Source organism: Odocoileus virginianus, chromosome 6, assembly GCF_023699985.2.
Source record: "Odocoileus virginianus isolate 20LAN1187 ecotype Illinois chromosome 6, Ovbor_1.2, whole genome shotgun sequence".
Classification (NCBI taxonomy): Eukaryota; Metazoa; Chordata; class Mammalia; order Artiodactyla; family Cervidae; genus Odocoileus; species Odocoileus virginianus.
In genome coordinates, this window is record NC_069679.1 from 56,346,883 (window position 1) to 56,635,240 (window position 288,358).

At 40.7% G+C, this 288,358-nt stretch overlaps 2 protein-coding genes across 2 annotated transcripts; both read left to right on the forward strand.

Annotated features, from left to right (window-relative positions):
- Positions 1–33,777: 33,777 nt before the first annotated feature.
- PELI2 (pellino E3 ubiquitin protein ligase family member 2) lies at positions 33,778–220,024 on the forward strand. The gene is made up of 6 exons (XM_020899630.2): positions 33,778–34,355; positions 84,492–84,621; positions 193,560–193,661; positions 200,464–200,661; positions 202,165–202,353; positions 215,319–220,024. Exons 1-6 carry the CDS (start codon positions 34,279–34,281, stop codon positions 215,883–215,885), a joined length of 1,263 nt encoding a protein of 420 aa, XP_020755289.1. The 5' UTR covers positions 33,778–34,278; the 3' UTR covers positions 215,886–220,024.
- On the forward strand, positions 210,289–215,308 carry LOC139035460 (ribosomal biogenesis factor-like). The gene is made up of 2 exons (XM_070468484.1): positions 210,289–210,292; positions 213,003–215,308. The coding sequence occupies exons 1-2, from the start codon at positions 210,289–210,291 to the stop codon at positions 213,206–213,208; spliced, it is 210 nt and encodes a 69-aa protein (XP_070324585.1). The 3' UTR covers positions 213,209–215,308.
- Positions 220,025–288,358: the final 68,334 nt, after the last annotated feature.

Here is a 288,358-nt window from a genome sequence, read left to right on the forward strand (position 1 = left end):
ACAGGTTTTCACAAGAGATTCCACTCTCCTATGAATATGAATTTCCCTCTGTGACATATGAGAACAGAATCTTATAATGGAAGCTCAGCTACAAGGAGATTTGGTTAAGCTGTCAGATGGTTAAATAAATGGTCTCTTACAATTTGTTTATACCTTTACCGAGTGCATTTCAATAAAGAAGGAAAATTTTAACTGCCTGAAGGGAGATAGGAAAGAGATTTCTGAGTCTGTGTTGGTGGCCGACCTTTATCTCATTTCAGGAACTTAATTTTTTGGGACATTGAGGAGAAAACAGTAGCGTAGTTGTTTTAAACATTCAGGAGGGGGGAACCCACACATCTGCTAAAATAGTTAAGTGAGCTCTTGTTAGCCAAATCAGAATCTTTCCCCCGATAATTTGTATTGGAAATAGAAATCAAAGTCTGTACTGTCAAAAAAAGTCTTTTGTTTTTTTCCTGCCTTCATTGTGATTCTTCTGGATTTAAAATGACACAAAACCATACCTCGTGTGGAGATTAAAGAACAGAAAAGAATGAAAAATCCTAAGGTTAGAAGTTCACATTATTATCCTTGCAAACTGTTTGCCTGCTTTAAAATTTTGCCATTTTTGGTTTGTGAGATTGCTAAGTTTTATCCCAGGATATTTACCACCAGAACCACCATAGGAAAGTTAGACTAACAATGAATTCTCAAAAGCAACTGCTTCCGTTAATTCCAAAGTTTTCAACAACCAGAACCAGTTGCTTTCCAAAAGAGACTCCTCTCTGGCCATGTCTCTGTTCCTTTATACAGAACTCGTGGAAAGAGGTTGGCTGAAGCATGCCAGTGTAGCTCTTTATTTACTCACAATGGGACTAGAAAACACATCCAAAACAAGCTTTTCCTGAAGAGTTCCAGGGAACAATTATTTGCATTTGTCAAAGACAGGCAGGTGAGTGCTATGGTTAAGTGTTCAGATGCCAGGATCGGATCTACCTAAGCTATGTGACTTTAAGCAGGTTACTAAATCTCTCTGATCTCCAGTTTTATCATCTCTAACATGATGATAATATTAATCTCTAACACAGCATTGTATTGAGAATTAAATAAGGTACTGGGCATAAAGACTTTAGCTAGCTTCAGACTCAAGTGCTCAGTAAATGTTAACTATTATTACTCAATTTATCTTAAATATTTACTTTTGCTCTTATGAGTTGAAAACTATAAAGACAGAAAGAAACTATAATAACGCTGGAAGATGCTTATCTCCATGCTTTCAGAGCTGGAGATAACCAATCTTATCTTTAAAATATCACATATTAGAAATCTAAGATTTTAATCCCAGAGGCTAGTTAGATGTAGTATGGGATTTTTAATTTAAGAGATAACAATATAGGAGATAGCATAAGGCTTATTCTAGGATTACCCTAACGGAACACAACAGGTATTCACTTTTACTTTGAATATACTGTTGCAGGAAAAACTTTTAAATATTGGATACTGCTGTGAAGGTAAAGTATAAGTGTAAAGTTTTCCTGATCATCACACACACATGCACATACAATCTGAAGGAGTATTGGATTTTCAATTGGATGACCAGAACAGTTACCCCTTTGTGGTACTTTTGGATCTGCTGAAATGTTTTTCTTGATGGTCGTACATCTGAAAAAGAGATTTTAAAAACATAGTTTTGTCTTCATGGACTTAACAGAGCCAGTAATATCTTGGGGTCACAGGGAAGGGCCGAGGGCCTCTGTGGTTGAGATGAGCCTTGAAGGACCCAGTTCCCAAGGATCCATCAGCCAGGACCTGCAGCTGAGAAAAAAGGAATGTCAGGCAGCTGCTGCCAGCCATGCAAGTCCATTTTGCCCACCTAAAGAATTGACCAGATATCCTCTCCCCAAATAACCTAAAAGAATTACAAATATATACATGCACTTTGAAACTTATCATGTGGACACAGGAAAAAAAAAAGTTTTCCCTTTTCCTTATTTTAAGAGAAAAATATCCTTCCCATTTCTTTTTTGTGAAACAGATGCATCAGTAAACTCTAAGGAGAGAAAATAGGTGGTGAGACAAAACATACTTTTATTTCCTTGGCCAACGAGCTTTGAGAAATTGGAATTTGGGGGGGAAATGTTAAAATGGAAAATAAGTAAAAGGTAGAGCCTCCTCTGGTTTCCTTTGTTACACTGCACATTCTCAGCCATTGACAGGGTGATCCAGGCAGGACGATTGATGGGCGGAGATGGGGGAGTCCTGGTCTCAGGTGGTGCATTGCGGGTCACCAAGTCTGTGGCCTGCAAATGGAAGGCGCAGACCATTTACCAGTGTGGGGCATTGCTAATTAGTGGCAAATTTGGCTGGTGTCTGTTGTGAGAAGCTTGAGCTGATTCTGGCCCCATCTGCTCTGAAAATAATGATAGACAAATTTTACGCAAAGGCTATTCTTTCACAGGGAACTCCTATTTGGTCTTTCATAGGAAAATGAACTACACAAATTTTTATTCTCATCGTTGCAATTATTTTGTTGTTGTTTTAATGTACAGAGGATGTTCCTCCATGATGTTTTTGTCTTGAGGCTGGTATTAAAAGCCCGCCAGTTTGAGGTGATTCTCCATTTCTTCTGTTAAGCTGATTCTCCCTCAAACCCTGAATTTGTGGAAAATACTTTAGAAAAGGAGATTTAAACTTAGCTCTGCAGGGTCAAGTAGTTTCCCTATATTCCATCTGCCTCTGTTCCTCTTTTACAGCTATACAGAAGCCATGCCTCCAAAAGCTGATTTATTGGGGACTGACTTTTCTTGGAGAAAATGCCAGGAGACTCTCCCTGTTCTTATAGCGGTTTCTGACCTGGGAAACTCATTTCCTCTTGTTTCTATGTGTGTGTATTTACTTTTTTTAGTCAGGCAGCAGTTGCTCACGTTTTCCTGTCTAATCACAGTTACCTGGGATTAAAAACCAGAAAAAAGTAAGCAAACAGAAAAACAAACACACTAAGAACAATAGCATGCAAGTTTTCTCAGATCCTATATATAGATTCCAAAAAATAAGTGAGTAAGCAAGGTAACAGATATTTTTCATTAAAAAAAAAATATTTTCTTGAAGTATATATAGTTGATTGACAATGTTTTGGTAATTTCTAGCGTACAGCATGATCTTTTTAATTTTTCCTCCCTTTACATAAAGGACAGAGCAGAGAAGTATCCGATCCCTTTATGTATGTGTGTATCCATGTATGTATGCCTTTGTGTACTTATGTGTTTATTTTTTATTATTCTGTGCCACCTAATCACTTTCTGGCTTTTCTTGGAGACTTCATGCATAACCCTCTTTAGCTGGAAGCTCCTAATAATGCCCAGCAACTCATTTCCAGCAACATTAAAAAAAAACAAAATCCAGTAAGAATACAAGAGGTCTGATGCTACTTGCAGCAAGTAACTATTTCTCTGTTAATTATGTTGTTCTAATCTTATTGCTATAAGAAGGATTTTGCTTGCATATCCATTCACTCTGCAGCCCAGCATAATGAAAATTCTGCAAGAACCTTTGCTGATAGGTGTACATTTGAGTTTACAAAGATTAATGATTTAAAAATTGACTCTACAGACCACTAGTAATGAAATTGACCATATCCAATTTTGAAAGCCCTAAGACCTGAAAGAAACCGCAGATTAACAGTGAAATGGTAGCATGTTCCCGGAGATGTGAAGCCCAAGCTGATATTGCTCCAGTGAAGTGTTGCAGAATGCTGCAGGTTAGGTTAATATTGTCACACTAGGCCAGAGACCAACCCAAGAATGAAATGTATGGGCAGGCTTAGGAGACATTTGCAATGAAGAACTTGAAATAGGGACAAGACAGTGGCTGTATGATTAGACTAGTTACAATGATTAGTTATTATATCCTACTGGCATGGGATATGAATGAAAAGAAGGACGTAGTTGAGGTTATTATTTTGCTTCTATTGAAGTAATAATAATGGTGGCCACAATACTAGCTAATATTTATTGAGTGTTTACTATGTTCCAGGCATTTAATATTTGTTATTTTATTTAGTTCTCACCAAAACCCTGGGTAGCACATATTGTTATTATTCTTCATATTTTACAGCAGAAGAAACTAAAACTTAGGAAGGTTAAATAACTTGCTGGGCTTAACCAGTTGTCAAGCAGCAGATAAGAATTGAACCTCCATCTTCTTGATTACAAAGTAAAAGTACTTAGCCTCTATCTTTTGATGCCTCTTGATAGAATACTGCTGCTCTATTTTGTAAGAATAAAATTGACAGGAAGGGGTAGCCAAGATGGCAGCTATGGGCAGAGCTTTAGTCTTTTAAATAACATCTGCAGCTTGCTGTGAGAAATTTTCTTTGTTTAACAACCAACTTAAATTCCTTATGCTGTCCTCTCAAACTCTTAGCTGTCATTTCCTTCCCCTGTGCAATTAGAAGCTCAAACAATGGGATCCTCTTCCTTCTTCATAGAAAATAGATCTAAAGATAAGTTGTATGGCCTCTCTATTTCCTTAGTTAGCATCCCCAAGCTCCCAGCCAACTCTCAATGAAACCCTTCCTGTTGTAACATTTGGGCATCTTCCTGTTTGAGGTATGTAACCTGGGCACTCAAAATGCCTGGCCCCTCAACCAAGTGACTGTAAATGCTAAGGTGCAAATCCCTGCCAAGTGATAAAATGCAAATCACTTACTATTCTAATGTAACTCAATTTCCCCTTCAAATATTACAACACAGGATTTGTAATTCAACTTGTAACTCAAGTGTTTTCTCAAGTACAGATTCCCCTAGTCAGTAGTTAAAGGGAAAAATGCTATTTTGAAGACTTCTGTGAGATCTAAAAGTTTTTATGCTCTCATTTCTCTTCTCTCTCTATTACCCATCCCATTTAGCATTTCTCAATGGCTCTGTTCTTAGCAATACCACATGCAAGTTGAATACGTGCTTTACAGTAACAAAAGCTAGAGTGGTGGCTGTACTGGATTGATTTTCAATTTCTTTTCAAGAAAAACTAAGAAAGCTTGGCTCAAAATAAGGGCAATCAGAATACAGCATTTTGCCTATTTCTCTCTCAACACTCAGCAGTTGGTTTGGGTGCTTTATTTTATCCCTCTGTGAATCTTAAGACTTATTTTAGATGCTAGTCTCAACTGTACTACCTTTTGGACTGAACAGTCTCAGTTGTGACCAGTCTCCAGGTGAATTCTATTTATGTGAAATAAGATTAGAAAAAGAAAAATTGTATGTCATTTCAAGCACTGGAAAAGTATGCCGTGTCACACGAGTGTAACCCTCTCTTTTCTATACTTCTCCCCAAGTCCATCAAGTTTCAGGATAGTTAGAATACCCAGGACTAAGTGTTCACTATAAATGAAGCTCTATCAAGTCCAGAGAAAATAAAATGGAACACGGACAGATGAGTTCTTCCGTCTTTACTTGACAGCTCTATCAGTTACAAGAGCCAAATGAAACTGCAGGTTTGCATTTCCATCACATGGAAGATAGCATAATTTTTTTTGCAGCCACGTCACAGTTCATCTAAATTTGAATATGTGAGACATAAGACTCTCAAGTTAGATTTTCTGGCCTATTTCTATAGCAACTGGAGTATAGTGCTATATACAGAGGAGCAACTCTTTAAATATGTGCCAATTTCAGCACCTCTCAGCATTACAAGATGCTGCAACGTTTAAGAAGCTCCAGAGAGAGGTAGATGAGAATGATGAGCATGAGAAGGTAAAAGTGATGGGTTGTTGCTGATATCTTGGCTGCCTGGAGTCTCTATAAATTATTAGAGTGTGAGCTGATCCCAGCTACTGATTGCTATGGAAAATTTAAGGGGGATTCCAGTGAATCCAACAGAACAAGAACATTTCAGGGACATATTGAAGTATGCAGCTGGAAGTATAATTGCTATTGAAAATTAGGGAATGAGGAGCTGTGACCAAAATTTGATAATATCATTTAATATAAAAATATGATTAAGCACAGATGACAATGATGGAAATAATAGCACTTTTACAGTGAGGAAAGACTAGAGATCTCTTCAAGAAAATTGGAGGTACCAAGAGAAAATTTTGTACAAAGATGGGCACAATAAAGGACAGAAACTGTGTGGACCCAACAGAAGAAGAAGAAATTAAAAAGAGGTGGTAAGAATACACAGAAGAACTATACAAAAAAGATCTTCGTGACCTGGATAACCACGATGGTGCGACAACTCACCTAGAGACAGACATCCTGGAGTGTAAAGTCAAGTGGGCCTTAGGAAGCATCACTATGAACAAAGCTAGTGGAGGTGATGGAATTCCAGCTAAGCTATTTCAAATCCTAAAAGATGATGTTGTGAAAGTGCCGCACTCAATATACCAGTAAATATGGAAAACTCAGCAGTGGCCACAGGACTGGAAAAGGTCAGTTTTCATTCCAATCTCAAAGAAGGTCAATGCCAAAGAATGTTGAAACCACCGCAACATGGCACTCATCTCACACGCTAACAAGGTAGTGCTCAAATTTCTTCAAGCTAGGCTTCAGCAGTTTGTGAACTGAGAACTTTCAGATGTTCCAGCTGGTTTTAGAAAAGGCAGAGGAACCAGAGATCAAATTGCCAATATGCACTGGATCATAGAAAAAGCAAGAGAATTCCAGAAAAACATCTACTTCTGCTTCATTGTGTGGATCACAACAAACTGTGGAAAATTCTTAAGGAGATGGGAATACCAGATCACCTTACCCACCTCCTGCAAAACATACATGCAGGTTAAGAACAAACAGTTAGAACTGGACATGGAACCACAGGCTGGTTCCAAATTGGGAAAGGAGTATGTATATTGTCACCCTGCTTATTTAACTTATATGTAAAGTACGTCATGAGAAATGCCGAGCTGAAGGAACACAAACTGGAATCAAGTTTGCTTGGAGAAATATCAACAACCTCAGATATGCAGATGACACCACTGTAAAGGCAGAAAGTGAAGAGGAACTAAAAAGAGCCTCTGGATGAAGATGAAAGAGGAGAGTGAAAAAGCTGGCTTTAAACTCAACATGCAAAAAACTAAGATAGTGGCATCTGGTTCCATCACTTCATGGCAGATTAATGGGGAAACGATGGAAACAGTGGCAGACTTTGCTTTCTTGGGCTCCAAAATCACTGTGGATGGTGACTGCAGCCATGAAATTGAAAGCCGCTTGCTCCTTGGAAGAAAAGCTATGACAAAAGCCTAGATAGCATGTTAAAAAGCAGAGACATTACTTTGCCAACAAAGGTCCATATAGTCAAAGCTATGATTTTTTCCAGTAGTCATGTATGGATGTGAGAGTTGGACGATAAAAAAGACTGTGCTGAAGAATTGATGCTTTTGACTGTGGTGTTGGCGAAGACTCTTGAAAGTCCCTTGGACTGCAAGGAGATCAAACCAGTCCAACCCAAAGGAAATCAGTCCTGAATATTCATTGGAAGGACTGGTGCTGAAGGTCAAGCTCTAATACTTTGGCCATCTGATGCAAAGTACCTGCTCATTAGAAAAGACCCTGGTGCTGGGAAAGATGGAAGGCAGGAGGAGAAGGGGACGACAGAGGATGAGATGGTTGGATGGCATCACCGACTCAGTGGACATGAGTTTGAGCAAGCTCTGGGAGATGGTGAAGGACAGGGAAGCATAGCATGCTGCAGTCCAAGGAGTCACAAAGAGTTGGACACGACTGAGCGACTGAACAATAACACAAGTGTTTGCTTACAAATTAAGGAAGTGCTGATATTGGGTATCAGGTGATCCTGGACAAAGGAACATGGAAAGAGAAGTAGCAAAACCACAAAAAAATATGGCTGAGTAGAAAGGCACAGAAGTAACTGTTTTATTTTCAGCTTTGTGACCAGGGCAAGAAACTTAACCTTTCTGACCTGCAGGCTCTTCATCAGTCAAGGCGAGATCAGGCCTCTACTGTGACCTCCTTGGGAAGATTCACTGAAATGAGGGATAGGAAAGTACTTCATGCTCAGCAGGCTCCTGGGCTTGTGGTAGTAGGGGTTACTGAGTGGTCTTATTTCCTGGGTCTGCTGTAGAACTAGTCACAAACTGGGTGGCCTCAAGTGACAGAAATTTATTTTCTCTCAGTTCTGGAGGCCAGAAACCCAAAACTGAGATGTCAGTAGGCTGTGTTCCCTCTGAAGTCACTGGGGGAGAATCTTCCCTTGCTTCTCCCAGCTTCCAACAGCTCTAGCCATGAGGCTTGGCTGTGTTGATCCAAACTCTGTCTTCACATGTCACACTCTTTTGTGTTTCTGACTTCTCCTTCTGTCCTTCTGTCTTCTTATCAGGACACCATTGGATTCAGGGCTCGGTTAATCCAGGGTGATTTCATCTCAAGATCCCTCACTTAATTACATCTACAAAGACCCTTTTTCGAAAGAAGGTCACACGCACACGTCCTGGGGTTTAGGAGTTGGACAAATCTTTTGCTGTTGTACAGTCGCTCAGTCATGTCCAACTCTTTGCGACCCCACAGACTGCAGTATGCCAGGCTTTTCTGTCCTTCACCATCTCCTTCACCATCTCCCAGAGCTTGCTGAAACTCATGTCCACTGAGTTGGTGATGCCATCCAACCATCTCATCCTCTGTCGTCCCCTTCTCTTCCTGCCTTCCATCTTTCCCAGCATCAGGGTCTTTTCCAATGAGTCAGCTCTTTGCATCAGATGTCCAAAGTATTGGAGCTTTGGCTTCAGCATCAGTCCTTCCAATGAATATTCAGGACTGATTTCCTTTAGAATTGACTGGTCTCATCTCTTTGCAGTCTAAGGTTCTCAAACACCACAGATTGAAGGCATCACTTCTTCTGCACTCAGCCTTCTTTATGGTCCAGCCCTCAGCCTTCTTTATGGTCCAGCCCTCATATTCCTACCTGACTACTGGAAAAATCATAGCTTTGATTATATGGACCTTTGTTGGCAAAGTAATGTCTCTGCTTTTTAACATGCTATCTAGGCTTTTGTCATAGCTTTTCTTCCAAGGAGCAAGCGGCTTTCAATTTCATGGCTGCAGTCACCATCCACAGTGATTTTGGAGCCCAAGAAAGCAAAGTCTGCCACTGTTTCCATCGTTTCCCCATTAATCTGCCATGAAGTGATGGAACCAGATGCCACTATCTTAGTTTTTTGCATGTTGAGTTTAAAGCCAGCTTTTTCACTCTCCTCTTTCATCTTCATCCAGAGGCTCTTTTTAGTTCCTCTTCACTTTCTGCCTTTACAGTGGTGTCATCTGCATATCTGAGGTTGTTGATATTTCTCCAAGCAAACTTGATTCCAGTTTGTGTTCCTTCAGCTCGGCATTTCTCATGACGTACTTTACATATAAGTTAAATAAGCAGGGTGACAATATACATACTCCTTTCCCAATTTGGAACCAGCCTGTGGTTCCATGTCCAGTTCTAACTGTTTGTTCTTAACCTGCATGTATGTTTTGCAGGAGGTGGGTAAGGTGATCTGGTATTCCCATCTCCTTAAGAATTTTCCACAGTTTGTTGTGATCCACACAATGAAGCAGAAGTAGATGTTTTTCTGGAATTCTCTTGCTTTTTCTATGATCCAGTGCATATTGGCAATTTGATCTCTGGTTCCTCTGCCTTTTCTAAAACCAGCTGGAACATCTGAAAGTTCTCAGTTCACAAACTGCTGAAGCCTAGCTTGAAGAAATTTGAGCACTACCTTGTTAGCGTGTGAGATGAGTGCCATGTTGCGGTGGTTTCAACATTCTTTGGCATTGACCTTCTTTGAGATTGGAATGAAAACTGACCTTTTCCAGTCCTGTGGCCACTGCTGAGTTTTCCATATTTACTGGCATATTGAGTGCAGCACTTTCACAACATCATCTTTTAGGATTTGAAATAGCTCAGCTGGAATTCCATCACCTCCACTAGCTTTGTTCATAGTGATGCTTCCTAAGGCCCACTTGACTTTACACTCCAGGATGTCTGTCTCTAGGTGAGTGGTCGCACCATCGTGGTTATCCAGGTCACGAAGATCTTTTATGTATAGTTCTTCTGTGTATTCTTACCACCTCTTTTTAATTTCTTCTTCTTCTGTTGGGTCCATACTGCTTCTGTTCTTTATTGTGCCCATCTTTGCATGAAATGGCATCCCTTTGCATGAAATGGCATCCCTTTTGGGGTATGAAAAGGCATACCTTTTGGGGAAACAAAGTTCAGCCCACTGCATTGGATGTCTAAGTCTGAATATGTGTTGACTATTCATAGCTCACTGAGAATTAGATAAATCAAATAACAACTGTATGTAAAGAGTGATGAGAGTGTTGCTCTATTGAAAACTAAAGCAGAGCCGTCTTGGCACTGGGGACATTTTGGTGAAGAGAAGATGAAAGCAGACTCCCACTCGTGGTACTGGTGGTAGGAGCGGAGATAGCCTCTCCTGGCTTTGAGGGAGAGAGCTCAGTGGGAGCAAAGGGGATGGGACTTAAAGACAAATGTCACCCTCCTTATGTTCTTTTCCAGGGCCCTGGTGGTTGCTTCTGTGCTGCATTGAGACAGCTGCATACTTGAGTCTTAGGTCTGGCCTGTTACATAAACGTGAAGTGAGCTACACTGGTCTCCCTAAAGGACAAGTGTGCCTTTGAATCAGGTAGCCAACCCCTATGGCAACTGGAATGATTGTGCACATACGTTATTAAATTCTCAGGGGAGTTCCTCATTGTGGTGAACAGAAAGCAAGGGCAGATATGGATTCTCCAGGCTGTGGGTAGATGCTGTCTATTAGCCCCTCTCACCACCTAATCCTGCTGGAAGCTTCAGCGAACATATAGCATCTCTTAAACCTGTAGTTTCTTTTTTAAAAAAGTTATTGAAGTATAGTTGATTTACTGCTGCTGCTAAGTCACTTCAGACATGTCCGATTCTGTGCGACCCCATAGACGGCAGCCCACTAGGCTCCGCCATCCCTGGGATTCTCCAGGCAAGAACACTGGAGTGGGTTGCCATTTCCTTCTCCAATGCATGAAAGTGAAAAGTGAAAGTGAAGTCGCTCAGTTGTGGCCGACTCTTTGTGACCCCATGGACTGCAGCCTACCAGGTTCCTCCATCCATGGGATTTTCCAGGCTAGAGTACTGGAGTGGGGTGCCATTGCCTTCTCCAATAGTTGATTTACAGTGGTGTGTTAATTTCTGCTGTAAAGCAGAGCGACTCAGTCATACCTACGTGTACACTCTTTTTCATATTCTGTTCCATTATGCTTTATCACAGGATAACCTGTGCTATCAGTAGAACCTTATTTTTCATCCATCCTGTATATAAGTTTGTATCTGCTAATGCCCAATGCCCAATCCTTCCCTCCCTCCACTTCCCCTCTCCCTTGACAACTGCAAGTCTGTTCTCTATGTCTGTGAGTCTGTTTCTGCTTCACAGATATATTCCCTTGTGCCATACTTTATATTCCACATATAAGTGATATCATATGGTATTTGTCTTTGTCTGACTTCACTTAGTATGATAATCTCTAGGCCCATCCATGGTGCTGCAAATGACATTATTTCATTCCTTTTTTTATCACTGAGGAGAATCCTCTTTGTCCATTTTTCTGTTGATTGACATTTAGGTTGTTTTGATGCCCTGGCTATTATAAACAATGCCTCTATGAGCATAGAGGTACATGTATCTTTTTAATTTTAGTTTTGTCTTAAACCAGTAATTCTTGACCCCATTAGGGACGTTACCTTGGCAAAGTCTGCCAGGAGAGCCTTAAGTGATCTCTGAGGGTATTTTTATTGACTTCAAAAATCTGCCTCTTCCTAGCACTCCTGGAATAACTGAATTCCAGAGGGCAGCTTAGGAAGAGCGATCTGGATTGTTTAGCTCTTCCTTGTTCTAATACTTGTGATATATACTCATTTATTCTAAATCACAGCTAAGACGCAGTGAACATTCAGTTCCATCATAAGCACTCTTTCACATGCTTATGTTGCATTATTTTTCTTAAGTTCTTACAAGAATCTTGCAAGGTGGGTATATCATTGTCTCCAACTTTCAAGGTTAAGAAACTGATAACTGGAGAATTTCATTAACTTGCCCAAAGTCATATAGGTGGTAAGTGGAAGCTCCAGAGATCAAACCCAGATGCCTCTAACAGCAAACTGTAACCCACAGCTCTGGGGGGTTACTTGGGCAGCAGTTGTAATAGTAGAAGGAATCAGGGAGGCATCCAGACAAAAAGAAGTTTCTCACAAGGAAGAAGGGCTCAAAGACCTAAGAAGTGAAGCCGAATTTTCAGACAATGTGGCAGGTTCAGTTCCATCATGGCTCAGCACCCTGGCCTCGTGTGTCCCCCACTGTCAGCATACGGCCTCCCACAAACAGCGACGAGATGGAGCTGCCTGCAAGAAGGTGCTGCAAGCTGACAGTATGCAAATATTTCAGGTCAGCTCTTACTAGAATTTCTGCTTTGAAATCAGGATAGCCTGCAAAAAAAAAAAAAAAAAAAAAAAGCAGGACAGAGGACAGATGGTTGTTCTCAGGAAAGCTTCCTTTAAGAAATGGGATTCCATGTCCTTATTTAACACAGAGCATACCCTGTCTTGGGGTGTCTTGGGTCTCTCCCTGGCCACAAGTATTACAACTTTGGAATTGTAAGGCTGGAATCTTCATAGTCATGCTGGGAAGGGAGCAGCACAGCTGGCTAAGAGGAATTCAAATACATGATAAATGTGAGCTGATCGAGACCCTTCTACCACTTTCACAAGTTACTGTGAATAATTCTGAATCTGAGACTGCTTGCTATTTAAAATGCGCAGTGATAATTGAATACAGCTGCTTGAACATTTCTAAATGATTTTTATTTCAAAGTTAGGAAACACCAGAGAGACTTTTGCTGCTCCAATTACCAAAAAAAAAAAAAAAAGAATTTCTTCTTGGAAACTCCAGTTCTAGAAAAATAATTGTATATGTATTGAGGAGGAAAACCATGTGAACTTTTTTGACATGTGATACATAAAAATGAGTCCCATGGCCTGCCCATCAACTCATAAAAGAAAAATATAATTTTAAACATCTACATTCTGGGTTACTCCCATGGCTTATTATAAAGAGGGCCATATTTTCTGTTGGGAGAAGGCAATAGCACCCCACTCCAGTACCCTTGTCTGGAAAATCCCATGGACAGAGGAGCCTGGTAGGCTGCAGTCCATGGGGTCGTTGAGGGTCGGACACGACTGAGCGACTTCACTTTCACTTTTCACTTTCATGCATTGGAGAAGGAAATGGCAACCCACTCCAGTGTTCTTGCCTGGAGAATCCCAGGGACGGGGGAGCCTGGTGGGCTGCCGTCTATGGGGTCGCACAGAGTCGGACACGACTGAGGCGACTTAGCAGCAGCAGCAGCAGCAGCATATTTTCTGTTAACCAAAGAATTTTTTTCACATGTTAACTCCAGAAAAGTTTAAAATAATGGAAATTTCTCCTTGAAAGAAAGTGTTCCAGTAACTACTGCTGCATAATAAATTGCATCAAAATATAGCAGCTTAAAATAACAGCCATTTTTAATATGCTTAGGGGTTTTGTTGGTCAGGAGTTTGTATAGGGCACAAAAGGAATGTGTTGATTCTGGTCTACAATGTCAGAGGTCTCAGCTAGGAAGGCTTAAAAGTTGGGGATGGTTGAGAATTCTGGAGGCTGCTTCACTCCCATATCTGGCATCTGGGCTAAGATGCCTTGAAGGGCAGGACTGCCGACCAGAGCACCTACCTGTGCTTGGCTCCCTCACAGTCCACGTGGTGTGGCTTCCTCACAGCTTGGCGACTCCGGGGCTCTATATGCAAGCATTCCACTAGGCAAAGCAGACACTAAATCACTTGTTCTAACCCATAGCATCACTCCCACCATACTCCACTGGCTAAAGCAATCCAAAGCCCACCCAGATTCAAAGGGCAGTGGACACCACCTGCTGATGGAGAAGGACGGGTCACTTTGTACAGGAGCATGTGAGTTGGCAGCTATTGTTGTAGTTGTCTTTGGAAAAATAGAATCTTCCACAAGAAGAAAAAAATGTCAAAGTGATTCAAAATGTGCATTATTCAAAACATGAGTTGACAACTGGCAGGAAAAACTTAGTTGAAATAAGCTCCTGGAAGGGGTAAATATTTTACTCAGGTTACAGATAACAACAGTAGTGATAATGATAGTAATTAAATCTTATAGTGTTCACTATGTGCCAGACACTGTTCCAAGTGTCTGTATTCATTCAGTTCATCCTCTGTGGAAACTGGGTTACAAAGAGGTTAAGTAATGAGCCCAAAGTTATAGAGCTAGCAATCAATAAAACCAGGCTTTGAGCCCTGGCAATTTAGCTGCACTTGCTGTGTGCTTTAACCACTACTCTGGATTGCCTGTCCATTCCAATGGGAAAAATAGGTAAAGTACAATGAAAAGCAAACTGCAAATGGACATTCATTTCTAGACTGTACTAGAGAATAGGGACTGATCTTTATTGATTACCCACTACATGCTAGCTATAATGCTCTGCATGTTACCTCTCTTAATTCTTACAATGACCCTATGAGGTAAGTGTTATTACTGCCATCTCTCAAAAGAGAGAACTGAGGTTCAGAGGTGTTCAGTAACTTTCCCAGAGTTATAGAGCTGCCAAATAGTGGCCCTGGGATTCAAAACCAGATTAATCAATTTATTTGTTCAACTTGAGCTGGTCTTTTCATTTTTACATAACTACAGTCTACCTACTCTTAGGGTTTTTGTGTAAGGACCCATTCAAAATAATTCACTATGGAGTCTTTTGCTTCTCAGTAGCATGGCATTTGGGGAACATAATTGAGTGATGCAGAACAGCTAAAATGCTTTGGTTTGACTAAGGTGCTTTGAAGACTAATATTGCAACATTTGAGTTTCACTTTGCAAATTCCTTCTGGACATGACCCATGACTTTTATCTGGGTAATAAACCTGAATTCTAGAAGGACTTTCCTCTCTCTCTAAGAAAATGACTTATTGAATACCTGACATTCTCAAGAATTTATCCTTTATCCCATCAGACCATTAAGTGAGCAGTGACTGCTCTGAAAAGGTCTGGGCTTCCCTTGGTCCTCGGCTATAATTTGATAGGCACTCACCTGTAACGTTATGATTATGAAGCTCTAAGGGATGATGCTATCTGTGAGATGCTTTCTAAATATTTTCTCATCTTGTGCTTCTCCCTTTTAGTCTCTAATTCCAACTCTGCTCAAGCCCTCAGTTGATTCTAAGTGAGTTTCATGAACTGTCATGGGAGAAAGGGGTAATTTGATTTTAGGATCCAGAGATATTTATACACCCCTCTTTATTCCATTAACGTGACCGACGGCTTCAGCCCTTGTGCCAGATTGCTCTTTTGACTTGTTTCCTGTGCCGACAACTGGTGTTTTAGCTCACTTGTGATGTGTGGATTCGGAGGGTTATGTTATCAGCCTTTTCCTTCAACAGCAAAAATGGCCCCAAATATATCATTGCTTAAAGACTGACACCATGCTTAGTGGACTTTGCTAGACTTAATTCACAAGGTGAGTTGAGGGTTTTCAGCTATTAATGCTCTTATCAAGTTGTAATGACATTATTTGGAATCATATCTATTCTTAACGGGATAGAATTTAAACTAATGATAGGAGAAGAAGGAGAAGTCACAGAGGTCTTAGACAGTTACACAACTCACCAACACGACATCCAGGCATCAGTACAAAGAGGAATCCAGTGTATGGATGACATTTCTTATCAGGATATAAAAGCCATTTGGATGTGTTTAGCTTAGATCACTTTCTAGTACAAGGAGCTAAGCTCTTTTCCTCTTAGTGTATTTTAGTGCCCAGCACATAGTACATTTTAAATAGAGGTCTATTGACTTGTTCAGGATTATCTCAGAAACTTGCTCACAGGACTTTGTTTAAATTTGTAATCCTTTGTCAAAAATACTCAAGCAAGAAAGGGCTGAATTTTTTTTTTTTTTATGTGCAGTTCAAACCCCTCAAGTCTCCAGGCCAGTGCTGTCCGTTCGAAATCATCCTCAGCTTTCAGGGGACTAAGGTATATTATATAATAACTGTGACTTACTCATGGTCCCACTGGAAACTTTATTTATAGCTCACCTAATCTCCTTGAGGGCTCCAGGACTGTTCACAGTACTCAGCAGATAGAGTGGACACTGAATACAATATGTTGAATGATTGCCATGCCTGAATCATCAGCTTTATTAGGAAAACCTTTTCTATTAAGCTCCATTTCGATCATAGAAGTTACTCGTCAAGGTCCATCCTGGATGAAACAGCTGGTCTTTGCAAATACTTAAGATAAGCACACTTTGGTGTTTGCCTTCCACTTTCTTTAAGGAGCACCAGTAGTGGAGACCATCCTTCTGTCCCTTCTGTCGTTCAAGGCATGCTAAATGCAGTTCTTTCAGATTTAAAATATGCACACAAGAAACAGAATTATCTTAATCTCATCACAAAGAAAAGAAATACCCAAGCTAGTTGAAATAAAGAGGAATTTATTGTAAGAGTCTGAAGAAATCCTATGAATCTATTGATATAACTGGTGACTTATGAGAACTCTAATACCTTTAGGCAGATCATTTCTCTTGTTTTTCTCAGAACATTGTCTTCTCTTCTCCTTGCATGTCAACTTCCTCTTTCCTGTGGAAACCAACTTCTATAGACATCTTAGGGTCCACTTCCCCATAACTTTACCTGTATCTAACTTTGCATTTAGCTATGTTTTAATTTTGGCCATAAAGTCAATTCTATTACTAGTTCTGTATGACCTTATTGCTCTGGGGGACTTCCCTGGTGGTTCAGCAGTCAAGAATCCACCTGCTGATGCAAGAGACTCGGGTTTGATCCCTGGGTCAGGAGGATCTCCTAGAGAAGGAAATGGTAATCTGCTCCAGTATTCTTGCCTGGAAAATCCCATGGCTAGAAGAGCCTGGCAGGCTACAGTGTGTGGGGTCACAGAGTCAGACCGACTGAGCTACTATAAAAGATGGCTCTGGAGCCTAAAGTGTCATTTAATTTAGTCCCTATCTTTCAATTTCCAAAGTTCCTAGAAGAATTTGAGTGGCCTTGCCTGAGTCAATTGCCCACTCTTGGTTTAGTTACCAAGAGGATAGATCATATGCTTTTAGGGCTGCTTAGCAAATATGTTCTCCAAAAATGTGGTGTGGGCAAGAGGGAATGATGGATATATCGAGAATGTGAAGTTTCTAAAAATCTGATTTTGCAAGGAGAGACTTCTGTTTCAATTAACTGTCATGGGAACATATAAAATAAAAATGATAAAAATTCATTCTCATCCTTTGTACCTAATACTACTTCATTTTTTTTAATAGCTAAAATATATCTTTATCTCTGAATGTGCTATTTCTCCACCACAAATTATCTTTAAAGGATAATTTTGTGAACCCTGACCTTGTAGGTCCTAAGTTGGAAGCCAAATAACAAAGATAAATTCTTCAAACATTTCTCGTTGCTTCTGGCAGTTTCATTTGTAATGATCATTTGGCCTAAATTAAAGTGAAGTTGAAGATAGTGGAAATCAAACTCCAGGGAAAAGATTGGAAAAGCTAAGGATACTTTTTGAAGCTTAAGAAGATGAAAGAGATTGTAAGCAGTCTTGAACCTTTCTTTGATAACTTACTCATTTAAAAATCTGCTTTTTTCAAAAATAACACATTTGAAGAATTAACTTTGGAAGTTGTGGATAATCTTACATCTTAAAGATTAAAATAAAGACTGTCTAAAAATGACTGTAAATTTGAACAATAAAAAAAATCTTTAAAAGGTGTTACTTTAATTTAATTGTATAAAATGTATAATGTTAACAGCCTCTTACCAAGAGCTTGCTTCACTTCAGCCCCAGATGGCCCATCTATGGCTTCCCTGGTAGCTCAGCTGGTAAAGAATCTACCTGCAATGCAGGAGACTTGGGTTTGATCCCTGGGATGAGAAGATCCCCTGGAGGAGGGCATGGCAACCCAGTCCAGTATTCTTGCCTAGAGAATCCCCATGGACAGAGGAGCGTGGTGAACTACAGTCCATGGGGTCACAAAGTATGACCCCATGCAACTGAGCGACTCAGCACACAGTACGGCACATCTACACTAGACATATTTACAGTGGTTGCCAGCCCACAATAGCTTCTGGTGAAGCAACATCTACTTGAAGGAGAGGAAGAAAGAGCCGTTGGCTCTCTTTCCTGCCATGTGATTCGTCCTCATCATCACAACTGACTGGACCAGGGGAAAAGACCCAGCCTGAAACTGATCTGTGACTGAAGAGCCAATATTCAAAACACGTGTTGAGCTAATTGTATTCCTTCTCTTAGGAATGTGGGCTAAAAGACGCCAAGTGAAGGAATTCAGGAAGTATTAGGAGCAGAGGTTGAATCATTACAACAGAGAGAGACTTCATTTCCAATGTGCTTTGCAAAAGTCAGAGGGTAGAAAATATGACTCAGCAGAGAAAAACCACCTAGAGACAGAGAAAGAGGAAAACAGCAACACATCAGGCATCTTCTGGGGACGGACAGCCCCTGGCCCCGAGACCTGCCCTACTGCCATTTAAAAAAGACAAAAGACTTTTAATTTTGTACTGGGGTATGGTCAGTTAACAGTGTTGTAATAGTTTCAGGTGAACAGTGAAGGGACTCAGCCATACATATACATGTATCCATTCTCCCCCAAACTCCCCTCCCACCCAGGCTGCCACATAACATTGAACAGAGTTCCCTGTGCTATACAGTAGGTCCTTTGTGGTTATTAATTTTAAATACAGCAGTGTGTACATTCCCACTGCCATTTTTAATCCATGTAGAGACTTGCAGAAAAACCTCCCTTTCCTAAAGTATCATGAGTGGCTTTCTGTTTCTTGTAACTCAAAAGATCTCACATCAACACTATCTTATCCTGGATTCATATAAAATGGCCAAGGACTGCCAACTTCCCTTAGACAATGAAACTTGATAATGATGTTCATGATACTGACCTCGATGCTTTTAATAATGAAATTTGAGAAAATTGGGGGTTGGCAGCAAAGGACTTGCAGGTTGGCCGGCTTTTCCAGAGCAGCGAGTTTGGACCTCCCCCTCCCCATCACGGGTTGACGTAGGCAAGCTCAGCAGCTGGCTTAGGACTTAGGGACAGGGACACATCCACAACAGAGAGATGACAGACTTGCATCGCTCAGACTTGTCTGGGCCCTTCCGGTCCTTGAACAAGCAGGGTGGTTCCTTGGCAAAGCCATGAACACCTGTCCTCGGTGTGGGGAGCCAGAAGGCACGGAAGTTGAAGCAAGCCGTACTGTACTCTGTCACCTCGTGGGTAGTAGTCTGTCAGGTTGCTTGAGCAGACGTGATCAAGTAAAGGTAAATGTACCAGTCCCTCTTTGAAAACGAGGAGACCCCGAGAGACGTGTGTGTCTGTGTACGGCCCGAGGCAGAAGAGCTGTAAGGAAGAATGAGGTTTTAATCACTGGCATCCCCTAGGAGGGAAATGACTCAGGGAGCATTCCAGGTGCCTCAGATGGTCTCAAGACCCTCAGCCAGGACAGGTGATGGTTCCTCCACACAGTATATTGTGAGTAGGCATCTCTGGCCCTGTGCTTTTAGTCGCTGTGGGACAAGGAAGTACAGCTGGTTAGTTAAATGGTCTCACGTGCTGGATATGTATATACGACAAAAACTGCTATTGTGAAGAGATGTGTTAAAGGACATTCAGCCAAAACTACCAATAGGTATAAATTAAAATTGTTTAATTTAAAAATGTAAAAGATTAAGAGACACTATAGCATGTGTATGGACTCTGGACCCAGATATTTTGGATCTAAAGTCTGGTTCCACTACTTTTTTTTTTTTTAAGAAGTCGCTCAGTCGTGTCCTACTCTTTGCGACCCCATGGACTATACAGTCCATGGAATTCTCCAGGCCAGAATACTGGAGTGGGTACCTTTCCTTTCTCCAGGGGATCTTCCCAACCCAGGGATTGAACCCAGGTCTCCCGCATTGCAGGCTTACTACCTGTTTAACCTTGGTCAAAGGACTTAAATTCTCTATGTGTCAATTTCTTCATCTATGTAGTGGGGATAATCACTGTATGTATCTCATTTGGTTATCATGAAGATTAAATGCTTACTTGTGGAAAGCCTATACAACAGTGCCTGGCACATAGTAATCATTCAGTCAAGGTTATTAAGCCATAGCGAGAGACTTACTGAAAGCCATAATGATCAAAACAAAGTTCCTGTTTGACACTTGTTCTTCAACACTAACATAAAACCAAACTTTGCATTTCTCATGCCTCTGAAAAGGAGATATAGTGGTATCCATACTTTAACCTCAACTATAGATGAAGAAAACGAAATAGTTTTAAAAGATGAAAAGTGAAATTTTATTGTAAAGGTGATCCCCTCTCTAATTTGCTTTTTTAAAAAATTGTTTTGTGACTGAGCAGTTCTGACTTCGCTGTCAGCCTCTCTGTAATAACACACAGGAGTAGCTCCACAAGCAGCCCTCCAGCAGCGTGTACACTTCAGATGCTCTAGAACCACATCATTAAAACAATCCCAGGGCTCAGCGCAGAGGCTGGCACATAGCAGACGTTCACTTTCTATTCACTTTCTTTGCATGATTGAATGTTAGTTTCCCTCCTGACATTTCTGACCTCATCACCCGCTGTCTCAAAATCTTCAGTAGGACTTCTCTTCAGGTTTAAATTATGCATCCTATATTTCAAATCTTTCAGGGATCTCACCTCTTCTTTATCTCCTTTTATTTATTTACTGTTCCCTGCTTGCTTCAGTTAATGTATCTTCTTTGGCTCTGCTCTACTTATTCATTCTTATCCCACACATAGTCTTAAATATAACTCCTTCTACACTCTAACATTTTGTTTACACTCAAAGTTTGCTGCTTTGTGGCCACCAGAATTATGGTTGTAGACAATTTAGAGGTGTTTTCCTAGCCCACCTGCTGTCTTCTCTGAAATTTGCTCCTATGTTTAAACTTCATGACCCTAACCTTTAACTGCCCAAGAGTGTTGTTTGTTTGTTTGTTTTAAGCCACTAAATTTTGGGGTATTTTGTTTTGCAGTAAAAGATAGCCAATGCATCATTTTTCTCAAAAGTTGCTTCATAAAATCTCTAATTGTGAGTTAAAAAAATATGCTTTAGGGCCATAGTCCTTTGAACTTAATAGTCATATGATTTTATTATAAAAAGATTATAGAGTGTAAGAAACTTCTCTGTTGAATATGATGTATCATATAAAACATATGGTAAGTCTGTGATAAATGCCAGCAAGATTATGATTTTTAAAATGCCTAGAGGAGGAGGGAGGTAGCAAGGGATTTGATTTTTTAAGAATTTTCTTTTCTTGCTTTCAGCATCTGTTGTCCTGGTCATAGAAGAGTTTATAGATAACAAAACACCTGACATTTAAGTAAATGTTTATAATTTCATAGAAGAAATTAATTTGACTTGTTCGGTTAAGATTCTTTACATTCCTTGTGTTTGGTCAACTGCTCATCTTTCTGTCATATTGACTTTAGCCAATCATGACACAGGGACTGAGCTAAAGAGGGGAAAGATCCCTCATATAATTGACCAGTGAACGAGCAAAGAGAAAGGTTAACAGGAACTTAAATTGACCAGGTCAATCTTTAATTGGCCAAACTTAAATTTGAATGTTTTACAAATTAACAGTCTTTATTTTTATGTATCTTAAAGTGTTTAATTCCCCCATTACTCTGATTAAGTTGCCGCCATGTTTTAAAGTCTTTCAAATGGAATGGAAAATGCTTTGCCTTATTATTTAGCTTAGGGGAGCAAGATAACTTCTATTTGTTATCAGGTGTCCATTCCCACTTCAGCGGTTGATTGTGGAAGTCAGTTCCATCTGTGCTGAGCTTGTGTATCAGCATGCCCTTGGAGTTTTTTGTGTGAACTGGCACGTGGTGATGGAGACTACGTCACTCTGCTTCATGTGTTGATTTTGCTGCTAAACACACCCAATCACTGCACATGTGTGATTGTAATGACTGAAATTAAAAGATTTTGAAAAGGTAAGGAGAAGACAAATGCATTCAGAATAACTTAAGTTCAAATGGACATTCATAAGCAAGTTGGAGATGGATGAAACATCAGTTCAAAATGTTAGATTAAACTTCCTGATATCAGCTAATCTTTTAGCACCTCCTCATAATCATGCTGTTATATAGCACCTTACAGTTTGGAAAGCATTCTCATTTCGGTTCATTTCTTTATGTATTCCAATTTTCTAGCTGCTGCAACTGGAAAATTTCACAACCAGCAGGAAAGCTACAGATTGTGGAGACTCTGCCAACTGGAGTCCCACATGCTCCCTCACTGTCCCTCATCTGAGATAAGGATTTTACCTCCTAAGTATACTCCTAGCTATATCTATCACAGTGCCTTAACATAACAGATCCTAAGTAAATATTTATCAAATTAACTTACTTAACAGATCTGCACAAAGCCAGTGCAGGAAGCTTTCAACACATATTTATTGATTCATTGTTATTTAATATTTCCATACCCCTATCCCACAATATTCTTCTTGCAGTTTTATTTAAAAATGACAATGCTAAATGTGTTCTCATACTTGGCAGTACATTAGTTACTGTCATCTACATTACCTCATTGGATTTTCTCAAAAACCTTATGAGCTATATAGGCAGGAAATTATTTTTCCTAGTTCACAGATGGGCTAACTAGAGAGTGAAAGTGTTGGTTGCTCATTGTGTCTGAATCTTTGCTACCCCATGCACTGTAGCCTGCCAGGCTCCTCTGTCCATGGGATTCTCCAGGGACGAATACTGGAGTGGGTTGTCATTCTCTTCTCCAAGGGATCTTCCCAACCCAGGGATTAAACCCAGGTCTTCGATGTTGCAGGTGGACTTTTTTTTTTTTTTTTGCCATATGAGCCACTAGGAAGCCTGAACTGAAGACATTAAGTAATGTAGAACTGAGGTCCCTGTCTTGTAAACTAGCCTGTTTTCTACTCTTTGAGGATGCCTTTCTCCTGCCTCAGTTCAACCTGTTTCCTGGAGTCCCTATCTCAGTGGCGAATGAGGGTAGGGAGACCTTTTTCCAGCACAATCTCATTGTTACAAGTGCCTTTCATTGTTTGCAATAACTCTGGTCCTGGGCTAAGAACATAAAAATGAATTCTTTATTCCAAAGTCATTTATCTGTATCTTCCAAAATGTGTATCTTGATTTTGCATTTTATGGTCTCGTGACGTCTATGTAGACAAAATTGTTACAAGATTTTATTATTTGTTGTTTCAACAATCCTGCTCAACTCTCCAGTGATTTCCAGTGTCAAAGGGAAGCAGTCATTACCCCGATGCCCTGTATGATCTGGCTCCTACCTACCTCTCCAGCTTTATCTTTTCTTTTCTTTAGCTATCTATTTGTTTATTTTTGGCTGCACTGGATCTTTGTTACTGTGTGCAGGCTTTCTCTAGTTGCAGAGAGTAGGGGATATTCTCTAGTTGTGGTGTGTGGACTTCTCATTGTGGTGTCTTCTCTTGTGGCACACAGGTTCTAGATGCAAGGGCTCAGTAGGTGCAGTTCATGAGTTTAGTTGTCCCACGGCAGGTGGAATCCTCCAGAACCAGAGATTGAACCCATGTCCCCTGCCTTGGCAGGTGGATTCTTATCCACTGTACCTCCATGGAAATCCCCAGCTTTATCTGACACCCGTCTCCAGCTCACACAGTAAGCTCTGGCAACATGAAATTCTTTCTCTTCCTAATATATGCCAAGCACAGTCCTACCTTAGGGCATTTGCACTCACTATAGTTTGTGAATGGACTATTGTTTCCTCAAATCTTTCACAGGTGACTCTGTTCTACCATTCAGTCAATTGCTCAAAGCTTGTTAAGTGAAAAAAGCTAGGTATATAATAGTACACATAGTGTGCTGCCTCTTCTGTGTGTTTTTAAAAGATTGTACAAACATACACAGAGAATAGTGCTGGGAAGATACACGCACAAAAATGATAACTGGTTTCCACTAGGGAGGAGAACCACTGGATAAGATTAAAACATTTTTTACTCTTTTCTATATTTGAATTATTTACTATCTGTATCTGTTACTTTTTGAAATAATTAAAGCCTCTTTAAAAGAGTGATAAAAAAAGCCCAGTCAATTGTCTAAACCTAACGAATTGGAAATAAAACAGGAATAAATATTTAATATTTTACTTAATAATTCAAGTGTACAGGTCCTGGTGAGATGGATTCTGCTTAAAAGCAGTTTATCTGACAAAGCCCTAAGGTTTTATTGATCACAAGCTCAACAGGACCCAACCACATGGCTGTTAAAGGACTGAATGCCACCACCCAACAGCGGCAGAAAACAGATTCTTCTCAAGAGCACATGGAACATTCTCCAGTATAGGTTACATATTAGAGAACCAAACAAGTCTTAACAAATTAAAGGTGATTGAATTTATACCTAGTATCTTTTCTGACCACAGTGGACTAAAACTAGAAATCAATAGCAAAGAAAGTTGGAAAGTTCACAAATATTTGGAAATTAAACAACACACTCTTGAACATCAAAGGATCAAAGAAGAAATCAAAAAGGAAATTAGAAAATATCTTGAGACAAATGAAAACAAAAATACAAATACTGGGACCTCCCTGGTGGCCCAGTGGTTAAGAATCTACCTGCCATTGAAACATGTATATTACCATATGTGAAACAGATCACCAGTCCAGGTTCGAAGCGTGAGACATGGCGCTCAGGGCTGGTGCACTGGGACGACCCTGAGGGATGGGATGAGGAGGGAGGTAGGAGAGGGTTCAGGATGGGGGACACATGTACACCCATGGCTGATTCATGTCAGTGTATGGCAAAAACCACTACAATATTGCAAAGTAATTAGCCTCCAATTAAAATACATAAATCAATTAAAAAATAAATTAATTGGGGAAAATTGACATCTTTATGATACTCAATGTTCTAATCCAGGTTTGTCATCTATTTCTTCCTTGATTTGCATTTTAACATTTTTCTCAGTTTTGTTTTACAATTTGCAGTGAAGCAATCTTCAAACATTTTCTCAAACACATTTCTTAATAAAGTTTTTAAAGTATTTATATATAAAAAAAGAATCTACCAGCCAATGTAGGGGACACAGGTTCAATTTCCGGTGTGTGCCACAATTACTGAGCACACATGCCTAGAGCTCATGCTCTGCAATGAGAGAAGCCACTGCAATAAGAAGCCTGTGTATCACAATGAAGAATAGCCCCTGCTCGCCACAACTAGAGAAAGCCTGTGTGCAGCAACAAAGACCCAGGGTAGCCAAAAGTAAATAAACAAATTTATTTTTAAAAATACAAATACCAAAACTTATGAGATGCAGCAAAAGCAATTCTAAGAGGCAACTTTATAATGATAAATGCCTACATTAAAAATGAAGTAGGACCTCAAATATGAAACCTATTGCTATATATCAAGGAATTAGATAAAGAAGACCATAAGCCTGAAATTAGCAGAGGGCAAGCAATAAACATTAGAAAAGAAGCAAAATAGAAAATAGAAAAACGGTAGGAAAAAATAATCAATGAAACTAAGAGTTGGCTCTTTGAAAAGATTGGCAAAATCAACAAGTCTTTAACAAGACTAAGAAAAAAGAGAAAGACTCAAATAAAAAAATCAGAAATGAAAGGGGACCTTATTACCACTTCCATAGAAATAAAAAGAGTACCAGAGTACTGTGAATACTTGTACACCAACAAATTGGATAACCTAAAGGAAATGGATAAATCCCTAGAAACATATAACATACCAAGATTGAATCATGGGAAAATAGAAAATCTGAAAAGGCCAATTACTTAGTAAGGAGATTGAATCAGTAATTAACCTCCCAACTAAGAAAATTCCAGGATCAGATGTCTTCACTGGTGGATTCTACTCAACATTTAAAAAAGAATTAATACCAATCCTTTTCAAACTCTTCCACAGAATTGAAGAAGATGAGATCAGTATCACCCTGATTTCACAGTCAGAAGATGTTGCAAGAAAAGAAAAGAAGATTACAAGTCATTGTTACTGATGAATATGGGTGAAAAAATCCTCAACAAAATACTAGAAAACTGAATCCAGCAGCACATAAAACGTCTCATATCCCATGAACAAGTGGAATTTATCCCTGTGATGCAAGGATGGTTCAACATATGAAAATCAACCAATGCAAGATAGCATATTAACAGAACAAAGGATAAAAATATCATGATGATCTCAACAGATGCAGAAGAAGCAATAGATAAAACCCAATACCCTTTCTTGACAAAAAAAAAAAAAAAAGAAGACTTAGCAAACTAGGAATAAAAGGAAATTGTCTCAAAATAATAAAGGCCATATATAAAAATCCCAAAGCTAACATCATACTCAATGAAAAACTGAAACATTTCTAAGAAGACACAATGGGAAAGGAGGGCTTCTTCAGTAAATGGTGTGGGGAAAATTGGATAGCCACATGCAAAAGAATGAAATTGGACCCTAATCTTACACCAAACACAAACATCAACTCACAATAGATTAAAGACTTAAGCAGAAAACGTGAAACTATAAAGTCTTAGAAGAAAGCTAAGGGGGAAATCTTTGTGATATCAATTTTGGCAATGATTTCTTGAATTTGATACCAAAAAGCATCAGCAACAAAACCAAAAGTAGACAAGTGGAACTATGTTAAGTAAAAAGATTCTGCACAGCAAAGGAGACAGGCAGGCTACAGAAAAGGAGAAAATATTTGCACACCATATATCTGATAAAGGGTTAATATCCAAAACATATAGAAGACTCATATAACTCAATAGCAAAAACACTAAATAACCCAATTTCAAAATGGGCAGAGGTAATGAGCAGACAGTGCAAATGTCCTCCTTGGTCTTGCAGATGTCCTCCCAGCGCAGGGAGCTCACCTGTCTCCTTGCTTCCAAAGAAGATAAGCAAATACAACAGATATCTGAAAAGATATTGAACATCATTTTCACTGAAAGTGAAGTTGCTCAGTCATGTCCAACTCTTGTGACCCCATGGACTGCAGCCTCCCAGGCTCCTCCGTCCATGGGATTTTCCAGGCAAGAGTACTGGAGTGGGTTGCCATTGCCTTCTCCAGGGGAATCTTCCCAACTCAGGGATTGAACCCGGGTCTCCTGCATTGCAGGCGGACGCTTTACCCTCTAAGCCACCAGGGAAGCCCCTTTTCATTGGGGAAATGTAAATCAAAATCACAATGTGATACCACTTCACACTTGTTAAGATGTTCATTATCAAAAAACCAGAAAATCGCAAATGTTGACAAGGATGTAGAGACACTGGAACCCTTGTGTCCTACTGATGTGAAATGATGTTGGTGAAGTAGAATGGCATGTCCTCAAAAAATTAAAAATAAACTACCATACAGTCCAGCAATCCTACTTCTGGATATTTATTCAAATAGTTATCAGAATCTCAAAAGACAGCTGCATTCTCATGTTCATTGCAGCTCTATTCACAATAGCCAAGAGGTTAAAGAACCTAAATATCCACTAATGAATGACTTGATTAAAAAAAAAAGTTATATATACACACAATGGAATATTATTCAGCCATAAAAAAGGAATACTGTCATATGTCATGTATGAAACCTGAGAACAATTTGCTAAAAAATAAACCAGTCACTTTGCTAAAAAATAAACCAGTCACAGAAGGATAAATACTGAATGATTAAACTTATATATCTAAAGTTGTTAAAGTTATGCAAGTAAAAAGTGCAATTTCTAGGAGACGCAGGGAGGGAAAAATGGGAGTTGCTGTTCAATGGGTATGACGTTTCAGTCAGGCCAGGTGAAGAAGCTCTAGATATCTGTTGTACAGTGTTGTGCTTATAGTTAACAGTAATATCAGTTCAGTTCAGTTTAGTCCCTCAGTCGTGTCTGACTCTTGGTGACCCCACGGACTGCAGCACGCAAGGCTTCCCTATCCATCACCAACTCTCGGAGCCTACTCAAACTCATGTCTATTGAGTCAGTGATGCCATCCAATCATCTCATCCTCTGCTGTCCTCTTCTCCTCCAACCTTCAATCTTTCCCAGCATCAGGGTCTTTTCCAATGAGTCAGTTCTTCGCATCAGGTGGCCAAATATTGGAGTTTCAGCTTCAGCATCAGTCCTTCCAATGAATATTCAGGACTGATTTCCTTTAGGAGTGACTGGTTGGATTTCCTTGCAGTCCAAGAGACTCTCAAGAGTCTTCTCCAACACCACAGTTCCAAAGTATCAATTCTTCAGTGCTCAGCTTTCTTTATAGTCCAACTCTCAACATCCATACATGACTACTGGAAAAACCATAGCTTTGACTAGATGGACCTTTGTTGGTAAAGTTATGTCTCTGCTTTTTAATATGCTGTCTAGGTTGGTCATAACTTTTTTTCCAAGGAGCAAATGTCTTTTAATTTCATGGCTGCAATCACCATCTGCAGTGATTTTGGAGCCCCCCAAAATAAAGTCTGTCACTGTTTCCATTGTTTCCCCATCTATTTGCCATGAAGTGATGGGACCAGATGCCATGATCTTAGTTTTCTGAATGTTGAGTTTTAAGCCAACTTTTTCACTCTCCTCTTTCACTTTCATCAAGAGGCTCTTTAGTTCTTCTTCACCTTCTACCCTAAGTGTGGTGTCATCTGCATATCTGAGCTTATTGATATTTCTCGCAGCAATTTTGATTCCAGCTTATGCTTTATCCAGTCCAGAATTTCTCATGATGTATTCTGCATGTAAGTTAAAAAAGCAGGGTGAAAATATACAGCCTTGACATACTCCTTTCCCAATTTGGAACCAGTCTGTGGTTCCATTTCCAGTTCTAACTGTTGCTTCTTGACCTGCATACAGATTTCTCAGGAGACAGGTCACGTGGTCTGATTCCCATCTCTTTAAGAATTTTCCAGAGTTTGTGGTGATCCACATAGTCAAAGGCTTTGGCATAGTCAATAAAGCAGAAGTAGATGTTTTTCTGGAACTTTTGTGCTTTTTTGATGATCCAATGGATGTTGGCAATTTGATCTCTGGTTCCTCTGCCTTTTCTAAATCCAGCTTGAACATCTGGAAGTTCACAGTTCACATACTGTTGAAGCCTGACTTGGAGAATTTTTAGCATTACTTTGCTAGTGTGTGAAATGAGTGCAATTGTGCAGTAGTTTGAGTATTCTTTGGCATTGCCTTTCTTTGGGATTGGAATGAAAACAGACCTTTCCCAGTCCTGTGGCCACTGCTGAGTCTTCCAAATATGCTGGCAATATTGAGTGCAACACTTTCACAGCATCATCTTTTAGGATTTGAAATAACTCAACTGGCATTCCATCACCTCCACTAGCTTTGTTCTTAGTGATGCTTCCTGAGGCCCACTTGACTTCGCATTCCAGGATGTCTGGCTCTAGGTGAGTGATCACACCATCGTGATTATCTGGACTGTGAAGATCTTTTTAATATAGTTCTCCTATGTATTCTTGCCACCTCTTTTTAATAACTTCTGCTTCTGTTAGGTCCACACCATTTCTGTCCTTTATTTTATCCATCTTTGCACAAAAATTTCCCTCGGTACCTCTCATTTTCTTGAAGAGATCTCTATAGTCTTTCCCATTCTATTGTTTTCCTCTATTTCTTTGCATTCATCACTGAGGAAGGCTTTCTTATCACTCTTGCTATTCTTTGGAACTTTGCACTCAAATGGGTATATCTTTCCTTTTCTCCTTTGCCTTTCGATTCTCTTCTTTTCATAGCTATTTGTAAGGCCTCCTCAGACAACCATTTTTTGCCTGTTTCTATTTCTTTTTCTTGGGAATGGTCTTGATCACTGCCTCCTGTGGATTCTAAAAGTTTCGTTGAGTGTAGATCTCATGTTGTGTATTGCCTATCCCAATTTTTTTAAAAAAGTGAGTGTACCTCACGCTAGCAATCAAAGAAATGCAAATAAAAATTATCACCTGTCATATTAGTGAGGGTTTAAAAATGCTAGTGAGTTCCCTGAGGCAGGCTTTCTCATTTACTGCTGGCTGCAGTATAACTTGGCAGGCATAATCATTTTGAAAAACGGTTTGGAAATATGCATCAAAGGGTCTTAAAAATGTTCATGCCCTTTGATGTAATAATTTTACTTGTAGGAAACTGTTCTCTTGCAGTAATAACTAATATAAACATGTTTATTATTTAGAAGACCAAAAGTTAGAAATCTTCCCAATGTTTTGTAAGAGGGGGGAAGGTTAATAGATGTTGATACACATGACAAAACAACAAAAATGAAGTTTTAGTTGACAAGAAAGAAACTGCTCACAATGTAATAATAAGTGAAAACAAGGGGTTAAACTGTGTGAGAGGTGACTACACACGGTATTATCACACTACATAAAAACTTCAAAAAGGTGAAGGAAATGCATAAAAATGTTACCCAGTGTTGTTTCTGGGTAATTAGACTAAGGATAGTTTAAATAAAATAAGATACAAAAAAGTCCCCTTTTTAATGCTTTCCAAACTTCTGACAAGGAACTCAAGTTAACTTTCCCAATCCGGAAAAATATATATATATGTATATATAAAATTTAAAAACAAAAATGTGATCTAAGTTTTCATGAAAAAATGATGTTTACCATAAGATATATTTTTGAATGTATCTTCTTACTCTTTAGTCTTTGCAAACATAAACATCTAAGGTAGAATGGAGAGTGACTAAAAATTAGAGTATTCTAGAAATACTGGGAGTCATTGGATTGATTTTATTTAAGGTATGGTTAAGGCAAACATAAACTTCTTCAGTAAACCTTTCATTCTAACTTAAAAGAGATAGGTATAACTGGGGCGGGGGACGTGTAAGAGGAAGCTTAACATTTTTTATTTTGAGGTTAACATATGGCCTTAGGTAGCCCAAGCAGCAGAATCAGTTCCCTGTGGGACACTGTGGGTGGGTCATTCTCTTCAGGAGAGTGGTTTAGGAGAGATACAAATGGAATGGCAAGCAGGGAGGGAAGGGGTGGGGGTCTGCCCTGGCAGCCAGGTCAGGCAAGCCCACCCTGGCTTTCAGTGGGTTGGCAGATGGCACAGCCAGATTGTCCCACCAGCCTAGAGCTACTAACTAAAACAATTACATTCAAGAAGAGATAAATTCATGCTACAATCAGATTCCTAATGTTAGCAGGGAATGGTGAGGGTAATGCTCTAATTGGTTTAAGTTGTGAACAGAAAACTCTAATCAGGAATAGAGAAAGGTGCAAACTGGCTTTTATAGGGACATAAGCCACAGACACTGAAAAAATAAACTTTATGCCCCACCACTCTGTTCCCCTCGCAGCCTTGCCATTTGATTCCACTTGAGAAGTGTTTTTTTTTTTCCTGTTTTTTTGTTTTGTTTTTTTAAACTTTTATGTATATATTTTCTTTAAACCAGACAAAAGCAAATTTGGGGAACTTGGGCCCAATCTAGAAAACAGACATGGTTTTGGTGGGTCTATGCTGTATTTAAAACCTAACAACAATATCGCTTCTCGGCCTTTTGGCTAAGATCAAGTGTAAAACCTAACAACAGAACTTATATGAGTTGCCTACAGTTAAAAGTTAGGAGATTTGGCATAAAACACAGGATTTGCACTTTTAAAAGAAAGTCAAATTTAGCAACTTTAACAAGTAAGCTGTTATTGTCACATGGCAACAAGTAACTGGAGAAGAGTGACCGATACCCCTCATGGCATTAATTTGCCACAGTCCTCACTCGGCCCTTTCGCTTATTTGGATTTCCATCCCTGGTCCCAGCATGCATTCCTGAGGTCTTCCGGTGTATGATTCCCCAAACTGGTTTGCCAGCCCCGAGTTGCCTAGAATAAAAAGCCTGTACTGCTACAAAAACTAGATCCAAAGCAACATTTCCTGTAAGTAACTCTGATAAAGATAGACCTGATGAAGAACTTTAAACAAGCTCAAAGAAATGCAGGGAGAGAAAAAAGAGGGAGATGGCCTTTTGGAAGTCAGATGCTCTATGGGAAACTCGATTCTCGCAGACAGCAAGAATGGAGGTCCTGCAAAGACTGGCACCCTATGGCAAACTCTCAGCCTAGTGTTTGAAGCTTAGTAGGAGGTTAATAAATGTTTGTTTCCATCTTCCTAAGAGCAGATGCAGAGCACAGCAAGGAGGAAATGGAGCCAGAACAGTGTAATGCAATGCACAAAAGCACAGCATGCCAAGAGAGAAGAGAGGGGGTAATTCTAGCCTAGAGAGCAGTAGCAGCAACAGAACAAGCCTGGAGAAGTTAGAGTGACAAAGTCAGGTACTGTAATAACCAGGAACTTCATACCCGCAGCATGATTCTGATAGTTCTTTGCTAGTCACACACCTATATGGTAAGTAGGAGCATAGAGTAGATAGATGACTACATTAATTAGGCAGAGAAATTCAGACAGAAATTCATACCAAGACACTAGTGATGAGAAAGCATTCAACCCTTTAGTGAAGGATTGTTGGTTAAAACTCATAATAATACACACACATGTAACACATGTGTTACAGAGGATATGTAAAATATGCAGGATAGCTGTGTGCAGTTGAAGTAAAGAATTTTTATACTTAGGTGAAGTTAAGTTGTCTAAATTTTTTTCTGTGTTTTATTTACCAATGGTGTGGCTTTAGTTACTTTGAAACAATTTAATTCTAAAGCCCCAATTAAAAAAAAAATAGTTACTAACTGAAGTAAAATTTCCTGCAGATCATGTCACTGTAGCAATAACCTATCAGAGAATGTTAGACAACGGGTACTGAACAGCGCAATGGAAGGTTATCTCAACTGTGATGAAATTTTTTTTCCCTAGTCCTTTACTTAGGGTCATAGCCAACCAGTCAGTGTTTATACATAGGGTTTGCAGTGTGTATTTAAATATTTAATAATCTTGAGAGGCAGTGACTGACAATAATATGCAGCGTCCAATATGAGTGCTTAATAAATGGTAAAACAAAATACTGCATGATGAGAAACAGAAGTCAGGAAATCTATTATACTCTATTTCAAAGCCTAGTAACTAGAAACGCAGAAAAAACCAAACATAATGTGTTGGCTAAATTATGATAATACAGGAACCTTTATATTCACTAAAAAGTTTACTGAAATAATTTTCTTTTAAATTGCTTAGGGGATTGAGACAAGGTATGGGAAAGGGGAGAGAGTATGGGTTAAAACACACACACATAACTTTTTTTTTTGAACCACGTGGAAGTCTGCTGACGACAGACCGGGCTGCTACATCCTGCACAATGGAGGGGTGCTCCAAGTGCCTTCAAAACTCCCTCTAATCCAGTGCCAATTGGCAAAGGCCTCCAAATTTCTAGACTTCTTCAAGCTTTAAAGGACTGGGGTTTGGAAAAGGAGGCACCAGGTGCGCGTGTGGAACACCTCCGAATGTTTGCCGCGACACGGTGACACCGGGAAAGCAAATGCTCCCATATCCGGAGAGCAGGTTCTTTATTTACAGCTAGCTAACAGAGGAAACTAAGTTAGGCTTGGGGACCTAAACCGCCGTGCTTCCGGGGATCTCGCGCAGCCTTTGGCCGCGGGACAACTCGGCGACCAGGGCTGAGGTGCCCGCGCTGTTAAGTTTGGGGAAGGAAGCGAGAGGAAAAAAAAAAAAAATAGAGCTGCTCCTTTAAGAACTTCCTTTCCCTTTTACTCTATGTTTACATAACACGGGGGCGATCCGCGGCTGGGCCCGAGCGGGGCGGGGAGCGGACCTGGGCAGCCCCCGCGCCGGGGGAGGGGGCGCCGGGTGGGCGGGGGCTCCGGGCGGCTCGCGGAGGGCGGGGCGGCTCCCACCTGCCCGCGCGCGGGCGGGGCGGCCCTGCGGTCCGGCCCCCGCCCCTCCCCCGCCCGTTGCCCCCGCCCCTCCCCGGCTCGCTCCCTCCTCTCCTCCCTCCCGCGGGGCTTCGGCGGCGGCTGCGGCGGCGCTTGGCGCGGTGGGTCTCCCTGCTGCCCGGTCCCATTTGTTGCCGAGTCCAGCTCGGGGCAGCCGCGGCGCGCGGAGCTCCAGAGAGCCCGGCAGGGCAGCCACGCAGCCACGACGGAGCAGCCGCGGGACTGGCCGCCTCGCGCCCCCTTCGCCGCCGTGCCCTTCCCCGGCGCGCTCACTCCCTTCTCGGGATGGGATTGTAGCGGCGGCGCGGACTCGGCGGGGATCGCGGCGGAGGCGGCGGCGGCGGCGGCCGAGCAGGGCTCCATGTTTTCCCCCGGCCAGGAGGAGCACTGCGCCCCCAATAAGGAGCCCGTGAAATACGGGGAGCTGGTGGTACTGGGGTGAGTCCGGGGATCCCCGACCAGGGGAGCTTGGGGGCGGGCAGCACGCGCTCCGGGCTGGGTGGCCGCCGTGCACCCACATCCCGGAGCAGGGCCATCGGGGTGGTTTGGGGGTTCTCTGACCATCGGTAGGGCGCTTGGGCCGGTAGGAGCGTCTCGGAGGGCTGGGACGGCGGGAGTGGGGGTGGGATGCCCCCATCCGCGCGCGCGGGGCTGCGGCGGGCACAGGGATGCGCTCTCCGCGCCGAGGACGGTGGCGAGGGAAGTGGCAGAGCGCGGTCAGCCCGGGGCGAAGGCAGCGGCGGGGACTGGGGCGACCTCGGAGCCCCGCGGGGCGTAGCGTTCGGGGACCAAGTCCTCGGCAGTACCGCGGGGGCAGAGGCTCGACTTCCCCGCTTGCCCCGGGCTGGGTATCGGGGATAGGGACCAGGGTTGATGCACAGCCGTCGTGGGCACCTCTCGGTGACCGAGGACCACCCCGCCACCGTGGCGAAAGTGAGAGGCCCCCAGGGTCCCTCTGCTCCCGCTTACTGTGAGCCCCGGGCCCGGAACTCCAGGCGCGGCACCGGCGGTTCGGCGCTGCGGGCTGTGGGATCCGCGCGAGGGGCGTCCGCGGGCAGCGCCTTGCATATTGTTATGGTGACCGCCGCGGCAGCCGCAGCCCGAGGGCAGTGAACTGTCTGCGACCCGGGCGGCTGGGCCGGCCCTCGGCTCTCTCCGCCCGGAGTGTCGTGGAGCGGGCAGGAAAGCCGCTGCGCCCGCCGGGGCTCCGGGGCGCGCGGGGCTGCATCCTCTCTGGCCCTCGGTCCTGGGATTCGGCCTCGCAGATGTCCTCCCAACGGCGGGGAGCTCGCCAGCCTCTGCTCCCTCTCGGCTTGTGAAAACCACATTCTGAAGATAGTAATTATCTACAATCTTTAAACGGCAGCAATTAGAGACTTCATCTACTTCCTGAGTTTCCTTATGACATTTCTATTGTTTACCCTTAATAAGCTAGAGAGAGGCTTCGCCGGGATTAAAGCAGGATAAAGTGGGCAGTGAAAGGGGAGCGGATTGGGGTGGGGAAAGTGCGGTAAATTCGGGAGAAGGAGCAATTTGGGTTTAGCCTTGGAAAAGAAAAGAGAAAGGATTATTTTTTCCTTTGGATCTGTCACTCTCGGAAACCCGCGCTTTTGTCCTCTCTTGAAAGACTTGTGTTCTGAACATTACGGGTGCTGAAAGGTAGGCTTAGCACACATGTGAAGAGTCATGGGTATGGAAAAACTCAGGGCACTCTGAAAAATGTGTTTTGATAACTGAATACCTTGAAGTAAGTGCCGACTTGAAGATAATTTTAAAGCGACGAATTTTTAAGAGAAGCTTCCAGACACAGTCCAGCTCAAAGTTGTCCACTTTGGCGTACTTTGTAGCTACAGTGTTGGGTGATTGGAAAGCTCATTTACCTATTTGGAAGCTGTCTGCAGATAAGCATTTTTCTCACCTGCATCTAATTGCACTTAAAAGCCAAACATCAAGATTCAGTGAAAGGAGAGAGGACTGGCAGGCAAAAAGCTAGAGTTTAGCTTGTCTTATGTAACCTCAGCCCAGCCTAATTTTGTGCAGTTTGGTTTTGTTTGTGTGGCTGGCTTCAAAGTATGTTTAACATTGTGAACCTGACACGAAAGATTAACTTAGGCCAGGACTTTATTTCATTATTTCCTTTTGAGGAAATAGTCGTTGAGATGTTTCATGAAAGCAGGGTGTGAGTGGGTCTGGAGAGGGTTTGTGTTCATAGCTGGAGGTGCAGGACATTCCAAAACCCCGAAAAGGATTTTTCCCCTGAATTGTCCTCCGATCAGGCTTCTACTAAAGCAGACTATGTAAATACTTTGCCGGCTGCATGTAGTCTGTTATTTACAAAGGTTTTTCCAGGAGACACTTAGTAGGATGGAATTAAGTGTTAGTTGCTCAGTCGTGCGGGACTCTTTGCAACCCCATGGACTGCAGCCCACCAGGCTCCTGTGTCCATGAGATTTTCCAGGCAAGGATACTGGAGTGGGTTGCCATTTCCTTCTCCAGGGGATCTTCCCACCCCAGGGATCAAACCTGGGTCTCCTGCACTGCAGGCAGATTCTTTACAGACTGAGCTACAAGGGAAGTCCATGACGGAGTTAGCACTGATATTAATATTTTAGGCCACTCAGCAGTTTGTGTGCACCTACTATGTGTCAGCACTGTTTAGGCGTGGAGGATCCAGAAGTGCACAGGGGGCTATATCACTGTAGTGTGGAGTGGCAGATATAAACAGAAGGAAACATGTAAACAAATGAATAATAAATGGCAGTTTCGGGCGCTGCCAAGTTCTCAACAGAAATGGGTTAGCTTAGGAGATGCCTGCAATAGGCAGGTCTTGCCTTCTTTAGCTGGGAATGCAGGGAAGGTTTCTCTGAGGAGGTGAAAGGTGAGTTGAGACCAGGATCTAAGAAGATGCTAAGTTTGGTTTTTCAATACTTGAGATCTCAATTGGGGCCATTTTCTATTTTTGAGAGTAGTTCTCTGACTCTGACAATATTGAACACACTGAAGAATGTGGGGAAATAGTGAAAAGGTAGGTAGACTCTAAGGCAACCCTTATTAATCATTATCCTACCCTTAGGACTTGAGGTAGCGCCCTCCGTCTTAAATCACCAGTGATGACCAAATAAAAATTATTATCAATGTTGCATGTCTGATCATCTATAACATAATGTCAGAGTTTCTAGTAGATTTTTTTATTGATGAAATTAATCTTGAAATCTAAAAATGCCCCATATTAGTATTCATAAAAAACTTTTTGCTTATACAGTGGATTTTTCATTTAAAAAAAATTGTTGTGTGATTGCCCTTTTTTTTCTTTTCTAAATTCTGTAGTAAAATGTTGCCAGGAAATCCTGGAGTGCAGATTGAGGAGCTATATACGTATATGTCTATATTCATACACAGATACTTCTGTGTCTTCATGCATTACACAATGTTAAGAGAATCCCAGTTAGGATTTTAGTAGGGTCATCATTTTTGTAGCAGCTTGGTAGAATTTAATTTTTTCATGATTCTAGCCAGTGAATGCATCAGAGCCACAGCTTTTTGCTGTGTCCATTACATAATGAAAAGAGAAATGACTATCTACCTGTCAGGTCTTTTTTGCTGTTCATTTTAAACCTGGCTAAAATGTTAAACTTGGGGAAGTGTGTGAGAATTTGAGAGGTAGTTCGATGTAGTTTGTTGGTAAGAGTATGAACCAGCATTCAGGAGACCTGGACTGAATTTCTCCTTTCTTGCCCACTGGCTGTGTGGTAGTGGCTTAGTCCTTCACTCTCTGGCTTCCCAGTTGGCCCAGTGGTAAAGAATCTGCCTGCCAATGCAGGAGATGCTGCGGAGGCTGTTTCGGTCAGGAAGGTCCCCTGGAGTAGGAAACCCGCTCCAGTACTCTTGCCTGGAAAGTTACATGGTAGAGGAGCCTGGTGGGCTACAGTCCATGGGGTCACAAAGAATCGGACATGACTGAGTACATGCACCCAACCCTCACTTTCTTCCTGTTTCTTTAGCAATAATGAAATAAGATTGAATTGGGTAGTTGTCAAGAACCTTTCTGGTTTATATCCTGTAATGTTGGTCAGTGGCTCAAATGTGGAAAACATAGTTGACGTAATCTCAGTAGTTTAGCTTGCGTTGATTTTGTGTACTCCTAAGGTGGTGGTGCTAGAATTTGAATGGGAACCGTGGTTTAATAGTGGAAAAGATCGATTCTGTGATTACTTTTTCGGAAGCTGGTATGTGCAAAATAGGCACTTTTAAAAGTTGTAATGGTATACATATATCTGACACATTGGTGTTAGATTGTGCAAGAGGGTGTTCAGAATTTGATAAAACTTTCTGTTCCAGGTTTTAGGAGGGCAGTGATGTTTCAAAATTAAGCTCAGTAGGCTAAAATAACCAGCACAAGGAAGAGATAATCTGATGATGAAATTTTAGAACTGAAAGGGCCCTAAGAGGCCATGGTCCATACTTCACTCTTTAATTTTACTGATGAGGAAAGTGAGACTCCCAGAAGGAAGGAGGTTTGTTCAAGTTCGTAGTTGAGCTGGATCACTGCACTGCTGGGTCACAGGTCCCCACTTCAGGGCAGATTCCAGCAGTGCTATCAGTTCCCCAAAGCTTCAGCTTTTGTGTAACTTGCATGAGGGAAGCGGAATCTCTTTCTGGATTCAATTTGAAGCATGCAGCTCTCTTGCTGACTAATGGCCCATCATGATTTTTGGAAACATGTTGCTTTACTCTTAGTTCCCCTCACCTCCCTGCTGAATGGGTAATGCCTTTTGCAAACCTTTCTTTTTCATTTGTGCTTCACAAAATGCATTTTTATTGGATCTCTCAACCAAAGGTTTTTAACCTAGAGTTCACAGATGGAATCCAGGGAGCCCTTAAACTGGGATGGCGGGAAAATATATCTTTCCTTTTACTGGATTCAAACTGAGATTTAATATTTTACTCCATTATGTGTATAGGCAACAAATAGACCTGCTGCTGGATTTGCTATTTAATGCATTAGTCCAGAAATACATACATTATTGTATCACAACTTATCTTTGATAACCAAGTATGATTGACTTCATTTTTAAGCCTTTTGTATTGTATTTTATACATGTAAAATTATTTTCCTGCAAAGAGCTCAGTATACTTTAAAGACTGCCAGAAGGATCCTTTGCACAAAAAACGATTAAGAATTTCTGCAGATTTGACTCAAAAATAACATGTTGTAGTTGAAACTGCTCAAGATCTACCAAAGGCTAAAGATCAGGGGGTACGTGTGGTTTTCCCTTTGGATTGTGCAGCATTTTATCAGGTAAGACAAAGAGGGCTGTTGCTGGGAGAATTTATGGTCTTTATTTTTTGAAACAAGCAGCTCCAATTTCTAGATGCCAGTTTTGTCTTAACCTTGGCACTGTGCCTTGGCCCCTCCCCTTCGTAGTAATAAGAAACCTTAAAATACATCCTAACACTTTTCCTTTTCTTGTCCTCCTCTCTAATTTGGGCCTAAACATCAAACGCCAGTATCCTTTATAGACTGAAAGGTCTTTGAACTTCAAAACAAAGCAAAACAAAAGAAAATCTTTGCTATCTCTCAGCGTTTGGGGTGATCTGAAGAGCACATATCTGTTTGTGTGGATGGAGTGTCTACTTCTGTAGGCTATAAAGGGTTGTAATGTGACTGGCTTTGAGTTGCTATATTTTCCTTTACTAACTTTAGCCTTGTTTGGAGTATGTGGCTGTCTGTGTGGTTTCTTGTCTGGGTCTCTCAGATTTGTTTGTTTCTCTCTTTAACATGACCAAGCCTGAAACCTTCATTGGGACTTTTCCTTTTCAGTTGTATTTCATCAGGTGATCCATATTTGGGGATGCTTTAGGTAAACAAAAGCAAAACCAGCTTGCTTCAGGTTTTAGTAACTTTGCATGTGTGCATGCTAAGTCGCTTCAGTCTTGTCTGACTCTGTGAGACCCTATGGACTGTAGCCCGCCAGCCTCCTCTGTCCATGAGATTCTCCAGGCAAGAATACTGAAGTGGGTTGCCATGGCCTTTTCCAGGGAATCTTCCCGACCCAGGGATCGAACCCACGTCTCTTAAGTCTCCTGCACTGGCAGTTGGGTTCTTTACCACTAACATCACCTGGGAAGCCCTCCAGCAGCTTTACCAACACATATTGGTAAAATTGGCAAAAGGATGAAACATGTATACAGAAAAGACCAAAAAACCGAAAACATGTCAGTTGTATTTGAAGGAGACCAGCCTTGTCATGTTGAGGTAGAGGTTTTGTGTCTGCTACACAGGAATCAGCAACATGGAGACATGGATTGACTTTGGAACGGAGACAGTGGCCCTTGATGGAGCTCATTGGTGTGGGAGTAAAATAACTGAACAGGAATTTCCAGCAACACCTGATTTAACTAAGGGTTTCTCCTAGGGTGAGCAGAATCTATTTTATAAGAAGAAAATGGAAGGTAAGAATGATTCTGTTAACAGTTCTTATTGAGCTTACTATTACCTTCATCTTCTGGAGAATAAAAATAAGGAGAGCAAAAAGTGCTTCATAGTTCTTAGCTTTGTCTAAATCAGCTGTTCTCAACCACTGTCTCAGACACCTTCCATGTGATGATCAGTTTTGAGGTATGTGGCCAGTAATTTATGACACATAATAAAGTGTGGATCTTTCAGATGATTCCAAGATGTCTCGGTAATAATGTGACTTTATCCACTTGCATTCTGCTGTGTTCCCCCAAGTGGGAGAGAAAGGGGTGGAGTTACATCAGGCAAGCCAGGAATTTATTCATTCAACAAATATTTAATGGGATTGTATGCTTCCAGGCACGGAGTATATAGCTAGGCAAGGCGGACATGTGAATTACTGTCTTATTCTTGTCACAACCCTTTAGGGAACAGCTATTACAAATATACAGTTCATTTATTTATTCCACCAATATTTGAGCATCTGCTACATGTCAGATGCTGTCTTTGGCACTAAGGGATGCAGTGAACAAGACAGGTATCATCTCTGCTGCTGTAGAGCCTCCACAGAGAGCGGTTTAGAGCATAGGCTGTGATGGGGGAGCACAATGGATCACCTAACCCTGTGCCAGGACAAGAAGAGGATAGCCAGGTGGAGGTTAGAGGGGACAATTGCTCTAGGAGGACGGGCCACAGTATTCTAAGATCCAGAGATGAGCACACATGCTCCTTTGAGGAATGGAGAAAAGTCCCAAATGGCTGGAAGAGAGTGGTTGAAATGAATCATGTGGGCCAGGAGGGTGGGAGGACAAGCCCGGCAGAGTTTGGGACTTTATCCTATGGGACTGGGATTCAGTAGCTGGACTGTCAGCTTGGAAACTGGGAGCAGAGAAAGCACTTCTGCAGAACGGGCTGCAGCAGCGAGGGGGTGGAAGGAGAAGCTCAGGCCGAGAGGCACCAGGGCGTGTGGGAGCCAGGATCTCATTCCTGTCCCTCAAGACGTCCAGTCACACCACTGTCCCGGGTTGTGAGTGGGCTGCCACTCATTCACTGACTCAGGAATACTGACCGAGGAGCCGCTCTGCCCTGGGCACTGGGCTGCCCTGCAGGGAGCTCACCTTTCAGTGCAAGAGGTGGGCGGTGCAGACGAGCCAGCACCTTGGGAGATACAGCTTTAATTCAGAGAGGGCCCCCGGGAAATCTGACGCAGGACACGGGGCAAGAGAGTGCTTGGGTGGCAGGGCGGTGGGTGCTAGTTGGGTCAAGTGCAAGGGATAAGGTAGTGGAGCCCTAGAAGATACACAAATCAGGGGAAACATTTCTCAGAAAGTAATTCTGTATCCTGAGAGCTCCCACCTTTCCCAGTTTTTTCTTTACTTTCAGTCCTGTCTAAGCCACGCCGGATGGGTTCCACTCTTATGGGCCAAAGGATTCCGAGTGGTCTTATCAGTGTCGCATGCTCAGGGTGGTGATTGCATTCTCGGGCTCCTTGAGACGATTCGCTCTTCCCTCCTAGAGGACAGCGTTCCCCCCCTTAGGGTATGAGGTGCACCTTTTCAGGTGCACGGGAGGTGGCATTTTTCCGGCACACTGCAGCGCCCTGCTCAACTTAGCCTCATCTCTGGGGCTCAGGGACCATTTCCTCGCTTGGGAAGGAATGCAGATTCCCAAACACAGCTGTAGTTTTGTAAACAGCCCTCCCCACCTGAAGGGCCCAAGTTAAAGGCTCCCTGCGATACTAAACGTGTACTTTATTGACATCAGATACTCATGTTTCAACTTTTTCTTTTTGTCAGTCACCTAGCAGTCATTTTGTCACCTGCAGAATGTTCTGCCTGGAAGGGAAGCAGGCCATCTGGTCCACCAGCTGCTGGAGCTGCGCTGTGGTGCAGGGGGTGGGGCTGAAAGGCCGCGGTCATTACTGCGGGCTAACGATGGCTGGGGTGCACACCTCCTCCTGGATGACAGACCTAATAAGTATGCATTGAGGGCATTTTCAGCAGTAGATTTAAGACTGCTGCAAGTCATTCTTGATTGAGGTTTTATGTCCAGCCTGCATAATGCTTCTCACTTGGAAACGCTTAACTCCATTCATACCCTGCCTTTTTCCTCTGTGTTTAGGATAAGAGTCTCTAGCCTTGTGCTCCCATTCTAATTAGTACTGGTTTAGCAGAATCCAACCCAAGCAGGCAGTTGTGTGTTTGCCTTCCAGGCTGTTGGTATGGAATGGCTGTTTACTAGTACCAAGCACCTTCTAGGCGCCTTCAAAGCCCGCCTGCCCCCCCGCCCCCTTCAGTCTGTACCTGGCCGCCTTGTGCCTCCTGCTGCAGGGTTGTGGGGCCTCTATCTATCTTCAGAACTTGTGATGGGTGTGCAAGGAGGGGTTTCTGGAGCGCTTGATTGATGAACTGATTACCTTGAAATCCGGCCCTTTTTGCGCAAGGTCCGCAAACACAAAGAAGTGTGCTTCTTGCCAGATCCCCAGAAGCTTACAGACTGGGTCCTTGCTGTTTTTCGTGAGACTGCATTAGAGTTTGGGTGCTTTTATTGTAACATGCTCTTGGATAGAACGCAGAATGGAATCTGTTGTTTTGCTCCATAGCTGTTTGTCTAAGGTATGCAGGAGAGCTACTGGAGAGAACAGAGGACTGTACTGTGTGTCAGCAATGTATGCTTCTCAACAGGGTTTTGGCATTCTTGAACTATTTCCACATAATAAGCATTCAGTTGTTTGACTCTGTAAACCATTCAGTGAAAGAACTGTATCTAAAGGCCGTGTGTTGAGGTAGACATTACCCGACTTTCCCAGTAGGACTTGCAACCAGTTGGAGATCAGCTAAGAGAACTTGGGGTTTTAACTTAGACCCATGTTTTTCACCAAGCATCTTCAAATCAGGCCTGCATGCTGGACCTCTCTGAGGTGGTGACTCCCCTCCCCCTGCATCTGGGCTGGTTTTGTGATTTGCTCTGAACTGTCTTTGTGACGGAGGTCTGTGACTTTTGGATGCTGCCTTAAGGGGTGTTCTAGCTTCCGATTTTGTTCTCTATACTAATCTGCCAGGCTGCTATATAACAAAACACCATAGGCTGGGTGGCTTAAACAGCAGAAACTTACTTGCTCATAGTTCTGCAAGCTGGAAGTCCAAGATAAGGTGTCAGCAGGCTGGATTTCTCCCGAGGCCTCCCTCCGTGGCTTGCAGATCACTGCCTCTTGCTGTGTCCTCATGTGGCTTTTTCTTGTGTGGATTCCTTGGTGGCCTGCCCCTCGTATAAGGACACCGGTCATGTTGGATTAGGGCCCACTTATGTGACCTAACTTAACCTTGATTTTAATCTCTTTAAAGGGGCTTCCCTAGTGCCTCAGTGGTAAAAAAATCTGCCTGCAGTGCAGGAGACGTGGGTTCGATCCTTGGGTTGGGAGGATCCCCTGGAGAAGGGCATGGCAACCCATTCCAGTGTTCTTGCCCAGAGAATCCCACGGACAGTCCGGGGTCACAAAAAGTTGGACATGACTGAAGCAACTTAGCACGCATGCACACACCTCTTTAAGACCTTGTCTCCTAGTACACTCACATTCTGAAATGTACTGAGGCTGAGGACTTCAACATATAAATTCAGTCTGCAGCACCTTCTTAGAAGGCAGCTGCCATGTAAAGAAGTCTTGACTGCCCTGCTGGAGAGGATGGCCCTGGCAGGACTACAAAAGGAGAGAGGCCTGGCCAGCCCCCAGCCACTCCAACCACTCTGCTGAGGCAGCTGACCTTGAGTAAAGCCATCGTGGCTCCTTGGGCCCATCAAGCTGCCCAGGCCACACCACATGGAGCAAAGATGAGCAATTTCCTTCTCATTCTGCCAAATGAATGAGTTCCAAGTGCTGGTTGTCCTTAGAAGCCGTTGTGTTTGGGGGTGGTTTGTTACACAGCAGTAGACAACTGAAACACCACAGCATTACACTGGCATGTAGTTCAGCTGTCACATCTGACAGACTAATGGGAATTAATTCACTGAGTTTTTGTTCCCTTCAGGTTATTGATTATTTTAATAAGCACAATTTCAGCCTCTTAGATGAGTTATTCCAAACATTAAGTACTGTATGGCTTAGCTAACAAAAGCATTTGTGGAATAAGTTTATTATGTGTAAGTCATCTGTGAGTCTCTCTGCGTTCATTAATCTCCGTAATCAATAGTATCTCCTGAAATTCTTTGAGAGCAGGCAGTTGAAGAATGACCCAGCAGAGCTGAAAACCATGCTTCTGGAAGATTGGAGCGTAAGTAGCTTTAACCCCAGGACAGCTCGTGGATGATAGACTTTCAGGCTTTTAAAGGCCACCCAAATGAAATAACAGAACTAACAGATTTGAGGAGGTGGGGAGGTCATCTATACTAACATCCTACAGGTGCAGGGCAATGAAGAGTTCATTTGTATGAGTTGAACCTGTGACTGTCAGTGGTACGAAGGAAGTATAGCTCCTGGGTCTCATTTTCCCCACGGGTTGTGTGCTGGCTAGGGGGCAAGTGACGTCAGAAGGTGGCCTGGCATGGTGCGGTGTGGGCTGGGTTAGTGTTCTCCCTTCAGAAGCAGACAGTGTGACTACCGAGCTGCCAGCCATGAACAGGGTCCTCGGGATGGAGAGAAAGAACTACAGGCACAGACTCTGCAAGTGACTGCCTTCCAAGTGAGCAAGCAGCTTGACATAAAAAGAGGAAAAAGGATTCCTGTAGTAGCTGAAATGAATGGAATATCTTAAAATCCCCCCAAATTCTGTTTAAAAAGTTTCATTTGTCATCTGTAATCAGAAGTACTGATAACATAAAATGAAAAGTTTTGCATTTAAAATTTATCAACTAAGTGTAAAAGAAATTTAAATAAATGCCCAAATGGTGTATTTTTTAGCTTTTATAATTTGGTAGACTGTAAAGCTTAAAACTACACTAAAGGGACTTCCCTGATGGTCCATTGGTTCAGGATCTGCCCCATGTAGGGGACATGGGTACAATCCCTGGTAGGGGAACGAAGATCCCACATACGGCCGAGCAACTAAGCCCAAGTGCCACAACTAGAGAATCTGTGGACTGCAACGAAAGAGTCCGCATGAAGCAAGGAAGACCCCTAATGCCACAGCTCAGACCTGACGTGGCCAAATAAATAAATACTAAAAAAAAAAGAAAAAAAAACTATACTAAAACTACACTAAAACCTGTACAAATGTATAGGTAGGTATATTTTATTGCACATGTATGGATATATTGAATTAAATGTGGGATTCACTATACATACTATAAACTGGGCAGTATCTAAGCATATGCAGTAAACATTACTCACTCAGTTTGTGTGAGGTGATGCTGTTATGGTTGCTGTTTTGGCGATGCTGATGATCTAACGTTTAGGAACCCACATAAGGAAATGCCCTCCAGGGGCTTGCAATCTAAGGGCAAGACAAATAACTAAGCAGCAAACTATACATGGTGCTGAGGAGAGATGGATGGAAGGAGCCGTTATTTTGGGTGTGCTGCGTGCCTGATTCTTTTGTGTTTTTCTTAATCAGTCTCAGGAGTTAGATTGCATTATTTGGAAAGTGAGGCTTCTGTTCAGGTAACTCACCTTATCAGTGGCAGGGCACGATTGGAAGGTAGGTTTGTATTACTGTGAAGCCTGATTCTTTCCAGAGGGTGAAGGTCAAATTGAATTGCTGGGAAACTGGGAAAAAAAAATCCTGGAAAAGGCAGCCTTTGAGCAGAGTTTTGAAAGTTGGCCTGAATTTTTATAAAGCAGTAATAGTAACGGTGTGGGGTTTAGGAACCTCGAATGATTTGGCTGGAGATTGAAGTCCTTGGGGAAGGAGATAGAGTTGGAGGATCATCAGTTGGCTGGCATCCTCTCACGCTGGGGATACAGGGGGTGATAACAGCGGTCCCTGCCTTCTTGGAGCTTAGCGTCCATCAGGAAAAAGGAACTTGAAGCAGATTAAGCCTGGGCAGGCGAAATCTTTCTTCTTTTGCCATTGTCTGTGATGACTTAGGCTCACATTTGTATTTGTTTACAGCTTGGAAAGGGGGCTTCAAGCCCTTCTCCTCTCTGCATTTGCCTGGATTCTCATGTCCCTGTGCACTGATTTTTTTCCCTTTCTGTCTCTTGGTCTTCCTGTTAGTACTGATTAAGGGGAAGACCCTCCACATTCCCTCCATTGCCTCCCTGATGGTCCTCAGTCCAGCTTGTTACAGCAGCAGCACTGGCTTAGCTAATCTGAAAAGCAAAGGGTCAACAGCAGGCCAGGAAAGGTGTGGTGCCTTTTAACTGCTTATTCTAAGTGTGTTAACTTAAACCAGATGCCAATTAAAACTTTGATGAAACTGTTGACTTACACCCTTCTGGAAGCTGGTGTGGCTTTATGCTGTTCAGTTTCAACCTTCCTGTGAGGGCAGTTAAGCCTTTTCCATAATAGATGTGAGGTGCACATGACCCAGGATTTCTCAAAAAAATATCCTTAACAAATAGACATCCTAAGATATCAGATGGTAAAACACTGAAGGACAAATATAGCCTCTTGATGAGCAGTGTTAGATGTTGTATGGGTGAAAAGCAGAGACTTGGACGCTCTGCAGGGAAGTAATTAAATCAGGAGGTTCTGATAATGTAATAAACTACACAAGGGCGAAACTTGAGTGGTTTACACACTAGAATGCCCTTCGATTGAATTATTGTCTTATAACAGTTGTCTGCCCATGTACTAGTGTTTTAAATATTAAACAATAGCACAACTCATGTTTTCCCCAGAGGGGAGAGAATAGACACAAATCTTCATCACCTTAATAATTTGTGTGTCCTCCTTCTACCCACCACCTTCACCTCCCATGGCCGTCAAAGCTCCTGTTTTGGGTTTACTAGTTGAGAAATCCTGTCCCTGATGATTAAGCATACAGCCTCCATGTTGGATAAGAAATAGCACTGCTCCTCTGAGTATGCTGGGAAAGCTCAGACAGGGTGGTGAGCCTGCTGGCTTCTCTAGCTCCGAGGGGACCCTCTGGAGGAGGAGAAGTTCTCCCCTTCCCCCCATCTTCAGGGGCGGCTTGGTGGAGTGGCTTTTCTTTCTATAGGGAGTATGGGGGTCCCAGCAGGGCTTTCCCTTTCCTGCCATCTCTCAGCTGCTGTACCATCTACTGACTGCAGGAGGCAGCACCCCAGGTCCCCTGCACAGTGTGAGATGCCTGTTAGGGAGCCCCGGTCCCTGCCGCCAGCCAGGTGCTGAGCCCTCAGGGGAGGTGATGTCACCACCCTTGGAGAAATGGGGAAGCAGAGATGCCTGGAGATTGAGCTTCACCTAGGATCCTGCACAGTTATTAACAGTAAAGGATTGGAAGCTCAGGAATTTGAATCCGGGTCTCAGATTCTAAGGCTTGCCCATATTGGACTTCTCAAAGCCTGTACATCTTATGTCATTATTGGTAATACCTTTTGTTTACGATCTGAAGGGTGGCATGCTTCACGTTTGGCATTAGATTCTGAAGTTGTGGTTATGACAGTAGAAAGGCAGGCGATTCCCCTCTGGACCAGCCAGGCTGGGGTACACATTGGTATGGGCGACAGCTCCGTGGGGAGCCGGCCCCTCCTCACAGTGAGCTTGTCCTCTCACACTTGCCTTTGTGTTCCTCTCCTTCAGGGCCATGAAAGGGTCAGAGGATGCCTGCCCCTGTTTTTCCTGTTGCCTCCATTCAGATTAGATTCAGACAATAGAGCTTGCATCCCTCAGGAGAAAGGCTCTCCTGTGGCCCTTTACTCAGCTGAAATGCATCTTTCTCTGATCTAATTGGGTTTTTAAAAAATTCACTTGACTACTCACCATGTTAGTTACCATAAATCACGTACTCTTCAATTTCGCTTGTGTACTTATTTCACCCCAATTTCTCCCAGGGTTAAACCAGTTTTAAGTTTGTGTCCAATTCCTGTAACTTTTAGAGGTTAACACTAATCATTAATACTAATCATTTAGCTTTTCTCCACTGATGAATTTGTAAATGGATTTTTTTTTGAGGCAGACCATTTATATTCAGGTAATATGGAATTAATTTTAAAAAGCTGTATGTTGAAAAGATGTATAAAGAATATTAATGACAATTTTGGAAGAAGGAAGACAAATCATCCATGATGCTAATGTTATTTTCACTTTTTGCACATTCACTTGTAATAATGTCCCTGCACAAGAATATTTTATGTACTTCATATTATACATGGTTTATGGGCTGTTTTTTGAAGTGTTAACTGACTCTGATTTTAAGAGAATTTTATTAATGTTAGACATTTAAAGTAAGCCAAATGTATATATTTTTTAAAAGAGTACATATTGATTAACAGATTATTTAACACAAATTCTGCTTTTTTTTTTTTTTTTTTGAGGTGGGTTTGCAGAATCAGAATTGCCATGTGATTTCTAAGGTCTCTGTTCTAACTGGATATGTGGGACTAGGAGAATTACTCAGGGTTATTGTAGCCACTGTTTGAAGGCTTTAAAAGATCTCTGAAAGGTTAATGTGTATGCTAAAGGCATGATTTCTGAAAATATGCTTTTTAGGTACTTAAAGAAAAGGACCCTTTGAAGAATACTGAATTCTACACAAGAAACATCCAGTCAAGCCCAAGATAACATACTTCCTTGCCCTTGGGGCCTACTTTCTGAGCCCCATTTTGCCTCCCTGCCCCCAATATTATGTGTTCATGGAGAAGGAAATGGCAATCCACTCCGGTATTCTTGCCTGGAGAATTTCATGGACAGAGGAGCCTGGTGAGCTACAGTCCATCGGATTGCAAAGTCAGACATGATTGAGTGACTAACACTAACTTCTAACTATGTGTTCATAGAACTTTCTTTCTCCTCTTTTCTCAATTGCTTTCACATACATGGTTCTCTCTGCTTGCTGCATCCTGCTCACCTGCTAAGATTGAGCTCAGCTGTTATCTCCAGCAAGATGCCCTTCCTGACTCCTCCTCCCTTTTCCTCCAGGCTAGAGCAGTTATTTCTCACAAACATCCTTCCTTATGGATCCTGGGCAGGGCAGGGCTGGGGTCTCCCTCTTCTGCACCCCGCGTTCTGCTACAGCCTGGTACATGGTGGACAGTCAAGAATATGGATGAGAAAGTGTGGCTCTGGAAATGTGAGCTTTTAATGTGGATGGTCTCTTCCCCCATTTCTTCGCTCCCTGATCCGGCTTTTAAGAACGATTATTTACTTTTCAGTAGGTATTTCATGCATTTGTGTTTAATTAGCTTCCTAAAAGTATTCTCCTGTTTGCATCTTCCAAGGTTATTGAAGAGTTCTTCAGTACATGAACAGGGTGAATACTCATTAGCAATTGCTTAGCCCTGAAATGATGGTGGATTTAAGATTTTCCTTTTACACTTAAAGGGTTAAAGTGACTGCGTACAGAGATGTGGTCTGAAGCTGACAGGAATTTCAGCTTTAAATGTAGTATTAAAAATCTCCTGAGAAAAGTCAGTAGATCCAAACACATTTCGATGGTGATAAACCTTTTTTTTTTTTTAACTTAAAATTAGTTGCTCTGGTTTCTTATCTTTCCACTCTGAAGTCACAGATAAATATTCTTTCCATTATTTCTTCACTGATATTTATCACAGCTGGTTTTTGTGTTTGCATGCTGGTTGGGTTTGTGTATTTTCTCACTCTATATCTCCTCCTTTCCAACTCTTTTCTTTTGATTTTTAGAGAGCTTCGTGCTTAGATGTATGTGTTTGCTGTTCGGCCAGTTTCCTAATGTGTTCTTTCTTCATCTCCCTACAAACATCCTTGCTGTTTGTTGACTTTTCCTCCATTCTGCCACGTTGAGTTCAGCTCCTTATATATTTGAAGCAAGACAGCTGGGGTGCTCTGGAAATCAACTTGATTTTATTTTTTCATTCCTTTGTTTGTTTTTAAAAAAAAATCATTATCACGAGGAACCAGCAATCTTGTCATTAAATTCTGTTTCTTTTGCTGGAGAGAGTTGTGTATAGCAGGGGGTACAAGCCATCTTTCTTCCCTGGTTTTCTTTTATTCTGCTCCCATCCCACTCCAGTTTCCCACCCTGCCTGCTGTTTGGAAGTTAGAATTCTCCAATGAATATTTGTCTCCTTTCTCCATTCCAACTCCAGTTCTTAGCAGGACCATAATAGATAATGAAATGTCTAAAATTCAGGTTATTCATGAGATTTATAACAAATAAAGAGGGAAATGCAGTGATATTTTTTAAAAATTACCTACCCGTTGGAGAGCAGCTTGGCGGTATACATTATTATTATCTGTATTACGAACATTCTTTGTGGTACCTCTGCAACCCCTAAGCTATATTCCGAGTATCAAACGTACACAAGCCTGGCTCTATGAGCAGTGTGCTGACTCATGACTTACCAGCAAGGAGAAAGGAAATGGTCTGCTTCTCAGCGTGTGCACAGATCTTTGGCAGTAAGCTGCAGTCCGTATGATTTGTGAATTGTGGTTCTATAAAGAGGCTTAATGAATTTGTTCATTTAGTTTTGATTGGGTTAGAACAAGAGACTGTATTATGGTATTTGGCTGATTATTTTTGCCTTGTTGATTTTCTTTCTGGTGTATTATTTGGCACCTGCTGTCAATAAAACTATGATCTAGAAATTGCACGTGTTCCTCAGAATGAGAAATGATGTTTAGGGACAGTAGCTCAGTGGTTTTTGGTGAAATGCTGGTGGATGAGTCATTTTATTACTGAAGATCTGTCTCAAGTGCAGTTTCTCTAAGAGCTGACATTTTGGCTTTATGTTATAAATATATTAGCTATACATGGTGACTATTATTAAGTTGAAAACAGCCTTTATTTTTCTGATAGGATATATTTCAAAAGCTGGAACTCTTGTCACTTCTGTACCAGAAGTAATTGGGTTAAAAAATGACTAACAATATGCTGCATTTTCTGCTTATTAAGTAACTTTAACCATGTAACCTCAGTCTTATACAATACAGAGCTCAGTGAAATAGAATGCTTCAGGAGTGGCACACATAAGGACCATTGAAGTTTTACATTAACTGATGATTAAGCAGAAGTCCCTGTAGAGGAAATTTTTAAAAAGTGATATCTAACTGACATGTATAACATAGTTGTGTCCGTTGTACAACAGGATGATTTGATATTTGTATATATTGTGAAATGATCACTGTGGTAAATCTAGTTCACGTTCATTACTATACATACATTTTTTTTCTTGTGATGAGGACATTTAAGATTTGTAGAAGATAAAAAAATAAAACACTCCAGTTCATGATGATGCTATTCCAAATCCAGCATGAGTCTGCTTGAGTCTGTCTTTGATGAGTTAGGCTTGCCTTGTTGATCCTTCTTAACATTAGCAATCATTGAATACACTATAAATTTAAAAGGCAGAAAACTGGAACTCAAGGGAATCCTCTGCAGTGCTTCTCAAACATTTTGTAAGTTAGATTTTTAAAATAAAAATAATGTTAAAGGTAACTGAACTCTCTATAAGTCCCGACTGTAGGGATGGCATTTCTGTTGGCCAAGGGCTTCATTTGGTGCCCTTACATTCTGCATATTTGGGTTTTCCAGCGTCTCCCAGGAGGTGGGGTGGAGTGTTGAGGTCCTCAGCTTCTTTGATCAGAACCCTCAGGTTCTGGATTTAGATCGTGTGGCAACAAAATAAACACGTTTGCTTCTGTAGAGCGTATAATTTAGAAGCATCACTGCTAACTGCCCGATTATACTTTTAACCTTTTAAACTAAACTGGTGGTTCACTTAATCTGTTGGGTTGTTGAAGATGAGATTAAATCTGGGTTTCAACTGAGGAGGACTGGGACCAGAAAGGAAAGCTCGAGATGTCATATGTGATAGGTCATTCTCCAGGGCTGTTCAGTTAGAGCGATGCCTTTTGTTTAAACAAGAATAAAAATAATAATTGAGTACTCTAGCTCACTGACCTTGGTGATTGTGACATCCTCTGATGTAATTATTGAGTGCCAAGTGTTTTTAATTGATGGATAAAGCACGGAATTTGTATGGGATGCCTGCCAGTGGTCTCACGCTGCAGGTGAGAAGGTATGCTAAAGGTACTCTTTCTTTTTCTCTTCCCTTTCCTCCCCTCCTCCCCCTCTTTTCATAGGTGTGCACTCTGAGATCATTCCTTTCCAGGGAGACCTTGGCAGTTTGCCTTTGGCAGCTTCCTCTAGGAGTCTCCAGTGAAGAGCCCGCCAGTGTAGTTAGTCTGTGTTCCAGCTCCCCCTTGAAAAGCCGTTTTGCATTTCCCTACCCTGTGGGTGGAGGTGATGATGGTTTTGTGGGGCTGGTCCTACATCTGCTGGGAAGGTTTGGTTGGGTGATAACAAAGTGAATTTCCCCCACCCAGTGAAAACTGATTTTCATCTACTACTTACTGCAGGGGAGATGCGGGCATCAAGTTTACAGCCAGGAGCCTAAGATGGGGTCTGTAACCTTTTCTGGAAGGTGATTTATGGCTTTCATTAGCCTAAGAATCCCACCATAACTTTTCTTTCCTTGGGAGAGGCTGTTGACTGTGCATAATAAGACGGTTTTCTCAGGTGAAATTTGAGAAATTTCTTTTCAGTCATTGGACTGAGTAATAAAGAGAAAAAAAGAGCAGTTTGAGCTGTGTAACAAGTAATTGCTTTGTATCTGGATTAGCGTGGAGAAAAAGAATGAAAATCTAAGCTGCCTGAAGCTTAGGGAACCATTGGATCCTGTTCTGTGGCCAAGATAGCACCCTTCTCCCCAGGCCCGCTGTCTCCTTGTCACCTCCAGAATATTGTGATCTGAGTTTGTTAGGGTTGATTCTTCCGCTGAAGATGATGTACACGTGTAGAAAAGAAGGTTTTGTGCTGTTTTCCTTCCCGGCGTATTTAGCAGGATTGTTTGTGTGTGAAAAACCGCTACTCACCTTCCTGTGTGATCTTTAACTTTACCATCGGTTGTTTAAAAGTCACAGTTGTCCATGTGATCAGATTTGAGACTGGTGGTTTGGATTTAAGATCTTAAACTGTTCCGAGTTTAAGTTGCCAAGATGCTTTATTTAGGGAAGTAAACACAGATTCATCTTTGCAGAAGAGTTCAGAAACCTGTAAGAGGGATGATTGGATCATTCTCATAGCAATGTTACTCGATTGCAGACATTTCAATTTGAAGCTGATCTGCTCTGGGCTGCAGTTCCTCTCCGACGTCACTTCCTTACCTCTCTGGATTCTGGGGGGCCCCAGGATGTCTGCGTCCCTCCGGCAGTATCTACTGGAGGAGCATGCTCCTTGAGCCCTGCTCTCTGCTCTCAAGGCTTCCAATGGATGTGGCCTGCCCCCCTCCCCCAGCAGCCTGTGTCTGTTCTGTGCTCATCAGAGCATCACAATGCTCAGAAAATTGCTTTCTCCATGAACTGGCTGTTTTTGTTTACAGTAGTCATTTTTCATGAGTAGGTAAAAGTAAGTTCAGGAGCATTCTTTGAAAATGGTACATGTAGTTAGCAGAAAGTGCTGAAACCCCAAACAAACTGTATTTTACACAAAGCATCTTCTGTTCAGAGTTTTAGTTCTACCGTGGAATTAGCAAAGCATCTTTCAGAATTTGAACTTATCTTCTCTTTGGAATTCCCTATAACTTTTCAATCAAATCAAAGTATAGGTGGTTCTGAGGTTTTTTGTTTTTTGTTTTTGTCTTTCAAAGACTGAAAAATATTCACAAATTATTATTTGTCTACAGTAAAAGATGGAAATGGCAACTATTTTACAGAAATATTGTGTAATAGCATATTTACAAATTTCCAAAGTCAGAGCTTTGCAAATTCAAACTTCGTAAAATGATCTATTTGGCACATTTAAGAAAAAGTGGAGTCTTACTGTCAGAGATGTGTGAACAATGACGAAGTATTGAAGTTGTAAAGATTTGATCCATCAAGTTAAAACAGTATTCATTTTATTCCCAACTCTACTTGACTTGTGGCATAATGAAAAGATGCAGTGAGTGAATTGTTTTCAATATCTTGTCAATCTAGTAATGTCTATTGTTCATGCACACAACTTGTTTGAAGTCTCAATAGCATGATTATGGAAATACTCAGTTCATGTTGAAACAATTATTTCTCCTGTGTTATTGGTGTGTTTGTTTTCTCAGGTGCCTTTTCCCAGCCGGGCTTTCTCTTCTTTCCTGCTGACAAAATTGATAAACATGTAGGGAGGCTGTGGGAGAGAATGGGAGTTCAAGGGGTTTCAAGCTGGTCTGGTCGACAGGAGCTGGAGGGATTTTCAGGATGTAGGCAACACAGTTGCAGGGACAGCTGGGTGGAGGTGGACTCACTGGATAAGCCACAGAATCCCTAGTTACCTAAGTGTAGGCCTGGCTTCTGATACCCTGCATCATAGGGCATAACCTACCCAGTCCTTGGCCTTGCTGTGGTGCTGGCCGGGGGAGGGGCAGAGAGCAAGGCAGGGCTTGTGAGGTTGAACAGGGTGGGATTGAAAAAGACTGGGGTTTCTCTGCATTTGGCGGTTTCAAGATTTAATTGTCTTAGACTGGTTATGAATCAGTAATGTTTTGTGTATGCAGTTGCTTATTTACTAAGCAGAGTTTAAGCAGAGTAAACTGTCGTTTTTGGTTTATCGCTATATTATCGTTTCTTGAACCAATTCTTTTTCCTGCTCTGTTCCTCCTCTTCCGATTGTTTACTTTCCTGCTTTCCTTTCCTTTGGGTTCCTTTGTATTTTGGTCTGTGTTTTACATCTTAGATTGACTTTTGAGTCAAGTGCCCAAGGGCCTTTTTCACTTATGCCCGTTTTTGGGTTTCTGCTTGCCTTGTTGTGGTTCTTCCATGTTGCAAGGTTTTTTTTTTTTTTTTAAGTTAAGTTTCTAAAAATATAATTCTGGTAACCAGGGAGATTCCCCTAGCACAGATGAAAAACAGAAAAGCTGGGGCCAGGAGAAGCCCTGACAATAATCACATTGCACACTCCTCCCATTTGATTAGCCAGCTTTCTAGTTGGTAAATCAAGCTCCTGTCTTTAGAGAGGGTAGTGCCCACCAACTTCCCTATTAAAAAGGAGAGGTGGGATTTTAGTATTTGAAGCTTGTTATTGGTGAGGCATGTCACTGCTGCTTAAATTTGCTTTCATCAGAAATGAGTAATTGAAAAAGAATCTTTTTTCCTCCCCCCTTCTCTCATTTCTTCCTTGTTGACATCTTAATGCGCGTCTGTGAAACAAAGATGCAGCCCTGTTGGTTATGACTGAGTCGTGCGTCAAACGTGTTGTTCAGAGCAGGTGTCTCTTCCACCTACAGATCTAAGTTGATTGTACTTATATCTGAAAACTTTGTAATTTTACAGAACTGATGCAGTTTTCCCATTAATATCTTTAGGGTTTGTAAAGATAGGTAATAACACCCTCTTCCTCCCAAGTACAAACAAACAAACTCTTTCCAATCCTGGGTACCTATTTTAAGTGATTTAAAATGATACTAGTGGTTGCTTAAAATGAATCAGTTGAATATATTCTTGTTAGGTGCAAATTAATCAACTTTTTTAAAGTAGCAAAAGCAGGAGTCAATATAACAGTAATGGATCCCTAATTTGTATTTTACTTTTATGGTGAAGGCTTAAAAAAAAAGGACATTAATTTTAAGCGAGTTTTTAAAAATGACTCCTTCTTTGGGAAGAAGTTACTTCTGAAAGTTTCTGGGTAAAGGCTGCTACTTTAAAGGGTTATGTGCAGAGGCCACACAGCCCTCAGCAAGATCCCAACCTTCTTTGTTGTTGTTCAGTTGCCAAGTTGTGTCTGACTCGTTGTGACCCCATGAACTGCAGGACCCCAGGCTTCCCTCTCCTTCACCATCTCCCGGACATGAGTTTGAGCAGACTCATCAATCTTTCCCAGCATCAGGGTCTTCTCCAGTGAGTCTGATCTTTGCATCAGGTGGCCAAAGTATTGGAGCTTCAGCATCAGTCCTTCCAATGAATAATCAGGGTTGATTTCCTTAAGGATTGACTGGTTTGATCTCCTTGCGGTCCAAGGGACTCTCAAGCATCTTCTCCAGCACAGCAGTTCAAAAGCATCAATTCTTTGGTGCTCAGCCTTCATAATCCAACTCTCACATCTGTACATGACTACTGGAAAAACCAGTATAGCTTTGGCTATACGGACCTTTATCAGCAAAGTGATGTCTCTGCTTTTTAATATGCTGTCTAGGTTGGTCATAACTTACGTCATAAGACATAAAAGCAAACGTCTTTTAATTTCATGGCTGCAGTCACTGTCTGCAGTGATTTTGGGTTCTAAGAAAATAAAGTCTGTCATTGTTTTCATTTTTTTCCCCATCTATTTGCCTTGAAGTGATGGGACTGGATGCCATGATCTTAGTTTTTTAAATGTTGAGTTTTAAGCCAGCTTTTTCACTCTCCTCTTTCACTTTCATCAACAGGCTCTTTAGTTCCTCTTTGCTTTCTGCCATAAGGGTGGTATCATCTGCATATCTGAGATTGTTGATATTTCTCCCGGCAGTCTTGATTCCAGCTTGGAATTCATCCAGCCCAGCATTTCTCATGATGTACTCTGCATATAACTTAAATAAGTAGGGTGAAAATATACGGCCTTGACGTACTCCTTTCCCATTTGGAACCAGTCTGCTATTCCATGACCAGTTCTAACTGTAGCATCTTGACCTGCATACAGATTTCTCAGGAGGCAGGCCAGGTGATCTGGTATTTCCCTCTCTAAGAATTTTCCAGTTTGTTGTGATCCATACAGTAAAAGACTTTTAGCGTAGTCAGTGAAGCAGAAGTAGATGTTTTTTTCCTGGAACTCTCTTTTGCTTTTTCTATGTTCCAAAGAATGTTGGGAATTTGATCTTCTGGTTCCTCTGCCTTTTCTAAATCTAGCTTGTACAGCTGGAAGTTCTTGGTTCACGTACTTCAAAAAGCCTAGCTTGAAGGATTTTGAGCATTACCTTGCTAGCATGTGAAATGAGCACACAATTGTGTGGTAGTTGGAACATTATTTGGCTTTCCCCTTCTTTGATATTGAAATGAAAACTGACCTTTTCCAATCCTATGGCCACTGCTGAGTTTTCCATATTTACTGGCATATTGAGTTTAGCACTTTAACAGCATCATCTTTTAGGATTTGAAATAGCTCATCTGGAATTCTGTCACCTCCACTAGCTTTGTTCATAGTGATGCTTCCTAAGGCCCACTTCACACTCCCGGATGCCAAAGACAAAGGAGAAGCCAACCCTCTTTAGGAGGGTCTTTGTCAAGCCCTCCCCATGGAATGAGCAGGAAAAGAGGGTGTTGAAGGCTTAAAATTATTTTTCATTTTTAACTCTATGCCGAGGACTCAGTGTTTTCAGTTTGAAATTTTGGTTCCACCATAAGACAGGGAAAAATTGATGATATGCACGCACTAGAGCCGATAGGGTCTGTGGGCGAGTTAGGAGCTGACTTTTCAGGAGATGCTGGTTTTTCCGTGGGCAAGGGAGCAAGGCCAGCAGAATGTGCAGATGCAGGGAGCTTGGAGGATTGCTGGCCAGAGCTTGTGGGAGTTGACACAGCAGCTGAGTGTTTATTTCTATCCTCATTACTCTTGTAGTTTGTCTAGTTGTCCTGTCACCCAAAGAGAGTGTTCATTCAGTAATAAAAGAACAGTAGTCTTGTCTGGTTGGTTGGAACCCAAGAGGCTGGCGGCAAAGCTTGGACCGTCAGGCTGTGATGGCTGGTGCCCAGTTCTGAATTGTTTCTTTGTAAACCTGGAGTTCCCATGGATGAGATAAAAGTATAATTTGTTTTTGTTTATTTTGTTTTCTTTTAGTTTTGAGATAGAGTTGACGTACAGCACTGTGTATGCTTAAGGTGTATAGCATAGTCCTTTGAGTTATATTTCTTGCAAAATGATTGCTACAGTGAGTTTAGTTACCATCCATGTTTGTATGAAAGTGTAACTTGTTTTAGTCAATTTAAGACAAAGTGATGTGATTCAAAAACTAAAATGTTTAACACTCTTCAGGTGTTACTGTGTCTCCTGTGTGTCTAGGTCTGGAAAATTAAATGCAGCATAAATGTTGTCAGACCAGAATCTCTCATGAACCTTCAGGACGCTTGCCTCGGGAGCTTCTGTGGAGGATGGGCTGGCAAATACACACCTACTCCTCTTTTGTCTGCTAAGATTTTTCTGGTGGAATTTGTTTCCCAGCTCTTAGGAGGTAATCTGTTTCATGGGCCATATTCATGGATTTGAGGCATTTGATTACAAGGAAAGTGCCTGTAGCATTGTACAAAGGCTCGGGCTTAAACAAATGAGCAGTGTATTGTTTGCAGCCATACAGTGCAGTATCAGCGTATTCGGATCCTTTCCAGTTCTGGAGAGTTCTTTCATGAACAGTGATCTCTAATTTACTGCGACTTGAACCCGCCCATCCCTCTTTAGTGACCTTTGAAATAAAACGTAGCTGTGAGCCCATGAGCAGAATTTCACATACTGACAGTGGTCTCTCTTCAGCCTTTTACATTTTTGCTCATCCTCTTAAACTCAGGTTTTCTTGAAGTAAATAAACAATAGATGTATTATCCATTTAAAAATCTGTGGTATAAAATTGGGACATGCCACATCTTGAATGTGGTAACCTCTGATGGGTCTTTGTGTCCCCACTGAGCTGAGACCCTGTGGGGCTCACACTGGGAATCTGCTCTGCTGACCAGTGACTGTCCTCCGGTGCTCACAGCCGAGTGTCAGAATTAGGGACTTTGTGCTTAGAAGTGAGAGCTTTTCCGCCAACTCTTGGAGGCTGTTTCATTTAGAGACATTTCTTCCCAAATGCAAAAAGGAAATCATTTCCTGTCCTGTCATTTCCCTGAACGCTATTCTTGGAAGAAGGGGTTACTAGAGGAAATCTCAAGGTTACTAGAAATCTGCAGTCCCAGCAGTGACAAATTGACATAGCTTCTCATTTCTTTTTAACAAATAATTGCCTTTTCTTAAGGAAGCTGTCACGTGTTTGTCATTGAAGATGTGGAAAACACAGAAACGTATGAAGGGGCACATCAAATGCTCACAGGTCCCAGCACGTGGAGGGGACAGCTGCTGCCGTGTTCCCTGGCCATCCCCAGGTCCCACCTGCTCCCCTGCACTGCGGCACACTCCCTCAGCACATGCAGAACCAACTAGAATCAGATCCTGTCCTGGGTCTGCCTGTACTTCTCAGTGGCTCCCAAGGCCCTGGCGGTCTGGCTCATGCTTCTGTGTTCTCCTTTCCTCCCCCCTCAGTCTCTATCACAGCATTTGTGTCCTTTATAGACCATCTTTATGGACCACTTCCTACTTTGTATTTTATATTGTTTATTTGGGTTTGGTCTGTCTCTCACAGTGGAATGTGAGCTCTGTGAAGCATGAGGGTCATGTCACCGAAGTATCCCTAGGGCTGGCAAGTGCCTGGAATATTGTTGGGGCTTAGAAATTTATGATGCAATGAGTGAATGAATGAATATACACAATGATATATACACTTTTGTCCTTTACAAAATTCTGTTTGTTTCTCCCCCCCCCATATTAGTAGTCTTTTCATTTTAAGTGAAGAACATGAGATTACAATGGCATACTTTTTTTTAAAGGCACTAAAGATTAGTATTTTTAGTAAAAAATAGGAGTATATAGTCTTTCTATTTTAAATTAAAAAGATCCAGACTACTGCACTATATTTAAAACTTAAAAAAAATTTAGGCTGGATTTAGATCTCTTTTTTTAACCTTTACTTTTTTTTCTTTTTCTTTTGAATAATTTTAATCTTACATGAAAATCACAAAAACAGCACAGAGTTCACGAATACTCTTTGCCCCACTTCCTCTACTGTTTATAAACTTTTATAACCATGCAGCAATAATTAAGATCAGGAAATTAACACTGGTACAGTACTCGAACCTAAACTACCAGCGTTACGGATGTGCATTTCACTGGATGGTCCCCTGCTGCCTGTTTTCCGTTCTGGGACCCAGTCCAGGATCTCACACTGCATTCGCTGTCCTGTCTCCCTGGTCTCCTCCAATCTGTGACAGTTAGTCAGTGTTTCGTGACCATGACTCTTCTGATGAGTACTGGTCAGCTGTTCGTAGATTGTCTCTCAGTGTGGGTTGGTCTGATGTGTTCTCATGAGTAGATGGAGGCTAAGCAGTTATGTCAAGAGGTCACATGCTCTACTCAGGATAGGCTGTCAGGGGTGTGTGAAGCTGAAATGTCTTACCTCGAGCATTTGGCTAAGGTGATAGCTATGTAATTTTTCCTCTGTACTGACACTGTTTTTCCTTTGGGTCAGTATCTTGCGGGGGAGACACTTTGAAACTAATTTTCATGTTATCTATAAACATCCTGCATCCTTCTTGCCTGTAGCAATTGGCACTGTGATGTCTGCCTGGTGGTGATTTTGTGTTTTCTTCATTCTGCTTATTTATTAATTGGAATTCTTTTGTGAAGAAGAGTTGTCCCTTCTTCTTTTATGTATTTATTACTCATATCAAGATGAAGTTATGGATCTTGTATTTTATGGATTATCTCTCAAAGTATTACTGTTCATTTTATTGCTCCAGTTGCTCCATCTCCACTGGCAGCCCTTGGGGGTGTCTTCCTTGTCCTTTTGTCATATACCCCAACCTTTGTCAAATGCCTCTTTGTTTTCTGGCACCACAAGATGTTTCAGGCTTATCTTCTATTTTGCTTGCCACAGCCCTGGAATCAGCCATTTTTCCAAGGAGCATTGGTTCCTTTAATTGGAGAATGTCGAAACCAAGGTCTTAGTGTTAAGTGAGCTCATTGCTACTGGGGTATTATTGGTTCTTTGCTCTCTCAGTGGACAGTTAGGAAAACACACACACACACACACACACATACACACATTTATGTAAATGCTTCATCACATGTCTGACTCCTTGCGACCCTATGGACTGTAGCCCACCAGGCTCCTCTGTCCATGGGATTCTCCAGGCAAGAATACTGGAGTGGGTTGCCATGCCCCCCTCCAGGGGATCTTCCTGACCTAGGGATCGAACTTGTGTCTACTGCATCGGTAGGCAGTTTCTTTACCAATAGCGCTACGTGGGAAGCCTGTGTGTGTGTGTGTGTGTGTGTGTGTGTGTGTGTGGATACACACTAACCTGTGCTTCCATGTACATTTATATTTTTTCTGTATCTTTGTATCTGTAAAAATATATTTATTAAGAGCCATTGGTCTATACTGATCCCTCTCATTCCAGTCCAACATCACACATTTCATTCTAGCCTTCTTTCTTATTTCTAACTTATTTCTTAGGCAAGGAGAAACCTGATTCTCATGATCGATGTAGTGTATTTAGTTTTTAGTTCAATCCTATTGTATCATTGAGGTTTCAGCTAGAGAAACAGAACTATTAGAAGATATATTAAAAGATTTATTGCAAGAAATTGTCTTACGTGATTGTGTGGGCTGGTTCGGCAAGGCTGAAATCATAGAGCAGGCCATCAGAAAGTGCAGAATGGGACTCTTGGGTGTGAGCTGAAGCTGCATCCACAGGCGGGATTTTTTAAAATTAATTAATTTTAATTGGAGGGTAATTACTTTACAATATTGTGATGGTTTTTGCCGTACATCATTATGAATCAGCCATAGGTTTACATGTGTCCCTCCCATCCTGAACGCTGATCCCAACTCCCTCCCCACCCTATCCCTCTGTGTTGTCACAGAGTACCAGCTTGCATGCCCTGCCTCATGTATTGAACTTGCACTGGTCATCTATTTTACATATGATAATGTATATGTTTCAATGCTATTTCTTGAAATCATCCCACCCTCTCCTCCCACTGAGTCCAAAAGTCTGTTTTTTATGTCACAAGCAGGATTTCTAAGGAAGCCTTAGCTTTGCTGTTACAGCCTTTCAACTCATTGAATCAGTTCCATGCAGATTATCTAGGATAACCATAATCACCTCGTTATGGCCTTTAATCACATTTACAAGACACCTTCACAGCAACCCCCTAGGTTAGTGTTTTATTGACTAGGTGAAAACTGTAGTCTAGCCACATTGGCTTATGATACTGACCATCACACCTTGCATGTGAATGAAATGGTGACAGAATTGCTAACCCATAAGTCTATGAGAAGCAGATATAGTAGTGTAACTTGGTTTTTAAGCACTCTGTTTTCTGTGTAAAATTTATAGACACAATGGTGAATATAGAATGACATTTGTCATAATCTCCAATTACCCCTGCTGTTTGTAATCTTATTTATTGTTTGTCTTCTTCACTGAACCCTTGTTAATTTTTGCCCTGTATCCCCAAGACTGGGTCTGGTGCCCTGCACAGTGACTGAGTGTTGAATGAGCAAAATGAGTAAGAACACCCATATCCTAGTATTTCTTTTCTGCCAACTTTCTCCTTTCCCAGTGTTCACGAGAGAATAGTGAAATAGAGGATGCAGTTTGGAAGGGGATTAAAAAGAGACTAAAAGATGGGTGTTAGGTTAATAAATCCTGGTTTCTGGGGAAATGTTTTAGAGGTGTTCTCTACATTGGGTTAATAGTGGAATAGTTTGATAAAAGGCAGAAGTCCATCCTGTCCCTCCCTTCTCTTCCCACTCCTACCCCCGCTCCGACAACTGCTCAGTTTTCTGTCTTTGAGAAAAGAATAACTTCCATGGTTTAGAGCTTCAGCATACATTAGTTGAGGGCATTACCAGACAGTAGCAATTCGCATTTTTGCTGTTTAGGAGTAGTAGCATAATGTAGACTGTCATTTATTGAACCATATTTTATGAATATTTCTCCTATGCTGTGCATTTGGGCTACAGAGAGGAAAAGATGTGGACTCTGCTATTAACGTATGTATATTTTAGTGCACTGTTTCTAACTTCAGTAATACATAGTTCTGTTTCAAAGGGGAAAACATATCTTGCATTCTCAGTGTTGACTTACATTACTTTTGTAATGATGTTTCTTAGGTATGTACAACCACGTTACTAGGAATGAACACATTATGCTTATATCTCTTTTACCACTAGAAACCAAAGCCAATTTGCAAGTCATGTAAATCCAAATTAACTGAAATTAATGTGACAGATGATGTTGTTTTGCTAAATCAAAAGCAAAAATGTTTAAACATTTTTGATACAAAATTTTGCATTGCCTCATAAGGGTAAAATTTTAATGCTTCTATTTCTCACCATCACTTCCCTTTGGGGACTGAAGTCTTTATTCTTGTTTAGTGCAGTGTAATTTCACTGGGCCTTCTCTTGACCCAGATGCTTCATCTGCATAGTAGGTCTGCCTCCATTTGGTTTCTTGTTAGAGATAGATGATGAAAATGGGAATAGTTTGCATCATCTCGATTCTAAATGCAGAACAAACTGGGCCGCTGGAAAAGAAGACAGAAAATGTGCTTCTTGATATTTTATGGAGCACCCAAAAGTACGTCCATGAATCCCTCCTGGAGAAACATTTGTTCAGGATAGAGAGAGATATGCAAACATAGTTCCCACATGAACCCAGTGCTGTGCTGGAGTTATATGTAAGGTGCTTTGGGATGGTAGGCAAAAATGTTAGTGTTTGCAGGGGAAGCTTGAAGGATGAGAAGGAGGAGTTGGAGAACGAACAGCATGTAGAAGGTTGCCGGGCCTTGTAACACGGGGAGTTCAGTAGTGTTGCTGGAGTATACATACTACAAAGGAGAACTTTTGAAGTTGCTGGTAACATTCTGACAGAGTCTCATTGTGAAATTCTGGTGTTTACATGCTGGCAGATAAATTTTGCCTGTGTTGTAACATTCATCTTAGAGTCTTCATATTTTTTTTTTTCCTGTTGACGAGCAGTCTGTTTTTCTTTTTTACAGCTTTATTGATATATACTTTATATATATGTATATACACACACCATATACTTTATATATACCATTCCATTTACCTGTTTCAGCATGTATTTCCATGGTTCAGTAATTTATATATTCATTTATGCATTCATCACCCCAGGGCAGTTTTAGAACACTTTCATTAGCCTGCAGTGTTCCCTCATGCCAATCTAGTGAATTCTTGTTCTCACCCTTAGCTCTAAACAACCACTGATCTGCTTTCTGTCCCTATAATTTTGCCTTTTCTAGTGATTTCATTGGATCATGCCGTATGTAGTCTTTTGTGTCTGGGTTACTTCATTCAGCATAATATTTTTGATGTTCATCCATGTTGTATCATGTATCAGTACATCATTCCTTTTGGTGACCACATGATATCCCATCATGTGGATGTACCACATCACGTTTGCTCATTCACTAGTTGATGGACAGACCCCGTGGACCGTTTCCAGTTCTTGGCCATTGTGAACAATGCTGTTGTAGTCATTTGCTGCTGGCAAGTCTTTGTATGGACATATGTTTTAGTTTTTTGGGGGGTTGTCGAATTACTGGGTCTCATGATAAGTGTCTGTTTAACTTCTTAAGAAACTGCCAAACTTTTCTGAAGACAGCGTACCATCTCACTGAGTGCATAGTCTTGTCGGCAACACGTCATTTTGTACCTGGGGCAGAGGGAAGAAGAGATCACAACAGTCACTGTCTTGCACTGGGTTACTTCAGTGACTCCCACTTGATGTGCTGGATTCCTCCACCAGCATCAGATTGCCCAGGATGGCATGCTGGTGGTGTTGCTTTCTTTTTTTCTTTTATTGGAGTACAGTTGCTTTGCAGTGTTGTATTAGCTTCTGCTCTACAACAAAGTGGATCAGCTGTGTGTGTGCATATATCGTCTCCCTCTCCCAGCCCACCCTCCTAGGTCATCATAGAGCCCGAGCCGAGCTCCGCGTGCTGCGCGCCAGCCTCCCCACTAGTGTCTCTTTTACACATGGTGTTGTATATATGTCCGTGCTACTCTCCCAGTTCATCCCTCCCACTCCTGCCCTGCCGTGTCCACTTTCTGTTTGATGTTAATTACTTTTTCTCTTTATGAACCCTGGCTTTATGTGAACTATTTGTCAGACACTGGAATCCGCAAAAATACCCCAATAGTAATTTCCAGCTGGATTAAAACAGTACCCTCATAGCTGTCTTATCCTTTAATAAACTACTCTGGCCCAGCTTTTAGGAAGTAAGGGAAAAGCCAGGAATGCTGTAGGAGGATGAGCAAGTATTTTTAAGTGTGTGGTTTGGGTGTGTGTTGAGAAGGAACGCTGGAGTATCCTTAATGTCATTACCCATGTGGTATGTTGACCACAGCGTCATTACTCTGGCATTGTCTCTGAATCAGATTTGGTACACGACTGAATTTTCTGTTTGTAACTAGCCCAGGGACAGACTGGTTGAGGTTTAAAGTGTTAAGAGCATCAGGTGGGAAGTACAGATGATGTCATACCTTTTGGTCATGATGTGAAGCCCAGCATCCAGATCACTGTCTCTTCAATCTGCCTCCTTTCCTGACGTCCCTGTGTAATTGGCACTGCGAGCTATGCAGACCTTACCTGGAAATCAGCCTAGATCCTTCTTTCGCGTCTCACATCACGGTGTTTTAAAACATTTTCTTCCTTACATCCCACCTGCCTCCTCTTTCCTGTCCCCACCATGTCTGTTGCCTCCTGATTCTTTTTCATCTTCTCCCCCATTGCAGTTCACCCTTCACTGATCTACTGGAGAGGTCTGTTACCAATGGAAAGCAATTTGTGTGACCCTGTTAGGATTTGTGTAAAAATGTGTGTGCACGTGTGTGATTGACTACAGGATAAAGTGTAAACTCTGCGTGGGGTAGAGACCTTGACACGGGCAGCCTGCCCTCCTAGGCTGCCTCTAGTCCGAGTGCACCGCCTGCAGCCTCTTACCCCTCTCCTGGGGCTTCCAACCTCTGCAAGTCCTGCTCTGGTGTCTGGGAGACCCTGTCCTTCCCCACCCGTGTCCATTCTTAACACATAACTTCAGCCTTCTGCGAGTTAGCATAGGTGCCCAGGCTGCCTGAAACCTTCCCAGGTGCCGTTCCCTACTCTGCCCTCTGGTTCTCTTGCCTTGCAGGGCTTTTCGCAGACCTCTCTGTTTGATCTTGTCCCAGAGGCCTATCACCCGTGCTGCTCTGTCCCTCTCTGGGCTGTAGATCCCCTGGTGGGAATGCTGTTCTTACACGTGTGTGACCTTGGTGTCTAGTGCAATGCGTGTTACCAAGTGTGCACTCAGGAAGGATTTGCAGGTGAGAGAGCCGAGGGGTCTGGGCTAAAGGTGGTGGGAGCATCAACTGCTTGGACACTGCATCTTCACGCAGCTTTAGATCCAAACCCACCCGCTGTTGAAAGGACTTCATGAGAAGTGCCTCCTCTTTATACTGTTTCAGTAATGAACACCCTCCTGCTCAGAAACTTGTCTTTTACCCAGATCCTTTATACTAGGGCTTAAGGCTTCTTTCCTAGCCTTAGTATATCCGGATCCTTCTGTGAAAGTAAGCAAAACATATAAGCCAGAATTGTAATAATTCATAGCAATGAAACAAGAGTTGGGAAGTTAGATGCCAAGATGTGTGAACTTATTAGATAGGCTTTAAATCATATATATCCCCGAGTATTGAAAAGTGAGGGCTTTGTATACAATGCACTTTTTCCTGTTTAACTTTCTCTTTATGCACAGTTCTGCTTTATTTTGGTTATATATTCTGGATGCAGCAGTTCATTCTTTATCCCTTTTTATTTCTACAACTTGCCCAGTATAATGCCACATGGAATTATGCTTTATAAGATAGCGCCTGCCTGCAGGAGCATGAGCGTCTATGAGGACAGTGCTGTGAGAAAGGAAATGGAAAGAGAATCTGTCCCATCACCAAGTATTTGGTTTCAATGGTTCCAGTTGCCTTGGAGGTGGGAGCCCACCTTTTTACATTTTTAAAAAACTCTATCACAGTTGTGAAGGCTCTTTTTAAGTCATTCTACTAAATTAATTTTTTACCTGATCTTAAGGAGTTGTATTCTTAGTTCATTTCCAGATTTTATCACTTCTCATACCTTTGCAGCATGTGTGGGTAAGGTGTTCAGATCTCTATTTAAGATATTGGATGCTTTATTATTTTTGTTCTTGGTTTAAGACTAGGTATCTTTTGGTGGGGGGGGGGGGGGGTAGGCATTGCTTCCCAAGTGGCACCAGTGGTAAAGAATCTGCCTGCCAGTGCAGGAGGTGCAAGAGACACGGATTCAATCCTTGGGTTGGGAAGATCCCCGGAAGGAGGGAATGGCAACCCACTCCAGTATTCTTGCCTGGAGAATCTCATGGACAGAGGAACCTGGTAGACTACAGTCCATGGGGTTGCAAAGAGTTGGACGCAACTGAACACACACACACACACACACACACACACCTTTCAGAGGATAATGGAGATATTTTGTGTTCTACGTTTATTATTTTTAAGGGAGATTTAATGTCCTTTATGTTCAGAGCATACATTTTTTTCCTGCCTTCTTCCTTTTTTGGTGATGGATTGGGGAGAGACTTAACAGCTCCTGCTTTCCTGTAACTTTCTGTGCTGGCCCCAGTGACATTGTGGACAAGATTGATGGCTTTTCTAGAAATCATGGCATAGACATTACCAATATTGTTGAGAAGAAATTTTAATAACTTAGACCTCTGTAGTTATGCTTGTTACTTTACTTCTCAAGGCAGGTGTAAGAATAAATAAGGTAAAATGCTTTGATCTCCTCAAAAGCAAAACAGTTTGAGAAGGAATTATAATGGGGATTATGTCCCTGGCAAAAAAAGCACTGTGTAACTGTCAAGTGTATATGGTGGTTAACATTAAGATTCAGTGTTGACTGCCAAAATGCCAACTTGAGGGAAACCATTTCTCCACAGGTAGCCAAAGTAAAGAAACTCATTTGAACAAAGTTTAAGAACCAAGATGTATTTTAATAAATGCTGTGCCTGTTGATTGATCCAATATAACCTTGTCATTGATTCCATTATCTATTTTTCTTATGTTTAGTTTTTTTTTTTCTTTTACCATTTTGGTAAACACTTTGAGTAGTCACAAAATAATTTTTTCAGGTTAGCCTGTAGATCTGACATAGTACTTAGTGGCACAATATTTATTTATTAATGAATTTTGGGAGTAGATACTTTACATAAATAAGTGTTTAAATATGTTTACCTGTGTTGTGAACTGTTTATAATACTTGGAAAATACCTTAGAATCTTTTTATTTCTACAATTATAAATATTTGAAAGCCTAGCTGGTTTAAAAGGGACAGGTTTAGTTGTGTTGCTTAAGAAGACCTGACATGGAGAACTCGATAAAGAAACCAAATGTAGTATAATGTAGAAAAGACCTGTATGGCCCCAGCACAAGCTGGCTGCCCCATGGCTGTGTCCCAGTAGTGGACGGCTGGGTGGCAGTCTGTCTTAGACACAGAAGAGTTGGCTGTTGGAGGTAGTGGGAAGGCTAGACCAAGGATTCTTCAACCCTCATTTCAGTTCAGTCACTCAGTTGTATCTGACTCTTTGTGACCCCATGGACTGCAGCATGCCAGGCTTCCCTGTCCATCACCAACTCCTGAACTTACTCAAACTCATCTTCTGTCACCCCCTTCTCCTCCCACCTTCAATCTTTCCCAGCATCAGGGTCTTTTCCAATGAATCAGTTCTTCACATCAGGTGGCCAGTGTATTGGAGTTTCAGCTTCAGCATCACTCCTTCTAATGAATATTCACGACTGATTTCCTTTAGGATGGACTGGTTTGATCTCCTTGCAGTCCAAGGGACTCTCAAAAGAGTCTTCTCCAACACCACAGTTCAAAAACATCAATTCTTCAACCCTAGATCCTGAGAAATCGGATAGAACTTTACAGATAAGACTGAAGTCTTAGGGAGATTAAATGATTTTGCCTTTTGGATGTTAAGAACTTAACAAGACCTTCAAGCACCTGGTCATGTTTACAGCCAGAGTTTAGGGGGAAAAAGGTGAAAATGAGATTGAGAATAAATTGAGTGTGTGTTGCTGACCAGTGTCTGGCAGTGATATCTGCCCGCATCCACCCATGGTACCCTGTGTTACTCTGAAGCATTGATTGTTGTTCACTCTAGGAGCAATTTTAGGGGTTTAATGTCACATAGCTGTTGCATATAGAGTCCCTTCTGCTTTTCCCTACCCTCTGCCCCCTTTTCCCATCCACCTGGTGAATTTTTTTAATCATTCTTCTTGTTTTTACTTATTTTTCTGAGTTAAATTTTTTAAAATTAATTTTTATTGGAGTTTAGTTGCTTTACAATGTTGTGTTAGAGAAGAGAGCTGTGGATTGATGCACGAATGGGAAGTAAAAATTCATCCGATTAATCGGCTGTAAGTATGCATAGTATGTATAATATTACAGCATATTATGTTTCTCCCCGTGACCTCTCTCTCGACCCCTGTGTCTCTTTAGCCCATACTTGATTGACCCAGGCTTCCCTGGTAGCTCAGCTGGTAAAGAATCCACCTGCAATGCAGGAGACTGTGGTTCAATTCCTGGATCAGAAAGGCTACCCATTCCAGTATTCTTGGACATTCCTGACGGCTCAGATTGTAAAGCATCCACTCGCAGTGCGGGAGACGTGGGTTCAATCCCTGGATTGGGAAAATCCCCTGGAGAAGGGAACGGCTACCCACTGCCCTAACCCTAACTCCTAACCCTGCGGTGTTTCGGTCTGGAGAATTCCATGGACAGAGGGCCTGGCAGGCTCCAGTCCATGTGGTTGAAAAGAGTCAAACGACTAAGTGACTTTCACTCACTTCACTGACTGGCCCGGGTGCTGCATTCCTGGTGGTCCCTTTGGACTTTAACCAGATCCACTTTAGAACAACTGTGTTTAGTGGTGTATGTTTCTCAGGGGACTGAACTTGCTAACCATGAACTTGATAATGCCTCAATCATTGGAACATACCTGTTCTGCTGGGACTTAATCAGAGTGTTTGGGCTTTCACTCCAGCTCTTTCAGTTGTCAACTGGTTGCTTCATGGTGCCTCAATTATCATCTATTGGGTGAGGATATTAATAGCACCCCCCTCCACCCACTGCCATATAGGTTTGTTAAAAAAATAAAGGAGTTAATATATGTGTTTAGAATAGTGTCAAGTAAGCATTTAATAAGTTGTAGTTGTTATCTGGACCAAAACTGAGAACCAGGTTATTAAGAAATGCATTACTAAGTTTTTTTTTTTTAAGAAAACAAAGCATGTTCTGAGCTAAAGCAAAAATGAGGTTAAGTTTCTTTTAATAAAGATACTACCCAATACACCTAAATAATAGAGCCGAATTGTAGTAGACGTTCCCACTCTCATGAAAAAGCCCAGCACGGAGCAGTCCATTGTTGCTACAGTCCACAGGGTCCTTCGAAAACCCATCTCCATTCATGTTATTACTCTCAGGGAGCTGGTCCTGTCTCCCATTTGTATTCCAGACCTCAGGGAAGAGGAAAGTCAGGAAAAGTGCTCTTAGCCTTAATGAGAGGAGCCAGAAGTTGCCTGTATCATTTATGGTCCTATTCTTGTGTCCCAGTCAGTCACATGACCACACTTACCTACAGGGGAAACTGAGGTTTCCCTCAGAGGGACTGGTTAGAGTCCCAGCTCTGCCACTGAATGGCTGTGAGACTTTGGGGAAGATGCTTCACCTCTCTGTGCCTATTTTTTTCTTTTAAAAAAAATGGAGGTAAGTGAAGCACCTGAGAAGTGAAATTTAGCCATTCAGTCATGCCGACTCTTTGCGACCCCATGGACTGTAGCCTGCCAGGCTCCTCTGTTCCCGGAATTCATCAGGCAAGAATACTGGAGTGGATTGCCATTTCCTTCTACAAAGTGAAGCACCATCCGTGCTTCAATTAACTCAAAGCATGGAGTTACCGTGAGGATTCCATCAAGTTAATTAATACGTAGGAATCATTCAGGGCAGTGCCTGGCACAAAGGAAGCATTATATATGTGTCAGTGACTATGATAATTTTACCAAAAGATAAAAGGAATATGATTATTGGGGAACAGTGAACAGTCTCTTCCATGAGAGGACAACCAGAGACTGGGCTCCCAGCCTGCCTCATTAGCTGAGGTTTCTGGGTGGCTGCAACTTTGTTATAATCACTGCGGGTCCGAGGAACTTTTACACTCCTATCTTGCGCAGGTCTTCTTTAGGCCTCCCTTGGGTCAGAACGAGAAAGGTTTATGAGCTGTGTTTACGGCTTTGACCTCTTAGTTTCTCATTTCTAGCTCTTCCTTCACTGTGGCTTGTCATTAATATAACAAAGATGCAAATTAAAGGAAACATTCTATTTACAACTATATTAGTTTATAACATTCATTCTTCATTATAGTAGTTACAGTAGTAAAAAGATGACTGTAAAGTGAAGTTCATTTCCAGTTAGTGTTAATCAGAAAATGTGTATAAACGGGAAATGGAATTGCAATATGCAATCCAGTTATTTGTGACTTCTGCTTTTTTCCCCAAAACATTATCCCCTGTGTTTGTGGTAACAATGGGCTGCATGGTGTAAGTGCATACTTCCCTTCGCAGTTCCCAAACTTGACTGCTTGGTCCAGGAAGTGGTTGGCTCTGCATGTGCCATGAGAGTGGGATGTTAGACCAAGGCAGTGGGAAATAGTGTCTGCCATGTCTTCCACTTGGCAATTCATGGGGCATATTAGCATATTATGGATGTGAGCAGATAAACCTGCTTAATTTTCTTTAATTTGCTTGACAGACTTCAAAATGAATTTTTTGGTTTATCGACTTGAGTAGTGATGCTGTAACTATTTCTGGTGAACAGGAGTCTATATGTACTGGCTTGGACAGTATGAAAAATCCCAGTCTGCCTCCAAGTTTAATGCAGATCAGGCTGCTAATTGTATGAGTTGCCTGCAGTTCCTGATCTTAACTGCATTCGAGTCAAGGTGTGAACATAAGACCTAATATCTTATTCATCTGGAGGGAAACCACCAGAAAGACATGGAAGTTTGACATCGCCTGATTAGTGGTGCTGAGAATTCTCTTCTTTTAGGAATTGATCTCTTCTTTTAGGTAACAGGAGTTCCAGACCTAAAAATTTCAGAAGTCTCTGTCTTTAGACTCTAGAAACCATTTTCCTACTCTAATGATAAATTATAGGGGTTAGAAGTTTGACTAGGATTGTACATAAAATAAATAAGTATATCTGTGTCAAGAATGTCTATAGTAGAAATGGAAAACTTGCGAAGCGTTACATGTTCTAAAAGTTCAAGAATGATAGGTGTGATAGAGGTTTTTGTAGAGTAACAGCTTTCACAGCTGTGAAAAACCAAGTTCTCCTTGTGTACCTGAGAAAATCTGCATGAATGGTCTTTTCAATGTGGCCATTTAACAATTTAGATACATTGTGGCCTTCTTTTGAGTATACATTTAAATCTTCTGGTCCTCAGGGTTGATTTTATTTCTAGGTCTTGTTTCAGATCTAAATTGATTAATATTGTTCTCTTAGAAGTCCATTTTTATTTAATGAAATGAAATATATACTTTTTAAAACATTTAATTCATTTGAAAAATACACTCAACATAGATTTTTTAAAAAGATACTGAAAATATAAGAACTAAATCATATGATAGTTTCTAACAATAATCACAATATTTTAGTGTGTTTACTTCAGTCTTCCCTATTAAGTATTTTGAACATGTTAGAGATGATACCATATGCACATATTATATTCTCTGGTTTTTAAAATCCTTTTTCATTGCTATTAAGAATTTGCAGTAAATATAATTTCATCATATAGAATTGTAATTATCAACCTAATCCATTATTATTGAACGTTTAGGTAATTTACAGTCTTTTGCCATTATAAATAATGACATAGTTAACATTTTTGTGCATAAAACTCTACTTGTATTTCAAAACTATGTTGTGAGGATAGATTTTTTCAAATTAGAATTACTAGGTCAAAGAATATAAGTATATTTATTAAGGCTGTTGATACATGTTACTAATTATTTTACAGTGAGACTGTGCCAGTTCAGAGTCTTACCAGTGATATACTTGGGTTCTGTGCCATTTCAATAGTTTGATAATTTTATTGGCAAATAATGATCTTGCTTTAATTTCATTTTCTGATTACTGATGAGATTGAACATTAAAAAGAAATGTCTATTACCATTGTTTCTTCTATGTGAATTTTCTATTCATGTTCTTCACTTATTTTTCTATAGTATATCTGTGAGGATATCTGTTTTTCCTTTTACTTGTAGCAGGATTTACCTATTCATGTTATTAAGCTTTTTCATATTATTACCAGTGGTTTTTCTAGTTTTGTTGGACATATAATTTTAGAGTTCTGATATGCAGAAGTTTCACATTTTTACATATTTAAATGTATCAATGTTTATATTTGTAGGTTTTTTTTAACTGCATTTATGTTTAGAACATTATTATTGACTCAAGGGTATGCTAAGTAGGGCTTTTGAGTTGCCGCTAGTGGTAAAGAATCCACCTACCAGTGCAGAAGACACAAGAGATGCCAGTTTGATCCCTGGGTCAGGAAGATCCCCTGGAGTAGGAAATGGCGCCCCTCTCCAGTATTCTTGCCTGGAGAATTCCATGGGCAGAGGAGCCTGTGGGCTACAGTCCATGGGGCCCCTAAGAGTTGGGCATGACAGAGCACTTATACGATAAATAGTCAACTTTGGAATTTTTGTGTAGAATGTAACATGCAGCTCTAAGAAATTTTTTCTTTCAAAGTAGATGGTTGGTTTCTGTACACGACTGAATAATCCAATTTCTTTTGCGTTGGCTAGTGGCCCTTACATCATCTTAACATGAAATTTATATAGCCAAGGTGTTTCTTCTCCATTGGTGTGTGGTTTTTGTTCTTAAGTAATATATTGTTTTAATTCTTACAGCAGTAATACTAGTTTTATATCTTCTTTTCCTTCAGTTAATACCCCTTATTTCTAATTCAGTGCTTTTGGTTAGACTAGGATTTATTTTAGAATAGTGTTTAATAAAAATGGTAATGGTAAGCATCCTTGTTTTGTTCCTGATTTTTAATATAAATGCTTTTTATTTTACTCTTTTACCTTTAAATAATGAGAAGAAAATATTGTTTTATTCTCAGCTCTTAAAGACATTAATCTGAAACAGATGAACTTCTATCAAATGCATTTTCAGTGTCTGTATGAAGTATGCATTTTTTAAAAATCCCATTTAATATAATCAGTCTTAGAAAATTACACATTTGGAATTATTTCTAATTATCTCTAATTTTAGACTTTTTCCTTCATAGTGAAAAAGAATTCTTTATGTAAAACTTTCATTTGGTATACAGTTTATATTTTTGCTTTTCCCAAAGTTTTTAGATACTGAAGAAACTATTAATTGCTTTTGCAATTCATTTACTTTTTGCTGTATAATGCTGTGTAACAAATCATACCCAAAGTCAGTGACTTGAAAAAACACTCATTCGTCCTCATGAGTGTGGGTTGGTTGAGATGGCTCTGCTCCAAGGTGTAATGGAGTGGCTCTGCTTATGCTATGTTTATGTGGTTTGGATCTCCTCCAAATGTCACTTGTCCTCCTTGCCAGGCTGGCTGGGACATACTCCTCCTATGGCCATGACAGAGGTGACAGAGAATAATCCTAACTGCCAAGCACAACTCAGACCCCTTCTTGCATCATACGTTAACATCCCATTGGCTAAAGCAACTCACTTGGTCCAACCCAAAATCCAGGGCAAGGAGGCTAACTGGAAGTATAAAGTCATGTCAAAAGGCATGTTTCCAGGGAGGAGTGAAGAACTGGGACCAGTATTTCAGTCTACCACATACAGTTTATGCATCTGTCTTAGTTGAGGTGATTAGATTAAAATAAATATTGGCAGTGATAAAAAATGAATGTGTGGGATTTAATTTGGTTTTCAAGATTATTAATTGGTGACCTGTGTGAAATGTAAGCTGGTAATAATTCTAGAGATTTCCATATTAAATGAAGTAAATCAGACAGATAAGTATCATATGATATCACTTAAAAGAATATCTGTATGTATATTTATATGTACAACTGAATCACTTTGCTGTACACTTCAAACTAACATAATATTATAAATCAACTATACTTCAAGTTTTAAAAATGGTTAAAAAGAACACATGATTACTAATGGCAGAGCTGTGACTCAGACTGCCCTCTCTCCTAAAAAAGATGGTGCTAATTCAAGAATAAGATAAAGTGGTAAGTCTTTACCTGGTCTTGAATTGTACAAATATTTTACTATATTAAATTCATTTCTTGTTATACTTTAGTTTTTTCCCTTTGTGTGATATTTTCTCTTTTTGTTGTTGCTTTAGTCACTAAATTGTGTCCGACTCTGGCAACCCCATGTCCTGTGTAGCCCAGTAGGTTCCTCTGTCCATGGGATTTCCCAGGACATACTGAAGTGGGTTGCCATTTCGTTCTCCAGGGGATCATCCCAGCCCAGGGATCAAACCTCTGCATCGCCTGCATTGCAGGCGGGTTCTTTACCACTGAGCCACGTGGCTCATTTTCTCTTCTAGGGATCAAAAATTACTGCAGGGTAATATTTTAACAATAATTTTCACCCCTAGGGTAAAAAAAAAAAAAAATAGGTTCTTTGATATAAAGCACTAATATTAATGTCTTTAATCAGAGCTATTTTGGACCGTTAAAGCCAATGGCAGAAAAAGATGTCATCATCAGTGTTTTAAAAATAATATAAATAGCCTTCTCTATGCCTCATGCTTTGTGTGTACCTTCCGATATTCAGTGAAAAAAAAAACTATTTTGTTGGCTCTCCAGTGATGCTCAAAAATCAAAGATTCAGTGCAGTAAAAAAACAAAAACAAAACCTTTATCTGGTGTTTTTTTAGTGGCAGTACCAGTTTAAAGTGAAAAAGGGAGGAGAAAGACTTCAGATAATATGCACATGGCTAAGTATTAGATAACAAATATTTTTCTTTTTGCGAATAGTTCTGTGGACTGGATTTGCTTTGCATGCTCTTTTCTTTCCTGTGACCTGGTTGAGAGAAGAAGCAGGTGGGGGCGTGCAACCTTCTTTAGTCGCAGGAGTTGAATGAGTGTGGACAGAACAGAGAGAACAGGGGTCAGTGGAGGGTGTGGTGCTGATGAGGCTGGAGTTAGGGCCTCTCTGGACAGCTTTACCCTCATCTCCCACCCCTAAAGGGCTCCCGAATACAAGCTGTAGGATGTTAGGCCTTCTTCCTACTTTATGGGGGAGGGAAAGTGAGGTTCTGAGATGTTCAGGGACTTGTGTGAAGGTGGGACTCCTTGCAGGGCCAGAGTGGGGCCTCCGTCTTGCCTTCCTGCTATACCTTCTGCTGCAGAGAGGCTGAGTGAGGGTGTGTGGGTGTATACATCCCGGAAGAAGGGCTGAAAATCTACTGTGTGTGGGAGCAGTTCTGTGTTCCCGATAACACAATGTTTTAATGTTTCGCCTTGGGGGATACTGTGGTACGGGGAAGCTGGAAAACCTCAAGATAAAAAGCAACATGCAAGTGTGTGAACGGCTACACCTCAACTGCCATAGACTTGAGGGGTCTTTGGCTAGCCACAGCCTCACCCTTCTGAGACAGGATCCTGGTATTTGAGCTGGAGGAAATGCCTTCTCCATATTGAATGGAAATGTTTGAGAGAGGTTTGGGAATCTCTTTTTAATATTGAAATTGTAACTCTGTGCTGCTATCTTTGTAGCTGAGAAAACAGTTTCATCTTAGGTAAGTTCACAGCATGAGCTCAGAAAAGAATTGGAGCTAGAAATCGTCTCTTGATCCCTTAAACAACTATCATTATTTCCATACCAGCATGGTGACTGTTTCATTGAGACTTTCCTTAGTTTTAAAGTACCATGTAGAGGTGAAGGTGGGGTACAGAAAGACACAGGAACTCCTCAAAGAGCATCCAATCCAAACATGTGCGTGCGTAGTCTCTTTAGTCATGTCTGACTCTTTGTGACCCCGTGGACTGTAGCCCACCAGGCTCCTCTGTCCATGGGATTCTCCAGGCAAGAATACTGGAGTGGGTTGCCATGCCCTCCTCCAGGGGATCTTCCCAACCCAGGGATCGAACCTGGGTCTCTTATGTCTCCCACATTGGCAGCAGATTCCTTACCACTAGTGCCACCTGGTAAGCCAACAGATACATATGATAGCTCAAATAATGATGCTGTAATGATGCTTTATTGACTATGCCAAAGCCTTTGACTATGTGGATCACAATAAACTGTGGAAAATTCTGAAAGAGATGGGAATACCAGGCCACCTGACCTGCTTCTTAAGAAATATGTATGCAGGTCAGGAAGCAACAGTTAGAACTGCACATGGAACAACAGACTGGTTTCAAATCAGGAAAGGAGTACATCAAGGCTGTATATTGTCACCCTGCTTATTTAACTAATATGCAGATCACATCATAAGAAACGCTGGGCTGGATGAAGCACAGTCTGGAATCAGGATTGCCGGGAGAAATATCAATAACCTCAGATATGCAGATGACACCACCCTTATGGCAGAAGTGAAGAAGAACTAAAGAGCCTCTTGATGAAAGTGAAACAGTGAAAAAGTTGGCTTAAAGCTCAACATTCAGAAAACTAATATGGCATCTGGTCCCATCACTTCATGGGAAATAGATGGGGAAACAGTGGAAAAAGTGGCTGACTTTTATTTTTTCTGGGCTCCAAAATCACTGCAGATGGTGACTGCAGCCATGAAATTAAAAGACACTTACTCCTTGGAAGGAAAGTTATGACCAACCTAGACAGCATATAAAAAAGCAGAGACATTACTTTGCCAAGAAAGATCTGTCTAGGCAAGACTGTGGTTTTTCCAGTAGTCAAATATGGCTGTGAGAGTTGGACTATAAAGAAAGCTGAGCACCAAAGAATTGATGCTTTTGAACTGTGGTGCTGGAGGAGACTTTTGAGAGTCCCTTGATCTGCAAGGAGATCCAACCAGTCCATCCTAAAGGAGATCAGTCCTGGGTGTTCATTGGAAGGACTGATGTTGAAGCTGAAACTCCAATACTTTGGCCATACTCCAATACTCCAATACTTTGATGTTGGGAAAGATTGAAGGCAGGAGGAGAAGGGGATGACAGAAGATGAGATGTTTGGATGGTATCACCGACTCAGTGGACATGAGTTTGGGTATGCCCTGGGAGTTGGTGATGGACAGGGACGCCTGGTGTGTTGCGGTCCATGGGGTCGCAGAGTTGGACACAACTGAGCGACTGGACTGAACTGAACTGAATGATGTAAAGCCAGTGTCACTTACTGGTTTACATGCACTTTCTTATGCACAGTTGCAGCAGTGTGTTAGTGTACTCACTATTGTGGTGAATTGACATGCACCCCTGGAGACAGAGATCAAGGTATGGGGTTTATCAGACTCCACGCTCTGTCTTCACATCTGTTGTCTCTGGTGTCTCCGGCCTGTTCATCCGCAGCGTCTCAGTTGCAGTAGTTGCTTGTGGTTTGTCTGTGCTGGTGAAAGCAATGTTGCTTTCGAGGGAGGGCAGAACCTTCAATCTGTAACAGGAAGCAAGGCTGCCTCTGGCACATGGCCATTTGGTGCTAACGGTGCCTCCTCTCCTGTAGCCCACGTTCTCATTCCCGTCCACACAGGTGGTGCTCTGTGAGTTCAGGCTGGTTAAGATCAAATGTGATGCCTTTGCAGTGTTCTGGAAGCCCTTGGCGTGCCATCTCTTGCTGTTATTTCCTATAGAGAAGTCTTTTTGACAAATGCATTTTTTAGGTGGCAGATATCTTCTCAAGAATGTATCTTTGTGTTATTTGTCAGGAGATGCCTTGAATTTAAAAGTTGTCAGTATTGGCTACTGGAAATAGTGCACAGTTTGGAGTCAGACAAAACTGGGTATAGATTTGCGTGTTGTCTGCTGCTTCTCAGCTCCTCAGGTGACACAGTGGTAAAGAAGCTGCCTGCCAATGCAGGAGACTCAGGAGATACGGATTTGATTCCTGGGTCAGAAAGATCCCCTGGTGTAGAAAATGGCAACCCATTCCAGTATTCTTACCTGGAAAAATCCCATGGACAGAGGAGCTTGGCCGGCTACAGTCCATAGGGTCACGAAGAGTCAGACATGACTGAGCACATATACATGTACTGCCCGTTTCCAGCCATGTGATTTATGTGTGTTCCAGTCATTCGAGCCTCTTCTCTGCCCTCTAGGAACGTCCCTCACAAGGTTTCTTGGCACATAGTAAGTGCACACCAAGTGCCATTAAAAAGAATTAATGTGTGAACTCTGGATTTTAGACCAAAAGAAACCATATATTACTTTGCGAGGTTTCTTACAAGTGTTTTTCATTGACCTCTGCAGTTTCTAAATACCTTTACCAGTTATTTGCCCTGCACATATGATGAGCTACATTTTCATGGCATGTTTATTCAATAAGTGGAATTTTTTTTAAGTCTCCAGATTTTTTTTCTTTTTTTTTTAATGTGAAGCTTGAAAGGCAACTTGTGGCTTTGAATAAGAATAGCCCTGTTTAGCAGCCGAAACAGATGTGCCCGCAGCGCCTGGAAATCTTGTGTTTACAAAGTCGCTGGCTGAAAACCTTGCCAGGCCAGAGAGCATTCTAACTTTCTTTCATAGAACAGTAACTTTTGGCCTTTATGAGCAGGGTCTCATCTGTCTCTCTGGGTTCTACTCTCCTGTACAAAAGACCGTCTGTCGTGTAGTTGGCTGGGCAGGCGTCGGTGCCTGCTGCGTGCCCAGGCCCTACGGCAGGTGCTGGAGATGGACTCACATTCCGGGGGTCCGGGGGGTGGGCGGGAAGGGACCAGGCAGGGAGGTGAGAAGGGCATGGGGAAGATGTGGTGACAGTGCTGGCCTTGTATTAGATCAGAGGTCAAACGGGAGGCTGTGAAACCAGGAGAGGGAGACCATGCTGAAGGGTGGAGCTTGTCCCAGGCGTCTGTTACACGTCGTCATCTATGCCAGACCCAGGGGATGAACACATCCACCATCGTACCTACCACATGATTCTCTTAGGCGAAGCACGCTGACTGAAACCACACACCCTGGCCAGGCACCATAGTAACCATTTGCGTGAGTTGTTTTATGACAAGAGGTCCTGGTAAGGAACACAGAACTAATAAGCTACCGCCAACCAGAAGAATTCGGGAAAGGTCAAAAGGAGACGTCATGTGTCCGACCGCCTCCCAGAATCCTTCTCGCTAGCATCCGTCTTGGCTAAGCAATGCATGCACCACCAGGAAGGACTCTGAGTCAGAATGAATGGTCAGAGACAACTGGGAAACTACTCCCATCACCATAAAACCCGAGACTGCAAGCCATGTGGCGGAGCAGTTCTCCTGTTCTGGAGAGGGAAGCTTCCCTTACCCTGCGGTCCTCCTCCTGGGTGCCCCTTCCCCGTAAAAATTTCTTACTTTGTTAGCATATGTGTCTCCTCGGACAATTCATTTCCGAGTGTTAGACAAGAGTCCACTCCCGGACCCTGGAAGGGGTCCCCCTTCCTGCAACATTTCTGTGAACCAGGCATCTGGGCAGTGCTCAACCAGGCAATTCTTCTGTCCCGTGTGGGATCAACCTAGGTCACCTGGTGTAGTCAGCTGATGGATGGGCTGGTCTGGTCTGGAAGGTCTTGGCAGCTTCAGTCACACGTGTGGTAACCTAGCAGATGGTTGAAAGCCTGGGCTCAGCTGGGACTGCTGACTGGAGCCACCTCCATGTAGCCTCCTTGGTATGGGGGGGGGGGGTCCCTAGCTTCTTTACAAGGCAGCTCTGAGCTCCCAAGAGACAGAAGTTCTAAGGCTTTTATAAGACTTGGCTTTGCAAGTCTCACCATGTCACTTCCTTCCCATCCTTTTGGCAAATAAGCCATTAAGGCCAGCCCAGGTGTGGGGAGATGGAGTTAGACTCATGCTCCCTGGGAGAAGTAATGGGAACTTGTGGCTGTTTTTAATTGACCATGTTGTGTACCTTGATAGGAGAGTCATTGAGAGACGTAAGGCGGGAGGTTGGATGATGGGTAGATGACATCATCAACTGTACTTTTAGATTTGGAGGTAGATGATGTGTGCTCAAGGTTGGAATTGGGGTGGTGCAGGTGGAGTCCTGTTTCAAAGTTCTTAGCTGTGAGGAGAAGATTGGAAAGGAGAGGAGGTGTTGAGTGAGGCTCAGTGTTGGAGAGGCTTGCTTATTTTTACTTGGCTGGTTTGCTCTGAAGATGGGTGAGGTCATCAAAGACCCATTCTTTTCCAAATCACACTGGCCTCTTAACTGATAACACGCCTTTGAAAGTCTCTCTTCTCCTATCTTTGGCGATACAACTTTCTCCTGGTCCTGGTTCTTTGGCCTGTGACTAAGAAGGGTTTACTAATTTATTTGAAGATATAAAAGGTATTTCTTGCAGTATCTGTGCATCTCTGCTCCGCCGATTGAAATTAAAATGTTTCTGTATATGTTAAGTTGACATTCCTGGTTTTTGTGTTTTCATCTCTATATTAGACATGGCTTTGGGGCTGCAAGTAGAAGAAACCAATCTGAGTTAGCTAAAACCAGAAAGGATTTCATGAACAGGGGTCAGAGTACATCTGGGCCAAGAGATGCCCTGAAGGATCCTCTTTCCATCTCTTTTCATTGCTGTCCCTGTTCGTCTGCTTTGCTCCTCACTTCTCTGCTGCTTCATCACAGAACAGACTCTGACATCCCCACAGCTCCCATGCCTGCAGCCTGAAGCTCTGGCCATCCACACAGGCTGGTGGGTTGTCTCTGGGTCCCAGGTGTGTATTTTCTGAGATGAGACTGTCATTGGCCAATTTGGACCAAATGTCTGCCACCCACTCAGTGGGGAGGGTGCTGGCCTGGCCATTTCATTCCAATGTAGTGCTGGGCTTACCTTAGGGTGTTCAGGGCTGGACTCACTAGAAGGGATGTCATGAACAGATCTCTTAAAAAGCATCTGCCACATTCTTTGACTAGTGTCATTGAGTAGCAGTGTGTAGTTGAGAGAAAGGTGCAGCGGAGAGCTGGGCAAATGTGAGGGGCACAGGACACCTTGCCAGATCTCGTACCAATCGTTCTAGGCCACAGTGATGAAAATGTCCCTTTAAATGGTTTAGGCCCTGCCTTTAATTCACATATGTTTCTCTTAATACAGGGCGCTCATCCTGGTGTAAGTGATGTGCAGATATATTAAGACACAGTTGATTTATAATGGTTGTTTAATCAGGGGTATGTTCTTTAGAGTGGTGATCACAGGTACATTTAAGAAAATCATGTCCATTATTCTGATCTTAGCTCCAAAAAAGGAGAGGAGGAGTAAGACTTGAAACAAATGATTTCTGTACTCTGGAGACATTTTCTGTAGCTGACGTACCTTTATGATGGAGATGGAAACAGATTAGAAACACAGCAGGAATAACTTCTGGCAATTTAAATCCATTATCATGCTGCAGCTACAGAATAGTAAAACACCACCACAAGCCCTTGTTCCGACTTGTGCTGTTCCCCTTGGGCTTGTGTCCCCTTTGCCAAACTGCCCACCCTGCTCTCTGGGTGAGATGGGCCAGTGGCAACGCAGGACTTCCAGGAGAGGGTGGAGCCGCCACCCAAGTTGCCCCTGACTTTGGTGCTTGGAGGGAGCCTCAGAGTTGTCATGTTTATCCACACAAATTTGAAACAATTCCTCTTTTGGTTCTCTTCAAAAGAACTTCTGCCAAGAGGGAGCTGGAGAATAAACATGGCATGAGACAGAAGTCAGAATGTACACGGACCTGTTATCTAGATTAGAAAATACAGGTGAAAATGGAAACACTCTTGCAAGCCTGCATTCTTTTTAAACACTGGTATTGGCTTTAAGGCAGGGGTCCCCACCCACCCCCCCCCCCCCCAAGAAAAAACCAAGGGACTGCACAGCAGGAGTTGAGCAGGAGAAGCTTCAAATGTATTTACAGCTGCTCCCCATTGCTCACATTACAGCCTGAGCTCCACCTCCTGTCAGATTTGAGATGGCATTAGATTCTTCCTTGGTGGCTCAGACGGTAAAGCGTCTGCCTACAATGTGGGAGACCCGGGTTCAATCCCTGCGTCAGGAAGATCTCGTGGAGAGGGAAATGGCAACCCACTCCAGTATTCTTGCCTGGAAAATCCCATGGATGGAGGAACCTGGTAGGTTACAGTCCGTGGGGTCCCGAAGAGTTGGACACGACTGAGCAACTTCACTTTCTTTCTTATATTCTCTTAAGAGAGTGAACCCTACTCTGAGCTGCTCATGCCAGGGATCTAGGTGGTATGCTCCTTATGACAATCATCCCCAAACCATCCCCCCAACCTACCCCCGTGTCTGTGGAGAAATTGTTTTCTACAAAATCTATCCCTGGTGCCAAAAAGGTTGGGACCACTGGCTTAAGGTATTAATTTAGGGAAATCTGCTTAAGGACAAGTAATATTTCCCAGGTGACTTTTTAAGATATTTGATAGTTTGTGGACTAAAACTCCTCTTTTATACGTTTGGGCTTTTTAATGGGCAACCTTATAGAGGCATACTTTGTTTAATATTTGAAGGCTAGCTTTCACTAACCTGACAGTATAGGGTTCAAATAGCAATTGGAATGGAGGTAGAGAATTCAGAACTTTTAAGAATGCAAGGAACTAAATTTGATCTTCTTACAAATAAAGATCCTACAGACATTAAGATGATTTGAGAGTGAGAGATGAGGTTTAATTAGTATGCTCTTTTCTAACCAATTCATTTAAAAATATTTCTCAAGTGTTTCTCCAGGGTCCATTAGGATGACGTTTGCTGAATTGAGCCGGTGCTAATACAGCCTCTGCAGAATTCTCATTTGCTTACTTATACTTGGTCTCTTCTGAAAAGATTTGAAGAGTCTGACTTTATAGAATAAGGAACCTATAATTACTTTGTATATCACTCTTAAATTAAGTTTCTGGAAGTGATTTGAATTTCATTACAGCCGAAGTCTCTAAGTCTGTTTTGTATCCCTTTTGTGGGGTGGTTACTGGACAAGTCTTTATGAGGATTCCTGTCTTTTCCCTTAATTCCATTGGACTTTTATTCTGAATGCCTTTAAAAATCTACAAATAAATGAACTCTTTCATCTCTGTTTATAGGTACAATGGTGCTTTACCTAATGGAGACAGAGGCCGGAGGAAAAGCAGATTTGCTCTCTACAAGCGGCCAAAGGCTAACGGAGTCAAACCCAGCACAGTCCATGTGATATCCACTCCACAGGCGTCCAAGGTAGGGGACTCCTTGGAATGGGGAGGGCCAACAGTGCATCATGGGTGTCCTTGTCAGATGCTCTTTCCTTTCAGCCTCATGTCTCTGTGGGACAGTGTCCCAGCCATTTGAGCTGGATAATCTTGGTTGTGAAAGGCTGTTGTGTACATAGCCCATTGTGTGTTTCACAGCATCCCTGACCTCTACCCACTAGAGGCCAATAGCACATCGACCCCCATGCCCCCAGCCACTTTGGGACAACCAAGACTGTCTCCCAAACTTGCCACGTGTCCTCTGGGGGCCAGGAGGGTGGGCACACCCTCCCCTCTGTCCCCTACCCCCGCCCCATAATGAACCACTGCTTTAGGATGTAGTGCTGTCAGCGTAGATCAATTGAGGATAGTTGTGGTTGAGAGAGAAACGATGTTCTCTTTCCTGAAGAGTGTTCTGTATTAAATTTGGTATAAACCTCATTAAGATTTGCTGTTTTCCTCTGTTACTTGAGTAGTGGGTATTTTCACACAATTTGCATGTACATGGAATTGAATTTGTGTATTATTAGAAAGATTGGAAGTAAACAGAGCTAAGTGCAATAAGAAGTCTATGATGCATACTTCTTGTAAGTGTGAAGTATATAAAATGTTCATTTTTTAATTAATATTTCGCTTGTTTTCTGACCCGTAAGTGTAGAGGAAACCTGAATTTCCATTCTGGTTTATATAGTCTACCTATTAGATTTTATGACAGTTTTTCTTTTAATTAAACATGTTACTTAATGTGTATAGTTTGCTTTTTACAAAATAATTATATCTACATGAAGTTATTTCATATGGGGCACTGGCTGTATATATTTATCATAATGGGTTTGAACCATCTGGAATAAATAAGAGACTTTCTTTCAATTTCTTTTTTTTTTTTGCTGAAAACCAGCAGTTCAAAGAGAAATGAACAGCTTCATGGAAGCATCTGTGGTGTTTATACTCAGAAACAGGTCACCTCTGTTAACTTTTTTATTTAAAAATTCTTGTTGTTTCTGAAGCAGTACTGTGGAAGAAGTTTGCAAGATTGTGCCAATTAAGAATCTCTTGTATTAGGGAGGGAATGGTTAGATCGTAATATATCAAATACCAAGGAAACAGGAAAGAATAATACATAGTGGCCATATTGTTGGCTAAAGAAAGGGAAGTAAGGTGCAAGTTTTAGGGAGGGGCGGACACTCGCTAGGGTAAACAGAGGAAATCAGCCTTACTGATTCTGAGAAAAGGAGGAAGTGAAATGGCAACAGAATCTTGGAAGGTCAAAGAATTATGAGAAATATTTTATAGTCCAAAAATATTTGGAGGGGAAGAATACCAAGACAAATGTTTTTAAGCATGTGATGAGTGCCAAAAATACTCTGTTATTATAGATATGGTCTTTATAATTTTGTCTATGTGTCGATATTTATTTTTTCTTCTTTTGGTTCTGTACCTTTTTATGTCTCCTTTTTTTGATCTTAGATTTTATATTGATACGATGGCTTCAGATATTTAAAAAGATTATAGAAATCTGGTTACTTAGGTGTCATGTTACGGTAGGATATGAAATATACCTTCCAATAGCTACTCTTAGAATATCATGGGTCTTCCTTACTCATTACCCACCTCCATCTGCTCCAGTTTTAGCTTTTTCTATTTTACCTTTGTATGTAGATTTTATCTGATGATATTTAGACTATAAGCTTTTGGAAATTGTCTAAATCTGTTTAAACGCATCATTGAGAGTACTGATAGTAGGAGAAGTTATGTTTTGGTGTTACAACCTGGAAAAAAATGCATTCTCAGGGCCTCAGTTTCTCATTTATAAAGTGAGTTCATGATGGTCAAGAACCATGTGGATTCAGGGAAGGTACTTTGGTTACAAGCAACAGAAATGATTCTGGCTATATCACACCAAAAAAAAAGCAAATGTGGAGACATTATTAAAGGTTAGGCTACAGATAGCTCTCTGAATTGGGGGAAATTTTGAGTAACCACGTTTTGTGAGAGAAGTGAACCAGAGTGTCCAAAGGAGTTAACATAGATATTCTTTCCAGGGTGTTATAAAGTGGCTCCACTTTTTTAATTTTCAGGAAAGAGAATCCAGTAGGTGTGCACAGGGTCAGTCAAGGATGACCAGGGGAGATGAGTGGACCCGACATATTTATCGTGAACTGATCACCTGCCTGTACTGCCTTTCCCTTATTCATCTTGGGACCTGTATGTCCAGGGCCTCATGCATAGTACTTCATCCTACCTGAACTGGTACCTTAGCCACAAGTCCCTCTGTTTTTCTGTTCCCTTTTGAACTCCCACCCCGAGTCAGCATTGCCCGGCTGCTCTGTTGGCCCTAGACAAAGTCTCTTGTGTGTTAAACCTTTTCCTCAAATGCTGCTCCTCTACCTTACCTTAACTGAGTCCTGGTTTTTCCCCAGAGTGCTCTTTTTCCATCTCTTTTAGTTCATGACACTAGAAATGATTTCTTTTTGTTCCCATTTCAGTCTCTTCTTTCGTAACCCTACATTTTTCATCTAAGTTCCCTCTTCCCCTCCTCCTTTGGACCTCACTGACCTATATATAGCCTACTCTTCCGCATGTTTCCATGACCCAGGCCCAAGCTCAGTCTCCCTGACTCTCCAGGCCCCATTCAGCCATACAGGAGCATCCATGGTGTAACCTTTTTTTTTTTTTTTTTTTAAACACATCCATGGTATAAATGGAAAAACTGTAACTTTTCAGTTTCAGAAACTGTCACTTCTGTTCTGCTTTCCCTACTAATATGATGGACTTGACGGCCCGCCGTCATTTAACCTCTACTGTTAGCATAACCTTGAGTTCATTCTACTTGTGTATGCATATACTTGGCTTATCTGATTTCATCAGGGCTTACAGTCCTTTAGCCTGTCCTTACTTGCCATGATTGTTAGTGTGTTTCTAGTCTTCCTTCCCACTCACCCTGTTTTCCGTCAGAAGGCCTGGGTATGTGGTGGTCTTGGTAAAAGCTGTTTGACCTGAACCAACACGCTTTGCTGTGAAATTTCTGATGCTGCATTGTTGGTAACGAAGGGGTCATCTTTGAGTGGAATTGTACAAGTGAGGTCTGTTAGGGTGGGGGTGGCTACTGTTGTTAGAACGTGAGGGCTTGGACTCTGACCATGTTGTTTCTTCCCTCTGCCACCATCATTCCTTCTGCTGAACAGTCTGGGGAGAGGCCAGGGAGACCCCTTTGCTGATGGTGGTGGCAGCTGGAAAATGGGCCCTCTTAGTCCTCTGTGCCTCCCAGTATCCAAGCTAAGTCAGCTGAGCTTGGCAAGTGTGTGCCACTGTTGTGTAGTTGCTATTTGTGTAATCACTACTTGCATAATCTTCATTCGTGTACATATTTGCTCATTACTTTGTCAGCAAAGGTCTGTCTAGTCAAGGCTATGGTTTTTCCAGTGGTCATGTATGGATGTGAGAGTTGAACTATAAAGAAAGCTGAGCACTGAAGGGTTGATGCTTTTGAACTGTGGTGTTGGAGAAGACTCTTGAGAGTCCCTTGGACTGCAAGGAGATCCAACCAGCCCATCTTAAAGGATATCAGTCCTGGGTGTTTATTGGGAAGACTGATGTTGAAGCTGAAACTCCATTACTTTGGCCACCTCATGCGAAGAGCTGACTCATTGGAAAAGCCCCTGATGCTGGGAATGATTGAGGGCAGGAGGAGAAGGGGACGACAGAGGATGAGATGGTTGGATGGCATCACCGACTCAATGGACATGGGTTTGGGTGGACTCCGGTAGTTGGTGATGGACAGGGAGGCCCAGTGTGCTGCGGTTCATGGGGTCGCAAAGAGTCGGACACGACTGAGTGACTGAACTGAACTTGCTCTTGAAATAGTAATACTCAAAGATATTTCTCCTGTTATGTAATGTGTTTTAAAAAGACAAAACAAAACCTGAAGCCCTGTTTTACTTTTAGCAGGTCTATTACATAGATATAGGGCACTTAGCAATTTATTTCTGTTTGTATTCAATGGATATTTATCTAGCCCTTTTCTGTAGCCAGGCATTATGCTAGGTATTGGATGTACTATAGGGACCAAAACAGGTCTGGGTGGGGCTATTTGTCTTGTGAGTAGGCAAACAATAAGTAATCATGTGGATACATATTTAACTGCACATTTTGAAGAGCATGGTGCAGAAAAAGAAAAGGGGGCTGTGATAAGAGGAGGCACAGAGTTTAGTCTGGGTGGATGGGGAAGGATCTCTGAGAAAGTGTCCTGTGAGCTTCGAGCTGAAGATTAAAGAGGAGTTAGTCAGGTGAGCAGGGAGGTCTGGAGCACTTAGGATCCTGGTTGGAAAATTTGTTTTGTTTTTTTTCCAAGGAGAAACACTGAAGGGTGTTCAGCAAAGAGCGTGGCATTATATGACTGAGAATTTAGGTCGATATATGCTTGTTTATTTACTTTTCAGTGATGGGGGTGGGCAATGATTTTACTTATTTAACTTGTAAATGGTAGATGGTTGTGGTGAGGTTGGTGATGATGCCTGATGGGTAAATATTTTGCTGGCAACATGGTTTAAATTTAGCAGCATTACTGTGGAAAACTCTTCATCATGGTTTCCCCTTCTTAGATTGTGTTTTATTGAAATCTCCTTTTTTGGAGATTTTTACTTTTAAAGAGAAATTGAATAGCACTGTGTTCCAGTTGGCATTATTTCAGAATGGAAAATATCAGTGGTCCTAAGAATGACAGTTTAGAGAAAAATTAGGGCTATTTAGTGTGACTGTCACAACCGGAATTGCTTTTAAGCTATTTACATTGGGATGGCTCTACTGATTGGTAAGATATTTAAACTCCTCCTAATCGGTCAGTGAATGATGTAAATGTGAGAAGTGGTAAAAGATAATGATACACATTTCAGTGTGAACTCATTAGTTCAGCTAATTTCCTGGGCTTTAGTGGGGTCTGGTTTTGCAGCACTCACTCTGTCCAGCCTGGGTCTAAGTGGCAGTAGTGGCGTGTCTCCACTGCACATTCCTTGTGAAGCTGGAGCCTTCTGTGCTTTCAAGGAATCATCTGTTTATCATTATCCTCAGATTTTTTAAATTGCTACAGCTTTTTAAATAGTTGAGTTTTAAATAGTTTTTATTTTGGTTCCTTTAATTGTTACTGCACTGTAATTCTTGAGTTAGTAGTGTCTGTTGTTTTGATATTTATAAGTACAAGAACTAATTTTATTATATTATTATAAATGAAGAGGCAGCAAAATTTTATTGTCTTAGACAACGTAAACATGAATATTCTGAATCTGTCAGAGGCAATAAAAAAGAAATATTAGTAGTAAGCTGAAATCCAGAATATCTCTTGATACACCACAGGAATACAAACCTAAAACAAATAATTTGTATGTCTAGGATGAAACACAGTTTGATTATTTTAACAAAAAACACAAACATGAACAGCCTATCTTTTTTAAAATTTATTTTTTATTGAAGTATAGTTGAATTACAGTGTTGTGTTAATCACTACTGTACAACAAATGAACAGCCTATCTTTATACCTCAAGGGACTAGCAAAAGAACAAACTTAAGCCCAAAATTAGTAGAAGGAAGGAAATAATAAAGGTAAGAGCAGAAATAAATGAATGAGCCCAAGGAGATTATAGAAAAGATTAGTGAAACTAAGAGCTGGGTTGTTTTTTTTTTAATATAAACAAAAGAGACAAATCTTTAGCTGGATTCAGCAAGAATAAAAGAGGACTCGAAATTTGAAATGAAAAAGATGTTACAACTATACTGTAGAAGTCAAAAGATGACAGGAGACTGATATGAACAACTATATACCAACAAATTGGTTAACATAGAAGAAATAAATTCCTAAAAACATAAACTCTACCAAGACTGAATCATGGAGAAATAGAAAATCTGAACAGATCGATTACTAGTAAGGAGATTGGATCAATAATCAGAAACCTCCCTACAGACAAAAGTCCAGGCCCATACTTTGGTGAATTCTACCAAATGTTTAATGAAGAATTAATACCAATACTACTCCTTTTCAAAATCTTTCAAAAAGCTGAATATGAGGGAACACTTTTAAACTAAGTAAGGCCAGCATTACCCTAATACCAAAACCAGACAAGGACACTACCAAAAAAAAAAAAAATATGCCAGTATTCCTGATGAACATAGAGGCAAAAATCCTCAAAATAAAATTTTAACAAACCAAATTTAATGGTACATTAAAAGTGTACATCATACACTTTGATCAAGAGGGATTTATTCCAGGGAAGCAAGAGTGATTCAACAACTGCAGATCAATCAGTGTGATATGCACATAAACAATATGAAGGATAAAAACCATATGTTCATCTCACTAAGTGCAAAAAAGCATTTTACAAAAAATCCAACGTCCATTTATGATTAAAAAAAGACCTCAGCACACTGAGCACAGAGGGAATGTACCTCAGCATAATGAAGACCGTATAATGATAGCCCACAGTTAACATCATAACCAACTGTGAAAAACCACAAGTTTTTTCTTTAAAATCAGGAATAAGACAAGGATACCCATTATGACCACTTGTATTCAACATAGTACTGAAGCCCTAGCTAAAGCAATTAGGCAAGGAAAGAGTGAAAAAGTATCCAAATTATAAAAGAAGAAGTAAGATTGTCTCTGTTTGCTGATTACTTAAAATTGCATATTGAAGACCCTAGAGATTCCACCAAAAAACTTTTAAAACTAATAAATTCATTAATGCTTCAGAAATGAATTATAAGAGTAATGAAGAAAATAATCCCACTTAGAGTTGTATCAAAAAGAATAAAATCACTCAGAATAAATTTAATCAAGGAGGTGAAAGATCTGTACACTAAAAACAAAAGTCATTGATGAAAGAAATTGAAAAAGACACAAATAAATGGAAGGATGTCCTGTGTTCCTGGATTGGAAGAATTAATACTGTTAAAATGTCCATACTACCCAAAGCAATCTACAGATTCAGTGTAATCTCTATCAAAATTCCGGTAGCATTTTTCACAGAAATAGAACAGATCAACCTGAAATTCTCATGGAGCCACATAAGACTCTAAATAGCCAAAGCAACCATAAGGAAGAACTGCAAAGCTGGAGATATACTCCTGCCTTCATTCTATATTTCAAAGTAATTGCATCATAATCAGAGAGCAATATGATATTGGTACAAAAACAGATATATAGATCAGTGTAACAGAATAGAGAACCCAGACATAAACACACACATATATGGTCAATTTATGATGGAGCCAAGAATACTCAATGGGGAAGAGATAAATGCTGTTGGGAAAATCGGACATCCACATTCCTAAAGAATGAAATTGGACCACTTACACAAAAATCACCTCAAAATGGATTAAAGATTTGAATGTAAGGCTTGAAACCATACAATTCCTAGAAGAAAACATAGCTTTTTGATATTGTTCTTGGTGATGATTTCTTCCATTTGGCACCAAAAGTAAAGGCAACAAAAGCAAAAATAAACAAGTGTGTCTATAATAAACTAAAAGACTTTTGCACAGTAAAGGAAACTATCCACAAAATGAAGAGGCAACCTACTGAATGGGAGAAAGCATTTGTAAATCATGTGTCTGATAGGGGTTAATATCTAAAATATATAAATAACTCATATAACTCAATAGCAAAGCAAAGAAACCCTAACAGTATGATTTAAAAATGGGCAAAAGATCTTAAAAGACATTTTTACAAAGAAGGCATCCAGATGACCAAAAAATACATGAAAAAGTGCTCAACGTTACTAATCATCAGTGAAATGCAAATTAAAACCAGAGTGATATTGCCTCATGCCTATTAGAATGGGTGTAATCATAAGGACAAGAAATAACAAATGTTGGAGGGAACCCTTGTATACTGTTGGTGGAGCTGCAAGTTGGTGTAGCCACTGTGAAAAACAGTTTGGAGATTTTTTCAGATAACTAAAATGACAATGACCATGTTATCCAGCAATGTAACTCCTACATGTGGAAAGGAAATGAAAAAGAAAATCTTGAAGAAGTATCTGTTTGAATGAATATCCCATGTTCATTGCTTCATTATTTATATTAGCCAAGAAATGGGAACAACCTGTGTTCATCAACAGTTGAAGGCATAAAGGTGTGACATATATGTATATACAATGGGATATCATTTAGCCATGAGAAAGAAGGACATCTTACCATTTGCAACAGCATGGATGGACCTTAGAGGCATTGTGCTAAGTGAATTAAGTCAGGGAAAGACAGATTCTGTATATCACATATACCTGGAATCTAAAGAGCTGAACTTACTAGAAACAGACTAGGATGATGGTTATCAAGGGGTTGGGGAAATGTGGAGATGTTAGTCAGCGTATAAACCCTCAGTTAGAATTTGAATAAGTTCTGGGGATCTAATGTACAGCATGCTGGTTATAGTTAATTATACTGTTTTATATACTTGAGAATTGCTAAGAGTTAATCTCGAATGTTCTCACTTTATGAAAGAGTAATTTTGTGACATGATGGAAGTGTCATGAAATATTTCATGAAAATATCGAATTAATCTTGACAGTGTATCTGACAGCATACCTTGACAACAAGGTATATGTTGTGTACTTTGACAGCATACCTCATTATAACTGGAAAAAATAAACAGAAGTCAGTTTTCAAAAAAATGAGAAAATAACTTCCCAAAATATTTTATCAAAGGGTATTGCTAGAGCAAAGGAAAAAGTATTTATGAAATACTGACACAATATACTATATAAAGTAACTTTCTGACCTGAAGTATTTATTAATACTTCAAAAAATAGTTCTTATATCATGGCAGAGTTATAGTCCTGATTGTTGTAAAACACATCTACTGAGATAAGAGAACAACTTTTTGGAAAACTTAGGAATTAGGCAGTAAAATTTTAGTTAAAGACAAAACTCCCGCCATTTCACATAGAAGTGGTTTAATAATTTACTTAAAATGCAGTATTCAGGATTTTGAAGATAGGTGATGATTTTTGTTGATCTCACGGAGCCAAAAGGAACAACATCTAAAATATATTAAACATTGTTGTCATATTCAAGAAAAATAGTCTTAATGAGAAATATTTATATGAAAATTTTATGAATTTTGTTCAGGTGGTACAAGTATAGTGCTAGAGAGAAAAAAGTCTGAAATTATTGAAAGATTTCTGGATATTTTTATTTGATGTTTACTTATTTCTGGATCATGGCATAAAAAGATAGAAGTCAAATAAACTTATGATTTATTTGATCTTATGGTATTTAACTCTCTGGTATTTGGTATACCTAAGAACTTGGGATTGAAATAATGAAATATACAGTTGACCTTTGAACAACACAGGCTTGAACTGTATGGGTTCACTTATACATGGATTTTGTTTTTGCAATAGTAAATACTGCAGTACTGCATGAGCTGCAGTTGATTGAATCCCTGGATGCAGAGGAACCATGTATATGGAGGGCTGACTCTAAGTTATACTAAGATTTTTGACTGCGTGGAGGGTGTTTGCCCAAAGCCCCCATGATATGAAGTTCAAGGGTCAGTTGTATTTACCTTTAGACGAACTCTGTTTGAAATCATATAAAGACTTGACTGCTTACTTTAGTAGACAGCTTTTGAATAATTAGTTTTATTTTTAAAAAAGATTTAGCTTTATTACATGCAATTCTAACCATTCTTATTTCTTAATTTTAGAAGAAAGAAAATTTCTAACTATTAAAATGGATAGATTTCTTTGACAAGTAATAGGTAATGGAACATATAAAACAAAATACAGGAAACTGATAGAGAAGCAGAGAATATTAGAGAAACATTTCAAATGAAGTATTTCAAGAGAAAAATTATTAAATTATCCAACAAGTTACATGAAAATACACTTATTTGATGACAAATCTGAGGAATGTAGTTAACTTGGAATAACTTCTTTTTAATATATTGGTTCTTAGAATTTAGCTAGTTGATTGTTACCAAAGCACCATAGATTGAAGGTAAACAATATTTTGTAAAAATAAGCTAGATAATTGAATATGACAGTTCAGTAAGTGATTTTCATAATGGTGATAGAAATAGTGAATAATATTAAGGTTAAAAAAAAATTGAATTTAATTGACATTAGTTCACCATAAGATAATATAGTATTTACCAAGAACAGTACTATGTTAATGGAGAAAACCTGTATTATCAAGACTCAGTTCACCTGTTGTCTTTCAGTAACTGGGAGGTGTTACTGGAGGAGCTTAGTTTGTTGTATTGAATCATGTCTCAGACATTGCTTACCTGTGACAGATGCACATCAAAAAAAGGATCACACCAGTATTTTTAACAATTAACAGGTGACTTGGAAATTATTAACATGATTTGATGAATGTTTGGTGTTATAACTTGCAGTTTTAAACTGTGTGTAGTTCATACTTAGAGAATAAATGGAAGGCTAAAGTTTTTTTGATTTATATGCTTTTTCATCTTCATTATAATTCTGATTATTAAATATTGTCACTCCTGACATGAATAATTTTAATATATCTGAGATTAGGTGATTATCTCATTGTTTGTTTTATGTAGCATTAGTTTTAACATCAATAATTGGTTGTTATTAAGGAGAAGGCAGTGGCACCCCACTCCAGTACTCTTGCCTGGAAAATCCCATGGATGGAGGAGCCTGGTAGGCTGCAGGCCATGGGGTCACTAAGAGTCGGACACGACTGAGCGACTTCACTTTCACTTTTCACTTTCATGCATTGGAGAAGGAAATGGCAACCCACTCCAGTGTTCTTGCCTGGAGAATCCCAGGGATGGGGGAGCCTGGTGGGGTCGCACAGAATCTGACATGACTGAAGTGACTTAGCAGCAGCAGTACATTTCTGTAAATTTTAACTCAGTAGATTTATTGATGTTTTCCTGAAGTTTTTGATAGTTACTACAAATAGTGTTACATGTAGCAATTTGCAAGTTCTCTTCCCTTCTTACTGTTTGTGGTTTAGCTTTGACTTCTGTTGTTCACAAAGTAAGCAACAGTAGGCTTTCTTGTTTAAGTACATTGTCTTTCAAATCACCTAAGTAAAGTGTTGCAAATTTTTACTGCTGTGTTTAAGTGAGGCAGCTTGACTTGTACTGGTACTTGTATTTGATTTGTACTGGGACAGCATAATGAGCACTATGTCCCCATTCAGATTTGTGTGAGCCTTTATGGTAGATTTTAAGATGTTGTATAGTACTTTTGAAGTTAAAGTTTGAAATGTGACTCACTGCTTACTGAGAATAATTCCACGAAGTTGAGGACTATTCCATTTTTCTTAGTCTCTGCAATTAATACAGTTTGGCACTAACATTTCTGTTTCCTCTAACCCTTCTAGCATACATAGTTTCATCGTTTCAAGCACTAACGTCTCATTGTGAGGGTTTTTTTGGTGTGTGTGTTTGTAGAATAATTGCTGACTTCCTTTCTGTTCACTGATATTTAAACTTATGCTTTGCTGTGTGGTGTGGGCAAAATTATTCATTGGTTCCTAGCAAAAGAGACATTTTTGTCTTTTGTGTTTACCATGTGGTTGGCAGACTAGTGCCCCGCTGCCCGCCCACCCCCAATCAAGATGGTCATGCCTGGTCCGTGGAACCTTGTATCGTGCATGGCAGAGGGGACTTGGCTAATGAAGGTCATGGAACTTAGCACAGGGATTTTACCTTGGATCACTGGGGTGGCCCAATGTAATTGCAGAGGTCCTTACAAGTGGAAGAGGGATGTGGAAGACTCAGATGTGAGGGAAGGAGCAGCAGGAGGGTTTGAAGCATGAGCAGGACGCAACTTGCTGTTCCTGGATCTGAAGATGGAAGAAGGGGGCTGTAGGCCGCCTCTGGGAGCTGAGAACAACTGTGGCAGACAGCAGCAAGGAAACAGGGACCTCAGCCCTGCCGTCACAGGGAACTCCGTTCTGCCAACAACCTCAGTGTCCCTGAAAACAGATTCCTCCTAGAGCCTCATAAAGGCTCACAGCCCTCCTGACCCCTGGACTTCTGCCATGTGAGACTTGAACAGAGAAACCAGTCAAGGCTACCAACACCAGACCTATGCGATAATAGATGTGTGGTGTTTGTAGCTGCTAATAAGCTTGATGGTAATTTTTTACAGCAGCAAGAGAAAACTTACATATACTATTTCATGGGACACGAAGTACAAAGTACCTTGAATTCTGAGCAGTTCTTAAGTTTGTGTTGTGGGAAACAAAAGGATAGGGAAGCCATCAAAGAATTGGTAGGCAGGGAAGGTGGTTTTTGGTTCTTTTCTCTCGGATCCAGAGTATTGGAGCCAGAGAGCTTGACTCTAGCACATAGTAAATCATCAGTGTAATTATCTGCATTACTGATATATAATAATTATATGATTGACTTGATTCATGTATTAGTTGGAAAAATCATATTTAATTTGTGTTGTCCTGAAAGCACCATTTTATCAAAGAGTTGCTCTTAACATGTCAGTGTGGGTTAATATTTGTATTTATATTTATAATTAAGCCTTTACCCAAACCTATTTGAATTATGACTGAGGAAGAGAATCTATTGCTATAACTTTCTTTAATAAAAACATGGAACATGAAAGTTGGAAGGAACTGTATTCAGATTGACTTTTCATTTTACACATGAGGGACCTTAAGTTCAAAGAAGCTCAGTAATTAGTCTCAGGTCACTGGGCCAAGTGTGTTTGTTGCCCAGGACCTAGGAGTATCAGTCTTTAGGTGTAAGTAGCAGGTGGAAAGTGCTGTGAAGGACAGGAACCAAGCTGGATTCTGCTTTTAGATTCTTACCTCCCAGGAGTGTGACTTGGAAAATCCATTTGTTTCCAAACTGGGACTCCTGTGATGATGAAAGAGGTGAATGTGGTATTTGTTAGTAGAAATGGAAGTTACTTTGTGAACTTAAGGATCATTAGCATTGTTAGCATAAGTTGTCCAGTTGGAAATCAGGTGCTTTGCAGAGAGAGCCTTTGCTACAAAAGGAACAATGATGGAGACTTGGATTGAAGCAGCTGGGTTGTTTATGGTGGTAGTTAAAGCAACAAGTGGTAACAAGTACAGTTCAGTTCAGTTCAGTTGCTCAGCATGTCCAACTCTTTGTGACCCCATGGACTGCAGCACGTCAGGCTTCCCTGTTCTTCACTACCTCCCGGAGCTTGCTCAGACTCATGTCCGATGAGTCGGGGATGCCATCCAACCATCTAGTCCTCTGTCATCCCCTTCTCCTGCCTTCAATCTTTCCCAGCATCAGGGTCTTTTCTAATGAGTCAGTTCTTCGCATCAGATGACCAAAGTACTGGAACTTCAGCATCAGTCGTTCCAATGAATATTCAGGACTGATTTCCTTTAGAAGTGACTGGTTTGATCCCCTTGCAGTCCAAGGGACTCTCAAAGAGTCTTCTCCAACACCACAGTCCAAATGCATCAATTCTTCAGTGTTCTGCTTTCTTTATGGTCCAACTCTCACATCCATACATGACTACTGGAAAAACCATAGCTTTGACTATACAGACCTTTATCAGTAAAGTGATGTCTCTGCTTCTTAACATGCTGTCTAGGTTGGTCATAGCTTTTCTTCCAAGGAGCAAGCATCTTTTAATTTCATGGCTGCAGTCACCATCTGCAGTGATACTGGAACTTAAGAAAATGAAGTCTATCACTGTTTCCATTGTTTCCTCATCTGTATGCCGTGAAGTGATGGGACCGGATGCCATGATCGTTTTTTGAATGTTGAGTTTTAAGCCAGCTTTTTCACTCTTCTCTTTCACTTTCATCAAGAGGCTCTTCAGTTCCTCTTTGCTTTCTGCCATAAGGGTGGTGTCATCTGCATATCTGAGGTTACTGATATTTCTCCCGGCAATGTTGATTCCAGCTTGTGCTTCATCCAGCCTGACATTTCTCATGATGTACTCTGCATATAAGTTAAATAAGCAGGGTGACCATATACAGCCCTGACGTGCTCCTTTCCCAGTTTTGAACCAGTCCATTGTTCCATGTCTGGTCCAGGGTACGTCAAAGTGAATTTTGTGCGGCTGAGCAGAAGTCATAGCCTCTGAGGGAACATTCATTGACTGACTTGAACTTGCTGTGGCCTTTTTTGTTGCACCTCCTCCTTTTCTCATTGTAGTGCTTGGTTGACCTTATCTTTTGAGAGAAAGTGCTTCAGCCCCTTTGAAGTCCTGTGCTGCTGACGGTTTCACAGGGATACCTGCTTACAAGCTCTTTATTGATCACACTCTTGTCATGGCTGAGTGTGAAAGAGTGGCTTCGGTAACTTCTGGCTTTGTGCTACCAGATTAGAGTTATCGGGAGCTTGGCAGACCCTGGGCACAGCAGCTCTCCGGGGCTTGATAGCTCCTGCTCATCCCTTATCCTGCGGCCAGGTGAGCCCTGCAGGATCAGCCCTCTCACCTTTGTGTTTCAGCCTGAGGTTCGAGTTAAATTCCCCAGGTGGCCATGTTTTCCCTCCCCTCCACACCTTGCACCTTCTCATTTTTTAGGATATCTTCCAGCGCTGTGCACTAGCCTGCGCTCCCCCATCCTTTAAACCCAGCCTGGATGTCATACCCCACACACCCCCCCCCACCCCCGGAGCTCTGACAGTCCCCACTCCCTGCCTTAGAGAGTCCTTCTGTGGCCTGAAGTTCAGACACGTGTAAGTCTCCCTCAGTGCCCTGACGCTGTGTGAGAGTTCTTGGTTTGCTGTCTCGTCATGTGGGGCAGCAAGCTCCTTGAGGGCAGGGGCAGTCTTTGTGTCTGTGTTCCCACTGCCCAGCACAGTGTGCGGGGTTAGGAACCAGATGGCATGACCTGCCTCGGCCATGTGCTGGGACAGCTGGTTGTTCTCAGGGGTCAGTGACTGATGCCTTGGGATCCTGCACACGCATAGGCACATGCACAGGCCAGTTGATATTTCAGGCATATTTGGTAAATTAAAATAATCCTTTCCTATTGTTTCCCAGTTTTCTTTCTTTTTTTTTTTAAATAGTGGCTGCGCTGGGTCTTGGTTCCTGCTCAGGCTTTTCTGTAGTTGCAGTGAGCAGGGACTTGTCTCTAGGTTGCGGTACATGGGCTTCTCATTGCGGTGACTTCCTTTGTTGCGGAGCACAGGCTCTGAGACCCTCAGGCTTCAGCAGTTGTAGCGCATAGTCTTACTAGTAGCAGGTCCTGGGCTCCGGAGCACAGGCTGCAGTTGTGGTTCCTGGGTTTAGTTGCTTCGTGACATGTGGAATCTTCCTGGAGCAGGGTTCAAACCCATGTCTCCTGCACTAGCAGGCGGATTCTGTACCACTGAGCCACCAGGAAAGCCCGTTTTCTTTATTATTTACTTACAATAATAAAAAATAGCTAATAATGGTTTATAATAAAGATAAAGCAGCTTTGTACGAAATCTTGTGTCCATCTCTCATCTTTTTTCCTTTTGATCTCAGGAATCACATATTTGTTATTGAGAGTTTTAAGAAGTTACATTTGTTTTGTATAATATGAAGATGAAAGTTGAATGATGAGTGTGGGTGTTGGAGTTTTGACTTCCTGAATTCTTAGTTTCCTCTGTTTACTTGCTGTAGACTCTTGGGCAGAATACTTTTCAGTGGCTCACATTCCACTTGCATACAACGGAGATTTGTCTCAGGCAGTACAGGCCTGTTTAACCTGAAGTAATAAGCAGCTCCCAAATCTCAGGGGGTTTATAGCAACACAGCATGTTGATTACTCACACTTTGTCATGGCTTAGCATGGAGACTGTATTCATCACAAACATTCAGGAACCCAATTGGAAGGTGCACCTTGACTTAGCAAATTTAAAGATCATGGAGGGAGGTAAGAGAGAGATAACACAGCTCTTAGAGGTTCTGCCTGGAAGTGACATACTTGAATTTCACTGGCTAAAGCAAACATCCTGGCTAACTGAGTTCAAAAGTTAGGGATGCTACGAAAGGATTTTGTGGGAAGACATCAGATGTTTGCAAATATTAGTGCAGTCTGCCTGCAGGTAGTGACTTGTGAAGGAAAACACTTGGAACATATCATGTGCCTAGTACATGATAGTGATTGATTAATGGAAACTAATATTATTAGTGATTGGTTTCTCTGCAAAGTATTATATGTTATAAGAAGTTATAAATGCACTCAGGATACAAAGAAACCTAGCATCCATACTGAATTATTGGCAGTTTGGTTATATTGGGTTAAAAAGTTGTATTTAAAATACACTGATTTAAAATTAAAACTGCAGCCTCATGGTTTGAAGATAGGTTTCCTTTATAGACATTAGAATGTAAATTTATCATTTTCTTTAGATCATAGCAATTAAGGTTTGATAATGAATAGTTTCTGAATTATTGAACCCACTAACTTAGAAAATCAGAGTATTGCCTCTTTGGAAAACGTGCTTACCAATTATAATATTTTAGAAAGGTATTCTTAGGTGAAAATGCTTCTGGCCTAAGTCATTTGGTTCTTCATGTATTCCATAGACTGCTAACATTAGCTTCATTCCTTGCCTTTTGAACAAAGAAGTAGTCCTGTATTTTTTCAGTGTAGAATTAAACCTTTGTTTCACATGAATAGTTAAGTCATAACAGTTTGTCTTTCCATAGTGCCTAGTTGAAATAAGCATGAATATCAGTGATTTCCACCACCTCCAACCCACATTTTAGGAAGTCATGTTTATTATTTTATTCTGCAACTTAGTATCACAGATCCAAGAATATAATTTTTTAAACTTCTAAATCCCATTGTTAGACATTTTATGAGCTAGATAGAATGTTAAGAAATTTAGTTTCTTTTTATATGGCTGTGCCCCTTTGCTGGCCACCTCAAACTATCACAACATTGTCAATCAGCTATAGTCCAGTACAATATGAAAAGTTAAAAATAAATTAGGGTCCAAACATGGTTTAAAAAAATGCATAAAAATGGGAAATTGGGTCAAGAGAGCTCACCTAGCATTTCAAAAATTTTAAGATATTCTTTAAAGTATACACATCATGGATGTAGAGTTTAGTGGATTTCCATAAGGTGAACACACCATTTAAGAAGTATCCAGGTCAGGAAACCACACTGCCAGTGCCCTTGAAGACTTCCGGGCTCTTCCTCCCATTCATTGCCCCCTAACCCTAAGAAGGAACCAGGTAACCATTGTCGTGACCTAACGCCATAGACTGGTTGACCTGTTTTTGTACTTTATATACATTGGGTCTAGTAAGCACATTTTTAGGGCCTCCCTGGGGGCTTTGGCATCAGACAGTAGAGGATCTGCCTGCAGTGCAGGAGACCTGGGTTTAATCCCTGGGTCAGGAAGATCCCTTGGAGAAGGGAATGGCTACCCATTACAGTATTCTTGCCTGAAAAATCCCATGGACAGAGGAGCCTGGTGGGCTACAATCCATGGGGTCGCGAAGAGTCGGACACAATTGAGAGGCTAACAGTTTCACTTCATTTTTCAAGCACATTTAAAAAAAAATTTATTGGAGGTTAGTTGCTTTACAGTATCGTACTGGTTTCTACCATACATCAACATGAATCAGCTACAAGTGTGCATATGTCCCCTCCCTCTTAAACCTGCCTCCCATCTCCCACCCCACCCCACCCCTCTAGGTTGTCACAAAGCACTAGGTTGAGCTCCCTATGTCACACAGCAAATTCCCGCTGGCTATCTAGTTTACACATGGCAATTTATGTTTTCATGCTACTACTCTCTCTATTTGTCCCAACCTCTCCTTCCCCCACTTTGTCTACAAGTCTGTTCTCTGTGAACAAGTACATTTTTATTTCTGATCAAAATAAACAGAAGTCAGTCATAGCCAGCAGCATTCACATGTATAGCCTGCAGCAGTTTAAAACCTTGCTGCTTGTTTCACAAGTGGAAATGTTTCCTCGCTTAGAAAACTGGTGATTTTGCTAAAATAGCTATGATTTTACAGAATTGAATATCTGGGGGAAGAACTCTAAGTTTATACAGAACCTTGAGTTTTGTGGTGTCTTGTTTTCCTCTCCTGGTAGCTCAGGGCCTGCATACCAAGTTTTTCTCACTTTTCCCATTTGTGAAATAGGGATCCAGCCTGACGTAGGAGGCAGAAAGAACACAGACTTCGAAGAAAATGAACCCAACTGAGTCTTGGCTCTTCTCTTTGCAAGCCATGCAGCCAGGGAAAGCCACAGAGCTCCTCCGGGTGTAATAGCTGCTTTTAAAGCTGCTATTAAGTTTTGTAAAATATGAAGAAGAGCCTTGAATGACAAGTGTAAGCTTTAGAGTTTTGACTTCCTGAATTCTTAGTTTTCTCCGCTTACAGAATGGCAGTGCACACACCTACTGGCTAGGGTAGGCTCTTGGGAATTAGTAGCCGTTCTTTTAGTAACCTAGCATGGAAGTAGTAAACACATGATGGAATCATATGGTCCTTTAAACGCCCCTCTGTATGCCTCCAATATAGGGCTTCCCAGGTGGCTCAGTGATGAAGAATCTGCCTGCCAATGCAGGAGATGCAGGTTCAGTCCCTGGGGCAGGAAGATCCCCTGCAGAAGGAAATGACTACTTACTCCAGTATTCTTGTCTGGGAAATCCCATGGACAGAGGAGCCTAGTGGGCTATAGTCCATGGCGTCATGAAAGAGTCAGACATGACACGACTTATCAGCTAAACAACAGCAACGCAACAACCCCTCCAGTGTGGTGGTTTTTGTTCAGCTTGAGCTGAGTCAATTTGCTGAACATAATCAGTGACTTGAAAAGTTAGTGTGACTCCCTCCTCAAATGCCATAGCCGCTTGTTCTCAATGTGTAGTTTGAGTTTATGAATGTAAACACATCCTTCAAACGTAATTATTCACTTGACACCAAAAATAGCATCTTTAAAACTTTATTTTTTTATTAATTACTTTTTAATTGAAGGATAATTGCTTTATAGAATTTTGTTGTTTTCTGTCAAACTGCAACATGAATCAGCCATAGGTATACATATATCCTCTCCCCTTTGAACCTCCCTCCCATCTCCCTCCCCATCCCATCCCCTAGGTTGATACAGAGTCCCTGTTTGAGTTTCCTGAGCCATAGAGCGAATTCCCATTGGCTATCTATTTTACATATGGTAATGTAAGATAAAACTTTATGTTAAAGAAAGTTGAAAGTTTGAGCATCCCCATGCTCCCTCCCGCTGAAACCTTCTTGACAATGCAAGCCCCGCCTTGCATTAGACTTGCCCCAGCAAGTCTCTGCTGCCCTAAGACTGTAAGCTCCAGGGATCAGGCCCTACCTTTACAGACAGGGCCCCCCGAGGAGAATGTGCAGTTGCTGATGCAATGCACAGGAGGCATCCATGATTTTTAGAATTCGTTGCTTCTCACTTAATGTATGTGGTTTCATGAAAGTGCCAAGAAGTTTGGTAACTTTTGCCCGGAGACAGGAAAGCTTTTTTCAGACAATACATGTTTTTAGCATTAGAGATAGTTGAACTGGTTGAAGCGTTTTCTTATTGGTGAGAATTAATCTTTACCTGACACCTAAATGGAATCCTCAAGGGGGGAAATGAAGTATGGCTGATTGGTAGTGATGAGTCATGTGGGGGGAATCTTCCAGCAACAAAGGCCAAACTCCAGTAGAAGTGTTGACTGGGGTGGGCATACAGTGACGAAAGCAGCAGGAATTCTAAAATGCTACCGTCCAGATAGGTGGATGCAGTCCCTGGGACCCAGGAGGAGCCCCATCTGCTTTGTCCCACTTCTGGACCTGAGAGACAACATGAGTTTCTCTAGTGGAGTCACTGCTCCACTATAAGCTTTAAAATTTGGCGACTGAAACTGTAATTTTGAGAACTTTTTTTTCACTTGATCTGTGATACAGAATCAGTTTGTCCAAGAAGTTTGGACTCTGATTGCTACCTTTGTTTTGTTCTTCAGAATAGAACACTTCCAGTTTTTTTAATAGGAAGCTTTTTTAGGCGTTTTGTTTTTTAACTGAATAAAGCTTTTAGCACCAATTTACTAACTTTTCTTCCACTTAGTGTTTTAAATCCCTAATGTGTTTCTAGTGTTGTGTGTTTCTTGTTCCTCTTATTCCCTGCACTGAGTCATGTTGAACATGGTAGAAGAGGGAAGGATGATTAAGAAGTTTAGGAGTGCTTGGAGCAGAGTTTCTGAGCCTTGGCACTGTTGACAGTTTGTCTGGATCAGTGTGAGGCGGTGCTGTACCTTGTTGGATGTTTAGAAGCATCCCTGGCCTCTAGCTACTCATTGCCAGTAGTTGTCCCCAATTGTGACAACTCATCCTTCTCCAGACATCGCTGGATGTCGCCTCTGGGGGCAGAATGGCCCTAGTTGAGGACCACTGACTAGACTCTGGTCAGTATGGAATGTGATTCAAAGTGTACACTTTGGAGTCACATTCCCCACATTTAAGCCCCAAATGTTCTTTGGCCAAGTGATAACCATGCTGAACCTCAGTTTACTCACCTCTCAAGTGACAGAAAATACTAACACTTCTCAGCCCCTCGGTTGAAATACGTGAGTCAATACATGTAAAGTTAACTTTTAGAGTGGCATCTGGGACATTATAAATGCTTGATAAATGTTAACCATGATTATTGTTTCTGCTTATAAGAATATTGGGTATCATAGTACTTCTTTCCTTCCTTCCATTGCTGCTTATTTTTGCACCATGTCACAGAATGGAGACCTAAAGGGAAAGCATAACTGAGAAAGTTTTTCTGCACATTAATCTTCATTTTTATTTTATTTATTTATTTTTTTAATCTTCATTTTTAAAAGCTGCATCACCTAGTGTTTTGGCAGGCAGTGTGGCAAAGTGAAGTGATATCAGACTCTTCTTTAGCGATTTGTGGGCTGCGTAGCAGAAACCATTGCAGAAATCAGGCTTTGTGGAGATACAGAGGGGATGTTTTACAAATTGACTTTGCCTCTGGGGTTAGTCTGGCTTTGGCCTGGATTGAGAAGGGATTCTGAATGGGAGTATGGGCTGGAAGGAACACTATTTCCTCTATTACCCCGGTCAGTCGAAGCTCCCTCTTTCTTAAATTTCATCCATTATCTAATCTGACAAACACAAATACATTTTGCCAGAGCTTTGATTGTGACTGTGGTTGCTAATTTCATAGAATAAAACAAGCAGTATTGGGGAAGGGGTGGGGTGGATTAGCAGCTTGAATGGGGGACATCGAGAAGGGGCAGCAGAAATTTTTGTGAAGGGGAAAAAGTTCTCTAAAATCTGAGAATGGAAAAGGAACAGGAAGAGTTAAGACAAGTGTGTAGTCATACATATGAAAAGAGCCTTGAAATCATTTGTCAGAACAGTGTCTCCTCTGATGATTCATGTAATTGAATTGCACTTTTATTTATAGGTTAAAAAAATCCATATGAGTTAACCCCAAATATGTTCATGACAAATATGTTTAACATTTTTGGGCGTTTCTGACTCTTCAAACATACTTTTGATAAAGAATAGAAATTTTCAGTTTGGAAAAATATTTAAGTAAACATGAGATTTTAAAAGGTAAGTCAGCTTCCTTTTTTGATAAAGGACTATATAATTAGTCCCTGGTTATGATACCATTTTTCTGTAGTATTGCCCTGGGAAGATTCTGGTTCCTTCTGGTCACTTTTCCCAGGATGAAACCTGAAAACAGGACCTTTCTGGGATTGCTTCATGAGTTGAACTAAAGGCTTTAAATTCGATTAGGTGTTTTGTTGTTAGATTCAGTTTTTGAGAAGTGATAAAAGTCCTTTTACCACTTTGTTCTTTTTTATTAAAGTTGTCATTGTTGCTGAACTCTATAGACTCTTATGTAGTAAAAAGCCCTTCGGAAAGCACAGCTGAGTGTAAGACATCTCTTACTGCAGGATGTGGAGCACAGACCATGAGCTCCCAGCATCTCTTCCCACAGTTCTACAAGCAGTACCTCTGTTTCTGTGCTGGCATCTGCTCCTAAACCCACTTCTCTCCTTCTGACTCATCTGAGCATCCTGGTTTTGGTTCTAGTCCCATCACCACCTTCTGCATAGTTTAAGTGTTAACATGGTCTCATGCTTAACCTTTCCTTTCCCTTAATAACCCGAGTACCACCCCCTCCCAGTGAGCCTCCAGATCCTGAAGAACTGATGTCTACACTGACCCTGAGCTCCACTCTCCCCGTCTTCATTGGCTTCCCCGGCTTTGCCATTTGCAGTGTTTCTTGAATGGAAAGATGCCTGAAGTCCTGATAGTTTTCCTTCCTCCCTAGGCTGTAGTCACTTCAGCATGTTAGGTGCCACTGAGGTGCTAAAATGCTTTTAAGGTCATGTGAAGCTCTTCCCCCACTTCATACCTCTCGGTCTGCTGAGCGACATCACTTCACCCTGTTGAAACATTGAATCCTTCTCGGTCACACACAAGGTAAGTTCCCCCATCCACAGAATGGCACTGGACGTCTTTCAGAGAATGGCTCCCACACCTTTCTCATCTCCTTGACTCTCTTCCGTAATTCAGTTAGAGATCGTAAGGGGTTAGTACTTTTTAGGATCTTGTTCTTTTATGTGAAAATAAGAACTGAGTGTGGTCCTGTTTGTTAGAGTTCAAGGGCCAGCCATGTATAACTCAGGTGTTCCTGTGCACCCCGTGTATGGTGATGGCTTTAATGAACCCTGGAGCGTTCAAGTCCCACTGATGAGAATTAAATATAAAGCTCTAAACTGGGTGCTGATTAATTTAATGTTTTTTCTTGACACACGTTTCTACAGCTTTCCATAAAAGCATTGTCAGGCTTTTATGCACATGGATGAATACATACAAGTTAGAGGTAAATAATCTAGAAATGAATGTAATTCCTGTTTGGCATTCCTTATAATCAGCCCTGTAAAAACCACCCTCCCCCCCATAAAAAAGCGCTCTATTTCTAAATATCTCTTGTGGCTCAGCATTCACACTGTTTACTTATAATATTGTGTCTTTATGTGTGCTTCTTACCATTTCACCATTGCCTGGTTTTCTTAGTAGGGTGCGGAGAGACAGACCCTGCCCATCCCAGGACAACAGAGCTGGGCTACACCCTCCCACACAGACCCACTCTTGAGATGTCCTTGCTCTTTTTTTTAGACGGTGCTCCAGTGGCATCATCCATTCTCACCTCACAGCTGGTTTGAGGCTGAAGCCATTTTCAGCAGCATCTGTTCACTAAGGCACTTCTGAAGCTAGTTGGGCATTTTAATGGCCATAAAACAGAATTACTGTGTGAGAGACCTTTCAGCAATTTAGCTAAAGGCTTTAGAGGCAGTAGAGATATTTTCACTTATGAAAATTGGCACTAATGAAACATTCCTCTAAATGCCACCACGTTCTGTGTGAAAATCATGCAGACCACCTATCAGAAGCAACTTCCCCGCCTTTGCTGTTTTAGATTTTATTATTAAACAATTTCTTAGATTTTGGAGTGGTGCCATGGAGGTCTTTTGGTTATTTAAATGTTTGTTTATTTTTTTTTGGTCGCACAGCATATGGGATCTTAGTTCCTTGATCAGGGGTCAGACCCATGTGGAAACAATGGAAGTGTTTGTCACTGGATGAGTCAGCAAAGAGGGGTGGTGATGGTGGTGGTGGTGTGTGTGTGAATATTATTCAGCCAGAAGGAAGAAGGATATCCTGCCATTTGCAACAACACGGATGGACCTCGAAAGCATTATTCTGATTGAAATAAATCAGATACAGAAAGACAAATACTAAGCATATCACTTAAATGTGGAATCTAAAAAAGCTGAACTCACAGAAAAGAATATAGGCATGTCTTGTTTTATTGCACCTTGCTTTATTGTGCTTTGCAAATACTGTGCTTTGTTAACGAATTGAAGGTTTACGGCGACGCAGCAGCCAGAAGTTGTGTTGGTGTCATTTTCCCAATAGCACCTGCTTGCCTCATGTCTCTGTCACACTTTTATCATTCTTGCAACAGTTAAAAAATGTTCATTCTTACATTTGTATGGTGATCTATAATCAATGGTCTTTGATGTTACTACTGTGACTCCCTGAAGGCTCAGATAGTGGTTAGCATTTTTTTTAGCAATAAAGTATTTTTTAACTAAGGTATGTATGAAAGTGAAAGCCGCTCAGTTGTATCCGACTCTTTGTGACCCCATGGGCTATACAGTCCTTGGAATTCTCCAGGCCAGAATACCGGAGTGGGTAGCCTTTCCCTTCTCCAGGGGATCTTCCCAACCCAGGTCTTCCTCATTGCATGTGAATTCTTTACTAGCTGAACCATAAGGGAAGCCCAAGGTATGTATATTGTTTATTTAATATATTGCACTATTACACTTGATAGACTATAGTATATGCACTAGGAAACCAAAAAAGTTGTGTGACTTACTCTGTTGTGATACTCTCTTTATTGTGGAGGTCTGGAATGAACCTGTAGTACTTCACAGGTATGTCTGTGCTAGAATGGTAGTCAGCAAGGGCTGGAGGGTGGAGGAAATAGGGAGAAATTGGTCAGAGATACAGATTTTCAGTTATAAGTTCTGGGGATCCAGTGTGATTATAGGAAATAATATTGTATTATACACTTGAAAGTTGCTAAGAGAGTAAATCTTAAATATTCCCACTACACACAAAAAAAATAACAATGATTTGAACATGATGGAGGAGCTAGTGAAAGCTGTGGTAATAAGCATTTTATAATATATGTGTGTCAAATCAACAGGCTGCACACCTTTAACTTACACAATGTCAGTCATTTCTCAGTAAAGCTGGGAAAAATGTGGATTGGTTGTCAAAAAGCTTAATGTGTTCAGCTGGCAGTTTTGGACACCATTCCTAGAGGCTGAGGGCTGTTACAAGCTGCTGTTTGCACGTCTAGTTGTCAGGCAGAATGTGAATGGTGCTCCGAGAGCAGAGCGCCGTTTCTAAGAGTGTATTCCCAGTTGGCAGGTTGTATTTTTCATTCAGTTACAAGATGTTAATTTAGGAATACCACGGTAGGGATACGGAGAGATTCTGATAGAATTAGGCATTTACTCATCTTAAGAGATGAGTAAAATAGAGTACAGAAATGCTTAAAATAGTAGCTGTAATTTTTAAATGCAATTTCCCAGATTGTGGGAGTTGTATTATATGAACAGAACTGATACCAAGTGAATCTGAAAGCTAGAGAGACGCAAGAGATTCCTGAGGAGTAATTTCCCTCCTTAAAATAACTGTATCTGTTTCATTCTAAAACTTTTTTTTTTTTTGGTGAGGGGATGCATGTTGTGAATTCTGAAACTAATGTGTTTGGCATTCATTTTTGAAGAAGGTACTTCTGAGTCTGTGTTTACTGAGGAATTCAAGCCACAGAAAAAAATTTAGTCCTTGATATTTTGCTATCTGGTGAGGAGACTGTAATTATGCCCCTGTCTCATGGTTGGTGATCTTTGTTTTGCAAAATGTGAAATCCTCTACTTCAAACAAAGTCTGTGTGGATTCATCGCAGATGTAGCTGTAAGGAAGAAACCTCCAGCCCCTCCTTTCCCACATTCCTTTCTTTCTCTGAAGCTCTCTGGCTCATTGCACTGAGATTGTACACAGCTGCCCACTTGAAAAGTGACCAAGAGAACCATTTTTTAAATCGTTATCTTCCATCTTTAACAAATATTTTGTATTTTTCATTTTTAAATGTCAGTTAATTTTTGCCAATCTGATGGGCTGTGACTGGAATTTCTGCTAAATTCCTGGCATTTATTACATATTTAATGTTCAAATTCCTTCCTTGTTTTTGAATTGTATTGTTTGACTTTTTTAAATGTGTAAGACCTGTTTGTTACATATATATACATATTGCATATACTTTAGTTGTCTTTTAACTTTGTTCACGGCATCTAATCACATATTTGAGATTTTTAGACTTGGTGTAATCATATGTGAATTTTTTTTTTTCCTGTTACGATTTGTAAGTTTCTTGTTTTGCTTAAGAAATAATCTGTCTCAAAGCTTACATATCTTTTTTTCCAAATGCTGTTTTAATTTTGTTTTTTATATTTTAGGTTTTTCTTGTTTGAAATTTTTACTATTTTTAAATTAATTCTTGATATTAATGTTAATATCATTAATTTAATTGATTATTGCCAATTAATTATTGATTGAGCATCTCTTCTGTGCCAGGCCCTGGGCTCTGCAGTGATGAGTTAAACAAACATGGTCCCTATACTAGTGGAGGCTGAAGTGGCAGAGACAGGCAGTAAACCTAAGTAATCAACAAATATGCAATTTTCATCCTGCTTGGTGCCATCAAGGAAACAGTGATAGAGAATACTGTGTGGTTCACAGGCATGACCTAAGTGATGCTGAGGAATACACCATGTCTATGGAGGAATACATAGACATCAGCTTTGCAAAGAGAGAGGGAGGTGGACTATAACCAGCAGCAGATTCCAAGGCCTTAAAGCAGATGTGAGGGTTGGTTAGTGGGGAGTTGAAGCTGGGGATGAGATGAAGGTGCAGAGGTGATGGATCCTTCAGGTCTTGGTAAGGGACCTTAGTTTTAATTTAAGTGTAGTAGGAAGCTCTTGGTGGGTTTAAAGAGAGATCTGTGAAGGAAGAGAGGTTTTTGGCTTTAATATGGAGGGTGAAGATGGAAGCAAAGAGATAACTTATGAGGCTACTATAATAGGTTAGACCAGAGATGCAGTGGCTTAGTAATGGTTAATTTTACATGTTAACTTGACTGAGCTACTGGGCCTAGATATGTGGTCAGACATTAGTCTTGATATTTATTTGAGGGTGTTTTTGGATGAGATTAAAATCTGATCAGTGGAGTGTGAAGAACAGATGATCCTTCATAATGCTAGTGGACCTCATCTAAATAGATTGAAAGCCTTAACAGAGCAAAGACTGACCTCCCCAAGCAAGAAGGAATTCTTCAGCAGCCTTCAGACTTGAACGGTAGCATCAGCTCACCTTGCAGACTTTGGACTTGGCAGCCTCTATAATCACATGAGTCAATTCTTTCAAATAAACAAACAGAAACACTCTGTACACACACAGATACACACACACACACACACACACACACACAGAGGTTCTGTTTTTCTGGACAGTTCTAACTAATACAACAGAGATAGTCACAGTGAAACTACAGAGAAGTGAACATACTTTGGAGGAAGAAAACAGCAGGACTCACCTAAAAGAATAAATTGTAATTGAACAGATGGTGATGCCAGTCATTGAAGTGAAGGCAGTAGAGAGAAGCCAGTGTAGGGAAAAATTTAAGAGTTTTGTTTGGGGCCTCCTTAGTTTGAGGTGCCAGTGAGGTGTGAGTGGAAGGGTTGAGGGTGCGAGTTGGTGATGTGATGCTGAAAGTCCGCAGTGTAGAGAGGGCGGAAGATTTAGGACTGAGCGCTGGAGAACCCAGCCCTTAGGAAAAGACGAGGAGGAGAAACCAAGAGGGCTTGATGTGCTGGAAGATGACAGCAGAGTGTCTCTCGAGCTGAAGGGAGCCTCTGACGACATCTGATGTTGCTGAGTGGTGTAGAAAATGAAGACCAAAGGAAAACAACGGTTAGATTTGACCGCTTGCAGATTGGTGGTTACACTGGCTAAAACACAGTTGATGGAGCAGTGGGAGCAAAGTGGAGGATGGAGTGGTCTGTGGAGTGAACAGGAGATGAGGAGTGATGAGCACAACTGTGGCAGCTCTTTGGAGAAGTGTGGTGACTGGGAAACAGCAAACCCAAGGACCAGTAATTGAGGGTCTGGAAGGGTCAAGAAAGGTACCTCTTTTTTACTTTTTATTGATGGGTGATTGGAGAGCATGTTCATTTGCTGATGAAGATGATTCAGTAAAGTGGAAGTTTGCTGAGGAGGAGAGAAGAGGTTGTGTAACTGAGGAACAATTCTTGGGTAAAGGAGAGAGTCTCAGAGCACATGTAACTAACTGCCTGCGAACAGGAGTCGGGACCGAAGGGGAGGGAAGAGCCCGGCTGCAGGCAGATGTGCAAGTGGAGGGTGGGGATGAGGGACTCCCACGGGTTTTCAAAGGGAATGGGATGGTGGGAAGGAAGTTTGCAGAAATAGATCAAGAGGTAGATTGGAGAAGAAAGTTAATTCAAGAAATAGAATTGCTGGGGAGTGTTGAGAGCCTGCTTGAGGGATTGAGACTGATTTAAAATGACACTAATCTATCTGTGTTTTTCCAGTGTAAATATTTTGCTGCTTGGCTGTGGCTATGGAAAAAGAAGAAAATTGGGTTAGAGTCTGACAGGCAGGACAGAGAGAAAAGTTCTTACAGAAGAGATTAAAGTGATTCTCTGTGATGAAAAGACTACTCATGGGTAATTAGAAACATCTAGCAACTGTGGTGAAGGGATTTGATGAGAGGTTTTATGTATATGGTGTGAGGTAAGAGGTCCAATTGTGTTATTTTCAGGAGAAGCAGTTGTGTCCCACTCCTTTGTTGAACAGTCCGTCCTTTCTTCACTGACTTTACTTGCCACTGTTGCCATATGTTAACTTTCCATATAATGCATGGAGCCCTCTTGGCCTCTCCCCATTCTGCTCCTGGATCTCTCTGCCTCTTGCTCTGTGGGCACACACTCTTTTACTCTGGGGCAGAGTGGTTTCCTTCAGTCACATGTGAAATAGTTTTCCAGACCTCCCACCTGGAATGGAGTAGCTTGGTAAGAGGTAAGTTCATCTTTTGCCATTGTGTGTTCAGTTGCTCAATGGTGTCTGACTCTTTGCCACCCCATGGACTATAGCATGCCAAGCTTCTCTGTCCATGGGGTTCCCCAGGCAAGAACACTGGAGTGGGTTGCCATTCTCTTCTCCGTGAGGTTGTCCCAACCCAGGGATCAAACCTGAGCCTCCTGCATTGCAGGCAAATTCTTTACCACTGAGCTATGGCTAATTTGTCTAGATGTTTGTAGCATTTTGCACTCCTACCAGCAATATGCAAGTTTCTGTTTCTCCATATTTCTACAAATATGTGATATTATCAGACTTGCATTTTGAGGAGTGGATTTTGCTGACCATCTTGCTCCATCATGTTGGAAGTCAGAAGGTTTTATATTTTAATGTAGTCAGATGAGTATGTTTCTCCTCCTCCACTTTTTGTGGCTTTTGCTTTTGTGTCTTATTTAAGTACTCTTTCCCAGTGCTGATGCCATAGGCATTGTTTCTGATACTGTCTTTTAATATATTTTAAGGTTTTGCTTTCCATAGTTAGGACTTTAAGCCATCTGGAATTTATTTTGTGTAAGTTGTGAGCTAAGTAAAGATTGAATTTTGTTCTTCCATGTTGACAACTAGTTTTCTCTGCACTTTCCCCCATTAACTTTCTCAGTGATTTACTAAATTCCTACATAAACATGTGTACCCACGTATATAGCTGTCTATTCTCTTCCGTTGGTCTGTTTATCCCTGTTCAAGCATACCTCAGAGATATTGTGGATTTGGTTCCAAACCACCAAAGTAAAGCAAGTATTGAAATAAAGCAAGCCATACACATTTATTGGTTTCCTAGTGCATGTAAAAGTTATACTTATATTATACTGTAGTCTGTTAAGTCTGAAGTAGCATTATGTCTAAAAATAAAAAAAAAAGAACAACCCAATACTTTTAAAATATACTTCATTGCCAGAAAAGAAATGCTTGTCATCATCTAAGCCTTCAGGGAATTGTAATCTTTGCAGTAGTAACATCAAAGATCATTCATCACAGATCGCCGTAACAGATACAATAATTTGAAAAAGTTTGAAATATTGCAGGAGTTACCAAAATGTAACACAGAGACATGAAGTGAGCAAATGTTGTTGAAAAAATGGCACCAATTGACTTGTTTAATGCAAGGCTACCGCAAACTTTCAATTTGTAAAAAACGAACCAAAAAATGCAGTTATCTGCAAAGCGAAGTACAACCAACATGTTGTATGTACCAACATCATATTATTTTAATTACTGGGCCTTTATGATAAATCCAAATGTTGATAAGTCCCATCCACCTTGTTCTTTAGGGGAGTGTCTTGACTATTCTTGGCTTTTTTGTCTTCCAAATGAGTTCTAGGATCAAATTGCCAGGTCCTACCAAAAGGAATTTTGTTAGAATTTTGATGGGGTGTGGGTGTAATTTATGGGCTTCCCTGGTAGCTCAGCTGGTAAAGAATCGCCTGCAATGCAGGAGACCCCAGTTCGATTCCTGAGTCAGAAAGATTCCCTGGAGAAGGCATAGGCTACCCATTCCAGCATTCAGGGGCTTCCCTGGTGGCTCAGATGGTAAAGAATCTGCCTGCAATGTGGGAGACCTGGGTTCGATCCCTGGGTTGGGAAGATCCACTGGTGAAGGGCATGGCAACCCACTCCAATATTCTTGCCTGGAGAATCTCCTTGGACAGAGGAGCCTGGTGAGCTACAGTCCACGGGGCTGCAAAGAGTCAGGCATGATCTGCTAAGCACAGCACACAGCATTAATTTACAGATCAATTTGGGGTAAAAACTTTACAGTATTGAACATTCCTATCCATTAATATGATTTCTCTTTATTTAGGTTACTTTTTTATGACTTTTAATGAAGTTCATTTCCACAGGGATTTTTTTCTTTTTAAAAATTTGATCCTATATAACTTTTAGTTATAATTGCTATCATAAATAAATCTATTTTAAAAATTATGTTCATTTGTAAAATGAAGTGCTATTGATTTTTTATATATCCATGCATATAGGTTTTTGGGTCCTGTTTTCTGCCTACTTTTTGATCAATTTTAGCAATTTTATATTTTCTTTAAATACTACTCCTTTGCTCTGGATTTACTGACAAATGTACACTTTGTATTTCTTTTAATCATTCACATCCGTAATAATATCCTTTTCTCTTGCTAATGTTATAGATTTTTGTTTCTTTTTTCCTTTTGTTTTTTTGCTGAAGTATTTTTTACTTACATTTTTCAAAGAGCCATGTTTTTACTTCACTTATTTTTCTGTTGCTTTTTTCTTAAATTTCATTAGTTTTAGCTCATATCTTTCCCTTCTTACAGTGTAATTCTGTAAACAAAAACACTTTCATTACTGTCATGTATGAGCCAGAAGTTTCTTTCTTACTGCTCAAGGCCTGTCTCACGAGAATGATCACATGACATTTCTGAATCATCTTTAGTGACTGTTCTGAATGTCCCCGCATAGCCATGTTTGGAAACTGAATGTCTTATTTCTGTGTGGGCTCAGAAGCCATTTACTTCTGTTCCTTTTGCATGTTTATACTGTGTTTAGTCTGGGTCATTTCTTCTCATATGTTGCTGCTGAGAATCTAGTTAAAGAAATAAGAACTTTGAGAATGACAGGTCCAGCTAATTATTTAAGATGGCAGATTCCCAAATTTAACTTAAAACCATTTTTTTATTATCAAGAATTAATATTCTTGATAAAAGAATGGAAAATTCTGTTTTAAATAATACTCTAATTAATCTACCCACTGCTTCATGGTTCTATTGATTTCTCAGAGTGTGGTTAGCAATGACCTTAGGTTTATAACTGGCAGGTATGAGTGAAAAAACCCTGTTATAACCAATTAGGCTTAATAGTTTATAACATTTTCATTGTATTTGTTCTGATTAACCCCAAACCCTACTAATTACATAGAAAAAGTTATTTTGATAAAATATGTGAATATACATGATAAACTAATCTCTCAGCTGTTTGTCCAAACTATATTTATGTATAATTTGCACTCAGTTTCCTGGGACCCAGGATTGCATTCTGCTCCACTGCAGGTCTTGTATATGGTCATGCCATGTATACAGGTGGTGCTCCATAAAGGTTATGTTGATGGATTGTACCTGCAGTTTACCTTCCCTATAGAATCCACCTTACAGGTATAGCAACAGCCAGTGTATTCACCTGGTAGATAGTTGGTCTGTATCAAGTCGGGATGTCTTAGCAAGTCAGCAGTTTTAAGTGTTTAATGAAGAATTTATATAAAACAGGGAGCAATGATTTAAAGCCAGAATTCAAGGCCTTAAAATAAATGTTTATACTCTTTGCAGTCTAGTTTATAATTCATTTTTCAAATATTTGTTTTTATATTTGTTACTGGAGGAAAACAGAATGTACTCCTAGCTACTTTGCTTCACTTCACACAGCACCATAATCACAAGTGAGAACTCAAGACTGCTTGCTGTATGCCAGATACTGTGCTGAGAACTTTTCATATATTTCCTTTTTTCCCCTCTCATCAGTCTTATGAGGTCAGACTTTATCATCTCCATTTTTAGGATGAGGAATCTGAGGCACTGAGTAACTCAGCAACCTCCCCACTACAGCTTACTGGTCTGCTGGTGCCCAAGCCTGCTTTCATCAATGACCACACTATGTTTCCTTACCGTTTAGGGTACAATCCGGAACTTGAAGTAATGCCTAAGAAGGAAAGAAATCTTATTACAAGATGGCAAAAGAACCAATATAACTACCTTTCAACCAAAAATACAATCCTGTGTGTTGAAATCTTGTTTATTAGGTTTTTGGAATGTTATGTAAGCAAGCACCTCAGTCCTGTTAGACTAGTTTTGCATATTGAAGCAGGCTTCGGCAGAAGAACTATTGGCATTTTTACTGTCTTACATTTACATTTCAAACATTCTGATCGTTTGACTCACAGATGTTGCCCTATCTAGAGGCCACTGTGTGGCTCAGTTGCCCAACTGCGTCCAGCTCTTCGCGACACCGTGGGCTGTAGCCTACCAGGCTCCTCTGTCTGTGGTATTCCCAGGCAGGAACACTGGAGCGGGTTGCCATGTCCTACTCCAGGGGACCGTCCCAACCCAGGGATCAAACTCCCGTCTCTTGTGTCTCCTGCATTGGCAGGCAGAATCCTTATCACTGAGCCACCTGAGAAGCCCATAGAGGCCATTAGTGATCGTTATTAAAGGAAACTGTCGAAGGATCTCACAAGTATGTTTGGATTTCACAGGCCGCCGTTTTTACATCAGAAAGGCACACAGAGTCATCTTTAATGTTAAAATACATGTGATCTGGACATAAAACACCACATAAAAGAGTATCAAGCTTTGGTCTTTAAATGTATACCCAAGGCAGAGCACCAGCCTGTGGATTTGGAGCTCAGGAACTTTCTCTCTGCTTGGAACTCCAAAGAAATGATTTACTCTCTGAGCCTCAGTGAGGAAGCTGTAAAGTGACACTGTAAATAAGTCCTGTTTCCTGCAGTTCCTCATGATTCATTATTCCATCAAAGTATGATTCTGCATTGGCTGGCTGTTTTTTCATAAGGATGCTTCTTAGGAGAAAAATGTAGAAAATAGAAAGATAAGCTGGAACCTACAACAGATATTTCTCATTTTTCTTTAAGTAGGCTTGCAAGGTGCCTTCTGCTTAGTGTAAGATAGCCTTTCACCCTGGGGTTTTAGACAATAATGTATCCAGTGGTGACAGTTATCCAGGAATGGTTTAAGGATTTTAAAAAGTGTAATGGGGCACTCTACTGCTAAGTTCATGTTCCTGTGTACAGTGAATTTTATATGTATTCAGTCGGCATTTACTAAGGGCCTACCATATAGATGTTATTTTTCAAGAACACTGTATTTCTCCCTGTATACTTTAGTTGAATTGTATTGTCAGACTCCCCCTGAAACCATTCTGTTCTCATAGGCTCTCATCCGTGTAAACTGCAGAGTAACATGAAGTGAAGTGATGCTTTTGAGCTGCTGAACGTCTTTCTTGCTGTTTTTAGTGGGTGGTGCAGTTGCGCTGTGGTTTACCAAGATGCAGTTAGGAATGTTTACCAAGAATTTGACTAGCTAATTACTGGACAATAATCTCATGAACCCACGGTCAGTCAGTGCATATTCTTTTTCTGTAAAAGCTGAATTCTTATTGCTGAGTCATTTATAAAGTTAAAACAGGCTTCTTGACGTTACAATATAATGTTCACTATGATTGCAAAAGTGTGTTGAACATTCATTATGTACCAAGTTATTCTGTGCACTTGAGGCATGAACTCCTCTTACTTTCACAACCTAGTGAAGCAAGTTCTATTACCTCATTTCATAGATGAGGGAAGTGAAGCCTGGAGACAGACACACGTGGGGTGTCTTGCCAGTGCCACACGGCTGGTAGGTGGCAGTGCCAGGTCGCCAAAGCCCACACTCTTAACCATCTGAGCATTGCCCGACTGCAACCGTGTAAGGTGTTTTTATAAAGAAATGCTCTCTTGTTGTCATCAAATAACAAGGAAGATGACTGTAAAAATAGAAGTGTGTGTGTGTGTGTGTGTGTGTGTGCGCGCGCACGCGCGCTCAATCTCTCAGTCATATCCAACTCATTGCGATCCCATAGACTGTAGCCCACCAGGCTCCTCTGTAAAGTAGACAGAAGATCATCCTTTTAGCAAAAGAATTATTTTAAGAAAGTTTGCCTGAAATGTAAAAATAATCCTGCAGTTAGGAATTGCTTTTTGTCATTTGTTGCTTTAGTTTTTGGTTTTTCTATAATAGCTTCCTACAGCCTCTCTCCCCTAGAAGTGTCAGTTTCCCCTTAGAGCATCTGACTCATCTGTTACCTGTCAGCTGTCTTTTTAGTGGAGACGGTCCTCCCGGACCCTCCGCTCATGGACTTCACTCAGAACTTGTTGCTCTCCAGGCCTGCCCACTCCTTGCCAGCAGCAGGCTGCCTGCTGTCTCTGAAGGTTTCCCTAAAACCTCATGGTACCCAGTTGTCTGTTCTCACGTGAGGCTGGGGTCTGAGTGTGGGAGTGGGCTGCACGCAGAAGATGGAGTTGGGCAGGGCCATAGCTTCTAGGGGCTGCGTCTCCAGATGGGATACAGCAAGGAGAACGCGGGGACCTGGGACATACTCCTGACATCTTTGACCTGCATCTGATCCTTGAGAAACAGCCAGACAAATCCAGATCAGGGGGCATTTTACAAGATACCTGAACTCTTCAAAAACATCTGTTGTGGAAGAACAAGACCTTTTTAAAAATAGACGGCGGAGCTGTTCCTTACTGGAAGAGATTCCATAGGCAGGAAGCCACACACAGTGTGTGATCATTCTTCTGATCTTGGACTGCTAAAAAATGCTATTAAAGTGCAATTTTTAACTACTTGGGGGACTTTGAATATGAGACAAAATAGATAATCATTGTATGAAGGTTAATTGCTTGGGTGTGGTAATGGTGTGATGAATATGTAGGAAATTGCTGACATACCTAGGAGTGAGGTATGTCTGCAACTTACTCTGAAGTAGTTCAGCCACCAAAAAAAAAAAAGTTTATTTGTGCATACATGCCTCTTTTTCTCGCCACACAAAACATATACACTGTATCTATCGCTCACTTTCTCTATAAATATAGATACCACACCACCTACCTACCTACCTATTGGTCGAGAGAATGGGTGCACATGACCAAATGTGGCAAAAATGTTAACAATTTTGAATCCAGATGAAGAATATCTAAAGTTTTCTGTAGATTAGGGTATGTCAGAATGAAGTTGGGGTGGAGACTTGACCTAGCATTTTTGTTATGGTGAGTCATATGCTTCTTCCCCTCAAGATCAATTTTGAGATTAAAACTGTTTCTAACTTGTGGTAAAACACATTTATGAAGGAAATCAAAACACAAGTTGCTCTTTAAAGTGTACAAGAGTTACGTTAGTGCTCGCTTTGGCAACAAATACACTAAAATGTAGAAGAGTTAAAAGATTAAAAGATGAGATACTGATTCTAAGAAATATATTTTCACATTTTAATAACTGAAATCAGAACATGATTTTACAAAATTTCACACCTTAGTACTGTGTTGTAGTTTAATTAACATTTCTTTTTTACTTGTGTTTTAGTGGCACATTGAATTGTGATGTGTCTTATAATCAACAGTGTTCTTGGAATATAATATTTACCAGAAGACCTGATATCTGGACATAACAGAACTTAAAGATGGGAACATTGTATGTTTGGCTCTTCCTTTAATGGTGAATCCTGATAGCAGAGGCTGGTACCCAAAAGATGCTTGTGTGTGAAAGTGTTAGTCACTCAGTCATGTCCAACTCTTTTGCGAGCCCTCCAGGCTCCTCTGTGGAGTTTTCCAGGCATGAATACTGGAGTGGGTTGCCATTCTCTTTGCCAGGGATTGAACCTAGATCTCCTGCATTGCAGGCAGATTATTTACCATCTGAGCCAAAAATAAGTGAATGGGGTGTGTTGATTTCAAATGTGCTATTTGATTTTTGCAACTTTTTATCATAAAATAATGAGTGACATTGTTGATTAATGATGATTTCATGAGTATTGGACTTAGTCCAAATTTGTTGTGAAACTTATCATTAAGCTAAAATTGTTGGTTAAACTTCATTTTTTACATCCATTTGTAACTGATGGAGTCTTGTTGTTCAATTGAAACCTCTGGTATCAGTTTTTGATGTACATTTCAGTAGTTCTGGCTTTCCTGAGTTTTGGGTCATTCCAGTGAATAAATAATCTGATTTTTAAATAATGAAATGGGTACTAAAGGGAGTTCTGACATCAAACTGAAGATCAAGGAAAAGATGAATGCATTTTTTTTCCTAATTGAGAGAAAACGGGCATGCTGAGAGGGTGTCAGATTGCTGATCATTAACACTTTGATATGTATGTGTATAAATACCTATCTGTATATGTATTTGTTTGTATAGTGTGCTTGTGAGATGTATATATGTTGACATCCTTTATATCTGTAAACTTCTGGGGATTATTTTATTTACTCTAAAACATTAGTGTTTACTTGTCAGAGTTGGACAATGAAGGACAAAAAATGATTCAGAATTCAGTGAATCAGTTGAAACATGATGGTTATAGGGTCACTTTCTTTATAACCCCTATCTCATATATATACAACAGGAACTCCCACCTACCCTGAAGGGTAAAAAGAGTCAGCTTCTACAGAAGGCAACTTTTCTGCTGAGTTTTCTGAAGAAAGATGAAGAGTTAACTATGGTAAATGGGGAACTGGATAGAAGGATGGAGAGAAAGTATAGGATGAGGGAAAAGCCAGAACAAAGGCCTTGTGTCTGGAAAAGATGATGAAGCTTCCTGCTTTTGCTTGGGGGGTTGGGGGTGGGGGGGGGGTGGGTGCAGAGACCCAAGCTGTAAACAGGGCCCAGCTCCCCAAAGGCTTGTCAGCCCCAATATCAGGCAGGCATGAAGGCTTTCAGCAGGGAACCAAGGCATGAAAGTCCCATTCTAGAACAGCCACAGTGGTGATCTCCTTAGCATTGTAGACACAGGCAGGGATTTCAGAGGTTGGTGAATACCTGGAGGTCAGTTAGGAGCTGTTGCAGCTGCCCAGGTAGGAGGTTGTGATGTCGTAGACTGAGTCGGTGGCAATGGGAATAGAGAGAAGTAGGCACATTAGAGTGATGCGCAGAGTAGATGAACTGGATGCTTGAATCCGTCCTTAGATTCGTTGGATGTGGCAGGTGAAGACAGAGCAAGAAGACTAGAATGACATCTGAGCTTCTGGCCTGAGGACATGGAGGGATGGTGTGAATCCTGGAGAAGGGCTGAGCAGGTAGGAAGAGATGATTTCTGTTTTGGATGTGCTGAATTTGAGAAGTTTGTGAGACTTACAAGTGCTTACAGGTTTTCTAAAGGCTCTAAGAGGAATGGGTCGGGGGCTCAGAAGTGAGATTGGGATATGGTGAGGGAGTTAGAAAGATGGCTTTAGAGAGAACATGTGCCCCTGCAGGGAGCTGGAGGAAGAAGGAAAGCTTGGGAGCATAGATAAAGATAATGACTCAATGAACGATTAAAATGAATATTTTAAAAGTAAAGCCATTCATTGGTTTGGAAAGTAAACACAGTTTTGTTCCTTCAAATAGTATTCCTGTGGGGCCAAAGATACAGCAGATGCCCCTGTCGAGTATAGCAAGGACCCCTGATGGCTGTTGGGGGACATGTGCCCTGGGACACCCCCCACCGACCCGGGCTGGGTCCTGGATCTTGGGGTAAGGAAGGAGCTGGGGAAGGAAAGGGAGTGGTTAATTAAATGCAGTTGAAATAAAAGGCTATTCCAGGCTGCTACCATATCCTGGGTATTGTAAACAGTGCTGCGATGGACAGTGGGGTGCATATGTCTCCTCAAATTATAGTTTTCTCCGGTTATATGGGATTGCTGGATCACGTGGTAGTTCTATTTTCGGCTTTTCAAGGAATCTCCATACTGTTTGCCGTTGTTTGTGGTTGGCCAATTTACATTTCCACCAATAGTGTAGGAGGGTTCCTTTTTCTCCACATCCTCTCCAGCGTTTATTATTTGTAGACTTTGATGATGGCCATTTTGACCAGAGTGAAGTAATACCTCACTGGTTTTTATTTGCATTTCTCTCATAGTTGGCAATGTTGAACATTAGGAAGCAGCTTAAATGTCCGTTGACAGAGGAGTGGATAAAGAAAATGTGAGATAAGATACGTAATGGAACATTACTCAACCATAAAAAGGGATGAAATAATGCTGTTTGCAGCAACATGGATGGACCTAGAGATTATTAAGTGAAGTCAGACAGAGAAAGACAAATACCATATGATATTGCTTATATGTGGAATTTAAAAAATAGATACATATGAACTTTTTTATGAAACAGAAATAGACCCACAGACATAACAAAATAATTGTTACCAAAGGGGAAAGGGAGGGGAGAGGGATAACTTAGGAGATCCAGATTAATATATACACACTACTTCGTATAAAATTGGTAAACAACAAGGGCCTACTGTACAGCACAGGGAACTCTACTTAATATCTTGTAATAACTTATAAGGGAGAGAATCTGAAAAAGAATATATATATATATATGTATACACACACATGCACACATACGTATGTAGGTATAACTGAGTCACTGTGCTGTATATCTGAAACTAACATGACATTGTAAATCAACTATGCTTCAATTTTTTTCTTTTAAAAGCTTTTCTAAGTATCACAGGTGTTTAAGGAGGTAATTAGAGAATCAGACTTTTTTTTCTTGTGAAGTAGTCAGTGACCATTATTTTGATGCAAGAGAAGACCACAGATAACTCAGCAACACACAGTTAGCAGAGTTCCCCAGCAGGAAGCTTGACAGGCATTCAGAGGGCTTAGCTGAGGACTGATGTGGCGCACCTCATTTACCAGGGTGTTTGCGCTAGGAAGGTGACCTAATTAGAACAAATGGAAATGTCAGGAGCTTTCTAGTCTTCTGGTTATAGGGTCAATGCCTCAAATTACTTCCCTTTAGTTGATTTGAAAGGGATTCATTGTGACTTGTGACTAGAGTTAATCAGGGGAAAAAAAATGTTTATATTAAATGTGAGTTTGCATATCACCCTTCTATTTCCTTTCCAAGGAAAAAATTGTTTTAAGTTATTCTTGGTTGATGAAAAAAAGTCTCTTCTGCTTCGTCCTCATCTTACAGCAGTCTCCTTCACGAAGTGGATTATACTTGGTAAACCTTTTAAGAGCTTCCTTCCAGCTGACGTCACTGTTCTGCTTGCAGCAGGTCCGCCAGTAAGTTGTCATCTCAGAGTTCAGTAAATGCCTCTCTTCATGTGCAAGCCTGGCCGTGATATTTCTATTTCCAGAATTCCATTAAAGGCCACTTGTTTTTCTGACGGCTCTACATTCCTAGAATACACAGAGTGGTTTCCCTTCAGATGTTTTAAAATAACGTAACAATCATGGAACTTACCAGCAGCCCACGTCAGATTCTGTGACTTTTCCGATTCCTCCTCGGGCGTTTTCTTTGTTTCCTGCTGTTCCGTGTTTTATCAGTCTAATAGCGAGTTCCCTCTCGGTGGATGGCTCTCAGACACTGGCTGTTAACCTTTGATGTGCAACTCTGTCAAGTGTTTTCTGAATTCCAAGATCACGGCTGCTCCTTTTATTGAAGTTGTCGGCGCTATCCTCAGCGGGGTTCACCGCGTGCTCTGTGGGCTGCCTGTGTCAAATCAAGATGCATTCGACCAGTTATCAAATAAGGGCCCTTGGTTTTCAGTGACTGCATGACTATTGGATTGTGAGTCTGCAGTGAAATCCTGGGAAGGCAGCGGAAATTAATAACGGGAATTACCACCCAGGAGCAGAGTGAACATGGGGTTTTAAGATTCCAGAAGTGCTTCGTTTCTCATGGCACTTAGACACATGCTAAGATGATGAGATCCTAATAAATAATATTCTTTGCACATTGCCAGCGAGGCCAATAGAGCAAAAAATTACTGAATGGTATGTTTACACCCTGATGTTGTTGTTACTGTCAACATACCACAGTCAGAACAGCTTTGCCCTGTTGGCTTCTGACTGTGTCCTGTCCCTGAGTTAAGAACTTGTCACACGTTATCTCATGTCATTGCCTCAGCAGATACATTTTGAGCATCTGCTATATTCCAGGTACTGTGGTGAGTCCTGGGGGTATTATAGGGCTTCCCTGGTAGCTCAGATGGTAATGAATCTGCCTGGGGATATTATGCTCCATGACCTCTAGGAATTTATAGTTTAGTTAGGAGGTCTGTGCAAGAAAATTAGAAGACCCACGAGCAGGATAGGGCTGAGTTGCATGAGGCACAAGGACTGATTTCTCTAGCAGGTTCATTTTCCTCCACCAGACTGTATTTCCGGAAACAGTATCACACAGTGTGGATAAAGCACAATGAGGCTTTCTTGTCACTGTGACTCAATGGGAGGAAAGGGATGGGGGACCGGTAGCCAAAGACGGCTGACAAGGGCGCGCATGGCATCGCTTCCATGGGCTTTCACACCAGCTGATGGCTGAGAGGGGCACAGCTGGCAGGCCAGTTGAGGCCTGGCCTACCTGGTCAGAGGTTGGAGGGCACCTGCTTTGGCAGAGTCCGCTGGCACAGAGCAGTGTCGTGGCCCCTGTTGCCTCTGCTTTCCTGGGGAGATGGCCATCGTGCTTGTTCTCTGGAAGGAGCCTGGACCCTTACCTGGATGACAGACACATTGGATCTTCAGGAATTCAGGACTGGGGCTAACCGGGCAGACTGAAACTCTCATCTTTTTCAGACTTGGAGGTGGTAGAAACCAGACACCTCTTGCGTGTCAGGCCTGGCCTTGGTGCCTACATTTAAAGTGCTGTCTGTGTTACCAGGTTGCGTCAGCCAGCTTTATAGAGAGAGCTTTAATTTAAGTGTAAGAGTCAGCCTGATGAGCAAAGAAAAAATCACTCTTGAGTGCCTGCCAGGATGGAGGAGGGCGCCAGTGGGGAGGGGGTTCTCAGGAGCACCTTCCCGAACTCCCTGACCATAGCAGACAGGCATCATGGGAGTGCCAGGCAGGGTAACCTGACCTGTTCTCAGCGACATGGCTCCAGACCTGAAAAAGAAACCAGGGCAGAGACGGGGACATGACAGTTGAGGTAGGCACAGCACAACCTGCTCCAAGAATCAGAAGTATTTCCATTTGCCTAGAAGGAGTGGAGAGAGAGGAGACTGTTAGAAACTGTTGTATGTGTCTTTGTCTCTATGTTGACATGTGCACTTCTGGACAGAAGCAATGGTGGGTTGGGACTTCCCTGCTGGTCCAGTGGTTAAGACCTCACCCTCCAATGCAGAGAAGGTGGGAACCATCCCTGGTCTGAGAGCTAAGATCCCGCATGCCTCTTGGCCAAAAAACCAAAACATAAAACAGAGTCAATATTGTAACAAACTCAATAAAAGGCTTTAAAAATAGTCCCCCCCAAAAAAGCAGTGATGGGTAAAACTACTGGCACCTTAGCCTGAATCAACGGACTGGCTCCAAAATAGTCATTTTATTCACAGCCATTAACAGCACCTGCAGTTCTGTTTTTTGTTTGTTTGTTTTGTTTTGTTTTGTTTTTAAAAATGCACTTTCACTAGTTGAAACAGTGAACATGATTTTAATTAAATCCTGACCCTTCAGTATCGACTTTGTCTTATGTGTGAAGAAATGGGAAGTGCAGATGAAGAACTTGCTTCACCGACTGCAGGATGAAAGTCATCTTGAGAAAAAGCACTGGTGCAGTGTGGGTTTGCATGCTGGCCTCGCCACTCTAAGGGAACAGCATTTGCACTTAATAAAATAACATATACACATGGTTACTCAGATTTGAGTATTTGCCACCTATATCCTAAACGAAAGCCATAGAGAGCTTTTGTTGCCTATGTTAAAATTCAAGCTTTCAAGTAAAAATTAGGATTCAAGAAAACTTGTATCTGCTATCAAGTCTTGATAGTTCCTAATACTTAAGGCTTTTCTGATGCTTAGGGGTGATATTAATAAATACAAATTTTGATACATACAGTGAGATGTGGAAGAACACATTTGGAAGAGCTACATAACTCAGTCTTCTCAGGTGGTACTAGTGATAAAGAACCCACCTGCCAATGTAGGAGACATAAGAGATGTAGGTTCAATCCCTGGATTAGGAAGAACCCCTGGAGGAGGGCATAGCAACCCACTCCAGTGTTCTTGCCTAGAGAGTTCCATGGACAGAGGAGCCTGGTGGGCTACAGTCCATAGGGTTCCAAAGAATTGGACACAACTGAAGCAACTTAGCATGCATGCATATGTATGTACATAGTTAAAAGATTCATTCAAAGGGTAAGTTAAATCAATGGATTTTTATATGATAGTTCTATTTTTAATTTTTTGAGGAATCAATACATATACATACACAGTGCCAACCATGGCGGTTGTACCATTTTACATTCCCACCTAGAATGCACAGATGTTCCCATTTCTTTACATCCTTGACAAAATATATTTTCTTTTTTTTGATAATAAACATCCTACTGGTTGTAAGGTAGTATCTCACTGTCATTTCGGTTTGCATTTCTTTAATGATTTATGATGTTGAGCATCTTTTCATGTGCTTTTTGGTCATTTGTATGTCTCCCTTGAAGAAATGTCTATTCAAGTCTTTTGCTCACTTTTCTTCACCAGGTTATCTGATTTTTGTTGTTGCATAATAGGAATTTTTAATTTTTCTAGATTTTAACCCCTTATCAGATAGATGATATGCTAGTATTTTCTCCCATTACATAGGCTGCCTTTTCACTCTGTTGATTGTGTACTTTGATGCACAGAAGTTTTCAATTTTGATGTGATCCAATTTATCTGGTTTTTTCTTTTGTTTACTGTGTTTTTGGTGTCATGTCCAAAAAAGTATTGCCAAATCCAGTGTCATGAAACTTCTTCCCTATGTTTTCTTCTAAGAATTTTGTAGTCTTTACTCTTACATTTAGGTCTTTAACCTGTTTTGACTGGTTTTTGTGTGTGGTGTAACGTAAGGGTTCCGCTGCACTCTTGGCATATAGGTAGCCAGTTCTTTCAACACCATTGGTTGAAAAGACTGTTTTTTCCCCCTTACATAGCCCAAAAGATTTTAATGTGCCACAGTAAGAAAGGCTCAATGATGTGACTTCAGATTGCTCATTGCAACAAATCTTTAAGAAATGATGAGTTGTCCAGTTTTGGTATTGTATCACAGGAGTGTAATAATAGTATTGCAGTAACATAGAGCAGATGCTCCTCTTCATAAAAGGATTCTAAAGTAGATATAGGTGAAATGTCACATTTCAGATGGTTTAGCAGAAGAAAAATATGTATATGTAAAATGAGAGGGCACATATGATGTATTGTTAATCATTAGTAAATTTAGGTAAAGGGTGTACATATAGAGATATTCACTGTACTTTTTTTTAAAACCTTGTTTTAAGCATTTACTTTTTTAAAAAAGAAACTTTGTATGTAGTTTGAAGTTTTTGCAAAATAAAATGTTGATGAAAAATATAACAACCAGGATAAAAATAAATCTATCAGAGGCTTGGGAAATAAAAATATCTCCTACAAGGTAAAACAGAAAGATAAAAGTGATGGAAACTAAAAATAAAGTGAGGGAGGAAAAAAAGGTTCAGTCTAGGAAATCTAACATTGACTAATTGTAGATCTTAGAAAGCAAACTGGAAGGAAAAGAGATATCAGAGGAATAATGGAATAAAATGGGATAAAGGAACCCAGAACTAACGAATCTCCAGACTGAAAATGCATGCTAAATGCACAACACGGTGCTGGAAGGAGAAAGCCACATCAGGCACAGCATTGGGAAACCCACACGAGTTGACTGGTTTTCTCCAGGATGGAAAGTCAGAATCGAAGGAACGAGAGGGCTGAGGCTTCTGTTTCATTTTAAACCTTGCAGAAGGACTTGAGGGTTATTTTTTGTTTATTTGTTTTTAGACTCTGTATACATGTGTTTCTTAAACAAAATCAGGAGTTTGTAATAAAATTAGTTCAGATTTAGTATTTCCAGGCATAAAGAAATGACACGACCCAGAGAATGGCCTTGGGAGTGGTGGAGTGAAATCTTCACAATTAATGAGGTCAGAGATTGAAAGACTAAGGTTCCATCTGACCCCCAGGTGTGTTCAGATTGCCCACAATAATGACAGGATTTGGGGTGCCAGACAAATAGTAGCTGGGGTCACAGTCTTCAGTCTGGAGCTTCATGATCAGTAAGTAGAGGTACCGAGACTCAGCTATTTCTGTCTGACCTGCAGCTGGATGTCTTCAGAGTTTTCCTTCACGTAAATTAAAAATGAGTGTTTCTTTCTGCATAATTAAAAATAATTTGAATAGACTGTTGTTACTTTTGGTGGTACCTGTTGCTCATTTCCTTGGTCTTAAATAACCCCTAATTGTGTTTGGTGCTGCTCATACAATCTGAGCGTTATCGTGTGTGCAAGACTTCTAAGCTGCTAGAAAAGTGCTACGTAAGCCTGTCTGTGGTTCTTTATCCTGCAGCACAACTGAGAAGCCATCGTAAGGGAAGGTTATAGTCTCAGGTCTTTGGGCATTTGCTCCTTCGCTACTGCCAAGTTCTCTTCTCCTTCCTGGCGATGCTGGAGGTGGCTTCCAGCCCTGAAGGGAGATCCTGTTAGTCACTGTGAGTGCTGCCGATTCCACAGTTGCTGGCTGACTCACTCTGGCCACCAGAAAGGTCAATCACAGAGTCATAAAGCGATTTTTTTTTTTTTTTTTGGTTGGTAGGTGGGCTTCTGAGTTGACATGTCACAGTTTTGTTGTGGTCACCTCCTGTGAAGTCTGTCCTCCAGTTGCAACCCCTCCTCCCCTGAAATCCACAGGGCTAAATGCTCCAGTAGTACATGTGCATTTGTTGTTGTTTGGTCGCTCAGTCTCGTCCGACTCCTTGCAACCCCATGGACTACAGCACACCAGGCTTCCCTGTCCTTCACTGTCTCTTGGAATTTGCTCAAACTCATGTCTGTTGTGTCAATGGTGCCATCCAACCATCTCATCCTCTGTTGGCCCCTTCTGCTTCTGCCCTCAATCTTTCCCAGCATTGGGGTCAGAAGAGCCAACTCATTGGAAAAGACTCTGAAGCTGTGTATTCATGTGCACGTCTTATAGAGCAGCTCTGTGTTTGTATTGTTTTTCAGCCTTGTTAGGGTAGAGAACACATTTTATTGATATCTATACCATCTGATCTCATTAGAGTACTCAGCATCTAGTGAAAAATGCACATTTTTGGTTAGATGGATGGGTGACTATAAATAAGACAGGCATTTAACTTATCAGTGTTTTAGAGAAATCTTCCTATAGACGTATTAAATATTATATTTGTTATTTCCAGCTGGTAAGTTTTCCAGATAGTTGAATTCCAAGTCAGAGGTGGTGTGGGGATACTAGTTAAAGACTCTAGGTTTATTTTTTTCTTTTTTCGTACATATAGCTAAGTCACTTCTTTTCCTTTTTTTTAAGAGGGAAAAAAGATCCCTGGTTTCAAAACTCAAAATCCATATGAATACATCCTTGGTGGCACAAGGATAGTTCTGCGGAACACTGAAATCAAAAACCCAAAGTCAAATAGCTGTCTAGAACTTTCATTTAGTCAGGGAGCAGTGTATTCAGAAGAACCTGTTATGCTCAGAATAGCTCTGGTGGTCATTGTTTGAGGCAAAAAAAAAAAAGAAAAGCAAAAACTAACACTCAGAGAACTAGTTGTAGATGTCACCAAAAAAGAGCAAGGCACTGAAATCAGCTGGAGGATGGAGACAGTTTTCTTGGACATTAAGTATGTGTGCAGAAGCAACTAGGGGCCCTTATCTGAAGTCCCCGAAACAGTCCATTCTTTCACTTTGTCAGGGCCTGGGCAGAACTGCTTTTTTCAAATCCTGCATAGCTCTGCCTTTCAGAGGTATTACTGTGCTGTATTTTATTTTTTCACTGAAAAACTTTCATTCTTTCCCCCGAACTCCTGCCAGGACTGATTTTCCATAGGTCACAGACGCAGAATCCCTGCTCTGAATGACTGCTTGTCCCTGGCAGACTGGTTCTGAGACCCTGACCCCCACGGGTTAGCTGAGCTCCTGCCAGGGAATTGGAAGACATGATATATGGGGTGAGGAAGGAAGGGGTGCAGGGCTGGACTTCCTGAGGACATCTGAAGTTCCTCTCTGCTGCCTTACAGGTGCTTTTGGAGGAAGAAGGTTGTTTCTTGGGGTTCTGTCACAGTCATGCAGGTGGGAGCCCCAAGGCCAGGCTCGTGTGGTCAGTGTCTGAGGCGGTCAGGGGGAGCAGTACGTCTCACCGTCACTCTGTCTTTCCTCAGCACCTCCTGTCTTGCAAGTGTCCTGGAGACCAGATCAAGACAGGGACACACACGTCCCGGGGGTCAGCCTGGGCATGCACCCTCCAGGAGAAGGGGAGGCGTAAGCCATGGCTAAGAAATCAGACTGAGGCCACCGGTCAGAGGCACGAGAGGTGCTGGGTGTGAAAGACAGGGGTCAGGAGGAGGGGCTTGGCTGCGCAGACCACATGAGCCCCTTTGGGAGCCCTGGCTCTGAAGGGAGTGGCCAGGGCCTCTTTCTAGACCTGCAGCCTGCCAGTCATTGCTCTTCACAAATTTTATGGCCTCTAAAATTACCAAGTGACTGCACAGGCAGACTGCCTAGCCTCTCAGATGAGAAAGAACACAAACTCTGGCCTTGGGAGACATCATTATCGCTTCCTCAGGAATTAGAGACACTGCCTGGATAATGTTATCTATTCTCCTCCAACATGTGGGGATGAAGTTACAGTTTGTATCATTATGAGTTTGCTTTTTATCTACTTTGCATCCTGCCTTGTGGGCTCAAGCAAAAGTGTTGTACTGCAGGGGCCGAAGGAGATCCAGAAAAGAATTAACCCTTTAGAAGTCCAGGGAGCAGCATACGTCAAGGGCATAGAAGGCGGGGCAGACCCACCATGCAGCTGAGTGCAGTTTCCAAAGCGCGAGAGGCATCGTGGAAGAAGATCTGGGATCGAAGCCATGGGTGGACTCTTGTTCTTGAGAGTTTGGTGGTTTGATGATGAAGGAAAGACTGGTGGTAGCATGGGTGGTGGTTTTCAGACAGAGGGGGCAAAAAATGAGTTTGTTGGTGAGGTTAATAAGCCAGTTGTTGGGGGGTATCAAAGTAGCATGAATGAGGCTCAGGGTGAATATTATTGATAATGGGTAGGAAGATGCCAGCCAAAAGCTTAGCTTTATTTATTTTGGTGATTTTCTCCTGAGGGATATATCAATCTTCTGAACAACAAATAGAGGCCTCATGCAGTGGTAGATTTTTAAGGACTCATTTATAAGGCTTGTTCTAATGTCATTATGATTAAAACTCATAGATTCCAAACTGAGATCCACAGGGATGTCTATAGTTTTAAATTCATTGGGATGCAGAACCAGAAAATCTCTCTTGTACTCTCATCCAGGCTCCGGGACCAGGGAACCAGGGAAGCCAGCAGAACTGGGAGTCTGCTGCTGTGAGGCTTGGAACTTGGTGGTGGGGACGGGGGGTGGGAGGAGAGTGGCTAAGGGCTGTGAGCCCTGTGCTGTGACTTTGCCAGGTGCCAGGTGACTTTGGGTTAGAAAATGATGCTAGTTTTTCCCTGAATTCATTTTTGAATGTTGATGACACTCACTACTTGGACTGGTTGGGCTTGGTAGAAGTATTTAGAACATCCATAGATGATAACATGCCCATGGTCATTGCTGTTGTAGAATACCCTCATTCATAGTCTTTCTTCCTCTTCCCAGCCTTCCTCCTGACTGTGTCCAGTGAGGTGAATTTTGTCAAACAGTTGCTTCTTGGTTTGTTCTCTTGGCAGGTAGAGGATTCAGACCCCTGTGTCCCAGAGGGAACTGAACTCAGAGTCCAGCTGCATCAGGGGCAGCCTTGGAGGGGGCCACCTCTGGATTTTGGAGGATGGATATTCACCTTTTTAAAAAAATGGAACATTTAATATATATTTTGCGTCTGTAAGATATTTAGATATTGAAGGACCCCAAAACAGCATTTTGAGGTTCTATGCTTGATCAGCAGGAGAGAAGGTTATTTGGAAGGGAAGACTTTGAAAGGAGACCTTGAGAATGTGTTGAATGTCACACAGAGGGTGTCCTTTGAGACATTGGCTCCCACCTGTGGAGTACCAGGGAGCTCTGCACGATGCTAGGGACGGATGGGCCAAGACAGGTCTTACCCTCAAGGATTTCCCAGCCTGGGGAGAAATGGCCAAGGAGATAAACAGTGCAGCTCTGAGTTTATCTCCTCACTTTGATAGGGGAGCTCATGGATGGAGTTGACTGCATGGGGTTAGTAGTCTACCTAATTTTTTTCTTTTAACTTAGAGATGCTGGAGGTTTTACTAACTTCTTTCACTTGAAGTCGTACTTTGAAAATTTTGAAGTAATGGTCACACACACAGTTGATCAGTAACCTGAGAAAAGGAGCTATCAGTAATTAATATCTGCCTTTTGCTTAACTTTAAGATGCTGACACATCTCGTTCATGAATCTCACGCTTGTGACCATCTATGGAACAGTCTCACGTGGTATTATATGTGATGTCAAGACAGCACTGTATCAGTTTGATTTATGAAAACTCAACGGTTGAAATTGTTCTCTTTCTCATCCTTAGAAGTTGCTGAATAGGAAATAATTCTTCAGACTATTAATAATGTGTCTTGCTGGCTAAAGCTTTTTCGTGGAGCACCGAGGGCTTCGTGAGAGGGCATTCGGGGATATACTCCCACACCGATGCTAAAGCAATGCAGCATACAGAATAGCCAACTAAAGGGAAATGTTGCTGATTGGCGTGTGAATGAATTTACTTTGGTGCTCTTTTCACACAATTTTGGATTCAAATAGCTGGGAAGAAGGAAACAATACTTGTTTTCTAGATTTAAGACTTATTTAGAGCATTTAAAGCTTTTTAAAAGCATCATTAGTGGGCTTCCCTGATGGTACAGTGGTTAACAATCCACCTGCCAATACAAGGGGCACAGGTTTAATCCTTGATCTGAGAAGATCCCACCTCCTGCAGAGCAGATGCTGCTGCTGCTAAGTCACTTCAGTCGTGTCCGACTCTGTGAGACCCCATAGACGGCAGCCCACCAGGCTCCCCCGTCCCTGGGATTCTCCAGGCAAGAACACTGGAGTGGGTTGCCATTTCCTTCTCCAATGCATGAAAGTGAAAAGTGAAAGTGAAGTCGCTCAGTCGTGTCTGACTCTTAGCCACCCCATGGACTGCAGCCTACCAGGCTCCTCTGTCCATGGAATTCTCCAGGCAAGAGGACTGGAGTGGGGAGCCGTGGCCTTCTCCAGCAGAGCAGCTAAGCCCATGCAATGCAACTGCTGAAGCCTGCGTGCCCAGAGCCCCTGCTCCACAAAAGGAGAGGCCCAGGCACCACAAGAAGAGTAGCCCCTGCTCCCCAAAACCAGAGAAAGCCTGTGTGCAGCAGTGAAGACCCAGTGTAGCCAAAGATGGATGATGGATGGATGGATGGATAGATAATTTTTTTTAAAAAAAAGCATTGTTAGTTCATGACTCAAGACTGAAGGATTTGATCAGAAAGAAAATAGATCAGTTATTGAAAGTTCACATTAGGTGTTAAACTATACTATTATTTGAAATGAAGTCTACATTTTGGAGGTAGAACACAAGAATTAAGGAGCACTTTATTTTCAAAATTGACTGGATCTTCAAGAATCAGTCTGGAAATGTAGCCCAGTTTTACAAATACAATTTGTAATTGAACCCATGGCTCTTTAATTATACCTGTCAGGTCTGGTCACTGTCACTCATGGTGTGGAATTTAGGTACCCAATGTTACTGAGCTTCAGTAAGTACCTTAAGGCCTGCATAGTGTGACTGCAAAGTAATAGCACTGCAGTGGCGTATAGAAATCATGCAGTTTTATTTTGTAATCACATTTCACATTGTTATGATGCGGTGGAATACATGTCACATTTGTCCTAATGTTATAATTTTATTTTTTAATTTATTAATTGAAGGACAGTTGCTTTACAATATTGTGTTGGTTTCTGATAATTTTATTTTTACATGGGAAATACATGTCAACACTACTCAGGAGCTTGCTTCATCTAGCTTATGTTTTGCAGAGATGTCACCTCTCAACTTCCAAAGTAGCACTGAATTTTACACTTCCTGCTCAACAGCATTATAGAAAAATTAAAACCAAACAAACAGAAGCCTTGTGTACGGTGGCTAGTGCATTTGTGTTTTGTGTAGCCATGAGATATTCATCTTTTATTTGGTTCAGACTGTGTGTGTGGGTGTTGAGGGGCCGGTTCTTGACTGTTGGTGGAGTGCTGTGTGCTGTGCTGAGTCTCTCAGCCATGTTTGAGTCTTTGTGACCCCATGGACTGTAGCCCGCCAGGCTCCTCTGTACATGGAGGTTTCTCAAGCCAAGAACACTGGAGTGGGTTGCCATGCCCTCCTCCAGGGCATCTTCCTAACCCAGGAATCTAACCAGGGTCTCCTGCATTGCTGGTGGATTCTTACCAGCTGAGCTACCAGGGAAGCCCCTGAATACTGGAATGGGTAGCCTATCCCTTCTCCAGGGAATCTTCCTGATCCAGGAATTGAACCGGGGTCTCCTGCATTGCCGGCGGATTCTTACCAGCTGAGCTACCAGGGAAGCCCTGGTGGTATGGTGGGGGCTGTTCAAAGTCTTGAAGTCACACTGGATTGCTTTTGTTTGGTTGTGGTGTTATTTGTTAAGGTTCTTTTCTGTTTTGTTTCTGGCTTTATAAGGCAGTTACGGAGTTACCCGGTGCTCAATCTTCTTCTCTCGATTCATTACCAGGTTTATTATAACAGTATATTAAACTACTTGTTCAGCAGAGGATGAACTCGCATAGTTGAATATTCAGGCAGGACTCTTATTTGTAAAATACACATAATCATACCCAACAAGGCATAGGCTGTTTCATGCCGCAAAGCATAATATCTCCTAAATGCGGATATTTCATGTAATTTGTAAAATTTTTGTCAAATGTTTAATTCTCTGTCTTAGCTGCAGTGCCTGAGTCTGCATACATTTGATGATAGTTTTTCAATGAATACTGTTAGGCAGTTATAAACCAATTGTAAATTGCATTCATTTTCATCTAATTCAGAGGGAAGAAAGGAACAAAGCTCTGCAGGGAGGGGCCATTTTCAGACTCCACTGCTATCAGAATTCATGACATCGGGGCTCAGTGTTGTGGCTCCTCTGAAAAGCTAATTCAGTTTCTTTTGGCATCGACTTACCCAGCAGACAGTTGGCTCTCTGCCATGAGCTGTTGACAGTTATTGCTTCTCCTGAGGCTGATTAGCATGCAGTGTTACAATGTCCCAAAGAATCATTTTGCTTACCTATATAATAATTTAAGAGTTTAATCATTTCCAAACATGTCCTAAGTTATTCCGTCCTTTGTCAGCCTCTCATTTCAGCTCTAGAAGTTTTCTTTTTTTTCAGCATCAGCTGTAGGTGTAATAGCGTGTTAATACATTAAGAAAAGTGTTCCAAATAGGTGGTTATTTCTAGTAATAGAATTCTTTCCATTCTTTTGCTGCTTTATAGTTTCGCATACACCTCACTTGATGGCAATAACAAAATATAAGCAGTGTATCTCTTGCCTTTTCACAGATGAGGCAGATGAGGCCTGGAGAGGGTAATGGGTTTGACCAGATCCCCAGAGCATGTACGTGCTGTAGGTCAGCCTGCAACCCAGCAAGTCCTTCTATGCCAATAAACTGACCAGATTAGATTAGTACTGTGTTGTTATGGGAAGAGGAGGATATTCCTGCTTTGGAGAGAACGCGTCTAGCCTGGCCAGGGCTCCACTGGCTGCTGCCACTTTTTGAGTGACAGCTGAAGCCCAGATCATTCCTCCTTGCCCCACCCCCCAGCCCCACTGCCTCATGAAGCCTTTCACATGTGCCATTTCTGACATTTGTATTAAAGAAAACACTTGATACCCTTTGATTCTGCTCCACGCTGAAAGCTAGACACATATTTCATTACAGGAAAAAACAAGACGAAAAGCATGTAATAGAAAAATGGCAATTTATACATTTTATCATCGCCTAACCTTTGAGACTTGAACATTCTGGCAGCCATCTCTCTCTTCTCTTTTTATTGTCGCTGTTTTGGTCTGATGTGGAGGTATTTCCTCTTGATAGGCTTCGCTCTCTCCCTTCCGCATGCCCTTTACATCCCCGTCTTGCATGTCTTTCAGGGAGCACTCTTGGTGTTCTCAAGCCCTTGCTCAGTAGCTGATAAGGAGCTCCTGCTTATTAAGGGTCATTTGCCCGGCAAACACTTGGCTGAGCTGGTCTCAGCGGGTATCTCATATAATTCCTTCTAGCCACCCCATCACTTGGTGTTCTAAGGCATCCTTATTTTGTATCCCTGCCCCCCTCCCCAAAAAAAAGTGAGTGTTGTGAAGAAACCTGCTCAGTATCAGCTAATAAGTGACAAAGCTGGGATTCACCTGTTCTGTCTGCCACCAGAGCCGGTGGTCTGATAACCCAAACAGACTGAGCGTGTCCTTGCCTGTGGCCGGTTCAGCAGCCATGCGCTCCTATTATTTTGTGGGACATCTCCTTTCACGGAATGTAATCTGGGTTGTTTGTTTGTTTTAATAGCTAGCTGATGTTGCATCTGAGTTTTCTGTTGTTTCTGGCTTAATAGCTACCTGATTTTGCACTTAAAAATTTTTTCCCCCTATTCTGATGCTCAAAATTAGTCTAGTGTTTAAAACATAAGCCAAGAATTTCATTTTCTTCTTATTTATACCTTTATGGTTGCAGAGCAGAGAAGTTTGCCCAGGTGGATCTTTTGATAACAAAAATGATTGGTTGTTGAAACCCACATTGCTGCTTTTTAAATTGTTAACCATTTGTACATATTTGAGGACTGCGTAGAAACCTTCTGTTGTATAGAAGTTTGTGTTTTGTGACAAATTTTAAGGCTAATTTACTGCTGCCTACTCTTGTACCTCCTAGAAGTTTTCCTTTATTTTTTTCCCCAGAGGTGGAAATGTTATTCTGCTTTGTGGGTAATACATTCAGAAAATCAGATCCGTGTGTGTGTGTGGTTTGTGTGGGTTGGGAGTGGCGGGGGGGGGGAGAAGGGGGTAGGGAGAGAAAAGAAGAAAGAGGAGGAGGAGGAAGAAGGAGACGAGAAAGAGGAAGGAGAGTTACGGAGAGAGGGAGGCAGACAGGATTTGATTTGCCAAGAAGATTGTAGACTCAGCTCCCAAAAGCTGTTGGTCTGAAGCTGTATCTATAGTGTACAGTATGATTCACACACAGAAAAATGTGGTCACAATTAAATGTGATGAGAGTTCAGTTCTCAAGGATGACATATATGAAGAGGGTGGTTATGTCATGCTGTGAACGTATTAAAGCAGCTGACAACATTCTTGTGCTGCTTTTGCCTGGACTTTATAGGATGCCTGGTTCTTAACGCTTTCTTGAGCATGACCACGTTGATGATCCTCTTTTCCCTTTACCTTCTTTACTAATACTAAGCAGATTCCTCAGAAGTGAAGGTGTCTTCAGACACAAGCCATTTGGCGTATCCTTGTCTCTTTAATTCTTCATAGATTTTTTTCATTAATGTTAACTTTGCCCAAAGTTAAAAACGGTTTTCAACTCTAGTTCAACATTCTAGCTGTTTCAGTGTCCAAGCCCCTTTTATCCTCCTTTTCCTCCCCCAGCAGCTACTAGATGATCTGTTTTGCCCCTTAGCGCTCAGCCCTCACAGCTGTCCCTTCCGCAGCCACCTCACCATCAGTTGGAAGCAGCCTGCAGCAGTGAGGATCAGCAAGGAAGCCACTCGGGGGTCTGGGAGCTGCCAGATGATCCAAGGGGATCCTTCGCCCTACTCCCAGGGCTCGTTTGTTGTTTTTAGACTCTTCTTAGCTGACTGATTATTCCAATAGATGGGGAAAACTATACTGCGATTGGCAAACTAAAGAGTGACCCGACTCACCTTCATTGAATCCAGCTGCATTCATTTGTCTGTTTCTGTGTCCTAGTACCCTGCCCTTTCCTCTTCAGGTGTGAGACCTCTGACATCCTCACAGAAAGTGCCCCTTGTCATGTCTTTAAGGGACACAGGCTCTTTAAAAAAGCTTGGGTTGAAAAACCTGCTGCACAGAAGATTACTTAAGGGTTCTGCTAATGCTTTCCATTGCTCTGTTAATGCTTGCTGCGGGAATCCGATCGTAAGCAGTCCAGGTAAACGGTGAACCAACGCAGACTCGGAGAACTTGTCTATTTCACCAAACGTGTTTTTGACCTGGAGGCTGCAGACACTCAACGGCAGCCTGTTCCTTGCATCTGATCTCTTCACAAGGCACCGGATGAGGGGTACCCTGCAGATGTGTTCCTGATGCTGGCCGCCTGTGATGGAGCACCGTCATCAGTGCTGGGGCAACAGCAGTGGGCCGCGCACCTGCAATGATGGTTTCATTCTCTGCAGCTCGGAAGGCAGATTAATTTCATTTGTGCACAGGCACACAGGCAGAGGAGTGTTCTACTGTTTGACACACAGATGACAGTCTGGCTGGAAGCTAGCAATTGGGGGGAAAATAGCTGAAAACAAAATGATAGTTTTGAAGGCAACATAGTTACCAGACCCAGTATGTATCTATCATTTTCTTCTGAAAATCAGAATTTTCACCATGGAAAAAGCACCCAGAAACCAAGCAGTGCCCTCCCTGTGTTTTAGCACTTATGTAACAGTTTGTATAGAAGGACACTGCTGTATAAAGTGATTCCAGTATGGTTGGTTAATTTTGCCAGAACCACGAGATGAAACAATTAGTATGTTTGCTCTTTTTGATTTGAAAATTTTAAGAGTATCTCAGTATAAAGTAGGGGTGGGGGAGGGTGAAACCTGCCCTGTGACTGAAGGAGGGCAGTCACAGCTTGGTGGGAGCATCACTTGAAAATCCAGCTCTCTGCATGGCTAATTGGTAGAGAGCCACCAGCAAGCTCAGGAGGAGCTAACAGAAGGATGTGAAGTGGGAACTGGGAAGGGGAAGGCATCCCCAAGTAGTGCCAGCCTCAGTGACCGAAACCCAGAATCCTATAAGGACAAACAGCTGCGCAGTTGGACTTAACACAGATACTGCACTTAATCATGGTTTTCAGAAACATGTAAGAGTGCTGTGAAGGCGATGGGACACACGTCACCTGGTTGATGAGACGGACAAACAGCTAAGCCCCGTGAAGCTCTGTGCCGTGGGGGCGGACCAGACACAGCCACCCTGGCTCTGAGAGCTGAGTTGTGTTTGGCAGCCCACACCTGAGACTGAATGTCTGCCCCTGAAGCAAACACACGCCGTGTGGGAGGCTTCACTTAGGCAGCTGAGGAGGAAAGCTCTTTAAGGAACCCAGCCTCTCTAAGACTCTGAAAGGGATGGCTGGGGTGACTAGTTGAAGGAGTGACAGGCAGGTGGAGGTGAGGTGAGCAGAGGGTCACATGAAGAATATGGAGAGGTGGGTTCCTGGCCCCGGCCCTGAGCTGTTGGCAGCAGTTGCTAAAGGTTTGCCTGCTAACTGTTGAAGCAAAACTCAGAAATAAGCACACTGTTCTTCCGTGACCCAGCCTCCACCTACCCACGATGCTCAGGAATAATCATTTCACTTTATAAAACAAACTATAGAAGCCTCCTGTTTGCCTCACCTGGGATCTAAAAGTGTCTCTAGCTGCCAGGATAGCAGGGTCTTTTACACCTTCAGTGACACTGAAATACAAACCCAGGGGTGCTGGAGACACTGGCATGAGAAGTCTCCTTCCTTTTTCTTTTCTGTAGATGAGCAAAGGAAAAAGTTACGCAAGGACACCTTCAGCTGTTCAAACATCAATGATGAGTGACTCTGTACAGATGAGTTTTATAAGTAGTTGGTGTAAGATTCCCATTTTATTTTAATCTTCTTTTGGGTTATTATGTTCTCCCTCAACACACTGTTCATATTTGTTGTTCTTCCTTCTCTTTTGTGAAAGAGGGGTGACCATGCCCTGCGAACAGAATTGTGACAAGCTCATCGTACACATCCCAATAAATAGTACATGGCTGCCAGAGGAAGAACACTGTGAGGTTTAACTCCGCCTCCTCCCTCCCACAAAGAGAACACGGAGCACTTGGCCGTTGACTGCAGTAACAGTTATTTGTGTTAGGGTATATTCCCTCTAGGCATATTGGCCTTAGGCCACTGTCCTTTTTTAGTTTAGGACTGCTTTTGAATTTTTCTGCCTCCTTTCCTTAAGTTTTTTAAAAAATAAAAGTTAACTGAGCTCCTGCTGTGTTATGCTAGGAGCTTTTATCTGTGTCAACTCATTTAATTTTCTTGTAAAGATATCCCCCTTCATTGGTTTTCATATGTATGGCTTAAAATTAAATACATTTTGTAGCTGTGATACATTTTTCCAGTTCCAGCAGTCGTTTTGCCTGATAAAGATCGGAGACAGCAAAGACTTAGTTCTCTTAATTCCTCTAAGGTAGATCTCTCTCACATCATTATTGAAAGTATTGGAAATGCTAGGTAATGCCAGCATTGAATGGCACTTTAGAAGGTAAGAGTAACAACACCTCATATATTTAGTAGGTGGTTACCACGTGCCAGGCACTGTTCAGAACTCATTATTTATTTGTTTATTTCATTTAAAACAGCTCTATTTGACTTAAAGATGAACTCTGTCCACAGGAAAAGATGTGCTAATGTCATACTGTGCCTTAATTGAAAAATATTTTTATCAAAGAGAATGCAAAAAGATTTTGTTTTGCAGGAAGACCAGTCTTTTTAGTTCATAACGCTGACATAAAGGGGCAGGGAACAGAGCTAGCCTTAGTCCTGTAGAGGAGAAAGTGGGGTGCTCTCTGGGCGGATGCTGCCCCTGGGCTGCCAGGTATGGTTACAGGATGGTGCTTTGGTGCAAAGTAGGAAAAGGCCTCCTTTTCTCTGGCAGGCACAGTCAGTCCACCACCAGAGTGTGCGGCCAGAGAACCAAGTGCAGGCTAGCTTTCGACCCCTTGTGTGTGAGACGTAGCTTGGCTTTCCTCTACAGGGCAGCCCCGGGGGATGGGTGTGTGTATAGAGAATGGACCGTGGTGGTGGAGGAGGGACGGGAAGGGTGGCCTGCGGGAAAGAGGCTGCATAGATGTCCATGGAGAAGGGGCAGGGAGTGAATCTAGGGCAAAATGATACATTGTTTGCTGGTTCCAGGTCTAAGGACTTTCAGAATGGGAGCAGGGAAGAATGGGGGTGCCCACCTCTGCTCAGGGCATTAAGGCAGTTTTGTCCCTGAAGTGACCCTTGATGCCATGACCTCCTTCATCTCCAGGGGCTATGGGCAGAACCCACCAGGGGGGGGCTCTGCAAACCCCAGGAAAATTGGGCCGCTCTTAACCACCCCCTGCCTCCAGAACAGTTTTTCTTTCTTTCGCTTAACTTCCTTCCCTGGTCATTTCTCTTAACTGCAGCATTTAAACACAGAGTTTAGTCCGAGGGAGCTGAGCTCATTCTGAAGGAATAGAGCTTATTCTTTAGGGGGCGGAGCTTATTCTTAAACTCCCAAGGCTTTCAGGGAGCATGGAAATAAGAGGCATTGGAGAGCTGGGATGGAATGTGGTAGCTCTTTGACATTCTCCCCCTTGGTCATAGGTGGGGTTCTCTTGAACAAATTGATTCCCTGCTACTGAATTTTCCTCAGTCCAGAGGTCATGAGAGCTGTCCTTGGTCTTTGAAGAGCAGCCGGGTCTATCCCTGCAAGACCCCCACATATTATTCTCTTCCCCCTGTGGATTGCAGATGTTCGGAGAAAGGCCACAGTTGTGGGTTGGATGCAGTCCTAATAATAGGAAAGCAAAATACGGAAGCAAATATGGGTTGGATGTGGAGAAAGGAAAATCTAGTTGTAAAAGAGCTAATGTGTAAAAGGGTACACATCTTGATTATTTCTTTTCATACTAGAAAATATTTGATCATTTATTCTTAGCTTCATTGAGAGCCAGATGCAGATTTTAATACCACATGTAGTAACTTTCTAAAATTACAGAAGAGTGCCAGAAATCACAGTGGGTTTTTTCTTTTTTCATTTTTCACATTTGGAAATAAACTCAAATTTCACACAAATCAGTGCTGTTTGCTGCAGTTCTAGAAGATTAATTTGTGTGTGTATCATATAGTACCTGTTCTCCTCCTCCCAACCCCTGTTTTGGCAAATGGAGATGTGTAAGGATGCTGAGGTCAACATACTTTACAGTGCATTTCTGAGGGAGAAAAAAATGACTTCGTGGTCTGAAAAGTAACGGGGCAGTACAGATTGGTCTTATGTGGAAATATGGATGAACATGGCTTTTAAAAGGAGAGAAGAAGTCTGAGGAAGTTCTAGTTTAGAATGCATGCTAGGTTCAGAAGTATCCGAAATAATACCTGGATGGTTTGGATATCCATTTGAATGAGCTGGTTTCACGCAGAGGGCTCCATGTTCGGTTGTTGGAATAGTACTTGACTTTGGTAAAGTGATTTAATATTGCTGTCAGACATGGAGACTTGTGAGTTAGACTCAGGGAAAAACACGGTCTTTGCTCGGGCACCCATGTACTTAACCTATCCCAAATCTTACACCCCAGCAAGGGGTGACCATGGCTGGCGTGCTCGGCAGTATTTAAGTCTGGCTTTCCTTACCAGGCAAGTCCACTGCTCTCTTGCCCTCTAGTGGTGTTTTGAAAGCTCCTTGATAGTTCACTCTGAAACTTAGCTGGTAAAATTGTGGCTCTTGAGAAAAGGGTCATCTGTTCAAAATTCATTAAGGACAGAATTCCCACAACGGAATATGATATGTTTTCTATCTTTCCTTTTAGAAACTGAGCTGACAGATGAATTCCACTCACTCTAGTTTGTCAGAATTTTGTTTTCATTATGAACCCGTGACCACAAGTCAAAACCTTTGTGGTACATTTTATGTGTAACAGAGAAGGTTTTGCTACCTTTGTGCAGGGTTTCTCATCTTCTGTTTTAAGAAGGTAGTCTTTTCTTCACTGGACTTGGGAGACTCGGAAGACATCAACATGTAAAGCTATAGTTGGATCAAAATGTAAAGACCTGGTTTCGTGTCTCTTCCTCTGTCTGCTCTTCTGGGTCCCCTCAGGTTCTGAACACAGTCCTGTCCCAGAGGAGCCGTCTTGCCCGCCTGTTGCTTGCTTTTCCTCTTGGTGCTCTGCATAATTTGGAGTTCTCAGGGTGTGCAGATACCTGTGTGTCTTCGGTATGTGTGTCCCCAGAGCCTACCGTAATGCAGGGTGCTTTGTGTGCAGAAAGTGGGTAAGAACATGTACCCACGTGGGTGTGATCAATCCTTGGTAAAGACGACCAAAGAGAACAGTCCGACCTGGGAAGCGGGGAAAGGATAAGGCCCGTCCAGGGGTTCCTAGCAGCTATATGAAACTGGGCTCTGGGGAGCCAGGCTGAGTTGGGCATCAGGCCAGTGTTAGAACTGCTTTGAAGCAAGGCAGAGGGACTGGCTTCTCCAGAAATCCGGGTATCTGAGAATTCCAGCTGAGCCCTGCGTGAGGAAGGGACGGTGACCCCAAGGCTCTTAAGAGCTAGGGGAGCAACTGGAGATTAGAAAGAACCCCCGCAGGAAGCCTCTGTGTGCTGAGCCCCTCCTGGAATTCCATGGGCGGTGGGGGAGGGTGCCCGCGTTGACCTGGGCTGGCGTGCTTCAGGCGGGGGCCTGTGCGGGTGTGTAAGGCACCGTGCCCTGGGCTGTGCTCCTGCGGACATGCGGGGGAGCTGCCGTGAAGGAAGACAGGGCCGTGGGCCCGGCCAGCAGCGTTCCCTCTGCAGGGGAGCCCTAGTCGGCTGTGGGTCTTCTCCATTCTATTTTTCTTGTCGTAGTGGAGCAGAAGCTAGCAGAGGAGCATGGAGGGAAACCTGGCCAGAGAAGCCTTCTGACTTGAGGCAGCCCCCGTAACTGCTTCCCCACACCTGCCGTTCCATGGTTGCCCACCTCCCCAGGGTGAGGAGGGGGGACTCCCTACTCTACTGATCCCCATTCCGGTGTTTAGGATCCACGTGTCATGTGGAAATGCAGTCCAGGATTGCTGCTCTCCACCTATGTGATGGGTCTCCTCTGTCCACAAGACTCTTTGGATTCCAGTTATCAGGGGTAAAAAGAGGTGCCCTGTTAATTCCTCATTGTGCTTTTTTCCCTAAGCCACCCGGATGGACTTTGGGGCTTTCCTAGTGGCTCAGATGGTAAAGAATCTGCCTGCAGTGTTGGAGACCGAGTCTGATCCCTGGGTCAGGAAGATTCCCTGGGTCAGGAAGGTCCCCTGGAGAAGGGAATGGCAACCCACTCCAGTACTCTTGCCTGGAGAATTCATGGACAGATGAGCCTGGCGGGCTACAGTCCATGGGGTCACAAAGAGGCATACATAACTGAAGTGACTAACACTGGATGGATTTCAGACCAAATTTCTAAATAAATATACAGAGAATTAAATATCCCTACAATTCTGTTGATTTCATATACTTGTACCCAAATTCCTTGAATTCCTGGCTTACTCCCCCTTCCACACATAGATGTATTGACACTTGGGTTAACATGAAAGTTATTTGTGAGCTATTAAAACTTCCTGAATAGACCTTTTCATTCATTTTATTGGAGAAAAAAAAAATCACGCTTTGGGGCTTTTATGTTACAATGGAATGGTGGTGTGTTTTGTTTGCTTAGGCATAAGTTGTAAAATTCTAGGGTACATTGACTAGTATTTAGTGAACTTTATATCTTTGACCAGCACTTAAATGACCATGTTTTGTGAAAATCAACTTTTGCAGAACAGACACTTTAGGAGGGATTATTCACACTACAAAACAACTTTTTGCTATTAGTTATTATGAAATAACTTGCCACAGTGTTATTTTAAGTAGAAGGCCCCCAGGACTCTAAAATGAATTTTCTGTACAAAAACTGAAATGTCTGTGGAAATTTTCAGGACTGTGACTGTTATATAAAATGAAAATGTACCAGTTGTCATTAGTTGTATTTTATTTTTTTTAATTTGTCTTGCAGAGATTTCAGAGATGTACCAATCTGGCATTTTTCTTTTACCTTTCTTCTTCTATATTAAAATTATTACCAAATTCTTCTCCTTCTACTTCCTCAGCAGTTCAGCGCAGAAGCCACTAGGTGGGACCAGGCAAGGTAGCTGTTTGTGTGGGAAAGAAGTGGGTGAGGAGGGTGTCATCTTAGGGGGACAGCCTAGCACTGCTGTCAGAACCTGAGGAAGGCAGCCACATGAGGGGCGGGGGGCACGGCTGCGACCTAGTTTGGGGTAAGGAGGGCAGCCTGGTGTGGGGTGTTAGATCCTGAGGGGCGAGTTGGGACCTGGGTGGTGTGGCATATGGCAGTATTAACCTGTTTGATGCCGAAATAGAATGAGGAGTGTTCCCCACCGGGACCAATGTCAGCAGTGAGATGAAATACATGTTAAGCAGTTGGACCAAATACGTTAAGTACGTCAAGGAAAATGGAAGCCAGATGTCTTACTTCTCAGAAGGGAGCTACAATTATGGGAAGGGAGAAAACTGGAATAAATGCTGTGGTGCCAGGTTGAAACTGGAGGTATCAGTATGAATTCATGGATTTCCATAACCTTGGACATACAGAAACACAGAGGAAATGTCTCTTTTCTGAGTGCAGTCCTGAGGTGTGTTCACAGACAGCCTGAGGGAAGCGGCACTCCAGTGGTGACGAGCACACCTAGGATATAGATCTTAGTTGCTAAATATCATCCTTCTCTGAAAGGAACCAGGACTCCTTGGGGGAAATGATCCAAGTCCAGGGCCTGAGGAGGGAAGGTACAAGGTGAACCCCAACGTTATGTTGTGTGAAAAAGTAAGGAAGGGCTCAAAACATGATGAAGACATGTCAGAGGAACTCAGGAGTTATTCCTTTCATATCACTTCTTGACAGAAAGTTGATGCTGTAGAAATGAGTTGTTAACTGCTCCAGAAGTAGTTATTAAGACCACAACGTTAAGAAAAAATATTAACCATGACAAATATAGTGTCAGAACATCTCTCTCCATATTTGGATACTTTTCACTGAACTCTTTAAAAACGCACATTTTTCTTGGAGGCAGAAATATTGTGATCGCTCAGTGTATGTGGTCTGCTTTCCTCGGCAGTCCTGTGGTAACTTTGATAGGACCTTACTGCTTCAGGACTTGTTACACATCTCCTGTTCTAAGGGGACTTTTCCCAAAATAAACGATCCTGTATGAGCTGCGAGATAACGTGGAGATTTGCTTTTGTTTCCCAGCCATGGATCATTTCCTGTGTTCACTGAATGAAATGCTAGAGAGTCCTTAAATGTTTGTTCTGACCCTTCTCTCTCCTTTCTTGTACAGAATCCTCTGTACACATCAGTACATCAGTTGATGATGATCTTGGCCTTTGTGGTGGCCAAAAACAGGTCAGGATGCCAGGGATGGTTGCTGTGTTGCCATTGGGACTTTTTTGATGCCAGAAGAAACATCCTAGGGCTTTCCAGGTGGCTCAGTGAGTAAAGAATCTGCCTGCAATGCAGGAGACACAGGAGATGTGGGTTGGATCCCCGGGTCAGGAAGATCCTCTGGAGAAGGAAGGGCAGGGCAACCCACCCCAGTATTCTTGCCTGGAAAAACCCATGGACAGAGGAGCCTGGCGGGCTACAGTCCATAGGGTCACAAAGAGTCGGACATGATTGAAGTGACTGAGCTCTCGAGAAACATCCTAGAGCTAGGTTAGGTGGGGTTGCCTGGGGACAAGGAGCTATAAAGTCACCGCTGAGAGTTCTTGGGGGAGTTTAGGGCAGCTGGGCCCCTCTTACTCTTGCTTATTGTCTTAGTGAATCTACGCTGGTCTGCTTTCTCCCTTCATCTCTCTGCTATGTAGGTTCTCCACTCTTGTGCCTTTCAGCCTGGAGGTGGTCCCTGTGGACTTCTGAAACCCCGGTTCACCTGGCCAGCTCTCATCTTCTCTCTTTGCTGAGGGGTGGCATGTCTATGTGTCACTTCGATGCCTTTTCAGAGCCAGGCCTAGAGCTACTGGGCAGCCTGTGAACTGGCTGCCCCAGACTCAGACTGCCGGCCCTGCTGTGGTCACTCATGTACAGGGCCTGGCCATGTCAGAATCATGCAGCCTGAGCCTCACCACTCAGGATGCAGTGGGATAAGCAGGACCTGTTCATGGGGAGTCATGGCAGATCTCAGTCTTGCAGTTGTAGGAAAGGTTGGAGGATGAATGTTTTCATTTCTAATGCGTAAGCATCTCCCCTGCAGAAGAGAGCTAATCTGCACAGTTTTCTAGTTGGCTCATGTCATCCTGCTTTTAAAACCACAGAGGAGATGCTGAAGGGAGAGGCATTTATGCATACCTTCAGGTGCAAAGGCATATCCTGTTTCTGGATGCTGGGGTTAGGTCTCTGTGTTGTGTGCGCGCGCGCTACTTTTAATTCACTTGGATTAGTTTTATGACTACAGGAATCAAATTCTGGAAGTAGTTTAACTTTTGGAATTTGCTTTTGCATTTGTTTTGGTGCTAATGGAACTCCATTCCCTCATACCTCTTTGTCTGCATTTTCCTCGATATTTGGTGGGATATTGGAAAAGGTTGCATTAGGAGCTTCTAGCTGCATAACCTTGTTTTAACTTGACTGAACATTTGACAGGTTCAAAGCTCCAGTTTAACATCTGTTCCCGGGTGTATTGCATCAGTCTAATAAACCTACTTCTATTCATCCCTCTGACTTATCACCATCCACTTTTGAGGGTTAGTAATGTTTGGACTGTAGCAAACCTTCCCAGAGAAGGAACCGTATGAGGCACCACCAGGATCCTGAACTTCTAGCATCACCAGGTATCTTTTTATGGGGTCATTGAAACCAGTGGAACGAGAATGCTGCTCTCCTTGGATGACTTTGCCTGACACACGTTCTATAGATGCACATTAGCATTAAAGTCGAGAGCTAAGGAAAGAGCATTGGGTAATGGAGAGTCCACTTTAAACTTGGGTTAACCTCTCTGTTTTGTAGTGAAATTTCCCAATGTTTGGTTTTGTTTTACTTCCACATTCCCTTAGCTGAATACTCTGACTTGTAACCCATACCAGTAAGACCATTTCCCACTTTTTCCTTGACTGCCTTTGACAGTGAAAGTGGGAAATGAGTTTAGCGTGAAGATGAGACTTTCCAAGTGGCAACAGCTGCTGGAGAATTCAGGTATCACTCTAACATGTTTTGTATTTGTTGTAATTTTTTCTTAAACAACTTTTCTGTGAGTTTGATAGAATCAGTTTGTAAGTTTGACCACTTCTACCTATGCTAGGATGTTTCAAAATAAGCATACTTGTTGATTTAAAATACATGTTCAGAACTTCACTGGTGGTCCAGTGACGGAGACCTTGCCTTCCAATGCAGGGGGTGTGGGTTTGATCCTCGGTCAGGGAGCTAAGAGCCTACATGCCTTGTGGCTGAAAAAACCAAACCATAAAACAGAAGCAATATTGTAACAAATTCAATAAAGACTTTAAAACTTAAAAAAGGTAAAACACGTGTATACAGGTGTGTATAGACAAGAACTTAAACAGCTTTGTTCTAGCTACAACTCTTTTCAGAAATAAGCTAGTCTAATGAGTACCAGGAGGAGACTTTGATGCTCAGGTTTTGATTATGCTGTAAGTATTAACTTTTACAGCAGTTCTAATAGTAAGGTGCTTTTGAAGAATGAATGAGACTCAGCCAATGCAGAATCCTAACCAGCTTAGAGTATTGTGTGTATGGTACATGTTTATACACGTCTTCTGCCTCAATTCTGTTTTTGACAAATGCAGTAGCTATAGCTTTTGTAATTCTGATTCTCTGTTGTTTTTGCTGACTCTTAACTCATGGTGTCTTATGTTTGTGTGTTGTTGGAATGTTTTTTTTTTTCTTTTCTGAGTTTTCAATGTGAGTTCATAATCCTTAGATTCTATCTGTGGAAATTTTCTGCCATCAGAGTTGAGGGTGGATTTCCCAAGAGAGGGATTGCCTTTGCTTCTCCCAGATGAATGGAGTCCTCTCCAACCCTCAGAATCCCTGAAAATTCAGCTCTCAACTTGAGGTGTTTTGGAGCTCAAGTTATTTCTGCCACACACTTGTATAAAGCCTGATTTGTGGTTCTGAATTCTTGGGGGTTCAGGAATCTCCTCTCTTCACTTAGCACTGAGATTTGAGGCAGGCAATTGTCTTTGTGGTCCTGAAGTATCAGTTTACTTCTATCAAACACTGAGGGGGGTCCTCTGGTGTGTCCCAAAAGATGTTCCTTTTGGGAGGTTTTTGTTTTGTTTTTCCCTGCCTCTAGCACCACTGTGAGACTGTGAAAACCAAAGCGGAAGTCCACCCAGACCTGCAATGGCGCCCAAGACAGAAACCACTTCTGGTCTTTTCCTTGTGTTTATGTGTGTGCTCAGTTGCTTAGTTGTGTCCAAATCTTTGCAGGCAAGAATACTGGAGTGGAGTGTCATTTCCTATTCCAGGAGATCTTTCTGACTCAGAGATCGAACCCGCAAGTCTTGAGTCTCCTGCTTTCACTTAATCTTTGGCTTCCAAGATGCCTTACTAACCAATCAGGTCATATCTAGCTATCTATTTTTTTTAATGCTTTCCCCAGTATTTTTAGGTTTCAGTGTGAGAATCACTCAGAGCAATAACTTGGACAAACCGCTGGAAATAATAAAGTTCTCAGTTATTTCTTAATACTGCTTTGAACATTTCTCGATTTCACCAGTGTATTTGACACTGCAGGACCTGAAATCCGTTTTATAGAATCGTGTCAGACAGGCATCCAGACCCCACTTTAACATTCATTGCTCACCACTTTTTTAGAATCCCATTCTGTTCAGACAAGTCTTCCACGAAACTAAATTCTAGCTCTCTTTAATTCTCCCATTGCTTAATATTCTGCTCCTTGAAGCAAGACAAAGTAAATCTCCCTTTTTCATGTGGCATGATCTGAGATCTCCATCCCCAAACATCAGGATTGTTGATATCTCTACTTGGTATCTAGTTTGTCAGCTTCTCGGGCATTGCGTATTCAGAACTGTATCAGATATTCTCAGGATGGCCTGATCGTGTCATAGTGTGTGGACCCCTTGCCACTCTCTGTGGCTTTCTGTAGTAGCTCTGTCAACAGGTTCATTCTGATTCACTGAGCTAATGATCAGTTCTTCCCTCCCCTCTTTCCCCTCCTCCTACTCCTCACCCTGATCTTTTTCATGCAAACTGTTTTCAGCCGGATCTTACTTATCCTAAAAGATTGGATAACGTGCACTTTAAAAAGGTAATTCCTTTTGGAATGGGCATATTAAATAAACCCTGATACTATTTTATTTATTTTAAGAATAATTTCCTTGAATGGAAAATAATCTAGGAAACACAAATTCCTCAGTTGTTTGGTTTAAAACCCTAGCACATTGACTTGATATGTTGCCAGTCAATTCTGTCTGTAGAAGTTATTCACTTATAATTAATAACTAAATCTATTGAATTAATAATATGCCTCTTGCAGTTACAGTGACTCTTAAAAGATATTTTACAGAGGAGTTTCATTTGCTATCTTTAATTTAAAGGAAGAGATTAAAGTTCTTAAAATTTCATTTTCTCCAACGTTTGATGTCAATTACTGTTTTATAGTGACTGCATTAATTAGTTAGATTTCCTGCTGATTTTGGCCTTCTAGTACATAATATAACAAAAAATCTATTAGTTATAATTCAGGTTCTCGTCGTAGATATTTTTAGAACACTGTTCCAGCAGGGGTGATAGCCATTAAAGATGTTCCAGTTTTTAATCCATCTCTGCAGTTATTTTGCTCTTCTCAAAATAAAACCTTGATCCATCTTTTTCCTGTTGTGATTTCCTGACTTTTGACTGTGAGGCTTGTTAGTTTTGTATAGATTGACCATGGTTAAATGTCTGACAAGATACGTTCTAAATTTCAGACAATCAATTTGGTGTCTAATTAATCAGTTATTAAGATGATTCATGAAACTAATTATACAGGAACATAAAGCATGTGTCTGCAAGCCAACCAGTGGCACTTTCAGTGCCTGTGAACATGTTTGACAAAGATGTTAACCAGGAGGATTTGTGGGTTAAAGTTATTTTAAGGAAATAACTTTGCTATGAAAGGATTTGTTCAGTGAACTAGGAAGAGAAAATCCTTGCCTAGAGATGAGAGATTAGAAAAGTAACTATTTAGGAAGGTAGCTGAAAGCTTCCTTCCAAGTGATTAAAGCAACTCAAGCAATAAATTAAGCGTGCTTCATTGTTATGGTGAAAAATGTTTTTTCGTTGATTTTGATTGGAAGCATGATTTAACTCTAAATCCCATCACCTATTTTTTGAAGAGCACTTTTTATGCTGTCATTTGTTAGTGACCTGGGGATATTATCTTAAAGTAGAAAATCCTCTTAATAAAAGGGCTAAAATAATGAAAACTTGGAAACATATTAAACCACAAGTGATAGTTACTGCTCACCTTGGTCTGTGTAGTTTCAGAATTGCAAAACAGTTGCCTTAATCAGTTTTAGATAATCTAGAAGCAATATCCACATGTTCTTTCTTTGGAATTGAGAATAGGGAAATAGTCTTCAAGAAGAGAGTATCTTAGAATATCTGCCATTTTAGAATTCTTGATCACCTTACAGGAGAAAGCCTGACTTACGTCTCACTCCTACTTGACAGGTGAGAACTGACTTTTTAAAGAGCAAACAGGAATGTAGTAATGCCCTCTTTGGTTAAGCATGCTCTAGACTGTTACTTTTAAACCTGCCTTTTTATACTAATAGCATATTTGTAGAGTCCTTTCCTGTTTCTCTTCTCACTTGATTTCCACAAGAGCTCTGAGAGGCAGAGTAAGCATTACATTTACCCTGTGTGTACATACATACACACACGTGCACACGTAAATGTATTGCAGCTCCTTTCAACAAATGAAGAAACCAAGATTCAGCCAAGTGAAGGACTTGAATCGTTCTACATGGTTTGTAGACTGGAGCCCAGGTCTTCTGAGTTCAGTGCTCTGTAATGCTGCCACCGCGCCACCGCCCCCCCCCCCCCCAACTCTGTATGTACCGCCCAACTCTGTATGTACCTGTGGAGAGAAACTACTCTGGTTAGCACCTGTGATTTGGGAAGCCCAGTAGAAGAGCAGATGGAGCCCAGAGCTCAGGGTGAGTCACGCTGGGCCCCTGAGGAAATGGGTGACATTGAGCAAGTCCCCAACTCCACGTTTCTTTATCTGTCATCAACTCTTGGTCCCATTTCTTAATAGAAATGACAAGGAGGATGGATCATGTGGAATAGACAATGCAAGAACTAGTCCACCAGGAGCAGAACGAGGTGGGGTTTAGAGACGAAGACCTAGATTCAGACTCTAGTCCCAGGGCTGGGGAACTGGCAGTGGCAGCAAGTCTCCTGACCCCTCTGAATGACCAATTTCTCATCCTTGCCTTTGGGCCAGATTGTGAAGTCTTTATATAAGCTATGACAATGATTTGGAAAATTATTTCAAGGGCAGTGAGATGCCACAAAATAGTTTAAGCAGGGATGTGATGTGATCAGATTTGCATTTTAGAAATGTCATTCTAGGTGCTGTGCAGAGGGCAAGACTCGAATTGGGGAGGTCTGTTAGAGTAATCCGGTGGTGAAATAATGGAGAGAAGTGGATGGGTCACAGAGATGTAAAGGAGATAAAATTGACCAGCTCAGTAATTGTCCAGATATGTTAGGGTAAAGGGGGGTTTGGGGACAAGGATGACGCTGAAAGTGTGGACAAGGTTGTTATTGGTGTTGGCAAGAAGAGTTTCATTGGCATTATGGGGGTGGATGCCACATTTTAGAGAACTGATGAGTAAGGGGTTAATGAAGTCTTAGAATGCAAGAAGATTACTCTTCATGGTTGGCCTTCAAGATGTTAGTATCGAGTGATAAGCAGATGGAGATGAGGGTCAAGATAAAGTTTTCAAGACAGATAAGTCCTAAGCGTGTGTTTGAATGCCAACTTAAGAAGGCAGTCAAGGAGAAAGGGAGAAGCTACAGACTGTGGCATACCAGGCAAATTTTCATTATTGACCTTTGTGGTTGGGAACTGTGCCCTGTTTTGGCTTCCTATGGATGATCTATCTGAACATGTGTAGTAGCATCATTTATACTATGCATCTTGTCCTATGAAATTCTTCTCTAGATTATAACATATCCTACTTGCTAGATGGTTTTGTAGTTCTTTTCTCTATTTTAAGCTCTCTTTATCTTTTGGTCATACCATGTAGCTTGTGGGATCTTAGTTCCCCAACCAGGGATCAAACCTGAGCCCCTGACAGTGAAAGTGTGGAGTTCTAACCACTGGACTGCAAGAGACTACTGAAGTCCCTGTAGTTATTTTTCTTAAAACCATATATTTATAGTTTTAAAAAGTTTTTTAAAGTAATGTAAAACCTGTGCCTATCCTGTACCAGCAGGAAAAATCTCTTTATTATGGGACAGAGCAAGGCACAAGGACAGGTGTACGAAGTCTTCCATCCCACAGCACAGTGAGCCGTTTCTGGGCGCAGGATTTGGGCTGTGGCATGTGTAAGTCAGGGGCATCTCAGAGTGTCTGGTGCAGCTGAGTAGTCAGCCTTTCTTTAGGGGGGAAATACTGGTATTTGGAGTTTCAGGGTTGCTGGAGGAAGATTACTTGTAGAGGGTCTAGAGGCCTCTTGGGAGAAGAGGGACTAAGTCCATCCTTTGCTCCCTGACACTCAAAGTCACAGAAGTATGTCGGGATGTGATGGTGACCACGGCCCGTCGTCAGGGCCCACTTGGGTAGTGATCATGGCCCCTAATCATTATGGGGAGGAATGTATCTGGCTAGAGGAAAGACGCCTGGTCTTTTTTGGAAGTGTTTGCTAAGAGCAGGAAAATGGTACCTTATTGAAAACTGGGGATCAAGTGAATGCCCACATGCTGAATAGTAAGATATCCTGCTGTCTTCCTTCTCTTGGCTCCTGAAACAGTGGAAGTGAGACCAGTAACATCAGCCAGGAGATCTGAGGATTCTTCTCTGAAGAAACCCACCAGACCTAGAGAAAAAGACCTACCAGCTGCCAAGTTTCAGAATTCTGTCCCCTTCAGCAAAACAGATGAGACTCTTGATTACTCAGAGCTGGGCCTATAAGAAGGAAAGAATTAATAACTACGTATTTGGTAACCAGAGGCTAAAGGAGCTTTCAGTGATAGGAAGATCAAAGTGAAGGTAGAACAGTGGGGAGGAAAAGAAAAAAAATTGGGGAATCAGTCAACTCGAGAGTCCAACCCCTAACTAATGTGAGTTCCAGAAAAAAGTAGTGGGGAGAAAACTACAATGAAATGATTCAGGAAAATGCATCTGCCTCCAGATTAAATGGGCCCGGCAGGCACCCTGCTGGGCAGACAAATCTTGTTCTTTTGTTCCACTTAGATTTGTTGAGCAACTGCTCTATGATAGAAATATGGAAGAAAAGAAATGTACTCATTGTGTGTGTGTGTGTGTGTGTGTGTATATGAAGTCTATAAATATTTATATTCATATACTATAGACCCAGCTGTGAATATTAGGTAGACAGTTGTAACTATGACAACAGTGAATATTTAATAAAAAATTATATTAGCAAGATGAATGAGGGAAATCTGGCTGAGAAAGTTAAAGGCTCATCTTGCAAAACAGGAAGTCAAAACTAACATGTAACTGAAAACCGAGAGAGAGTAACTTAGTAGGTCATGTCACGGTGAACCAATTTGCCAAGAAAGTCTGTGTAATTTCGACCCTGGTGTGACTGAAGACAGGATGGAAAGCAATCTTTCAACCCTTTGCTGATGACTTCTATGACTGCATTTTGTCTCTGGGGTAGGTGGGGTGGCTTTATCACAGTGAGATTCTTCAAGGAACAATGCAAGCTTCTTAGGGCAGGCTTGTTGAACATACCCTTTCTGAGGAATACTCTTTTTTTTTTTTTTTTAACAGGTAAATAAACCACAAACGTTATTTTATTTATTTTTTTTTTTCTGTTTTTCATTTATGTTTGTTGATAACAGGTCAAGAAAACATATAAAATATATACTATCACAACAGAATTTATAAGGATTAGGAATACTCTTGGGTTACAAGGACTGCATCAGTGCATTCATTTTATTCTGACAAGCCCTGATTTCTGCGAGTTTCTTTTCTGCTATTTGAAAAAGAACATAGTATGGGAAAAATACAGGCTCTGGAACTGGACTGCCTGGTCCCACATCCTGGTTCTTAGTGACCTTGGGCAAGTGAAGTCACACCTAAGATTCCCCATCTATAAAACAGGGATAATAATACTGCCTCCTTCCTAAAGTGATTGTGAAGAGTAAATCAGTTAATATATTAAATAGGTAAAAATCTTCCAACTAGTGTATAGCACATAGCATACAGTTGTACATTATTTTATATTAACAATTTTTTATTTTATTAACTTTTTAATTTTCTGCTATTACACTTGTGTTGCCTTTTTTATTCAGTTCACAAAAATGGATCAGTAATTTAGAAGCGGTTCATTAAAATATGAAAGGAGTGACAGAAATAGGAATGAAATACCAGAGCTCAGAATAACATCATAAACATCAATAGTGACCAGAAACCCAGTGTAATTATAGAATGTGAGTCTTGATGGCCAGAGACCAGTGAATCTGCCAGGTTGATGGTTTTACTCAAGTGACAGAAAAAGAAAAATTGTGAACAGAAAGGAGCACAATGACTGTCTGAAAATTGAATTTTACTTGGCAGGTCATTTATTTGTCTGCAGTCTCCAGTGCTTTCTCTGTTATGAAACTTTGTCAAATAGTGACATGAAACCCTCAACACTTTTGAGTCATTTTCAGGCAAAGTACAGTGGCCTTTCCTAGTAAGCCAGTTGTGTCTTCCCAGATCAAGTATAAAATAATGTTTTCCAGGGTGAAATTGATGAATACTGTCGCTAAGGGCCCAGAATAGAACACCTCAGAGGCATGGTTCAGAATTCCATTCGTCATAGCCAAGGCAGATTTGCCGAGAAGTCTGCAACATCAACCTCGAAGCTGATGGCAAATATACTCGAGAAAGAGGGACAAGCTTTTGGTGAAATCAATATATCAACTGCTGCTGTTGCCTGTCACGTAACGTCAATGGTATGGGAGAGTCATCACGTGTGTGGGGGTGAATATTGTTCTTTATAGTTTGTTGAAATCACTGATAAGCAGGGTACAAGTCAGTCCTTAGCATAGATCTGATAACACATATCAGGGAGAAGGGTTCAGGACTTTTCAGACAGAGAGGTTTTTAGATGCTTATTTTGTGAGCTCTCATGTCAGTCAGGGGGTCCCTTAACATTCCTAATGCAGAGCACCAGCTGAGTAAGCAGCTGGAAAGATGTGGCTATGTGGATGCTGGTCCTCATTTCCCCTTTCCACCAAAGGAGTGATGAAAGCTTCATCATTGAATGTGTCTTTCCCACTGGGCTCTACAAAGAAACATTCAGCAATATCTCAGCTTTTTTATGTTGAATTTTGCTAGCTGTTGCTGGCTTATCTTTTATGAGATAAGATATGAAATAAAGTATTTGTTCATCATCCTGTTGTGAGCAAACACCATTTCTATGACTTCATTTGGATGAGGTGGCCTATCATACAAGTATTTTTTCTTTTCTAATTTAGTCTCTCTCTTCCTGAACAATGACAGAAATAAGATACTGAAGATTTTAGAAACTGGATGATGGCCTTGATAATTTGATCAGCAGGAATTTGACTCTTTACTAGCATATGCTGATTTTCATCAGAAAAGCAAGGAGATCTTGTTGTTCAGTCACTATGTCGTGTCTGACTCTTTGCAACCGTCTTGGACTGCAGCCCTCCAGTCTTCCCTGTCCTCCGTTATCTCTCGGAATTTGCTCAAATTCGTGTCCTTTGAGTCACTGATGTTATCTAACCTCTCATTCTCTTCTGTCCGCTTCTCCACTCAGTCTTTCCAGCTCAGTCTTTCCTGGCATCAAGGTCTTTTCCAGTGAGTTGACTCTTCGCATCTGGTGGCCAAAGTATTGGAGCTTCATCATCACTCCTTCCAGTTAATATTCAGGGTTGATTTCCTTTAGGATTGAATGGTTTGATCTCCGTAGGTCCAAGAGACTCTCAATTTGAAAGCATCAATTCTTTGGTGGTCAGCCTACTTTATGGTCCCACTCATATCTGTACATGCATACTAGAAAAATCATAGCTTTGACTATATAGATCTTTTCCTTTCAAAGAGTAAGCATTTTTTAATTTCATAGCTGCAGTCACCATCTGCAGTGATTTTGGAGCCCAAGAAAATAAAGTCTGTCACTGTTTCCACTTTTTCCCCTTCTATTTGCCATGAAGTGATAGGACTGGATGCCATGATTTAGTTTTTCGAATGTTGAGTTTTAAGCCAGCTTTTTTCACCCTCCTCTGCTCATGAACAGGCTCTTTAGTTCCTCTTCATATTCTGCCATTATGATGGTGTCATCTGCATATCTGAGATTGTTGATACTTCTCCCGGCAATCTTAATTCCAGTTTGTGATTCATCCATCCCAGCATTTTGCATGATGTACTCTGCATGTAAGTTAAATAAGTAGGATGACAGTATACAGCCTTGACATACTCCTTTCCCAATTTTGAACCAGTCTGTTGTTCCATGTCCAGTTCTTACTGTTGCTTCTTGACCCGCATACAGGTTTCTCAGGAGACATGTAAGGGGTTTCTGGTATTTCCATCTCTTTAAGAATTTTCCACAGTTGTGATCTACACAGTCAAAGGCTTTCATGTAGTCAATGAAACAGAAGTAGATGTTTTTCTGGAACTCCCTTGTTTTCTCTATGTTGGGATAGGGATATGTCAACTAATGTTGGCAATTTGGTCTCTGGTTCCTCTGCCTCTTCAAAACCCAGCTTGTACACCTGAAAGTTCTTGGTTCACATACTACTAAAGCCTAGCTTGAAGTAATTTGAACATTACCTTGCCTGCATGTGAAATGAGTGCAATTATATGGCAGTTTCAGCATTCTTGGGCATTGCCCTTCTTTGGGATTAGAATGAAACTGACCTTTTCCAATCCTGTGGCTACTGCTGAGTTTTCCAAATTTGCTGGCATATTGAGTTGCAGCACTTTAACAGTGTCATCTTTCAAGATTTTAAATAGCTCAGCTGAAATTTCATCACCTCCACTAGCTTTGTTCATAGTAATGTTAAGGAATTCTTGGACATACGTAAAAATCTGTGGCAAGTGCATTCAAAAAATGAGTGAAGAATCTAATCGGCACTTTCTCCCTGGTGGAAGCATTTCATCTTCCAGCTCTTAAGGATGACTTAGGTTCTAGCAGATGCCTAGAGAAACTTTTAATGCAAAGTTTCTCCATAGTACCTGTGTTCATCCTTAATACAAATGTCTGTACTACCTATTAGAGCAATACATTGCATTGTATAGCTGTCTCCACAGCACAAGTTATGACTTTGCTAATTTATTTAAACTAAGATATATTAATCAGCTTAGAATTAGATCAAGACTATTTCTCAAGTTAAGTACACCATTGAATCCTGATATAAGAATGTGCTTATATGCAATACTTATTTGTTAATTTTAAAACATTGTTTTACTGATAATCAAAAATTATAATGAACAAATAAAATTTTTTTAATATAATTCATCATCTGCAGGTGTACCGTGTATTCACTGAGTGAACTCATAGCTGGCAAAATTTGAAATGTACTGCTTTGGAACTTGAAGTGTTATTATTCTGGTCTGGTGTTCAATCTGTATTATTTGACCTGTACAGGCAAGTTTTCTTTCTTTGGGACTATTTCTTCATTTATAGAAGTGACAATAGCAAGATAATTTCCCTTGTTATTATCACTACTTACTGAACCTTTATATATTGGTTTTGGTTCTGTCCATCAAAGTCAAGTAGAAAAAATCAAATTTTTCTTTTAAGTGTGTAGTCCATTAATTATTTAAAGTCGACTACTACTCTTCCACTAAGACATCACTTCTAGGGCTGGTTGCTCCAGTCCTTGGAATTCTTTTCCTGTCTGCTTCCCATCACCTTCCGTGTTTTAGCCCTTTGATGTCTTTGCATTTGAATGTTCTTCAGGACAGTTGTGGTCCACCTGCATTGTTCAGAGTAGTTTCTGTGTTATTTAAGAAGCAGTGTTTACTGAGGGAGGTCAACTGCATGCCAGGAAATGTGGGCTTGGCATGGTCCTGTTATTTAACCCATAGAACTTTGCAGGTAGGCTTGATTATCAACAGCAGACTGATAAGAAACTAAGACCAGATGTTAAGTAAGTTACTCAGGGTAACTTCCCCAGGAAGTAGCAGAGATGCGTGTCCTGTTTCTTTTTATTATTTCATTGCACCATTAACTTACATCACACAAACTCTCTCATACTTACTGCCTCAGCCACATGCCTTTTTTGTGAACTAAAGAAGTACTACTTCTTTTCTGAAAACATTTAAGCTATATATAAATGTTTGAGAATCTTTCCCCACCTCAGGAGTTCTGCTGGTAGTGTGAAATGCGATTGCCTTTTTACATTGTTGATCCACTGCTTAACTTTAGTACCTAAATATGACTATGTACCTGTTCCATTATAAGGATTGAACAAGACAATATATATAAAGGACATACAGAATTGTGTCTGGAATATAGTAAGATCTCAAGTGTTAGTTGCTCCTGTATAGACAGAGACACAAATACAAGCAAATTCATATATATGAAAATAAACATATATAACATATGTACAGTTAACTAATGTTTGACAAGAAAGTCAAGAATACTTAATTGAGAAAAGATAAATGGTGTTGGGAAAAATGGATAGCCACATTCAGGGAAAAAAGAGAAAAGAAACTAGACTCAATCATAACCCACAAAACTTATCTCAAAATAGATTAAAGACTTAAATATAAGATCTGAAACCATAAAACTGGGGGAAAACATAAGATCTGAAACCATAAAACTCCTAGGAGAAAACATAAGGGAAAACCTCCTCACCTTGTCTTGGCAACAATTTTTGAAAATGATACCAAAAGCACAAGCAACAAGGGCAAACGCATGGGAATACATCAGACTAAAAAGTTTGTGCAAGGCAAAAGAAACAATCAACAGAATGAAGAGGCAGTCTACAAAATGGTGGAGAATATTTGCAAACCATGCATCAGAGAAGGGGTTAATCTCGAAAATGTATAAGGAATTCATACAACTCAAAAGCAAGAAGACTAATACCCCAGATAGGCAGAGGACCTGAATGGACATTTTTCCAAAGACATACACTTGGCCAATGGGTACATGAAAAGATGCTCAACGTCACTAATCATCAGGGAAATGCAAGTCAAAACCACAATGAGATATCACTTCACACCTGTTGGAATGACTGTCATCAAAAAGACAAGAGGTAACAAATGTGGGCAAGGTTGAAGAGAAAGGATCCCTTGTGTACTGTTGGTGGAAATGTGAACCAGTGCAGACCCTATGGAAAACAATATGGAAGATCCTAAAAAAATTAAAAATTTAAGTAACATATGACTTAACAATCCTAGCTCCTGGGTATTTATCCAAAGGTAAAGAAATCACTTTTCTGAAGAGAAATCTGAACCCCGATGTTCACTCAGCATAATTTCCAATAACCAAGACATGAAAACAGCCTCGGTGTCCATTGATAGAAGAATGGGTAAAGAAAGTATGGTGTGTGCGTGTGTATGAATATGCAAGGAAATACTCAACTGTAAAAAAAGAAATATGAACCAACAATCTGTATAATACCCTCAACCTGTTTTTTTGCACCCAGATTTATCCAGACATTCTTCCATATCATTATATTTAGGATTCCTATAGTTTTTTTCTTCTTACAGCTGCACAGTATACTATATTTGGTTAATATATTTAGCTATTCCCTTATTGATGAATATTTATGTTGTCTTCTTGCTATTACAAGTAATAGTGTAGAGGGCAGTGGTATACATATCCTTATTCATGAGAGTTGATTGTTTGAACCTACACATAGAAATTTACATTTATCTTTTTCAGAATATTTTATCATGTTAGATTTGACCTGTTCTTATAATGTCTTGTTCAGTTCAGTTCAGTGTCTTCTTATTGGATAGATTTTGACGCTTCAGTGGCTTGACTGACGTTCGTTTTGCTTCACTTTTGTTATTGTGATCAACCACCTCTCTGATATCTTGAAAATTTTGGATTAAAAAAAAGATTGAATTCAGCAGAGATTAAGACAGAATTCTAGAGTTGCCACCAGAGGGCTTCTATTAGGTTGAAACTGATCTTCTAAGCACAGTCACTCACCCAGTTATATCTTCTAACTTATTTCTCCACTGTATGCGTAAAAATGTCATTACAGACCTTATCAGATGCCTTTATGAAATCTTGTTAAGAAAGTAGTCATTTAGTGAGTTGTCTTTGCTACCCAGTCTGGAAGGATGCTATTTTACTCTCTCTTTGGGGAAACTTGAAATATAAACAACAGATGTCTGTAATTTGGGAAATGTCTGAAAAACGTCTAAAAATGCACACAGTTTCATTGCGCACACACAGCAAGTATGAATGCTATTTTGATTCACTTCGGCTCGCTGCCACAGAGCTGACATCAGTGTCGATGCTCCATTTGGAAACGTTGCAAGATCAAATTTAATATAATCAGTTAAGATGTATTTTCAGAATATTGGGTTGATTTAGACCATTAAAAGTGGTTGCATGAATGTGAAATAGAGTACAAAAATAATTTTGAGGCTCTTCTATGCTAACTATTAGTATGCAACAAGCCTGTCATATGAGCCAACTAAAAATGAGGCTGCATTGAACATAGTAAACAATGAGAACATGAAGTTCTGTGCACAATTTTATTCATCCTTCAGCTCTTTAAGATTTTAGAGGTTAGAACCACATAGAGAACCTCATTTGAACCTTTCAAAAGCTCTGAAGTGACAGAATACAGATCATTCTTCCCATTTTCTTTAGTCGAAGGAAGTGAAGCACAGAGAAATAAAATAACTGCCCAGCAGAAGGAACAGTTCATTCTGATCATCAAGAGAGACATGGAAAGCTTCACACAAGAGATGGCCTTTAACCAGGGCTTATTCTGTTAAGGGGTGATTTGTGCAAAGTGGTGTCCAGGCCAAGCAGCCAAGGTGAGGAAGCGTGGAAGAAGCAGGAGGGTCTGGAAAATAGAGGGAAGGCCGGTGACTGGCACCTACCAGGAGGTTGGCCTGAAAGGGTGATGCAAGGCCAAACTCTGGAACATCCTGAATGCCTGACTCAGGAATTTGGACCTGCATCCATCACAGTGGAAGCTGGCTGAAAGGATGAGAGGGCTAGAAACAGAGTGGAGACCAGAGAGAGCTGTTGCTACCACCTACTATTCTGAGGCTTAGTTGTTTGAAACTCACAACGGTTGGTTAGGTGCCCACAAGAGGGCTGGTCACTGCTAGTGGTCTGTGATCACAGGACCACTTTGTAAGAGAGTCTTCCTCTAAGCAAATACCTCCTAAGCATGGCTAATTGCCAATTCAAAAATGAAATGCTCACTTTTCTCTCCCAGCTGTTGCCTTGAGTTCAGTGTCCGTGCTTTATGGGGCCATTCTTGGGAAAGCTTGAATACTTTTATCAGTTCATCCCTCTGGTTGTTCTGTGACGTGGCCATGGGAGATGGATTACTTGATGCTCTAAAGTGTTTCCTGGTTTCAGAAGATTGATGTGGGCATCTTTGACTTTCCAGAAATTCCTATATGAGAAGTCTAAGCTTAAGAAATCAACATTTACTAGAATCCAAACAATAGGGAGCATTTACTCTGTCCCAGGCCCCCGGGGGTGTGGGAAGAAAGAAAAGTCCACAACCCTGGCAAGTTCATGGTCCCCATTTGTTGATATCGTTTACTTAGGTTATTATACATTGTCTATGGCAGCACTTGTTTTTTCTTGTTTGCAAGTCTTGTCTCTATCACTGTGTGCGCCTTCTCCTCCCCCAACATACCTTTTTCCCTCATTCTGTCTACATCCTGCCGTGTCAGCATCCCACTCAGGGACCACTTCCTCCCAGAATCCTCATCCAGCTCTTTCCAGCCCACAGTGAATTTAATTCAACAGATTCTTTCAGAGCAATCTATTAGGTGCATGGTCCTATGTGATTAACACGGGGACAAGAACTGTGTCTAACTCAGTTTTTATAACAGCACTAATTTTGGTGCTAGACATATAATCAGGGCTCCAGGGTTGTCTTGCAAGGAAGTAAGGGGCCCCTGTTCCCTTGAGGAGGCAATATGTAGACAGACACCCAAAACCACACAGGGGCATTTGCGGCACACACATGCCCTGTGTTCAGTGCTGTGGGAATTCAGAGGGTCGAGACTGGAAAGAGGGCAGAGAGCACGTCCCCACCGCTCTGTCCATTAGCGTATGTGCAGTGATCAGTCACAGGCCGTTGAGTGCCTGCTGTGGTCACCAGCTGTTCTGGGCCATGTAGATATGTGAACCTTGATGTCATTCAGATGCTTTTGGGTTGGGTGAAACATTTCTGGGAGATTTGTCTGACTCCTGTGAACAGACTTAGATTAGAGGGATGTTTTACACAGGGGAGTGGGATAGATCTCATGTTCTGCAAAGGACAGAAGACCCCTTCACTTGCAGGAATTGGAGCAGCCTGTCTTCCTTTTTGAGGATGCTTTGGGTAGGGTTTATCCCACCCCAGCTGTAGTACTATGTGCTCTGCCCAGACTTTGCCTTCTGACTTGTTTCCAAAGCCACCAGCCTTGGCTGGGCTTGGGGAGTGCTGTGGGCCTTAAGGAAAGCCTGGGCCATCCTGGAAAGATTGCTAACACACTGCCAGACAAGTCAATACTGGAAGCTATTAGTGGTCTCTAGATTAGGTTCTTTAAATGCAAAGCCTGGATAATGGTTTATCAAGGAATTACTGTCAGAGGAAAAGATAAGGAAGCGAGGGAAGCAGGAGAGTCAGAGAAGAACCTGAGAAAAGGTGCTCTTATCCAAGGTCTAGCCTCAGCCTAGTCCCTGGAGAACCCTGAAGGATGGGTCTGCAGTCACCAACTTTTTTGTTAGTCATGGGCTGCAGGCTGCTCTTGGAGAAAGAGCATCCTCTTCCAGGCATTTCTGAACTAGGTGGTCAAGGGGGGACCTTCCCCAGAAAAGGGTTCAGTTGGGAACCTTCAGTGTCCCACACTCAGCTGCCCGCAATCCCCACAGGGGTGGGAGGGAGGTAGTGTGCTGGTCCTGTGAAGTCACTGACAGGCCCGCTTCATAGGCAGAGGTTGACGTGTGTACTTCTTAACCTTTCTGTGCCCCTTTCCATCACACTTGGAATTGCCCTCCTAGCAAGATAATGGCATAAACTTGGTACAGAGCTTTGAAATTAAAAAATCAAGTTTATTTTCTTACTTTGCTTTATCCTGGTAAGTAGGATAGTTATTGATGCTTTACACTTTACAGTTGAGAGCATTGTAACTTGGTAGTGACTTAAGGTCAAGTAGCAGTATTTTCACAGGGTACTGTTTCAGCCTTGCAGGAGTTCTCTAAGGCGGCTGTTGTTGTCCCCAGGAGTTGCAACACAGGGAGCTTGTATGATGTGTTCTCAGCTGCTGTGCAGTGGACTGTCCTGTGTGAGTTGAGTTCAGTCGCTCAGCCGTGTCCGACTGTTTGTGACCACATGGACTACAGCACATCAGGCCTCCCTGTCCATCACCAATTCCCAGAGTTTACTCAAACTCACGTTCATTGAATCAGTGATGCCATCCAACCATCTCATCCTCTGTCGTCCCCTTCTCCTCCTGCCTTCAATCTTTCCCAGCATCAGGGTCTTTTCCAACGAGTCAGTTCTTCATATCAGGTGGCCACAGTATTGGAGTTACAGCTTCAGCATCAGTCCTTCCAGTGAATATTTAGGACCGATTTCCTTCAGGATGGTCTGGTTGGATCTCCTTGCTGTCCAAGGAACTCTCAAGAGTCTTCTCCAACACCACAGTTCAAAAGCATCAGTTCTTCGGTGCTCAGCTTTCTTTATAATCCAACTCTCACATCCATACATGACTATTGGAAAAACCATAGCTTTGACTAGACAGACCTTTATTGGCAAAACAGTGTCTCTGCTTTTTAATATGCTGTCTAGGTCGGCCATAGCTTTTCTTCCAAGGAGCAAGAGTCTTTTAATTTCAGGGCTGCAGTCACCATCTGCAGTGATTTTGGAGCCCAAAAAATAAAGTCTCTCACTGTTTCTAATTTCCCCATCTATTTGCCATGAAGTGGTGGAAGCAGATGCAGTGATCGTAGTTTTCAGAATGTTGAGTTTTAAGCCAGCTTTTTCATTCTCCTCTTTCACTTTTATCAAGAGTCTCCTTAGTTCTTCTTCGCTTTCTGCCATACGCGTGGTGTCATATGCATGTCTGAGGTTATTGATATTTCTCCCGGCAATCTTGATTCCAGCTTGTGCTTCATTTAGCCCAGCGTTTCTCATGATGTTCTCTGCATATAAGTTAAATAAGCAGGGTGGCAATATACAGCCTGACGTACTCCTTTCCCAATTTGGAACCAGTCTCTTGTTCCATGTCTAGTTCTGACTGTTGCTTCTTGACCTGCATACAGATTTCTCAGGAGGCAGGTCAGGTGGTCTGATAGTCCCATCTCTTTAAGAATTTTCCAGTTTGTTGTGATCTCTCCTGTGTAGACCACCTGTTCTGACTCCACACCCTGCTTCAGTCCCACCATACCCTGCAGCCGCTGCTATTTAGGCAAAACCGAGTCCAAAACCTAAGTTTTTGACACCTACAGTTCCTGAAAAGAGGTCTCTAAGCATAAATGATGGGAACTATTGGATGTGACATTCTAAGTGTTAATTGTTTAAAGCTAGCATGGAGAATCAGGATAAGCTGACAAAGCTCTGGAGTTGCCACATCAAGAGTACCTGCGGACATGCTACTTCAGCTGTTTGGTTTATATTCATCTTGTGCTCCTAGATGGACATGATGGCCTGAGCTTCCACGCGTTGTGTACTGTAATTCTCTTGGTTTTGTTCATAGTGATGCATACATGGGAGAGGAGGTAGAACTTCCAGAATTTTTAATTAAATTTAAGAATAACACAGGGAAATAATGTCTCAGGCATCTAAAATGCTTGAGAGGATTGGGTATTCTGGTTCAAGAATTGACTCATTTGGCAAAGACTGAGTACTCTCTTTGCCAGACATCATGTAACTAAACAGTAAGGAGCTGACACTTTATAGACAAGTAAATCATCACCCTAGCACAGGGGGAGTCAAGTAGCCAGATTTCAAAAAATGATGGTTTGGCCTTTAAAATTAGTTTCATAGTGAATGGGTTGCATACCACTGTTTTAAAGTAAGATTTTGCAGAGCAAAAATGTTCCTACACCATGTTCATTAATACAGCCAAGTCTTTACTGGAACATCTGTTGGACCTACATTTCTATAATGCAGTCCCATCACTTGCCAAGTCAACAGGCTTTGAAAGAAGTCTTAGAAAACAGGATGGTAATGTTATTCATGTGACAACACATCTATCTAGCTTGTAACATATTATGTGTATTGGTGGTCATGATGAAGTCATCTTGGGTTACACAAGACAAAAAGTATCATTCACTTCAGAATAAAACTAATCAGAAATTCAGAAGCAGGTTGATTCTGGAGGAAGGGGGTATCCAGAAAACATTGATTGAGATCCGATTGAAAATACATGTAAACTTCAAGTTGTCCCTGTATCTTTTAGCAAAGACTTTATTTTGAGGCTGACTCCTTTTTTTTGTTTTAATTTAACACAAATTGTAGTTAGAAAGCAAAAACTTTAAAACTTCTTGGGCAGTAACTAATATATAGACTAAATGAAATCACTCTTTAACCTAGTCTGTAAATTCTTAAATAACAAAAAGATTTTATCACAGGTAGGTTTTAGATAGGTCTCACCTCCTTAATCTGATATGCTCTGATTAATATTGATCATACCTTTTAAAGTACAGGTTTCAAGTGTATGTAGCTTTCATCCTTATGTTCATAATAGTGCATACTGCTAGAAAGTGCCAGGTGCCTGAATATTTCTATAGGATGTTCTGTGTTCTTAAATACTGTTTACTTTGACAAGCATTAGGATATATAGTGTTGTTTTTCTTTCAGAATATGAATTTGAGTATTTCTTTTAAAATAATTGTTTGGATATACATAGAGCCCTATTTTAATATTAGCTGGTGAACATCAAGGGCAAATAGGATATGATTTCATTAAAATTAACTATATAACAAATATGTGTGTTTTCTTCTTTTATAGGAGAGATACCTACCATATTAATGAATAGATGTATACATTATCTTATAAAGTAGCTGTGTTCTTTGTGTCCCAGGAATACACACAATTCACAGCCACTTTATAAGACTATGTGTGCTTATAAGTTATTTGTGTACTATAGGTACTAGAGATAAATCATTGCACAGCATAGACAAAGTTCTTACCTTTTAGAAATTACTGTGTGATATGAGCTAGGAGGAAAAGAGTATACAAATGAAATAAATATCAACTATTGAGTGTTCAAGAAAAATAAGATTTTCAAGAACTGATCAGAGTACAACTCATATTTAATGTTACTAGGAGTATTATAATTCAAGAAAATGAATTGCTTAAGTTTAAAATTGTCATCACTTCAAGTGTACCAGATTCTACCCCTGGCCCCCAGATTTTTAACTGTGTACAAACCAGAGTTTTGTTTCTACCCATCAAGAATTATCTCCTATAGAAACTTTCTCTCTCCCCTTGTTGTACACAATGCAACATTGGGCAGAATATATTAAATAACTGTTTGCAAACATTGGACCATAGGCAGCGCAGCACTTTGATCTCTAAAAGAAGGGATATGAATGAGATAACCCCCACTCCCACCCTGATGGCCTGAAGGCAGTTTCCAGGCCCAGTCACAGAGATGAAGAACCACACAGCTCTGTGAGCTCACTGAGTTGAAGAACCAGGTATTACAGGTGAGGCAGCGAGTTTTGGGGAAGGAGAATCCAGAGATGGGGGCTTCGTAGGGAGGAAGAGGTCCTGATAGCTGCAGAGGATGATGCCCATGAGCCCCTGGGTAAGCACTGCTTTGCTCACCTGTGGGATAAAAGTCCACAGTGTGGGAAAAGAGCCACTGGAAACCACTTCTGTAGCTCACAAAGGACTGGAGATTAGTTCATGTTCCCACTTGCAGAGTAGAAAGACTTCAGAATACAGGGGAAGTAGGATAGAGTCTATAGAAGAGTAGGAGATAATGAGGCTAAATGATCCCTAGGTCAAAGTCTACCCTGAACTTGCCCTAACAAAGCTTACAAGCAAGCCCTGAGAGAGAAAACTGGTCCAAAGTTAGCATAACTGCTTGCCAGAACAAGTTCAACACCTTTAACAAAATTCAGTACTCCAGAACGTAAAAATAACTGTGTCTGGCATCCAATCGAAAATGACCAGAAAGGCAGAAGTGTAGCAAAATTGTGACCTTTACTGAGACAAGAGTGGTGAGAATCAACCAATAGAAACAAATCCAGAAATTATAGATAGAATTAACAGTTAAGAATGGTAAAACAATTGCAATAGTTCTATTCCCTGTGATCAAGAGTATAGATAAAAAGACACATTGAGAAGAGTAATGAAAGTACAAAAAAAGGACCCAACTGAAACTTCTAAAGTGAAAAATTAAGTGTTTACAGTGAGATATACACTGGTTGAGGTTAACAGCATTTTAGAAACTGAAGAAAAGATTACTGAGCTGGAAAACATAGTAATATAAAATACTCAATATAAGGAAAACAGCTGAAAAAACAATGAAAAAAGCCACAGTTAAAATGTAGAAAAATATCAAGTGGACTTAAATATGTTTAATTGGTATTTTAGAAATGTGAGAGTAGAGAAAGAAAGAAAAGAATGATCAGACACACTACTATATATAAAAATAGATTAAGGAGCCACTGTAGAACATAGGGAACTCTATTCCATACTCTGTAATAGCATATATGGGAAAAGAATCTGAAAAAGAGTGGATATATGTATATATATTCACTGTGCTGTATATTTGAAACTAACATAACATTGTAAATCAACTATACTGCAAGAAATTTTTTAAATGGTCATTTCCCCCACAAATTTAATGAAAATGAAAAACCCAAGATCCAAAATGCTCAGTGAACCCCAAGGAGAAGAAACACAAGGAATGCTACAGTAAGACTTATCACAGTCAAATTGCTGAAGACTGATATAATAAAATCTTGAAGGCACCTTGAGAAAGAAGAGGCAATATGTTCAGGGGAACAAAAGTAAGAATGGAAAAACACAACAAAAAAATTTACCAGAATTGTTGCAAAACCAAAAGACAGTGGGTTGACGTCTTCAAAGTACTGGAAAGGAAGAAAGAGGGAAAGAAAAGAGGAGACTCTCAACCTCGAATTCTATACCTAGCACAAATATCTTTCAAAAATGAAAAGAAAGACCTATTTCAAACAAACAGAACTAAAATAGTTATCAACAGCACAACAATAAGTGTTAGATTTTTCAGGCCGCCAGAACGGGTACCAGAGGGAAATTTGGATTTACACAGAGTACTCTGAACACAGTAAAAATCAAGTTAAATATAAAAGACATTTTTATAATCTCTTCAGAAAATAATTAACAGGTTAAAGCAAAGTTAATAATAATACACAGAGTTTATAAGGCTTTCCTGGTGGCTCAGTGATAAAGAACTCATCTGCCAAGTGCAGAAGATATGGGTTTAATCCCTGGGTCAGGAAGATCCCCTGGAGAAGGAAATGGCAATCTACTCCTTGTGGCTTAGCTGGTAAAGAATCTACCAGCAATGCAGGAGACCTAGGTTCAATCCCTGGGTTGGGAAGATCCCCTGGAGAAGGGAAAGGTTACGCACTCCAATATTCTGACCTGGAGAATTCCAGGGACTGTATAGTCCATGGTGTCGCAAAGAGTCAGACATGACTGAGCAACTTTTACTTTCCCCCCCAAACACTTTTATTCTTGCCTGGGAAGTCCCATGAACAGAGGAGCCTGGCATACTACAGTCCATGAGGTTGCAAAAGAGTCAGGCACAACTTAGTAACTAAAAAACAACAATAACAGGGCTTGTAATATATCAAGAAGTCAAATATATGACAAGGGCAGGAGGGAGGAATTGTAAGATTTCTGAATTGTTTATCCCAGGAGTTCAGGGTTGGTTTGTTATTCAAAAAATCAATGTATTTCTCTGTATCTCCTGCCATATTCATGAATTGGAAGGTATTATTGACATGTCAGTTTTCCCCCCAAAATTGATCTATAGATTCAACAGAATTTCAGTCAAAATCTCAGATTGTTTTTTTGTGTGGAAAAAAATTAAATGTAAACTTACCACGTGTAAAATAAGAAATACATGTCTTTCTCTGCCCCCTGCCTGCTGCTGCCAAGTTGCGTCAGTCGTGTCCGACTCTGTGACCCCATAGACGGCAGCTCACCAGGCTCTGCCATCCCTGGGATTCTGCAGGCAAGAATACTGAAGTGGGTTGCCATTTCCTTCTCCACTCTGCCCCCTAGTTCCTGCTGATTGTTTTCTCTTTGACCTCATGTTCTGGTGTAGTGCTCCTGAGCAATAGTGTTCGCTACAGACTTTGTATTGTAAATCCCTTGGAATGTCCTGGGTGATACGAGTATCTTTTGTTCTAGCAAAGCAAAGGCAGCTCTTGGTGGGCTCCTGGATGGGGGGTGGTTACCAGAGTGACCAAGCCATGATTAGAAATTTGGAACTTTCAACCCCAAATCCCCATTCTCCAGAGGAGTGAGAGGAGATGGAAACTGGGTTAATAATCAGTCACACCTACATGATGAGCCGTCATAAAAAGTGTGAGGTTTGGGGAGTTTCTGGGTTGGTGAACACATCCATGTATTGGGAGGCGGGCACACCCTAGCTCCATGGGGACAGAACCTCGTGTGTGTGTGTAACCCATCCAGACCTCTCCCTGTCTATTTTCTCCTGGCTGTTCATTTGTGTCCTTTAAAACACCCTTTGTAATAAATCAGCAGCAGTGAGTAAAGAAAACTCTTCATGGGTTCCATGAGCCACTCCAGTAAATTATCAAATCCAAGATAGAGGTCATGCAAACCTCAATTTATAGCCAAATTGGACAGAACTTGTGAGGAACCTGGAGGCTTACTATTTGTAATATCTGAAGTGGGGAGCACTCTTATGGAACTGAGCCCTTAACCTGTGGGGTCCGTGCTAACTCCAGACGGTTAGTGTCAAATTGCATGGTGTAGAAAATTCACACTTTTGGTATCGGGCATGTTGTGAGAATGAATTAGAAAAAGAGCAGAAAAGAGTTTTTCCCCTGCTCGTCTTCTGATCCAGCAGTCCTTTCCTAGCTAGGTATTTACCCCGGAGAAATGAAAACAATATCCACAGCCTTATTTGTGATAGCCAAAAACTGTAAATAATGTGAATACCCACTAACTGATGAATGGATAAGCAAATCATTGTCTACCCATACTGTGGAATATCACTAATAAAAATGAACAGGCTACTTGTACACACAATGTAGATAAATATCAAAAAGCCTTTGGTAATTTAAAGAAGTGGGTTGTTGGTCTAGGGGTGTGATTCTCACTTTGGGTGTGACAGGTCCCAGGTTCAGATCCCAGCCCAGCCCAGAGGTCTGGGCTTCCCAGGTGGCACTAGTGGCAAGGAATCAGCCTGTCAGTGCAGGAGGTACAAGAGATGTGGTTTCTATCCCTGGAATTAAGCCAGATACAGAGGACTACAAATTAAGTGAAAACACGTTGTTTTCATTTATATGATACTTTAGAAAAGATGTAACTATCATGACAGAAAGCAGATCAGTGCTTATTGGGGAAGGGGAAAAGAGAATTGGCTGCAAAGAGTAATGAGGGAACTATTTGGCGTGCTAGAACTGTCTGTATCTTGATTGAAGAGATGGTTGCATAACTGTATTTATTTGTCAAAACGCATCAAATTGTGCACTTAAAATTGGTAAACTTTTTAAAATGCAAATTATACTCAGAGCTGATTAGATTTTCATAAATGAAATTTGAGGATCTGATGATACTCCTAGTGTGAGTAAACAGTATGATGAGTACCTCAAGAAGCCAACACAGTCTTATGCTGAAGCTATACAAGCAGGGTTGCCTGCTTGTTCTCATCAGCCCATATGTAGATTGTTATGTTCTGTTATGGATATTTCATAATGAATGTAAAGAGACAGGTCTGAGTTCAAATTAGGATAGCCAGGAGAGGAAAGGGATTTGAAGTCATGTGTTTTGAAGGAAAAACAGAAGTAATGAAAGATGTTTCACCAAGTGAAGGAATACTGAAGGTGAGATGCAAACTGCCTGTCTCTACATATTTGAGGGTCTCTTGTATGGGATTGGAGATTTTTTTGTTTTGTTTTTTACCTGAATGTTCTGACTACAGGGGAAGAGATTTCTATACACCACAAAGCTTTCCAGGCTATTCAAGTTCAACACTTATTTGGCCTAGATAGTATTGATAAGAGTGGTATGCTGTCAAGGAGATTCTAGAAACTTCTGAACAATATGCCTTTCTTTCAACTTGTGTTAATAATTTTAACCTATAACACTGTGATTGCACAAATGATTTATATGCATTGTCCTCCCTGATTTCTCCTTCTTAATCTTTCCGCCCCAGTTTCGATAATCTCTTGTTTTTGTAACTCATTCTTAACATTTTATTTGCATTATGTCATACTTTTCTGGTTCTTATCTCATTGTCACTTATAGTTCTTCGTTCCTAATAATGGAAAGAAGCTTTGATAGGTGACTGAACTGCATTGCTTTCGAAATGATTTGCCAGACTATGATCTCATAAATCATATGTGATTATGAAAGTTGATATAAATGCCCTCCCCCAAAGTTGGAAATTGTTTTTCAAAAAAGCAATGAAGTATAATGAAAGGAGTTTGCAATACAGTGTAGGCTCACTCATTCACTGAGGAAATAACTTACTCTCCCCAAGTCAGTTTTCTTATTTCACAAAATGGGGATAGTTATGTTTACATTGTAATGGTTGTGTGTGCCAGATGATCAAGTAAAATAATATGCAGGAGAATGCTCTACCTTGAAAAAGCACTGTATATGCAGAAATCATTACTAGGTTGGTTACTAAGGTGCAGATGTTTCTTATTTTACAAATCTATTTTGAATTTCTTTTTTTAGAGTTGTACTCAAGTGGAGAATTTTATGCATGTTGATTGCTAACCTAATTAAATTTAACACATAAATATATGGCTGAAGGGTGTTGACTTTCCTAGTACCATAAATGAGACTTGCTCTGGTCACACAAGTTATTTTTGAAAAGTTGCTTTGAATAGGTAGCATCTGTAGGGTTGAGTTTCCCAGGTGGCTCAGTTGTAGACTCTCTTGGCTCAGAATCTGTCTGCCTAGAAGGAGACTTGAGTTTGATCCCTGTCGGGATGATCCCCTGGAGAGGGAAATGGCAACCCACTCCCATATTCTTGTCTGGGAAATCCCATGGACAGAAGAGTCGAGCAGGCTGCAGTCCGTGGAGTCGCAGAGAGTCAGATACAACTTAGTGACTAAACAACGACAGTCTGTAGGGTTTCCCACTCGGCATAGGCTTCATCCACTAGATAGCAGCGCATTTGTTTGTTGAATATATTTATATTCTATCTCTTCCCCAAAACTATTAGAGGCAGGGCTGTGTTTTTTGTTTTGTTTTTTAGTTAGAGTATAGTTGCTTTGCAGTGTTGTGTTAATTTCTACTACACAGCAAAGTGAATCAGTTATACATATACATATATCTACTCTTTTTTAGATTGCTTTCCCATTTATGTCACCACAGATCATTGAGTAAGAGCTGGTTTATTTTAAGCAGCAGTCTGCAGGCAAAGTCCTTAGGCAGATCTGTCCCTTCATCTGTCTTCCTTTAGCTGGACAGCAAGTGTAATAACACAGCATTGACCCTCCTCGTTTTTAGCTGCAGTTCTCAGAGTTCCCTTCCACAGCGTCACCCAAGGAATACACATTGTGTTATCTACTGCATGGATAGATCTTTTCATCAGTGGTAATAATCTTATTGACTTCATAATCAAATCACATCTGATTCCCCAGTGCATTCAATATCAAGCCATTTTACTTTCCCATTGATTTTTTATGTATAAATAGAGTCCCTACAGATTTTTCACATCAAACTGTTTTCTCCATGATGTCCCTTACCCCCTATTCTGGTACTTTAGCCCTTAATTTCTGAAGGAATGTAAACAATTTTACTAATAGCTGAGGTTGGGTAGAGGATGATAATGATACTTCTCCCTGTTATTATTGTTTTTCAGTTGCTGAGTCATCTGACTCTTTGTCAGCACACCAGGCTCCCCCTCCTTCACTATCTCCTGGAGTTGGCTGAAATTCATATTCATTGACTCGATGATACCATCCAACTATCTCATCCTCTGTTGTCCTCTTCTCCTCTTGCCCTGAAATCTTTCCCAGCATCAGGGTCTTTTCCAGTACATCAGCTCTTTGCATCAGGTGGCCAAAGTATTGGAGCTTTAGCATCAGTCCTTCCAATGAATATTCTGGGTTGATTTCCTTTAGGATTGACTGGTTTGATCTCCTTGCTGTCCAAGGGACTCTAAAGAGTCTTCTCCAGAACTACAGTTCAAAAGCATCAATTTTTCAGCACTCAGCCTTGTTTATGGTCCAAGTCTCATGTCCATACATGACTACATGGAATGTGTTCTTAGGATGGAAAGCGGCATTCTGTGCTGCTGCTTTCCTCCTTTACCAGATTTGTAAGGTTTTTGTCATATGCAGAAGGACTCCATTAGTTGGTGTTGGGGCTGACCGTCAAACTGACTTGCTCCTGACCTGACATTCTTTCCATTGTCACATTATGTCCCAGTGCTGTCGTCCCCATTTGATTCTTGTATTATATAATATCCCTGATTTCTTTGGATGATATCCTTACCCATAGCCAAATTGTAAAAGTCTTAAGATAGAATATGCACAGAGGAAAGCATTTTTGTGTACAAGATCTTTCATCCATTTTTATCAATGACACATTTCATCTGGGGGTTGTCTGAAAGGTTATTGCACTATGCTAGATGCTTAGATTTTTTCGCCCAAGGGCTTCATAATCTAGTGACCCAAGATTTCTTTACTTCCTCCAAATTTATTTTATACAAATACTGTTAAACATGTTTGAACTCAAGATGTAGAATTTTTATAACCCCTCACTGAAGAAATTACTAGAAGACAAAATTCAGCCAAATAGGAGCTGAGTGGAGAATTGTTGGCAAAGAGACTAACACCTAAATGTTGAATTAAACACTCTCTGTAGGAGTGGAATAAAGTAAAAGTGACTTGTCGCAGAACAGAATGTAGATGTTATAAATTCTACAATGTAGACATAACAAATAATAAAAGATGAGAGAGGCAGAGGAGAAAAGATGAAAAGTGTATGCTTGCTTATATCCTCAGATTTTATAGCTGGGAGATAAAAACTACCATTTAAAACAGAAAGATATAAGTATATTCAATGGTTTTTTCCAAAGCAAATAGTAGTAAACATTGTAAAATCAATTAAAAGTGTGTGTGGGAGGATGGTAGAAAGAAAATAAAAATATTCTCATTTATCATTGCCCTTATTAGAGAGTTAATGAGTGTAGCCATATTTATATAGTTTTATACATAAAAGTAACCACAAGGAAAGAAATATAACCCTTCTAAGCAATCATATAAAATACAGAACATAAGACAAAGAAAGCACGGACCGTAATGTGCCAGATTTTTTTTTTAGACACTACAGAAGCTTAGAAGTTGAATTTTTAAAAAAAATACCACAATAGCATCTAAAATACAGTTGACCTTCATTATTTGCAGGTGCCATATTTGCACATTCACTTACTAGAATTTATTGGTAACCCCAAACCAATACTTATGGCACATTCACAGCCATTTGTAGGCATGCGCAGCATATGGTGAAAAATTTGAGTTGCCACTTGAGGTTGAACAAGGTGACACTCTGCCTGTTGGGCAACTATTTGTGAGAAGTATATATTAAACTAGGCATCTTTAAAAAGAAACCCATATAAAACAAGGCTATATCTTGATCAACTGACAAAAATGTTGTGACCCAAGACTCACAGGAGCCTTACCCTGGATTTCTCCTAGGTATTCATAAATTCTGTGTTTGTAACAACTTTATAGAATATAACTCTGGTGAATAACAGGAATTAACTGTACTTAAGGATGAAGCTAACAAAAGATGTGCAAGACTTGCACACTAAAGACTACAAAACATTGCTGTAAACCACATCTCCAGATACATGAAGGGAAAGTCTGTGTTTGTACATCAGAAAATTCAGTATTGATTTCAGTTCTTCCCAACTTGATTTGTAAATTCAACATACTCTTTATCAAAATTCCAGCAGACTTTTTAAAAAGAAACTAATATTTACTTGAAAATGAAAAAACCTAAAAACACCAAAACAGTTTTGAAAAAGAAGAAGAGAATTGGAATACTTACACTAAGTGACTTCAAGACTTTTTTTTGGCCATGCCACACGGCATGTGGGATCTTAGTTCCCCAACCAGGGATCAAATCCGCTCTTAACCACTGGACCGCCAGGGGAGTCCCTTTCAAGAGTTTTTTTAAGCTATAATAAGTAAGACAGTGTGGTATTAATATAAAGATATATAAGTAGATCAACAGAATAGGGTCCAAAAATAGGCCTGCACGTATATGGACAACTGATTCTCAACACAGGTGCAAAGCCAACTTAATTGAAAAGGATACCCTTTTATACAGGTGATTCTGGACCATATGCAGAAGTACAAACTTCGATCCATTCCTTTTATCATGTAAAAAAATTAGCTTAGAATGAATCATAGACCTAAATATAAAACTTCTAAAAGGTGAACCGTGAACTTCCAGATGTTCAAGCTGGTTTTAGAAAAGGCAGAGGAACCAGAGATCAAATTGCCAACACCCGCTGGATCATTGAAAAAGCAAGAGAGTTCCAGAAAAACATCTGTTTCTGCTTTTTGATTATGCCAAAGCCTTTGACTGTGTGAATCACAATAAACTGTGGAAAATTCTGAAAGAGATGGGAATACCAGACCACCTGACCTGCCTCTTAGAAACCTGTATGCAGGTCAGGAAGCAACAGTTAGAACTGGACATGGAATAACAGACTGGTTCCAAATTGGGAAAGGAGTACATCAAGGCTGTATGTTGTCATCCTGCTTATTTAACTTATATGCAAAGTACATCATGAGAACACTGGGCTGGATGAAGCACAAGCTGAAATCAAGATTGCCAGGAGAAATATCAATAACCTCAGATATGCAGATGACACCACCCTTATGGCAGAAAGCGAAGAAGAACTAAAGAGCCTCTTGATGAAAGTGAAAGAGGAGAGTGAAAAAGTAAGCTTAAAGCTCAACATTCAGAAAACTAAGATCATGGCATCCAGTCGGTCCTACCACTTCATGGCAAATAGATGGGGAAACAGTGGCTGACTTTTATTTTTTGGGCTCCAAAATCACTTCAGATGGTGATGGCAGCCATGAAATTAAAAGACGCTTACTCCTTGGAAGGAAAGTTATGACCAACCTAGACAGCATATTAAGAAGCAAAGACATTATTTAACAAAGGTCCGTCTAGTCATGGCTATGGTTTTTCCAGTAGTCATGTATGGATGTGACAGTTGGACTATAAAGAAAGCTAAGCGCCGAAGAATTGACTTTTGAACTGTGGTGTTGGTGAAGACTCTTGAGAGTCCCTTGAACTGCAAGGAGATCCAACCAGTCCATCCTAAAGGAGATCAGTCCTGGATGTTCATTGGAAGGACTGACATTGAAGCTGAAACTCCAATACTTTGGCCACGTGATGCAAAGAGCTGACTCGTTTGAAAAGACCCTGATGCTGGGAAAGATTGAGGGCAGGAGAAACGGACAACAGAGGATGAAATCGTTGGATGGCATCACCAACTCAATGGACTTGAGTTTGGTAGGCTTCAGGAGTTGGTGATGGACAGGGAGGCCTGGCGTGCTGTGGTTCATGGGGTTGCCAAGAATCAGACACGACTGATCAACTGAACTGAACTTAAAAAAGGACACATAGAGAAAGAACTGTTTGTAATTTTGGATTAGCAAAGATTTCTTAGACCAAACTAGATTTGTAAAAGAACAAATTGATAAACTTATAAATTGAAAACTTCTGCTCTTTGAAAGAAATTGTTCATAAAATGAAAAGGATACACCAGACAGAAAAATTTGCAAATCATACTTATGATAAAGGATTTGTATTCAGAATATATAGAGTTCTCAGAACTCAGTAATAAGAAAATAACCTAATTTTTAATAGGCAAAAGATTGAACATTTTACCAAAAATGATAAAATATAGATGGCAAATTAGCACATGAAAAGATTCTCAGTGTCATTACTCATTAGAGAAATGCAAATTAAAACCACAATGAGATACCACTTTGCACTCATAAGGACGACTGAAATGAAAAGATGACAATACCAAGGGTTGGCAGAGTGTGGAACAGTTCCTTGCTGATGGGAATACAAAATGGACAACCAATTTGGGAAACAGTTTGGCAGTTTATTTAAAAGTTTAACAACAGCTACCATATGTCCAGCTACTCCACTTCTAGATATTTGACCAAGAGAAATGAAAGGATATGTTTATACAAACACTTGGACATAAATATTCATAACAGCTTTATTTGCAGTAGCCAGAAACTAGTAACCTGATATCCATCAACAGATGAATGGATGAACAAAATTATAGTATAATTCCTATAAGAGAATACTGCTCAGCATAAAAGTAATGAACTGTTGATACATGCAACAACACCGATCAATCTAAAAAGAATGATGCTAAATAAAAGAAACCAGATTTAAAAAATAGTACATAGTCTAAGATTTCAGTTCTATAGAATGATAGAAAATGCAACCTAACGTCTATAGTGATAGAAAACAAATCCTTGGCTGCCTGGGCATGAGGAAGTGGTTGGAAGGGAGAGATGAATTACAGAGGTGCATGGTGAGGAAGTTTCAGTAGGTTATTGATAGGTGCATAATTTTGATTATGATGATGCTTTTATGATGTGGAGAAATGACTCATTGGAAAAGACCCCGAGGCTGGGAAAGACTGAAGGCAGTAGGATAAGGGCGACAACAGATGACAAGATGATTGGATGGCATTCACTGACTCAATGGGTGTAAGTTTGAGCAAGCTCTGGGAGATGGTGAAGGACAGTGAAGCCTGGTGTGCTGCAGTCCATGGAGTCGCAAAGAGTCAGACACAATTGAGCAACTGACCAACAAAATGTGTCAAAACTTAGCAATTTGTGCATTTATTGGTTATGGCTGAACTGGATCTCCATCGTGGCACCCGGGCTGCTCACTGGGGCACGTGGGCTTTCTCCAGTTGCAGCATGTGGGTTCGCTAGTTGTGGAGCACAGGCTCTAGAGTGTGTAGGACTTGCTGTGTGCCAAGTCCTCTGGTTGTGGCACACAGGCTCTCTAGCTGTGGCGAATGGGCTTGGTTGCCTCGCCGCTTGTGGAATCTTAGTTTCCTGACCAGGGATCACACTTGCATCCCCTGATTTGGAAGGCAGATTCTCAACCACTGGACCACCAGCAAAGTCCCTGTACATTTTAAATAGATGCAATTTACTGTCTTAATTAGACCTTAGTAAAGCTGTTTCTGTAATAAAAGGCAAGAGCAGTAGTACAAGCAGAGTATAGAGATATCTTGTACCTATCAATAAATGTAAATATTCTAAACTTACATATTAACAGAATTGGATCGCATAGAAAAATGTGATCCAGTTATAGGCTGTATATAAAACACATCCAAAACAAAATTATTTAGATTGGGGTAAGATTATGGAGCATATCAAAGAAATGCAAACAAAAAGAATTGAAGTTGTCATCTTAATATTAAAAAGGATTGAATTGGACCAAGAAACCAGCAGCTGAGAAGAAGCCCACAGAAAAGAAACCCACCTCAGAGGTAAAGAAGGCTGCTGCATAAACGTAAATTTGTTTATTCCATAAATGCCAAATCATTTTAGCTAATTTTGAATAAAGACCTGAACAAAGAGGCAATGAGGAAAAAAATAAAAAATTTAAAAAAATAAAAAGGATTGAATTTTGAGTAAAAAAAAAAAAAAATGTATTAACTCAAAGAAAGTTTCTGTATAATGAAAAGGGATGCAACCCATCTGGAGGGTGGCATGGGAAGGAGCATATTGTTCACTAGTAACATTTGGTATTCTGCATACATATTAGTTTTGGGACTTCCCAGGTAGCACTAGTGGTAAAGAACCCACCTGCCAGTGGAGGAGCCGTAAGAGATGTGGGTTCAATCTCTGGGTTGCGAGGATCCCCTGGAGGAGAGCGTGGCAAGTCATCCAGTATTCCTGCCTGGAGAATCCCATGGACAGAGGAGACTGGTGGGCTACAATCCGTGGGGTCACAAAGAGTTGAACATGACTGAAGCAACTTAACACACACACATATTAGGCAATGATATGTAACAATATCCTTTGCCTTCCAAAACAATGAAGAATCTGGAGGACCCTATATAATTATTAAATGATCTGATGGAGATTATGAATGTTTTAGTCATAAAAACTGACTAGAATGATAATTATCATTTGTTGGGGACTAGATTCTGTGCCCTTTAAAAACATCATTCGAGGTTTTCCAACAACTCTTCAATGCAGGTATTGTACTTTACAGGTTAAGAAATAGATTCAGAATATGACCCGAGGACACACAGATAACAGAGGCCCTTCTAAGAAGTTCAGTTGATTGAGGCTTGAGGAGGAACATCCAAAGCATGTATGAATGGCTTGCGTGGGGGCAGGTATACATGTTAGGTACATGTATGTTTCCTTATACTTCAGTCATTGTCTTACTCAAAGTTTTGTATAATAGGATTGCAACCTGCATCATTCCAGCAGCTGAACATCTTGAAAATACCAACTGCCAAAATAAATGTTGTCTTTTGAGAGTAAATATTTTCATATTTCTACATAACTGTGATGTGGCCTTATTCAACTGGTTTTATTCTGTGAAGAAAATTATATTCTTCAGCAGATGGACAAATTTTAAGGCCAATATTTCAAGGCCAAGTCTTAAAAATAAAATCCCAAGTAAAATGAAGGAAAAAATTGAAGTCCTCCCAGAACTTTTCATTTTTTTAAAAATGTCTTTTAAATGAGAACTTTTGCTTTTTTCCACAATAGATAATCAATAGAGTTTTGTATTTTATTTTGAGGCAAGGGTAAATTTTAGTCTTTTTATTCTTCAGTGCTCAAGGGATCGTTTTGACAACTGATAAACTGGCCTACATATTAAAATAATTTTATGGTGGGTCTTTGGATATCTTAGTATAAAATCAATTTATGTCATATTCAATTTATAGCACTGGGAAGTTTGCCTGCTTATGGCAACAAATTAGACCTTGCATTTACTGGTGGCTCCCTGTAACACACAGTTTATGGTAAATACCTATGTATCTTTGGAAACAAGATATACTTTGTTTTACCCAGTAAATGCATTATTTGTGAAAAGTATATAAATGGAATTATTGAACAATGAATTTGACTTTTTCAACCTAGTCATTTTGCAAGATTCTGTTATTTATAATTCATATTTATTAGGGTTCATTCTTTCAATTAGCTTTGTCTCCTGTGACAGGTAGCTCTTACGTATGCAGATACTTAAACATTCAGATAAGTGAATTAGATGTTGCAATAGACAAACTCACACCCATCATTTAAAGCCTTGTCCATTGACTGACTAAATACGTCTCCATAAAGTTTACCACCTTCTGTTATGAGAGACCACGGTTAGGTTTCTCTCTTCTTCTAGTCTTGAGGTGTACAACAAAGAGGTGTCTCATCATTGTTTTCATTTTCACTGAAATGCATGGCATTTAAAATATATTGCATCTTCATCTTTTCTCCCTATATCCCTTCTTGCTCACATCTACTGTTCCAGAGAAAACAAACTGCTGTTCTGGTGAATGTATTTGTTAGAAGTCAGTTTCTCTGTCTCCTGCCAGTTGAGTGTGACCGCCGCCCCCTCCATCCTTCTCCAGAGACCACAGTGGCCTTTACTACCAAGGTAGTCAGCAGCTCTGACCTCTGCTGTGTGGGCATTGAGATGGGGGGAGGTCGGAGTTCTGCCTTGTGCCATCAGGATTGTACCCCTTTCTCGTACCCTCCTGCTTCGTGGGAGCTGCCATGCAGCCAGTGTGGGGTGATGCCTTTTCAAAGTCACCACTAGAAATAGACCAGCACTGATGGTGACTAGTGCACACATGTGATTGGTAGTGTAACCTGTTCATGTGTCTAGATGTGTGTCCTCTGGGAAAATTGCACATCATCCCTATTTTCCAAAAGACAGGAGACAAAATAATGCAAACAGGGGATGGCATATTAGGATAGCCTAATAGGTTTATACAGACTCGGATCTGAACCTGTCCCTCGTTTAGCACTTTGTGGTAAACTGGGAGGATATAAAAGTCGCTAAAGCATCTTTGCCCAGAGATACCTCTAACCTTCCTGGACCCAGGACCAGCACTTGTAAGATGACAAAACAGACACGGAGCATTTAAGTAACCTGCCTAGAGTCCCACAGCTGGTCATCAGTGAAGACGGAAACCAGCCTGATCTGTACTTTTAGCCATGCAGTATACTGCCTGAATCGAAGACTGATTTAAAAAGACAGGAGTTCCTGCCCTCAAAGCGGTTTTCTTTCCATCGGTGTAAGCGGTGTACGAGTTCCTGGGAACAGATCGCTACGAGGCACATCAGCGTGTCCCTGCCCAGCTCTCCAGCCACAGCCCTCAGTTGTCATACTCTCTGAACTGTATCAGGTCATCTCCTGTGACTGGTACCGTGACCAAATCCAGCTTCAGTGTAATTAGGAGTGACTCCAAGTTAGAAACACGTTTCTGCTCAGACATCCTCTCTGGCATCTGTGTTTGCTGGATTGATTGACCGCGTCTGCCCCAGCCCTGTGCATGCACTAGATTCTCTGCCAAGGTTTGTGGAATAGCTCAGTGAGCCAATCCCAGACGGGCGTGGGTGTGGCCCGCTGCCAAGCTCAACGCCATTGCCTCTAACAAATAGGCTTATCATTTTGATTTATTTATTTTATGAAACACTGTTGATTTTGATGAAATCCAAGTAGGCATTTTGTGACTTTGTAATCGTAGCCGTGGTTTGGGCACTCATTTGAAATACGGCACTTGAAAAGATAGAATATTTTAAAGAGTATATTTATGCAAAAATAAATTATGAATTCCTTTAGCCACCTCCTCTCTTTAGAAATAGTACTCATGCATATTTTATACATAAATTGACAAGGATGGCAGAGATCTCATCTTCCCCGTAGCAATCTGAACCAGACTGATTGAGGATTTATTGCCTAATTATACTTGTCAGCTTGACATAAAAGTCATTAGTTCTGGAAAAACATGTTTTTCAAACCAGGATTATCTCTAATTAATACAGTCAATATCTAACATATATTTAAAGCTAAACAGAACAGTAATCTCTAAAGCGTGTGTTATGGACTACAGGAAAGTGATGGCTCCAAGTCCAGGTTTGTATTTGAGGAGAGACAGTGCCATGTTGTACATCATTCCCTCTGCTTTGAATACAGTGTTGTGAATGCTACTGACATTGACCTATTCTGTTGATAAATTATAAAGGTAATAACAGATGACTTATGTGAAATGGTTACAGTGGATGAGTGACAAAGCTAGGATCTAAATCTGGGGCCCAGAGTGTGGCTTTTTCCTCAGCATCAGAATCCACTGGCCATTGATCTCTGCAGTGTCCACACATGGTCTTATTCTCCTTTCCTAAAGATTCCCTAGAGAAGGGAATGGCCACCCACTCCACTGTTCTTGCCTAGAAAATCTGATGGACAGAGGAGCCTGATGGGCTACAGCCCATGGGGTTGGGTTGCAAAGAGTCGGACATGACTGAGCGACTAACACTTTCACTTTTCAAAGTACATGTAAACTTGGAAGCTCAGCAGGATAAACCAAGTAGTCATATTGAGACAGCCATCTGGCGTGAATATTCCCTTTTGCCCCATGTTCAGGCATGTGCTGGATTATCAGTGGATGTTGCAATGAGGCAAAGCAATGCCAGAGACCTATAGGGCAGCTACACTGTGCCCATATGTGCTGGTACCTTCTAGTACCCACCCCCCGCCTATACTGCCCCAGCATCACACAGTGGACATGGAGCTCTGGGTAGTAAAGTCATTCATCAGTTATTTCCAATATGCTACAGAGTTCACACAGACTCATTCATCTGCTCATAAATGTGCACTTTTCTGCTCTAAATACCAGAAGGTGTTTTTGAACAAAGAAGGTTACATTCATTGGCCCAGTTCAGTCCTACCCCAAAAACAGATTCCATTATTAAGTTTTTCCATGTCAATTAAAATGTTGTTTCTATAGCAGTCCACCCTATCACAGAAGGTTTGTATTTATAACCAGAATGGCTGGGAAAGGTCAATGTAGTTATTTTCCATTTTATCAGTCTCTTTCTGCAATAATAGTTTTGCATAGTTATGTATTTGAATTATACAATGGGCTGAAATATTAACTTACAAATTAGAACAAACAGTTAAAGTGGCTTAAAATAAACTTGCCTAAAACATGGCTGGGGAGCCTGTACTTAATCTACTGTGCCTTATTAAAGAGTGCTGAGTTGTGGACATCGTCTAGAAGGCCATAGAGAACACAAGCTCATGTTATGTTTCTTGATGGGACCCAAAAGTCGAACGGGTCTCTGGCTCCATGAGTAGACTATTCAGACATTTTTAGGCTCGTCCCCATCTGATGGGTTGTTAGAGCACCTCTAACTTCTTCCTGAGATGTTTCCTAAGGAACTGAAAGACGGGATGTGGTGAACAGCATCACAGGATGTTACCAAATTCCGACACATGGTGCAGAGCTCTTCAGAGCAGCTGTATGAAAACTTGAGATTTACCTGGAAAAGGTTCCTTTAATGCCTAAGCCACACCTGGTGTCTGACCCTCTACTTTGGCAGGCAAAAACACTAATTCTATCTGTTCACAAGAAGAGAAACTATAGAGGCTGGTGCTGCTTTTGAAAACACTCATTGGATTTAGTCTGATGCTGTGTGACAAAATAGCAGTAATCAGTTCTGTAGTAGTCGGCATCCTGGATGTCTCGACAAGGGGGATTATCGAACCCTTGGGTCGTTTGGTTCTGAGATACAGCAATAGAAGTATGCTGTGGATTTGAAGAAGAGAATTTCATTTCACTGGAAACTCGGATTCACACACACACACACACACACACACAAATCACATCACATCCCCTTGAATAAGGCTGACTCTGGTTGAGTAAGGCATGCCCCATTGTGTACATAATACATGTGATTTGCCAGAGTTGGACATCATAGCTTCCTCAGTGACACCCGCAGACGTCTGGGTGATGGTATTGTGTGCAGTGTGACTCTCACTTCACTTTAACCTGATAACTGAAGATTGTCACAGTAAAAATATATATTATAGCCACAACCAACCTCTTAATATGCACTCAGGAGCCTTTGAAGGTGCCATCAGAAACACAACCCCAGTTCTCTGTAAAGGCACTGTGCTATCTATAGCTGTCCCATGCCCTGGGACACACAAATCACCTTGATGCCTTATGTGATAAGTCACATAAGACAGAAAAGATGCTCTGGCCCCAGCAGGCCATGAAAACTGATTGGTTCAGCTGCCATTAGTTGTATAGCTAACTACTGCAACACTTGGTGGCTTAGAGAAAACCATTTGATTTTGTTCATAATTTTGTGGGTCAGAAATTTAGGAAGGGCTCCTGTGAGCAATGTCTGATCGAGGCTAGTCCTGGGACAGCTGGTACTGGAGGTTCCATTTCTAGGGTGGTTCCTTCACTCACATGTCTGGGTCTTGCTTCTCCATGGCCTCTCCCCCATCATATGGCATTTCAGTCTCTGGGACTCTCCTCGTAGCTTGGACTTCCTGTAGTGTGGTGGCCTCTGGGGAGTTAGGTGTCTTCTGTGGTGGCTTAGAATGCCAAGAGCAAGTGTTTGAGGGCAGCAAGGGGAAGCTACAGGCCTCCAAGTGTCATCTGTCATTTCTGCTGCATTACATTGGTCAAGTAAGTTACTACGGGCAGCCAAGATTCAAGGGAAAATGGATTAGATTACACCAGCGATCTCCAAAGCAGAAAGTCATGGGCTATAAAGAAGCTGATTTTATTCCCCAAAACTCCTTTGGGGAATAAATCAGTTTTGTAATTACTGATTGCCCAACAGTTACTTTGTATTTGAGGAGAAAAAGTGAAATGTCGCACATTGTTTGTTCTGCTTTGTATTTGATCTGTGCCTTATAATGCAGTAAAATCAGTGAGCTTGCCTTTGACTCACGGTTAAATTTTAAGTATGAGGGTAATTTGTTATTGTTTAGTCGCTAAGTCATGTCCGACTCCTTGTGACCCTGTGGACTGTAGCCTGCCAAGCTCCTCTGTCCATGGGATTTCCCAGGCAAGAACACTAAAGTGGGTTGTCATTTCCTTCTCCAGTGACAGTAATAATTAACTGTATATGGACAACAGTGGCAAGAGAGGGCTGAGAGATGACACGAAACTTTTTTTTTTTTAATATTTATTTGGTTGCGTTGAGTCTTAGTTGCAACACACGGGCTCTTTCACTGTGGTCCAGGGACTCTTGTGGCACGTGGGCTTAGTTGTTCCACAGCACGTGGGGTCTTAGTTCCCCAGCCAGAGATCGAAACTGCATTCCCTGCATTGCAAGGCAGGTTCTTAACCACTGAACCACTAGGGAAGTCCCAACATGAAGGTTTTAAGTGTGATTGGTTGGAATATGGTTACTCTATTGACTGAATTAGGAAACCCAGGAGGAGACAAAGTTTGGGGTAAACAATATAATGATGCTTTTCACTGCAGGTAACAAAATACCCAACTGAAAGCACCCTAAAGCCCTTCATTTTTCTCACAGCAGTAGTCTGGGGCAGATACGTATCAGATTTGGCTCAGCTCAAAGATGTCAAGGCTCAGCTTGCTTCTCTGAGTCTTTTGGACTTCCTTTCATGTTGCATGATGGCCATCTCAACTCCAGCCATCCCTCAGTCATCATTCATTTCATCTATTAACAGAAAAAGGAAAGAATTCTCTCTTGACATCTCCCAACCCAGGAACTCCACACCAGATTTCTCCTAAGTTCCATTGGTTAGGATCGGGTCACCTTTCCATGTGCTAGCTTTAGAGGAGATTGGAAGAGCTGGTCTTTTCATTTTCAGGCTTTTTTGTAAGCAGCCAGCTCAGCTAGCAGGGTGAAAGGCATTAGGTGGGTAACCAACAATGTCTGCCTCCATGATGAATATCATTTTTTTTCTCCCTACACAGTTTTAAAGTCTCACTTGCTGCTGCTGCTGCTAAGTCACTTCAGACATGTCTGACTCTATGCGACCCCATAGATGGCAGCCCACCAGGCTCCCCCGTCCCTGGGTTCTCCAGGCAAGAATACTGGAGTGGGTTGCCATTTCCTTCTCCAATGCATGAAAGTGAAAAGTGAAAGTGAAGTCGCTCAGTCATGTCTGACTCTTAGCGACCCCATGGACCACAGCCCACAGGCTCCTCTGTCCATGGGATTCTCCAGGCAAGAGTACTGGAGTGGGGTGCCACCGCCTTCTCCAAAGTCTCACTTAGCAGCCTTATAAGGCTTGAATTAAATGGGCTAAATTGTAACTCTAATAAATTAGTATTTTCTAGAAACCAGTTGGTTTCTCTTTTACTTTGTGACTGAACCCCAATCCCACTGCTTCTTAATAAAAGATTAGATTATTTCCCTTATACTTTAAAAAATTGATTGAAAGCTCTTTGGCTTCCGTGAATACATGAATCCATCTCGTTAGGCATCTTGCAGAATTGCCTTTCTGATACCATTACATATTACATATCTTTATTCAGTTCAGTTCAGTTTAGTCTCTCAGTTGTGCCCAACTCTTCACGACTCCATGGACCACAGCACACCAGGCCTCCCTGTCCATCACCAGTTCCCAGAGTCTACTCAAACTCATCTCCATTGAGTCGGTGATGCCATCCAACCATCTCATCCTCTGTCATCCCCTTCTCCTCCTGCCTTCAATCTTTGCCAGCATCAGAGTCTTTTCAAATGAGTCAGCTCTTCACATCAGGTGGCCAAAGTATTGCAGTTTCAGCTTCAACATCAGTCCTTCCAGTGAACACCCAGGACTAATTTCCTTTAGGATGGACTGGTTGGATCTCCTTGCAGTCCAAGGGACTCTCAAGAGTCTTCTCCAACACCACATATCTTTATAAGTGCCTTATAAAGGCTTGTATATAGGGCTTCTCTGGTAGCTCAGTCAGTAAAGAAACTGCCTACAGTGCAGGAGACCTGGGTTCAATCCCTGGGTGAAGAAGATCCCCTGGAGAAGGAAATGGCAACCTACTCCAGTATTCTTGCCTGGAGAACCCCATGGACAGAGGAGCCTGCAGGCTACGGTCCCTGGGGTCGCAAGTGTCGGACACGACTTAGTGACTAAACTACCATATATGTATATAGGGGCTTATAAGAGGAAGACAATTCTGTAGACATTGTGGACCTTCTTTTTTTTTTTTTTAACTTTTTTGTAAAGTCTGGAGGCTTGGAGGACTCTGTCATTTAGTGGGAGCTGAACCAGGAAGACCAACCGTAGCTGTTGCCTGGATGTCAGCGGATAACTCAGCTGAGCTGAGCCTGTGACACAAATAGGGCTGAACCCAAGAAGTAAAGGTCTTCAGCTGGGAATAGAGAGTCCTGACTCAGAAAGGGCCATGGTTTGGGCATCTGAGCAGTGCATAACTTCCTAAGCTGGATAAAGTTGGAATCCTTTATTCTCTGGATCTGTAATTGTCTAACCTTTAAGTGTCAAATTCTGATATTTTTTAACCTGAAAAAAAATTCTCACATAATAAATTTGAGCTGAGAGTGTCAGTGTTGGCACCTTTGCTAATGAAAGGTAAAGGACAGGTGGAGAAGACTCAAGGAAAGACACTCCAAGTATCATCTTGAATCTGTAGCAGTTTATTCACTCATCTAACCTTCCTTGAATGCCTGCCATGCTCTCAGTGCTGGGGGTGGAGACCACAGAAGACCAGACCTGTCTTTGAGGCACTGATAGTAACCTGAGAGGGTGTCAGCCACCTTGCTTCTCCATCACAATAGAAGAACGAATATGGTAGGTCAGTATTGTCTGCCAGTTGGGTTGGTTGGGCTGGTTCCCCTTACCATTTTAAAGATCTTGGTCTCTGTATTTGAATGAGTGTAGTGAAATCACATTATATTACAATAACTGTGTTTGTACTGAATTCTATTGAGTGCCAAGAGAAAGCCAGCCTTACCTACTCTCCTTTCTGATATTTCAAAAATAGATCTCAAAGCAACTCGGTGCCTAGGGGAAAATGTTTATTTCCAAAATATCTGATGTGATTGATTCAAGTCAGTAAATCTGTAACTTACTAGAAAGTGTCTTTCTGAGAGCCATATCTTAAATATTAAAATTACTGCTGAGAAAATGATACTTTTCTAACCCCAGAAAAGTTTAATGTCTCATATGCAGAGAGAAAGCAAAAACTAGTGCCAAGTTTATTAAACAGCTCTCTTACCTTCCCTTAAACCCCCAAGTCTGGCCTGACTCTAGGCTTGAATGCACAAAATCATGTGAGCCCTGATTCATGGCATCAAAGGCAAGTGGCCCTCCATTATTTCTGGGGTGCCCACTGGTGGCCAGAGGTGGCCCGGGTTTTGACTGCCCCCTTTTGCTCCAAACCTCAGTCCTGGCTTAAATCCAGTCTTCTGGGGCCAACTTATCTTCATGTTTCTCCCCACTGTAGGTACAGCCTATTGGGTGGGGCTCTTTGTAGGAAGGCCTCCCCTCCCCACTTACCACTGACAGAGGGAGACCCCTGCCAGACAGGAAGTGATTTAGGTAGGTCACAGGGATCTGAAGTTCCTCAGCCATCTCCACCACAGTGGGGAGTTCATCACCTTCTGGGACTTGTTCCACCTTGTAGGATCTCTTTTCCCACTTCTGCATCTTCCCCAAATCCAGAGACTTCCAAAACAGAGCTTGTGTTTAAAACTTTCTTAATTAAATAGTCTCAGAAAATGTGTTTTCCTATGCTCAAAGCATTCACCTTTCCTAAGACTGGTGATCCACATTTATAGCCACATTTGGGAAACTGGAGAAAGTCTGAAACTGTAGTTTGTCTTTAAATGGGCTCATCATTCAAGGTGTCCTGAATCAGCATTTAAAGCCTTGGGGTCCCTCCGACAGGGGCTGGTCTAGATCTTTGGTTCCCCTGGTTTTGGTCTGTTTCCAGGTGTGGCACTGGGCTCACTCTCTCTATAAATAGCCTTATTCTCTCTTATGATAGTCTGGGTCACAGGAGTAGTTTTAGAATAAAGCACTCTAGAAGAACTGGGCCCAGAAGCAACTTAAGGCCTGTAAAATGCCTATTTCCAGGACTTCCCAGAGTGGCCCGGAAGCCTAGGTCATGGGGTGAGCACAGCAGGTCTTCCTGGGCATTGATTTCCCAGCAAACTTGTAAGAAATGTTTAAATGTTAAAACTACAGCATGTCAAAAGAATAGAGTACAAACTTCAGACCGCTTTCGAGGTAAAATGTTTCAAGCATGAGAAGTTTCACTTCCGGGCTACTCTCCCAGGGGTCACATAACTCTCCTCCAGTTAAGGCAACTCTGGTGTAAGTTTGAGAAACACTGTACTAGAGGGCACCATCATACAAAAATGTCCAACTTTTTTAAAGGCGTTCTGTTCCAGCGGTTGTTAACTCCTTTTGCAGATAATTTGCAAACTACAGTTACTTTGTGTAGCGTATGTGCCAAAAAAGTTGAGTTGGTGTACTTGCAAGTGGAAAACTTAAATGCAATAGATACTTTTTAAGGAATCCGTAAATAAGTTAGTGTATAAATAATCACCTCCTGGTTATCAGTTTTGTAACTCTGAGCTTATAAAATATTTTAAGTGGATTTTTTCAATTAACTATAAACATCCACTTATTTTAATTGGAAATAGTTCTTTATTAATTTGATTTTGAAAAAATGTCGTGTATCAATAACCACTGATTTCATGTGACTGAGCAGTGAAAATTTAAGATTGTATTTATTACTGGAGTTGAGTAATCTAAAAAGCATTTTTTTAGATCCCTAATAATATTAAATGTGTAAATTATTATTTCTAATACTTGCATTATCTTCATGACGCATGTACAACAAAACATCAGTTCAATGATGACGTTCTGGAGGGCAGCTGATTAAATAACCATGAGGTTAACCAGGCTAACTTCAAAGTTGATTTGGAATCTTATATGATTTATTACTATAAGCAATTGTATTAGTTAAATGTAAATGTTCAGAGTACATTTTCATTAATGTGCTATATATGTGTCTAGCTACTTCCAGATGTTTAGTCTTCCTTGGCCTTTCTACAGTGTGATCATTCAATAAATGTTTAATAGATAGGCTTATTAAAGTTTTATTTATTATATTTAATGTAAAACATTAGAAATGAAGTTAGGTTGAAGTAGAATGGACAGTGTAATTGAAATAATGTGGGGTAGAATTTAAATAAGCCTCTTTTGTTAGCTTGGAAATTTAAAAGTATGTGACCACAGTTAAGATGTAGTGAAATATATCATTATGGAGGAAAAAAGAACAATATTGTATTATTGGTTTCTAGATTCACTAAACCAAAGGCTATTATGTTTAGTCTAGTCTAAAAATAGAGGTGATAAAACTAACTTAGCTACATTTTTTTATTAACTCAAAAACTATCTGGGTTAAGCAACTGCTTATACAAGATTTAAATAAGATGAAGATCAGCGTATAATTATCATTGGCTAAAATAGTGCATTATTATATGAAAGTTTTAATTACTTTTTTTCAATGATTGTTTTATTCTCATTATAATCCCTATCATATAGGAAAAATACCATTACAAAATGTTATTGAGTTACCTGTTTCATTGTGAAATAAGAAATTTTAAATCATGTTAGTCTGAAAAATTCTATTACTAAGTTAAGGTAACATGGAGAAAGTGTATGTTTTTCTAGGGCTGTGATTAAATCAGGGCTTGGAAACTAGTAAATTGACTTTGATTTGACTTAAGTAAAATATTGTTCCTACTGGAGATGAATATTTGGTAAATCCAGTCTTGTGACTGTTGACTCTTCTGTAATTCAGGGCATAGCAGGATCAGGCTCTGGTCTTTAGGAAACCACTAGCTTGTGCTGGGTTTTGCTGATAAAGTGATGTCTCTTAACTATAAGCAGAATTGTGGTAAGTTGAAATTTTAATGAATTTTTGTATATTTTTCTTTCACTATCAGGCTATCAGCTGCAAAGGTCAACACAGTATATCGTACACTCTGTCAAGGAATCAGACTGTGGTGGTTGAGTACACACATGATAAAGATACGGATATGTTTCAGGTAACATCTTTCTTTTTTCATGGAAATTTTTACATTTTTCCTTCGATTCTTCATTTTGAAACATAGTCCGAACTCCTGGCACAATAGTGTTTGGTGATGTCCAAGGGGAAAAAGTTGAAGATAATATTAAAATTATTCCTGCTTGGTTTTCAAAAGACTAAGAAAACAGTTCTAAAATTGCAAAAAGAAATTATAAAGACTACATTCTCAGATCTCAGTGCAATAAAGAGAGACTCTGAAAACAAGAACAGAGACTTTTAGAGCCAGCTGTATTGAAGGATAGCCAATTAACAATGTTGTGATAGTTTCAGGTGGACAGCAAAGGACTCAATCGTCCATATACATATACATGGGCTTCCCTGGTGGCTCAGATGGTAAAGAATCCACCTGCAATGCTGGAAACCTGAGTTTGATCCCTGGGTTGGGAAGATTCCCTGGAGGAGGGCATGGCAACCCACTCCAGTATTCTTGCCTGGAGAATCCCCATGACAGAGGAGCCTAGCGGGCTACAGTCCACGGGTGGCAAAGAGTTGGACACAGTTGAGCAACTAAGCACATACATTATATATACATCTTTTCTCCCCCAAATTTTACTCCCATCCAGGCTGCCTCATAACACTGAGGACAGTTCCCTGTGCTGTATACAGTGGGTCCTTGTTGGTTATCCATTTTAAATATAGCAGTGTGTACATGTTGATCCCAAACTCTGTTAACTATCCATTCCCCTCCCATCCTTCCCCCTTAGTAACCGTAAGTTTGTTCTTTAAGTCTTATTTGTAAATAAGTTCATTTGTATCATTTTTTTAGATTCAACATATATCAGCTCTTGGCCTTTTGGCTAAGATCAAGTGTAGATTCCACATATAACCGATATCATACGATACTTTTCTTTCTCTGCCTGACTTACTTCACTCAGTACGACAATCTCTGGGTCCATCCATGTTGCTGCAAATAGCATTATTTCATTCTTCTTAATGGCTGAGTAATATTCCATTGTATATATGTACTACATCTTCTTTATCCAATTCTTTGTCGATGGACATTTAAGTTCCTTCCATGTCTGTTGTAACCAGCGCTACAATGAACACTGGGGTGCATGTATCCTTTCAGACCATGTTTTTCTCTGGATATACACCCAGGAGTGGGACTACAGGGTCATATAGTAGCTCTATTTTTAGTTTTTAAGGAACCTTCATACTCTATCCATAATGGCTGTACCAATTTGCATTCCTACCAACAATACTGGAGGTTTCCCTTTTTTCCATGCCCTCTCCAGCATTTATTGTTTGTGGATTTTTTTGATGATAGCTATTTTGACTGGCGTGAGATATCTCAGTGTACATAAATGATTTACATTTACCTAATAATTAGCAATGTTGAACATCTTTTCATGTGCCTCTTGGCCATCTGTATGACTTCTTTGGAGAAATGTCTATTTAGGTCCTCCGCCTGCTTTTTGAGTGGACTGTTTGTTGATTCTCACTAAATCACATCATTGCTTTGTCACCAAAAGAGCAAATGTCAGCATCTTCATATTATAAAACCAATTTTGGTTTCAAGGACCTGGGCCCATTAAAAAGGTCTTGAAGACCCTCAGAGGTTCATGGACCACACTGAGAAATACCGAATTTTACTATACTAACCTCTTAATTTTATAACTGAGAAATTTTTATCTTTGGAAAGAAAGAACTTAACCTTAATTGGGCAAAAATGGCATTGGTGGCAGAACACAGATTTAAGTCTCCTCAGTTCTCCATTCTCTACGTAATACCTACTCAACTGCTTTAAATAAGGCATGGTAATTCAACAAAAATTTATAGATTTATTAAGAAGACATAACTCATTTGTTATTTTTACTGAAATAATCTCATTCCTTTTGCAGACTAACTGGACATACTGGAGATTAATGTCAGATTAATCTGAGTAGAGTTAAACAACTCTTAGAAGGCCCTAAAAAAATAATCAAGCTTATTTTTTTTCCTCCTTTTAACAAGTTTATGTGTCTAAATTCTACCACTGACAGAAATCACTGAGCAAAAGCATTGCAGCATTCATATTTCTCAAGTATGGACCTTGTTGCTGAGGGCTGTTCAGCCACTACCCATTGAAATGATTTGTAGGTTAACTGAATGTTTAAAAGCAGAACATCAGAATGAATCAAGAAAGGGCCTTTTACTGCATTTCCAATAGTGGACTCAGATAATAGGCTCAGAAGTCAAAAATATTATTGTCTGAAAAAGTGAAACCTAGATCTAAATTTAAGAAATTAGTTAAGACTGATAAAATATGTTAATATAGTCAGAATAAGATCTTAGTCATTATTTTCTAGAATAAGGGTAAATAAAGGAACAAGAAATGAGCATAGGTATTGAGAAAGTAGAATATAAAGAATACAGTTTAGAAAAGGAATCAAAGGCAGTGATGCCAGATACATTCTGATCATGGGGGTAAGGAAACTGGCCAGGTCCTGAAACCAGTGTTAGTGGTCATTTCCCCCTCTGGTTTCTAAGTTTCATATGCTCCACACCTAAGTGCTGCAATGTCTTGTGTTTTGATGGGGCTTTTTGTTTTTTTTATTTGGTTTATAGTAGTTCTAGATAGTAACATTTCATTAGCATCTATGTAGTTGAAAAAAGTGTTAGACTGTTTTAAAATTATTTCCTAAAACATTATACATGTGTATGCATGTTTGTGTATGTGGCTCACCAGGTTCAAGCTCATTGTCATAACCTTCCATTAATGAGTTTTATTTCTTGAGCACCTACTACATGTCAGATCCTCATCTAGTCACTGGAGGTGGACAGGTTAAGGCTCCCTCTCATGGAACCTAGATTCTGGAGTAGACAGAGAGACACAGAGAAGCAAGCACTACAGCAGGGCCAAAGCCCCACAGCAGAGTGGAGGAGGAAGGAAGTGGTGTGAGATGAACTCAGAGAGGTAGGCAGAGGCCAAGAGGGTAAGGGGCTTTTAGGCCAAGTAAAGAGTTTGAGGATTTTTTAACAAGGAAGAGAGAAAAATTCTACTTCCATTTGGTTAAGATATCTCCAAGGACCGTCCAGAGAAGAATGTAGGAGGCAAGTGTGAAAACAGGGAGAAAGATTGGAGGCTGAGGTGATGCAAACCAAGAAAGAGCTGATGACAGCTAGAGCTAAGGTGGGGAAATGTGGAAGGACTGAAGATGTGTTTGGAGGAAGAGTTGATAGAATTTACATGAGGTTAAACATGAGCGTGGAGAAATTGAAGAATCAAGGGTGACTCGTGGGTGTTGATTTTTAGCTTGAGCAAACTGGGTGCCAGTCACTAGGGCTTGAAGAGGATTCAGGTTCTGTTGGAAACATGTTATATTTGAGATGTTTCTTAGATATCCACATGGAGATCGTATATGCTAGACTGAAGCAAAGAGAGAGATCAGGAGTTGGGGGCTAATAAATGGGATTTGATGAGATAACCTGGGGAGAGAACAGAAAGAGAAAGGGGCTGTTTACCAACTAGCCTGGAAGGGTTTCATTAACTTAATACCAGGTACAGATGTACTGGGACATGCTGAGTGTAAGCCCTGGAAACGTTAGCAAGCAGGGTTTCAGTGGAGCCAGGCCTGCTGAGAGCATGATGATGGAGTGGCTCTGGAGTGGGTTACAGGATGAGTAAGGAAACAGAGGTAGTAACTAGTGAGAAGTTTTTCAGGAAGTATTACCAGTAGAAAGAATCAGAGAAATGGAGCTCTAGTTTGAGAATTGCTTTCCAACAAAGGAAAGCATTTTTTTAAAATGAGAGACTAGTCTAGAACAGTGCTATTCAGGCTGCTTAGCCAAGCAGCGAAACTTCAAGGATGAGGTGAGTAAGGAAGTTGGGAAGGAATGCATTTGGAAATTTGTAATAGTGGTTTGACATTCCTGAAACATCGAAGTGGATAATCATTTTTCTAATACTGATTTTTGTTATATTTTGAAAAGAGATTAAGTGACAGGTTGAAATTTTAAAAGCAAACCAAAAAAAAACTAATCCTTTACCTCACAGTCCCAGAATTTGAGAAGCTCCAGAATGTTTGATAGTGGACCGTATGATCCAGTTAGGAGAGAAATGGGTGATTCAGCAGAGCAAGGGGCCAACATCAGGAGCAAAATCCTTGGGAAGGGCACAATACTGGGCTGCCTAGCACCCATGGAGAGATTGGTTGTGGATAGGAGCAGCAATAGCTCATCCTAGTAATTGGAGGGAAGTGAGAAAACAATTTTACAGACACAGGGGCACAGGTAGGATTGATTTGTCCAGAGAAGATGGAGGAGGCCCTTTCAGGTGTTTCTATACCGTTTTACCTGTACTGACTTTGATTGACAACCAGGCAAACCCAAACTTTTCTCATATGCATACACAACTGAAAGTGCCATATGATGCCGTGTGTATCGGTCAGCAGCAGGGAGAAAAATTATCCCTGTGCCTACTCTATGAATATAAAATGGAATTCAAATACATCATGGCTGGTCCACATGACTAACCTTAAAGTAATGTAGGATGGATCCAACAGTCAGAGAAAGGACAGGCTCCAAGTCTTCCACATTAGGTGAGTTTTCATTAGGAAAGTGGCCTAGTCCTCCCACCTCTGGCAACATGAGGTTTGTGTCCTGAAGTATAGAAATATACTAACACTCTACAAGTTAGATTTAAGTGGAAGGGAACTGATAAATACTAAATGACCACTCAGGTAAGTATCCTGACTTGAAATAATTGATCCTAGCAGTATGTTCCAGTTGGCATAAAATGTCATGTTTTACAGGCAATTTCAGTTAATTCATCAAGACATTAATTTAATACATGGGGAATGGCCTTTCTTGAAAACAGTAATCTCTGTAGACAAGGAACAGTTGTGTGACGCTGTGCTGGAGTGTGGTTTTAGCTTTGAGCTTTTAACAGAGCGTGAGATCTTTGCCCTCTTCCACAGAGGTGACAGAAATTAGGTCATGGCCTGTGTCTTTGTGAGAGCTCGGGGGTTCGTGTGATGACCTGGCAGTTTTAGAAATTTTCACATTTTACTCCTGAGCTTGGCATAGTCTCCTGTGTACTTTCTTATATTTATAAAATATTTTGCAGTGTATTTGTTACTTTTCTAATTAAAAAAAATTAAAGTGAAATCAAACAGCAAGACAAATTATCAGTTATATGTAAAATATGAAAAGAATTCAGAATCATAAAAATGGAAATTAGAATGGGAGTTACAGGGGGTTCAGGATTGGGAGATGCTGGTCAAACACTGCCGGCTTCCAACTGTGAGATGAGGAAGTTCTGGGTATGTAATATACACCGTGGTAATCATAGTTAATAATACTGTATTATAAACTTGAAAGTAGCTGAGGAGAGTAGTTTAAAAAAAAAAAAAAGCCTGAAAAAAATCAGAGCAATCTGAATCAGTAGAGCTTCTGAGTTACACAGCCAGCTTTTCAGTGAATCTAGCAGAGGGAAGATTCTGCAAGTTGATTGAGAAAGCTGAATTGTAAAGTTTATAATCTAAATTTTATGTTGCAGTTTGTAAAAAGGTGTATGTTTTCTAAACCTGAAATCCGTATGTTTAGGATAAATTGCATCTATTTACGTTTCAGTGAACCCGGTGGTTTAGTTTATTCCAGGAACATTTTAATAGGACAAGAAATTAAGCATTGTTAAAAAAAAAAGAGAGAGAGAGAAAATAGATGTCTGTTTTTTTACAATGCTTATGCTTTAGATAGAATTTTGAGATCAGGATAAAGATACCTAGGAAATTGAATTTGGGGGCCTTATATATGTATGTACCTTGGAGCTCCGTGTGTTCCTTCCATTGACAGCTTCAGAATCAGAGGCACTGCCGTTAGGAGAGAACATTAATATCATCTTTAACAAGATATTGTTGACATATAAATTTTTTTAAGACATATGTAACATTTATTACTGTTTCCTAGTTAGAGATTCATAGAACATCATTACATAGACAATTTAGTATTTTGTCATGAGGCCTTCCTTACCTGTAACAAATATTTCCCAGGACACAGCAGTACCTGTCTTATTTGGATTTAGTGAATATGAAGAGCTTTGTTGGAACTCTGAAGATCATGCTAATGAAATATATTCTTTCTGGCAGCATTTAAACTTAACAAGGAAGTAAGCCAATAAAAAGTATTGTCAGCTTTTTACACCTTGCCAGGATAATTCTTTAAAAATTCAAGATTGAACTGTTGTGACCAGCATTTTTAAACCTTTCATATGACTGTCTCAAGCTTTGGGCTGACTTGTGTAGCCTTTTACACTGTTCTCACTTACGCAGAGGAAGGGAAATAGGCACGGGGTCTCTTAAGTCTGGGGTAGGGCTGTGCGCTGTGCCGTGAGTCACAGGTGGGTTCACTCAGTGTAAAAAACCAGGCCCTGGGGTCTGCAGCCTGGCAACAGTAGGGGAAATAGGGCTTTAGTTTGCTGGCTGCCTTTAAAATCTTGTTTTTGTTTTTGTTTTTCACTTGGAAATACAAGAGGGGAAAAAGGAATGATTTTCTATGACAGTAATAAATTATGTTTCTACCTGATCATAAAGCTGTTTGGGGTGAGATGTGTTTTCTTCCAGAATAGAAAATGGAGCTTTTTTCTTAACATTTAAAATCTGATGGTTGGTTACCATAACATCGCCCTTAAACAAGAGAAGGAGCAGATTTAAGATTTTTTATTCTAACCTTCCTAGTAGAAATAATGAATATTAAAGGATCCTGAACACACTTAATATGATGAATATGGTGACATATTTTTGGATATGAGTGGATCATGAGTTATAATTTGATTTATTTAGGTGGGCAGATCAACAGAAAGCCCTATCGACTTCGTCGTTACAGACACAATTTCTGGCAGTCAGAACAATGATGAAGCGCAGATTACACAGAGCACCATATCTAGGTTTGCCTGCAGGATAGTCTGTGACAGGAACGAACCTTACACAGCACGAATATTCGCAGCTGGATTCGACTCTTCCAAAAACATATTTCTTGGAGTAAGTACTAATAATTAGTACATTGTTTCTAGAAAAACACCCATTATCATCATATATATAACATTTAATTGTGGCCAGAATATTTGCTTTGCAAAATGCTTCTGGTTTTAGATTTTGAAATTTTAGTTTTCATGAAAAAGTTATTAAGAAGCTGAAAATAATTGTCATTATTTGTTATATTTGCCATATTAACTATAAAATGCAGAGTGACTTCTTAAAAGTATGTATATTACCACATATAACATATTTATGGTAGATTTAAGGGGATTTATTTCAGAAGGAAAAACAAATGATTGATCTAGATAATGGGGGTTCAAAAGAAAATGTTCATTTATTCATTCAAAAATTTGTTAGTGTTTACTTTGTGATATCATGTCTGTAACTCCCAATATTGAACAAAGAACAAAACAAAACTAAAAGACTAAAAATATCTCTCTTCATAGACTGTCCATGTAAATAAAAAACCCACAGTTGTAGAGAATATCCAGTTTTAATATAGTCCCTTTTTGAATCAAGGTATTTTTGCAGGGGGGAAAAAGCTCTTAAGATGGCCTAAATGGTAATAAAAAAGGGTCATCCCATATTACAAGAAATGCCTAGGAAGGCCAGCTGCAAGATTGGTTGATCCAGTGATTCTGTAACATCAGGGGAGCCAGATTTATCCCATCTTGCCCTCTGGGCACACCAGTGTCCTCAGACGAGGTTCCTTCCACACCCTCCCCGCAGCATGACAACTCCCTGAAGAAGGGCCGTATTTCTTCCTGGCCTCTCTTTGAAGAGCAAAGAAACCTTTACAGGAAGCTTCCCAGAAGACTCACTTAGGTCTCATTGGCCAGAACTCAGTCATATGCCCACCCCTAAACCAGTCATAAGTGGCTTACCTTAATCAGATTTACCCACATCCTGTGAACACTATCTGGCTCTGTCTTCAAGAAAAAATGGCCAGGTGTCCAATCTGCCATTATATCCAGTCACTTGTGCCTTCCACCTTTGATGATGCAAACACTGATCCGTATGAAAACAAGACATAGTGGCCACAATCTGTTGGCCTAATGTATTTTGAAATTTTGTTTGTTGAATGAAAAATTTTCACTTCCTTCTAGTACTTACCTGATAATGAGTTCATACAAAACATTTTTAGATAATAGGATGAAAGCACTGCACAAATAGAATTGAAGAATACATACTGGATTCCTGAAATCACTTGGGGGTAGGGGGAATGTGGTTCGAAAAAGAATCTCTGAGGTAGAGGCCCAGACATCAGGTTTTCTTTTGTAAAAGCCCAAGATAAATATACTCTGTCTCCAATGATAAATCATTCATCTATTCTTACACTTCTTTCATTTTCTCAGACTAATTGCATATTTTATCCTTCTGATTATTAGCTTTAAATAGAGAATGAAAATTTCTCACTTTCCTCCCCTCTGCCCTTACCCAATATTTTGGAGAGATTCTAGAACCTTTTTGTGTTGAACAGCATCTTTTCTGTGGTATGCTTTCCAGGAAAAGGCAGCAAAGTGGAAAAATCCTGACGGCCACATGGATGGGCTCACAACGAATGGCGTGCTGGTGATGCATCCGAGAGGTGGCTTTACTGAGGAGTCCCAGCCTGGGGTCTGGCGTGAGATCTCTGTCTGTGGAGACGTGTATACCTTGAGAGAGACCAGGTCTGCGCAGCAAAGAGGAAAGCTGGTAAGTGGACTTCACACAAAAAAATGTATGAAACTATAAACGCATAACTTGAACACTGTCATTTTTCTCCCCAGAAATTCAAAATCTTTGTCTAGGTCTTAGGGTTGTGTTCCATTGACCCAGGAGAGTAGGGATTTTCTCCAAAAATAAGAAGGAAATGGCCTTATTCACTATCATGATTAAGCTTTTCCAATAGTGGAAGAAAATTACCTTTTGTTCCTAACTACATTAAAAGCATAATTCTGTTGCTATACTTCACCATTGAATTCTGTTTAAATTCACTCTAAGAAAAATGAACTTATTTTTAGTGTAAAACTTTACTAATTTGGAAAAATCCTGAGCAGTCTTAAACTAATTAGTAGAAATTATGAATTACAGAATTATTTACTAGACTTTCTGGGGACAAAAAAGATAATTAAGTTAGCTTTTTTTTTCTTGTTCATAATAAGAAATTATAGTTCCCTATATAATTCAAAGTCATAGTTTTACTTGAAATAGTTCATATAGTACCTTGACTTGGCATGTTAATATTTTTTCTATAAATATTACTGCTTATCCAAAATGCCCTAAAGCTGTTGGGTTTTTAACCCTTTCTTCTATGGAGAATCATTTTAATACCTTAAATAGTAAGTTTTGGGTTTCTCATACTGCCATGGCCGTGTGGCACAGCACTAAAAGGTTCTTAATAAATTTTCCACTCCAGTACTTTTAATTAATTGTTGTGTAGAAACTAGAAAAGAGAGAACAAGTGTTTTCTTTCAAACTACCAGGGAAATAATAATATAAATAATAGAGGATGTGATCTAGTTCACAGAGAAAGATGATATTTCTAAGACAGAAAAAAGATGGGGGATTTTACAAAGCTGGTTTGCTATTCTCTACTAGATGTTTGTTTTTAGGGGATAGTTATTTTTATTACTTGTTTACACCATTATTCAGCTGCAGGTATAGCTTCTGCCTTTTGTGATAAAATCCCAATCTTGGAGCATTATGACTAAAAATGAAAAACACTTTCTATGAAAGCCAAACAAATTCAATAAACTTTGCTGAAATTTGTTTCAAGAGATTGTAAATAGGAAAGAGGATGTAAAATCTGTTTTCCAGAAAAAGTTTTGATCATAGGCTAATTCTACACAAAACTGGGTCAGGATGGTCAAATGAGTTATTGATCATTATAATAGCAATAGTAAGTAATCAGTGTATGTTTGCTGGGTGCAGACACTGCATTAAATGAGCTAATGTTTCAGAAATGTTAATCTGCACACCAGCCTTGTCAGAGAAGTGGAATTATCCCTGTTTTATGGATGAGGAAGGCATGGCATAAAGAGGTTGAATAATATTGCCCAGTCACAGAGTTAGAAGATGGCAGCAAATGGGATTTTAAATCAGGAGGACCTAAGTTTAAGTTTGAACTCCTGGCTTCTACTCAGTACCATCTTGTAGGGAATCATACTTGGTTGGCACCGTCACCCTGGGCAGATAGAAAGCATACACTGGTGTCCAGGAGGGCACAGCACAAGATGAGTTTCTTGCCAACTCTCATTCATGTATTTTGTTCAGAGATGGTTGTTACTTTTACATGCTCTGAGAGGGAAAACAGGCTACTGTTTGGCTTGACTTCAGAACTATTAACATGCAGTAACTGCTCATAGTTCCAGGTCCTGATCTACCTACCACTTAGCTTATATGCACGTAACTGGAATAATACTAGTACCTACCCTTTAGAATTACTGTGAGAACTGAGTAAGAATGAAGCAGTGCTATACCCAGTCCCGAATTAGTTGCCATGACTAAGCAAGAGCTAAGGGCTGGGAATCTGACAATGACCAGGATGTCCAGGGCTCTGCCCTCAAATTGTGGGGCCTGGAAAATGTTACAGGCGAGGCCACAAATCATTAGCATATTTTGTGATCCGCACAGAAAGTACTGGAAGGCATAGGAGTCTCTCAGAGGGACACCTATCCTAGACATAGGAGTCAAGAATATGTGGAAAATAAGAGACCATAGACTTAAAAGTTACGTTATTTACCAAGAACTGCCCTGCAGGAAGAAAAAAGGTTGTTCAACCTGGCTAAGGGGGCGGAGACAAGATGGTAGAGTGGAAGAATATGAGCTCACTTCTTTGTATGAAAAGTGAAAATCACAATGAACTGTTAAACAGTCATCAACCCACCAGAACCTACCACAAAAGATATCCTACATCCAGTGAAAAGGGAAGAAGCCCCATTGGAGTGGTAGAAGGGGCACAGTCGTAATAAAATCAAACCAATACCCACTGGGTGGATGTCCCACAAACTAGAAAATAATTATATCACACAGGTTCTCCCACAAGAGACCTCAGAACCACACATTAGGCTCCCAGCCTGGGGTTCTGGCAATAGGAGGAGCCGTAAGGGGCAGCTGTGGCTCACTGTGGGGACAAAGACATGGGCAGCGGTAGTTCTGAGGAGTACTCATTGGTGTGAGCCCTCCTGGAGGCTGCCATTTTTTCATGAAAACCTACCCCCACCCAACAGCCGGTAGGCTCCATAGCTGGGGTGCCAACCAACCAACAGGGTGGAAGCGCAGCCCTCCTCAGTAGGGAGTCTCCTGAACACACAGCTGCCTGCTCAACATATCCCGTGACATGACCCTGTCCACCAGAGGGATAAAACCCAGCTCCACCCAGCAGTGGGCAGGAAGCAGTCCCTCCCACTAGGAAACCTGCACAAGCCTCTGAGACCAGCCTTATTCACCAGGGGGTAGATTGCAGAAACAAGAACTACAACCTGCATCTTTCAGAATAGACACTGCAATCACAGAAAGCTACACAAAATGAGATGCCAGAGGGAGGAATACACCCTAGACAAAGGAACTGATAAAACCCCAGAAGAACAACTAAGTGAAGGGGAGATCTACCCAAAAGCAATTCAGAGTAACGTTAGTAAAGATGATCCAGGGATCTCAGAAAAAGAATGGAAGCACACACTAAGATAAAAGAAATGTTTGACAAAGACCTAAAACAGAAGAACAATACAATAACTGAAATGAAAAATACAATAGAAGGAATCAGTAGAATAACTGAGGCAGAAAAAATGAATAAATGAGCAGGAAGACAGAATGGTAGAAATCACTGCTGTGGGACAGAATAAAAGAATAAAAAGAAATTAGGACAATCTAAGAGACCTCCAGGACAAAATTAAATGCACCAACATTCACATTATAGGGGTCCCAGATGGAGAAGAGAAAGGACTTGAGAAAATATTTGAAGAGACAGTAGCTGAAAACTTCCCTATCCTGGGAAAGGAAACAGTCACCTAAGTCCAGGAAGCACAGAAGTACCAGGTAGAATAAACCCAGAGAGACATGCCAAGATACATAGGAATCAAACTGACAAAAATTAAAGACAAAATATTGATATTTACCTTGAATATAAATGGATTTAAATGTATCTAACTAAAAGACACAGACTGGCTGAATGGGTACAAAAACAAGACCTATACATATGTTATATTGTCTACAAGAAACCCACTTCAGACCTAGGACACATACAGACTTAAAATGAAGAAATAGAAAAAGATACTCCTTGCAGATAGAAAAAGAAAGCTGGACCAATACTCAACAGATGAAATAGACTTTAAAATAATGACTTTATAAGAGACAAGGAAGATCACTACATAATAATCAAGGGATTGATCTAAGAAGATATAACAATGATAAATATTTGTATACCCAATATAGAAGCACCACGATACATAAAGCAAATGCTAACAGCCATAAAAGGGGAAATCAACAGTAACACAATAATAGTAGGGGACATCAACACCATATTTATACCAATGGACAGATGCAGAAAGAAAATAAGGAAATAAAAACTTTAAATGACACAGTAGTCCACACTAGATTGATATTTATAGGAAATTCCACCTAAAAGCAGAATAGACTTTCTTCTCAAGCAATAGAATGAACATGGAACATTCTCCAAGAGAGATCCCACCTTTGACCACAAATCAAGCTTTGGTAAATGTAAAAAAATTGAAATCATATCAAGCATCTTTTCCATTCACAATGCTAGGCAATTAGAAATCAATCACAAGAAAAAGAAAACTAAAAAACGCAAACACATGGGGGTTAAACAGTACTCAATAACCAAGAGATCACTGAAGAAATCAAAGAGGAAATTTAAAAATACATAGAAACAAATGACAATGAAAGCACAACAATCCAAACTCTGTATATTACTGTGTTAGTTGCTCAGTCATGTTCAGTTGTTTGCAACCCCATGGACTGTAGCCCACCAGGCTCCTCTGTCCATGGAATCATCCAAGAAAGAATACTGGAGTGGGTAGCCATTCCCTTCTCCAGGGGATCTTCCCAACCAAGGGATCAAACCTAGGCCTCCTGCATTGCTGGAAGATTCTTCACTGTCTGAGCCAACAGGAAAAAGCAGTCCTAAGAAGGAAGTTAACAACAATTTAATCTCACCTCAAGAAACAGGAAAAATCTCAAATAAACAATATAACCTCACACCTAAAGCAACTGGAGAAAGAACAAAAGCAAACCCCAAAGTTACTAGAAGGAAAGAAATCATAAAGATTAGAGCAGAAATAAATGAAATAGAGAAAAAGAAAAGAATATCAAAGATAAATAAAACTAAAACTTGGTTCTTTGAGGAGATAAAATTTATAAATCTTTAGCCAGAATCAAGAAAAAAAGGATTCAAATCGATAAAATTAGAAATGAAAAAGAAGAAATTACAACTGACACTGCAGAAATGCAAAGATCATAGCAACTATATCGGATAACCTGGAAGAAATGTACAAAACAACTTTCCAAGACAGAACTAGAAAGAAATAGAAAATATAAACAGACCAATCACAAGTAATGAGATTGAAAGTGTGATTTAAAATCTTCCAACAAACAAAAGCCCAGGACAAGATGGCTTCACAGGGAAATTCTATCAAGCATTTAAAAAAGAGCTAACACATCCTGCTCAAACTCTTCCAATAAATTGCAGAGGAAACAACATCTCAAACTCACTCTACAAGGTGACCATCACCCTGATACTAAAACCAGACAAAGATATCACAGAAAAGAAAATTACAGACCAATATCATTGACATAGACACAGAAATTTGCAACAAAATACTAACAGAATATAACAACAAATTAAAAGGATCACATCATGATCAAGTGGGATTTATCCCAAGGATGCAAGGATTCTTCAATATATGCAAATCAACCAATGTGATACACCATATTAACAAAGAATAAAAACCATATGCTTATCTCAATAAATGCATAAAAAGCTTCTGACAAAATTCAACACCCATTTATGATAAAAAAGAAAACTCTCCAGAAAGTGGGCATGAGGAGAACCTACCTTAGCATACTGTAGCCATGAAATTAAAAGCTACTTGCTCCTTGGAAGGGAAGCTATGACAAACCTAGACAGTGTACTAAAAAGCAGAGACATCACTTTACCAGCAAAGGTTCATATGGTTAAAGCTATGGTTTTTCCAGTAGTCATGTACAGATGTGAGAGTTGGAACATAAAGAAGGCTGAGCACTGAAGAACTGATACTTTTGAATTGTGGTGCTGGAGAAGACTATTAAGAGTCTCTTGGACAGCAAGGAGATCAAACCAATCAGTCCTAAAGGAAATCAACCCTGAATATTCATTGCAAGGAAAGTGATGCTAAAGCTCCGATATTTTGGCCACCTGACATGAGAAGCCATTGGAAAAGACTCTGATGTTGGGAAAGACTGAAGGCAAAAGAAAAAGAGGGCAGCAGAGAATGAGATGTAGATAGCATCACCGATTCAATGGACATGAGCATACTACAGTCCATGGGGTCATAAAGAGTTGGACATGACTTAGCGGCTGAACAACAACAACAAACCTCAACATAATAAACCCCATAAACAACAAACCCACAGCAAACATCATTCTCAGTGGTGAAAAATGAAACCATGTCCTCTAAGTTCTGGAACACGACAAGGAGTCCACTCTCACCACTGTTATTTCACATAATTTTGGAAGTCCTAGCCATAGCAGTCAGAGAAGAAATAGAAATAAAAGGAATACAAATTGGGAAAGAAGTCAAATTGTCACTGTTTGCAAATGACATGATAACTGTACACAGAAAATCTTAATGATGCATCTGAAAACTGCTTGAGCTCATCAATGAATTTGGTAAAGTTGCAGGGCACAAAATTGATACATAGAAACTTATTGCATTCCTATACACTAACAATGAAAGATCACAACAAGAATTTAAGGAAACAATGCCATAACCACTGCAACAAAAAGAATAAAATACCTAGAAATAAACCTACCTAAGACAAAAGACTGTACTCAGAAAACAATAAAGCACTGATGAAAGAAACCAAAGATGACACAAACAGATGGGGGGATGCACCATGTGCTTGGATTAGAAGAATCAATGTTATGAAAATAACTATACCACCCAAAACAATCTACAGATTCAATGCAATCCCTATTAAGTTACCAATGGCATTTTTAACAGAATTAGAACCAAAAAAATTTACAATTTTATAGAAACTTAAAAGACCCTGAATAGCCAAAGCAATCTTGAGAAAGAAAAGTGGAACTGGAAAAATCAAGCTCCCTGACTTCAGACTATACTGTAAAGCCACAGTAATCAAGACAAAATGATATTGGCACAAAAACAGAAATATAGATCAATGGTACAAGATAGAAACCCAAAGATAAACTCACAAACTTGTGTCACCCAAACTATGACAAAGGAGGTAAGAATATACAATGGAGAATAATCTCTTCAATAAATTAGTCCTGGGAAAACCAAACGGCTACATGTAAAAGACTGAAATTAGAACATTCTTTAACGCCATATTAAAAAATAAAATATAGGAAAATATAGGAAAAACACTCTTTGATATAAATCACAGAAAGATCTTTTGTGACCTATGTCTTATAATAAAAATAAAAACAAAAATAAATAGGACCTAATTAAACTTAAAAGCTTGTGGACAGTAAAGGAAATGATAAACAAGATGGAAAGATAACCCTCAGAATGGGAGAAAATATTTGCAAATGAAGCAACTGACAAAGGATTAATCTCCAAGATAAACAGCTCATGCAGCTTAATGTCAAAACAAAAACAACCCAATCAAAAAATGGGAAAACCTAGATAGACATTTTCTCAAAGATGACATACAAATGGCCAAGAGGCTCATGGAAAGATGCTCAACATCACTAATTATCTGAGAAATGCAAATCAAAACTACAGTGAGGTATCACATCACACTGGTCAGAATAGCCATCATCAAAAAAAATCTACAAACAATAAATGCTAGAGAGAGTGTGGAGAAAAGGGAACCCTCTTGCAGTGTTGGTAGGAATGTAAATTGATACAGCCACTATGGAGAACAATATGGAGGTTCCTTAAAAAACTAAAAATAGTTTGTCATATGATCTAGCAATCCCACCACTGGGCATATACTCTGAGAAAACCATAATTCAAAAAGATACAAGTACCCTAGTGTTCATTGCAGCACTGCTTTCAATAGCCAGGACATGGAAGCAACCTAAATGTCCATCAACAGATGAATGGATAAAGAAGACATGGTACATATATGCAATGGATTATTACTCAGCCATAAAAAGGAACAAAGTTGGGTCATTTGTAGAGATGTGGATGGACTAGAGTCTGTCATACAGAGTAAAGTCAGAAAAACAAATATTGTATATCAATGCATATGTGTGGAATTCAGAAAAATGGTACAGGTGAACCGATTAGCTGGGCAGGAACAGAGGCACAGACATAGAGAACACACATGTGGATGAGGGGAGGGGTGGACGAATTCGGAGATCAGTAATGACACATATACACTACCATGGGTAGAACAGATAGCTAGTGGGAACTGCTGCATAGCACAGGAAGCTCAGCTTGCTGCTCTGTGATGACATAGATGGGTGAGATAAGGAGGAGTAGGAGGAAGGTCCAAGAGGGAGGGGACATATATATATCACATATAAATGATTCCCGTCCTTGTACAACAGAAACTAACACAATGTTGTAAAGCAACTGTAGATAATTTTAAAAAAGGAAAAAAGGGGGAGAGTGCCCAAATCATTAAGATTACAAATGAAAATGGAGAAATTACAACCACACCACAGAAATACAAAGGATCATAAGAGACTGCTACATGCAACTATATGCTAACAAAATGGATAACCTAGAATAAACGGACAAATTCTTTAAAAGGTACACTCTCCCAAAACTAAACGAGGGGAAAATAGAAAAAAATTAACAGACCAATTACCAGTGCAGAAATTGAGCCAGTAATTTTAAAACTTCTAAGAAGCAAAAGTCCAGGATCAGATCGCTTTACAGGTGAATTCTACCAAACATTTAGAGATGAGTTAACACTTATCCTTTTGAAGCTACTCCAAAAAATTGCAGAGGAAGGAACACTTCTGAATTCATCCTGTGAGACCACCATTACCCTGATTCCAAAACCAGACAGATATCATACATGCAAAAAGAAAACCCCAGGCAAATATAATCAATACAGATGCAAAACTCCTGAACAAAACACTAGCAAACCTACTCCAACAATACAGTAAAAGGATCATACACTATGGTCAAGTGGGATTTATATCAGGGATGCAAGAATTTTTCAATATTAGCAAATCAGTCAGTGTGCTATACCACATCAACAAACTGAAGAATATAAATCATATGATCATCTCAAAAGATGCAGAAAAAGCTTTTGATAATAGTCAACATCCATTTTGGATAAAAATGCTTGAGAGTAACCACAGAAGGAACATATCTCAATGTAATAAAGGTGATATATGAGAAACCCACAGCTAACATCACACTCAACAATGAAAAGCTGAAAATATTTCCTCTAAGATCAGGAATAAGACAAGGAGGTCCACTCTCACCACTTCTATTGAGAATAATTTTGGAAGTCCTAGTCATAGCAGTCAGAGAATAAATAAATAAATGGAATCCAAACTGTAAAAAAAGTAAAACTGTCACTGGTTGAAGATGACATGATTCTGTACATAGCAAATCCTTACTATCCTAAGATGCTACCAGAAAACTACTAGGGCTCATCAGTGAATTCATAAAGTGGCAGGATACAAAATTAATGCATAGAAATCTGTTGCATTTCTATACACTAACAACAAAAGATTAGAAATTAAAGAAACAATTCCATTTATCATCACATCAAAAAGAATAAAATACCTAAGAATAAATCTACCTAAGGAAGCAAAAACCTGTATCCTGAAAACCATAAGACACTGATGAAAGAAAACAAAGATGATGCAGACAGATGGAAAAACATATCATGTTCTTGGATTAAAAGAATCAATATTATGAAAATGGCCATACTAGCCAAGGCAATCTACAGAACTAATGTCATCTCTATCAAATTAACCTATGGCATTTTTCATAGAACTAGAAATCTTTATGGAAACACAAAAGACCGTAAATAGTCAAAGCAATCTTGAGAAAGAAGTACAGAGCTGGAGGAATCAGTTTCCCCATCTTTAGACTATACCACAAAAGTACAGTCATCAGAACAGTATGGTACTGGTGCAAAAACAGAAATATATATCAATGAAACAAGATAGAAGGTCCAGAAATAATCTTAGGCACCTGTGGTCAATTAACCTATATCAAAGGAGACAAAACTATATGACGGAGGAAAAATATTCTCTTTTATAAATTGTTTTGGGAGAACTGAACAGCTACATGTAAAATAATGAAATTAGAACATTCTTTAATACCATACACAAAATAAACTCAAAATGGGTTAAAGACCTAAATATAAGACCTGAGAGTACAAAACCCTTGCAGGAAAACATAGGCAGAACACTGACAAAAATCATAGCAATATTTTTTTTGGCCCTGTCTCCTAGAATAATGAAAATAAAAACAAAAATAAATGGTACCTAATTAAACTCAAAAGCTTTTGCACTGCAGAGAAAACCATAAACAAAATGAAGACACTATCCGTAGAATGGGAGAAAATATTTGTAAATGATGCATACCACAAGGAATTAATCTCCAAAATTTAAAAACATGCAACTCAATATAAAAAAAAAAAATCAAAAACTGAGCAGAAGACATTTCTCCAAAGAAGACAGACCAATGGCAAACAGGCACATGAAAGATGTTTACCATCACTAATTATTAGAGAAATGAAAATCAGAACTACAGTGAGATATCACCTGAGACCAGTCAGAATGGCCATCAAAAAATCTACAAACAATACATGCTGAAGAGGATGTAGAGAAAAGGGAAGGAATTTGCCTACAGTGTTGGTAATGTGAAATTAAAGTGTTAGTCCCTTAGTCATGTCTGACTCTTTGCAACCATGAACTGTAGACCGCCAGGCTCCTCCATCTATGGCATCTCCAGGTAAAAATCTAAGAGTTACCATGTGATTCAACAATTCTACTTCTGGGCATACATCTAGAGAAATTCATGATTTGGAAGGATACATATACCCCAGTGTTCACTGCAGCACTGTTTACAATAGCCAAGACATGGAAACAATCTAAATGTCAACAGATGAGTGGATAAAGAAGCTGTGGTTTGAGATGGTGTCACCTAGAACTTGAGCCAACTGCACAAGAGTATTGGAGGTCTGGTGAGAGACCACAGCCAAGAACAAACTAATAGAGCAGAAATCTAGGAATGTATTCCACATAGCCAGCCAAAAAAGCTTTAAGGTTAAAAATAAAGCAAAACCAGTTACCACTAATCATAAGAAGATAAACATTGTTAATGATGAAAAAGTTAACAGAGTGAATAAAGCTTTTGTAGATATGCAAAAGAAACGCAAACTTCTCAAAAGGCCTTTCCCTTGAACCTCTGCAGAAACAGCTGATTTGTCAGCAGTGACATGAAAACAGCAGTTAACGTCGATGAAGCTACAAGATTAATGGCTCAGTTGTAAAATACACTGGTGATGCATCAAATTTCCCCAAAAGACCAATCAATTAAACATTTTATACAAAAAGAAGATGTGATACATATATACAGTGGAATATTACTTAGTTCTTAAAACGAATGAAATAACCTCATTTCATTGCAAGATGTATAGAACTGGAGATTATCATACTAACTGAAGTAAGTAAGAAGAGAAAGACAAATATCATGATATTCTATTACATGAGGAATCTTTTAAAAAGTGATACAAATGCTTTTACTTACAAAACGAACAAACTCACAGAGTAGAAAACAAGCCTGTGGTTACCAAATGGGAAAGGCAGCGGAGGGACAAATTGGGAATTTGGGATTGACATAAACACACTACTATATTTAAATAGATTAGCCAACAAGGACCTACTGTATAGCACAGGGAACTCTGCTCAGTATTCTGTAATAACCTAAATGGGAAAAGAATTTTGGGAGGGATGTTCAAGAGGGAAGGGACATAGATATACCTATGACTGATGAATGTTGATGTTTGGTGGAAACCAACACAAACTGTAAATTAATTATCCTTCAATTAAAAATAATTTTATAAAGAATAGATTCATGTCAATGTATGACAAGACCCACTGTGGTATTGTAAAGTGATTAGCCTCCAACTAATAAAAATAAATGGAAAAAATAATAATAAAACTCATATAAGAAGCTCAAAATAAACTGCAGGATCACAGAAAATAAAATAAAAAGAATAGATATATATGTATGTATCAATGATATAAACAAAAAGCAATGAATAAAAAGTAATCATAAGGGGAGGGGGGAATGTGACCCAAACTCCAATTTATTACCACAGCAGTGTTCTTCTTACCCAGTTTCATGCAGAGATGAAACCTCCCCTAGGAATTATCTGTTAAGAGAGAAGGGAGACTCCTGACATCCAGCAAGAAGAGAGGAGATCAGGAGGTGTTCATGGGGGCGGTGGGGTGAGGAGAGAGATTCAGCAACTTAAAGGCTATTGAAAACCTGTCTCTGTGTTTTTCCTATAAAATATTAAGGTCTATCATTTTGTTGGGATTTTACCTTTTTCTAACTACCAGTATTTGATACTTTATTAGGGAAGGAGTGCTTTCATTATTGAAGGACAACTTCTAGGCAAAGTGCCATCCAAGTAAGCCTTGAATGATGAGTGGGAGTTTGCCAGGCCCTGGGGTAAGCTAGGATGGGGTGAGCCTGCACAGAGAATTGTAGGCAGAGGGGACTCATGCACATGCCAGAGGGCAGTTCACCTGAGTGCATCCAGAGAACGCAGGTGGCACATGGAGGCAGGGATGGACCATGTCTAACTGTGCTGCTTGTCAGCTGTTAATCAGTCTGTGAGCACTTGGTGTGTGTAGCACTGCCAGTCTTTTAAATGATGTTCTGAAGCTCACAGTGAATGTGTCTGCTTCAGACCTTAGGAATGCAGCATAAATGATAGATTGTGTGAAGCTAAAGGTCACCGGGAGTCACTGGCAGCCGTGCAGTATTTATTGCAAGGCCCACCAAGGGTCTTCTGAATTGACTGTGGTCGAAATCAGCCTAAGTCTTCACCAGGTGAACTGGTTGGACATCTCCTATGCCTTATGAGACCAAGGAGGTGTTGCGCTGTTGTTAAGGAGGAAACATAAAAATCTAAGGAGATTTGTGAAGTTTGTTAAAATAACCACTACAATTACAACCACTGTAATCATCCTCCAATTAAAATAAATTTTTTAAAAAAGAAAAATTTTTAAAAAAAGAAAAATCACTCCATTAATTGAACGTGTAAAAAGTAAACTGTCTTCAAGCTCGGGCCTTTATGTGTATCACATATATGATTTATATCCAATGTTCAGATGAGGAAAGGGAGGTTCAGTGGGGCTAGTTACCCTCTAGTCCTGTTTTTCAAGGAGGCCGGGGGATAAACTGCCCCGTGTTTGTTTCATAGCTGATCTTTACGAGGAAAGACCACCAGCGAGATTTGCCAAATTTTGCTTTAAAAAGACATGTCTGTCAAACTTGTAGGTGGAAACTGAGACCAACGTCCTGCAGGATGGCTCCCTCATCGACCTGTGCGGGGCCACCCTGCTCTGGAGGACGGCGGATGGCCTCTTTCACACCCCAACCCAGAAGCACATCGAAGCGCTGCGGCAGGAGATCAACGCGGCGCGGCCGCAGTGTCCAGTGGGGCTCAACACCTTAGCTTTCCCCAGCATCAACAGGAAAGAGGTGGTGGAGGAGAAGCAGCCCTGGGCGTACCTCAGCTGCGGCCACGTGCACGGCTACCACAACTGGGGCCATCGCAGCGACACGGAGGCCAACGAGCGGGAGTGCCCCATGTGCAGGACTGTGGGCCCCTACGTGCCGCTCTGGCTCGGCTGCGAGGCGGGCTTTTACGTAGACGCGGGGCCGCCCACTCACGCTTTCACCCCTTGCGGACACGTGTGCTCAGAGAAGTCTGCGAAATACTGGGCTCAGATCCCGCTGCCTCACGGAACTCATGCCTTTCATGCCGCCTGCCCTTTCTGTGCCACGCAGCTGCTTGGGGAGCAGAACTGCATCAAACTGATTTTCCAAGGTCCAGTTGATTGATGCCCTCAAGAGCCAGCGACGACTTTATTAACAAGTTACTGTGAAGATTTTGCCACTCACTCTAGATTTTACCTTTTTATAATGCCGTTTATTAGGGGGAGGGGGGGTCCTGAAGCTAGGAAGAAAGAGGGGCACGGTGATGAAACATGCCAGGCATTGACCATAACCGTGGTGCGTTGCATGCTCAGAACAGCGGCATCATCATTGAAGTGTGCTTGATTAAACCGTAATACCTTTGTAACAATTGGATTTAAAATGCCATGCTTTCATTTTGACCTTGGGGTTTCTTTGGTAAACTGAGACAGGAGTTTAAATCCTATTTTAAAACTCCAGAAGAAATGTATTCAAAAGTTGTTGGCTCTTAATTCCAACCTTCAGAGCTGCGTGGTGTAGGTTTTAGTCATGCCCTATCTGGAAATACTTAATACCAGTTAGAATCTGACTAGATACCAAAAGAGGGGCTCTGTAAGATGATGTTGGGGACAGGAGACCTTAAGTACAGGTGGTTGTTTTGAAATCTGCGGCTTTTGTTATTTTTCTTTTGAGGGGAGGGAATATGTTGTCTTTTTTTTTAACTTCAGTGGCATTTAATTACTTTATACACACATTCATCAAATATCTTGGCATTTCAAAGAATTTTCTCTAACTTTTTGGTCTGCCTTTTGTTATTTTTGATCTGCCATGGTCTGTGTCCGTAATACTCATCTTGCATGGGTAGAGCTATTTGGTTGATTAAAATGTAACAACTCTTATAAAACATTCATTAAATGAGGGTGATTATTGCAGCAGGAAACATGGCCCAGGTTATCTAATATCAAGTTCATTTGCTTACTGAATAATTGGAGTGATTAGAAATAAGGTTTTACTCTTTAAAACCACTTGTTGGGGTTTCCTAAGTTTTTCTTAAGAAAGCCGAAATTCTGCGAACTTAAAAGCAACATAACACAGCGATGCAGTCAGTTTTGTTCACTCCCCTTCTGCCATCTGTCGCCTTCCACTGCAGCTTACAGAGCCCTGTAAGTTTTGAAAATGTTTGCAAATCAAACTAAATTTAAATGTAATCATTAGATACACAACACCAAGTGGTACATCTGCAGAGAGCGTTTGAAATTCCTGATTTCAAGAGAGCAAATGAGTGTTTACTGAGGAATAATTAAATCAGAATTTCATATGAGCTCCACCAGCCCTCTCTGTTAGTTTCATTTTTGAATAATAATTCTTGGATGTTCGTTCTCTGTGCTCGGTACCAGTGTATCACCATTTCCATGATGCAAAGAGCCTTCAGGACATGCCCCTGCCAGAGCTGGCTGGGATGAAAGATTCCTGCCACACGGAGCAACTATGTTTAAATTAACATCCTCTTAAATTGACCATTGCAGATTCGTGCTGCATTTTTTTAACCTTTGTAAAGATATATAATTTATATGATTCTAATATACTGTATTCCTGTTCTAATTGGATTATTCCATGGTTTGCCTGCTAGCAAATATTTTGCCTATTTTCATTTGTTCTAACCCATTTTGAAAGCCCTTTTCCTTAACGTGATAAGATCTATTCATCTTGATTGCTGCTGCTTAAGTTGATTTAATATATAAAAAGTTCATCCTATAAGTTTTCAAATAGCTTTACTTTTTAGTGGAGATTATTGTTCATGATGAGGTGGTTTTGTTTTGGTAATTTTTAAGTGCTGTGAAAATCCAACAACAGTCCTCTTATTGATAGCTTACTGTATTCTGTATAGCTTGCTCAACCTGCAGAGAATGAAAGAAAAAAATGAAATTGCCCAGAATATCAAATGCCTTTTGACATACCCAGAGTCTCCCATGGTTAGCTTTTACAAATGTGATCTGTGCCGCTTTAGGCTCCACAAAATGATGCAGGAAGCACACAGTCCCTTTTCTTGCCATATGAAGAAGGTGATTTGAGGAGTCTTGATACCCTAAAATGCATCTTGTAAGATAAATAGGTAATATCTAGCCTTTCTAGATGCAAGACTATCAAAAATGTTTTTTTCCCCAAAAAGTTACCATCTGATATAATTTTCTATTTCAAGGACTATAGAAGTTAAAAGTCTAGTACTTCTACATGCAACCTATGCCCCAAAATAGTTATGTTCCAACTTGAAAGCTTTGACTTTTAGTGAACTCGGGTAAGAAATTCCAAGCTCTTGGAAGGGGTAACAGTGACCCACCCTCTGTTAGTGCCACATCTTTTCTTCTGACTTCCAAGTGAGGTTCCCTTTCCCCTGCCTGGGGAACAACAGCCAGGTTGCACCTCTATAGAAGGAAGCCAGGCTCATCTTGGCCACTTCCAGTAAGATCTTCTAACATTGATTAATGAGACTCCCCCTACCCCCGCATATTTGAGAGCAATTTCATTTGTGAGAATAAAGAACTCTAGCTCAGAGTAGAGTTATATAGTTCAGAAAAGGTAACTTCTCAGAAGTCATGCCTGTTATTATGTCTTGCTTGACATCACATTCAAGGACAAATCCCACTTCCCAGGTGTATACATAGGAAATTGCAGACCAATTATCCTGATCTCAGCCTGACCAAAATGCCTTTTGTGACTACGTTTCCAGAAAAACCCCAGTGATGTATTCCCATAGTTTTCCAACCCCCCTCCCCAATTGTTTATGCCAGTTTATTACCAAAAAAGAAGAAAAAGGAAAAAAAAGTTCAGAGTTAATGGGATACAACTCTGAATATTTTTCTAGCCTGGAATTTTTTTTTATTATCACTAATCGGTGCTGCCAGGCCATGCATGCTGCAACTCTACATTTTCCTTATTTGGTTTCGCTTTTTGCAAGAAGGGCTACAGTTCACATGGCAGAGTAAGTATTATGCTTTCTGTGTTTTTTTTTTTCTAACTGTAGCCCAAAAGAATTAAAATTTTTTAATATAAATAGCATATTTATCATTCCTCGATAGTTAATTATAGAGTTTGGTACCTTTGTGCCTCAGGGAAGCCACGTGACATAACTGGTTATAGAATTTCAGGGTTAGGGTTTAAAGAAAGGAGAAAGCCATTGGAAAAATGATGGGCTCCATTAAGGAGACTAATGAATCTGGATGCAGAAATATGCCAGGAACTGGCATACACATGATTGTAGTAGAATTTATTTCCAGGATCAGTAGGGAAATTATTTTTAAGTTATTACATCTACTATATTAGCTAAAGTTGAGGAGAACGCTTTTCTTCATAAAGCTTCAGTGCTTTGTTTTTGCTTACATTAAAAAAGAAAATTTTTTTCAACCCCTGCTGTTTGGGAGCTCAGTATTGTTATTTGGGCACTTTTTGAGAGTTTAAAAAGGAGCATGTTTTCTCCTTCTTAATTTAAGTGTAACATAGGTTACAAAGTTGTTACCTGCAGTTCTATGATTTTGATCAATGTTCCTTTTTAAATCCATTCTGTTCTTTGGATTGAAAGGATATATGATCACAACCTTGTTAATGCTGGCTAAAAAACACTTGTCAGCTTCATGCAATCCTGCCTTGTAACAGTGGAATTTCTGATAGACAAACAGCAGAATCTTGATTTTAAGCTGGATCCAGCTCTGTTCTTTTGGCTGTAGCTCTTACATCCCCACAGTTTAGCCTTCATGGGCAGAGGGTATGAAGTTCCTCCTTGAGTGCTAGAAGGAGAGCATCGCTCTGTTATCATTTCTTTATGACCCAGTCAAAGACCAGTAAGACAACTCCAGAACCTTTCTAAAAGAATGTACGCATTATTGAAGCAGTAAAACAGAAGGTTCAGTATTTCTTTTTAGTAAAACTAATATCCTCTCAAGTTTTCACCCTTATGCAGAATCCCTAGAGGAAGATAGGGAAAAGCAAATATTTTTCCAGTTCTGCTTAACTATTTCTCAACAAACAAAAACTCGATGAAAGGGAAGTTGTTTCTTTTTAGCTGAGATGACAGATTGTTTCTCTGTATTAAATAGTCTAGAAGCTAAGAGGGTGGTCATATTTACCATGTATAGTGTTATGAGCAGTTAAATTTTATGGATATATTTGTAAAACTGTTCTTTTATATTTCATGTCAAATTGAAAAGTTTATTTCTTCACTATTGTATCTGTGGAAATACAAGCCATTTTACAGGAAAAAATCTTCAAAAACTATTAAATGGATCTCGGTATCTTTGTGAGTCATTGTCTTCATCAGACCGTTCAGTAGGAAGTATATATAACAGTAGACTTGACTTCTGCATTTTTCAAACTTTCAGGTTGATCCCAAACAGTTGAGCTGATCATTGTTTTATATTCTGCACAATACCTATTTAAATCTAGATTCTGAAAATCTCAATTTTTTATTTGAAAAATTCCATTGGTGTTTATATTTGTGGCATTACATCATGGTCAAATCTAACTTTCAGGAGCATTTAACTTGGCTTGTAGAATTAATAGATTTTCTACATGGCCATTATAGTCACATTGCTACCTTTTTGATAATCTTCATTTACTTTTTAACAGCATAGCATTATGTGTAAGCCTCCAAGAAACTAGTATGTCTTTTCATAACAAAAGGTCTTTATGACAGTTTTTTTTTCCCTCACCACATTGATATTTAAGGAGTCTTAAAACTCCAATACTTGGCCACCTCATGTGAAGACTTGACTCACTGGAAAAGACCCTGATGCTAGGAGGGATTGGGGGCAGGAGGAAAAGGGGACGACAGAGGATGAGATGGCTGGATGGCATCACCGACTTGATGGACATGAGTTTGAGTAAACTCTGGGAGCTGGTGATGGACAGGGAGGCCTGGCGTGCTGTGATTCATGTGGTCGCAGTCGGACACGACTGAGCGACTCAACTGACAACTGACTAAGTATTGTTGAAGGAAATAGATTTTTCATCCCCCCCCCAAAAAAATATACATATAGGCATTTATTTCAGGATTAAGTATTCTAACACTTTAGTAAAATGCCATGTGGTTATAGAAAAACAGCCAGTTACAGTTGTGAGATGCATTCCATTTTATAAGAGTATGAGAACTATTCAGTGGGGAAAGAAGAGTATTTAACAGATGGAGCTGGGATAACTAGATATTCGATGCAAAAGAATGAAGTTGGAACCCTTCCTCACACAGTACACAAAAATTAACTCAAAATGGACAGAGCAAAAACTATAGAAGAGTAAACCTTTGTGACCTTAGTCAATGAGTTCTTAAACATCAAAAACACAAGCAACAAAAGAAAATAAATTTGACTTCAAAACTAAAATATTTTGTGCTTCAAAGGACACTGTCCTTTACACTTTGTCAAAAGCAAAAAGACAACCCATACAATGGGAGAAAATATTTGGAAATCATATCTAATAAGGAAATAGAATCCAGAATACCTGGAGATGTCATAACTCATCAAGAAAAGGACAGATGGCCCAGTTTAAAAATGGTCAAAAGATTTGAATAGGTATTTTTCCAAAAAACATACACGAATGACCAATAAGCACGTACAGATTACCAGGAACATTAGGTATCAGAGAAATGCAAGTGAAAAACCAGAAAAATACCACTTCATACCCACTGTGAGAGTAGCAAGGGAAGAACAGAACCTGACTCCTTGTTGGATCTGTTTCTCTTTAACCTTTGCTCTCCATTGCTTTTGTTACTATAATCACTGAAAGGATGCTGTCTATAAGCTGTAAGCATACATACTGGCCTGCCCCGGGGAAGCCTGCCCCTCTGCACGAGAAAGTTTAACTAAGGTACCTTTGTTTGGCTCACGGGGAAACATTCTGACCCTGCCCACTTGTGAAAGGTTGCAGGAAAAAAAAAGTTATCCCAGCCCCTCCCCCGCTGCTGGCTAAGCCAGAAGATATTCTGCAAGGCTTATGGCATTTTTTTACTTCCTCACCTTGTCCCTCTCTTTTTTCTACAAAAGATAATAGCATCCAGACCCTGATAAGACTAGAAACACTTGTCTGCCATCTTCTCAGAGGCCCGGCTTTTAGAATAAAGTCACTGTTCTGTTCCTTGCCTCAATACCTCATCTCCTGATTATTTGCCTGTCATGCGGCAAACAGACCAAGCTTGGATTTGGTAACAAGCTAAAATCAGAAAGATAGTAACAAGTGTTGAGAATGTGTTGAAAAATTGGAATTTTCATGCACTGTTGGTAGAAATATAAAATGGTACCTGGTGGCTCAGATGGTAAAGAATCCGCCTGCAATGCAGGAGACTAGGGTTCGATCCCTGGGTTGAAAAGATCTCCTGGAGAAGGAAATGACTACCCACTCCAGTGTTCTGGCCTAGAGAATCCCATGAACAAAGGAGTCTGGCAGGCTGCAGTCCATGGTTTTGCAAAGAGCTGAACATGACTGAGCGACGTAAACACTCACACAGCATCCACTTTGGAGCTAACAGTTTACAGCTCCTCAAAATATAAAATAGACAGCTACCCTATGACCCAGCATTTTCACTCCTGAAAAGTGAAAGTGACTCAGTCGTGTCCAACTCTCTGTGACCCCAGGGACTATGCAGTCCATGGAATACTCCAGGCCAGAATACTGGAGTGGGTAGCCTTTCCCTTCTCCAGGGGATCTTCCCAACCCAGGGATCGAACCCAGGTTTCCCTCATTGCAGGTGGATTCTTTACCAGCTGAACCACAAGGGAAGCCCAAGAATACTGGAGTGGGTAGCCTATCCCTTCTCCGGCAGATCTTCCTGACCCAGGAATCGAACTGGGGTCTCCTGCATTGCAGGAGGATTCTTTCCCAACTGAGCTATCAGGGAAGCCCCATTTTCATTCCTAGTATGTGCCAAAGAGAATTGTGAAACCAAGCCAGGACCCTGTGGGCTCTCCGGGGTATAGATCCTTTCTTTTCATGTCCCCAGTTTATAATTTGTAGGAAAGAGGCTTTGTTCAGCCTGCCCTGAGTTCCAAAGGGCGGATTCGGACTGTTGCTCATCAGAAAAGGGAGGGGATGCAGAAACAAAGGAGAAGTCAAGAATCAGTAGTGCAGTAACATTGCAGGGTCCTGGTTCCTCCTCAAGGAATAGACACAACAATATATCTTTGAGTTCTTCTGCAGGAACTAAGGCCCCCACTACTTAGTTGGGGACTAAGGAACTATCCTCTATCCTCTGTCCCCCACCAGGATAGAGGATGGTAACTTATGGCTGAGCCAGGATTCTCGGAGCTCCACCTTGTTACCTCACTACCAACCAGTCACACCCTGCAGCCCTCACCTGAAATTATGCCTATAAAATCTTGTCCCCAGAAACCACCAGAGAACTCAGGAGTTTTATTTTCTTTTATCATGAGCCACCCTGTCCTCCTTGCACGGTCCTGCAGCAGAACTGTCTCTGCTCCGGATTCTGATGTTTTGGTTTGTGTGGCTCACTGTGCATCAGGCACACGAACTTGTGTGTGGTAACAGTAGTGACCACATTTGCACAACTCTGAATATACTAAAAGCAACTGAGTTTTATACTTTTAAGGGATGACTTATGTGAATTCTATGTCAAAACTAATTTTTAAAAGATATATACTGAATTCAGAGATGTTAGAAAAATGTGACTCCTAGAATTGACTGTAGTAGCATATAGCAAAGGAAGCCATAAATAAAAGGTAAAGACAGCCTGCAGACTGGGAGAAAATATTTGCAAATAATGCAATGACAGGGGGTTGATTTCCAAAATGTACAAATAGCTCCTACAACTCAACAACAAAAAACAAAACAACCCTATCAAAAAGTAGGCAGAAGACCTAAATAGACATTTCTCCAAAGACATGCAGATGTCCAAAAGGCACATGTTCAGAATTACTAATTATTAGAGAAATGGAAGTCATTGAAATACCACCTCACATCAGTCAAAATAACCATAATTTTAAAATGTACAAATAAATGCTGGGGAGGCTTTGGAGGAAAGAGAATCCTCCTGCACTACTGGTAGGGGTGTACATTGGTGCCGCCACTATGGAAAACAGTATAGAGGTTTCTCAAAAAACTATAGAGTTGCCATATAATCCAATAATCCCACTCCTGGACATATATCCAGACCAAACTCTAATTCAAAAAGATACATGCACCCCTGTGTCCCTAGAAGCACAATAACCACAACAGCCAAGACATGAAAGCAAACTAAATGTTCATCAACAGATTAATGGATAAAGAAGGTATGCTATGTATATGCATATATATACACACAATGGAATGCCACTTGGCCATAAAAAAAAAAAATGAAATAATGCCATTTGTAGCAACAAGGATGGACCTAGAGATTATCATACTGAGGTAAGTCAGAAAGACAAATATCATATGATATCACTCGTATGTGGAATCTAAAATATGACACAGATGAACTTATCTATGAAACAAACACAGACTCACAGACATAGAGAACAGACTTGTGGTTGCCAGGGGGGAGGGATGCATTGGGAGTTTGTGATTAGCAGATGCACACTATTATATATAGAATGGATAAACAACAAGGTCTTACTCTGTGTGTGTGTGTGTATAACAAGCATTTTGCTGTACAACAGTAATTAACACACTATAAGTCAACTATACGCCAATAAAATTAAAATATAGTACCACATACTTTCTTAGTCATTGAGATAAAAATATTCAAGATCCTCAAGTTTTTGCCTATCTTGAGATGTTTTCCAAAGCCTTACAACATAAATCATTTCTTTCTATCTTGCTTCCACTGGTCATTAGCTAAAGAGAATATACACATAAGTCTACTTAAAAAATTACAAGACAGCATCATATTCTTAAGGACTGTCTATTTTTGCTATCAGGAGGAAAAAATAGAACACTATTTCTGAATGAATAGAATGCTGTTTTAAAGAATAGAATGCTATTCTGAGACCTCAAAATCGACTTTCTTTAAAATGGTGTTTTTGAAAGCAAAAACTTTTATAACCAAAATAAAAGCCAACAGAGGTACACTGTAAAAAAGAAAAAATTAACACCTAGTAAGTATGAACTTCATAATCCCACCACCTAGAGAGAAACACTTAATATTTAGAGGCTTATCCTTTCTAAACTTAAATAAATTTTAATTGTGACTTCAATTTCATTCTGGTCTTACTCTTAGTTATTTAATTACAAGAACTTTTTAATGTAAATTAGGAAATGTGGCTTTGGGAACAGAGGGAAACATGATGACTTAGATGTTCTGCAGTGGGTTTCTCAGTAAACAGCTGCAGAAGAAAGTTCTCCTTCCCAGAGACACAAAATGTGCCCAAGACTGGCAAAATAAAACCACAATGGTTATGGCTGCCAAAGCTGACAACCTAGGTGACTTAGAAGACTCTGCAGGTAATCCATGTTCCATGCTTTGAGAAATTCTTCAACTAAATGATTGTGTTGATTGTATGCCTCTGTGGTTGAAATAACTAATTCCACTCTGTGGTTTTGGTTCTCCCAACATGGTTTCCTAGGGACTTGAGGTGTATGGCCCCACATAGAGATGGGAATGAATGGCCTGACCAGTCACGTGTTCTTCCTACCCTGTGATTCTAAGTTCCATTTTCTATCACATGACTGGACCTTACTCAGCTTCACTGCTTCTTTTCTAAACTTTTTGTTCCTTCTCCTTTAGGACTGATTTCTTTAATACATACTTTAACCATTTCTATGTTACAAGGAAAAAAAGATCTCCAAAAATTCTCAAATTAGTTTGAGGGAGTTAAGAGTTAAAAATAATTTTGGGAACTTGCTGAGTTTTCAAAATTGCTATTTAACATGATGAAACTTGTCGTGGATCAGTAAACTGGGTATCATCACGGCACATTTCACAGATTTATGGTTCCTATCACTTAGTGATATATTTCTAATAAAACTTGGAAGGGAACCTTTTTTAATCCCAGAGTTTGACTTCTGCATATATTCTGTAAATGTTCTGCTGTTTAGACCCATTGCATTAAACAGACAAGTATTTCCTCATCTATAAAACAGAAGTGGTAATAGGCTTCAACTCCATGGAGATGTAAAGGTAACATAGTATAGGCACTATGGTACATAATTGCTCAATAAACAATAGTGGTTTACAATATATTGCTCCCTTGCAAGTGAAACCTGGCAGGACCCTATGGTACCCTCCCAGATACAAATACTTTTCATGTCCCTGGTTTATTTTTTGTAGGAAACAGGCTTCATTCCTTTCATTGACTTTCCCTGAGTTCCAAAGGGCAGGTTCACACTGTTGCTAATCAGGGAAGCAAGAGAATGCAGAAACAAAGTAAAAATCAAGAAACAGTAATGCATGGATGGACCTGAAGATTATCCATAAATATCACTTATATGCATAATCTAAAATATGATACAAATGAACTTATTTATGAAACAGAGACCGACTCACAGACATAGAAAACAGACTTGTGGTTGCCAAGGGGGTGGGGGTGGGAAGACTGGGAATTTGCGATTAGCAGATGAAGATGCAAGCTACTGCATTTCTAAGAGCATGGAAAAATAACAAGGTACTACTGTATTGTACAGTTCAGTTCAGTTTCATCACTCAGTCGTGTCTGACTCTCTGAGACCCCATGGACTGCAGCACACCAGGCCTCCCTGTCCATCACCAACTCCCGAAGTTTACTCAAACTCATGTCCATTGAGTCAGTGATGCCATCCAACCATCTCATCCTCTGTCGTCCCCTTCTCCTCCTGCCTTCAATCTTTCTCAGCAACAGTATCTTTGAGTTCTCCTATAGGAACGAAACACCACCCACCCCCCCAACCAGGTGGAGGATGATAACTTCAATCTGAGCACAAGATTCTTTGAACACTGCTCTGTTATGTCACCACCAGGTGATTAATAAGAAAATCTGCACACAGTGGAAGATGATGAAGACTAATGCCTTCCCTTCTTCACTGTCATGATCAGGCAGAATCTTTGGAACTGGTTTTTGGACACAAGTCCACTTTCTTCACAAGCTGCCAACCTCCTAAATAAAGCAACCTTTCCTTTCCAACCAACACTGGTTTCTCAAGCACTGGCTTTCAAGTAGTGAGCAGCTAAACTTCATTTGTTTATATATTTCTCAATGTGTCATCTTTAGAACTTAAAAGTCTTAGAAATTGTTCTTCAAAGAAGGCTTTATAACCTTGACAAACAGTCTAGTACATTCCATATTTAACAGACCTCCATTTATTCCTCATATATTTTAAATTCTTGAGGAAAGCTTTAATTGTTAGGCTTTAGCCATTATGGACCCATTATTACACATTCTCAAGATAACTTATTTTAAATGAAACAAGTGAGCATGAGCCCAATACTGACTATTATTATTCAAGTGGTTCTAAACTCTAATCTTCAGATAAATATACTATTGTTGCCTATGCACTGCTCTGACTTAAATATTTTAATAGTTTTTATGCTGGTGACCACACAATGATATTACTTTATGAAAAGAATTATTTAGCAAATATACTTGTGACTATATATTTACTTGTGTGTATTTACTATATATATACTTGTGACTATTGACAATTATGTAGCACTCTCTGGTAAATGGTCCTAACTTTAAATGCATTTATTTTTGATAGTCTCAAAGTCTCAGTCTGTTTATTAGAACTAGTTTATTCACTTGGAATAGTGTACCTCATGGGTTGAATGGACAGCAAAATGGATTACCACTCTGTGTTGCATTTGATTTGTTCTCCTGTTAGTTTCTTGTAGAGTAAGAACATTTAAAGCACTACTAACTATACTATTAAATCCAATAAACTAGCAAAATTTCAAGTCCCTCCAGCCCAACATTTCCACTGAGTGAGAACTCATTTATCTGAACCAACTGATAGCAGTTAGATTCTTAAAATGTATTTCTTAGTCTGCTTATATTTCTAAATTTGTAGGATGAAGTTTGCTTTAGAAAATGAAGGCTTCTGGATTAATTGAGCCTGAATCAACACAACTGAAAAAAAAAACAACCCATTGTGGTCAGTGGGAAGAGCATTGAGTTAGGTATTACTTCCTGGTAATTGTGTGACCTCTAATTAATTATGTAATCTCAGGCAAGTGACTTAATCTGTCTGTTTTTCACATGAGAGATGATGAAATTAGAATAAAAATTGATCACATGTCAGATCACAAAACAAGTCTCAAATTTAAGAGACTGATAATTAAACTAAGTATCTTTTCCTGCTGTAATGGAATAAAACTAGGAAATACAACATATGGGAAACAGTAAACTTTACCAAAAAAAAAACACAAAAAAAGTGGAAATGCAATAGCACACACTTGAGTAACTAGTGAGTCAAAGGGGAAATTAAAAAAGAAACCAGACAATACCTTGGGGCAAATGAAAATGAAATATCAACAAATCAAAATTTACATATTATGAAATTCATAACAGTAAGTGTGTACATTAAAAGAAAGATTTCAAATAAACAACCTAATTTTATACCTCAAAGAATTAGAGAACAAATTGAGCTCAAAATTAGAAAGTAAAGAGCAGAAATAAAATTTTGAAAAAATCTAAATAGGAAACAAACAAGTTGGCTTTTTGAAAAGACAAAACAATTTACAAACTCTTAAGCTGGACTAAGAAAAAATAAAACTCAAATAAAATCAGAAATGAAAGAAGAGATATATGATAACAGAAATAAAAAGGACAAGAGACTACTATGAACAATTACCCACCAACAAACTGGATAAACTAAAAGAAATGAATAAATTCATAGTATACAGGACCTTACCTGTCTACTGAGAAACCTGTATGTGGGTCGAGGAATAATGGTTAGAACCGGACCTGGAACAACTGACTGGTTCAAAATTGGGAAAGGAGTATGACAAGGCTGTATATTGTTGCCCTGTTCATTTAACATATGCAGAGTACATCATGTGAAATGCCAGTCTGGATTAATCACAACCTGGAATCAAGAGTGCCAGGAGAAATATCAACAAACCTCAGATATGCAGATAATACCCCTCTAATGGCAGAAAGTGAAGAGGAACTCAAGAGCCTCTTGATAAAGGTGAAAGAGGAGAGTGAAAAAGCTGGCTTGAAACTCAACATTCAAAAAACTAAGATCATGGTATCCAGTCCCATCAATCACTTCATGGCAAATAGAAGGGAAAAATGGAAACAATGACAGATTTTATTTTTCTTGGTTTCCAAAATCATTGTAGATGATGATAGAAGCCATGAAATTAAAAGATGCTTGCTCCTTGGAAGAAAAGTTATGACAAGCCTAGACAGCATATTAAAAAGCAGAGACATCACTTTGCCAACAAATGTTCATTTAGTCAAAGATATGGTTTTTCCAGTAGTCATGTACAGATATAAGAGCTGGACCATAAAGGCGGCTGAGCACCAAAGAACCGATGCTTTTTAATGTAGTGCTGGAGAAGACTCTTGAGAGTCCCTTGGACTGTAAGGAGATTAAACCAGTCAATCCTAAAGGAAACCAACCCTGAATATTCATTGGAAGCACTGATGCTTAAGCTGAAGCTCCAATACTTTGGCCACCTGATGCAGAGAACCTACTTACTGGGGAAAACCCTGATGCTGAGAAAGACTGAAGGCAAAAGAAGAAGGGGAGGCAGAGGATGAGATAGTTAGATAGCATTCCCAACTCAATGGGCATGAATTTGAGAAAACTCCAGGAGATACTGGAGGACAGAGGAGCCTAGTGTGCTGCAGTCGATGGGGTTGCAAAGAGTTGGACACTACTCAGCAACTGAACAACAATACGGGACCTAGCAAAACCAAATCATGAAGAAACAGAAACCAATAGACCCATAACTACTGTGGAGATCTACTCAGTAATAGAAAATCTCCTAAAGAAAATTCAGGATCAAACAGCTTCCCTGGTAAATCCTACCAAACATGTGAAGAAAAAATAGTGCTGATCATCTCAAACTCCACTCAAGGTTGGAAAGGAGGGAAGGAACCCTTTCAAATTCATTTTATGAAGTCAGCATTACTTTAATAACAAAGTTAGATGAAGACTTTAAAAGAAACAAAAACTATAAGCCAATATCTCTAATGAATATAGATGCAAAAATTCTCAATACTAGCAAAGGATCTTATGCCATAACCAAGTGGGATTTATCCCTGAATTGCAAGGATGATTCAAAATATGAAAACTGATTAATGTGATCTATCACATTATGAGAATAAAGGAAAAAAATTGCATGACTGGAAATGGCCAAGATGGCAGAGTAGAACCCTAAGCTTACCTCCTCTAATGAACACATCAAAATAACAATCTGCAGGACAACAATCATTGAAAAAGACTAAAACCTGCCAGAAAAGATCATCTACAACTAAACAAATAAAGAAAGAACCACAAGACTGGTAGGAGAGCAGACTTGTGATATAATCAAATCCCATACCCTCAGGGTGTGCAAACCACCAACTAGAGAATAGTTGTATTGCAGAGATTCTCCCACAGTGGTGAGAGTACTGAACCCCATGTTACACTCCTTAGCCTAGAGGCCTGGCACCTGGAAAAGGAGGCCCCAGAGCATTTGGCTTCAAAGGCCAGTGGGCTTCATTAAAAGAAGCCACAGGAGTGGGGGAAATAGAGGCTTCACTCTTAAAGGATGCACACAAAATCTCATGCACCCTGATGAAAAACAAAAGCAAAAATTTGATAGGGGGCTGGGTTAGACATATATGCTGGTCTTGGAGGGTCTCTTGGGGAGGTGAGGAGCAGGTGTCACACTGGGGATATAGACACTGGTGACAGATATATCATCAAGCATTCATCTATATGAGCTCTCATGGAAGTTGACAATTTAGCACTAAGACCTTGCCACACCTAATGGCTTATGGACCGCACTACTGGGATGCCTTGGGCCAAAAAGCAAACTAGGCATGGACAGAGGACCATCCATCATCAGACAGGCTGTCTAAAGATTTCCTGAGCCCACAGCCACCTCTAGACATGGCCCTGCTAACCAAAGGCCCAACAGCCAGCTCTAACCTCCAATAGGCAGGCACTGACGCCTCCCATCAGGAAGCCAGCACAAACCTCTAGACCAGCCTCACCCACCAGGGAGCAGGTACCAACAACAAGACAACTACAGAAAACTAACCAAAATGATAACATGGATCACAGCCCTGTGTAACTGAAACTATGAGCCATGCCGTGCAGTGCCACCCAAGATGGATGGGTTACGGTGGAGAGTTCTGACAGAATGTGGTCTACTGGAGCAGGGAATGGCAAACCACTTCAGCATTATTGCCTTGAGATCCCCACAAAGAGTATGAAAAGGCAAAAAATATTTGACGCAAAAGATGAGCCCGCCAGGACTGTAGGTGTCCAATATGCTACTGGTGAAGAGTGGAGAAACAGCTCCAGAAAGAATGAAGAGGCTAAGCCAAAGCAGAAATGATGCCCAGTTGTGGATATGTCTGGTGGTGAAATTAAAGTCCGATGCTGTAAAGAACAATATTACATGGGAACCTGGAATGTTAGGTCCATGAATCAGGCTAAATTGGTTGTGGTCAAACAGGAGATGGCAAAAGTAAACATTGACCTTTTAGAAATCAGTGAACTAAAATGGACCAGAACGGGCAAATTTAATTCAGAAGACCATTATATTTACTACTGTGGGCAAGAATCCCTTAGAAGAAATGAGGTAGCCCTCATAGTCAACAAAAGAGTCTGAAATACAGCATGTAGGGGCAATATCAGAAGTGACAGAATGGTCTCTGTTCATTTCGAAGGCAAACCATTCGACATGATGGTGATCCAAGTCTATGCCCCAACCACTAATGCTGAAGAAGCTGAAGTTGAATATCTCTGAAGACCTGCAAGACCTCTAGAACTAACACCCCAAAAGATACACTTTTCATCATAGGGAACTGGAATGGAAGAGTAGGAAGTCAAGAGATACCTGGAATGACAGGCAAGTTTAGCCCTGGAGTACAAAATGAAGCAGGGCAAAGGCTAACAGTTTTGCCAAGACAATGCATTGGTCACAGCAAACACCCTCTTTCAACAGCACAAGAGACAACTCTACACATGGACATCACCAGACAGTCAAATGCAAAAAAAAATGGTTGTCCAAGGAGGCCTTACAAAAGTTCAGAAAAGAGGAGAAGCAAAAGGCAAATGAGAAAAAGAAAGATATACCCATTTGAATGCAGAGTTCCAAAGAATAGCAAGGAGAGATAAGAAAGCCTTCCTCAGAGATCAGTGCAAAGAAATAGAGGAAAACAATAGAATGGGAAAGACTAGAGATCTCTTCAAGAAAATTAGTACTGTCAAGGGAACACTTCATGCAAAGATGGGCACAATAAAGACAGAAATTGTACGGACCTAACAGAAGCAGAAGATACTAAAGAAGAAGTGGCAAGAATACACAGAAGAACTATACAAAACAGATCTTAATAACCTGGATAATCATAATGGTGTGATCACTCACCTAGAGCCAGACATCCTGGAACGTGAAGTCAAGTGGGCCTTAGGAAGCATCACTATGAACAAAGCTAGGGGGGATGATGGAATTCCAGCTGAGCTATTTCAAATCCTAAAAGATGATGCTGTTAAAGTGCTACACTCAATTTGCCAGCAAATTTGGAAAATTTAGCAGTAGCCACAGGACTGGAAAAGGTCAGTTTTCATTTCAATGCCAAAGAAGGGAAATGCCAAAGAATATTCAAACTATCGCATAATTCCACACATTTCACATGCTAGCAAAGTCATGATCAAAATCCTCCAAGCTAGGCTACAACAGTATGTGAACTGAGAACTTCCAAATGTACAAGCTGGTTTTAGAAAGGGCAGAGGAACCAGAGATCAAACTGCCAACATCCACTGGATCATTGTAAAAGCAAGAGAATTCCAGAACAACATCTACTTCTACTTCATTGACTATAGTAAAGCCTTTGACTGTGTGGATCACAACAAACTGTGGAAAATTCTTCAAGAGATGGGAATACCAGACCACCTGACCTACCTCCAACAAAACCTGTATGTAGGTCAAGAAGCAACAGTTAGAACTGAAGATGGAAGAACAGACTGGTTCCAAATAGGAAAAGGAGTACGTCAAGGGTGTATATTGTCACCTTGCTTATTTAACTTATATGCAGAGTACATCATGCAAAATGCCAGGCTAGATGAAGCACAAGCTGGAATCAAGATTACTGGGAGAAATATCAATAACCTCAGATATGCAGATGACATCATCCTAATTGCAGAAAGCAAAGAGAAACTAAGAGCCTCTTGGTGAAGTTGAAAGAGGAGAGTGAAAAGTTTGGCTTAAAATTCAGCATTCCAAAAGCTAAGATCATGGCGTCTGGTCCCATCACTTCATGGAAAATAGATGGGGGAACAATGGAAAAAGTGACAGACTTTATTTTGGGGGGCTCTAAAATCACTGCAGATGGTGACCGTAGCCATGAAACTAAAAGACACTTGCTCCTTGCAAGAAAAGCTATGACCAACCTAGACAATGTATTAAAAAGCAGACATCACTTTGCTGACAAAGGTCCATATTGTGAAAGCTACAGTTTTTCCAGTAGTCATGTACAGATTGACAGTTTGACCATAAAGAAAGCTGAGTACCAAAGAATACATGCTTTTGAACTGTGTTACTGGAGAGACTCTTGAGAATCCCTTGGACTGCAAGATCAAACCAGTCAGTCCCAAAGGAAATCAACCCTGAATATTCATTAGAAGGACTGATTCTGAAGTTCCAATATTTTGGCCACCTGATGCAAAGCGCTGAGTCATAGGTAAAGACCCTGATGCTGGGAAAGATTAAGGGCAGGAGGAGAAAGGGGAGACAGAGAATGAGATGTTTGGATGGTATTACTGACTCAGTGGACATGAGTTTGAGCAAACTCCTGTCCATTGAGATAGTAAAGGACAGGGAATATTTGTGTGCTGCTCTCCATGGGTTGCAAAGAGTTGGACATGACTGAACAACTGGAAAAGAGGAGCAGTTCCTCAACCTACAGATCAAGTCTGCAAATACAGGCCAGACACCACCCTGGGACCAGCTGGCCCCTAACCCTTGGTGACAAGTGGGGAGTACGCTGCTGGGATGCATGGGATAGCTCCTACTGAGGGCCACTGCTCCTAAGTTGAGAAACGTAACCAACCTACCACATACATAAAAAGACAAATAGCAATTTAGACAAAATGAGGTGACAGAGCACTATGTCTCAGATGGAAGAACAAGATAAAACCCCAGAAGAAGAACTAAGTGATGTGGAGATAGGCAATCTACCCAAGAAAGAATTTAGGGTAATGATTGTAAAGATGATCAAAGAATAAAAGAGGAAAATAGGTGACAAGAATTAGAAATGAGAACTTTTTATCAAAGAAATAGAAAATATAAAGAAAAACCATACAAAGAATACAACAACTGAAAAGAAGAATACATTAGAAACAACAGTAGAATAAATGAGGCAGAAGAAAGGATCATGAGCTGGAAGATACAGTAGTGGACATCATGCTGCCAAACAGAAAAAAAAAAAAAAAGATGAAAGAATGAAAATAAGTGAGGGGAGTTTAAGAAACTACTGAGACATTGAGTATGCTAATACAATTGAGTATTGCATTAGAGGGAGAGTTCCAGAAAAACATCTATTTCTGCTTTATTGACTATGCCAAAGCCTTTGACTGTGTGGATCACAATAAACTGGAAAATTCTGAAAGAGATGGGAATACCAGACCACCTGACCTGTCTCTTGAGAAACCTATAAGCAGGTCAGGAAGCAACAGTTAGAACTGGACATGGAACAACAGAATGGTTCCAAATAGGAAAAGGAGTACGCCAAGGCTGTATATTGTCATCCTGATTATTTAACTTATATGCAGAGTCCATCATGAGAAATGCTAGGCTGGAGGAAACACAAGCTGGAATCAAGACTGCCAGAAGAAATATCAATAACCTCAGATATGCAGATGACACCACCCTTATGGCAGAAAGTGCAGAGGAACTAAAGAGCCTCTTGATGAAAGAGGAGAGTGAAAAAGTTGGCTTAAAGTTCAACATTCAGAAAACTAAGATCATGGCATCCGGTCCCATCACTTCATGGCAAACAGATGGAGACACAGTGGAAACAGTGGCTGACTTTATTTTTTTGGGCTCCACAATCACTGCAGATGGTGATTGCAGGCATGAAATTAAAAGACACTTACTCCTTGGAAGGAAAGTTATGACCAACCTAGATAGCATATTAAAAAGCAGAGACATTACTTTGCCAACAAAGGTCCGTCTGGTCAAGGCTATGGTTTTTCCAGTGGTCATGTATGGATGTGAGAGTTGGACTGTGAAGAAAGCTGAGCGCTTTCTTTTGAACTGTGGTGTTGGAAAAGACTCTTGAGAGTCCCTTGGACTGCACGGAGATCCAACCAGTCCATCCTAAAGGAGATCAATCCTGGGTGTTCATTGGAAGGACTGATGCTGAAGCTGAAACTCCAGTACTTTGGCCACCTCATGGGAAGAGTTGACTCACTGGAAAAGACCCTGATGCTGGGAGGGATTGGGGGCAGGAGAAGAAGGGGATGACAGAAGATGAGATGGCTGGATGGCATCACTGACTCGATGGACGTGAGTTTGAGTGAACTCTGGGAGTTGGTGATGGACAGGGAGGCCTGGCCTGCTGCAATTAATGGGGTCGCAAAGAGTCGGATAGGACTGAGACTGACTGAACTGAACTGAAAAGGAGAAGAGAGAGAGAATGGGCCTAAGAAAATATAGCTTGAAGAGATAATAGCTGAAAACTTCCCTAAACTGGGGAAGGAAATAGTCACCCAAGTCCAGGAAGCACAGACAGTCCTATACAGGAATACACTACAACAGATTGTAATCAAAATGACAAAAGTTAAAAGTTGTGGAGCAAAAGAAACCCTCCTACATTGCTGGTGGGAATAATAAATTAATACAACTATTGTACTACGGAGAACAATATGGAGGTTCCTCAAAAAGCTAAAAATAGAGTTACCATGTGATCCAACAATCCCACTCCTAGCCATATGTCCAGAAAAGAAGAAAACTCTAATTAGAAAAGATGCACGAGATCCAGTGTTCATTGGGGTGCCATATACAATAGCCAAGACATGGAAGCAGCCTAAATGTCCGTCAACAGATGAATGAATAAAGAAGACGTGGAATACCACTCAGTCATTAAAAAGAACAAAATAAAGCCATTTGCAGTCACATGGATGGACATGGAGTTTATCATAGTAAATGAAATAAGTCAGAGAAAGACAAATATCATATGATATCACTTGTATGTAGAAACTAATAAAAATGATACAGATGAACTTATGTACAAACCAGAAACTGACTCACAGATCTCAAAATCAAACTTACCTTTCTCAGAGGAGGCACATGGGGTGAAGTGATAAATTTGGAGTTTTGGATTAACATATACACACTACAGAATAGGGAACTTTCCTCAGTATTCTGTAATAACTGATATGGGAAGAGACTCTCAAAAAGAATTAGAGGCTACATATATTACATATATATAACCTGATTCACTTTACTGTAAACCTGAAAGCCAACATTGTAAGTCAAGTATACACCAATAAAATTTTTTTAAAAGATAAAGAGAATATTAAATGCAACAAGGGGAAGGCAACAAATAGCCTACAAAGAAATTCCCCTAAGTCCATCAGCTGAGTTTTCAGCAGAAACTCTGCAGACCAGAAGGGAATGGCATGATATACTTGAAATGAAAGAGGAAAACCCACAACCAAGAATACTCTACCCAGAAGGCTCTCATTTGGATTTTATGGAGAAATCAAAAGCTTTACAGACAAGCAAAAGCTAAAAGATTTCGGGGCCACCAAACCAGCTTCACAACAAAGGCTAAGATCACTTCTTTAGGTGGAAAAGGAAAAACCACATCTGGAAAGAAGAAAATAACAAAATGGGAAAGCCCGCTGGTAATGGCACACATACAATAAAGGTGGGAAATCATCCAGGCACAGAAAGTAGGGAGTTAAAAGACAAAAAGTAGTAAAATCATTTGTATCCACAATAAGCAGTTAAGAGATACATAAAACAATTAGATGTAAAACATAATATCAAAAACAGTAATGGTGGGGGGAGGTACAAATGCAGCAAATCTAAAATATATTGAAATTAAGAGATAAGCAACTGAAGGGCTTCCCTCGTGGCACAGTGGGTAAGAATCCACCTGCCAGTGCAGGAGACGCTGGTTTGATCTTTGATCTGGAAAGATTCCACATGCTGCAAAGCAACTGAGCTTGTGTGCCCATAACTACTGAGCCTAAGCTCTAGAGCCTGTGAGCAGCAACTACAGAGTCCATGTGCTACAATTGCTAAAAACTCTCATGCTTGAGGGCCCATGAGCTGCAACTACTAAGCCTGTGTGCTGCAATGACTGAAGCCTACATGCCCTAGAGCTGTGTTCTGCAACAAGAGAAGACACCACAATATGAAGCCTGTGCACTGCAATGTAGAGCAGCCCCTGCTCACAACTAGAGAAAGCCTGCTCAAAGCAACAAAGACCCAGCACAGCCAAAAAAGACAGAGAGAGATAAGCAATTGAAACCAAGCACAAATAAATGGTGACTCCTATACAAAAATGTCACAGTAACCATAAAACAAAAATCTCTGCTAGATAAACTAAAAAGAATCCAAATATAACACTAAAGATAGTCACCAAATCTCAAGAGAGGAGGATAAAGGAAGAAAAGGGAAAGAGAGGTCTGTAAAACAAATTCCAAATGGAGAGAGTGGAGACAAGATGGAGCAGTATAAAGACAGCCACCTCTTCTCATGAAAACAACAAAATCACAACTAACTGCTGAACAACCATGGACCCAAAAAAATACTAGAACTGAAACTGGAGAGAAGGGGGAAAGGCACAACTTTTGAAAGAATGACATAGTCTAAGGGTACAACACAAACCGATTAGAATAAAATGGGTCCAAGATGGCAGACAAGTCAACTTTGACTAGGCCTTGATTCTCAATCAGTAAGCTAAATGACACACCCAGAGGCACCATGACAGTCTCAACATACCATCAAAAGACCAAAAAGTGTTTGGTGACCCAACTCCTGGAAATCTCCACCCTTTCCCCAAAATAGTTGGAATAATCTTCCCATTCATTAGCCTATGAATTACCCAGCCCATAAAAGCTAACCACGCCACATTTTCAAGGTCCCTGAACTCAACCTCTGGGATGGCCCACACTCTGCCTATGGAGTGTGTTTCTCTCTGAATCTGAATACATCTACTTCTTACCTATCACTTTGTCTCTCACTGAATTCTTTCTATGATGAGCCATCAAGAGCCTTGAGCTTAATTAGATCCTGAAACCAGGTACTGTAGGTTTTAGCGTGGTTCAAGTCCCAGCCATGTGGGTTAGAGGCCCAAACTGGGTTTTGGTTGGGTTCGAGTCCTGGCCATGTGGGTTTGAGTTCCAAACTGGGTGTTGAGTCCAAGCCACGTGGGTTCAAGTCCTAAGTACGCCAGGTTCAAGTCCTGGTTATGTGGGTTCGAGTCCCAAAAAGGATTTTGGCTGGGTTTGAGTCCCAGTCTGAGGTAAACAATTTCAGAACCTACCAAAAAAGATATCCTACATCCAAAGACAAAGAAAAAGAAGCCACAATGATATGATAGTGGGTTGCAATAGCAATAAAATCAAATCCCATACCTGCCAGATGGGCAACTCACAAACTGAAAATATTTATACCACAGAAGTTCTCCCACAGGAGTGAACGTTCTAAGCCCCACATCAGGCTTCCCAGCCTAGGGGTGCAGCAATGGAAGGGGCACCCAGAGCATCTAGTTTTGAAGGTTTGATCTCAGGAATTCCATAGCACTGCAGGAAACAGAAACTTCACTGTTAGAGGATGCATACAAGGTCTTGTGCACTTCAGGACTCGGGGGTGGGGGGTGGGGGTGGGGTGGAAGCAGTGACCTCATAAGAGACTGCACCAGACTAAACTGTTGGTATTAGAGTCTCCTGCAGATGTGGAAGGTGGTGTGGCTCAACTCATGGACAAAGACAATAGGGGTGGTAGTTCTGGGGAGTACTCTTTGGTGTTAGTCCTCCTGGAAGCCACCGAGACCTAGCCCTACCCAACAGCCTGTAGGCTGCAGTGCTGGGATGCCTCAGGCCAAACAACCAACAAGGAGGGAACACAACCCCACCCAGCAGCAGCTAGGAAGCCTGAAGTCTTTCTGAGCCCACAGTTTCCTACTAAACACACCCTTTGACACAGTCCTACCCACCAGAGGTACAAGACCCATCTCGACACATGAATGGGCAGGAACAAGTGTCTCCCACCAGGAAGCCTGCGCAAGCTTCTTAGACGAGCCTCATTCACCAGGGGGGCAGAGAGCAAAAGCAAGAAAAAATACAACCTTGCAGCCTGCAGAATGGAAACTGCAATCACAAAAAAGTTACACAAAATGAGATGCCAAAAGAACATGTCCCAGACAAAGGAACAAGATAAAACCCCAGAAGAACAACTAAGTAAAGTGGAGATAGGCAAGCTACCCAAAAAAAGTATTCAGAGTAATAATAGCAAAGATGATCCAAGATCTCAGAAAAAGAATGGAGGCACACACTGAAAAAATTCAAGAAATGTTTAACCCAGAAGAACTGAAGAACAAAAAGAGGTAAACGATATAATATCTGGAATGAAAAATACACTAGAATGAATCAATTGCAGAATAAATGAGGCAGAAGAATGTATAAGCTACCTGGAAGACAGAATGGTGGAAATAACTGCCATGGAATAGAATATTAAAAAAAAAGAATGAAAAGAAATGATAACAGTCTAAGAGACATCTAGGACAAAAGTAAATACACCGACATTCTCATTATAGGGGTCTCATGGAGAAGAGTTATGACCAACCTAGACAGCATATTAAAAAGCAGAGACATTACTTTGCCAACAAAGGTCTGTGTAGTCAAACTATGGTTTTTCCAGTAGTCATGTGTGGATGTGAAAGTTGGACTATAAAGAAAGCTGAACACCAAAGAATTGATGATTTGAACTGTGGTGTTGGAGAAGACTCTTGAGAGTCCCTTGGACTGCAAGGAGATCCAACCAGTCCATCCTAAAGGAAATCAGTCTTGAATATTCATTGGAAGGACTGATGCTGAAGCTGAAACTCCAATACTTTGGCCACCTGATGCATAGAAGTGACTCATTTGAAAAGACCCTGATGCTGGGAAAGATTGAAGGTGGGAGGAGAAGGGGACAACAGAGGGTGAGATGGTTGGATGGCATCACTGACTCAATGGACATGAGTTTGAATAAGTTCCGGGAGTTGGTGATGGACAGGGAGTCCTGGCATGCTGCAGTCTATGGGATCGCAAAGAGTCAGACATGACTGAGCAACTAAACCGACTGACTGATGGAAAAGAAAGAAAAGACTCTAGAAAATATTTGAAGAAATAGCAGCTGAAAACTTCTCTAACAATGGAAAGGAAACAGTCACCTAAGTTAAGGAGGAACAGAGAGTCCCAAGCATGATAAACCTAAGGAGGAAAGTGCCTAAACACATAGTAGTCAAACTGAAAAAAATTTTTAAAAAGATAAAATATTAAAAGGAACAGGCAAAGACAACAAATAACACACTAGGAGTCTTCCATAATGTTATCATTTGATTATCCAGCAGAAACTCTGCAGACTCTAAGGGTCTGCATGATATGTCTAAACTGATGAAAGGGAGAAAACTAAAACAGAGAATAACCTACCCAGCAAGGCTCTCATTCAGATACAATGGAGAAACCAAAAGCTTTACAGACAAGCAAAACTCAGCAAATTCACCATCACCAGACCAGCTTTGCAACAAATACTAAAGGTGGAAGAAAAAAGACAACTATAGAAGAAAATTATGAATGTAAAAGCTCACTGTTAAAGGCAAACACAGGTAGGAAATCATCCACATACAAATATGATATCAAAATCAGCAACTATGAGTACAAAGAGAGTGCAAATATGGGGTACTAGAAATGCATTTTAAATTAAAAGACCAGCAACAAGTAGTCTTGTTGATATACAGACTGCAATATCAAAACCTCATGGTAACCACAAACTGAAAATTCACACACACGAAGAAGAAAAAGGAAACCAAACACAGAAGTAAAATTAGTTATTAAATCACAAGAGAAGAGAACAAGAGTGAAAGGGAAGAAAAAAAGGCCTACAAAAATAAATCCAAAACAATTAACAAAATGACAATAAGAACATGGATAGTGATAGTTACCTTAAACATAAATGGAATAAATGCTTCAACCTAAACACACCTAAACACACAGATTGCCTGAATGGATACAAAAAACAAGATCCATATATATAGATCTACCTCAGATCTAGGGACATATACAGGCTGAAAGTGAAGTGATAGAAAAAGATATTCCATGCAAGTGAAATCAAAAGAAAACTAGAGTACCAATACTTACATAAGACAAAATAGACTTTAAAGCAAAGACTGTTAAAGGAGACAAAGAAGCGTACTACATAATGATCAAGGGCTCAATCTAAGAAGAAAACAATTGTAAATACATATGTACCCAACATAGGAGCACCTCAATATATTAATATAAGGCAAATACTAACAACCATAAAAATAAATTGAGAGTAACACCATTAATATTGGAGAACTTTAACACCCTACTTTCACCAAGATCATCCAGACAGAAAATCAGTCAGGAAACACTAGCTTTAAATAACAGATTAAACTAGATGGAATAAATAGACATTGATAGAGTATTCTATCCCAAAGCAGCAAGATACACATTCTTTTCAAGTGCACATGAAACACTGTCCAGGATTGATCACATGCTGGGTCAAAAAGTGAACCTCAATAAATCAACAAAATAAAAATTATATCAAGCACCTTTTCTGACCACAACACCAACAAGATTAGAAATCAACTACAAGGAAAAAAAGGCTGTAAAAAACACATACATGTGAAGGTTAAGCAATATGCTAAACAGCCAAAGAATCACTGAAGTAATCGAAGAGGAAATAAAAAAATACCTAGACACAAATGACAACAAAACCATGATGATCCAAAAACTATGGGATACAGCAAAAGCAGTTCTAAGAAGGAAGTTTATAGCAATAAAATCTTACCTCAGGAAAAAATAAAAAACTCAAATAACCAACTTAACTTTACATCTAAAGCAACTAGAGAAAAAAACAAATAAAATCCAAAGCCACTAGAAGGAAAGTTCTCTTGTAGCTCAGTCGGTAAAGAATCTGCCTGCAATGCAGAAGACTCAGGTTTGATTCCTGGGTCAGGAAGATCCCCTGGAGAAGGAAATCACAACCCACTCCAGTATTCCTGCCTGGAGAATCACATGGACAGAGGAGCCTGGCAGGCTACAGTCCATGGGGTCGCAAGTGCCAGACACGACTTAGCAACAAAACCACAATTATAAAGATCAGAGCAGAAATAAAATAAATAGAGACAAAGAAAATAATAGAAAATATCAATAAAACTAAAAACTGGTCCTTTGAAAACATAAACAAAATTGATACACCTTTAGCCAGACTCATAGAAGAGAGAAAAGGGAAAGGTCCCAAGTCAATACAATTAGAAATGAAAAAGGAGAAGCTACAACCAACACCACAGAAATAAAAAGGATCATAAGAGACTACTACAAGCAGCTATATGCCAACAAAATGGACAACTTAGAAGAAATGGACATATTCTTAGAAATGTACAATCTCCCAAGACTAAACAAGGAAGAAATAGAAAAAACGAACAGACCAACTACCAGTGCAGAAAACGAGTCAGTAATTTAAAAACTTTCAACAAGCAAAAATCCAGGAACAGATGTCTTCACTGGTGAATTCTACCAAACAGTTAAGAGCTAATACCTATCCTTCTAAAACTATTCCAAAACTTGCAGAGGAAAAAACACTTCTGGACTCATTCTCTGAGGCCACCATCACCCTGATACAGAACCAAAGATATCACACACACAAAAAGAAAATTACAGGCCAATAATATTCATGAATATAGATGTAAAAATCCAGAACAGAACACTAGTAAATCTACTCCAACAAGAAATTAAAAGGATCATTGACTATGATCAAGTGTAATTTATCCCAGAGATGCAAGGATTTTTCAATATTTTCAAGTCAGTCAGTATAATGTATCACATCAACAAATTGAAGAATAAAAAAGCCTTATGATCATCACAGAAGATATAGAAAAACCTTTTGATAAAATTCAACATCCATTTTTGCTAAAAACTCTTCAGAGAGTGAGCATAGAAGGAACATACCTCAGCATAATAAAGATGACATATAATAAATAAAAGTTAACATCATACTCAACAGTGAAAAGCTGAAAGCATTTCCTCTAAGATCAGGAAGAGGACAGGGATGTCCTACTTTGGCCACTTCTATTCAACATGGTTTTGGCAATCCTAGCCATGGCAATCAGAGAAGAAAAAGAAGAAATTCAAATTGAAAAGAAGTAAAACTGTAATTATTGATGACATGATGCTCTACATAGAAAATACTAAAGATGTTACCAGAAAACTACTAGAGCTCATTGGTTAATTTGGCCAAGTTGTTGGATATAAAATTAGAACACAGAAATCTGTTGTATTTCTATACACTAACAATGAAAGTTCAGAAAGATAAATTTAAGAAACAATCTCATTTACCATCATCAAAAAGAATAAAATACCTAGCAATGAATATACCTAAGGTGGCAAAAGATCTATACTCCAAAAATTGCAAGGCACTGGTGAAAGAAATGGAAGATGACACAAATAGATGGAATGATATACCACATACTTGGACTGGAAGAATCAATATTGTTAGAATGATCACACTACCCAAAGCAATGTACAGATTCAGTGCAATCCCTATCAGATTACCAATGGCATTTTTCACAGAAGTAGCTCAAAATTTTTAATATTTGTATTGAAACACACAAAACAACCATGAACAAGTAAAACAATCTTGAGAAAGATGATTGAAGCTGGAGGAACCATGCTCCCTGATTTTGGATCATATTACAAATAGAGTAATCAAAACAGTATGGTACTGGCACAAAAGCACACAAATAGATCAATGGAATAGGATGGAAAACTGAGAAATAAACTCACCCACTTGTGGTCAATTAATCTATGACAAGGAGTTAAGAATATTCAGTGGAGAAAAGACAGTTTCTTCAATAAGTGGTGCCGAGAAAACTTAGACAGCTAAATGTAAAGAAGGAAATAAAAACATTCTCTAACACCACACACATACACACAACCAACCTCAAAATGGATTAAAGACCTAAAAATAAGACGGGATACCATAAAACTCCTAGAAGAAAACAGGCAGAAAACCTTTTGACATAAATTGTAGCAGTACTTTTTTGAGATCTGTTCCTAGAATAATGGAAATGAAAAAAATAAACAAACAAATGGGACTTCACTAAGCCCAAAAGCTTTGGCACAGCAAAAGAAATCATAAACAAAATGAAAAGACAATGCACAGAGTGGGTGAAAATAATTGCAAACAATGGCAAACAAAACACACCAACAAGTGATTAATGTTCAAAATATACAAACAGCTCACACAGCTTTAATATCAAATCAAACAAACATGACTAGAGAAATGAAAATCAATACTACAATGAGGTTTCTCCTCAGAATGGCAATCATTTAAAAGTCTACAAACAATAAATGGAGAGGGTGTGAAGAAAAAGGAAACCTCCTATACTGTTGGTAGGAATGTATATTGATGCAGCCACTATGGAAAACAGTATGGAGGCATCTTAAAAAACTAAAACTAGAGTTTTTCATATAGTACAACAATCCCACTCTTGGGCATATATACAAAACTATAGTTCAAAAAGATACATGCAGCCCAATGTTCATAGCAGGACTATTTGCAATAGTAAAGACATAGAAGCAACGTAAATGTCCATTGACAGATGAATGAATAAAGATGTGATATACACACACACACACACACACAATACAACCAACCATAACAAAGTATGAAATAATGCTATTTACAGCAACATGAATAAACCTAGAGATTACCATATTAAGTAAGAGAGAAAGACAAATATATGATATCACTTATTGTGGAATCTAAAAAATAATACAAATCAACTTACAAAGTGGAAATGGACTCATAAACATAGAAAACAAGCTTATGGTTACCCAAGTGGATGAGGGGTAGATAAATTAGGAGCTTAAGATTAACATACACATTCTACTATAATAAAATAGGTAAACCACAAGGGCCTACTGTATAGCAGAAGGAATTCAATATCTTGTAATAATTTATAATGGAAAAGAATCTGAAAAAGTATATATGTGTATATATGTCATATATAACAGAATCACTTTGCTATACCCTTATTTGAAAGACATTGTAAATTATACTTCAATTAAAAAATTTTAAATTGCATGATTGTCTCAATAGATGCAAAAAAAAACCTGATGTGATCAAATTTAACATTCATTCACAATAAAAACTCTCAATAAATTAGGAATGAAAGGTAAATATCTCAACATTATAAAGGCTGTAAGTGAAAATCACACAGCTAACATCCCATGGTGTATAACTACAAGTTTCCACCAACAAGTCAAGGGTGTCCACTCACTATTTCTATTTAACATGGTACTGGAAGTTCCACCCAGAGTAATTAGACAAGAAATAAAAAGCATCCAAATTGGAAACAAAGAAGTAAAATTATCCTTGTTTATAGACAATGTGATCTTGTATATAGAAAACACCAAGATTCCATTGAGAATAATTATAATAAATGAATTCAATAAATTTGCAGGATACAAAAGTCAACATACAAAAATCAGTTGCATTTCTATACACTAACAGTGAATTATCTGAAAAGGAAATTAGGAAAACAATGCCATTCACAGTAGCACCAAATCAAAGAAAACACTTGGGGGTAAACTGAGGTGAAATATTTATATACTGAAAATTAAAATACTGATGACAGAAATTTAGAAATAAACAAATGGAAAAGCTTCCCATTTTCATCAATTGGAAGACTTAATATTGTTAAAATGTTCATTCCATCCAAAGCAATAGACATATTCAACACAAGCCCTATCAAAATTCCAAAGATCTTTTTTTAACAGAATAGAAAAAGCAATTCTACAATTCATTTGAAACCACAAAGAATCACAAATATCCAAATCAATTCTAAAAAGAACAAAACTAGAAGGTATCACACTTTGATTTCAAGATGTATTACAAAGATACAGTAATCAAAACAATACGGCACAATCAATAATACTGCAATTTTTAAAAAGTGTGGTACTGGCATAAACAGACATATAAACCAAATAGAACAGAATAGAGAGCCCACAAATAAATCTGTGCTTGTATGATCAACCAATTTCAACAAGGGTGCCAAGAATACACAATAGGGAAAGAATAGTCACTTCAACTATTTGGTATTGGGAAAGGGGGATATCCACATATTACAGAATGAAGTTGGATCTATTAATACCATCTATAAAAATTAACTCTAATTGAGTTAAACACAAGAAATTTGAAAATATAATAATCCTAGAGGAACACATAGGGGAAAATCTTTATAACACTGGTATTGGTAATGATTTCATGGATGTGACAGACACCAAAAGCACATGGAACAAAAACAAAAATAAACAACTGAGAACCAGGAAGAAATAGAAGATCTTAACAAAACCATCACAAGCAAGGAAATCGAAACTGTAATCAGAAATCTTCCAGCAAACAAAAGCCCAGGACCAGATGGCTTCACAGTGGAATTATACCAAAAATTTAGAGAAGAGCTAACACCTATCTTACTCAAACTCTTCCAGAAAATTGCAGAAGAAGGTAGACTTCCAAACTCATTCTATGAGGCCACCATCACCCTAATTCTAAAACCAGACAAAGATGCCACAAAAAAAGAAAACTACAGGCCAATATCACTGATGAACAGAGATGCAAAAATTCTTAACAAAATTCTAGCAAACAGAATCCAACAACATATTAAAAAAATCATACACCATGACCAAGTGGGCTTTATCCCAGGAAAGCAAGGATTCTTTAATATCCACAAATCAATCAATGTGATACACCACATTAACAAATTGAAAGATAAAAACCATATGATTATCTCAATAGATGCAGAAAAAGCCTTTGACAAAATTCAACATCCATTTATGATTAAAACTCTCCAGAAAGCAGGAATAGAAGGAACATACCTCAACATAATAAAAGCTATATATGACAAACCCACAGCAAGCATTACCCTCAATGGTGAAAAATTGAAAGCATTTCCCCTGAAATCAGGAACAAGACAAGTGTGCCCACTCTCACCACTCCCATTCAACATAGTTTTGAAAGTGTTGGCCACAGCAATCAGGGCAGAAAAAGAAGTAAAAGGAATCCAGATAGGAAAAGAAGAAGTGAAACTCTCCCTGTTTGCAGATGACATGATCCTCTACATAGAAAGCCCTAAAGACTCTACCAGAAAATTACTAGAGCTAATCAACGAATACAGTAAAGTTGCAGGATATAAAATTAACACACAGAAATCTCTTGCCTTCCTATACACTAACAATGAGAAAACAGAAAGAGAAACTAAGGAAACAATACCATTCACCCTTGCAACAAAAAGAATAAAATACTTAGGAGTATATCTACCTAAAGAAACAAAAGACCTATATATAGAAAACTATAAATCACTGATGAAAGAAATCAAAGCGGACACAAACAGATGAAGAAATATACCGTGTTCATGGATTGGAAGAATCAATATTGTCAAAATGGCTATACTACCCAAAGCAATCTATAGATTCAATGCAATCCCTATCAAGCTACCAACGGTATTTTTCACAGAACTAGAACAAATAATTTCACAATTTGTATGGAAATACAAAAAGCCTCGAATAGCCAAAGTAATCTTGAGAAAGAAGAATGGAACTGGAGGAATCAATCTGCCTGACTTCAGACTATACTACAAAGCCACAGTCATCAAGACAGTATGGTACTGGCACAAAGACAGAAATATAGATCAATGGAACAGAATAGAAAGCCCAGAGATAAATCCACGAACCTATGGTCACCTTATCTTTGACAAAGGAGGCAAGGATATACAATGGAAAAAAGACAACCTCTTCAACAAGTGGTGCTGGGAAAACTGGTCAACCACTTGTAAAAGAATGAAACTAGAACACTTTCTAACACCATACACAAAAATAAACTCAAAATGGATTAAAGATCTAAATGTAAGACCAGAAACTATAAAACTCCTGGAGGAGAACATAGGCAAAACACTCTCCAACATAAATCACAGCAGGATCCTCTATGACCCACATCCCAGAATATTAGAAACAAAAGCAAAAATAAACAAATGGGACCTAATGAAACTTAAAAGCTTTTGCACAACAAAGGAAACTATAAGCAAGGTGAAAAGACAGCCCTCAGATTGGGAGAAAATAATAGCAAACGAAGCAACAGACAAAGGATTAATCTCAAAAATATACAAGCAACTCCTCCAGCTCAACTCCAGAAAAATAAATGACCCAATCAAAAAATGGGCCAAAGAACTAAACAGACATTTCTCCAAGGAAGACATACAGATGGCTAAAAAACACATGAAAAGATGCTCAACATCACTCATTATCAGAGAAATGCAAATCAAAACCACAATGAGGTACCATTACACGCCAGTCAGGATGGCTGCTATCCAAAAGTCTACAAGCAATAAATGCTGGAGAGGGTGTGGAGAAAAGGGAACCCTCTTACACTGTTGGTGGGAATGCAAATTAGTACAGCCGCTATGGAAAACAGTGTGGAGATTTCTTAAAAAACTGGAAATAGATCTGCCATATGACCCAGCAATCCCACTTCTGGGCATACACACCGAGGAAACCAGATCTGAAAGAGACACATGCACCCCAATGTTCATCGCAGCACTGTTTATAATAGCCAGGACATGGAAGCAACCTAGATGCCCATCAGCAGGCGAATGGATAAGGAAGCTGTGGTACATATACACCATGGAATATTACTCAGCCATTAAAAAGAATTCATTTCATTACACGCCAGTCAGGATGGCTGCTATCCAAAAGTCTACAAGCAATAAATGCTGGAGAGGGTGTGGAGAAAAGGGAACCCTCTTACACTGTTGGTGGGAATGCAAATTAGTACAGCCACTATGGAAAACAGTGTGGAGATTTCTTAAAAAGCTGGAAATAGAACTGCCATATGACCCAGCAATCCCACTTCTGGGCATACACACCAAGGAAACCAGATCTGAAAGAGCCACATGCACCCCAATGTTCATCGCAGCACTGTTTATAATAGCCAGGACATGGAAGCAACCCAGATGCCCATCAGCAGACGAATGGATGAGGAAGCTGTGGTACATATACACCATGGAATACTACTCAGCCATTAAAAAGAATTCATTTGAATCAGTTCTAATGAGATGGATGAAACTGGAGCCCATTATACAGAGCGAAGTAAGCCAGAAAGATAAAGACCATTACAGTATACTAACACATATATATGGACTTTAGAAAGATGGTAACGATAACCCTATATGCAAAACAGAAAAAGAGACTCAGATGTATGGAACAGACTTGTGGACTCTGGGAGAAGGAGAGGGTGGGATGTTTCAGGAGAACAGCATTGAAACATGTATATTATCTAGGGTGAAACGGATAACCAGCTCAGGTTGGGTACATGAGACAAGTGCTCGGGCCTGGTGCACTGGGAAGACCCAGAGGGATCGGGTGGAGAGGGAGGTGGGAGGGGGGACTGGGATGGGGAATACATGTAAATCCATGGCTAATTCATATCAATGTATAACAAAAACTACTGTAATGATGTAAAGTAATTAGCCTCCAACTAATAAAAATTAATAAAAAATTAAAAAAAAAAAAAAAGAATTCATTTGAATCAGTTCTAATGAGATGGATGAAACTGGAGCCCATTATACAGAGTGAAGTAAGCCAGAAAGATGAAGACCATTACAGTATACTAACACATATATATGGAATTTAGAAAGATGGTAACGATAACCCTATATGCAAAACAGAAAAAGAGACACAGATGTATAGAACAGACTTTTGGACTCTGTGGGAGAAGGCGAGGGTGGGATGTTTCAAGAGAACAGCATCGAAACATGTATATTATCTAGGGTGAAACAGATCACCAGCCCAGGTTGGATGCATGAGACAAGTGCTCGGACCTGGTGCACTGGGAAGACCCAGAGGGATCGGGTGGAGAGGGAGGTGGGAGCGGGGATCGGGTTGGGGAATACATGTATATCCATGGCTGATTCATGTCAATGTATGACAAAAACCACTACAATATTGTAAAGTAATTAGCCTCCAACTAATAAAAAAAAAAAGTCAGAAAAAAAAAATAGACAAGTGAGACTACATCAAACTAAAAAGCTTCTGCATAGCAAAAGAAACTATTAACAGTGGGAAAAGACAATGTATGGAATGAGAGAAAATATTTGTAAACCATATATCTGATAAGGTGTTAATCTCCAAAGTATATAAATAACTCATACAACTCAACAAGCAAAAAACCTAATAACCCAATTTTTTAAAATGGAATGAAGCCTTAAATAGATACGTCTCCAAAGAAGATATACAAATGACCAACAAGTATATGAAAAAAATGCTCTTCATCACTTATCATTCATCAGGGAAATTAAAATAAAAACCACAATGAGATATCACCTCATACTTGTTAGAATGGCTTAAAAAAAAAAAAAAACAGACAAGTGTTAGCATGGATGTGTAGAAATAGGAGCCCTGAACACTGTTAATAGGAATGCAAAATGGTACAGCCTCCATAGAAAGCAGCACGAAAGTTGCTCAAAAAAAGTTAAAAATAGAACTTCTTTATTATTCAGCAATCCCACGTCTCCATATATATCCAAAGAATTGAAATCAGGATCTTGAAGAGATATTAGCCCTCCCATCTTCATTGCAGCACTATTCACAATAGCTAAGTGAGGAAACAACGCAAATGTCTGTTGACAGATGATTGGAAAAAGAAAAGGTGGCATATACATACAATGAAATATTATTCAGCCTTAAAATAGAAGGAAATTCTGAAATTTGAAACAGAAGGAACTTCTACTATTTACCCTACCAAATTTTTATGAGTAAGTAGTACTCCATCGTGTATATATAACCCCATCATTTTTATCCATTCATCTGTCGATGGGCATTTAGTTTACTTCTGTGTCTTGGCTATTTTACATACTGCTGCTATGAACATCAGGGTGCATGTATCTTTTCAAAATGGAGTTTCTTTTTTCAAATATATGCCCAGGAATGGAATCGGGGGGGTCATATGATAACTCTTTTAGTTTAGGAAACCTCCATAATGTTTTCCATAGTGGCTGCACCAATTTATATTCCCACCAACCATGTAGGAGGGTTCCTTTTTCTCCACACCCTTTTCAGCATTTTGTATTGGAGACTTTTTAATGTTGGCCATTCTGACCAGTGTGAGGTGATATCTCATTGATTTGCATTTCTCTAATTAAAGAATCCACCTGCCAATGCAGGAATGTGAATTGGGAAGATCACCTGGAGAAGGAAATGGCAACTCACTCCAGTATTCTTGCCTGGGAAATCCCAGGGACAGAGGAGCCTGGTGGGCTACAGCCCATGGGGTTCAAAAAAGTCAATCGTGACTCACCAACTAAACAACAAAAATTATAGATGTTGAGCGTTTTTAATATGCCTATTGGCCATCTGTGTGCCTTCTTTGGAGACATGTCTATTTATGTCTTCTGCCCATTTTTTGATTACATTTTTTGTTCATGGTGTTATTGAGTTGTATAAATTGTTTGTATATTTTGGAAATTAAGCCCTTGTCAGTCACATCATTTGCAAATACTTTCTCCCAGTCTGTACGTTATCTTTTCATTTTGTGTATGGCCTTCTTTGCTGTGCAAAAACTTGTAAGCTTGATGAGATCCTATTTGTTTATTTTTGCTTTTATTTCTATTGCCTTGGGAGACTGACCTAAGAAAACATTGGCATGATTTATGTTGGAGATTTATGTTTTGCCTATGTTCTCTTCTAGAAGTTTTACAGTGTCCTGTCTTATATTTAAGACTTTAAGCAATTTTCAGGGTGGGTGTGTGCAAGGAGTGAGAATGTGTTCTAACTTCACTGGGTTACATGAGGCTGTCCAACCTCTCCCAGCACTACTTGCTGAAGAGTCTCCAGACAAAAGCAATATTTTAGTGGTATACATTTTGTTAGCTTAAATTGGCAAAATTACTCAAATAACAAAAAATTTGAAATCTAGGATTATCAAAAATAGTTATAATCTTATATCAGCCTTATCAGTTACTTTGTGTTGACTTGGGAAAAAAAGAGTCACAACAAACCTTCAATCTTAATACTAGTCAATACAAAGCAGGAGCTTGAAACAGAAATAGAAAATCTTTTCAAAGTTAAATCACTAACAACGATATCTATTCTTATACATATTCATGTCAGACAAAAATCACCTTTTAGAGTAATACAAAAACATTTATAGTATGGTACCTTGCACAATGGGGCTTCCGAGGTGGCTCAGTGGTAAAGAATCCTCCTGCCAATGCAGGAGACACGGGTTCAGTCCCTGGGTTGGGAAGATCCCCTGAAGAAGGAAATGGCAGCCCACTTCAGTATTTTTGCCTGGAAAATCCCATGAACAGAAGAGCCTGGTGGGCTACAGTCCATGAGGTCACAAAGAGTCAGCCATGACTTAACAATGAAACAGCCTTGCCCAATATGCAAGTGTAAGCAGGTGTCTGTAGGCAGACACTAAGTGGATAGGCCTGAGCTGCATTCTTGTCACAGGTCTGAATTTAAAATAATTCCACTCCCATATTCATGAGAATATTGGTGGCATTCTGTGCATATCATACGCACATTACCTCCATTCTTCATGAACCTGAGTCTGAAAGTGGCCTAACGTGCCACATAGTACAGTACAACTTGCATTAATTTTGAGCTTCCAATAATCCAAACAGGATCAGATTTTGCCTATCAAGTCATTTCTTTTCCTCCTAAACTCATGAATGAGGACAGTAGAGGAAAACTTTAAACTTGAGAAAGCCTGTTTTGAGCATAGCAGAAATACATTTATGTTAAATATATTAATTAAAAGATTATAACTATGAATATATTACATGTATCCTATGTAACTATCCTATGTTACTGTGGATATATTACATGTATATATTACAGTACATGTACTGGTGATACCTATATATATTTCATTTTCATTCTTTGGGAAAAAAGTTTAATCAATACCTGAAGGTAGTGTGGACCGGATTCGTTCTGCCCGATGCCCAAAGTCAAAATGCCGAGAAGCTGAGGTTTGCAGCAAAAAGAAGGTTTTAATTTGCAAGGCAGCCAAGCATGAAGACAGAACAAGCTTCTGGCCCACCTTCCTGAAGGCCAGGGTTCTGAGAATTTGGGGGAAAAAGCAGCAGAGTGTTCTGAGCCCTGTGAGCAAGAGTGGTGAGAGGGGCTGTCAGGGGCGTGAGTGATGGGGGGAAAGGTGGTTGGAAGGTTTGTAATTGTGGTTCTGCGCAGGCGTAACTAACTACAAGCCAATGTAACTTCAAACGTGGAGGCACTTGGCATGATCTGGGGGTGGAGTTTTTCAGCCCTCTGAAGTCAAAAGGTCACCAAGTGGACACTCACGCATGTCCAGTTGGAGGGTTGGTGGTCCTATACAGTCTTAACTAGCTGAATCCAAACTAGATACAGCTGAGGCCAAGTTCCTGGAAAACTCGTGCAACTATCTTATTGTTTAGGCTACAAGCAGTTTGGGAGACATCCGAATCTTAAAACCTTGATTAGTGAAGTCAGGTGAAATGGATTTGACTAATGATCAGCCACAGTTTCACAAGTTTAACTTGTCAAATTGTTGAAGTATCCCTTATTTTAATTATGTGGAATACTCCCCCTTTAGCTAACAAAAGCTGTTCCTATCCTGAACAACTCTCGTAAAAAGCTCTTATCTAACCTTACAGGATTGACCACTATTCTCCATTCCTTCTATGAAACACAATAAAAGGTACCCATAGCATGCTATGCTCACAGCTACTTCCTACCCTCTGTTAACCTTCTTTCCCACCCTGCAAGACTGTTAAGAGCTCAGCTGTTTTCTCCACCTCCAGTATCAGTTCTCTGTCCAAAGATCAGATTCTCAGGCTTTTACTCAATATCCAAAATCTGAGAGGTCCCAGATTAACAGAAGCTGCCAATCAACAGCTCTCTTGTGATTCTACCATCTTCACAACGTTATTGTTGCTTGGTTGCTAAGTCATGTCTGACTCTTGTTCTCCATGAACTGTATATCCTGCCAGGCGCCTCTGTCCATGGTATTTTCCAGGCAGGAATACTGGAGTGGGTTGCCATTCCCTTCTCTTGGGGATCTTCCCAACCCAGGAATCTGATCTGCATCTCCTGCATTGGCAGGTGGATTCTTATAACACTAAGCTACCAGGGAGAGAGTTAGTTGCTCAGTTGTGTCTGACTGTTTGCCACTCTACGGACAGTAGCCCACCAAGCTCTTCTGCCCATGGGATTCTCCAGGCAAGAATACTGGAATGGGTGGCCATTCCCTTCTCCAAGGGAAACCCCACCAAAATACAGACCCATCTAGTTATGATGCATGGGCATCAGCAGCCCTATTATGTGTTTTAAGACAAATTTTAAATCAATTATATTTTATGTGGCATTTCTAGTCCTCCTTAGTGAGAGCACAGCAGCTTATACAGGGGACTTTCCACACCTGGATGTGAAACCGCAGGGCAGGAGCCTAGGTCAACCATGTAGTTTTTGTGTATCCAGTTTCTGTTTCAGGGCTCTGAAAGTTCTTCTCTGCTCAGAAAGTTAGTGTTCCTCAAGATTTGACCAACACTACCCAAATAAGCCTTTTTTTTCTCCTTTTACCATTTCTTACAAAAATGTTAACACATAACTTTTGATGATTCGACTTTAAATATGCCATTCAGCAATGATTTGTTAAATCAGCTTTATTGTAATGGGTTGTGTCGACTCACTTGAAGTTGACCAGAATTCATTTGGTGGAGAGAACCATCCTCTCCTCTCCCTATAGTTATGCGTAGAAACAGAGAGATGGTCTGGTCTTTGATGCTCAGAGCAGCAGAGATGCAGTTTCACTGTAGGTGCTTCAGCTGGTTCCTTCTGCATAAACAGCCAGTGAGCCCAGCTGTGGGCCATGTCAAGATCCCAAACACCTGTCTCTGCAGAAGCCATCTTATTGTACCTAGTGAACCTTCTCAGCAATTGGCCTTCCTCTAAGCCTGTGGCAGCACAAGGTTAGACAAAATCAGGCAGATATGGAGAGTGTGTGTGTGTGCGCTCAGCAACGTCTGACTCTTTGTGATCCATGGCCCACCAGGCTATAGCCCGCCAGGCTCCTCTGTCCATGCAGAATAGCTCTCCCCAAATCAAAGCCCAAATTGAATTGAGGACTTGTAAATATGTCGACGGGCTTGCTCCTTGACTAAAGTCAATGGGATCTAGACCTTAAGGACACCATAGCGGATGCTGATTTCCATTAAGGAAAGTGAGGAGAAATGCTTACAGAAATGGTACCACCTCCCTCCAAATCCATATCCCCCTCCCTCCCTGCCCTCCAGCTCCTCTGCTCACCTAGCAGTCACCTAATCGGAAGAGCTCCCTGAGCTGACAGGGTCCTTTAGAGAGAAGGTAATTGTCCTCTCTCCAAAGATTACCCCTCTATTTGAAAAGCAAATCCCACTCTCACCCCTCTGCAGAGTCATGTCACTATTTTTAGCGTGTGTCCTTGTGCTTTTGGGCGATGAGTCAGGACTCTCTTTTTTTAAAATATTAAATACTTGGCATTCCTCAGAAAAAGATAGACACATTTAATGTTGCTACTTTTCCAATCACCAAGTAAAGATTTGCTCCTTTTCTTAGCTGTCTTGAGCCCCACAGAGCTGTTTGGGCTGTATCCCCCACCACTACTGCTCCTTTCAAAAGCAACAGCCAGAGCAGATGCGAGGGAGACGCACTGGTACTCATAAATTCAAGGAGCTAAAATAGCAACAGCTGTGGCAATTGCAGGATTTCAGCAGGTAATCAACTAACTAAGAGCCAAAAGAGAGATTTGACAATTCTACCGGGGACTGAGACAGAGGGCAGTGAGAATTTGAGCTTCAAGGAGAATCTTCCCTACTTATCAACGAAAATGAAAACTTCGTGACTTTACCCAGTGAAGCACAGCAGACTTTCTTGCTTTTGATTCCAATCCCTGAGCAGTAGGATTATCTTTGCTCATCTCATAATATTTGGCTTTCTTAGATATATTTATCCTATATTGCATACTGTGGTTCACCTGTGTATTTTGAGTTTAATCCATCATTGGTTTAATACCATCTTTCAATAGATTTATATACTTATGATAAGATGGGCATTTTTAAGGAGAAGTATTGTGTCGATTTAGACTGAAGCTCATGAGTAGCATTTCTTCTGAAATGTTCTTTTCAATTCTAAAGGGCAATGATTCTCAGATTCTCATATAAAGGGTAACTAGGGTTACTGGGTCACCTTTGAAGGTTAGAACGGCACTCGGGCACCAGGGAGGCATATGAGGCATAGAAAGGAGGTAAGAACTGTGCCTATTCTCTTCTATTATGAAAAACTTTCCCACTGAGAGGACAGATCCAGGCTCTAAGTATCAGTGTGGTGGCTAAAAAACACAGACCAGAGTCAGTCTGCCTGGTTCAAATCCCAGCTCTTCCACTTCTAGGCTCAGTAATTTTCAACAAGTTTCTGGACTATTCAGTGTCCCAGTTTCTGTCTCTGTGTAATAATGCTAGCAATACCCACCTCAAATGATTTTATGAGAATTAAATGATTCACTAAATGGAAAGTGCACATCTCACACATAGTAAGCTCAGTGAAAGTTATACAAATCATATATCTCCTCACTATTAAGCAATTGTTCAATAGTTGGAACACTAGAAAATATCTCTATCAAGTAAAAATATCTCTTTGACATTCTAAAGACATTTTTTGTATTAATTAGAGCTCTGTTGGTTGCAAGTTCAACTTAAACTAGCCTAAGGGGACAAAAAATTAATTTATTGGCTCTTACCTGGGAAGTTTAAACAGTATACCTAGCATCCCAACTGCAACCTCAGAAACAGCTAGATTCAAGGTCTCTGTCTCTCCAGCTCTAGGCAGAGCTTACAAGGTGTCTTCCACATGATGGGAAGTTGACCATCACCAGCCCCTTACTTATACCCTCCTGGCCTATCAACTCCAGCAGACAGTCTCCCCTGATGCTAAAGCATCAGAGTCTCAGGAAGGACTGTGATGTTCAGCCTACAGCCAGTCACTATGGATGCCGGGATGGTGGTATCCAGCCAGAATCAAGTGCCTTCCCCATAAAGCTAGGGTAGAAGCATAGGGAGGTTGAGGTTGAAGAACAAGAGAGGGTAAAACTGGCCACTGCAGTGCCAACCAAACCTTACCACACCCACGGAATCGATTCCCTGTGGGATAGAGTTGTCCTGATAGCAAAGCCAAGTAATAGATGCCCACCTAAAGCCACCTGGGAAATGGGCTAAGTTAACAGGAGCCGACGTTGCACATTTCCTAAGATAAAGATCCATTATAAATACATCAAGATCAAATTACAACTTTAACTTTTAACTCAATAAACAATTTATTGATTATTATCTTTCAATCAACAATTCTAAAATTTAATTGTAACCATAGATAGAGACAAGATCTTCATTCTTTCATATAGAGATGGCAAATACATTAGATATGCCTTATATCTCATGTAATCTAGGAAAATAGGTTGTGAATTCCTAGAATGCTATGTTGAGAGATTCCAAGGTTGCATCCTTGCTCAGACAAAACAATACCAGACACGGGTATGGTCTGGAGAATAGTGGCCCATACGCCAGGTGATAACTGCCTCTATGATGCCACTCCAAGAACACTTATCCACAAACCAAGGACATTATAGATGGAGAGATTTTCAATTAGAGCCATGTGTCAGAACTGAGCTCCCAAACAATGCTAGAATTAATTCAAATGACCAACATGGCAGGTTAGGCACTTGAGTGAGCAGCTTTACAACACCACAGATGAGTGTTGAGAGGCTGACTCATTGTGTTAAGAAGGAAGAAACTGCTGATTTACCTCTTTCAAAGCCCCCCTGGAGCAGCCTCGAAAACCTCGTGCTGAGATACTTCACTGCTGCTGCTACTGCTGCCAAGTTGCGTCAGTCGTGTCCGACTCTGTGCGACCCCACAGACGGCAGCCCATCAGGCTCTTCCGTCCCTGGGATTCTCCAGGCAAGAATGCTGGAGTGGGTTGCCATTTCCTTCTCCAGAGATACTTCACTACAACACAACAAATAAATAAGAGCAGAAAGGTAACTTAATTTTTTCTTCCTCATTTTAGCATTCTTAGTTGAATACTTCAAATGACAGTGTATGTAGTATTTCACTAATTGCTAGACATAGTAAGCTTTCATCAGTGATAGCTATTTTCATGATTATTTTCACAAATTTTCTTCTTTATAATGCATGTATTTTATCACTAAGTAAAAAGTGAGAGATCTGTGTGACCAAACTCTTATTTATTTATTTATTTATTTTTTCCATTTATTTTTATTAGTTGGAGGCTAATTACTTTACATCATTACAGTAGTTTTTGTCATACATTGAAATGAATTAGCCATGGATTTACATGTATTCCCCATCCCGGTCCCCCCTCCCACCTCCCTCTCCACCCGATCCCTCTGGGTCTTCCCAGTGCACCAGGCCCGAGCACTTGTCTCATGCACCCAACCTGGGCTGGTGATCTGTTTCACCCTAGATAATATACATGTTTCAATGCTGTTCTCTTGAAACATCCCACCCTCGCCTTCTCCCAGAGTGGTACATATACACCATGGAATATTACTCAGCCATTAAAAAGAATTCATTTGAATCAGTTCTAATGAGATGGATGAAACTGGAGCCCATTATACAGAGCGAAGTAAGCCAGAAAGATAAAGACCATTACAGTATACTAACACGTATATATGAAATTTAGAAAGATGGTAACGATAACCCTATATGCAAAACAGAAAAAGAGACTCAGATGTATAGACCAAACTCTTATTTATTTTTGAAGATTTTCTTGGAAGATTTCAGAGACGATCCCCCTGTGTTACCGTGTTTTTCATTGTCTATATTTTATGATGCTGTGACATCTTGGGGGCCTTGTGAACCCAGGAAGAGACCACCCTCCCAGAGCTAGCTAATTCTTTGAGATAACAAACACCTTGTCTGTGAGCACAACTTTCATATAAGGAGGTGGTTGGGGACGTGCACTTTGGATTGGTTGATTTGCATATCCAAAGTGCATATCCCCAACCACCTCCTTTATCAAATGCTCACACAGCAAGCCAATATTTTCTCTGCCTCGTATCACCCTGGGGCCTGGGAATGGACAATTAAAGAGCATCCTCATAGCCTGACCCTGTCCAATCCTAAGCCCACTCAACCTTACCAACCCTGCCTCGCCCATCCCTTCCTGCAGAGACCACAATCGAGGCCCGGGCCATGCTTTCCTGTTACTCCTGCTTCTCGAATGACTTGGGTGCTTTCCCTGGTGCTCCTGCAAGGCACAGCATTCCCTTTCCTCTTGGGAACTGTAATAAACTCTTCTTTCAAAGTCAATTGTCTCTGTCTCTCATCTTTTTATACCTGATTAAAACAAATCCCAGGGACATTTTAGGACATTCCCATAACCACAAATAATAGGGCTGAGGAATAACATGTGAAGAAGAAAAACATACTCTCAAAACTGAAGTAAAAATGTGGGAAGAGGAAAACCTTTGAATACAGTAGGTTGAAATAATTTATTACTCATTTTATCTCTCTAGTTGCCTTTGAAAAAAAGTTACCTAAATCTAAGTATGGGCTTCCCAGGTGGCTCAGTGATAAAGAATCTGACTTCCAAGCAGGAGATGTGGGTTCAATCCCTGGGTCTGGTAAGATGCCCTAGGAATGGCAACCCATTCCAGTATTCTTGCCTCAGAAATCCCATGGACAGAGGAACCTGGTGGGCTACATACAGTCTATGGGTTTGCAAAAGAGTCAGACATGACTTAGTGACTAAACAACAACAACAAAATCTAAGTGTGTGTATATATATATAACAACCATGGAGTTCTATGGAAATAAATATCCATTTGCTGTAGGATGCTTGGCAGAGTTTTTAAAATTGTGGACAGAATTAATTTTAGAGAAATAATCTCCAATATAATCTTTCACAATTCAGCAGTTAATCTCACCAAAACATGTTCAAGCTTGGACCAATCTTTTTTTTGTATTTTCTTTTATTTTCGAGAAGCTTTTAAGTAGTTTTTCTTGATTTTACTGCCAAATTTTCAAACACCAAGCCCTTGGGTTAGAGGTCACATGCCCATGTGTAAAATTAAGCATCAAAAAAAGCCTAATTACAATGGCTGTTTGGAATAAAGGATGAAGAGGGCAGCCATGGAGAGGAAAAGCTGGCCCTGTGAGAAATTGCAGGGCATACACACATACAAGGAAGCAGCATCGGCAGTGAAGATTCCAAGGGCAGGATGCAAAGTGCAGCCACCAGAGTGTATCCTGCACAGAGATGCTGTGTACTGAAAGGAGGAGGAAACAATTTATAGACCAAGAAAGAGCTGGACAGAATTATCCATTTTGGGAGGAATCATTTTTGCTGAAGCAATGAAGACTTTCTAGAGAGCTATTTGAGGAGGCAGATGTTTAGATAATATATTGCTGCTTTGCATTTCTATAACACCTTTCATCTAAGAGCTGCAGAGTGTAACACAAACATTCACTAATAAATTAAGCCTCGTGGCACCTCTGCATGATCCATAGACATAACAGCCATTTTCACAGCATCGGAAAGGCAGCGCCGTGCTCAAAGGTGCTGAAGTCATTTGTCCAAGGTCACGAAGGGAGAAAACAGCAAACTCCTTCACAGTCAGTGTCAGTTTCTCTGCACCCTCCCCACAGGGCACTTTTTCTCACTTGGCAGGTCAGCAACTTCAAGAACATGTTTTCTTCTCTGGGACATTTACTGGTGACGAAAGGAGCACAAGGTTTACCCCAGTTTCCAGTGATTCCCTTCAGGAGATAGCTCTTTAATTAAACTGGGAGATGATTTGAAAACCTTAAGTCTTGGATCAAAGCCTTAACTCCTTTCTCTCCAGTTTACCCAGGAATTAATTTGTGTGCTCATGCTGGTCTCCTTCCTGGAATGACACTAGCTTTTAGCTCTGGAGTGATTTAATCCAATTACCCACTTAATCTATTACAAGAATATCTAACAGCCCCAACACATCTATTTTGACATTCATGTAATTATTGATATTTTTACTGTTATTTTAATTTCTGAAAAGCCCATAAAATTGTCATTGAAAACTAAAATGTGACATTGTGACAGAAGACAGTTTCAACTCTTACCAGAATCTAACTGGATTGTCAGTAAAATTTGTTTTACTTTGGTCAGGCATCACTGTATCTTCCTAAATGCTAGTCATCTCCTTTGGCTCATCAACAACCTATTCCACAATGGTATTGCATTTTCCGTCTTTCTCTCTGATAGCCCACATAATTTCTTCAGTAGAATAATCAGGTAGAGAGAAAATAAAGTAAGGAAACCAGTTATAACACCCTGACATTCAGAATCCCTTTCGGAAAGAAAACCACCACCCCTGTTACACACAGACATGATTATTTCTACCTTGGTACATGTTTTTAAACTTCTCAGAGAGTAACAGGCTCACCTCTAAGTCATTCACATTCCTAATTTCCATTTGTTTTCTCTCTATTCCCTGGTGGCTCAGTCAGTTAAGAATCCCCCTGTAATGCAGGAGACCATCTGCAATGCAGGAGACCTGGGTTTGATCCCTGGGTCAGGAAGATCCTCTGGAGAAGGAAGTGGTAACCCACTCCAGTATTCTTGCCTAGGAAGTCCCATGGACAGAGGAACCTGGCAGGCTGCAGCCCATAGGATCACAGAGAGCTGGACACAACTGAACACATGTGCACAACTGCAACCTTTGAGACAGCTAACAAAAACCCAGAGCACATGAAATCAATCCTACTGGTCTTCCAGGGAATTTGTGCTTTGTGACAGAATAAAAAAACTATTTCTTAATCATCTGAGCCCCTGCTACTGAAAATTGGCAGGGTGGGATGATTTTGTGAAAACAGAAGAAGACTTCTGGCTATAGATTTAGCTAAAATTCTCACCTGAAACCATCAACAAAATGAAAAGGCAACTTACAGAATTGGAGAATTTATTTGAAAATCATATATCTGATAAGGGGTTAATATCCAAAATATAGACAGAATGCATACAACTCAAAAGTCAAAACCCAAACAATCTAATTTGAAAATGGACGGAGGACCTCAATAGACTTTTTCCCAAGAAGACTTACAGATAGCCAATAGATACATAGAAAGGTGCTCAACATCATTAATCATCAGTTCAGTTCAGTTCAGTTGCTCAGTCGTGTTTGACTCTTTGCAACCCCATGAACCGCAGCACGCCAGGCCTCCCTGTCCATCACCAACTCCTGGAGTCCACCCAAACCCATGTCCATTGAGTTGGTGATGCCATCCAACCATCTTATCCTCTGTCGTCCCCTTCTCCTGCTGCCCTCAATCTTCCTCAGCATCAGGGCCTTTTCAAATGAGTCAGCTCTTCACATCAGGTGGCCAAAGTATTGCAGTTTCAGCTTCAACATCAGTCCTTCCAAGGGACTCTCAAGAGTCTTCTCCAACACCACAGTTCAAAAGCATCAATTCTTTGGTGCTTGCTTTCTTTATAGTCCAACTCTCACATCCATACATGACCACTGGAAAAACCATAGCCTTGACTAGACGGACCTTTGTCGGCAAAGTAATGTCTCTGCTTTTTAATATGCTGTCTAGGTTGGCCATAACTTTCCTTCCAAGGAGTAAGCGTCTTTTAATTTTATGGCTGCCATCACCATCTGCAGTGATTTTGGAGCCCCCAAAAATAAAGTCAGCCACTGTTTCCACTGTTTCCCCATCTATTTGCCATGAAATGATGCGACCGGATGCCATGATCTTAGTTTTCTGAATGTTGAACTTTAAGCCAACTTTTTCATTCTCCCCTTTCACTTTCATCAAGAGGCTCTTTAGTTCTTCTTCACTTTCTGCCATAAGGAGAAATGTAAATCAAAACCACAATGAGATATCACCTTACACCTGTTAGAATGGCTGTTATCAAAAAGACAATAAATACCAAGTGTTAATGAGAATGTGGAGAAAAGGAAATCCTTATGCACTATTGTTAGGAATGTAAATTGATGTAGCCACTGTGGAAAAGAGTATGAAAAATCCTAAAAAATTTAAAATAAAACTATTACATGACCCAGCAATTTCATTTCTTGGCATACATCTGAAACAACTGAAGTCAGGATCTAGAAGAGATATCTGCATTCCATATTCACTGCAGCATTATTCACAGTAGTCAAGACATGGAAGTAACAGAAGTGTCTCTCAACAGATGCATGGATAAAGATGTGATATATCTATGTCTATATATATATATATACATACATATATATATGCATTTTTATTTATGTATGCATACATGCATGCTAAGTTGCTTTAGTTGTGTCTGACTCTTTGTGACCCTATGGACTGTAGCCCACCAGGCTCTTCTGTCCATGGGATTCTCCAGGCAAAAATACTGGAATGGGTTGCCATGCCCTCCTCTAGAGGATCTTCCCAACCCAGGGATTGAACACGCATCCCTTATGTCTCCTGCATTGGCAGACTGCTTCTTTACTACTAGTGCCACCTGGGAAGCCCATACATATTTATATATAGGTATGTCTAGATCTACCTATATCTGTCCACACTGAAAAAGGTCAGTTTTCATTCTAATCCCAAAGAAGAACTATGCTGAAGGACGCTCAAACTACTGTACATTTGTGCTCATTTCACATTCTAGTAAGGTGATGCTCAAAATCCTCCAAGCTAGCCTTCAGCACTAAGTGAACCAAGAACTTCCAGATGTACAAACTGGGTTTAGAAAAAGCAGAGGAACCAGAGATCAAATTGCCAGTATTCACTGGATCATAGAGAAAGCTAGAGAATTCCAGGAAAACATCTACTTCTGCATCCTTGACTACACTAAAGTCTTTGATTGTGTGGATCACAACAAACTGTGAAAAATTCTTCAAGAGATGGGAATACCAGACCACCTTACCTATCTCCTGAGAAACTTGTATGCAAGTCAAGAAGCAACAATTAGAACCAGACATGCAATGACTGACTGGTTCAAAATTCGGAAAAGAGTACAACAAGGCTCATTATTGCACTCTGCTTAACTTCTATGCAGAATATGTCATGCAAAATGCTATACTGGATGAATCACAAGCTGGAATCAAGATTTCTAGGAGAAATATCAACAACCTCAGATGTACAGATGATACCATTCCAATGGCAAAAAGTGAAGAGGAACTAGAGAGTCTCTTGATGAGAGTGAAAGAGGGGAGTGAAAAAGCTTCTTGAAAATCAACATTCAAAAAACAAAGTGATGGTCACTTCATGGCAAATAGAAGGGGAAAAAGTGGAAGCAGTGATAGATTTTATTTTCTTGGGATCCAGAATCACTGTGGACAGTGACTGCAGCCATGAAATTAAAAGACACTTGCTCCTTGGAAGAAAAGCTATGACAAGCCTAGATAGCATATTAAAAGCAGAGACATTACTTTGCTGACAAAGGTCCATATAGTCAAAGCTGTGGTTTTTCCAGTAGTCATGTACAGATGTAAGAGCTGGATGATAAAGAAGGCTGAGCACCAAAGAATTGATATTTTTGAATTGCGGTGCTGGAGAAGACTCTAGAGAGTCCACTGGACTGCAAGGAGACTAAACCAGTCAATCCTAAAGGAAATCAACTCTGAATATCCACTGGAAGGATTGATGCTGAAGCTGAAGTTCCAATACTTTGGCCACCTGATGCGAAGAGATGACTCATTAGAAAAGACCCTGATGCTGCTGAGAAAGATTGAGGGAAGGAGGAGAAGGGGGTGCCAGATGATGAGATGGTTAGATAGCATCAGTGACTTAATGGACATGAATTTGAGCAAATTCTAGAAGATAGTGAAGGACTGGGAAGCCGGGTATGCTGCAATCCATTGGGTCACAAAGAGTCAGACACAAAAATGCAACTTAGGGACTGAACAATGACAAATCACTACACCCGCCCCACCCTGAGTAACAATGGAATACTACTCAGCCCTGACAGAAATGAATCCTGCCACTTGTGACAGCATCTATGAACTTTCACAGCATGGTGCTAAGTGAAATAAGAGAAGGACAAATACTACATGGTATTGCTTATGTGTGCAACCTGAAAAATAAAGTCCAACTATAAAAACAGAGTATGTCAGAGGCTGGGAATGGGCGAATAGGGAGATGTACAAAGGTACAGACTTTCAGCTCTAAGATGAATAAGGTAATAAGGTCTGAGGATCTAATGTAGAATATAGTGACTATAGTTGATAATACTATTGTGTCACTGAAACTTGCTAAGAGATGAGAACTTTCTCACCAAAAAATAGAAAAATACAAAGATAAATATTTATCTTTATATTTGTGTTAATTAACCTTATGAGGGGAATCCTTTCAAAAATAGAATATGTGTATCGAATGACTCTGATGGATATACACTTTAAATATCTCACAATTTTTATATCAATTATACTTCAATAGCTGAAATAAAATTAAATTTTAAAAAGATTCTCAGTTAAAAAAATTGAATTCTCATTTGACTTTAACTTCAACTATTACTTTAGAATATGAAAGAAATGGAATTTTTTATTTTTGTCTTATCACTAAAAATTGCAAACCACAGAGATTAACACAGGATAACGTAAGTGGAAAAGAAATTTACTAGAAGGATTTTTGGAGAAGGCAATGGCACCCCACTCCAGTACTCTTGCCTGGAAAATCCCATGGACCAAGAAGCCTAGTAGGCTGCAGTCCATGGGGTCGCACAGAGTCAGGCATGGCTGAAGCGACTTAGCAGCAGCAGGATTTTAGTGCAGAATTAACAGGAGGGCTGAAGAAACAAGGAAAAGGGGCAGGAACTGAAGGAGATAAGACACAATCGAGTGGTCGTCATCTGGTTTAGGATGCAGCGCTGGCAGTGCCACCCTGCCACTCACCAGCCCTCCACTCAGCTCCATGGCAGATCTGGCAGAACCAGGTCTGCAGAATCCTATGGACAGAGGAGCATGGCAGGCGGCAGTCTGTAGGGTTGCAAAGAGTCAGACACAACTGAAGCGACTTACCATGCATGTGCAGGGACCATCGTTGGGTCCCTCCCTCAAGACTTAAAGTTCTGGGTGTGAACATTCTACTGGATAGTTTCCACCTGTTCTATTCCTTCACCACTAGAGAGCAGGTGGGGAGACCCCTTGCCAACCATCATCTTCCATCTTGAGATCCCTCCGGAGCAGAGGAGATTTCAGATGCTGAAGCCAAACACTGCAAATGCCACCCAACTTACCACATGCATGTCTGCTCAGGAAATTCTACCACCATACTACATAACTCATTCTTTCTCTCATACACACACATACATACATATAGATCTTATGCAGTATATATACATACACACATACACAAACACACACACATATATACACACACATATATATGTGTACACACACACAGATATATATAAATATATATATATGTGTGTGCATGCTAAATCGCTTCAGTTGTGTCTGACTCTTTGCAACCCTATGGACTGTAGTCCACCTGGCTCCTCCGTCCATAGGATTCTCCAGACATGAACACTAGAGTGGGTTACCACGCCCTCCTCAGAGAGGATCTTCCCAACCCAGGGATCGAACCCACGTCTCTTACATCTCCTGCATTGGCAGACTAGTTCTTTACTACTATATAAAGCCATTCTTAAGTGTGAAATTTAGTGGCATTAAGCACATTCACAAAGTTGTGTAGCCATCACACATTATCAGGCTAATTTCAGTCAAGTGTTTTCCTCTGGTGAACGTGGTCGCGAGGAGGCTAGAGGTAGCTCTGTGGAAACCAAGATGGAAAGGAGTCCCTTACAAGCAAAGAAGCCTGGGTGTCCTCTTCATGCCACATTATAGCAGCTGATAAATGCCATTTATACAACAGCGCAGCTTTTCATTACCACCGTGGTTTGTTAGCACGTGGCGGCTGGTTTGTGTTGATAAGTAGACTGTCCCAAACCCCTGGACTCAAGTGTGGCCAGCTAACCTAGCAGTGAGGTCCCTCCCCAGTCCCCATTAGTTGTTTCATAAACAACGTCCCAGTACAAAGTTAAGATATGAATGAATTCTTTTGAATCAGCTCCTAGTAAGTGAAATTGTCTCTAGTGTAACTCCAGTGAAAACTGGAATTGTCTTGGTAACTAAGAAACCATTTACTTTATTCACCAATATGTTACCTGTAACTGCGTTCTAGACCCACACATCACACTTAGCATCATCTAAGAAGAGAATGCCTCTTTGGCCCTACTCGTGTCCCAGTTCTAAAGGCACTGACTTTGGGAAAGAGCCCCTTCTGCAATGTCCCCAGAGAGGGGAGGAGTTGCCTCTATTGCAAATAACATAACACAGGACCAGCAGTACTGACTACAGTCATGCAATTGATTCCACTGTCGCTAACCTTTTGGAGTTTTAAAAGTGAAGTACTTTACATCCCCTGCCATTAGTAATGTCCTCGAGGTTACTGTGGTTATTGTTTACATTTCCTGTCCACATCAGGCAAGTTATTTGCCCGGTAACTAGATTTTATAATCCATCAGCTTTCATTTTAAACAGAGAAATTGGGATTGATGTGGTGGTAGGGCTGGGGAGAGACTGTCTCAGAGAAGCTGGTTCAGTGGAGTTTGAATAAAGCAAGAGAGAAAGTGATGAATTATAAAAAAAGACTAAAAAGTTTTCATTGATTATGCCATGCTTCACAAAAGGCAGGGGGATGAGAGTTGATGGTCAGCCCTATGACCTCCAATATGTGATCAGCTACCCTGGAGGACTGTAAGAACGAAGTGCCTGATAAACTTCGGTCCTCCATGATTGGGAAGGGAGGTATACATGCAGACTGTGGGTTTGGTGCCTGTGACTTCTGCATTGTTCTAGCTTGGTAATTGGCCCGTAACAGTGAGTAGAGGGTGGGGTGGGGGTTTCTAATCCCCAGATTAGATAGAATCCTTCCCCTGGGGGAAGCACCTGCTTGCTGCCATTCAGAAGCAACGATTCCACTTTCTCCTTCAAGCTCATCATTTTATGACACCATTATCTCTCTGCGTTCTCTTCCCCTTCCTACTCTGCCTAGAATAGGAAATGGCAATTTTAGAGAGTGGAATAGAGTGAAATTGGCGATTATAGGGAGCTTTGAAATATGATCTTTTATGCCTTCTTACTATCCATTTTCCCCTCACATGGTGAATTGCTGGCAAACAAAATTACAGAGGGTTTAAGTCACAGATTAACTTGATTTTTGGTGCTAGTATCTCCCACAAATTGTTTGTCTTCTCCTTTCTAGGTCTTTTTCCTAGAAGGTGCATAATTACAACTTCCTGCATTACCATGCCAACACCTATACGTTATGTTAAAGTTTCCAGACTCACAGAGTCTAATTTGATTATACCGATTTTAATTAATGACTTGTATGTTTTGTATAATAACACATTTTAAAAAATAATGAATTATAAATAGAAAACGGTAGTTAAATTAGTTTTGATTAAAAGACAGTTTGATTAAAAAGACAGCTAATGCTGCTTCAATTTATGTTGCTCAGAAGACTGGGTCTTATTTCAACCAGAATCTTTACAACAAAAAGACTGGTATCCACCTCTGTAACAGTCTGAAATACCAGGCACTTCTGATGGGCAACTCATCATTAGGAAAATTTAGTAAAGTTGGTCTTGTCATATTGGTGTCTGCTTGCTTGTCATCTAAGGATGCTATCAACACTCAGTGAATAATGAACTGTATCAAGGAAGAAGACCGTTTAAACTTCAGTATGTTTTTTGAGGGAAACATTAGGAATCTTCTTCTTCTGTTTGGACTTGATTGGCAAACATTTGCTCGTTAAATGAGGTATTACACTGAAAGCACTTAGGACAGTGCCTGATACTTTGTAAGCACTCAATGGATTCTCATCATCATTGTTTACATCTTTACAATGATTCTGGTATAAAAGGATTGAGCATCCTGGCCTCCTTACCATGATGGGCTTGTGGGCTCATCACATTCTTACATCTTAACTTGGACTTTCTCCGCTGTGAGCTCTTTTTTAAAAGACATTATTTATTTAATCTTGGCTGTTCTGGGTCTTCACTGCTGCATGCAGGCTTTCTCTAGTTGCAGTGTATGGGCCTCTCATCGCAGTGGCTTCTCTGATTGCTGAGCACAGGCTCTAGAGCTTGGAGGCTTTAGTAGTTACTGCATGTGGTCTCAGTAGTTGGGGTGCACAGGCAGTTGCCCCTCAATATGTGGGATCTTCTCAGACCAGGGATCAAACCCATGTCTCCTGCATTGGCAGGCAGATTCCTAACCACTGGACTGCCAGGGAAGTCCTCTACTGTGAGCTCTTGATTCAAGTTTTCCACGTGCCTTCGCACCTTTCAGTTTGGATGGTTTTATAAGATTTTTATTTCAAAGAAATTTAGGAAGAAGAATTTCATAACATCTTGGGTTGCCATGTTATTTGCCAGTTAAGGTGACTATGTTTTTGGTCACGTAAGTCACTATTACAAGAATCTTCACTAATCTGCAGAAACAATAAAGAAGTTGCATCATCATGTCTCTACTTTCTGGATATTTTATCCCAGGGACTTCTAGGATGCTGGTATATGTTTTACTGCCTCCATCGAAAAATGGGTTGGGGTGGTAATAACTGGGAGGTAGAGATGCTTTGGTGGAAGGAGATACAACCAACAGTGGCAACTCACTTAGCTGTCCTCTTGTGGCACAAATGAGAAGAATCACCTAAACAAAGACCCTCATGACTCTTGTTTCTCCAGGTAGAGTCCCTCACTCTTCTCTGCTCTTTGGTCCTAGCACCTCCACCAACCCTGATACCACCCCCCCCCCCAAAGCAGCCTATCCTCTTCCCCGAGAAATCTATACCCCTCCTCTGAAAGAGGAGTAGGTTTTCAACACCTTCCTCTGACTTGCAGCTTGAGTCAATGCCTTGGCATCTCAACAGTCTTTGTTGGTGCTTCCTCTTCTTGGGTTTTGCAAGCTCTGGTGGAAAACAGCCATGTGTCCAAAACATCAATGCAATGGGGCACTCCAATTCTAGACCAGCTTTCCACCTAAGGGAGCTGCAGCTAAGGTAAACAGATGAACTTTAACTTTTTTCTTAAAGTGAGCAGCCTAATTTCATCTCAAAGAAAGTTGCCTCCATGGCCATGAATGTGGTCCTTCCCTTCTGATAGAATAGGCCCCACCACATGACCCTTTTTTACTCCGAGCTCTGATGTCTCTTTCAGTTCAGGAAACTGTGAACTGTGAACTTCCAGATGTCCAAGCTGGATTTAAAAAAAACAGAGGAACCAGAGATCAAATTGCCAACATCTGTTGGATTATCGAAAAAGCAAGAGAGTTCCAGAAGCCTGCTTTATTGACTATGCCAAAGCCTTTGACTGTGTGGACCACAACAAACTGGAACATTCTTCAAGAGATGGGAATACCAGACCACCTGACCTGCCTCTTGAGAGATCTGTATGCAGGTTGGGAAGCAACAGTTAGAACTGGACATGAAACAACAGACTGGTTGCACATTGGGAAAGGAGTATGTCAAGGCTGTATATTGTCACCCTGCTTATTTAACTTATATGCAGAGTACATCATGAGAAATGCTGGGCTGGATGAAGCACAAGCTGGAATCAAGATTGCTGGGAGAAATATCAGTAACCTCAGATATGCAGATGACACCGCCCTTATGGCAGAAAGCGGAGGAACTAAGGAGCCTCTTGATGAAAGTAAAAGAGCAGAGTGAAAAAGTTGGCTTAAAGCTCAACATTCAGAAAACTAAGATCATAGCATCTGGTCCCATCATTTCATGGCAAATAGATGGGGAAACAGTGGAAACAGTGACAGACTTTATTTTCTTGGGCTCCAAAATCAGTGCAGATGGTGACTGCAGCCACAGAATTAAAAGATGCTTGCTCCTTGGAAGAAAAGTTATGGCCAACATAGACAGCATATTAAAAAGCAGAGACAATTGTTTTGCCAACAAAGGTCCATCTAGTCAAAGCTATGGTTTTTCCAGTCATGGATGGATGTGAGAGTTGGACTATAAAGAAAGCTGAGGGCCAAAGAATTGATGCTTCTAAACTATGGTGTTGGAGAAGACTCTTGAGAGTCCCTTCAACTGCAAGGAGATCCAACCAGTCCATCCTAAAGGAAATCAGTCCTGAATATTCATTGGAAGGACTGATGCTGAAGCTGAAACTTCAATAGTTTGGCCACCTGATGCAAAGAACTGACTCATTAGAAAAGACCCTGATGCTGGGAAAGATTGAAGGCAGGAGGAGAAGGGGACAACAGAGGATGAGATGGTTGGATGGCATCATGGACTCAATTTACATGAGTTTGAGTAAACTGTGGGAGTTGGTGATGAACAGGGAGGCCTGGCATGCTGCGGTCCATGGGGTCACAAAGAGTTGGACATGACTAAGCTACTGAACTGAACTGAACTGCTTTCTTTAGAGAAATCATTTAGTTGTCCATGGTTGTCTTTCTATCTATCCACTCCTGAGTGAGTGGAGCTTCCTCTATGTACCTCTTGAGAAGAAACTGTTGTATCCCTTTGTAGTAGTAATGGTGGAGGGGGCAGTGGAAGGATGTAAGAAGGTGATTGTCAATTCATCCCATCATCAGGGCTAGAAGGAAACATAACTCTATTGGCCTCCAGTGTCAGGAAGGAGGAAATATTTGTGACCAAGAGGCAGTGTGGTTAGAGAATTATGGCCACAACACAACATGTGCTTGATGAATCTTCCCTCTTTAACTATCTTCCTAGCATTTGATTGCTTTTTTAGCACATCCAGAAAGTGGAATAGGAAAAACAAAAAGAAGGATAACACGATTTTCACTGACTTTGAAACACAATGGGATATTTACTTTATCAAAGACTTCTGATACACATTAATGGTTTAATCATGGAAATGAGCATAATGCATTTAGAATTTTTTTCTATTCTTGTGTTCATCTTCATCTTTGACTTGCATCAGTTGACAGGATGATTGTCACCACCATTAGGGAACATAAGCCCATAGAAAAGTGACAAAGGTGTCACTTTCTCATAAGTAAAGACTGGATGCATGAGAAGTATCACTTTTTGTAACATATGTTCAATCTATGTTATGATCTATGTCTCAGAAGTTATTAGAAAGGGTTTATACATCATGTCTGATTTTTGGCCCTCAGAAATGTACCAAAGAGAAACTTACCCCAAACTGCACTCAAATCTTGCAAGCAAAGCTGACAGTATTGGTGGCTATGCTGCATCCTATATGGAGTTAATGCTGTAGCAAATTATGCAGAACAAAGCAAGACAACTGCAAAGGGAGTTCAAAATGCCCCCTCCTCCCCAACTCTGCCTTTCTGCTCAGCCCTGTTCACTCTTGTTAATGGACTGCCTCTACAGACTCCAACCCAGCCTGGTCCTGACCCCCAACCTTACCCACATCCATGTGGGAGAAGGCAATCCCGTGCACTCCCATCCAAACCTACATGTGATGAAGAATTAGCCAGATGAAAAGCTGCAATTCAGCCTGCCAGAATTTCCTCTTCAAGATCTGCTCTACATGGAAACTGCCTGGAGCCAGAGACCAGGCATCAGCTTTCTAACTCCATATCAACCCAGAGCCAAGCAGAAAAAGGCCTGGTAGCCTGACAGAGATGCTGTGGTAGATGAGTCATTTTGTCCTTAATTAACATAACAGCTGCAAGCAATCTCTCCCCATCCCCATAATCTTACCAACAACATTGGCAGGTTCTGTGTGTTTGTTGGCTATGTGTAGTGTGTGTTTCAAATAATTGATAACATACAGGATTTTTGTGCCCAGACATAGAGCATGATTAATTCTGCATATTCATTAAAAAAAATTTTTTTTTAACTTTGTATATGTCAGATTCAAAATCATCTCCTGGTATTGAACTATATCCATGAATTTTTATTTGTTTTTATCACCATGTCATGATAAAAAAAAGATTCATGGAAGTTTGGAACATGGTGGCACTGAAGTTTTCTGATTTTGCCTGATTTGTTTACTTTTAGAAAGCAAGCTGTAAATATTAGTAGTAATGATGTGTTGAGTGGAACTACATTCCTACATCAACCTCAGAAGGATTATAGTAATCCAGAGGCCAGAAATCAGCTGAATTTCTAACTGTCCTATCCTTGGCTGAAGTTTTGAAGGAATATTTTTAAGGGTAGTTTGTGGTTTAAATTGCATATTTCCTCTGAAGTTTTATTCTAAGTATTTGAAAATGCAAAAGAATATATGTGATACATGTAACATCATCAGTTTTATCACACATAATATATAGAATGCAGATAACTATTAAAGCAGTTCACCAAATTGTACCTGGCATGTAATTCATATTAAATAAATATCTGATAAATGAATAAACTAAAGAAAACATGCAGTACCTAATAGGGTCATATCTGATTCCTGTAACCAAGTGAGAAAAACCACAAAACGTGGCCAGATACACTCTGGGGAAGCAGATAACCAAATTGGGCAGCATTCCACAAAATGGCAAAAAGAACCTCTTGATGAGTGTGAAAGAGGATAGTGAAAGAGCTGGTTTAAAACTCAACATTCAAAAAACTAAGATCATGGCATCCAGTCCCATCACTTCATGGCAAATAGATGGGGAAAAAGTGGAAGCAGTGACAGATTTTTTTTCTTGGGCTCCAAAATAACTGCAGATGGTGACTACAGCCATGAAATTAAAAGATGCGTGTTCCTTGGAAGAAAAGCAATGACAAACATAGACAGTGTATTAAAAAGCAGAGATATCACTTTGCCAACAAAGGTCCATATGGTCAAAGCTATGGTTTTTCCAGTAGTTACGTACAGATAGATGTGAGAGTTGGATCATAGATAAGACTGAGCACCGAAGAAATGATGCTTTTGAATTGTGGTACTGGAAAAGACTCTTGCAAATCTCTTAGACAGAAAGGAGATCAAACCAGTCAATACTAAAGGAAATCAACCCTGAATATTCCCTGGAAGGACTGCTGCTAAAGCTGAAGCTACAATACTTTAGCCACCTGATGCAAAGAACTGACTTATTGGAAAAGACCCTGATGCTGGGAAAGATTAAGGGCAAGAGGATAACGGGGTGGCAGATGATGAGATAGTTAGATAGCATCATTGACTCAATGGACGTGAGTTTTAATAAACTCTGGAAGATAGTGAAGGACAGGGAATCCTGATGTGCTGCAGTTCATGAGGTCACAAAGAGTCAGACATGACTTAGGAACAGAACAACAACTACAGCATGGTGAAAATATGTTTTATTCATTTGAGAAATTCTTATAAATCAAGCAAAGTCAGTCAAATAAGTATTTCTTGTGTAAATTTTAGCTTTTCTTCTATAAATTCGAAGTGGGCCAGGACTCAAGTCACTCAGGACATTCCCTTGATGACTTGGTATAGTCAGAGAGGTTGCCTGGCTGTTGTTGAACTTGGTCCAAAGAGCCTCTTAAGCATCCTTCTCCAACCTGAATGTCAGGGAGGCAGAAACAGACAGACTGAGTCCAGTGCCCAGAAGGCATTCATCCTGCAGCTTGGAGGCCACTGTAGAATGTGCCAGGAAGGTGGAAGAGGAGTTTTCAATCGCTGGATGGCAGGCTCCAAACATTTAAAGATGAGGGAGAGGAGAGGAGCCTGTGGGGTGGTGGGATCCCAAGGTTATATCCCTTGCAAGGAGCCATGCAGGGCAATTGTTGTTGTTGAGTCACTAAATTGTGTTGAACTCTTTTGCAACCCCATGGACTATAGCCTGCCAGGCTCCTCTATCCATGGGATTTCCCCGGCAACAATACTGGAGTAAGTTGCCATTTCCTTCTCCAGGGGATCTTCCCCATCCAGGGATTGAACCCATGTCTCCTGCATTGCAGGCAGATTCTTTACCACTGAACCACCAGGGAAGACCATAGGGCAATTAAAGGAGTATTAACAACAATGAAGATCATCCAAGGAACTCCTGCCAAGTGCCAAACACTGGATGACCTCATAATCCTCATAAAAAAGGGAGAGGCAGATACTACTAACACCTTCATTCTGCCTTCATTTCACACAGAATGGTAGAATAACCTGTCCAGGAGATACTATTAGTAGAGTTTCAAGTCCAGATGGTTGGATACCAAAACTGAGCTATTAATGCTTTGGTCAAGTGCCTTTCTTGACCAAATGAGGTGATAGGAAAGCTGTGCTGAAGATTTTACCATGGTTGCATGACCGCAGATTGCACAGACCACCCAGGCATTTATGAACTATTCTCCAGCACAGGGTCTGCAGCACCTCAAGAAAACGCTGGACCCTCAAAAAACAGAGCAGCTACTCCGTGGTACCCACTGTCCCTGTATGAATCATTGCAACTGAGGGAACTGTGTCTCTCTCAGTTCCCCTGTGTTTGCCTCATGCCCTTGGATATACCCTGGTGCCCCTTCCATCCAGGATGGCCTCTTCCCTGCTCTTCACCCATCAGATCACCTCCTCCCTTAAGACCCGTGAGGTTTTCATTGGCCGGTCCAATGTCAGAGGTGACTTCTGCTTTTTCACTGCTGTACACATCTGTCCACTCAGTCAGAAGATAACTATTGGTATGCTTTCAGAATCCAGTTACAGGAAATCCTTCTGAAACTGGATTTAGCATCAATATATAATGGTTGGTTCACATTCCTGGAAGTCCACAGGGAGAGCCAATATGCAGGTTGCTTAGCCCAGAAGATCTAGCTCTGTTTTTATATGATTCTCTTAATGCTGCCCTGCTCTGCACATGGGCTTCATTTTTATTCTTGCAGAAAGATGGAACAGAGAGAGTCAGTTCTGGAAGCAGGAGACAAAACTGTTCCGGAAGCCCCTAGAAATCTTCTCATTGATCTGATTTGAGTGGCATACCTAGCCTGAACCATTCACCACCAAGGAGGACAGAATTACTCTTAATCACAGAAGTTGTGAGTGGGTAGCCTTTCCCTTCTCCAGGGGATCTTCCCAACTCAGGGATCGAACCCAGGTCTCCCGCACTGCAGGCGGATTCTTTACCAGCTGAGCCACCAGGGAAGCCCTCACAGAAGTTGTGACTAGGGTGGCATATAATGTTGCATCTCCTCTGTTCACATGCATGCTCCACTTGCCACTGTCCCATCAGACTTTACTTACAAGTCACAAATTCAAATATACGACTACTAAGAATGCGAAGAGGGTGGTAGCAGAGCATATAACCAAGCACGGAGCCCTCTGAGCAGGAGGCCCTGTGTAATGGCACAGGTCACATCCATGAAGCTGGCCCTGGATAGGAAGCTACCTAAACAAAATCAAGAAGGGGGTGGAAATTGAATTCAGTCAGCACTATGCCCCATTGGCATTATCTTCATTTTGTAGATAAGGAATTGGGTACTCCAAGGTGTCAGCATGTAGTTGTCGCAAGGCTGATGTTCAAATCCAGATCAGCCTGCAACACGGCAACACTTCCACTCTCGTCCTCCCGTTTTCATACTGATAACCTGTGTCTGGGGATTGCTTTCTGCTTCCTGATACTTATGTTCCAGTGGATCATCACTGCCTAGAAGCCAGTGCCCCTGGGTCCTCCACAGAGACTAGCTGGAATACTGCATAAACACAGACATTGCCTAATGGTCTCCAGGAAGAACTATTTAGTGTGGGTTTATTTATTCAATTTGTTATCACTGCTCCTATTGCTAGAAGGTATGCATTAAAGAAAGATAGATTCAGATATTACATTAAGAGAAGTCAGTAAAAGCCCCACTGAAGGGGAGTCAGATACCAACTGTCCCAATTGCTTAGTCTCATTTTTGAAACATGCTCACTTTTAAAATGCTTGGGCCTTCACTCTGGAGATCTGCCTCCCCTTCTCTGTGATCACAGATTTCACGGGACTCTGCTGTAGGGATGAATTCCCAGAAAGACACTCATATTAGGAAGGAAATGATGAATGGGCAGACATTATTTTGGCAATGCGGTTTGCAGACAGGGGCTGCAGGAGAATATATTTTCAGGTGCTTCTGTCGGTGTTTAACTTGGAGACTATACGTACAGTAAATCAGGAAGGCCAATAAACAGTGCAGAGGGCATGTTTTATGTATGGTTCTGACAGCCTCCAATGGCTACCTCAGTGGAGGGGGAGTGTGGATTTATGGCCCCACACTTGCAGGTGATGGCAGCTAATATGTAGTGTAGCTCTCTGTCTATACCTGGGAGTATTTATTTTTTGGTTCATCTGGAGGTAAAGGAAAAGTATAAGACAAACTGTGGACTTATTGACACAGAAATGCAGCCTGGGTAGCGACTGCATAACTTTTAAAGAATGGAGAAATTGCTTAGACATAACACACTTGTCCACAGATCTCTCCAAGGTCATTTCTTGATGGCAGCATCTCCCAGTGAAGGGAAGCTTTGATTTCCCAATGGCTCATTCATTTTATCCACGGAGAAGAACTGACTTATCCAACAGGGACTAAGTGATGGGGGCTTCTCATGGTTTTAGGCCAAGATAAATGTTTCAGTTATAATTTTTTTTAAAATATGAAGCAAATGAATAGAGCTGGAAGGAATAAAGAATGATGGATCCAGCATAGATTATACTTGTCTTTATACCACTGAAGTTGTCAAATATTTTTTTAAAGATTTTTTGGTGTAGATTTTTTTTTTTAAGTCTTTATTGAATTTGTTACAACACTGCTTCTGTGTTATGTTTTTATTTTTTTGGCTCTGATGCATGTGGTATCTTAACTCCTTGATCAGGGATTGAACCTAAACCTCTTGCATTTGAAAGTGAAGTCTTGACCACTGGACTGCCAGGGAAGTCCCTGACGTTGACAAATATTTTATCTTTTTTTTAATGGAGGAAGGAGCTCACGATAACCAAAGTGCCAAAGACCCATGAAAGTCATAAAGTATCCCTACAGTGGCGATAACACTGTGCTTAATTAAAATCTAACGTCTTCCATCCCCACAGGCAGGTACCAGAGAGGGGCTGTGGCATCTGGCGAGGGTGAGTTAGTCTTAGCCTAGAAGTGTCTCCAGAGAACCTCAGGGAAGGACTGGGGCTGTCTGTGGACCACACCTGTAGCCTGTTCAGGCAATGCTCCCACAGCCTTGACTCCAAGAGCACCCAGCTGACCCATTAATGGCCTTTGCAGTAGCTTTCAGGTGACTCCTTCAGTTCTCTCTCTAGCTTAGTAGTTTCCTAGGGACTTCCATAACAAGTCCTACAAGCTGGGGGACTCACATAACTGAAACTTATTTCCGCACAGTCCTGGAGGCTAGAAGTCCAAATCCAGCTGTTGGCAGAGTTGGCTCCTGCTCAGGGCTTTGAGGACAGCTCTGTGCCAGGCCTCTCTCCTAGTTTCTTGCGGTTTGCTGGGGATCTTTGGTGCCCGACTTGCAGCAGCCTCACCCTGATCTCTACTGTCATTGTCACATGGTGATCTAAGAGCTCATCTGTGTCCAAATTTCCCCTTTTCATAGGTCATGCTGCACGTTGCTGTCTGCTCAGTCGCTCAGTTGTGTCCGACTCTGCGATCCTATGGACTGTAGCCTGCCAGGCTCCTCTGTCCATTGGATTTCCCAGGCAAGAATACTGGAGTGGGTTGCCATTTCCTTCTCCAGGGGATCTTTCTGACCCAAGAATTGAACCTGTGTCTCCTGCATTGGCAGGCAGATTCTTTACCCCTGAACCACCTGGGACTAGTCATCAAATTAGGCTACACCTGTATGATCTCCTCTTAACTAGTTACATCTGTGATGACCCTGTATCCAAATAAGGTCATATTCTGAGGTCCTGGGGGTTAGGACTTCATGAATTTTGAGGGGACACAATTCAGCCCCTAATGGCAGTTCACACGGAGCCTGTGACCTTAGCACGGGCCTTGAGTGAGAGCCTCTATGACTGAAGTTCCAGAAAGCAACTCCGTATGAGTCATCTGCCTATGTCTCATTTCACCTTCTCCTGGCTTTCATCCTGTGGTTGGTCTGTATATTCTCACTTCAGTGAGTGTAATCAGGGATCTGTGTGCCCAGTGCCAGCTGGGGATTAAGGAGAAATGAGAGGAGGGGCTCTCCATCATGCTCCTTTGCTACCACAAAGCCTGCTCTTCAAAAAAAGAAGAGAGAAAAGAGTGGGCTGCTGAGATACAGGTGAGACAGAAGGTCACCAGACGTGAGAACAGACAGGGAGGTGATAGACAGGTAGGACCAGAGCCAGCAGGCTTGATCTGATTATCTCTATGTCAACTACACAGAACTCTTCTCATTAGCAGGACGGAGGATCCCTTGCAGGCCAGGGTCAGGAGCAGAGATGCTGAGTCTGAAATGCAGGTGTGGGTGTGGGGAGATGGAGGGGGATTTTTAGGGCTGGCATTGAGCCTAGGATGTGTGGGAAGACTGAAAGTTCAGCAGAGCAACTGTGGGCATTAACCAGCTTGCTTACTCAGCATCACCAGCCCCCCTGGGCTCGTCAGCTTTGTGTACATATCACAATGCACAGGAGTGGGTGCAGTGACAAAAGAATAGATGGAATTACACAGAACTGAATTTAAATTCCAAATTCTGGGTCCACTGGCTTTAGGCAAATCACTTTATCTTTCTGAACACAAGTTCCAACATCTGTAAAATGGGACATATAATAACAACAACAACAATATCCCATAAGATTGTTGGAAACACTAGATATATGAAGTGCTTGTAGAGTCTTGGCATGTAGTAGGTAATGAATAAACGGCAGCTAGTAAAGGTGATGTGAGAGTCCTGAACCAACTAAATACTGTCTTTGTTCAGACAAAGGGTGTGAAGTTGAAACTAAGGCTAAATTCCCAGGATTTTTCTTTAATTCTGAGTTTAAAATGTACACACAAAGTCTTAGCTATTACCTCTGGGTTAGAATTCTCGTAAAACAACTTGATTCAAGAAAAAGGTGCCAGGGTTGCCCTGGATAGTTTGCCCTTTACTATTATTGATGCGGTGGCTGCCCAGTTAGTGACCTGGCACTTTGATCTCTGCTCTGCTCTCCTTCAAGAGTGAGCGGAAAAGTAATGATAATAATGAACACTGACATGATGTTTACCAGGTGCCCAGCCCTGTTCTTTATACCATCTCCACAACAACTCTAGGGAGTTAAGCGCTGGTATTATGTCCTCAATTTGTGGATGAAAATGTTTCACGTCCACAAACGCAAGGACAAAGTTGCAGAGGACCCACTCACGGTCACGACGCTGCTGCCTTGTAGGCTGTGCTCTCTACGCCGCGGCGTCCCTGAAGTGGGGAGTCTCTGTGTCAAGGCGTCAGAAGGCACCAAAACCTCACCTCCCAGCCCCTGTGCAGAAGGCGGGGGTGAGTCGTTTCATTTCCGCTCTTCTCTCTACTTTTTGCAGAACTTGTCCGTTGAAGGATCTTAATACAGGAAATGAATAAAGAAGGGTTTCGAAACAAAATTGAGACCACGACAGCTCTCGTCTTCTGCATGTCTGATAAATAAACCCTCCCAGTAAATAAGCTCTTTGATATGAAACTTCTGTCCCTGGAATATTAATGCTGTAGGATGCTATAAATAACAGTGGTGTAGTTCATTTCCCGAACTATGTCGTGGCCATCTGCTTAATCTGCTCAAATATCTCCCTTTTTTCCCCTGTGTTATAAGGAAAGAACAACTCTCTGGACTATTATGTTGCCATTAAAAATGGTAACTTTTAAACTTTTAAAGTTAAAATGTGTAACAATGAAAAAAATATTTATAATATGAGTGAAACAGTTGCATGGATGCATGTAAAACATGTATGCAGGGGGATGAGACCTGAAGGACTTGGAAAAGAAAAATCATTTCCCCAAATTGTGGACTTCTTTTCAAAAGTTTTGCAGTTAATTTTTTAAAAATGGGAATAAAGCAAAGCATTTACTGTGCCATCAATTACAAACATAATACCTACCCAAAGACTCATAGTTTTGGGAAGCTGGGAAAGACCTCTAAGAAGAACAAAAATTAGCTATAAAATGACAGAGATTATACTAGATGTTGGAAAACTTATTACTGAATAAGTAATGTGCTTTCCTTATCCTGTCTGAAATTCGTTAAGTGATTGAACAACTTAAGAAGAGGGAGAAGTTGAAGACAATCATGTCAACTTTTCCTTTAAAATGTTATCTTACACCAGGTAAGGAGGAGGAAAAAAGGCAGACCAAATCCTTTGGGGAAGGAAGCAGGACATAAATAACAAATAAAATATGAGCTAAATGAAATATTACTTCAGAAATCTCCCTAGATACATTTTTCAATGAACCTGAAATCTATTAGATATTTTTCAGTTCTTCATTTTCTTCACTAACTTAAAGTCTTCTTTGCCCTTGTTGCTTTGTTCTACCTTTAGTTTACTCACTGAATCATTTGTTTTCAGCTTTGGGCACTTGTAGTTTGCTAGAATGAAATGAATTTTTTATACTTCAGCTCTGCTTCTTAACAGATATTTTTAAAGGTAGATTTGCACATAAAAAGAGTATTTTTTAAGTGCAGTGCCATGCCATCTGTGCTTCATTTGCTCTGTTGGTCTGGGTCAGCTAAGAAGCCAATACATCTTTAGTATTGATGCATCAAAGAACTTAGAGAAATTAATCAACTGCCTTCCAGAATGGAGCCTTCATTCCAGAGGAAGTGTGGGTCATTAATAAAAGCTAATTTTCCCCATTTCAAAATTCTATAACATAGAAATGAAAATGAAATGACTTGGAGTAAGTCCAGCCCAAGACTAATTTCCATTCAAGGTAAACTCAGGTTAGGTTGAAAAAAAAAAGTTGAAAGTGTTAGTAACTCAGTCATGTCCAACTCTTTGCAACCCCATGGACTGTAGCCCGCTAAGCTCTTCTGTCCTTAGGATTCTCCAGGCAAGAATACTGGAGTGGGTAGTCCCTCCTCCAGGGGATCTTCCTGATCTAGGGATCAAACCTGGGTCTCTTGCATTGCAGGCAGATTCTTTACTTATCTGAGCCACCAAGGAAGCCCCTAGGTTAGGTGGGAACTAGACAAAATCAATGTGTCTTCTGACCCTAAGAGGGCAAATCAGACATATTTGTGATCATTCCTGTTACCAGAGTCCCTGGAACAATCATATGCTTCCTGATTCTGCTTAAAGATGTTGATTCTAAGGAGATCCCTTGAGAAATCAATGCAAATGATGTGTGATACTAAGTTCTAAGCAACAAACTTATAGCACGCAAACTTGCCGAGAAAGGTCCAAAAGGGCCTATTGTTCCTAAATAAAAAGATTCTAGAAGATTATGGCCAAGGAGTAGGTACCAGTGGAGAAGAAGAAGAATCAGAGTTCGGAATTGTGTTAAACTTCCATCAGTATGGCAGAAACAAGACTTGTCTCCAGTTGAGATGTGCTGCTGCTCAAGGTGTGGCCTTTGGGAAAGTGTCAATCTCAGTATCATCTGGAGGCCTGTTACAAATGCAGATCCACCAGGAGCAGGTTTCTGTCTGTCTGTTCCCTTGCTTCCCTTTGTGTGTTTAACAGTGTCTAGCACACATATTTTCTGGATGAATTCATTTCTTCAGCCCAATCCAAAACCATGAAATAAAAATCTCTGAAGGCAGGTCCCTAGAATCTGCATTTTAAATAGGATCTCCAGGTGGTTCTTAGACACAGTTAAATGTGAGGATCCTTGCCCTGCTGGGCACAAATGCTGACCAATACTTTATTAGGCCTAAATGGTTCCCCTGAACACTGTAAGATCTAGGTGCTTAAAGATAAAGGAACAGCCATACCTTGGTTTCTACTGGGGCAACAATGGCTGTTCCCTGACACTATATAAAACATTTACTCCATTATCTCTGGGTGTGGGGGTAGGCAGTTTTCCTTATCCACATTTTATAAGGAGAGAAACTTAGACATAGGCAAGGTCAATTAATGAACAAAATAGGAATCAAAACCTACTCCACTAGACAGAGGTTAGGAAATTCTTTTAGTTCCTTGGACAAAAGGCACCGCATAAATCCCAAACATTAGTATTCCTGACACTTGGCACAGTGTTAGATCACTTTCCTCTAATCACTCCATTCTCTTTTATGAGACTTGAGGTTTAATTGGAGGTTCCAATAAGAGATTTTATGTGCTTAATGGATTTTGGTGTAATAATCAGAGTCTGAACTGCTAGTCAGAAGGCCAGCTGACTCCTAACGAAGCTGTGCTTGGGGGAATAGGTTTTTAAAGAGACATTACATGTCTACACTATAGAAGGAGAAATGCAAACAATATGTATAAGGTGTATGGTTACTTCTAAAACCTTGGATATGGACAGACATGTGTATTAGAACACCCACTGTTACAGTAGTGTCAATCATGATAGAAATTTAAACTGTGGAATGACCAGCACAATCGAAGGACCCTGAGGGAATAACATGGAGATGCTTTGTCAGTTTCTCCCGTTAGCCACTCCTGGAGCCTCCCTGGGACAGGTTCACCTTCCTGACTCCTCGCCCATTGCTCTTCCTCTCACACCCTCTGTAGAATGGAAGGCAGATCTCGCAGCTTCCCTAATTCTACCCCTTCCTTGCTGTTCTTAAAATATGCACTTGTTGACTTCTTTTTAATTATATGAGAGGTTTTTCAACTAGACATCACAAAGAAAGTGGAATTAACAAAAAGAATGAGAAATGAGGAAATTAATCTTATGGGAAATCTTAGAGCTATATCAGAGCAAATGCCCCAGGAAATTTTACGGTATATTGCTGGCTAGGCAATTTCTTCCATTTTCAGCACTGTTGGCAGTATTTTAAACACCAGACAAGTACTCTTACCACAGCTATATTAAGTTGAATATGCTTAAGAGTACTGTACAGTACATATCTCAAACTTTACGTGCATGGCCTACACATGGAAACCAACATGACCACAGCGACCTCACTGAAGCCAATGACCCTTTGTGCTTCCCAAGGTGGGAACGTGAAACAAGGATCCACTTTGCTATTCCACCCAGGTGACACAACCTTAGATCCTAGAACTTTACTGATTTCTCTCTGCCTTTTACTAAAATGTAATTGATGCTAACCAGACTTTTTATACCCATTTTTTCTAGACTAGGGGATCAGTGGTTCTTAAACTTGAATGTGCACAAGAGACACCCAAAATACTCATTAAAATTTTAGATTCTTGATCCCCAATTCCACAAGTCAATTCAGCAGACCAGGTGGGGCCCAGGAATGGGAAACTTCACTGGTTTAATGAAAGCTCCAAGGTGATTCTGAGGACTCGTCCTTGAACAATTGACTTCTGGATCCTGCCTGGAGAAACAGTGTCTGGCCCTATCTGTATGGGACAACTTGGACCATCGCTCTTGCCCGAGAAACGCGAGTGAGTCTCTGGGTCACTCATGGCTCCTCACTCATCCGAAAGCTGCTCAAGCTCTCTTGGGTGGAGCTTTGGGCTGGTGGATGAAGAGCTTTTCCCAGTGTGTGATCTCTAAAGTTGCTATCTTCCATGGGCTGCGGGGCTTCCTATAGAAATAAAAAACATTAACTAAGCTCCTGCACCTAACCTGGAGGGCTTTGATTGTTTCTTAGTAACTTATTAGTTGTTTAATTTGACAGCAACATTGGCTTGTGATTTCAGACTATAGGGCTCAGTTTTTTCTTAGCCCATTGTGCTGCTCAGTCTCTCAGTTGTGTCCGACTCTGTACGACCCCGTGGACTGCAGCCTGCCAGGCTCCTCTGTCCATGGGATTTCCCAGGCAAGATTACTGCTGTGGGTTGTCATTTCCTCCTCCAGGAGCCCATTATGCTACTGGTTCTCAGACTTGCATAGGCATCCAAACCATCTGCACAGCTTGTTAAACCTAGGGTCTGAGGCTCACCTCAGACCTACAGCCACATCCCTGGTTCTGTGCCATCAACTCTGTGATTCTGTATTTGACGAGCTCCAACCTGGGGAGCTCCAGGTGCCACCAAACTTTGAGAATCTTTGTATAAGGAGTTCTTCTCACTTGTCAGGGGTACTGGAATCACCCAGAGAACCCACTTAAGCAAGTCACTGGGACCTTCCCCTCAAGTGTCTGATTCAGTAGATCTGAGTGAGGTCTGAGAACTGGAACTTCTGTCAAGTTCCCTAGTGATTCCGATGTTATGGTATAGGGTCCACACTTAGACAGCCACTAAGCAAATATCTGAGTTGAGTCACACTTAGAGCTATTAATAATTGTTGTTGTTTAGTTGCTAAGTTATGTCTGACTCTTAGCAATCTCAGGTACTATAGCCTGCCAGGCTCCTCTGTCCATGGGATTTTCCAGGCAAGAATACTGGAGTGGTTTGCCAATTCCTTCTCCAGGGGACCTTCCCACCTCAGGGATCGAACCCGTGCCTCCTGCATTGCACGTGGATTCTTTACCACTGAGCCACCAGAGAAGCCCTTAGAGCTGATAAACTGTCTTAATAAAGACAAACACTTTCCATGAAACGTTGCTTTAAGCCTGAGAGGGTCTTCTGCTCTCAGATCACTGGCAGAGTCGCAGAGGTGGTTGAGAGATGTCATTTCTCTGGGCGCTTTGTGATATTTCTCATCTGACAGTGTCCCTGTTGCCTGAAAATTACTTTGGCCATTGGCCACTGCAACAAGGGACCCAAGTGGCATCCCTCACCCTTTGTTAATTGTATTATTCTGTCCAGCTCAGGCTTAGCCTGTTTGGTGGTCCTGGATTACTCATAGGCACTTTCTCAAAGACTGAGCCCTTCTGCAGTTTCCACACCTCCGTCTTCAATATAGCAGCAAAGGCATTATTTGGTAATGTTGGTTTTACAGGTGCTTCATGTCAAGATGGAAAAAAGATTACATCACACACTGCACAGCAAAACTTCATCAAAATCTCCACCTTAGTCATCTCCTTCTGTCCTCTGTCCTCCCACCCCTCCACCAGTTTTTGTTAGTCTCTTCCTTCCTATTACTGTGTAGAATAGTTTAGGGGCCCTCCCCTACCAATTAGCATTCTCCCACCTGAATCAACCCAATGTCCCATCTTAGCAACAAGAAGTTCTCTTTGGGATAATTCCTCTTTAGCAGGAGGGAGGTGCAAAAATGTCTCACTTTTTCAACCACTACCTCACCCTGACATAGACTCCAGTAGAGGTTCTCTTTAGAAGAGGACGCTTGCCTTTGGGGAGAGTGTGGTCCATTCTTTTGGGAGTTCCCTCCTCTCCACATCATTAGTCCGGGCACAGGTGTGAGATGGAGAGTTACCTTCTTCTCTTTCTGAGCTCTAACAGGTAGATCACAGAAGGGCTCTGGCTGCCACCACTGTCACTCCTAAGCAACGTGGACACCTGGAGCTTTGGGGAAGGAGGAGGGGAGATGCATTATAAACACATGGAGCCTTTTCTCGGGGAGTGTGGGGAGGTGCACTTGAAGATACAGTATGCAGACTTGGAGTCTTTTCTGGGGAGGAGGATGCACTTGGAGATGGAATATGGACACCTAGAGGCTTTCTCGACCAGTAGAGGACAGGGGCTGCACTTCAGAGCCCTCAAACACTTCGAGAGGCTGAAGTCCACTCTTAGCTACATCACCCTCAGATCTGAACAGACAATAGATTTTCCCCCACCATCACTCCTACTGTGGTTTTTGGGTATGACAGCCTGCCCCTAGATGAAGTAATCTGCCAGCCAGCCACAAAGGGCTTAGAGCTACATTTTAGTCTCCTGCTGCAGCACAGAGTTCCATGACACAGCATGAAAATGACTCAGCAAAGTCAGAGGAGGACAGTGAAGACAAAGAGAATGATAATCCTTTTGGTTAGAGCAATGAACGAAGGTCATCGTTAGAGAATACCCACAAAGCACAAATTGCCAAGGACTGCAGTTCCACCTGCCGGCTGGGGGCCATTTAGTATTATTATTGCATTGGCTCCACTCTAGAAGCTGTTCTCTGTGCCAAGATTTCAAACAAAGGAGGCTGTTCAAGTAAGCTGTCTCCCTGAACTAGACTTCAGAAGAGGTTGTTCTGTGAGTCTCTCTCATGCCCTTATGGAACTTCTCTAATCCTTGAGGAACTTCGATGATCTAAAACTCAGAAGGGTCTTAAACTGTTCAGAGATGTTGAAGGTGTTCCAAAAAAAGGAAGAAAATATATGAAACCTAGCTGCTAAAATATGTCTCTTTGATGTTTTGCATGTGCTTAAAAATCTTCAAGGCACAGTAAAATGATCACCAGTCAAACTATTCATGTGACTGTGTAAATGGCCACTGTCCTTCCCTAATTGTTAAAGGCAGCCAGCTCCTCACTGGATGAGTAAAGCTATGCAAATGGGATTACATCTCCTCTATCTGCTCTGCCCCATAGTTATAGACACAAATAGTCTTTAAGTCTGTTAATGAAGATGGATCCATATTTCAGTGACATCACCATTGTTGGCTGATTATTTATCAATGTGTTTCAAGCAGAGATTTATTCCAGGATCATAAAGAAGCAGAAATACAGACATATGTTTGAGATTTGTCTTTAAATTCTAATACCTGTGACTAAAGATTTTACTGCTATATACATTTCTCTGCCAGGTTAATGAAATATTTTTCTATGGGCACTAAGATTAACTTTCTTCTTTCTCATCTCCTGGAAGTGTTAGCCAGCTGGACCTCTGTTTAACAACCTCTGTGAAGCATTGTACTCTGACAGCTTGCTTGATGGATGGAGCTGTCAGCACATCTTCAGTCCAGAGATGAGGAGGGCATCGGCTTACCTATCAACTCCACAAATCAGACGAATAAAAATTAGCAATGAAACAAACCTAGGGATCCATTCTCATTTTGGTGTTCTTCATAGATCATAATCTTTGGAATGTGTTCCAGGAAAAATAATGACTTTAATGTTGCTTAGCTTTAAAGAATTAGGAATGATTTACTCTATGAAAGCACTGCTTATAAGCAAGACATCTGGAAAAATCTGCATTATATGCACAAACCTGTCTTCTGTGCCTGAAATAGTATCTTTAAGGTATATTGGAGGGTCTGATCTGAAGTGCAATGAGAAGATGTAAAAAGAAATAGCAGTACCAAAGGGGACCTGGGCAGAGGGGGCAGGGCAGAGAGGAGAGGGCAAAATGAGACACTAAGGATGCCCAAAGAGAGGAAAGCCTTTCCTGGCCCACAACTCCCAGGATATTTCTTTACAAATCTGCCTACTTGTTTCCATGTCAGTTCCCCCTTACAGACTCTGAATCCCTTGATGACAGGAACTAAGATTCATTTATCTGTGTCCCC

What these genes read in the sequence shown, in the direction of transcription:
- PELI2 (XM_020899630.2), top strand. Translation starts at nt 34,279, where the DNA reads ATGTTTTCCCCCGGCCAGGAGGAGCACTGCGCCCCCAATAAGGAGCCC. An exon ending in AAGATACGGATATGTTTCAG is followed by an intron (nt 193,662 to 200,463) that starts GTAACATCTTTC and finishes TGATTTATTTAG; the next exon opens with GTGGGCAGATCAACAGAAAG. An exon ending in CGCAGCAAAGAGGAAAGCTG is followed by an intron (nt 202,354 to 215,318) that starts GTAAGTGGACTT and finishes TCAAACTTGTAG; the next exon opens with GTGGAAACTGAGACCAACGT.